Source organism: Chroicocephalus ridibundus, chromosome 8 (assembly GCF_963924245.1).
Source record: "Chroicocephalus ridibundus chromosome 8, bChrRid1.1, whole genome shotgun sequence".
In the NCBI taxonomy this organism is placed as follows: Eukaryota; Metazoa; Chordata; class Aves; order Charadriiformes; family Laridae; genus Chroicocephalus; species Chroicocephalus ridibundus.
The window spans coordinates 2,791,979-3,007,664 of record NC_086291.1 but is presented as its reverse complement, the minus strand read 5'-3'; the positions used below and the strand labels follow the sequence as shown (position 1 = coordinate 3,007,664).

The 215,686-nt window shown below is 43.4% G+C and overlaps 1 protein-coding gene across 1 annotated transcript; it reads left to right on the top strand.

Moving 5' to 3' along the window:
* Positions 1 to 17,020: 17,020 nt before the first annotated feature.
* On the top strand, positions 17,021 to 192,000 carry ROR1 (receptor tyrosine kinase like orphan receptor 1). The gene is made up of 9 exons (XM_063344922.1): positions 17,021 to 17,301; positions 134,835 to 134,906; positions 147,875 to 148,162; positions 149,289 to 149,319; positions 177,209 to 177,336; positions 178,567 to 178,884; positions 180,218 to 180,463; positions 184,975 to 185,186; positions 189,014 to 192,000. The coding sequence occupies exons 1-9, from the start codon at positions 17,202 to 17,204 to the stop codon at positions 190,436 to 190,438; spliced, it is 2,820 nt and encodes a 939-aa protein (XP_063200992.1). The 5' UTR covers positions 17,021 to 17,201; the 3' UTR covers positions 190,439 to 192,000.
* Positions 192,001 to 215,686: the final 23,686 nt, after the last annotated feature.

Genomic DNA, 215,686 nt, shown 5'->3' with positions numbered 1-215,686 from the left:
GAGTTGCACATCAAACCCTGGAAAAGGAATTTGAATGTGGTCAATTTATATTCATTACTTACGTCTTCATGTAAGCGAAAGGTGTATCGAAGTGGAATTTTGCAATCCTGGCCCATCCTCGGGTGGACAGAGCTGGGTGCTCGGTTCAGTTTTGATCTCCTCTGTCCAAACAGATGCGTGGCTGGATCTGGAGGTTGGTAAGGAAGCTTGTAAATCCTCACTTCCAGCCTTTCTCTGGGTGCCAACAACCGCGCGTCCCCCCCGTGCGCTGTCTGGTGGGGTGCTGCTGCCCGGCTCCTGCCACACTGGTGTTTGTGGCAGAGCAGCATCGGGGACAGGGGCGCAAACCCTGCTGCGGGTCACCACCGCTGCCAGATCTCTGCTCCCTCCCCTCGCCCCGGCCCAGCTCATGGGGGTGAGCACGGGACTCGCCTGTGAAACCTCCTTCCGGATTATTTTTTTTTGCCAACATTTTTACTGGCAAATACAGATTTCCAATAGAAGCCCTTGTGTCCTGAGAGTACCAGGATAAAAACGCCTCCTCTTTGCTGCCCTACAGCAGGGAGCCGGCTCGCTCGTCACTCCTCAACCTGCAGAGGAGGTTTGTAATCGTTTTAGTGGAGAAAACGTTTGGAGGATTTGGGGCTGTAATGAAGGACTCCGTTTCCATAGCGTGTGTCAGGCATCGTTAGCACGGATGCTCCTGTGACTTTCACCAAACGAATCGTTCTGGAGCACGAGCCGCGCGGCCAGGAAAGGGCAGCTGCAGTCAGCAAGGGAAGCTTCCACGTGAATCCGGAGAGTCTCCTTTCTTCTGAGCACTTGAAAGACCAAACCTAAATCTACTTGACAGCTTCTTCTGTAGGGGCACATACGGCACAGAAACATTTGATCTCTCAGTCAGCTAAAGAACAAACTTGAAAACAAAGTAAACTGGTGATTGTAAGATACTCTTAGGAGACAAAAGCATTTACACGTGTGCCATGCCCGACTTCGGGAGAGCCGTTCTCTGCACCGGGGTCCTGTGCCTGCGAGCCCGGCGCTTCGCTGGGCAGGGTCGGGGCTCGGAGGTTTTCCTTGCCGTTGGTCGCAAAGCGCTAAACCAGAAAGCTGGGATTAGTGGGGAGGGGGGGGAAACAATTTGGCCGCTCTAATTTGCCTTTTAAGCGTTGCGTGAACAAGTGACCCCATAGTTTATGGTTGGCCTCTTTCTAAAGCAGGTCAGTCCTGAGTTCCTCCTAATGGAATCGCGGGCGCTTTTCAGTCAGACTCTGTGTATTAAAAACTGCTCTCTTGCCCAGAACGGTGCTGAGGGCTCGGTGGCAGCACGCAGCTCTGCTCTCCTGGGGCTGTCGGCTTTTGTCAGCGTCTTCAGAACGAGATGCAAAGCTTCCTGCGCTCTCGTCGCTTTCTCTCAGCCACAGTTCCTCCAACTGTTCCTACAAGTGCTGCAAAGTGGGGCCCAAACTGTTCCCTCCTGTCAATACCCTTCCCTGGGGCAAATAATCTGTGCCTTGCCCGTTCAGCTCGTGGGATTTGGAGCCTTGCACGGGAGAGGGAGACGGCTACAGGCAAGAGATTGCTCTTGGGGACGCCCGGGAGGATTTGTCCGCTGAGTCGCTGAGCGGGATGTAGCTCTCGGCGGCTGCCTGGGTGCCAGCAAGTCTCTGATTACACAGCAAATGAGGGAAAAGTGGCTGGTGGTTAAGGATAACTGGTACGGCTCTGAATAGGGGAGACTTCCGCTCTACGCACCGAGGTTCAGTTCGTCATAATTTTCTCAGGAAATTCACTTTTACCCCTGGGGCTGTATTATAGCGGATTCCTTCCAAGGCAGTGACTGTGCGCAACACCAGAGAAACAGGGTCAGCCCGTACGGCGCTTCATGGGCCGCGTTTGCCAAAGACGTGGCGATGGAGGTGTTTGCAGGGACTCAGCCCCTCTGCGCAGATGGGTATTTGCATGAAAAATTACTCCTGCTCTTTCTTTGCTTCTCTTCAGGCTAAAGCTATAGACTCCTGTCCCGGAGGAACCCGATTAGATCCAGATGTCTCGCGAGTCGTATGCGTTTTAATTTTTACCCCGAGTTTACGTAATGCGATATCTGATTTCTGCACGCAGTTTCCACTGCACAAAAATGAAAACACATCACAAGAGCTCACCGACAAGAGCAAGCGCAGCCGCGCACGGAGCGGAAATCAGCCCAGCCACCGAACTGCTGCTCGGCGATTTCTCCTCCCAGTTTGGTGGGTCTCGCAGACGTGCCGTTGCCAGAAGGCAAGTTGGCGGCCAGCAGTGGCCAGGGTGCACGGGGCGGTGGTTTTGCTCACTGGTGTCAGCGAGCACAGGCGCCAGAGGCTGAACCCTTGTGCGAGTGGCAGAAAAGCTCCGAACTCCTGTTCTTCTGTAGGATCTGCTGCTTCCACCCCTGGAAGATGGCCTGCTTCTCTCTAGATGGCAGCATTGGTAAAGAGTCTCGGGCCAGTCTCCGATGGACCCAGGGTCTTGCTACACCTCACTGCGGCGTGATTTCATCTATCATCCGGGCGTTCATTCGCAATTAAAAATTAGTGCATCTTTGAAGTCCTTAGTGTGCGCACAGGCGGCCAAGCTGTGCCCCAGGCGTTGTCCCCCGAGTGTATTGGCACAAAGCTGAAACCCAGCCTGGGAACCGAAGGTCACTTGGAGACTGGCTAAAACAACTCAGGAAAACGCTGCACCATGCTGGCTTTTGTGGGGTATTTCCATGTGATAAATCCAAAGTCCAATCCCCACGTTTTCAGCATGCAGAGCTTTGGGCAAAATTGCCAGTTACCATTGAAAAAAAAATGTGTTCCTTCGGAGCGTGTGTTATTCAGCATGTTTCCATCGCAGCGCTGACAGCTACGCCCAGGCTGGGGCGAGGAAAGTGGCTGCAAATGAAATAAGCCAATTATCAAATCAAATAAACCAATTATTTTTTTTTCCCCTCAACGGTTTCACACGCTGTCCAGGCATGCGGGACCGCCAGCACGTCCCCCTGTCTCTGGGCACTTTCTCCACCATCGGAAGAGCTGCCTCTCAGCCCTTCCCTTAGTATTCCCTCGCACCCCTCAGGAAGATCCCAGTAGCCATGAGCTGGGACCACGAGGACCAGGCTGGGGCGAAGGAGAGCAGGCGAAGGAGCAGTGTCGGGGAAACATGGCAAGAAGGAGATGGGATCAGGAGGTGGCACTGAGGGGGATGCGGGGGCAGTGGGGTGCTTAGATATGGAGACTGGAAGGTATAAAAGCTTCAAACCAGCGACAGATTTGGTTTTACTGCCTTTGTTGACACAGGTCGTGATGACGAGCCAGAATGAACAGAGGTAACGGCCCCATTCCCCATTACGGGAAATGGCTTTCTGTGCCAGCGCAGGACCTGCTGGTCCCAGCATCCCACCTGCACTTCAGTTCTGTAAACTCCCATTTTCCTCTGTGGCTAACCACTCAGATATACCCGCACAGAGCCTGATTACAGGGAGCAAACTGAGTTTTAATTAGGATAAGGAATCTTAGTAAGGGGCAACAGCCCAGGTCCGAAATTCATCGTCACGTTCCAGGCTTGTGTAACAGAGTGTGAGAGGACCCAAAGCCGTAGCCATGAGGATGGATTCATACGGCATCTGACATGAGGATGGATTCATACGGCATGTGAAGTTGTTATTAAAACATCCATCCTCCCATTTCTGATGGCACAGGTTGTAATTTGCGTCATCTCGGTAAATGATGCCAGCGGAACGGCCCTCTGCGCACAGGAGCTGGGCACGGGTGATGTCTCCCGGCTCCAGGACAAAGCAGCAACGCCGTGCACCTCACCAGCGAAACTGCAGCAAAATCCTGCCTGTGGCGCGTTTTATCTGCCATAATTTCAACCTTTCTGTCCATGCCTAGAAGTAGCCGGGATGAGATAAACATTAGAGGAGTTTGGCTGTATTTAACGGCTGTGTTTAGTATCATGACATTGCTTAGAAAGGCTTTGCACCGACTTCAACTCGATTCATCTCCCTCACCTCCTTATAAAAGCCATTCTGGAAGGAGAATTAAAAACCTCTCGCGCTCTGCTCCCTCGAGGGGGCTGTTGGGGTGACTTTTAGACGTGCAGCGGCTCCCAGCGTGGTGTACGGTTCCCTCGGGGTCATTCCTCCACTCTCTCAGGTCCCGCTGAACCTCCTCACATCCACGGCAGGAAAAAAGGTAAAAAAAAAAAAAAAAAAAGGTAAGTTGATGATGGACTAAATGGGCAAAGAAAGTCCTGTGTCACAGGAGTGAGTTTGCAAAGCTTTGAATCATTTGATTCCGTGTTTATCCACCGCTCCTGGGAGATGGGGGGAGCTGGGGGGAAGCGGAGGAGTTTAGGAAGTTCGCAAGCAGAGTGCTTGTGTTGTTTCTGGCACAAAATTACCAGTCATGTGTGTCCCTTCACAATGCCGTTAACCTCCCGTGGTGAGGCCGGGAGACCGTCAGAAATGACGAGCTGCAGCCCATCCATGAAGGATGACTTCAGCAGTTGTTCCCGACAGCAGCAAGGCTTGGACTGCCGGGAGGGGCCATGAGCAAGGTGGGGTAGGATCCAGTTATCCAGAATAAATCTGATAAATGTGGGTTAAAAAGCTGGAGACAGCCGCTAGTGAAATGGGAAACAGCTTTATCTCCCGTCGGTGCTGAGAGCTGCGGGACAGCTCACTCGGAGGAATCACAGACTCATCGAGGTTGGAAGGGACCTTTAAGATCACCAAGTCCAACCATCAGCCCAGCACTGCCCAAACCCCCACCACCCCGTGTCCCTCGGCACCGCGTCTGCCCGGCTTTTAAACCCCTCCAGGGATGGCGACTCCACCACTGCCCTGGGCAGCCTGGGCCAAGGCTTGACAACCCTTTCCGTGAAAATTTCTCCTAATATCCATCCTAAACCTCCCCTGGCGCAACTTGAGGCCGTTTCCTCTTGTCCTGTCACTTGTTACTTGGGAGAAGAGACCGACCCCCCCTGCCCCGGCTACACCCTTCTTTCAGGGAGTTGTGGAGAGCAACAGAGTTGTAGAGAGTAACGGACCGGGACACTACGGCAACCCCTTAGCGTACCTGGCTCCCGTGACTCCTGTCACTTGAAAACGATAACAATATGCCATCACTCCTGACAATGTATGGACCAAAGAGGGGGCTGAGACCAGAACTCCAAGATCTAACAAGTTCTGGGCTTGCGCAACGGATAGAAGGTGCCAGAATATCCCATTGTCCGAGTTGGGCCGGAGAGGAAAAAGTACCTGACGCAAGTCAATTATCTTGGGCCCTGTGAGTAGCGATTCCAGCGAGACCCTTCGAGCTCTCCTGGATGGCAGCGGGCTGTGACAGACACCTCCCCTGAGTCCGGACACCGCTCAGGCTGACGCCTCGAGGATCAAAAGGCCAGGGCGAGTTGACTGGTCAATTATTGTATCAAATCATCTTGGAAATCCTTCAATTGGTTAATAATGAAGTGCTGTTAAAATTCAACCCCTTAATCTACTGCGAATCTTTAACAAATTTCCAATTGCTGCTAAATCGTAAGGGCGTCGAATATTTCCACCCGCGCCACGGGCGCCGTGCGGCGCTGGGGCTGCTCTCCTCCGTGAGCGCGCCCCGGCGGAGGCGGACGGTGATTTGTGCTGCTGCGGATACACCTTTGCTGCAGCAAATTGTTTTGATTTGAGAAAAAAGGGGAGGGATTTTGAGAAAGCTAATCTTTCCGCTTCTGTTTTGTCAGGACAAACATTCTCATTGTTGTGCTTTTTATTTTGACTGAGCAAGTCGTTTATCGTCAATTGAAGGCATTTATTTTTTTACTTTTTTGCAAAGCAAAATTGCAAGCAAAAATGCGCTACATGCACAGGGCTGTTAATTAGTATCTCGCCTGCAGTAGCAGGTGGGACAGGAGAGCTTCTGGCAACATTTCAAGCATTCACTGTTGATAACATTTACAGCAGCATTAGCCATGTAAGACATTTCGTTTTTCTGCTTTCACAAAAAAAAAAAAAAGAAAAAGAAAGAAGAGATGGAATAGATCCATGCAAATTAAACAGCAGCAAAAACTAAACTAGACATTAGTGGTTTCAAATACCAGGCTGTACTGGTAAGCTCTCTATCATAGAGGGAATCAAAGTCAATTTTTAAGCAGCTATTGTATGTTCTGCTTTGAACTGATTATTGTAAATGTCTTATAAAAAGCAGCTGAGCTGCATTTTTCAATTTTATATACAGGCCTTGAAAACCCACTAAGTAGCTGAATGCCCCCGTGCGCGTATGTTAAACTTATTGTGCGGTGGAAAGAAGGTACAGAATATACCTCAGCTCGTATATAAATAACATACTACTAATTTATTCTGCCATTACCAAGTGGGTTGATGCTAAACAGCAGAGCCGCTGGGTGTTTCACAGGAATTGTTTCTTAGATCCACGGAAGTGACACAGATTCCTCTCACGATGCAGTAATTCCTGCAAAATTATGCATAACGGTTTTGTAGCTCAGTGCTTGCGTACTGGATCTCTCTTTCATCTTAACTTTTGGAGTTACTTCTCCTATCTTTTTTCCCCTTCTTTGTTTCCAGCTTTTCCTCCTCTTCAGTCTCCGTCGGAGTTTTCCAACTTGATGTCTTCTCCGGACATAGTATTTTTATGTCATTGTGTGGGAACACAAGATCAATATTTAACATAAACACCTGCAAGCCCTCCTCTGGTCCGTGCTTTCAGCATTGCCTAAAATCCCCTTTGGGGACTCCAGCGCGGATGCCTGAGGAGCTACTGAACGACCAGGTGAGTTTGCAGAAAAGGCAGACACTGCGGTTTTTGTAACGTCCCTGGAAAGCGCCCAGGGGAGAGGAGCGAGACAGTGGCTCCTCTGGCTCACCGGGGCTGTGGTGGCTCCGTCTGGGCTGGCCGAGGCTGGCTGCGGGCCTGGGAGCATTGGCCATGCGCTGTCCTAGTAAAAGATGTTGTAATGTGTACGGCTGCGTTAAAGCAAAGACCATCTTCCGTAGCAACTGCAGTGTTTGTGGTAGCAATAGCACAGGGGACCACCTCACTCCCGCACTTTACAGCACCGCAGCGATTGTCCATTGCAAGAACGCTGAAGCAACGAAGCACTGACTGGAAAAAAAAGGACATAAACCCAATTTTCAAAGCTGGTATAAACACTTAGAAATGAATCACACTGAGAAACGAAGGGAAAGAGGCTCATCAGTCACTGCAAACCTGAGCTGGAGGGATTAGACCGTGTCAGCTCCATGGCCACAAGCAGCCCTGCTGCAGGGCCCGGGTGAGCCAGCGTGGTCCCACGGGAGCAGCTCCGCACTCCCCCAGCTCAGAACCGGGGCAGAACCCCCTGGCGTGGATGCACCCGGGCACTCCGGCACCGCTGGGCAAGTGGGAATATTTAACCCCGAGGCAGATGCAAGGATGTCTGCGCTATGGTCGTGGTCGTATTCCCCGACCTCCATCACTCCTGCCACTGCCTGGGGCAGTGGGACCCAGTACCAATGCAAACCCCAAAGATCTTCTTAAAAGTTAGTCTTGTTGTGAGACTCACCCCCCTCAAAACAACATTTAAAAGCATATGAAAAGTCCTTCAAACCCAAATTGTCTTTATTTTGCCCCCATTCTTTTTTCCCATTAATAATGAGACATTCAAATACACATTATTTGAAATCGGTGTAGAGAGACCCTGAGTGATGGCCAAACAGAAGACGCTGGGATGGATGCCAAAACCAGAGAGGATGTACCAGTGGTAGGAGAAGGAGATGACATAGGGAGGCGTAGGCTACCTTTTAAGATAATTTCCTTAGCAGTAAGAGATTTTGCTAAGGGCTATTTGATGGAATTTGTGATACAACACTCTGGAAAACATCTCTAATTTTTATGTATTTAAAGCTCTGTAGATTTTCAGTTTAATTTACTCCATAGAAAGTCATATAAATGTAAAGAATGTTTTAATCAACATCTTTTAGCATAAATGATACGCTAGAAACATTACAAAACACTAAGTATTCAGTTACACCCCATGGTCCCATCGCTTTTATTCCCCATACAATGAAATGTATGAGTACTAAAGCAGTCCGAGAGGTAAAGGTTAAATTATGGATATGTATTCAGCGTTTTAAAAGTCTAAGAAGCTGTCAAGCTCTGTAGTCCCTTTTACATGAAAGGCTTGTCAGCACGTGTTGCTGAGATCGGTGGGAGATCTGCGCTGGCAACCCAGAGGAGACAAGCAGACGTGTCACGAGCTGAAAGGATAAAGAAGAATAGAAGTGGTAGTGGTCTATAAAACCAATATAACTTGTATTTGTTCCTTTGGCATTGCGATACCACTCCAAAACAGAGGCCAACTGTTAACAGAGGCAAAGCCAACTTCATCTTTTGCAGGCTGACAAATGGTCATGTAAGTTACCAAATAACCCAAGACCTCAGGATTAAACTTCTCCAATTGTTTTCACATGATGCAACTTTAAATCTCTCTTTTGAACAGTATTAAATTTCCTTTCATTCCCATAAACTTCAGAAAAAGTTGACTGCTCTCACATTTCAGACTGTGACCCAGCTAACTTGCACTTTTCCCCTCTGCTAGTCTGGAGAACAGAATAATGAAATTCAGACAAGAGTGACCAAATGTTGCTCCGTAGAACTTTCCTTTTACAAAACAGATGAATACTCCTGGGCTCCAAAACACTGCAGGGAACAAAACTTTCAAACCTTATGGAAATAAAATGGTAAGCCTATGCAGTGACTTCATCTCCTTTATCAGATCAGAGACGTTTTCACTGGAATTGAAATGGATTTAAAAAAACCCTCTAAATAGAGCAAAGGAATTAAAAAATCCCACTGAAGCCATTATTGAAATACTGCTTTATTTAAGAAGATCCACACCCATGTGAGTGAAAGCTAAATTTCACAGAGCTAGAGAGGGGAAAAAAACCTCCGTCATCCTCATAATTTACATAATTCTTCCTGCAGATAGAGGTGTGCTTTTATAAGAGCCAGGAAAAGAAATGTTTTAGCTTTTGTGCTTGTGATTTAAAAGACAATAAGCAAATGTATTGTGTACTCCGGTTTGGACAAAGGGCTATAGAAAATGACCACAGACACGCTGTGCGGAGGTTCAGTTGCTGCAAGGTCTGGAATTTCTCCCTGGAGGTGCTGAGCACTCTCGGATCTCACAGAAACCCGACCAAGTTAGTCCACTCAGCATCTTGCCAGATGAGGCCCTATATTTATATAACGAGAAATACCCACTGTGCTGCAGATTTGCTGCTGGTGTGAGTGGAATTGCATTCACTTAAGCCCATTGCAAATTTAGCCACTAGAGTCAAAATAAAAGGAGCCAAAATATATAAATCCAGCAGACGAAGTTTATGGGGGAACTAAACCAAACATTCAACATCAAGATTTAGTGCAGCCAAATTGTTATAACCAAACGGGGTACCTTACATCATTTTGTGTCCTAGGGGCATAGTCTCCATTTTAGTGGCGTGCTAAACTCACGCTGATATCAATAAAAGTTTTACATGCAAAACGAGTGGAAAATACGAGATGTTAGATAGTACGATACAAGTCTATAAACCTGATACCTAAACTTCGCTATCGTGGCTTTGCCAAGCCCCTGCTAACTTCCATGCAAATTCCACCGATGGATCTCTAGTCCAGTTTGTCTTAATTGAAAGTCTTAAAGGTGAACTGAAATGTTGTTGGAATAAAAACCTGTTTAAGATGCCAAATCCCTAACAAAATCCCTGTGTAGACTTAGAAGTAAATAAATTGTAAAGGCAAATGTACAGGCCTTCTTATTAACCTGTCAAACCGTGAATTCTGGAATCTCTTTTTCTCCTGCAAAAATTGTGACAGTCGTCTTCTTCTAATGACTGAAGTATTTTTACTGCTTTGCATGGCTGGCAACAAAGATGATATTGTTTAGGAAGGCGGTGAAATCTCCCTTGTTCATGCTGCTGACTGCCACTGCCACTTGCCCCACTGCAAGTTGGGCTGGGGCTACCTGCAAATGGGGTGAAGACAGGGACTAAGACAGTTGAGGGTAATATCAGTTATTTTCCACGCCTTACTAACCTTCTCCTTGAATCAGATTTTTGAGGATTGGGCTAATTGATTCCTTTTAGAAAAAGCAAACAAACTCTGCAAGAGGACTAACGGCTCCTTTGAAGTTAATGAGGAGTTTCACCTGAAATTTCCCGAGATATTTTGCAAAAGTACAACCTGGTCACGCCTGAACTAAGCTGTAAATCCATTGCCTTCTTTTTTCAAGACTCACTTCTGGGGCTAATGAGAAAGTCAGAGATAAAACAATTGCAAGTCTTTCCTCCCAAAGGGTAACTACAAAGCTCAGCATCTGAAGTGTAAATAACCAGCCTGCGTGACACTTTGGAAGCGGCGCTCTCGCACGCTTCTCCCATTGCCTGTCCTGCTCGGTACCACGTCTGGTTGTTAAATTCACACTTTGAAAGTGCCTGGCACAATGGATATCAAATGTAATGAAATGCTGGGGTGCCACCACACGGTTACAAAAAGAAAATAATAATAACAACAACAAAAATAATGCATAATAAGTGTGCCAATATTTGCATATGTTATTAAGTAGTTGCTGGTGCTTGTGTCCCATTCTATCACCCTCGTTTTTCCAGAAGGGTACCATTACATGTTATGGAGGTATGTAATTCAAGGATATAAAGAACAGAGTCCTTCTGCTAGATATATAAAATTCCAGTGTAATACACATATGAAAGGGAGAGCATTGTGGTCTATTTCAAGGCTTTTCCTTTTATCTTTTCCACAGTCTCCTGCCAATTTTCAAAGTACTCCCAGATCACAGACCGTACTGGATTAGCTGAACAAGATCGTGCTGCACCTCCTGATACTCCCTCTGTCATTCCCCAAGGCTACAACCTGTCCTCTGACCCTGACGGTGCTCTCTTCCCTCCGCTTCCTACGGAGAGCCCATCCTTTGCTTTCCTCTTCAGGCAAAGAAAAAATTTCAGCCTGAGCAGGAGACAGAGTGGTTGCAAAGACCGGCACAAACGCACTACTCATAGGCCCGACCTGTTGCCTTCAAAATAAAGAGGCCCGCGGCAGGGGATGCATATCCCACCACCTACGGACAAACCTTGAGCTACTCCCTGAGGTCTGCAGTGAAAGGCACGTCAGGAAACATGCTGACAAGGACCGGCGCTGGATGTAACCCTTAACTAAAACAACGCGTCAAGCACAAGCCATTACCTCCCTGGCTCTGGTGTCTTACTCCTGCTGAAAACACAAACGCTGAAACCAGTCTTAATTGCTTAATAGTGTTCTGTCATGATCACCAGGTTTATCAATCATCTTCTCATGCAATTATGAACAAAAGGGAAAGCTTTTGCTACATGATCGTATAAAGTAAAATTTTTCACATGCACGTCGGCCAGTATCTGTATTTCTTAAACTGTCTGCAACAGAGTTTTACAAGACATATAACTTGCTGGAAAAAATCGCAAAGCACAATATATGTCTTTCTTGTACGTGTCTATTCTCCACCCAGTGGATGATTTTTTTTTTAGAGAATTCAGAAAATTTACTCATATCTCCTGTTCCTTTTAAAGAAACATGTTATTATTTGTACTGCACTTGCTCGTGAAAACTCATCTAGAAAAAGAAGGATGCACCAAGCGAGACAACGTCTTCACGTAAGTTAGACAGAATTCCTATCCTAAAGAATCGACAGTGTAAGATACATGTAAATCCCCAACCTTTAAAAAGTACCCGCAACTGGTTTTTTCCACATTATGTCAGCATTTAAAAATCAGCGGTGAAATCAGATTTACACGTCGTCTTTCCATGGATGCACAGATTCTAGGAATCCATGGGCAGTTCCAACCTCACCTCCAGGTTCCATTCGGGAAGCCTTAACACATTGGTGTAATCCTCGTTGAAATTCAAATGGGCAAAGGATGATTGATATGGCCTCAAACGGCTGAATGAAAAAAATCTGGTATGGATTAATAGGAGTAGTAGTGAAAGATGGAAAGGAAAACAAGGATTCTTTTATAATGTGACATGATACTTAAGAACACACATTGTCAGTAACTACAAATGTGTAATGTTTCTCTTCTATTTTGCTGTACTTCTGACACTATTCTCTTACAATATTTTGCTTATCACCCTCTTGTGAGGTTTATTGTACTTACAAATCATTCCCAGACAGTCAGCTTCTTTGCTATCTTTTCATTAAAAAAAAAAAAGAATAAAAAAGTTTTGTGTGTAATACATTTTCCCTGCGGGAACTAATTCCACAAAGATATTGACTACAAGCCTTTCGTTGTTTTAAAGTATGTAGACATGCATCAAACAGTGGATTCTTCTCCCCAGAGTCACCTTCTGGAGCTTTATCTGTGCATTACATCTCTGAAGCATCCTGCAATCCGTGTAGGAGAAACTCTCTCTAATTTGTCCTCCCAAGCCAGTGCTTATTCCTTACCTCGACTACTTTTTGCCGTCAAATTGTTATGAATACTCTGTGCTATTCATTTTATGGTGTTTAGGGCTGCATCCACCCTAGTTCCTTTGTTCAATTTTTAGTTCTTCCACTGTGGTATGACAGACTGCAGCATGTTAAAGAAAAAATAGAGAGAATATTTGTATTGATTTCAAAATGCTGCAGATTGAGAGCAGATGTACCATCTATTCCCCAAACGTATGTTTTAACTTTCATTTATGTGCTGTGCTGAACAGTCTTCCAGCCAGGAAGTGATTTATATTTGCTAATTGCATGCACTTTGGTAGATCTGCAGCTAAAAATAAGTGGTTTGTTTTTTAATTATAAATGATTTATCCTTTCACTCTGCATGTATCTAACACTTCGAAGCTAACTGAAAACTTGGGGAATCTGCATTTAGTTTCCCCATCTGCCATCAACTTCTTTTGTACCCTTAGGTACCCGCCGTGGGCTATCCCAGTGCCCAGCTCAGAGGTATCTGGACCTCAGGGACATCCTGCTTCATTACACAATGAAGAGATTAAGGAAACACTTTTGCTTTATGGCTAAACAAGTCCAACGGCAGGTTGCTGCCAAAAGCAGCGGTTCAGCTGCTCCTACCCCACTCCTGAACACCCCGGAACACTCTCCTCTGGTGGATCTGACACCCCGGCAGCTGTGGGGGGAGCTGACCCAGCTGGCTGATCTGGAGGAACACCGCTCTTCTTTTCTCTCATCAGAGGGTCAGTTTTCCACAGGACCAGTTGGCTGAATGGACTTGCCTGGCTGAACATACACGAAACAAAAGAGATTTTTTTTTATTGCAGGCAGCTTGCTGTTAGATCAGCTGAGAAGTAACTTGAAATGTCACCTTAGAGGGTCAGGGCAGGCAAGTCTGGGCTGGTGCTGCAGAAATCCTACCCCAGCTGTACGGCATGACCTTCTCACTGGCATTAGCTCTAGTACTCCTGCATCTAGATGACAAATGTCAGAACCCTGAGGGCACTCATAGCTCTTAATGACTGACCAACTTCATCTGGAGCCTCCAACCCCACCCCGTCCTTGCCCAGGGGCTCTATTTGAGCCGAGCCCTGGGTCCCCCTTAGCCCCTACCTGAGCTGTGTTAGAGGACTGGTAGTCTCTTAACTCCAGCATCCCCATGCCTGGCTATGGACACTGCTGGTTTGGGTATGTGGCCTGACTTCCCTGCTTGACCTCAGACCTGTCTTATCGCCATGGACCTCCCTGGCAATCACTGGGCTGTGTCCCAAGGAGCACGCACTGCTGGAATGGACCCTGAGCTGCAGTTGATTTCTCAGCTTGATCGCAGACCTGCCTCACCATCATGAACGTGCCTGATGATCTAGGCTCTTGGTTTGACCTGGGCCTGCCTTGTTCACCTTGGCCGGGGGTAGGGGGACAGGGTCTGCTGGTGAGGTCCCTGTTCTGCTGGCTGTGGCACCCCTTCAGCTCCCTGTCCCTTAAGGACCAAAGAGCATTTGCTGTGTCCTGGGAAAAAGGTAGTTCAGGGACCTAAATTGGTAGTTAAGGACCTAAACCTCCCCACTCTGAAGAGGTAACTATCTCTCAGCTTAGCTCTAGAACTGTCTCAGCTCCTGGTTCTTTGTGTCAGAAACAATGTGTAGGACTGGGAAGACCACATAGCTGCCAATGGTGTGGTTCCTTCCCAACCTTGACTTGCATCGTCTCTGGCTGGTATGGAGGGGCTTGGCTTCGTGGTTGGTTTAAGCTGGCGTAAGCTCATACTGCTGCTGAAAGGGCAGGTCCTGTGTGGCCGAGCAACTGCTAGAGCTGACACAAAGAATGTGTTGGGGAATGCATGATTGGGAAAGGGGGGGAGGTGGCAGCACATCTACCCTCAGCCAGCCGTGAAACGGCATCCTCAGGCATACCGGAGCAAGGTGGCAAAAAGTCCTGCACCTTGAACAAGGACCTACTTCGTCTAATGCTGCAGAAATGAAACACAGGCACCCAGGTCCCAGCAGCAGACCATCCCTTCCATGTGTCACATCCAGATCCTATAGCAGCCCTGGCAGTGTCAAGCTTGGCTTGCCTCTTCTGTTTAATTTGTGTTTGTACGTTGGTCAGTTTTCACTAGGAAGTGGATAATCACTTGTCTTTGTCCTCCTTGGTCTGAGGAGGAATATGTGCATGTGTGTATACGCGAGGAGGAGGTGGTTTCAGACCTCAATCTCCTTCCCGAACACGCAGACAGATGCTTATCTGGGTTTGTTCCTCCTCTTGAGTCTCTATTAGCGTCTGACAAGAAATACAAGATTCATATGGCAGAAAGCAAGCCTAAGAGGGGTGGGATCTGATCTAGCAGGAAGCGAGGAGGAAATTCCTTTAATCTTGTCCTTGTTTCCACTCTGCTTATGAACTTTTTATTAAACAGTTGCTGACTTTTGAAATCCTAAACCTAATCTAAGCATCCCAGGAATGCGATCGTTCTCCTGAATGGAAAGTAGTTATCGCTCTTAGCAGCTTCAACCAGCTTTGGCGGTGTCCTTCAACTCCAGCAAAACAGTGTTATCCACTGTCTAATCTGCCTGACCATGGTCACAGCTGCGATATAATGTATGGTGAATCGGTACTGTGTGTTAGCAGGAGGAAACTGCAACCCTCCTGCCCGCAGAGCTCAGCTTCCCATCACCAGCGCGAGGGAAAAGCATGTTTGGGGTCTGGTTCTGGGCACCGTGTCATGGGCCGATCGAGCCCTTATAATGAGGCCACCTGCAGGAAGCAGTGGGGGACAGTCCCCAGCCTGGGGTGAGACGTGCTGGAGAATGGGGGAAATGACGGCAGGATTTACAATGCTGCTCTTGGCACTGAGGATCTCAGGCAGTAGCTATGCCTGACTCCTTTTCAGGTAGGCTTTTTTTTTTTTATAAAAGCTAAACTAGGAGAAATTAGTATATTACATCTTGATTTCACTAGTGCAAGGAGGGTTGAAAAATGATTCCTAAGACACAAACTGGACTTCTGCGACCCTGACTGACAGAAAAAGTAGAAGAGATCCACTAAATCAGAAATGTGAGGGGAAAATTAGAAACCCTTGACTATCAATTCCTGTATGAAGAACAGTTGGGAAATCACTTTTATACACTGCTAGTTCTCAGTTTCTTCACTTTGTTTCACAGAAATGGTCTAAAAAGTAGAACGCTACATCCATAGAGCTCGGTGGGATAAACTTTAAATTATGTAAAACCAATCAGCTGCCTTCCCCATAGCCATGGCTGGGCCTGGGCAGCGAGCAATGCCCTTCCCAGGGACAGAAGGTGGCCCGTGCCAGTCACGTGCCTCGATGGTGGCCTGGACATGCACTGTGAACTCCCAACCACTGGCCACCACCATTGCTGTGAGCCCTGTGGGAGGCTTTGGGGTGGGGGTCAGGTACTAGCTGACCTGTGCTTACAGTTGTGAGTTGGACACCCTAAAACAGTGATTTCACCACCTCTCTACTGACATGGCATCCTTTAACTTCATGGCTGGGCAGCTTCCTCAGTGAAGTCTGACAAGACAACATTCCAGTTCTCATGTATGACAGGGGAAGATCGGGAAGAGACCTGGGAAGATTAATAATGAACGTAGCAAGTAACAAAACCAGATTCTGCCTGGAAAAAGGGGTTGCCTCCTCCCGCCCCCCAAATGCAATAATCCCATGGATTGTGTTTACTGTATGACTAAACACAATGGGGAGGGGAAAGGACAGTAACCCCAACTGGTGTCTTCACAGAATGGTTTGGGTTGGAAGGGACCTTAAAGGCCACCCAGTGGCACCCCCTGCCCTGGGCAGGGACACCTCCCACCAGCCCAGGTTGCTCCAAGCCCCGGCCAACCTGGCCTTGAACCCCTCCAGGGATGGGGGCAGCCACAGCTTCTCTGGGCAACCTGGGCCAGGGGCTCACCACCCTCGGAGTGAAAAATTTCTTCCCGATATCTAATCTGTGTCTACCCTCTTCCAGTTTGAAGCCATTACTCCTTGTCCCATCACTATGTGCCCTTGTAAAAAGTCCCTCCCCAACTTTCCTGGAGCCCCTTTAGGGACTGGAAGGTCTCCCCAGAGCCTTCTCTTCTCCAGGCTGAACCCCCCCAGCTCTCTCAGCCTGTTCTCACAGCAGAGGGGCTCCAGCCCTCTCTGTGGCTTCCTCTGGACCTGCTCCAACAGGTCCATGTCCTTCTTGTTCATAAATCCACCTGCTCTAAGAGGGACGTGAGGAAGTCCGCCTCAGCCACGCGAGCACGGCGGCCGGCACATGCCCTCTATAGGGCTCCGGGCTGAGGCGGGGGCAAAATGGCGCCCGACGGGGCGAGGCGAGGCGAGCGTCCCCCTGCGGCGCGCGGCGGCCGAGCCGGGCGGGGCGGGAAGCGGCGTCGGCGGCTTGACGGGTGGACCGGTAGGGGGCGCTGCTGGGCCGGTGTGGTGGCGGGGCCGGGCCCGGGGCCGGTCCGTGAGCGGAGCGGGCGGAAAGTGACAAGTGAGGGGCTGAGGGCGGCGGAGGCGGCGGCCGCCCCGCGCTCGCTTCCCCGCCCGCCAAGAGAGCGCAGCCCCGGGGGCGCGGCGTGGGACGGGTCGGCGGCGAGGGAGGAGAGGCGGCCCCCGCGGCGGTTGCGCGGGCCGGCCCGGGACGCCGGCGCTGCGCGGTGGATGTGGGAGTAAGCGCGGCGCCGGCTCAGGAATGCAGCAGCCGGGCGGCGGAGACGGGAGCCTCTTGCTGCTCCCGCTGCTCCTGCTGCTGCGGGCGGGCAGCCGGGCGGAGCTGGGGGACGCCACGCAAGGTAGGGGTGTGCGGGCCCTCGCCCGCGGCGGGACGGGACGGGACGGGACCGGCACGGGGGTGGTTCTGTGAGGGCGGCCGGGACCGAGCCCTCGGTCTGGGGTCCGGGGCGGCGGGGCCGGCCCTGAGGCGCGGCCGGGGCTGTGGGGGCGAGCGGGGCCAGCCGCCGCCCTGCCCGGGGTCTCCGCGGGGCTGCGCGGCCCCTCCGGCCGCCGGGGAGCCCGGCCGCTCCCCCCAACCCCCCTTCCCCACCGCCTTCCCGTTAACGAACTCCGAGTTTTATACTCGATCTGTGTTTAATTGCTTCGTAAAAAAAGCCCTTCCAAGTGTTCGGCGGAGTTACGGGCGAAGGGTAAGCGTTCCCAGGCGAGCCCGCTTTTGATACGTGATTTATGGCTCCCGAGGTGGTGTTATCAGTGAAGGCTTCTCCTTTAACTCCAGCTTTGGGGGATGTTTTGCCATCTCATCGCCCTTGTAGGCTTCCAAGAAGTTGTTTTTTTTTTTTTTAAATATATTTTTAAAAAACGATAACCTTATAGAAGGCCTTTTTGATTTAATTTTAACAAGCAATATTTATTTTGCGACCCTTCTGTTTTATTAGGGTTTTGATTTCAGCCTTTTGCAAAAGATTTATCTCTTAAAGCGTAGCACATGCATAAAGGGACCTAGATGGAATTAGGCAAGAAGGACTGATTCCTGAGGCCAAGTCAGTAAAAAGTGAGCAGTGCTTTTGGACGCCTGCATGAGAATTTCAGTAAGAGGTGGATATTCACAAACTCCGACTCCTTGAAAGTGTTTTATGGTGGGTACTTAAATCACAAGCTATTTCTGAAAAGTCCTCGTTGATAATATGGCCATATTTAGTATTTAAAGAAGTGGGAAAAGTGAACACTAAAGAGGTAAAGCTGATGAGTTTAAACATGTAGCAGTTCAGAACGGAAAAAGCTGTGATTTTAAAACCTCTAAGCCAAATTGTAGATACTGTAGGATAGCTGCCTTTAAAAACTCAGTTGTAGCTAATAGATACAACACTCTTGTCATGTGCCTGTGCCTGAATTTCTCTGCATTTCAGTGTGTCCCTAATGACACACCTGGGGCTGTGTGTTAGGTAGTGGATCTGTAGGAATGAATTCCTGATATCGCAGTATGACTTGGTTGGACACAGGCGTCTCCTGGTGCAGATTCAATGGCTGGATGATCCAGCTTAGGGAAGGAAATCTCTATGACATCTCAATGGGAGAATTTTCAAATGTTGTTTTCTAGTATCCCCAGGGAATACTGTATGTGCTTAACAAATAGCTGTATTTTTAAAGGGGGGTGGGTGGGGGAATACAGGCCTTTTATCCTGTTTTTCAGATAATATAAAAACTTTAGGGTTATATGATGTAATTTTGTGGGGTTCAAAGAGCCTGGAGGGGGGAAAAAACACATGAACATAAAGCAACTGATAACGTCGGGTCCAAAACTGGCCTTTTTTTATTTACTGTGAATTCTGCTGGGAAGTACCTTTCATTACATGCATTCACCTTCATGTATGACTATCAATATAGTCATTATGCACAATTACTTTCCACAGTGAAATATTTCCTGTATTTTAACTGTTATCTTTGGCAAAAGCTTACAATATTGACTCATGGGCAGATCAAGTGATTTATTTATTTTTTAGATAGACATCTATCATCTATGTTACACCCACGTACTATGTTTTCCCCCGAACTTATTAAAGATACAAGGGAACCTGAACATCTAATGCTCTGATTAAACAAGCAAACAAAACCCCTATTATAAAATGTTTTACAGATTTCTTTAAGGTGACTGTAGTGGCTGGGTGAATAGGTTTTGCTCCATCAGAAACCCAGCCAACTATACAGAACCCTTCAATGCCTCCATGTTTACCCTCATATTTTTCAAAAATATAGAATATGGACCACTAAATAAGTAAAAGCCTTTTTTTTTTTTTTTTTTTTTTTTTTTTTTTTTCCCCCCAGGCATGTCAAATAAGGACTGCAATGGAAGTCCATCCCTGGTAGTAGCCTAACTTCAACTACCAGAAAAGATGAGCTCTGAGTCCAAGATCTGAGGGTCTAACAGAATGAAAATATTGAAGCGTAGTTTGGGCTGTTAGCTCCCTGAGGTCCAGAAGGATCAGAGCCTTGTTGTGCTGTGCTTGCTCCAAACATCTGTGGAGACATGACTCCCACTCCAGAGACTTCCCAGTTTGACACGCTGATCCAGTAAACATATACAGATGTGCACAAACGGCCTCGTGCGAGTCGGCTGATGCAGCTCAGTAGGACAAGTCAGATGTGTATCTGCTTGGAGGTCAGGAACCTGCACAGCCATTGTCACATCTCTTTTGGGGGCATTATTACCAAGTCATCCTTTTAGTTGAGATATTGTCAAGCGACCAAAAGTCTTTATCTCTGTTGCCTTCCAAAAACTCTTTTTTTGTCTTCTTCTCTTCACTTTTTTCCCTGTCTCCTGCTGCTTCCTTTTTGTCAGTGACCTTTCCTTGTAGAGAGCAAAACAAAACAAAAAGCGCATTTTCCTTTGTACATTCATGCTGTCTTTAATGCATGCTCTTCCCAAGGGTGCTCACAGGCTGGCCCAAGTGTTCTGAATAAAACCACAAAGTTAACATGAATGTAAGTAACAGGAACTCTCAAAGTTGGATATTTTTTCATTTTTGCAGTATCTGACTATGGATATTACCACTTCAGCTTTATTATTATTCTGTATCATGTAATTTTGTGAGGAGTTACAATGGAAGAAGCGTGAATAGTATAAAAGCATTTAGTAAAACCACAGATCTCTAGATTATGTTTTAGATTATAGGGGGTACTGCTGATTTCCTTGAAAGTTGCCTCTTGTGAGATAAAGTTCCACAGCTATTGATTAGTCCCTGTAATACCCCAGTGGTTAATTGTTTCATCCATAGGTCAACAGGCTGCTATTTCATCCAGTATCGATTTATGAGTTTACAAACAAACAAAATGCTTTTGTTGCCATAAGCCTGTAAGAGGATGAGAGTAGATGTCACTGTTTGACTTACCATGATTGTAGTCTCACATTTCTTGACAAAAGTTGCTTGAAGTATCAGCAAATTATCTTCAGGACATCATTTCTTTATTTCTATAATTAACATCTACTGAAACCACTCTGTTGATTATGTACACACAGGATTTTTAAGTTAAAGCATTGCAAATGAGGTTGGGCAGGGGAGTGTTTTAAAGCTTGTGTATGGATTTTAAATACAAATACCTAAATCTCGGCAAAGATGGGGTGGGGGAGGTGGGAAGAAAGCTTCCCTGAGGTGTGACACTAGATACCACTCTTTGGAAAGATATGTAGAAATGCAGCAGTCTTCTGAGACTCCAAAGAGCACCTCAGAGTTGAAAACTCTTTAAAAAGGTCTCTAACTAAATGCAGCTGCTTTCCACATAGTGATTGTCTTGCAAGTGAGAAATATCTAGGAAAGCTAACTAATACAAAATAAAAAGTATAAAACTTTTCTTCTCCAAGCCCTGGAAAAAATCTCAGTCATCCTCAATTGCAAATTTTACCTTCGCACAATTGTGCATGTTTTTGCCATTTTGTATCTTAAGAAGCAGGTTTTAGTAACCTGCTAGACTGTGAGCTGCAGTTACCTTTGTCTGCAAAGTCCTGGGTCTTATTGGCTGTTTCAGTGGGATGTTCTCATCTTGCTGTAGGCACCCAGGTAATATGTGCTGGAATTCCCTGGTGAAGTTGCTCCCTGAACCAAAAAAAATGAGGCCTTGGCAAAGCTGTCAAGTCTCACACCCAGCCTGGTGTAGGTAGAGGTGTGACAGTGATAATGCAGCTTATTTTTGACAGTGACTCGCACGTGTTGAAACACTTAAATGAATATCAAATGAAGTTATTTTATTATTAAGGCACTAATTTTGATCCAAGTTTCTGCTTTTAAAAATTAGCAAACTGGGGCTGTTGTCTTATAATCTCTCGCGCTTGAAAGCAGAGGGAAGGTTTGTATGAAAACTGAATCTGGTTTTATGGTAGGAAGCAGCAGTTTCCAGTGATAAAGTTAGTGCAGCACAGGGAGGGCTGGGGAACCAACTCTCTAAAGCAGAGCTTAAAGAAATTTAGGGTTGATTGGTGCTGGGGCAGCAGTTGAATAGTTAAGTGACTTTGTAGGGCTTCTTCCATTCTGGTTTCTCTTCATTCTAATCATGGAGATATTGAAAGACAGTGAATCTGCTTATTTGTAAATGAAACAATAGTGAAATGAATAAATGAGAGTAATAGCCTATGATTCTTTGCAAATGATAATAAAATACTGGTGTTAGCTGAAGGATGCTTCTGTATGTTTGATGACTGCAGTTTGAAATACTTTATGATGAATGAAGAGCTCTCTAAAATTCCTGAATTATTACATTTGGTGTAAAATTTCATTTGGTCAGGCACTGCAGAAGTAATTTTTCTGTCTGTTTACAAGCAGAGTCAATGCCTCCCCCCGCCCCCCCCGCCAGGAGTGTGGCATATGAGAGGCTTGGTCATGTTTAATGTCTTTTAATTGACCTGAAATGACAGAATGCACAGAAAAGCTATGAAGTTTGCTAAGGTGAAAAAATGGAATAATTTCAGCGTAAATAGATACCACTAGTGTGTTATGTAATAATAAAACTCTAAATATTACCATTGTTTGATGGTAATGTTCTTTTAGGTCCTCTTGGGAATATAATGTAAATTAAAAGAACTTGCGTATATTTGGAATGTAATGCGGTGTGATATTGAAAATGCTGCTCTGCCAAAGTCAAAGAGCTTGGGAAAAAGAAGTAGCTTTAGAAAGGAACCCTTTAGTGAGGGAAAGCAATAACACAGGCTTCTCCGCATACTTCCGTGCCAGCATCCCGTAGTGAGGAAGATTGCTTTCTAGGATCTCCTCCTGAAGCGGAGACGTTGGAGTGCCACTGTTTCCCAGTAAATCTGTGGAGCAGTATATGGAAGGAAATGGCTAGTGACGTGTGAAAAGAATCCCACAATGTGTATTGCTGGAATGGACACAAATTTGCAGGATGATTAGTTAGATATGATTGCTGAAAAAATAATGCAGAATGGTCATGAACGGAAAGCCACATCATTCCCATTGAGGAGGAACTGACAGGTGTAAATTAATTGTGGGACCAATACTGTGTTTCTGCAGTGCTGTGTACAATGTGAGGCTTTTTCTAATGTATTTCAACAAGTCATTAGCTGGAGTTCATGCTGAAGGCATGAAATAGGCTCTAAAGCAGAAGAAAGCTTAGGTCAAGTCTGCTTTGTTACTTCCACAGAGTTCCACAGGGTAATTGTACTTGATATCCTCTTTTAACAAAATCCCTTCAGAGAGCTGCATAGAGGCTCTGGTTGTGTTTGATCAGTGAGGTGCTACAGAGCACAGGAGATTGAAGAACAACAAAAAAATTGTCTCTTGCAGGAAGTATCCTGTATCGCTGATGTTGGCAAAGTCTGGGCAACATGTCCCTGTTGGCTGGATCGGGACAATTACGTGTCAGTCCAGTAGTGCTGGTCCAGGCATGGCTTAACCCACATGAGGCTTTCTGTTGTCGCGTTGGAGGCAAGAAGCCTGGCCATCCTCATGGCATTTTGGCCATGTCAAAGAGAAGGAAGATCTGTCTGGCCTTGGTATCGGGGAAGGTTTTAAAAAAAAAAAAATAATTGAGGCAAGTCACCGTACGTAGAGGCAGGATGCACTCTTCCTAAAGAGATCAGGCAAAAGTGCTGGTAACTTTGTGCAGATGTTGCGTGTTTTTTATAACTGCTGCTGATGCCCTGTTCTGCGTTGTGTTGTACAAAGACATGCTTTCACTCAGTAACAGATACTTGGTACTAGGTTTACGTTAGGACTTAGCCATCTCAATATGCAACGTTAAAGTTTCATAACTAGATGAGTTCTTGAGAAAGCAGTTAGTGGAGGCCCTGGTGGAAGCCTGCATTTTATTAAAAGGTTCTTTTTCAAACTGGTCAGTTAGGTCATATGTTGAAACTGATACCTCACGATGGCTTCCTGTGACCTCCTGCTCCTTTCCCGCGAGGGGTGTCAGTTGTGCATACTCCTGTCCTGTTCCCAGATGCTCTGCTCTGTCTGCAGCAGAGGTCTGAACATCTGCTCCATACAGATCTGGGAAAGAGACAGGGTGGTGAAGCTTTGTGTCGGAGCACAGCAGCAGGCCATGGGAAATTGAAAGATCAGAGATAAGCAAGGAAAAATGTTCGGCAACTTTGTAACCTCATCGCACATTCCCTCCAGAGACTGGAAATGTATGAGGGTATGCTTTTCTTACCCTTAGAACTTGAGATTATATTTGGAAGGATATGCACTTCCAGATTCACAGCGTGAGAGTTCCTCTGAAGAGATATTTTGTCCTTCTCTGAAGGAGGTGACACAGTCCATCCTGAAGATGCTAAGCCATGCTTTAAAGGATCAATGGTGCAAGGGTAATGTGCTGCCTAAGATTGTCCACATTGTGGGTGGTTGATACAGAACCTCATGGCTACTCCTTCAGAGAAACTGTGTGCTTCAGTGCTAGGAATACGTGCTGGAGAAGGAGGGATTTTATGATCTGTGTGGCCTTATTTTCAAAACTCACAGACTCAAAGAATGGTTCAGGTTGGAAGGGACCTTAAAGATCCTCTAGTCCCTACCCCCCTGCCCTGGGCAGGGACACCTCCCACTAGACCAGGCTGCTCAAAGCCTCATCCAGCCTGGTCGTGAACACTTCCAGGGATGGGGCATTGACAACTTCCCTGGGCAACCTGTTCCAGTGCCTCACCACCATTACAGTATAGAATTTCTTCCTGATATCCAATCTAAATCTGCCCTCTTTCAGTTTGAGGCTGTTACCCCGTGTCTTATCATTATGGTCCCTGATAAAGAGTCCCTCCCCATCCTTCCTGTAGGACCCTTAGGTACTGGAAGGCCACTACAAGGTCTCCTCGGAGCCTTCTCTTCTCCAGGCTGAACAACCCCAACTCTCTCAGCCTGTCACGAGGACCTTTAGCCCCTATCATGTTTATCTGGGAGAGCTGAGCACTTCTCAAAATCTCATCAGAAAGGGCATCGGCCACACATCAGTCCAAAGGCTTCAGAAGCCTTGTCAGGAGAAAGGAAGCTGCTTGAGATGATGCAGTGAGTCAGAAATTTTACAAGAGCCCTTTTGAAATCATGTCTGGTGCTTCATCTCTTCTTGTTAGGCTAATACCACTTTGAAAATAGCATGTCTCTGTACTTCAGTCTCCTGACTGCATCTAGGTAAAAGGCAGGAATGACATTTGTAGGGAAAAGTGCCCTCTTCCATTATCCCAGCAGACCAGCTTTTGAGTGCGTAACGTGGGCTTAGACCCAAGAGCAAGAGTAGACACTAATAAGGCCTAATAATAACACAACCACTTTTCTGTATTTCTTTAATTGTTACAACTATGTAACTACCGTTATTTGAAAAATAATGGCAATGCTTCCAGTGGTGTATAGATTAATTTGTGCTAGGCAGACGCTGCAGGTTAGTATTTTGTTTTGTTTTCATCTAAGCATTTCCTTTAACACTAGCACTATAGAAAAGTTATTATGACATTTGCTACGTTAAAATATTTTCAATTAAGTGACTTTTCCACCATCTTCCAGAGAGCTTTTGTCTGATTGTGAACACAATGCGAGTGTGTGATGGTAGGATTGTTCTTCCTGAAGGCTCTGGTTCAAAAGCAGGAATGTAGGAGTGGTGACATGTGTATAAGGATTCTTGGGTAACAAAAAAATGGTAGAATGAATTGCAGAGTATGGTGACAAAGCTGGGCTGATGGACATCCTAAAAAGTTTGAAGCACATACAATAAAGGCATAGTGCCGCGATTGAGAGACGGCATTGAGAGACGGCATAGTGCCGCGATTGAGAGACGATTCTCCAACATCAAGTCTGGTGGTTGTGATGAGCACTTTATTTATTCTTTCTTAGACTTGGTACCAGCTTTTGTTACACAACTTTATGCACTGGGTATGTTTGGATAATATAAAGCAGCTTCCCAGAGACATTTTGTTGCAAATATGAATATGTTACAGAATTTTTAATCGTTGAAGTCCTAGACATAGTTGGACATGTGGAAAAAAAAAACCCAGAAAGGATAGTCCAGACTTAGTACACCCTGTGAGGTCAGGCGGGTGTATTCCTGCCCTCTCACTACAAACTGAAATGGGTTTGAACGTTCTCAGACGAATCTTGTATTCGATGAAACTTTTAAGTTTTCAGCCCACTTGCAGAAAAAATTATTTATGCCTGTGCTACTTACTGCTCTGAGCTACGAAGCAACCTTTTTGACTTGGCTGGAGGAAGAGAAAGGCTGTGTCGCAATGCTGTCGTCGTGTTTGTAGCAGCAGCCGAATAAAACGTGCAAGCCCATCTCACCACCTCAGCACCCATACCTTGGAACGTTTGTGGAATATGTAACTTGGAGAAGGGTTTTGTTTTCTTTCTGTTAAATCCAGTTTCAGTATTTCTGTCCTCAAAGATAAGTGTGATGGTGTACACAGCGCGGTGTCTAGGAGAAGCCAGAAGCTTGGCCAAAGACAAAAAGAAATAATGGTGTTAGAACTAAGATTAGATCCTTTTTTGATCAAGTGAAGTCCTCTTTGCGAGACTTCGGTTACCTCATCTTTCTCTTTCACTCTCATCTGTGACACCTTTATAGAGTTATTGTATATCTGAGCGCTATGGAGTCTACACTGTGTCTACAACAGCTTTTGCCTCTCCCAGTTTTTCCTGTAAGAGGTCAGTTATCATAGTTGAACATCTCTTCTCCAAAATTAACTTGGCTTCAAATAAAAGGAAGTATCTTTGTAATTGTTTTGTTTACTCTGAAATATTTGATGTGCTGTATAAGTAACAAGCATTCAGTACGCTTTAGTTTTTAATTTTATTTTATATGTTAATTATTCATTCCATATGTTTTGATTTTTTAAAAAAAATACATTATCTCTGTGAATTTACTGAAAATTTGTAGCATGATGGAGACATCTCTTTTTCTCCAGAACAAGCTGAGTATAGAGAGCACCACATTGAGCTTTCAGTGGGTTTCACCCAAAATGACAAGAGGTCATTTAATTCCCAGTTGATTGTCAGGGAAATGGATTTATGTCATTAAACCCTTTCGAAAGGTCACAGAATAACACTTGGTGGATCTTTTCTTCTGACCGTTGACTTATTATTCTAGTGTCTTGGATTATTTTTCTCTCCCTACATTTAAAGCCCTTCTCCAAATGAAAAAAAAAAAAAAATGTTCCCAGTTTTGATTTGTGCGCCCTTTGCTTTTTTGTGAAGAGTAGAAGCTCAGAGCTCCCCTGAGAGCTGAGTAGCCTGGAGGGCTAGCAACATCCCACAGCTGAGAAGCTGGCAGCAAGAGGGAAGCTGGTAATTAGAAGTGAAAATGTGGTAGTTCAGAAGTAACTATCAGCCAATGATTAAATTTGAATTTCCAAGTGGGTTCTTCTTTTGTTCAGGCTCTGTCTGGGCATTTGGTGCATTCTGCTACTTCTGGGCAGGAGAGTTGCATTTGCTGTAATTAGCAGGATGTCAGTGCCGGCTGGTGCAAAGCTGGCCCCCTTCGAGCTGCTGTAGATGCTGCAGATGCTCATGAGGCTTGAGCCTCTTCATCGATTTCCTTTTAATATCTGGAACAACTCAGTAGTGCTGCTGATGCTTTTTACAGCTCTGAATGGTCTGGAGTTGTGGTTTGAGAGCATGGCCCCTTTGCTGGGTATTGCGTGAAGCAATTATGATTAACTTGGGAGTGCCGGGCTGCTGGCACCTCTGAGGTTGAAACAATTCATGTTCACGATAGGACGTTTTTGAACTGAGGGCCCCTTACTTTTTAAATTCACTTTTCTTGGCAGTCTGTCAGAGCCCAAGTCTGGCAACCTTTGTAAGTGAGATGCAACAAGCCTCACTTATTTTAGCTATTGGTCTGTCACTGTGTTTTTAATTTACTGTAATTTAATAACTGACACAATGCTGGAATAAATAAATGGGCTGTGAACATTCTCATAGACTTTGGAAGTCCAGATCAGGGAAAGATTTAGCTTTTAATTAACACTGTCCATGAGATTTATTGTTAAAATTGTATCCTTTTAAGTAAGTAAATCTGAAGTTGAGTAAGAGATGAGTAATTGAAACCTGATGTGGAATAACAGAATGCATTCTCGTGCAAGCAGTAGTGGAGCACGGTGCCTTCCCCAGCAGGGCGAGCCGAGGCCCATCGTAGCTCTAGACTCTGTTTCTCATAAGTTATGGGTCATTCTACTGCTAGGCCATAAGTTGGATGTTGTCATTATTTATCCTCTCCCTTTATTTTTCCTGTGTACGATACGTTGCTATGTTTTGAAACACACATGTTCTTCATGACATACACAGTATTTTACATGTATAAACCAGATTATAAGTATAGCAAAGAGCTTTAGGAAGGTCTTCAGATGCCCAGCTAAAAAGAACTGTTGAAGGGGTTTTCTTCTTTTAGCGCCTACTGCTATGTAAATTCCCCAAAAAGAGGCCCAGGCAAGGGAAGAAGCTGCAAAGGCATCCTCTCTGTATAGAGGAATCTTAATCATTAGCAAAATTCTAATTCATCAGGGATCAAAAGATGTTCTTCTGATTTTCATCCATTATATAGGGGTAGCTGATAGCTGATTTGCCACTTTTCCTTTGAGAGTCAGTTTGTAGGATGTGATTTATGTTCTTACATTCTGATTTTGTGATTTTTTTTAAATTTTTTTTTTAAACACGCAATCTTCTTTTAAATCCTACTGAGTATTTCTGACTCTTATGAGTGGTTTTGTAGTGAACCCTGAGCAGTAGTAAAAGGTTCACAAAACTAGAGAATATTTTATGTGCAGAAATTTGATGTTCCATATGGACTCCTCTTAAGATCTTTCGTCTCCTACTTTTCATAGCAGCAAATATGGTCCAGATATGAGGACCTCTGTGATCAGCTCTCTTCATTGCAGGCTGAAAATCTACAGGGAATGTCAAAGTCATTTATTTTGTTGGTTGTGCTATTCAGGGTGAGACAGATTAGGTTGGGCATTAAGCTAACTGTCCCATTCCTTTCCTCCTGAACTGGTTTTAACCGGGAGTCAGATTTGGCAGTGGTCATGCTTGTCTCTCTTGTTTCAAAATCTGTTTATCTGTGAAGGTCCCAATAGTTCTGGGTAAGTTCTTTGATCTCTTTTGAAAATTTAAAAAGTTGATAGTTGGTATTGGGGGAAGGGGAAAAAAGGTCTCCTCAGTGTCAATACCAGGTAAAGTTAATTTTCAGAGAATTTGTTTAATAAATAGAGAGAGACTATCTGCAAACTCACTGCTTTTCCTTGCAATAAGGCTCTTCGTTGGGTAATATAATCTCTTGTGTGAGGGCTGCAGGTGGAAGCAGCTCCTATAAACGTGGGACCTTTACAAGGATTTTGGTGAATCTGGATGTCTAATGCTGCTCTGTCATCATTCATGGGGCCTCTTCAGCTCTCTCATTTGAGGCCATTCTGAAGACTCTGGGTTTGGAGCTCTTAAGCACTGGGAGAATTTTTTGGCCTGCGTTATGTTTATCATGGGGTACCTCAGATGTAATGGTCCCATCCAGCTTTAAAAATCAATGGGTAGCTCTAAGAGCAGCCCCTTTTTCAAGAAGATTTGGATGGAACGCAGTGCAAATGTCTTCACTGGCACGTTGGTCCTCTTATGTCAGTAAATGGCTGAAGGTGTTGCCTTGGGCATTGCAGACCAGCCAGCCAGGGTCATAGCAGGGAGAGCGATGCTATCATGCTTTTATATATTGGTTTTTTGGTTGTGCTTTTTTTTTTTTTTTGTCAGCTCTACAGAAATCCCCTACCCAAACCCTGTAATTGTCGGATGTTCTGTTAACACTCTTCCCCCACCAGTTATTATCTCCTAAGATTATCAAAGGTAACTTCACATGGACTAATTGTAATAACTGAAAAGGCCTAAGGGGAAGAATTCTGTCTCGACGTTGCAAGTAGGGGATTAAGTGTGTATATATTCAGTGTCATTTGCTGAGAGGTGTCTATGTACATACCTGTCAGAAGAACTGTAAAATCATTTGAAATATTGCAAAGGATAGATATGTGGTGATATGGAGGCTCAACTTTCTTTTCCTTTTGTTGCATTATCCCATTGAAGCTAATTTTATATGCTTTTTTTTCTCCCTTTGCCTGTGTAAGCTAGCGTTAGGCTCCTTGAGAAGGCACTTAAGATCTTCACGGATTATTGTGCTAATTTAGCTTTTATTTCATCAGGTATCAAGGCCTGATATTATCCTGCTATTTGTTACTTTACTTTTACTATAAATTACTGACACTAGAGATGGCTGGTGATTGCAGAGAGGATGACTGAGCTGCAGGAAGGAAATACTACTTTTTGATCTCTACTTGCTTTGCTGTCTTAAATATCCTACAAGTGGTTATGATCCTCTGGGGCTCAGTCATTCAGTAATGCTGATTAAAATAGTCAATCTGAGCAACGGAGCCTGACAGATTTTCTGCCAGAGTCCTTTAAAGAATACGTGTAATGTATCTTTTAAGAAATTTAGTGGGCAATTGCTTTCAGTCAGCCAAAATATTTCCCGTATAAAAGAATGCCTGCTGTGCTGGACTTGTGATGGGAAGTACTGTCATGTCAGAAATAACAGGCTTGGATTCACGGCATCTTCTCCTTACAAATGTATTTTTTTCTAATGATCAGTGTTTTTGTTAAAAATAATGTTAACAGCACTAGATTTGTATTTGTTCTATAGTATTCCTGGGTTCTAAGTTGTTTCTTGTGAATTGTAGTGTATTAAGTAATACAGGCATCTGAAGCCATTCAGCAGATCAGCTTTATTTAAATAAGGGGTAAAAAGTGAATTACCTAACTGTTCAAAAAGATTTATCTGTCTTAATTTTGGCCTGGGTGGAATCACTCTTCAAGCTTTTCTTGGGACTTTTGGATAAAACAGAGCCGCTTTCAATGTGAAAGCGATGATGTGCGGTGCAAGCCCACCCCTCGAGTGTGATGTTATCGCCCTAAAAGTTGCATCTTTAAATAGTTAGCGTGAACTCCTTCCTGTTAATGATGGTACTTGCTCCTAATAGACATAGACAGTAAATAGAAAAGTTACTTTGTTTCTACTTTGTTGCTGCTTTGTTTCCAGGCGCATTTCACCTAGCCGTGAACAAGGGGCGTCCTTTCACAGAAATAAATTTCAGTGCAGAGTGTCCTAGAATACCTTATTCTGCGGCACAGAGAAATGCAATTCTTCTCATTGACTTAATTGGGACTTAAAGGACATGCGTTCTTTAAAGACATGGGAGAGGTGTTTCGTTTTGTTTTGCCACGTCGCTCCCTTACGCCGGTGCAACTCCTGAGTATTTTCCACCCATTTCAGTGTTGTTTGAGTATATGGTGGTATGGAGATGGTTATTCTTCTGTAGGTTTGTGCAGCAAAGGAAAACTAATTGACAAATGGTGACAGCCTGGAGTTCTGCCAGTGCCCCTTTTCCCATAGATGTTAAGTGTCCGCTGCAGAAAGTGTGAAATTTGAATACTTTGGGTTTTGTCTTTAAGCAGAATATAGTGTTGCTTTTGCTTCCTGCACCAAATGCCATGGGAGAAAGGATAGTTTTGATCTGGGCTGTCCATACTGTGATGTGTAGGTGTCTCAGCTTTCAGGGATGAAAGACGACTGTCACTTAAAGCGCTTGCCATATGAGAAAACAGTGTCTATTCTTGCAGAGCTGTTTGGGGGAAGGGAGAAAGCAAATGCTTTGCATACGGGAAAAATATCTGCTCAGGGGGTATTTGATTTCACTAAACAAAATATTATCCAACCTCCTTTGCATGACTTTCATACCATAATGGGGTTAAAATGAACAGCCAAATGCAAATGGTTACACTTCTTGTTCCATATTTGTTCTCATGCCCTCTACCAACCTTAACCATAATATCCTGTCTTTTTTTTTTTTTCTTAAGAATTAAAGAAATATATACTAGGAAATCAAAAGGCATCTCGTTTGCCTAGTAATAAATAATACAGAATTCGGTCAAATCCTAATGAGAAGATACTGTTTATTTCTACTAGAAATATTTTGCAGACTGAATGTATGACTTGAAAGAAGTGGTTTCATTTCCAAATTTTAAATCCATTTGTATGTCAGTAAAGTGTTTACAGTATTTGATGAAAGCCGTTGCTACTTGAGACAATATTTGTTCTTGAAGCCTGTATTTAGTAATTGCATGTGCAGTTCAAGGAGAGTAACAGGAATTCTCTGAGCATGAACTTACTTTTCACATTTTGGAGGAATATAAAGAGATAAAAAAGGAAATGTTTAATGCTGTGCTTGTAAATTAGTGCTCTTGACTGGGGGGAAAAAACTCCTGGTTTTAGTCTCCTTTGTGGCTTCTTTGGCTTTTATTAGTTTTCTCGTCACTCTATAGAGCTCTGAAATGAGTGATTTTTGTGTATGTAGAAAAAGGATTTTATAATCGTCAGGATTTTTCTGTTTTGCCTGAATCTGTCCAACATTTGTTCAGATGAAGCGAAAGGGAAGACAGCTTGAAGTGTCTTTTTCCTGTTGCACAAGATTTGATCCTTGCTTGAGTTCTGCAGAATTTACTAGTTGGAGCCAAACTAGGAAACATTTTGGATATTTTACGTTCATTCATCTTTGATGTTTGGGATTTGGGACTTCAGTGGTTTATTTTGGATATAAGCCCAGGTGAAAATGTGCTGGAAAAGGGGTGCACCTGGCAGGCGAGGTTCTGGCAGCCCTTTTCTGGCCTGCACCAACAGGTTCTGTCCTGGGCCAATTTTAATCCGAGGCGTTTCTAGGGTTTCCATCTCCCTTGTCTCTGGATACTGGTATGTCTGAAGATACAATATACAGGAGGGTCTCCCCCGTGGAGCACAAACACTGAAGGTTTGGAAATTCAGTGCTAGTGCCTGCTTTCCAGGGTGAGTTTTGTGTTATTTCTTGTTCTGTGTTTTTTTGGTTTGTTTTTTTTTTTAATGATGAACTTGCCCTCTATGGGGCTCTGTTGATTGTTGAGATTTGGAGATGAAATGGCGTACACTGAACTTTGTGATTTATATTGTCTTTGGTAGAAGGCTTATTCAAAGATGCCAGGAGTATTTGGAAGCATCATCTGATCCAGAGCGCAGCTGCATTTTCACTCACATTCTTTTATGAGGAGCAGAGCACACTTTGGGGCTCTGCTATTGAGCTGCTCTGACGAATCATTTCTACTGGCAATTCAAAGTCCTGGAGTTTTATTTGGGTTTTAATGTATTCTTGTGTCAGCCAACATCTGCTTAGATGTTTTCTATTAACATCCCTTTAATTTTGGGATATACTTTACTTAATTGAAACTTTGAAGTCTCAGGAAGATATTTTGACCAAACCTGTTCTTCCTTACACTAATGTAAATGCAGAATAAATGCATACTGTGAGCGATGCTGGTAATAAATTGTCTTTGTTGAAGAGTCCATGATTTGAAAGTTTCCAGTACCTTTGGTTCAGCAAGACTCCAAATTTCTTGACTTTCCAAGCATGCTGCAAGGCTTGCCTGCTCATCTGAGCTGCTTAATAAAGAATAGGTGGAAGGAAGAGTAGCTCTTAAAAATCACGAATGGGTAGCGGTAATCACTGATAAGTGCTACCTTAACATACTTTACACTGTTTTAAAAAAAAATATGTATTTAAATGCGTTTTTTTGCACGTGTGCCAAAAGCATAGAGCAGTCACAGTTTTAAATGAACACGCTGATCTGGTGTTAGAAATGTGGTATGGTTCAATTCTTACGTGCGCATGATGAACAGCAGAGAAATATAACGTACCATGAAGTTATGCAGCGGTGCCAGCTCTTCAGTTGTTTTGTGTTTATAAGCAGATGCTTATTCTTTAATCTAGGGAATGATTGGTATATTCTCCACAGTGTGACTGATTTACCAAGAGATGCAATCAATTTGTTTCCAAGCAGAGACATGTCTGGTCTAATACAGTACAGGCACACTAATGACAATGCAGTTTCCAGTGCTTTTTCTTATTTTCCAGTTTTTAGTGATTGGGGTTATTAAAAAAAAAAAAAATTAAAAAAAAAAATCCATCTGTACCAGTTTAGTTTTTCAGGGGAGAATGTACTGGGGAGCAGAATTACAGATGTTCATGTGCCCAACCCCTATAATGGTATTAGTGAATGACAAAGCTGCAACGCTATGAGGCATGGCAGCTAAAATGATTGACCTATTTTTCTTTCAAAAACTTTGTTTATATAAGAAGCTTTATATCTCAAATAAAATTAGTTTTATGGGAATGGGAACTATACTTGTAATGATTCAGTTTAGAAAAGTAATGTCAACACCCCCAAGGATTTCTGGCCTTTGATTTTTCCAGTGTCCAATGAAAGTCTTTCATAGAGGCTGGGTAATGTCTCCTTCTGACTTCTGTTGCAGCACACAAAGAGAAGTGTCTTGACAGCTTCCAAACCAATAATATCTTACTTATGTTTCAATATATGAATAACAGCACAGGCTTTCTAGAGATTATCTTTTTGTAATGTCTTTAGTTCTGTAACATACTGTAGCCAGATGAATACAAATCCTTCAGCATTTTGAAGAACAGGAATGTATCCCTTTAAAAAATGTGTGTTATAGCAGGGATGGGCAGTAACATTAATTCACTGAGCCAGAGTTTTATTCTTTTAATTAAGAGGTGCAGTTAGCAGAGCACATGATACTTCTTCCTCTTCATGCTGTTTCTTTCCTCTTTTCTAATCTCTGTTCTCCAGTGTGTTGGTTTTTTTTTTTTTTTTCCACGGTCCTTGGGAGTCTTGTTTTTTCAAAGTGATCCCCTGCTGACTATTTTGAGGTCTCTCTAAGCAGTTTCTTCAGCTCTGATTTAAAAGATGTTCCCTGTGATTACACAAATAATTCCATTGCTGTCCATGTGATTAGTTTCTTTGCGGTGGAAGAGCTTGGAGCAGAAGAGGCCAAAGAGCTGTCAGTACTTCTTGATCCATCTGCGGTGATGATGTCTCATCCAACTGGGATGCGTCTTTGTGCATCCCTGGTTTGTCACCTTGGTCTGGGGACTGTGTAAATGAGTCTTTGCATCAGATAGCGCACGGAGAAACGAGAGAAGCCATTCTGTGCAAACTGGTGCTGGAAATGCTCTGCTGCTGTTGAAAAAGCTGTTCCACGTGGCGTTGCTGCAGATGTCTCCAGTCGTTCTCAGCAGGCAAGTCCTATGGCAAGTTCTGGTGCTTTATCAGCTACAGCAAGAAGTGAGAACTCCTGCTAATCTTCTCACAGAGGCAATTGCTGCGGTGAGGAAAAATGCCTCAAGCTGTTACCTCCTCTGCAGGGCTGGTTTGTTTTCCCCTTTTCCATCATCTCCCTTTGCCCCCCAGCGTATGCAGCACTGCCTGCGATTGCCTTTTTTCTTCTAATGACAGTGAATGTTGCTAATTTATTCTTGTCTTGAGGAAAACTTTGAAAATAGTTACGCCATTTAATTTAATATCTGCTGGTTCCTAGATTACTGTGGTGGCAGAATCTGAAGTGTTCAGAGTGGGGACATCTGTGTTTGTTCAAGAAACAACAGGAGATGCAGCGGATGGAAAATAGATGAAGTTTGTTGAGGCACAAGAAACTGGCAAGATACCTTGAAGAAAGTGTTAAATAGCAATCTCTGCTTAAGGCCCCAATCCAGCAAAGCACTTAAACATATATTGTAACTGTAAACAGTTGAGACGTCCAGTTGATTTAAATGGGACTAGTTTTGTGTTTAAAGTTAGATACTCGCTTGAGTGCCTTTCTGGATCAAGGCCTAAGTGAGTGAGAGTTTTGAGTTGTTTTTCATTTGCAAGAGTGAGACTTGAAAGTGAGAGCTGACCAGTGGTTAGTGATGTCCTGGGGCATCTGAGATCTCAGAGAGACTTTTTAAGGCTGTATCTTGGCTGCTACTTTTCCTGCCGCTTGGAAATATGTTTCTTTTTCCCTGCTTATTTTTCTGCTCACAATTCAAATGACTTATGCAGAACGTGAATCAAAAAGATGCAAATAATTCATTACATGCCAGGGTAATGGTGTAACTGATCACATTTTTCAAGAGCCTCAACCCAACTTGTGTGGTGGGAGAGAAACAAGGGAAGGAGCAATGAAAGTAGTGAAGTAGAGGTGTCTTTCCAGTTCGCTGACATAAGTACCTGTAAAATTCTTAGCTTTATGTAAGTACACATAAAACTATATGTGAGGTTTTAAAATATATAGGTCCTATGTAGATTATCAGTATCTTTTTGTGCATCTTCGGTCTATCCTAGAAGGGTTTCTTAGGGAAACAGGATTTTTTTTCAAGCAATTATTTCTGTATGATTTTCATTACTGGGAGGAACTTGCTTAGTGGGCTTGATCCCACAAACTATTCCTCCTGCAAGTTGTCTTTACTCCAGAGAGCTCACTGCTGACTCGAGAGGAGACTGCCCTGCAGAGATTGCTATCCTGCTTCAGGTTGGCCATGGACTTACTCTGCAACCATTTGTCTCCTTCCCAGTCTGTGTGAAGTAGGATAATAATGTTTACCCGCCTGTGTAATACAAGTTCAGATGCTTGAATGAAAGGCCTTACTGTGCAAAAATACTACGTAGCACTATTGGGGGGGGAGGGTAAGTATTCTTTACCTGCAATTTTAGACTACTTACAGTGAATATAGTGAAGTTTTTGTTAACAAAACAAAGGTAAGGTGTACTTGGTTTGCACTAGTGTGTGGTGTCGCTCTAAAAATAAATAATATTAGGAAATAATGATACAGTTGTCACTAGGTTAGTATTGTCAAAAATGTGATATTCCTGGTTATTGAACTATTCTGCTTCTGGCTGACGCGCTGCCTACCTCCTATTTCTCTCATGGCTTTCAAGTCCGTGTCGTTCCTCAGTCTAAATAGCATAGTACTTTGAAGGAGCTGGCAGGGGAAAAAAGATTGCAATAGCAGGGTGATGAAGAGTTGAGAATCGAATTTGCTAAAGAATAATACTTTTTTTTATTGTGTATTGCATCTGCAGGGCCTAGGCAAGATTAATGTCACAGTTCAGGTTATGTACAAACGCCTGGTAAAGAACAGTCTCCTTTCTCTGGTACTTTTATAGTCTAAATCTCAGTGGTGATGATGTCAGTGGTAAAACCCCATTGTCTTCAACAGGGACAGGAGTTTGCCTCTCCCTTCAACGTATAATGAAGCGTGTGAGGAGGAGCAGTAGCCCAGAGCAGAGATTTGCCCAAAAGTCACACAACAGATTAAAAATAAAGCATAGATTCTCCCAAGTCTACAGCAGACACTTTTTAAGCTGCCCAAAACACTTCTCAAGAAGTAAATGAAAGAATATAGAAAATTGTGAAATAAGCAGCTCTACTGTTAATCTTCAGTCGTCGGCCATGGGGGTGTGTGTACAGCACAGTCAGTAAAGACCCTTATAATTGTTCCTACATAAGCCTTAGGTCAGGAAATACACCTGACAAGGCTATAATTTGTAGACCTGTGCAAAACACCTTTTCATAAGGCTTTGTTTCATATTTCTCCTTACAAATTTTCCTAGCGTTTTACATGCACAAACTATATCATTGTTTTGGAAAATGCAAGCCTGACCACTGTAAATGGGTTTATATTTCCAACAGGGCAGTTATTTAATTTCCTGTTGGAAGTCTGCAAATGTTGGCACTGTTCACTCCTTGGCAGGGAGCCAGAAGAGAGTACGGTATCATTAACATGCTACACTCCATTCACGATTGCAATTGGTTTCATCCAAACTTTGAGAGTGGGCTATAACAAAATAGATTATTTTTTTAATTAAACTTCATAAAAGCAGTCGGGGAGATAGGGGTGAGAGGGGTATTCTCTATAATAGGGTATTCCCTAGCATGAGACCAGCTTTTGTTCTTCCTTACCTAGTCTCGTGCTGGAGGAATCTTCATTTTGCTGCAGACTTAATCTCGCCTTGTAGTTTTCCATTAAAGCACTGCAAAATGAAGGCTGAGGTCTGATCCTGAAATTGGCTCTTTCGATATAAACACCTTCCCTGACACAGTTACCTTCCTTGGGATCCATGTGCACGGTCCCTGCGGGAGGACGGGTGCCAAGGTTTGAACCTCTAATGGTCGCAGTGACGTGACTGAAGGTCCTGAAGTCACCCGAGTGCATTTCCAAAGGATTCATTAGCATCCGGAGGACTGAGCTGTTTGGAAAATGCTATCTTTAGCGGCAAGTGCTTAGAAATGATTTGGAAAGGAAACTTTCCAAACAAAAAAAGATATTTTTGTTCAGAGCTTGTTTTAAATATACAGACTTAAGTCTGCAAAAATTAATCAGAATAATTTAGTGTAAAAACACATAATTTACCTTGGGTGCCTGGCGTAGGCTGTCTATACCATGCATGATGCTTCAGGCAAGGCAATTTTATCAATCTAACAGAGTTATTATTAGCTCATGTGGACCTTCTGGTGCACCATTCCTGGTGCCCAACTTGCTCATGGAATTCTCCGTCTGACTGTGGTTTGCAATGGAGATATGCTCTTAACAACATCTACAGCTTGAAATAAAGGGAGACAACTCCCATTTTCTTATGCAAGTTTTTCACTTTGAAAGGAGCTGTGTGTTGAAAACAAACGGTCAAACAATGTGGCAGACTCTTCATCACTTGGAAGGCTTTAAATCAAGGCTGACTTTCTGAACAATACGCTTGCGGCCACAGTGGGTTCTGTGCGAGAATTGCTGGATGTAGGAAGTTGTGGCATGTGTCATGCAGGGGATCACGCTTATGATTATTGTGGTCTCTTCTAAATCTCGCATAAGGCTTCAGTGTAATCTCTCTGGATTTACCCTGTTCTGAACTGGAGCAGCTGCTTTTTCTCAATGATTTGGGTGTGGAAGAGGAGGTGCTTGTAGAGAAACGTGCACGGTTTAGCTATTATAGTTAATATTTGCACTCGCTTCTTCTGGCTTAACTGAAGCTGTAGTAGGTAATGCTGTGTGATGGAAAGCAGAAGGAGAAAAAGCATGTTTTGAACACCTGTCATACTTGGGTACTGTTTCTTGACTGATGCTTGGCTGCTGATAATATGTAGCTTAGGCCATTGGTAGGTATTGAATGGGAATGGGGAGTACCTAAATAACTTTCGTGTGTCAAAAGATGAGGTTCCTTTTCTTTTTTTTTATTGGGTCCTGAGAAACATGCAGTGCAGCTAAAGGAAAATGCACATAAAAACCAAACAGGTAAAAAACCTATATGCCTGAATTTATGTATTGCAGTAATGTATTTCTGCCACTTTCATATTTTTTGTGATAACTTATTTAATAAGATCTGTAGGGTTTCTTTAATTTTTTTTCTTTTTTTGAAGCATACAGATGAATGCACTTATCTATATTTACATCCTGAAAGGCAAACTGGAGAGTGTTCTTTCCATATGCTCATGGAGCTTAGTGCAGTAATAAGTGTATAGGGACAGGAGACCCTCTGGTCCTTTACGGTTTCTTCTGGGTGTTAAATTTCATGCAGAAAATATGGTTCTTATTGCAGTTTGGCAGGCTTTAGAAAAAAGCAAATCTTTTCAATGTTCCATCTAAAAGAAATATATAGTGCGCTCAATTTTTATTTCTTTGCCGTCTCTTAGTGATAGTATGTAGAAGTTGTCAATTTTTTTTATAGTAGGTTTAATTGAAGGATCTCAGAACTGTTTATAAACAATTTTTAATTTTTCACCGTGTCTTGCTTTGAGTTAGTTATGTATTTTCTTCTTTTCGATACGTGTAGAGGAGGAGCACAGGTAAATTATCTTGTTTGAAATCCCAAAAGAGAACCCATAGCAGGTCTGGGAATAAAAGTCAGGGATCTTTTCTTCCGCACACCTCTGTTTTACCAAAATTTTAAGATCAAAGCCTTATTTAATTTATTTTTTTTTTTCCCCAGTAGTCTGGGGCCTTGCCTGCGCGTGGGTCTCTTTCATGCTGTTCATATGCAGCCATCTTACATACAGTAATCCTTATTCTTGGGCTTGTCCAAACTCCTCAATCACTGTCTTCTACTCAGGCACCTCCCAAATCCTGCAAGTCTCTGCCATTCCCAGCTGCCTCCCTCCCAGGTTTGTGGATCTGGGGAGGGGAGTGGGGTGTTGATGGAAAGAAATCATTACCAACTTGTTTTTTGAAGCTGCTAATTATTTCAAAAGTTGTTATCCTCATGAAATAAACGCATTTGCTAGTATTTCTTGAAATTGCATGACATTGGGTTGAAATACTCCTTTCTACACAATGTTGTGTACTGGTTTGTTAACGGCAGTTGCAACCGAAGGCTGGCTCTGCTGCTGGTGGAGGTTGTCCCCGAGTTCTGACTGCCACCTGAGCATCAAGAAGTGTGAAGCAGTCATGGTGTGCAAAAATCTGAGAGGAGTGAAGTCCTACATGGTGCTTTATGCATTTCCAATCAGTATAAGACATGTCAAATGTTTTAAATGCGAATTTGGCCTAAAAAACAAATCTGCGTTTAGAGATATAAAAAAAATCAGGTTTATACAGCAAAGGGAGAATAAAAGAACACCAATCAGCCACACAACAAACAGCGATATCTTACCTACATGCTACTATATCCTGCTAAAAAGAATGAACTCACAACATGGTGTAAGTAGCATGAAACACTTCTTAAAGTCTAACAACTGAGATGCTATGTAAAAAAACCAACCCCCCCAAAACAACAACCCCCTCCGATCCCCAACTTGACCTATACCTACATGATAAATAACTTGATGCTGAATATATTTTTCCAAGGAGCACTGCCATTTATCATGTAATGTTCAAATTATAGCTGAATGTGTAGCTATCAAATATAAAATGACAAAGTGCTTTTAAATTTGCTACCTTGACTTTGAAAAGTATGTTGATTAACAGCCTTGAATGATGGAGTTGAAAATCCTTAGGAAATAGAGGTGATATAAAAAAATACTGTGATTTGATAAAGTTCCTAAGTAAGATCCTATGGGGGAAGCAAATCTAAAGAGAAAAATATTTAAGGAAAACTGTAGTTTCTTACAGAGATTATACTTTTGATGTGAGCACATCCTCTTAGTATATGGGAATGATAGGTGTGAATAAAAGAGAGATGTTTTAGGATAAACACAGCAACAAAATCTGAAAAGCTGTAGGACTAAAGCTGTAAGTGATAATAGGAGAAGCAGAAAAAGAGAAAGATGAGAAATGCTGAGTTGTGATTCAGTGCACAGGAAAAATTCTTGATAGGTGAAACCAAAGGCTAAAATATTTAATTTTTTTTTTTTGTGCTGCTTTCCACCCTGCCCTGAAAAATACAGCAGACACAATGAATGCAAAGATGTAAGGACTGTAACCTCAGTTTAGAATAAGAAAAAACAGTTAGGGAATACTTGGATAAATTAGATGTTTTCAGTTTTTTCCTGTTAACTCTTTAACCTCTGAGGAAGTTGTTCAGTCTGGGTCAGTCTCAGGAGCGAGAGAGACCGCGTACTGGTGCGGGTAGGCGTAGAAAATTGTGAAGGGGGGAAAAAAAATGACAAACATAAAACCTGTTTAAAAAGAGAGGTGTTAAGGAATTCTACATCAATCTCCTTAACAACAGACAAATTATTTGCAAGCAGCTGGAAGATAACAAGGAGATAAATAGCAAGCTAAAATGGTTTTGTCAAGAACAAATCATGTCACGCTAATCTCCTTCCCTCTTACAGCAGTTTATGGAGTCTTGTGGAGAACATGAGATGACGTATCTTGAGTTCATATAAACTTTGGATGGCACATCTCGTGCCATTCCTACAAGTCATCTACAGACATGGGGTCTTAGTGAAACTAGTATAGCGTAAAGGCAGAGCTGGAGTAATTGCATGCCAGGGATAGCTCTCGGGGTTTGCGGGGAAAATGGAGAGGCTCTAAATAACTGGAAAGCCTTGGGCCCAGTGGTTTGGTACTTCTGGGAGCAACGTGGGAAATGGAATAGCAATTGTGCTGGAGGACACACATGTGGGAGGGTCTGTGAGGGTATCTGCAGGCAGGTTTTAAAATGATCTTGCTAAAACGGAGAAACAGTCAGAAGAAATACGATGAAATGGAATAAGTGCAATATATTAAACTTCTAAAGGAATAATCACCTGTATAAATTGCAGAACAGGAATGTGGTTGGGTTGCAGCTCTTCTAAAATGATTTGGGAGTTTTCGCGGAACAGAAATTGAGCAGAGTCAACAGTGGCGTACTGTGAGGAGAAGGCAAACATTGTGTTTGGCTGAGTGAACAGCAATAGAACCAGCAGGGTACAAGAAGTTGTCTGTCCCTCTGCTCAGCATGGGTGAGACCTCAATGGGACGAATATTGTGCCTAGTTTTGAGAAGCATATCTTGGGAAAGGTATGGATCAGCTGGAGAAAGGCCAGTGAGACCAGCAAGAATCATCGAGGAACTAAGAAAACATGACCCAGGAGGATGAATGAACTGAGGTTGCATCACCAAAAAGGAGAGAAGAAAAAAATAAAGCAGATACTGAGTTGTTAGTACATAAGCTGTTGCGGGGAGGAAGAGAACAGCTTATTCCTAGTATCAGTGATTGCTAAGACAAAAGATATTTGGCTTAATTTACAGCAGAATAGACTTAATTGAGATATGAGGAAAAAACTTCTCAGGATAAGGAGAGTAAAGCACTTCACAGTCTTGGGAGGCTTCTCTTCTAACAGGAGGTTATATCTGTTAGGGCTGGGTTTGGGGAGGGAGATGGCAAGAGCACTCTGCCCCATCCATTTTACCCTGGTTAACTTGGTGACTTTAACAGGATCCTAGAGAAACTAGCTCCCCTAGGCTCCAATTAGTCTTTGTGAATATTTCCCTCACCTGTTTCTTCAGGCTTTAACGAATATGCACATTAATTAAAACAATAATGGTATCATACCTAAATTGTTTCTCACCTAAAACCTGATGGAGTATAAAATGGGGTTTTGATATGAAAGCTCACAGACAACAACATTATTCAGACCTGAACTGTAGGACGTAATCCTGAAACCCTCTTCTGTCCTTGCTCCAGGGACTTCTTATAAAAGCAAGGGTGCTTCTGCCCTGCGCATCTCTGGGGCGCTGGGGGAGGACAGCAGTGCCGTGGGTGGGATTCACCTGTGGCCTTTCTCTGAAAACCTGTTACTTTCCCCGTAACAAAGTACATTTTTAGTTCTGTCCAAGGAGATGACAAATATGTCTACTTTATTAATCACATGAGTCACTTGAGAACAGCAAAACATCAAACATTTTGAAAGGATTGAGTATGTCAGAATCTCTAATGTTTTTTCTGTATCTGTGTAATAGTCTTTGATTCGCTTCTGACTTCCCAAGTAGTTCACGTCTGCCAAGAAGCCTAATCACTCAACACCAGCCCACAGAACTGAATAGACTTAGGTTCACTGTCGTTTTGAGTTAATACATCAGTGATGAGTCTAGTCCAAGAGCAGGAAAAAAAAATCCGTTTTCCAAAGTTGTGTGAGCCATTAAGAGGGGTAGCTCTGCTGGGACTAGTTTACATATAAGTTAAATACCAGATATGAGGGGTTGTCTGTACTGAAAAATAAGTAGTCTGTCGTTATACAGAAAACAGAGGTCCGTTTCTCTATGTACATGTGTCTAACTCACAATTTCGGCCCCAAAGGATGTGTCTGTTGAAAAGAGAAGGCAGAGATTGCCAAGAAAAAAAGACATGCCCCGCTCAAATAACAAGTATTACTTTCCCCTTTCTCCTTCCTCCTTTCCCCCAAAATACATATATACACATACTGCCCCCCCTTTTTTAATACTCAATTTTTTATTCAAATGGACTGAGCTGTAATCTCATGAGTCCGAGTGCTATGTTTAGTTTTTCTTCCTTCTATTGGAAACCCCAGCATGTTTTTTTGCCACAGTAACTTCCACCTAACATCACCCTCTTTGTGAAGCCTGCTGCGGCTCACTGTTCTGTAAGGGTCAAACTCAGTCTTTTAATATTTATTAATTAGGCTTTAGGTGGGAAGTTTTGTGTTGTGTTTAATGGTGTCAGTCAGTTATGCTGGAATCATGCTATTTTCCAGGATGCAGAATGTCTGAATTTTATAGAATCCTTGTAATGCTGCTCGAAGGGACTTGGGGTCACCCGGTCCAACCTCCTGCTCGGAGTGGGACTGTTTTCCCTTCTGTTATATTGTGCACATGTGTTCTGCTTCTCTCGGTAGGTTTTGCTATTTTTCTTCTGGTAGTTCCTCAAGGCCTTGTTAAGCTGCACATGATGCAAAGGCATTTTCTGTAGGCCATTGCTCCTGGTAAGCTCACAGCCAGGTAATAAAGCAGAGAGAAAGGAAACACCCAGAGTAACTTGCCTGAACAGAGCTGCAGTTTAACCTCTCCTGGTTCTCAGTGCCAGCCTCATCTCTTGCCCTAACTACTCACTAACACGGTGGCATATAATTTATTCAAGTGTATGTGTACGTATATAGATGCTACACTATGGAGCATTGCAGAAGTGTTTGGGGTTTTCCTCTTAATTCTGAACATTTTTCTGTCTTCTGCACATGGAAGGAACCAGCTCGTCTACAGTCTATGTAGTTGTTCCAGGGGCGCTCCAAAAAATGTTTAGTTTTTTCATCCCCTTTTAGTATTGGTCTCTAATGTATCCAGTTTTTCAAATACTGCTTAAATATAGCTCATTCTTACACTGTATCGCATGAAGGCAATGTAAACCACTTGAGTGGAGTCTGACCAGCTGCAGTTTTATTGAGTATTTATCTGTAGCCTCTGCTGGGATACTCTGCATGGTGTTGTCATGAAGGAAAAGGGACTTAAGTCAACAGTAAATCAATACTTGTTCATAAAAAAACACACCCAAACCTGATTTCTGATATTTGGCTGAAAGGAACCTGAAAATGAGTATACACAGGATCAGCGAGGTTAGTGGCTTTCTCTACAGCTGTCGTGGGAGCACACCTATAATATTGTATACAGCTGTGGGAAAGTTAATACTAGAAACATTTTCAACAAATTGGGGTGAAACCTTAGAGGAAAACCATCAAAATCAATTCTGTGGTTTGTTTGTATTTAGGGAAAATGAAAACATGTTGAAGTTAAGAGGGATGATCTTTTTTGCGCGCATACTTGATTTGTGTTACCAGCGGGGAAAGGGGTATTATTTACAGCAATGCAAAGGAAGATGTGACTATAAATAAGAGGAAGGAAAAGCAGACAAGGAAGCCTCAGCTAAATTTCAGAAGCAGTTTTGTAAGAGTAAAATCTGTTGGACTGAACAGTCTTGCAAGGGAGGTTATTGAAGCTACCTTGCTTGAGATGTTTAAATTGGACTGGACAGAACTACGGGGGAATATATTTCTGGCAGCAAATCCTCCTTGGCAGTGGATGGGATGTACAGGTTGGTCCAGCACCTTGGGAAGTCAATGGGAGTCTTTCAGCTCGCTCTGGATCAGACATCTACGGACTGAAGATGTCACTTCTTTCTGTGATCTCAGTCATTTTTGTGCAGATTATCAGGTTTCCTAGACTGGAGGAGGGGACGTGTGGTGCGACCACATTTGCCATCATTCTTTAATTATCTCAGACTGCTGCCTCTAAACGCTGCCTTAGAGAGTATTTTTTTAAATACAAAATTAAGAGAGATTCCCCTTTTCAGATGGAAATGTATCTTTTTTCCCCCTCCTGGATTTTGATAAACATACTTTTAACCTGCATCTATTCAATTAATATTAAAGTTGCAAGATTTTTCTATTTTTTTTCCTGTTTTTTTTTTTCTGTTTCTCTACTTAATGCAAAGTCCCTGTAACGTGAGCCTTTTTGGTGGTCTTGAAAGAACCCCAAATATTGATTTGGTTGATAATGTGTAATGTAAATACAATTAGTAGCATGTGCATGCTTGTTTGTTTGTTTGTTTTACTAACGGAAAAAGGTCTGCAGAAAAATAACGTATACCAAATTCAGGTCAGAGGAAGGAACAACGATATATCCTTAGGTTTGTTACCTCAGATTGTGTAACTGCTCTTAGTCTTTACATTCCAGAGCAAGAAAGAGCAGTATTTTTAGTCTCACATATTTAAATAACACAGTGTGATCCCCTGATATTGCTAAGTCTCTGTGGGAAAGAACTGTGGCGTATTGTGTTTTCCCTCCCTCATTTCCCTGCCATATGTAATTAATAGAATAATAGTTGGTGGTACGCTTATGCCTAGATGCGGCTGCCACACTGGAGGAAAGTTGCAGGGCCTTTGGCTTTCGCAGTTCTCCTATCTCAGCAAATCAGTTGCTTAAACAATGGAGCAAGTTCTTCACAGATATGTGGATCCCTTGTGCTGGCACGTGGCAGCCCGCCTGCCGCTTAGCTTCTTGGCATAAAAATCTCTTTCTTATGTATTTAAAGCTTTCCTCTTTGAAATGAGCTTTTGTTGAAGTTTATATAAGTCTTTGGTATTAGAGAACTCCTTTTTTTTTTTTTTTTTTCCCCCATTAAGAAAAATTACTTAAATCTATAAAACCATATTTGTATTCCTAGAATTGTTTGGAAAAATAGCAACTGATCTTTTTGGGGGGGGGGGGGGTGTTTGTTGGTTTCTTTGTCATCCTCTGAGCTTTGGCACCACCGACACTTTACTACTTATTTCTGCGGTAAGTGGGAAGACACTTTTTCAGTCATTGCACAGCATGTTGCAGCTGCACAGAAACGGAGACAGCCTGAACTCTTCTTCTGCCTTGCCCAAAATCCACAGGGCAGATTTGTGGCCACCATTTTGGATCCTCTCCTTGAATGCAAATTCTTTCCCACAGCCATTTAAGCCTTTCTAAATGCGTTTTTCCATTGGAAAGACACAGTTGGGCATTAAACATGTGCTTAGAGTATCTTAGCTGAGTATAAAGCAGGGGAAGAAAGTATTTTAAATGGGCGCAGCAGACTCATTTCTTCTCTCCCTGGGGGGAGCATCCTCCTCGGGAGCCTGTGTGTGCGCATCCCCCCTGGCTGGCACTCGGGCTCTGCGCTTCAGGGGAAGAAAAAAAACTACACTGGACCATGCAGTGGTGTGTTGGTATGCCAAAATTTTCCTAAAGTGAGGAGTTGTTTGGCGTTTCAGCCTAGAAAGGAAGCGTTGTTCAGAGGCAGTTCTCTTTTCTGTGCAGGTATTTGTTTGCTGACGGCACAAGGAGGGTTGAAGAGGGTTAGTAATCATCCATTTTACTAAATACTGCTGCTGAACTGAACCTATGCTGCCCTTCAGAGTACTGTGATTTCCATATTGATTTTTGGCTAAGACACAGTTTTTTCCTGTCCTCTGATACTTAACGCAGTTATCACTGCAAATACCCCAAAGCCTTGTGATTTTTGACATCATTTTCCTCATTACATTCCTTCTGCAGCAGGCAGAAACTGCTATTCCCATTGTACAGTTGGGAAACGGAGACATTGACAGGCTAAATAACTTTGTCTAGGATGACACTGGGCAAAGAGATAATTATCCAACGTTCAAACCTTGAGCTCTCCTTGCTTGGATGGGTGCTGTCACCTCCAGGCCACTCGCACGGAGCCTGGCAGGGTGGCAGAACTGTCAGGAAGTGTCTGTTTGTACTGGCATAGTGGAAGCTGCTGGTCACACTGGTGTCAGGGAGTCACAGTGTCATGCTAGATACTGAATCTTCGTTTTATACTCAAAACCCCAAAGACCATGCAGATTCCCAGCATCCCCATCGCTGTCATTCTCCACCCAGTTCTGTACTTCCAACCCCTTATTTTTGCCTTGTAACGTGATTTTGCATCATGCAGTGTTTCATTGTCAAAATGTTTGAAGCCATGAAATATTTGTGCCATGGGAGAAAAATGTAAGGGGGACACAAAACCCAAAAAGTCCAGAGGATATGTACTATTACAGGTCCAGCTTGGCCCATGGGAACCTCTGGATTCCCAGTACCATCAGCTCCCACTTAACTGCTCCTTGGCTTTGCCAGTCTGGCGTGTCTCCTTCTAGAGCTTGTTACTCCTGCCTGGTGTGCTCTGGGTGATGATCAAAGCATCTTTTTCTGTGTTCCTCTAAGATTCTTCCCAATTTTATCCCCCCCCCCCCCGTTTTTGTTTTCGTTTTCTGGGTTTGTTTGGGTTTTTTTCCTAAGCTGTTAACTCAGCAACGAACAGCAGTTTGTCAGCTTGTGGCAGCGAGGCAGTGGTGGGCGATGCAGGTGAGGAGGAGGAAGGAGTGCTTTTGCCTCCTGCCATCTCTTCTCCAGGTGAAGCTGCCTCTTCCCGCTGTCACCTTACTCCAAACTGTGCAAGGGACAGGGAGCTTGACCCCATTCCCTTTCAGGGTTGGGTCCAAACTCTAGGTAAGAAATCCTCATTCACGTGTTTAGTAGACAATTTGATTCTGTTTAATTTTTATTGCCTGAATTTTTGGGAGGATAAATCTGATTTTAGTTGGAAATCTTGAACTTAGAGCAACATATTTATTTAAGTAACAATTCAATGAAGAAAGAATGTCCTCAGGTGAGGAAACCAACTTTCTCACGCGTTCTAGTTCAGATGCTGCTCTCCTACAGCACGTGGCCGTGTCACGGGTGGGACAGGTAACCCCACGCCAGCAGTCGCAGGGGGGTGCAGCTTTGAAAAACTCCAGCCCAGCAGTGCTTCTAGCAGGTACTTTCCCCGACAGCGTTGCTAAAGTGCCAGGTACTTGATTCAATTTCAATATGACATAGCAAAAAATGATGAGATATTTTAAATTATAACAATAGACATGAGTTAGTGTTTGTAAACTGCTGTATTTTACGGTTTTTTAATCAGCTGAGCAATAATGTGCAGCAGGAACACCCTGTTCCTCCATAGGGTGTGCTTGAAACAATTTTTTCATGTACTTTGGGTTAACTGTTCCTGTTTTGAGCACTTGGTGTTTTACGTGTCCTGTTCTGCAATGAAAAAGCAATGAATTATTTCCAACGAGTTATAAGCTGCTCTTACTCTGTCAACACAGAGTAGAAATCCTGGTCGTCTTTCTCTGTGACACAAATTTTCACACTTTCTGCAGTTAATGTAATTGCAAATGTTGCCAGATAATGGCCTGCTTTCTGGGCACGGGATTGGGAATATGCATATTATCCCATATTTTAAAATAATTGCTCTGTACATGTTACAGCGTTTGGAACTGAATTTTGGAAAGCAGTGCTGCTTCTTGGCAGCGCTTCTTGGCAGCCAGCAGCGTGCGTTTTTCTCGGCGGCAGCTCCGCGGAGCAGCGTGAAGGGGGTTAATGCTGATAACACTGGAAAAGTCTCCTGGCTGCTGGCGGGGAACTGACCTCGCCTGGCTGAAACAGCGGGGAACTAATAGAAGTTTTCTGCTCTATTCAGAGCAGGGTAGTCAAGCATCTGAACTTCCCACCAAACTCTGTTTTCTATTGTACTTTTGATGCCAGCTTTCTGTAGCACTCGGCACTAAAAGACAAACATTTGCAACTCCATCCTTCCAATTCCGACTATATGGCATTTAGCCTTCAAAAAAAAAATAATAAATCTGTAACAATGCTGGTCTTATTGAAACAGACTGTTTGGGGGAAAGGAGCGTTGCTATTTACAACTAAGAACATTCAATATGTTTCAGAATAGAGTATGTAAATAAATAGAGCACACTTACGCTTGTATGCTGAGATAATGCTACCGAGTTAATCTTATCTTGAGTTTTCTTTAGAAGTTTTGATTAGGGTGAATGTCACTTTTATCTCTCTTTAAAGCACCTATCTTATTGTGGTGCTCTATGTAAACAGTGAAGGCAGAGGACCTGATTTCTGCTGTCAGCCTCTCACTGCAGTCTGAGCGCTGCTCTCCACTTCGCTCAAGTATTTTACATGAACATCCCAATAAAAAGAAAAAAAATTGACTTTTATGTTAATGAAGCCCCAAGCTCATTTTCCTTTGTGATGTTTCCCTTATTTTTTTTTCTCAGTATACACTTTGCTTTTGAACGTTTTTTTTTTTTTGAACATGAAGAAATTTGCTATAAATTTTAACATACATATAGAGATGAGGACGAATTGTCTGTATACTGGAAATACACTGTTGGGTGGATTGATAAACTCAAATAATGCAAGAATTTTGTACATGCGTGCCTGGATATGGAACAGCATGCAGAACCTGAAGGTGCAGAGGCAAAATGGTAAAATGTATATTGCATCTGGATCTAGGAGTAACTCTTGACCTGGCCCAGACAACTGATTGACATAATGAACGGGGGGTATCTGAGCTCAAATACTTGGCAGAAACAAAACTGCCTTGTCCTGACTTTCTGTGATCCCTCAGTTGGAGTCTTTTCGAAAATCATGAGGATGGAGACCCTGTGTTGAAAGACTGTCTGGTAAGATATTGTTGAAAAGAGGCAGGGGGAAAACAGTTTCTGAAGAATTTAGAGCCTTGTTGATCTACTAACCCCATTGAAAAGACCAGCTGAAGCAGAAAGTCCCAAAAGGGTTAAGTGGAGGCAGGTGTTCAATGGACATGATAAACTATAGCCCTTTCAGCTCTCAAGAAATATCTCATTTCTGCTGTGGGCTGGAGACAGCAATGACTCCATGCACCTCTTTATACCTAAATACTTTTTAAGGATTCATTAAGTTTCCCTGATACCTGTTGTAAATACACTCATTAAAAAAAAAAATAATAAAAAGGAAAAAGCTTTCTTCTGAGGGGCAAGTGCTTACTGATTAGATGGAGGTGGATATTTTTTTTAATATAAAGACAAGTTTATTTTTTTGATAGCAGCAGATATTTGTTTATGGCTGGCCCCAAGCGGTTTGGGTCTCAGGCCGCGAGGCAGTGCAGCCCTGCAGCAGTGTATGAAGTGTGGCCCTACATCCATGACAAGACGGTCTCCCTTCCAGATGAGCAATATCAGTATACTCATTTACAGTGTTTGAATGCATGTCAACAGGAGGGGTTATTTTAGGCTTCAGAAAGTTTATCTTGAAGTAAGCATGATAAAAGAATATCTTTTTTGTTCCTTCTCCCCCCCCCCCCCCCCCCTTACACCTAGACAAGCCCCGATTCCTGTGCTCTCCTTCCCTTCTAGAGCAACGTGCGGGATCTGGGCTGCCTCATCCATCTGGGCTGCCTTCAGTCGTTCTCTGCTTATTTTACACACAAGCTGTTTTCCTTTGTCTCCTTGTTCTCCTTCACCCTGTTCCAGGCATGGCAAACTGAAGGAGTCGAATTCAAGCTCGTGAGGGTTTTCTCCCTTGTTCTTCTCTGCCGTTAACATGTGTCTCCTAGTTTTACTGGACATCCCGAGAAGGTTGCCAGATGACATGTATGGAAATACTGATGAGGTTAATGGGACATGGGAAGAAATATTAAAAATCCTGATTTATACTGGGACATCTGGCAACTCTTATTTCCAGAATCTCTGGGTGCTGTGTACCCAGAGACACAGCTGTTTTTGGCAGAGCTTGGTTGGACTTCATCTGGCATGGCAAATTAGTTTATTTCTGTTGTTTTCCTCTCCCTTTCCTTTTCTCCAGCACTTACAGGATTGGTTGCATTTGGTTTTCCTTTCTTATAGTAGGCCTGGTAGAAAGTAATAGAACATTTTAAACTTTTAAAAATGGGGGGTTTGTACAGTTTTTGGAAGGACTGACTCATTTTTTTTTTTTACTTGTTTTTTGTGTAATTTATTTAAATGTGAAATATTACTGCACATGTTAGCATGAACAAAAGATTCCAGGAATTTTTCATTTACCAAAATGAATTTTAATTTATCAAAAGCTCCTGACATCTTGAGGCAAGCACGATGCGTTCTTTGTGTTTCAGTCTAACACTGGCTCCCAGCCATGAGGCTGTGAAGGATCGTTTTCACCCGAGGCCTCTTGTAGTTGGAGGAAATCAATCTTGTGTGATACAAAATGCCTGAGCATTGGAGGCATGTCCATCTTCAGGAACTTCAAACTCATTCCCTTCCTTTCAGGGACTTGGCTTGAAGGCAAAGGCTGAACTCCCTTCTTGTCCAAGAAAAATGAACAAGCCTTGTAAAGATGCTTTCTCCTCTGACTGGATGACTATTGAGCTGGAAGATTTTGACTTCTCCCTGGAGTAGGGAAGATGTGGGTGGCCTTCAGCAGAGATGAGGCCGCTGAACAATGCGGCCATTGTTTGAGCTCCTCCAGGAGGTAGCAGAGTGTTGCTTTAACATGGTGGTTCTGTTTCTGGTGGGCTGGTAATACTGAGGCGTTGCTTTTTGTCGTGTAATTATAACAGTATTAGCTAAAGTTTTCTCCCTTGCTAATATTAATTAATCAGTAATGTCAATGGGATGCTGTTTGGATTTCTCTCTCTTCATGTGTGAGGGTAGGGGTCTATAAGAAATCGGTGTGGAATCAGAAAACATGCGTTTTCCCAGGGAATGAACTTGAGGTAGCAGCTTTTGAATGCTCTCTGCATTATGATGAAAAAGGAATAACAACAGCCACAAAAATCAAACTGCCGTCTTGAGTCTAAAGCCCACTGCCCTAGCATGACTGAGGCACTGGTTTCTGCAGCTGGTGACACCCAGGGACCCAGTGCGGGGACCTGGCATCATAGTCATGTCCTTGTGACTAGATACTCCATTTATAACAGGGGCTGGAGTAAGGTCTGGTCTTTGAACAGTGAATTGGCTCAGGCCTCCTGTAGTTACTCCCTTTTCTCCCCTTTTTTTTTTTTATTACAACATGTTTAATTTGGGAAATGATTTAATACAGACTTCTGTTCTCTAGTTGTAATTTCTCTCTGCTGTTATTTGGAGAACAACTGTTGTGTTCTGTGCTCAGGAGATAGAGACACCTGACTGAAGGCCTCCGTGGTGGGAAACCTTTGGTTTTTTGGGACGATCTGTAGTTTGTTCTGTTTCCCCACAGCTGCTTTTTGGAAAAACTGTAATTCCTTCAAGTTGGTATTAAAATGAGCAAATAAGAAGTCTGTTTTCTCTTTGCTGGCTTACATGGCATTTTACCTTATAAATCTTCTGTTTGAAGCGTGTGGAATCTGGACCAATATCCATGGTGACACGTTACGCACACATTGCACAGCTGTAAGTCTATGAGAGGTGAAATCTGGATGTCACTGAAGTGCATGCAAAACGCCGGGATGCAGCAGGTCTGAGATTTCACGCTTCCTCTCCAAAGTTCTGCTGGATGAATTGCTCGACGCTGGGTTTTGGGAGTGTTGGGGTGGGCTTTTTTGTTTTGTTTGGATTTTGCTTTTCAAATAAGGTAAGACTAAGCAGCTCCTGCTGGAGTCATTCAGAATGAGTCATAAAGGGGTAGAGATGGAAAATATTTTTAAATAATTGCAATTTGATTAAGAAAAACATACACACAATTTTGAGGTGATTCAGGGCATAATGAATGTGTGGCCCTGCTTTCTCAGATGGAGAGAGCCTGCAGCTTTCTCTGGAGTGTGTATGGCTAAAGATGCTCTGCACTTCTGCCAAGTGATCAACCCCTACATCCCCTTCGCGGTGAATGCCTGGCACATGGTGTTATGTTCAGCTGGGAGGAAAGGAAGATTTGCTTGAGGATTATGCTGCAGGAGGGCTGAAATCAGAGCGAAGTGCTGCTGAAGGTGGGATGCTTCCCTCTCCTAGAAGGGTAGCAGGCTGTAGGCATCGGAATTGTGTTATTTGTGTTACTGGCTACAATCCTGGTCTCGCAGAATTATCTGGACTTAGCTTCAGCTCTAGTGCTGTGCTTCCAGACTCTGCCGTGTTACGTTACTGAAGGAAAGCACAGCGTCTGGCATTGCCACCTGGAGAAGAAAGGTGACAATGACTCAGGCTGTGGCTTTTTGTCATTGTGGCAGATCTTCATCAACCCTAATCTCTGCGACGGGGGGCAAAAGTAAGAGAACTGAACAATGAAACAGCTGTTATTAAATTTAATTTATTACATGCAGACATGAGAGGGCAGACTTGATAATGTGCTTCCAATATGTTAAGGAGCTGCCACAGAAAGGAAGGCAATAGTTGTTCACTGAGGTTAGGACTAGCTATGGTTTAGAACAACAGCCAGGGACATGCAGACCAAACCATTAGTCAGATGATGAAATAGCTTCATGGAATTGCTGTTATTCATGGTCTTTAAGGATGTTAAGCCACTTGTGGTACAGTTGATCCTGTTTTGAGCTGAAGGGAGGGAAGAGGCGATGTCTCCAGCACGACCTCAGCTCTGCTTTATGCAGCACGCTTGCGAAGGTCTACAGAATAGGCATTGCCATACGTAAAATGGTAGAAATAACGTTGCAGAAAGCATAGGTTTGTTAGATTTCCCTTAGCAAAAAGGTGAGGATCCTCATGTCTTTTCCAGGGATTGTCCTACTCATTTTTGTTGAACCTGCTCTTGAAGACCATATCTGCAGGGTAACTGATGGCTTTTCATTGCTTTGAGTGAAGTCACTCAACTGCAGACTCATTTCTCTTTGCCTCTTCACTAAAGTGATCCTCTGAATTGTTACAGTGGAGGTTGTGTCGCTGTGCCTGCCTACCACAGCTTTTTCCTCTGCTATTTATTTTCCAGAAGAAAACAATGGATATAGCAGATAAATGAGCAAGAGCATGAACATCAGCATTGAGTTAAATGAACAGGGAGTGATGTTGCTGTGCTTGTGTCAGATAAGTTAGGCAAAATGTCATGGCACTTGGCTATATCTTCCTGCCATTGGCAAACGTCCCTGTCATTTGCCCGTCTGCAATGCCGGTTTCATCAATAATAATTCAAAGAACTTGCATGGTGAGACTGCAGTTTTTAAAGCACGGTACAAATATTAGTTGAAGCTCACAGCTTCCGAATGGTAGGTGAGCCCTGGCCACTTCTCGCAGCAGCAGAAGCGGAGCAATGACTTGGCAAAGGCAACAAAAGAAGTTATTGTTAAAAGCAGCACGAGAAACTAGAGGTTCTTGGCTCAAAAGCCAGTGCCCAGACTCCCAGGCACATGACACAATTTACCAACACGCAGCCTGGTTTTAGCAGTTTTAATGTCAAGCATATATCATCATTAGTCTCACTCCAGCAGCCTATGTATTTTCCTTTTCTTTATTTTCTTCCTGAAAGCTGTAAGCAGCTCCAGTAATTCTTGCGAATAAATCTTATTTCATCAAAGTGAGTGCCTCGTCAAAAGCGCTGTTTATCTTTGCGGCTCTGTCTGGGCTTTAATGCTTGCAGGGAGTCAGGAGGGGCTGCATTGTGCTTCCTGCCCAGATGTACAACTAGCCATCGTGCGGGCACTCGGATGAGGCGCATTCCTATCGTTTTTTTGCAGTGATAAGATCTATTAAGCGACGAGGACAGTCCTTGTTTGTGATGTTGATTCATAACTTTCTTCGTTCCCAAGGAGCTCATTGATTTGATAAATTCTGTCAGGAGCACAGCGCTGTGAAACGAACTAGGGAGCACATGTAATTCAAATGACTTTCAAATAAAAATCAAGCATGTGCTCATAGCCTCTTCGGTGATTCTCCGAGTACTTTTTCCAATGGACTTTAACTGTGAAGCTTGAAGTGACAGAATGGCGTAATTCTCCCCATGTCTATATAAAGATGCAAATATGCAAATGATATTAAGTGTCCTGCAGTGTGGCTTTTGCTGATGTTGTGTCAATGGAAAAAAGTCTTACAGTTTTTAAAGGCGGTGTTTTAAAGCAGTGCTTCAAATGAAAGGAATGACCTTTTTTTAAAGCTTTTAACCTAATATTTCTACAAATAGTACTGAAGATGATGGCAGGGTTACTACTTGTACTTTTCCTCATTTTTTTCAAGTGAAAAAAAAAGTGATAAGTATTAAATTTGCGGAATAACTTGGACATGCCTCTCGAAATAAAACAAACTGAGACTTTTTTCAGATGGAGAATTTTTCTTTACATTATTCAAATTGAGATTTCAATTTATAAGAATGTGATTTTGTTCCGATCACTCGATCAATTTGTTATTACAGATGCTTACATTTAATTATTAACCACTGCGTATGGTTTGTCTGTAGGTTGTTTGTGTAAATAAGCATAACTAAATCCAGATCTGTTATTAACTACAGATAAGCTCTGTGTAACACACACAGCTTTGTACGATCCACTAGTCGCAAAATTTGAATGTGTTACATTCAGCTTGATGGGATTTTCCTTGCTTATAGATTGTTTCTTTTCATTTGTACAAAAAAGAAAATGGATAAAGTCTGTTAATGCCCAACATCTATGTTCGGGTTCACTGACTTATGTAGATGGTTTAAAGGGAACATTAAATGTTGAGGGTTTTTTATCCCAGGAAAGTATCTCTTCATTGTAAAATACGACATGATGGGAAGGAATGCTACTTCCTTTTTTTATAATTTGCACAGTGGTACAGAAATCATTGTTTAGTTTTCTTTTGAGGTCAGACTGAAGTACAGTGGTGAGATCTTATTACTGATTGCAAAGAAGTGTTTCCATAAAAATAAAGATATACCCAGATGAATTCATGCTTTTGTGCTCACTTTAAAAATAGTGCTGTAATGGAAATATCAAGGTCATGGTTCAGTTAATTAATGTAATTTAGAGGCATATAGAGGACAAACTGAAATCCCGTGTTACTTGTGTGGTTGTCTTTTGCCACGCAAGGGACATTTAATCAAATGCTAGTTATATACCTACATAATCTTAATACTTTGGGTTCTGTAAATGTGACTTTTGTTCCTGTGTAGTTTTGAAGTAGTCCATGTTATGATTAAGAAATGAACTTTGAATAAATACTAGACAATGAACGTGTCTGGGTACGTTCACTGAAGAGCAAAGAGTGCACGTTGCTCTCAGCAGTTGGTTGCATTGATTTGAACAGAGAAGTGCTTTAGATCCGTCGCAGCAACTGCTTCTGTCCCTCTCTGTGTGCGCCTTTGTTACTGGAGGCTATAAAATGTAAGTTCCTGTGCTTGCTATGATGATGAGCAGTCCCCGTTGGCATCAAGTCTAGAAACCCAAGTTAAGGGACAGCATGTGGATTATATGGGTAAACCCCCCCCAATTCTTTGCAATTCTGAGATGTAAAGCAAAAATTACCACGCTGGAAACAACAGTTTGTCTAGATTAATTAGCCTGGGTCTTAGGGTGCTATTACAATATAAAAACCACCAACGAACTGTATGGATGGTGGCTCGAGCTGCTCTCCGATGGTCCCAGCAGAAGTGGTGGCATCCAGAAGCAGCTTGCAATAGCACTTTCCATTTTAGCAATCCATCTTGCAGTTAAAATAGCGGACTGCAGGCTCAGTCCTTCTCGCAGATTTGAAGTTATTAAGTGGTATAAGCAGTCTGCTAAGTGGGGGATGTAGTTAGTAATATTTAAAATCCTTTTCAGTTCTGCTGGTTTTGCTAGCGCTAAAATATTGGAGGGTGGGAGGGTAGAGGAGGGGGGAATCACAGTTCCTTTGAAGTTCATGGCAAAACTGTTGATTTCAGCAGAGCTGGAATTAAGCTTCAGGTTTCTCTCTAGAAATTTATTTTTCCTTCTATCTGTACTGTTTTTAAATAGTAATGTCATTCAGGTGCAGCTATTGTCTTGCACTCAGGGTGATCGCTTTCTACCCTGATCTTCCCCTGATTGCAGAGTCAGGAATCCCATGGTCATCAACTTTGCTTGAATTTCTTTAAGATACAGGAGGAGAAAACTTGGTGGAATTGGAGGATTTGATTTTGTTTTCTTAAATCTTTCTGGGTTTTTTTTTTTAAATTCTCTTTAAAACAAGAGTTAATAATCTTAGATGATCCCATGTCTCCCAGTGCACAGCATGGCCACAGCTGGCAGTTCTGTGTCTTGTAGCACAGATTTCCTTCTGTGAGGACTGGCATAACGTCACCTTTTTCACCATTAGCAGGAAGGTGATTACGCAGATGGAATAACTCAAGCTGAGCACCCGGGTGGATTCACCCTGAATTTCCCTGCCACTGAACCCGAGAAGATGCCTCCCCGTGAACGTGCTGGTTGTGCAGACACAGCACTGTCCCGGGCGGAGTCTGATTGAAGCATATAAATGATTTTTCCTGAGTTTGTGAGAGTCTCTTGGGCACAACAATTTAATAAATATTTGACCTACCCTGGGAGGGTTTATTGTAGCTTAGACTGTCTTAACTCAGCAGCTCAGGAGACACCAATCCAACAAACTGTTGATACTTTTAATTTAGCCTTTTCTGAATTTCTATCAGCGGTCTGAACCTAGCCAGAATGGCTGCCTACCTCCTCCCTTGACAGATTATTTAATTGTGGTCAGTTCTGGATAGTTACGATTTATGATCTGTTGGTTGTGTTCATGAATGCTTTGGGAATGGTGCTCTTTTCTTGGACTGAGTTTGTCCAGATGTATCAATATTTTGGTTTGGATGATATAAAATAAATGGTCAAGATTAACTGTCTGCGACATTCTCTTTTAACGACAAAGTAGAACCATTTTTCACACTGGGAGATGTCTTTAAAACAAATATTGAGGTTTGCAAAATGGTTATAGCAGCCCATGCACAAGTGGCTTTCCATTAGCCTTCGCTACATCTTTTTGGCGTCGCTGTTAGACCATGAGAAGACCGTGGGGAATCCGGTTGTGATGCTCTGCGATAAAGGCTTCAGATTGCATAATGATGACCTAAGTGTGAAAGGATAGGGTGAAATCTTTTCAGCTCTCAGGCAGCTTAGTGCTGCTCTAATAGGAGATGAGCTGGGAAATAGTTTGGAGAATTCCGTGATGAGAATGGAAAAGCTATAATGTGATTTTTTTTTTTTTTTTTTTTGATTCTGTTATCTCTGATGGAGCGGAGCAGGTCAGATCTCCAAAGGCTGATGTTATCTTGAGCTCCTCACAGCCTGCTGCTTTGTTGCTGCTCTTACTTAGGCTAATGCCACTCTCTCATGTGCAAGGGGCATCTAAATTGGGAAGTGCCAGGGTGCTTGCATTACAAAACCATGGAGCTGATGCTTGTTAATGGGAATAGAAGAGCCCATTTCCCCTTAGCACCCATCTCTGCCAGCGGGGTGAGCACCACAGCAGAAATGGGTCGTTCAGAGTCTCCAACTGTTACGGAAAACAAAGATGAAAACTCATCTGGGTGGTCTCTGACAATGGAAGACATGCTGATTCACACCAGGGGATGCGAAAGCTGATTCCCTGCTAAAGAGCTGTTCTTCAGTGTGTGTTTGTTGTTTGTGGAACCAGGATAGTTTACTTGATTTCTGTCCGATGCTAGATCACTTAATAGTCCTTGGGTTTGGAAGAAGCCACAGGCCAACAAGGCTGGACCAAAGCCCCTGTAACTGAGCTGGCTCTGATGATGGATGGCCAGCAGACCACACTTGGGAAACAGTGTAAGAAACTGCAGGAACTGGATCCTCCCAGGTTCAGACAGGGAACTTCTGGAACTGGAAGCAGGTTATTAGTTTTGCGATTTGCTGTAAGAAAATCTGGTACGACAAAAATGAATGTAGGATATAGAGATATAATACACCTATTGTAAAAGAGTTAGCGCAGAAGAGGGCAGATGGTTTCGTTTGGGGAACAGTAAGAGCAGTTAGCTTTTTTGATACATTAATTTGGGCATTTAAAATGATTCCAACTAGGTAGGAAGGATTTTCTGCATAAGGCATTAACTCCAAAGGCGACGTTTGACAGCACTCCTTGAATTTGACGTGGGGGATACTGGAAATGAGGTGATGTGTGAGTTGGCCAGACTGGGCTGTAGGAAGTCCTGGCCCGTGCTATATTTTACAAACGGACAAGTAAATTGGCTACTTTAGGCTTGACAACAGTTTGATTTTTTCAAAGAAAGAGCTGTTTCCACAAGATTAGGTCTCTGATATGTCTTTTTTTTTTTTTTTTTTTTTTGTTTGGCTAAGCTAGAAAAAGCTTTGAGTATGTAGTACCCATAGACCTGGGGTTTTTTGTAGGAATCCAATCTGATAGTAATAGAACAACAAATGCAGCAAAAGGAATACTTTATTTTCTTGTGCAAGTATATAATATTTCATGTAACTTTCACGTGCATTTCCAGTAGGATGGAGGTAGTTAAAGACCAAACACTTGTTTTGTCTCTATCTAATAATCAGCACTGGTAAACCAGCCTAAACTCTTAAACTGTAGGAAAAAAAGTAGTTTTCTGTGAGAAATGTGCATATCTCATTCTGAACTCTCAGACTGGTGTAGCTACAGCCAATGAATTTGCTTTTAAAGTGGAAATTTACCTTTTTAAAGAATTTTTAAAGAGAAAATCTGGTTAATCTGATTTGTCATTGTGTAAGCCTTCTGGTGTATCAGCAATGCCCTTGGTGTGTTGTAGTCTTTCAGTGGCAATGCCTTGTCTAAATCAGGGATATTTTATTACTTATTTTTAAAAGCTGTTGCTTGAGTTGCTAAAGGTATGGCTATAGCGAGAAGTTGCGTATTTCACTTGAAGCCGATTACTTTAACTTTGAAAATATTTGTGTAAGCTTTCGTTTGGTTTGCTAACTCATTATATAGAAGTGACAGTAGTTTAATTAGAAAACACAGTTTGTATTTATGGAAAGTGTTCACATGCTGTCTTTTGTGAAAGCTGAAGAATTCAAGAAGGAACACAATGTTTCCCACAAACCATACATCTCCGCAATTCCACAGTCTCTCAGCAGCTGGACTAAAAAGGCTTTTAATACGAGTTATGTGTTTAATTAGGGAAGGGAGCCTTGGCAGATCTTCTGACTTATAGTTCATTTTAAAGTCTTCCAAAAAACAGAAAGAAAAAAAAAAAAAGAAAATGAGAAAAAAAAAAAAAAGAAAAAGAAATCAATCCAGTTTGGTTTAATTGTCATATATAAATTAAGAACTCATTTTTTTCCACTTCACAAAGATATCTTCTCCGGCCCCTCCTGATGGATTGCACAGGGCAATTACTTCCAAATGAGGAACGCCGGGCTGGAATTCAGCAGTGAGTTCTCATGGGCTCCCCGAAGGCCCCGCGCTGCCCCGGCCCCGCTGCAGATCCCCCCGTCGCAGCCCTGCGGTTTCCCAGTGCTCCGCAAGCATTTGGCTCCACGGTTCCTCCCCCAAGACGGTTGCCCAGCCCAGAGAGAAACTTCTTCCAAAAGCTCAATCCCTCTTGCGAGTGGACTGTGGGGAAGAAAACTTCTTGCAGGAGATTCCCACCCGGAGCGTCCCTCCTGCCTGTTCACAGCCAGGCTCTTACAGCTCCGGTTGTGGGGTTCTCCACCGTTCTCTCCTCTTTCCAAACTGTTAAATCATTTTGGATAATAAAAATTTATTCCCTTCGTATCAGTTCTGTGTGGGAGATGATCAGTACGATCAGTAGAAAATCAAAGTAAGTGGGTTTAAACCACAATAATTGAATGCAAGAGTACAAATTGCCAACCAGTTCCTTCTATTAGGTTTAAACTCTTGGTAACAAATCTGAAACAAATTGCAAAGAGAAGAGTTGCTTCAAGATGACTGAAATTTCTTTAGTGTCTTCACGAGGAAATACACAGTGGATTTGAGCGCTGGGATTATTACATAGAATCATAGAATTGTTGAGGTTGGAAGGGACCTTTAAGATCATCGAGTCCAACCTTTAGCCTACCCTGACAAGAGCATGGCAAGCTGGACTTAAAAAATATTTCTATTTCTATATCTATCTTTTAGCAGGCCTCACTTTCAGGGTATAGGGTTGAATATAGCTAAGGATGGACGATTCTTATTTTTTTTAAATCTAAAATAGGAAAGTTTCAGGGGTTGCAAAGGTTAGTAGCCTGATTCATTAACTTTCTTTTAAGAACCGCCATGTGTCACTGGGCTGCTGCAAGGCACGGTTGCTGCCTCGCTGTCTCCTCCTTGCCCTCAAGAAGCCAAAATGTTAAACTGGTGGAGTTTACTAGATCTGACAGAGAAATTCTTCACGTCTGGCCTAGATGTCTAACTAAATTTGGTATGTATCTTGTGGGCTGGGGCAAGTGCTGGAAGCTATTAGAATGCTGAACAAAAAGCTCTATTCAAGGACTATCGCCTTCCTGCCGGGGTAATCCAAGTATCAAAAATTTAAAAATATGGGGTAGGAGACTGTGGCTGCCACAGATGAGAACTTTTAAAGGTGTCTAGAACATCACTCACTTTAAAACGTTGCTTCTATGATTAATTTGAAAAATGCAACAAAGAAGCCCAATATAACATGTACATATATATCCAATTAAATAAAATTGAACACTTTTAATAAAGTGGAGTTGCAAGCTGGTAAAAATTTTCTCTTGTCACTCAAAGTTAGGACAGGAAAACATTTTTCTTTCCCTTGAAATAGCTGTATTTATTATATCTGACCTGTTTAACATCGCTGGTTTTACTTAAGAACAAGAAAGAAACAAATGCTTTGCATCGTTTGATGCCTTTTCTGTGGCATGAAATTGTGTTACCAAGAAAAACAAGGTAGAAATGGTTTCCAAAACACAGCCCAGAATAATCAAACATTCTTTTTTTTTTTTCTTTTAAGAAATGAAGCTGGTTAATCCTAATTGTTTGAATCTCTTATAAATTATTTACTTTCTGAACAGCAGCTTGTTCTCATCTTTTAGCTTTAAAACAGCTATATATGGGGTTTAGTTTTCAGTAGTTTCTTCAGGAAAGGTAAAAATGCGGTGAGAATACTTGTAGTGCTTGGAGAAAACCGGACTGTATAAACTGATTCAGCTTCTAGTTTTGTTCTCCTCTCTATTAGCTGCTTTTAGTCGCTTCCTAATGAAAAAGTTCTAGGCAGCAGCGGAGCCACTGAAGTCCATCCTGAGCTCGGTTTACTTTTAGTATATACTTTTGGCTATATTTTTAAGATATACAGAATTTTTTGGGATGTCATGTAATGTAATGGATTTGCCTGAAGAGCAGCCCTGCTCCATGCACGGCTGGGCTGAACACCTTTAGTCATTCCACAGCCAGAAGTGGGGGTTATGTGTATTATTTGTCTTTCATTTTATTTACTTTACTTACTTTACTTTACCAACAAACTGTGCAGCTGGTACCAGGCAAATCAAGGAAAAAATCAGCACCGTTGAGGCCCCAGCAGGTAGATGCTGAGGGTGTTGGAGTAAAGCAGGATATTTATGTTGGAATCACAGGAAACGGACAGAGATAAAGGAGCCAAGACCTTGGTGGGGTGGGTTTGTACACGCAAAGTTGAAACTCGCAGCACATCATTTCACAGGGAAATCCAGTTGCAGCGGGTGCCTGAGGATGTTCCCAGGAGGGCCTGATTCCCACCTTTCCAACTTTTTCCCCAGTTCGTTGTCCGAACACATCTCTAATGAACATTGGCTTAATTGTGTATTTCCCTCTGTTTTACCAGTGTGCTTTAAATATGAGAGACAAAAATTCAGTGTGTTGCTTTACATTCAATTTACTTATCTCCCAGAGGATTTTGAAGAGAGAAATGGCATCTATTCTGCATTACTGCGCCGTTCTCATTGTAGAGAACACGCATAAGAAAAATCTTTCTTTTTAATAAAAGTCAGACCTAATGTATTTACTGCCTATGACCACTTACTTGTCTGCCTTGCAAGTCTTTAGGGTTCAAAGGCAGCTGAAGCAGCATAAACTCTACTCGTAGGACAGAACCTTTGCACTTACCCTGTTTTCTCCAGCAGGAGCGCGAGCCGAAGCCTACTCAAGTGAATAGGAGTCCTTCCGCTGTCTCAAGGAAGTGGTGGATTAGGTCTATGCTGTGAATATTGAGACTGGTTGAGACAGAAGGCTTTAGCGTATCAGTTTCTTTAATTTTTCTTCCATTAATGGCGATGAGCTGTGTCACAAATAAAATAATAATAGACTTGCATCATAGGGCTTCTTTTATCTGCCAACTTCAAAGCGCTTCCAAGTTTGCGGGAAGTTCCCAGCTTTCTTGTTGGAGAAACTGAGGCACGTGGAAATCCAATTCAAAATAACATGGTGCAATAGTAAAACTGAGAATAGCACTTGGCCTAATTTTCATTCATTTTTCATTTCACCCTTAGCTTTCATTAGTTTTCACCTGTCCTGAATCAAACCCTAAGTATTTTTTGCCAACCAGGATGCCTGATGACAGCATTAGTGAGAAGACAGTATGTGAAAGCCCTGGCTACAGATTTTGTAAATGTTCCATTTTAATGTACAAAGAATGATAGTCTTATATTTTTATCTGTGTTCAGTGTTATAACATAAAATATTATATAAACCATAGCAAAAGCTATGAAAACTGGTAATGTATTAATCTGTTCTTTTCCAATTTTCCTTCTTTATTGTCTGGTTTTCTCTTTGTCCTTAGTAGCTTCCCCGAAGCCTGTTTCTTATTTCTTTTTTCCAGGATTTGCTCTAGGAGCTGCAGCTATGCTGATGGAGAGTCACAAATGTATTTCAGGCGCTCTGTTGTTAGAGAGTTAAAACGGAGGTGATTTCATGCCCTGAGCTTGGGGTGCTGTGTGATGAGGGAGCACCAACACGGTCTCAATTCTGAGAGGTTTGTCCTTAGTTACAAATTGGAGATTTTGAATTCTTAAGCTATAAATTAGTCATGTATCAAATCACATTTATCGTTTAAATTCCTATAGAATGGATATTAATACCTGTTCAGCTTTGTTTGAGCTTCTGCTTCACTGAGCCCATACAGTATAAACATGATCTTTCACCAGATTTCTTTCCAAAAGTAAAATTATCATCTGGGCAGAACACTTGTACTTCTGGCTGGAGCGAGCGTCACAGGCTGAGCTGACTTTACCACCATCTGAATGAATGGCTGTGTTGCCAGTTTCTTTTTAGAGATTATATTCTCCCAAATTAAAAAAAAACAAATAGAAAAGAGCTGGGGACGTGCACAGAACCTGTACAGAAAGGAGACCAGAACAGCTTTTTTGTGTTTTCTGCACTTCAGATGAGACGTTAATTTCAGTTTGTTTAGAAATGATTACTTTAAGCCATCCCTTGCAAGCTAAAGCAACTCGGAATGATTACAGTTGGCATAAAACTGCAGATAACATTAAAAAAAACAAGACTCCGACCCTTACACCTTCCACAGCCCTGACTGGATACAGAGTGAAGGCAGATTTCTCTTTCCTGCCTAAATGTGGGGAGGCTTTTTAGGTTTGTTTTTCCATCTTTATTTCCCGTGTTGGTCACTGTGAGAGGCAGGTTGCTGGGCTCGAGAGGCGATTCCTGTATTGCTCCGTTCTCTCCATTGGGTCTCGGCAGTTGCTTGTTTTTCTGTCCATGAAACTGTTGGAAAACTTTTACTTTGTAAGTCTGTATTTACCACTTCTATAATATTGACATAAATAGGAAGATTGAAATTCTAATTTGATCCTAATAATTTTAAAGTGGAAAATTGTAAGGATCAGCTTTCAAACTAGATGTCAAAAACTGTGTCTGCTTGGTACAAATTTTATAGTGACAAATACAATACATGAGAAATGGGAAGAACGGTAATAATTCACTGTCTGCTATGACAATCTCTGGTAGCTGGAGGGAATAATTTTTCTCATGGGACAAGCGCTGTGATTTCTAGGTATGTGATCTAGTTGCTAGGTGCTTAGTACATGAGCAGTGGTAATTGATTTTAACTTCTATCAGTTTTGTTCTTGTAATTCTTGTCTCTGACACTGTGTTTGCTTTGACGGAGCCACAGTTGCTCTAGACGTAAAAAGGTGAATCTTTATGGCCTCCAGTAACTTCTCCCTGACTCCACACTATTTCTGTAGAACAGACCTAGAATAGTTTGGCAATTTTAATAATCTTTACTACAGTGCTAACGCAGGTGGTGCTTTTTGTGTTGTGTTTTACTTCCATCTTTTGTGGAAATACTGAAAAAAATAGTAACAGAAAGCACCCTCCTGCTTAAAAGAAGGTGGGTTTAATTTCTTAACAAGTTAATAATTCATGATTTTGTTTCTGTCTGTACAATTATTAGTGAAATGGGCTCTAAAGATCTACCTGATTGCCCAAAGAAAGCTGTTAGATGTAACCACGCAGAAAGAAATGAAAAGCACCTGCTGGGTCCTACGTAGCGCAGGCCTGGCTTTAAACTCCAAAACAAGTATAGCAAATGGTGTGAGAGTGGTGCACTGGGACCAGTTGATAATCCAGTGCTGAATCAAATTTCCAGATTTCACTTCTCACGACAATGGTATTCCAGGATTGCTTTATGCTTTTTGCATTTGGAAATTAATATCTATTTTCTTTACTGTTCTTGTTCCCAGTTTTGATCATTTACAAATTTTAAATCCGTAATGCGACTGAGTCAAACGGATAGATTCCACCAAACATCAGAAAATTGGTATTTTCCTGGTGAAAACTTAGGCACTCCAAATACCAGGGTTGAAATTAGGTAAGTGCTTAAAAGCTTGACCCAAAGTCTGTTGGCTCAACAAAAAGACTTGCACTGAATTTTAGCTGGCTTTGATCAGGCTGTAAGTAACGTACAATTTATCAAGTTATTTCCATGCTATTCTTTTCTGTACGGCTCACAGAGGAAATAGGTTTTGTAAGCGACAAGAATAAATCCGAAAGATGAATGGGGGCGGGGGGGGAAGTATGCAGACGCTGAGGGCTTGCTCCTGCTCTCAGCGATGCAGGTGTGGGTCTCGGTATCTTGTAAGATCAGCCGCAGCGCTGATTTTACACGAGATTTGGTGATTTCCATTGTGTGCTCTGCGCAGGGGGTCAGCCCCAGCCATGCACACCTGCGTACCTCAGACCTCCCGTCGGGTGAAAGCGCAGGTATTTTTCCTGTCTCTGTCATTTGCTAACGTTTAAACTGATGTGAAGAATGTTTAGAGAGAGTTCGCTATTTGGCAAGCACATTAAAAACCAAGCAAGCAAATAGAGAAACTCCACCTTTCCACTGCCAGTTGTCTCGCACCGTCTTTCAGTCCTTGGCTCACAATCTGGAACCTTTTGCCAAAGTCATGGGCAGGTTCTGGCATAATCCAGAATACACAGTGAAATCTGTCTTTGTACAGGGCAAACACTCATTGAAAGAACTCCCGTCTTTTGACTTCTATTAGCTCGAGCTCCCTATATATCTGTGGTGTAGTAGCGCATTTTTGTGCTTCTCCTTCAAGACTTGTCTGTCTAAATGTCTTGTTTGCAAAATAAAATAAGGCAGTTGAGAAAAAGCTTGAGCTAGTGGTTGGAAAAAGTGTGGAAAGTCATATTACTTATCACCTAGCAAGTTCTCATGGATTTTGTGTCCTGTTTCAGGGTAACTCTCTATTTATTCCTGCAAATATTAATAGTAGCGTCGTCTCTTCTTGGAGCGTTCAGGGAAGAACGCCAATGGCTGGGTTGTGTGATACACGGCAGGTGTGGGCTGCTGGTGGGTGACCAGAGATGTCCTTGTATACAAGTGCCTACGCTGCATGCAAAGTGGTTTATGAGAAAGACTCCACGGTAGCTGTGTTGGCACACAAGGGTGAGGTATTTTTCCTTTTTCCAAGCTGGCAGCCTTTAGTGACTCACTTCAAAGGTAAAAACATGTCTTTATTCCTGTATACCATAGCCTTTCATCCCTCCGCTAATCCATAGGTTTGGGAGACTTATCCCATGACTAAAACACACAGACTGGTATATAGCACAGAAGAATGTAGAGGGGGAAAAAAGTATTAAAAAATGTGAAGGGTGCAGTTCTGTAGGTAGATTTTATTTCTGCCTTGAGATAGCTCTTTCCTCGTTTTGATTGAAGAATGGAGATGGAAAGCATCACGAAAACTTCCTTTGTTCTACGGAGGCTTGTGTTGCAGATAAGAACCCCTTTGATCCGAGCCCCTGGCGATGTGCAGAGCTCAGTCTGGAGAGGGGAGGTCCAAGAGAACCCGTTGTTCTGGGGGAGCTGCCGGATAAGAAAAGCACAGGCAGAACAGTTCCTCTTAGAGAGCAACACGCTCCTCGCTTACCTTCCAGCAACTTGGGTTTGCGTCCGTTTCCTGAAGTGGTTTTCCTTGTTTCTGCTGCCTTCTCATAGCTGTGTTTCCTGAGGGTTCCTTGGGTTTTGTGTTTTTGTTTGTTCTGCTTAGTTTGGTTTTTTTTTTTTTTGAGTTTGGGTTGGTTTTTTTGAATGAATCGCTCCGTTTCACTGGAGTTAATAACACCCTCTTTTTCTTTTTGAATAACCGCAAGTGGTTAAGACCTGTCTCCTCCGGTAAGCAGCACATGCAAAACCACGGCAACTTACGCTGCTGTCGACTTGCTTTTTCCTCCGCCTCCTGGAACCAGGAACCTCCGCAGTGCAGCTCCAAGGGCTGCGTGTCACCTTCGGGGAATCACCTTCAGTATTCCCTGCAGCAGCATTTTGCCTTCACTTGGAGGTCTCACATCAAGGTACTGACCTGATCTGACCTCTGTCACCTTCTTTGACCCAAAAACATCGCAGCCTGAGGTGTTGTTATTGCAGGAACACCTGTGACATGCATATTTTTTTTCCTACTGGAAAAAAAAGAAGTTTTTCTTTCACACTAATTCCATCTAAGCACCATATTTGCATCATTCCAGAGGTAATGATTTGAAATTACTTAATTTTGCTTCCAAGGATAGCAATCAGGATTTAATAAAGCCTAACTTGACAGAATCTACTGCCTCCTCATAGGGTAGTTTTAGGATTGTGGAGAAAAATAGAAGCGTAAGCCCCTGTGTACTGTGAGAAGCACAAGGCTTGCGCCTGCGCGAGGTCATGGCGTGTTTTATCCTTGTTCGAACTTGTTAGGAAACTCATGATTTTAAAGCCCGCTTAGACATTTTCCTCATTGTTCTTGCTTCTTAATGTTTGCTAGCCAGTGGGAGATGGTTGTACTTTGGGTATAATATATATGTACACCATGCATGGTTGCAAGTCATTAACGCTGGCAGCTTATTTATGGTTCCACATTTTGCTCTTTTTTTTTTTTTTTTTTTTCCCCTGTACTAAAAGCAAGGCAAACTGATGAGCAACGTTTGGAAGGTTTGTTATTAAGGGCCTGGCATTTGCATATCTGATGTATTCAACATCTTTAAAGATTTCTGGTGGATAAACAGAAAATCACAGAGGTGGGTCGTCAGGTCCAAGCGCCTGCTTTGAAGTGAGATCCAGCTTTGGTGGATCAGGTTTTGTTAGATCGGGTTGTCTAGAGGTTCAGTGGTTTATGTCTCATGGACTTTGAGGGGTTAAAATCAATTTGCTAAGTTATAATACTTGAGGTTAATAATATTTCTTGAACACTTAGGACCTTGAAGTAAACCTTCTGGACGTGCCCCGTGTTTCAGTACAAGTCCGTATTGTCACTAATAGGCTTTCAGTAATAGAGCATTTTCTCCTAACAATGGCTTAGAGAGAAAGAAGGCTGCTTCGCAGTGATTAGATGACGCTTATTCTTGTGCTCTCTATTCAACTGTTCCCCAGCTGCTGACAAAAGGTGCTTTCTCTGAACGTAGAGCAGCAAGCCATCTCCTCTCTGTTAGTAAAATACTGTAAATTCCAGACGCCTTGCAACTAAGCTTGGCCGAAACACTGCATTCAGGAAAAAAGTCTACTTTTTTCTTAAAAGCAAAGTTTTGTAGAAAATGATACGTTTCCATGTTTTTTCCCATTTTTCCTTAGAAGTATGTTGTTTTGATTTTAAATTCTAATGAAAAGATTTCCATTGTTGAAGATTATAGATGGGAAAAAAAGCGTTTCCCGCCCAGTTACGGTGTTAACCCACGCTCCCCCAACTCCCAGTGCTGCTGTTCCTTGGTAGTCCTTGTTCCCTGAGAATTTTCACAAAGAGCTAATTTTTTTAATGAGGCATTTGCAAGCACACATGCGTTTGCATCAGCGAGTGCGTTTTAGCCGCTTCATGGGCGCACCTTTGAACAGAAATTGTTGTGGGTATATATGTTTAATGCATATCCGAAAACTTTTCTCTTACCGTAGCTGCCTTTTGAGCGCTGGTGCCATAATTTCCTAAGGGAGATGTGCTGTGGCACTCGCCCTGATCTGATCACCAGGACAGTGATTGCGGTTAGAGATAACTGGCAATATCTTTAATTAAAAGGCTTGCTGGAGAGCAGAGGGCGCTCTGCCAGTCACCATAACAACTGTTGCTGCTGAGAAATTATAACTGCATGCTTTGGCACAAATGGCATTTGCCCGCCCACCCCCATGCTTTCAGGTATGTTTTTTTATCTCCTCATGACTTAATTGTTTGTGTTCACAAAGGATGTGGCAATTTTTTTTTTTTTCCCCTTTAACTGTCATGTGGTTTTCATTGTGCTGTTCTCATTGTGTCTAGGGATTTTTTAGCCTTTTGCAGCAGGCGGCGAGAATTGCTGCTTTAGTTTATAATGCTCTGTCAGGCTTGTGACCGTAAATAATCCATGGTGGAGCAGTGATTACACTGCATTTCCCCAGGAGCTGCAGGCTACCTTTGCACTGGAGGTACACCCACTGCCGTGCTTTAGGCATTTGAGTGATTCCTATTTTCAGTTTATTTTAAAAAGTTGCAACTGGATAATTTTTTAAATGGTTTGTTATTGTTATTTAAGTTGATTTAGTATTTAGACTTTTGCGTTTGTGCTTTAAAGGGACTGCAAATTAAAACCAGTTCGAGTGAGGAATGTGTATGTACTACAGCTTTGGAACACGTATGGAATCTCAAGTTTATGGCTTTGAAAGCACTTGCCCTCTTTCAAATGTTTCTAATAAGATAGAGTGTGGTGATTTACACCTCTTGAGATATTGAACTGCTCTCCAAGAATGTTGTTTGGCTCTTAAAGAAAGCAAGCATTGGTGGGCCTGATTTTTGGGAAAAGGGGAAAAAAAGCCAATGTGATTTCATTGAAACTTAAGTATTATGTGTGTAAAAGAACTCATTATTTAACACTTTCTCCGCACACCATGAATGCATTTGGGATCCATCAGCTGTTAGTTTCTGGAGAGGACAGAGAGGTGAGCGGAGCCCTCAAATGACCGGCGTTTCCTCCGGCTCCAAAAGGCATTGCTGTACCAGGAAAAGAAAATTTGACTCCTTTCCCAAAGGAGGCCCTTTGTCTCTCTGCTCCTGGGCTCTGGAGCCGATAGGGGCTGCTCAGAGACGCACATTCCGGGTGCTGAGGCTGTCCCAGGGTTATTCAGCTCGGCATCGTGAGGGTCCATCATGACTGGGCTCCCTGACACGACCATATCGCAGTGCCGGCAGCACCGGGCAGCTCTCACAGAGGGGAGAAGGCATTTGGAAACAGTGAGCTGGGATTTATTTTTTTTTAATATGTGTCTAATATTTTAATATAAAACAGGGCGTGTAGCTGTTAAGTGCTCAAGGGTGCGTTTCAGCCTAGATGCAGCAAATGAAGCATGGGGAGGGAAAGGCGAAGGGAGAGGGAATCTCACATTGCTCATCGGAAGAGGAAGGACTTGTAAAAGGGCGTTTTGGAAGAGCTTCTAGGAATAAGAAATGGTGTCTTGGGAATTTGTGATGTGTTTCTCAATGCGATTTTAAAAAAACCAAACTGTTATAATTAAGATTTTTTTTTTCTTGCATAAAATTGAGAACATTGTGATTTTTATAGATTCCCTACACTCACCCCATCCCTGTGGGCCAGTGCCGCTTCCCCCCGCGCTCCCTGACTTTCATTAGAGGTTATCAAATTACATTTGCAGACCCAGAGATGAGTTACAAATGATGTTTGCCCATCCGTTTGAGTAGAAGAAGTGGGGAGGGGGGAGCATGAAGGGGGGGGCAGGAGGTTCAGGTCCGTCCTGGGGAGTGAGGTTGAAGTTGTAATCAGTGTGGTATTTCCTCTTCCTGCGGGCCAGAGGGACACCTGTGTTTTTCTTTAAGTGTTAGAAGGGACAGTTGATGGGCCCTGTCGTTTTGAAGGGAACCGTATTAGAGCCCATCTGCCGACACTGGCTTCCAGGGGTGTGCACAGTGCTCTGGCTGATAATTTTAAAAAATTAGAGCGAGATCTCTTGACATAGGTAATAGGGCTCCAGTGCAACCACTTTAACAAAGCATCCGTCCTGGAGAGGAGACCGTGGGGCTGCTATAAAAAGCCAGGGAGGTTTTCTGTGATGAAGTTTTAAAGCATTTCTTAACCTTCAGGGCTAGTTTCTTGAGGTTATGCTTTATTTCAAAGGACAAACACTTCTTAATTTCATTCTTTGTTTCATATATACCTATTCTAAAAAGCTGTAAAGTTCCATACCCTGTTTTCTGTCCTGCATCTTTTTCCACTCCTGAGAACTTTTAACGGGAATTGTCATTCCCAGGACTGTTTTGCAGCTTGGCTGGTGTGTAGCAGCACAGCATGGCCACAATTTCTCCATCACCTTTATTGGCACACGTCGGGGGTTTGGCAGGTGAGTGCAAGAAAAGCAGGCAGTGCCGTAGCCACGTTCTGGGAGGCAGCTCCATGAAAGCCACAGGGGCACAAATGCAAGCGGAGAATGTCTCTCATCTACAAAACCGGGAACTGTTTGCTCCTGTTCTCCCCAGTGAATTAACTTGTTTGTGTTTTTAAAGGATTAAAATTTGAGTTGTGTGGAGAAAGGTGATTACCACTCGCAGAGGACTAGAGCATTTAAAAGCTGTGGTTTTGTTCAGGGTTGCACTGAAAGCCAAACCTGTGAAATTCTCTGTAAAAGGGGCCCGAACTCAGGGCAAGCTGCCTGGGGGTGTGTGTGGAGCCATCGACCGGGAGAGCCGGGGCTCCTTAGGAGACATGGTCCTGGGAACGATGTTTCCAAGCTCTGGGCTGCCCTTTAATCTGCCAGGTGGGCTGAAGGGAAGCCAGGAAACTGGAAGTCTTGGGAGCCACGGCTCCAAAGTGTCTGGCTCGGCTATGGTTGCAGGCTATGGTTGCAGGCTCTGGCTCCACGTCAGCTACTGATGGGGAGCCAGCGAGCCCTGCTTCCCAGCAGCCCCCCAGGGGAGCCGGCAACTGGGAGCTGTGGGAACTGGAAGGCATGTTGCCAAAGGGCTGAGAGCTGGAAGGGTAAACTCCTCGTTAACCTAGCGAGGCAGCAGCGAGGGTCCCATCATAACCCTGGCGGGGCTCTGCAGCAAATATTTCAGAACTGAACCAGCTCCAGGTAATGTTTTGATTGTGCAGGTTTGGCATTCTCCAGTGGAAACTCACTCTCTTAAAGAATTTCTGACCAGCATTTTTAAAATCCAAGGATTTTCTCCTTTTCAAACATAAATTAATTTTGTTGATTAAAGTCTTGCTTTTGTAGCAATAAGGTCACCTATTTTTTTTTTAACTTATTTTGTGCCATTGTGACTTTTATTCATTATTTCTGGTTAGCTTTCCATATCAAATGTCCAGGAGGGCGATCAATGCATCTTTCATATGGTAGAGTACAAATTCAGTCACATACAACATGGGGAAAATCCGGTTCCCACACAAGTCAGTACAAATTTGAGATGAATGAAGTTTACTGCACCATGCCGGGACTGGAAATTTAGGCCCTGGTCATGTCATCAGGTTGACTTAGGTGGCATTGTAATGAAATTTAGTCCTTTAAAATGTGTTGATCTGATCTTAGAGCAGATCTAACCTTCACTTGGAAGGTGTATTGGAAACACTGCTTGTAATCATCTGTCATTATGTCAAGAAATTGCATATTGCACCTGAAGTGGGGAGAGCAAAACAAAAACAACCCCAAAACAAAACCAGAAACCAAACCCCAAGGATCCAGAGAAAACCACTACCTTTACAAACCGCTATAAGCTCATATTCAAAGACCTCCTTACATTATTTGCAGTTATTGCATAAACGTGTTGCACAACAGTTCTACTGTTAACAAAATACATAAACACATACTTACAATATTTCTCAGAGCAGATCATACCGCAGGGGCTGCTAACATCTTCTCAGGGACTTCGCTGGCTCTTCCAGCCAGCCCGTTCACAGCTCTGCAGGGAGCAGAAAGACGAGGAGCGAGGAAACCCCCTGTGTGCTTCCATGTAGAATGCGCCCCGGTTTCTTGGATAGAAGGTCTTCCGAGGGTTGCAGGTTTCCTTTCCCATCATCAAAATTATGATCTTGGCTTTTTTCTTTATCTGCTGCTGTTGTGCCCCTCTCCAGCCCATCCCACGCACTCTCCTTTAGCAGCACGGTCCCTCTCTTCCTTTCATGCTGTTTTTTCTAGTACCCATCCTGATTTTCTTATAACCAAGCTCTAAATCCCATTTGTGCCCACCATGTAAGTTGGTGTTTCTCAATGGAAATTCTTGGTTCCAGCCCAAGTTCTGTCCCTTTGAAAGAAGCTGTTTATATCTCACGGTTGGGTTTCCTAAGAACCTCTTTTCTTTTGCCTGCTTATTGTTCCAGGTAAATAGGAATTTTGTGCCTGATTTCTCTAAGGTAACATTTTGTCCTCTGTGTTTTTTCCAATTTGTAGCCCGTGGAGAACATGGAAAAAAGCAGAAGGTATGTTAGTTGGGAATCATCAATGTGGTCAGGCAGGTGAAAAAGCAAATGACGTCCTAGGGTGTATCAGGCAATTGATACTAATAGCGGACCTGGGGAAGTTTCAGTGTAAAAGTGAAAGGTTCTGGAAAGACCCCATCTGGAATTCTCTGCACCACTTTGATTTATAGCTCTGAAGACCATCACTAACATGGACAGGCTCCTTGGTGAGACTGCAGATACGGCTTGTTCAGTCAAGCCCAAGTGCTTGCTGCTCTGGATGAATAAAGCATTTATCCTCATAAATGCCAGAAAGGCAGGGAATGTAACTGAGGCAGAAATTAATGCTGATGCAAAATTAAATTTGTCTAAACTGGCCATCAGTAAATTTTAGTTTAATGTTTTCAAAGTGGAAAAGCTGTGAGGCACTGGAATAGCTTTCCAGCAGGAGCAGTTTGGGCAAGAAACTTAATTAGTTTGAAGATGGCACTCGTTCAGTTCATTAGTAGTACAGCGTGCCTGCAATAAAGGGAGACTGCACCAAATCACCCTCCGTGTCGCTTTAAGCCATGGCGGCTCCCTGCGTCCTCCAGCCTTCCCTCCTCTGGAGATTATCCCGCACCTCCTGCCACCCCGGCATTCCCCACTGCCGCTCTTGGCTTTTGCCTCTTCAGCATCCTGCCCACCCCCGGCTGCCAACAGCCCACCCGTTCTCGATGCTCCTCAATGAAAGGACATTTTGTGGAGCTGATTCACTGCTGTGTTTTTACTCTTTGCTCCTTTGTATAATCCTTGCTCTTTCAAGCTAACAGCTTCCCGTCAGATGGCTTGCCAATAGCAATTGTGATCTTAATATTTCATGCCAGGTTCATCTCGCTGTCCTTGCGGGGTAAATGAGGCTTATGAGTACTCCAAAGAAGTGCAGCTTTCCTTTTGTAAGGCCACAGTTAATTGCAATTAAACAGTCAGCCTTTGTAAAATTAATATTATTATTGCTGTGCTATGCATGTGCTATAACTTTGGGAATGGCTAACAAATGTCAAGCAAATACAAATGTAGCCCTTTGCTTACTGGGATTTTTAATATATTTTAATCACCTGTTTGCCTTGGCAAAAACGTATATTTTAGATATTCAAATCAGTGGGAAAATAAACTAGTACCTTTTGCTTTAAGTATAATCTGACATCTGTTCCTTTCTTCTTTTCTGTTGGGCTTCCTTCATTATGCTTTTTCACAGGTCTCTTTGTTCTCGAATATGTTAATTTCTTGGGTTGTTTATACCACATACCTAAAATGTGGATTCTAAAGAGTTCTTTAGAATTTAAAGTTGCTCTTAACATCCTGAAACCCAGTTCTACCACCGGTCGTACACGTACAAACCGAGCTCGTGGGAGTAACCCCCACCGCCGAGTTACCAACCTTGAGCGTTTCTGGACTGGTGGAAGTTTGTGTTGGACATTGGATGTGATGGGTCTGACCATAGAATGAGCTCTGGGTGCTCCCACTCATGAGAAGCAGGCTGAATGTTCCAGCAGCTGATGTTCCCAAGTTGAGCCAGGTGTCAGCTTCCTTTCCTCAGCATCTTTTACTTCTGCATGGAGCTGTGCTTCGACGACCTTGTGGTTGCAGGATCCTAATATTGGGGTAAACTTCCCCCAGTCATGGTCTTCAGCAGACCCAACGTGAGCACAAGTAGGCCATAGGAGGTAGATCTCTGTAGATTTACGCTGTGGATTGTTTGATCCGTTCTCCTGCCCATGGCCCACATGATGAGACAGTATGATGTTCCCTAATAAATATAGATACTGTATAATCCGTGGCAGGGGGTTGGAACTAGGTGATCTTTACGGTCTTTTCCAACCTAAACCATTCTATGAATTGAGAGCGCAAGTGTCTATTGAAAGACCTATTTGGAACAAAAGGAAGTTTTTTATTGTGGTGGCAGTCTCTCACCATTGAGTGGGAGGACTCCCGAGATACTTAAATTGTTCGTAATTTAGCGCACGCCATGTGAAACAAAGTGGAGTGTTGCCATCTTGATCCCAAATGGGCTATCGTATCCCTCGGAATAGTGCCTCATGTGGTTCCCCAAAAGTGCCCCCACTGGAAATAAGCGTTACTTAGAAAGAAAAACCCAGAAATAACTTTCTGACTGCAGACCCTCTCATCTCAATTGTACGTGTGGTTAGGTTGGAGGTCACGGATGCGTTGCAGAAGGAGCAGGGCTCTTTGCCCAGGCTGGAGATAGAAAGGATTTCAGTGCTTCTCATGACTGGTTCCTAATGTTTCACAAGTACACATTTCTTTCAAAATTTAAGAGAAGAAAAACTGTATTTTGACTAAGGAATGTAATTCCCTCTCCCCCAAAAGAGATATTTATTCAAAAGCTGGAGCAGGTCCAGTTCAAATGTTGAATACTGAGCCAGTACAGAGACATACAGCACATGTTCATCACCGTGCAGGTGCGAGGGGAAAGGGAGTTTAGGCTTGAGCCGTTTTGAAATATTACTTTTACCTACATGTTTGACATTTTCTAGCTCTTTTATAAGGAGCGATGGAAATCTACGTTTTTCCTCCTTTAATAAAATGAACTTCTTGCTCGTTAAAGGTGCTAGATTGACAACCCTGGAGACTGAAGTCTTCTGTTTACCCAGAGAATAAGCGTGGCATGGGAAAGCTGTGGTGCAGGCTTCCTTCAGGTGCTGGCTAAGCCAGTGTCCCTCAGCCTTGACCTGGTGAGAAATTCATCCCTTCCCGTTACAGCTCGAGCTTTTGTGATCAGACTCTGCAAGGGAGGAGTCAGTTCAGGCGAGTTCCAATGATGCTGTTATTCCTTTAGAAATTTTTTTGGACCTAAACAGACCACCCCACAAGCTACCTCCGGAGTCTGTGCAATAAGCAGAATAACCTCATCATCTTCTCTTTCACTTTGTATGTGCAAAACTGAACGCGTCTTTGATGAACCCCAGGTGAAAATTCAGCGCTTGCCATGAAAAATAAGTAGCAGGAAAAGATGACTAACTGAACACATACATTGAGAAAACCTCAAACGACTCCTCATTTTCCTCTTCTAGTCTTAATCACTGGTGTATTTGTCCTTCACAATTAGGGAATGTCTGAGTGTGTGTGTTTCAGGGCAATAATAAATAGTGGCTTTGCATAAAGAGAGGTCTGGTCTACGTATCCCAGAAAAAGTGAAGGAGAGGGTTAAGTGCAAAAAATCTTTGCACTTCTCTCGTTTTTATGGCCAGCAAAATCCAGACAATTTAGCTTTGGAAAAATATATGACATATAGCCTAATAGCTCTTCTTCAAAACCAGTTTGTAATGATTGACTAACTTCCAAGAAGAGAGGTATACAAACACTCCAATTCAACAAATCACTTAAGGTTATAAATTTATGCATAGTGGTAATATTACTGACCTCAAAAACTTAACTTGCCAGTTAATGTTGTAGACAACATTTTCATTACTCTCCTGTCCTAAACCCCATTTTTCTTTTTTCATATTACCACTTCTAGGGAGAAATAAACTTCGGTAAACTGGCTTGTGATGAAACTGCTAATGGTGAGGTCTTAGCATGTTAAATAGCAGAGTCTTTAAACACAGATATAGATAAAGTCATTTTAATGTAATGCTAGAAATGATTAATTTAGTGGGTTTGCAATAAATAGGGGAATAACAAGGTGCTTTTCTTACTGGAAAACACTCTTTTCTTTTGGAAACCCTCCCCCACTGTGCTGTTGGTATCTGTGAGCACGCTCGTTCTGATAATCTCCATGAAGCTTGGTCCTGCTGTCCTCCTGTAAGGAGACAACTGGGCTGTAAAAACAGATCTTCTTGACCTGACACACTTTCTGGGTTTCTCCAGGAAAAGGAAATCAAGTAAGGATAATTTACTTCTGTGGAAAGGTTAAAGCATCAGAGTAGGACACAGAGGAGATGTAGAAAATGGCAAAATATGATGATGGTTTCCTATTGAGTATTAAGCAATTTAGAGAAGGAAGGAAAAAAAGTTTTAAAACCCCAATACGTCTAAAGGACACTGCTACGGAATAGCGAGGATCTGTTTGAGGAGAAAAATAAGGGGAAATGAGCCTCTTGAAAATAGTTGTGTACCTATTAATATGTAAGCTCAAAAGTAACCTGCACCCTGAAAAGGCCAAGTCTTTTGGATTTTGGGTGCTACGCCACTTGGAGTGGGCAACCGTGTAGTTTTCTGGGCTCCTGTCAAATAAGGATAATGTCCTTTGGAGTTTCCCATCCTGGCTTTAGCCTGTAACTCTCCAAGGGTGCATCTTTTCATTTGTAGTACAATTAGGTTTCCTTTGAGCCTGTAGATACCCTCAGGTTGTAGATAACGACCTTCAACCTCACCAGGGCAACTGCAATCCAGTTCCACTGAAGCACCGTAAGTCTTGGCGTGTTTTGGGTTTTTTTTTGTTCGTGTTCGGTTTTTTTTTTTTTTTAATCAAAAGAAAAGCTTGTGCTCCTACAGTTTTATTCGGGGGGGTTTATCTAGTGTCAAGATTTGGTGCACGTGTGCTGTGAGAGTGTGGTTGAAGGACTCTGCAAAGCCACGTTTCACTTAGAACACAAGTGCTCATAATGCTTAACTCGGGCTTTTAATGATGGGGCACGGTATTGTGCTGTTGGGGCAGTAATTTTCAGATAAGGTTTCCAGACATGATTCCTGCTCTAAGACTTCGCCAGGACTAACATTAAACAAGCTTAAGTATACATCTGTTTTTTTTTAATATCATCTAGATACGTGGTGTTATTAATGTAACTTTTAATTTACATGTCAGAGTAGATAAAGCCCATTTGGATTTGTATCACCATGAAACTGCTGAGATGGTGAATTTTAGGTGGGAGACTGTGTCACACCAGGGAAGGGAAAAAGCAATCAAATGTTAGAGGGTTAAAACACTTCAGGGCTGTTACAGATCCCATATGGTGAGAAATCACTTTTTTGGCAATTTTCAAAAGATAGTGATGTGATTTCACCCCTTCATGTCTGTCACCACATCATCGAGTGTGGAGAACAGCACAGAGGAATGTGAGATGGAGTTCCCATGAGTTTAACTCTTCTGCATTTAGCGTGTTTGTGCAAATTAGATTAATATTATAATTTTAAAACTGGCTTCTATTGAAAGAGTTTACGTTAATTTTGGTTTGAAGGTGAATATTACACACTTTGAAGAGACCCTGTAGTGATTACATGGGAAAAATGTATTTCTTTGTTCTATTTTTGTAAGGCTATCTTTCAGTGTATGTTAGTCATTTCTGGTTCATTTTTGTTGAAGCTCTGAAGGAATGATGCAGTCGTTTCTATTTTGTGACACCTGGTTATTTTTTCTTTGTATCACACTTTGAGTGCAAGAAAGTAATTTGCAGAGATCCACAAGTCTCTAAAATTCTTCTGCATCACAACATTCACCGTAGAAACTGTTCACGCTGCTGTTTAACAGGGAAGAAGGGGGAGGAGTTCCTTTTAATTAGACTAGACCTGAAGCCATAACGATTTCTGAAGTCACTTGAATTTCTAGAACCCACTTATTTTGATGGAGAACTGGAAGACCTTTATAATGCCCAGGCTGATTACCTGCAGGCTTGGAAACAGCTGATGGCGACACCAGGGGTAGCATCTAGCGGTGTGTGATGCCGGACGGCACCAGTGCTGCTCTCAAAGAAGCAAAATGCTAATGAACAGGACTAGTAGGAACTGATAAATTATTATCAGTTAATATATATATATAATTAATATATATAAATTTAAATAGCTCTCAAAGAAGCAAAATGCTAATGAACAGGACTAGTAGGAACTGATAAATTATTACATATGAAATTTACGTTGTGCGTACGGCTGCATAAGGCGTGATCACCACTTAAATCCCAAACAGACCCATTTGTGAATGGGGCGGAAAGGGCATCCACTGGTGTGAGAAAATGCACTCCCCGGCAATTCCGACTGGTACAGCATGTGCTAGTAACTATTTGTGTTTATATGGTGACACACAGAGGTGGAACTGAAATAACACTAATAAAGTTTGCAGGTACATGCTGGATTGCCAGTGATGTGGCAATCCAGTGACTTTTACATCATACTTCATTTAATAGTACTGCCAACAAGCTTCTGTTCAATCGCAGTGAGAAAGTTGCTTGTCCGTCTTCCCTGACTACCCACCTTCTCATACTGCGCTGCAATATTTAGCTTTAGTAAGTGGTATCATATTAAAAGTAGGCAAAAAAGGCAAGAAGATGAATGACAAGTTATAAAAATGGGATTGTCTGTTTCTTAATTTGTACGGAAGCAGAACGTCTCTTATTTCTTACTCACATGTGCATCATTTTATATCACCTAAGGAGTAAAATGCAGCATCGTATTGGCCATAACCTTCACAAATCCTGTTTTGATTCATCGGAGATAAGCATCTAGAACTCTACAGTCTGCTGTGAAATTCTTTACAGAAAATTGTATTTTAAATAGCGTTTCTACAGTGAGGTACTAGTGACTTCATGTTATGTATTTGTGAATATGAAATTCAGAATGAGACATTCAGCTTCAGCTAACTGGAGCTGTTTCCTTAAGTCTCTGCGCAATCCAGGGATAATTTATGCTTCTGTGCCTGAGGCGTTATCTACAAAAGATAACTATTAATGAAAGTATTTATTATGAATTAGAATTACTATTGCTAGTGAGTTACAGATTTTTAACTTTTAACCTCTCAGCTCTGTTGTCTGTGTGGCACTTTAAAATTACTTCCTTTTTTTTTTTTTTCCCCTTCATCAAAGAAAGATGTTTAGTACCTATTATCTCCTCTCACTATTTATCCCCCGACTCCTATTTTGCCTTACAAACAAATGCTTACACCGTAGTGGTACCTGCAAACATGAACCCACTGACCAGATTTATATTTACAAAAAGTTTAACGTGGCCATAGTATTACCAGGGATCACTTTGCTGGGACTGGTTAGCAAATTGACTCGTAGTTTTAGCAATAAAATAAGCTTAGCGTGATGAAGAAGAGAAAATGAGTGTCCTTCAACGTGGTTCTTTATTGTACATGCCTAAGGAGCAAGGATTTATGTCAGCATTTCATACTGTGGGTACAATTTAAATAGTATAAATAATGGCACAGTAGGCTTGGGACTGTTTGATTTAGCTTAAAATCAAAGCCTTTTCTCTTTACCTTAGGAGTTCAGTGAGCCCAAGATCAGTGCCTAAATGGATAGTCCATGTTCTGTGCCCAGTTACGTATGTTAATCTTGAAAAGATTTCCTGCATTGGCACCAATTCCTACAGCCGTGTAAAAAGTCTGGCTTGTGACCTTTCCAAACGCTCAGCTGTTACTTGCTGTGGGCAAATGAGGATTCGGCGAAAGGTCTGGCTTCTTCTGAGCGCAAGTCTAACGGCTCACAGGTTGCACAAACTGGTGTCCTGCCACTTAACTAATGATCCTCTAGGTCAGCGGACTGATTTCTCAAGAGTTTGTACAAAAATGTACAAACTAAAGAAAACTGATAACATTATTTATAAGGCACTCTGGTACTTCTTACATGACAAAGGGCTATTTTTTAAAAATTTTCTCATACTTGCCTAGTAACTTTACCAGATTTGTTTCCTAAAGGTTTTTAACTCAATTTTTATGCTTTACTCGTTAATAGCTTCCTTCTAAATGCAGATTTTGAAGTTCTTGTTCCTTCCTGCTCCTCTTTAGGAGAATTAATCGGAGTGCTGCTCTCAGAATGAGCTCACTGGTGTTTTCCTTGGGAGGAAACGTGTGCTGCGGAGTATTGAACATGGTGCTCTGTAGTTTTCCTATTGACTTATACTGGTCTGATCATGCTGGGCCCTTCTTTAGGTACCATCTCCCGCTCTAGTACAGTGAAGAATTTAAGCATCTACTTAAGCGCTGTATTGAATCTACAGGTTGCTTGTAGTTAAACTTCCACAGGTCCTTATGCAGATTTTATAGATATGAAACACATACATAGGTGAAAAGCACCAACTCGGGAATCTAAACGCGTAGAGGATACAAAGGAATGGCTGCCTTTAGGACACCAAAACCCCTGCATCATTTTCTGTTAGAATTTTGCTTAAGGGAAGGCACAAAGAGAGTAAACAAGAGCTATTAGAAACATACTATAGTGCCTCGTGTGTGTTTGGATGATGCTGTAAATCACGTAAGGGCCCCGTATGCTGAGAACACCGGAGGAAGTGAACAAAGGAAAGGACTGAAGCCTGAACTCGTATTTCCCACCACGCAGACGGTCACTCTGAATTGCTTCTACAGACCGTGACTTTCTGTTGTTGGGGCTGAGTCTCGTCTTGTTCACGTGAGATGAGGCAGGAGTTACCTGTGCTTTTCCTTCAGCCCCTTTGGGTTTTCCTTCAGCCCCTTTGGGTTTTCCTTCAGCCCCTTTGGGTTTTCCTTCAGCAAGAGGCATAAGAAGTTTTTGGTATTTGGCTCATTATTATTCCATGAAAAGATGACAAGATGCTGGAAACCACAAGCATCCATCCTTATGAGAGAATGCAAAGAACAGTAAAATAGAGCGTTTGGCTATTTCTTATGCTTGTCAACCAGTTTTACTAACTATTCCTTTGCTCGTGGATGAATCACTTGCTTAATTTATTAAACAGGCTCTCTTCTTTTAGCAGGGGTGTAGGGAGCTGAGAAATCTTTGCAGGCTGAGAGCAGCGAAGTCCCTTGAAACCAACGTGTGCAGGCAAAGTGTTTAGATACATTTTGCCTTGGAGTGACCTTTCAAAGAATTTCACACACACCCTGGGCACTGGGTTTCTTTCCATGGGTTTACCCTTAAGTGCAAAGCCATATGTTTTAGGTAAGGTTAAGCAATCAACAGGTTGTACACTTAACCCTTAAGTACCATATCTGGGACTAGACATTTTTATTACATTGCTTCAGTCTATGTATTACTCCACTACCCAGTGAGAATTTAAAAGGTTGATACAAGTGCCTCTTGAATAGTACGTTTTTTTTAGCTCGTTGATTGATATTTATTCCAGATGTAGGTTGTGATTTATTTATTTATTTAATATATTTCATAACCGAGAATCAGTACCCCATTCTGGAAGGTGGTCCTCCTGGGGGGGCTTGAATACATTTCAGCCTGTTGAAGTAAATGGCAAGTGAAAGTGCCTGTGATGTGTGATTAGGCCCTCGTTTCATGGGACAGATGCTATCCAGCTTTTATTTGCCAGCGTTGTCTTAGCGGTTACTCTACATTCTGCCAGCTGCTAGCATTTGAGGAACCATGGAGTGTCCTCAGGAAAAGCCGTCAGTGCTTCCCCGTTGCCCCTGTGATGAGGAAGTGTCAGAGTTTAGCAAACCAGGCGAATGACATTGAGAGTTGCCCCAAACCTCCCGGCTCCTCGGCTGGACAGATCTAACTTCTTTTTGGGGTTGTGCTTCGTGGACCTCAGAAAAGACCTCTCTTATTCCCACCTGATGGCTGGCGTTCCCACCTATATTAAGGTCACAGTAGGCTTTGTTTCCTAGCAGCACTCAGATCGAGAATATTTGTAATAAAGTGTGTGAAACTATGGCTTTTTGTTGGGAATATGAAACTCATCCCCTTTTCCCCTGTCTCTGGAGGAGAAGTGCCCTCTCTGTACCTGCCAAGAGTATTCCCATCTTACAACTGATGTAAAGCAGTGGCATCAGCTGATTAATGGCAGGGCTCACCATAGCTGACGTTTGGGGTTACATTTTTGAAAGACACTTCTGAAATTGAGCCGCTAATGTTATTTTACAGCCTTTTTTATGCTTTGAAATTCCTCTAGCAATACAGAATGTTATTTTTCCATTTTATCAAAGTTTAAGAGTATTTCAGCAATTAAACTTGGTGTACTTCAGCCAAAAAGCATAATACAGATAGCTTCTTTGACTTGATAAATAACAATTCTTCCTATATTAGCAACAGAGTAAATATTGCTTTGTTTGAATCTTGTGAAAAAAAAAATTCAGAAGATGGGAAAAATATGCAAGAATCCTCAGGACAATTTTTAACATGTAAGTGGATGGTCCTGGACTTGCAGATTTATTGTTTGTGATCAGAAGAAGAAAGATGGAAGTGGGAGGTTATCCGGTATTGCCCACAGAGCCAACCTGTGCAGGGATAGCCTGCTCCTGGAGATGCTTCTTTCTGCCAAAGTACCATAAATGCTAAATACTTTGGTGAGATTCAGCAGGGCTGTCACTTCTGCTGTACCTGAAGGGGCTGGGGGGAGTTTTACACCACCTGGTTTGGTGTTTTGGTTTTTTTTGTGGTTTTTTTTTTTTTTTTTTACATTTACTTTAGTAACAAGATTTAATAGAAAGCCAAGACGACATCTCCCTGTTTAGGTGAGAAGCTCATCTGGATTTGTGGTGCTGCAGGCAGAGTGCTGCAGAGGTATCAGAGGGATTTGTGTTGGATGTCATTAAGCACCTTCTGCATCTTGCCACGTGCAGTGTTTTCTAAGTTTTCTGACATTTATTTTACTATTTCGAAAGAAATTATTTTAATTAGGGGAATGTTTGGGGCGGTGTGAAGGGTAAAGATGATGTCCTGAATTTGAACTTTGACTTGTGCTTTTTGAAGTCCGCATTGACTGTCTTGCAAAGTGATGCTTTCATTTGTCTTCCACATAATGAAATCACAAAGTGTTAAGGTAATAACCCGTCAGATGCTTTGTAAGGTGCTATGCTGAAAGAGGTGCGTTGTCAGTTATTCCTTAAGGATAGTAAGAATATGTGATTATTTGGGTAATTTAGCAGTTTTCATTTAGGTTTTTAAATGTATCTTGATTTTTTTCTTCCGTCTGCAGTGAAAGGCGTAGGTAGGATGGTGCCTTTCTACTTAGCCTGTGGCTTTCTTTTTGTATAGAAATTTTCTGCTAAATTCCTGTCAGCTTTTCCAGTTTAAATTCTGTTTTTAGGGATTCTTGTGTTACATGGGTGGCAAAAGCAGAAATTATTTTCTGGTTTTATGAGGGATTGTCTTTTTTTAAAAAGTTTTGTAAATTATATAAAAATGGCTTTGTTTTTAGTAAGTTTGAAGTTTTCCAGGCAGTTAGCTCACTATATGGACTGATGCCTGTTGGATAGTTTGGACAGGGAAAACAATATGAGACTTAGATGCTCTTTTCTTTTTTTTTGGGTTCACATGGCATTCTTGCTTTTCAGCAAACATTTAATCAGGATTTGTGACTCTTGGGAGTTGCATGAGCGCACAACAGCCAAATAGTCTCTCAATTTAAGACTCCCTAAATACTCCTTGGCACGATAGACTGTAACTCCTCCAGTGCTGCAAAACCTGAAGGTAAAAAATTGCCTTTATAAAAGTCCCCAAATACAGGTTTACAATTCTGAGTTTTTAATGTCTACTGGCTACATACTACCTGTTAGGAAAGATCTCCTAATACATCTGGCCCAGACAGCATTTTTTTTCTGTCGGCCCTGAGTTACTGCTCGCGAAGTTGCTGTAAGTGCTTTCCCTGAAGAGCAGCTTGGGGAAGGAGCTGACTTGGAGGAGTCACGGTTCATTGCCTGACCCCATCTGGCTTAGAGGTAAGAGGGAACAGCCCAGGAAAAGGCATTACTTCTGTCTTCTCTCTCTTCTCTTCTGTCTCTCGAGAGTCTGCTCAGCTGCCTCTTCGGCCTTTGTTTTCTTTATCCCAATTCTCGTGTGCAGAAGATGTAGTAAACTTCCTAGAACCATGGCCAAGATCTGCATGGGGTGGGAAATCCTTTTTGCCCATATCCAAATAAGACAAGGCCACAGCTGATGTGCAGATCGATGTCTCACAAATGTTGATAGAATACCTCTTTTCTAGCAGTCTCCTCCATGAGCGCCCGTAGAGTTATAGTTGCTTAGTCCTATTTTAAAATATGAAATATGAAAGATTGAACTTCTTTGAGCTCAACAAAACAACCATAGCACCAAAAAACGAAATTGGATTTCTTCATAGCTCCCTTGCATTGTTTGAGCAAAACAAGTTCCGGTTCTAGCATGATATAATCACCATCCCTGGAGATATTTAAAAGGCGGATAGACACGGTGCTGAGGAACATGGTTTAGTGGTGGTTTGGGCAGTGTTAGGTTAACGGTCGGACTCGATGATCTTAAAGGTCTCTTCCACCCTAGACAATCCTGTGAATCTATGATTATTTTCAGGTGATACCCTCCGCTGTAATTTTGCGTCCTCACGGGTAGCAATAGGTTTACTATTGCAAGGCTGAAGGATGAATGAAGTCAAGGTCAGCGTTTGACCTGTAGACTCTTCAGTGTTGGGTAACAGGCATGAAGCAAAGGTAAAGCACGTTCCTGGGGAATTAATGGTGCAGTTTTAGTTCTGAGTAGAAATTCTCTGGCTTGTTTAGTTTCTTGGAGTCCTGCACCAATGCTCTAATGCTGTGTTTAAATGTGGATTCAGTACAAAATTTCAGCATCTCAGCGTGTGCTTGCTATTGTAGTACTTGGCTATAAAACCTTTTATGATCTCATTTAGAAGGATACGTTTTATATGTAGTTTTTAAAAGCCCCTAAATTGTCTTAAAAAGCTATTTTTAATTATTGCTTTTCGTAACCGTGTTATCCATGTTAAGCTCTGTAGACGAAAATCTAATCTGATTGAGGAACTTCAACACGGCGAGGATTTTGCTCTGTGTTTACAAGTGTATTTTAAAAGCGTTGTTAAAGGCAAGTGGCCAAGTGAGCGATCCCCGAGTGATAACTGCTGCGGCCACGCTAGAGGTGCTGCCACGGTGTTTTGGAAAGGAACTGTTGAGTCTAGTTCAGAGGCGTCAGTAAATCAGAGTTCCTTCGGATGACTGATGACACATGTAAAGTAAGTTTGGGGCTGTCTTAATTCAATGTCTTCGTTAAACAGCTCCCATGGCCACGTGGCATTGAACAGACTACCTTGTTGAGAAGGTCTGGAAACTAAGCTACCTTTCATCTTCCCCAGTGCTCCTTCTGGGGAAAGGAGGAGGATGTTAATGGAGTAGTACTTAAGAAAGCTGAAGTGCCACAACTTGTGCTTTTAATGTATCGTGGGTAAAAGTGTGCCTTTTTTTGGTCAGGACTGAACATTTTCCCAGAATCAAACTGAAAAAAAAGTTTTACTTTCTACAAAACAATATAGATATGTTGTTATAATATAGAGACTGTTATATATAAATGTACATATAACTGCATTGAATAGCTTCACTGAATGTGAGCATTTATGTATCTGCTTTAATGGAACTTCAGCAGAAGAAATCATGAGTTCTACTTAAAAATCCCACGAGCAGAGGTTTTTATGGGTAGATTTTATATTGCCTGATATATTCGGTGATATAATATCAAATTGAAAGATGGTGCATGGAACATTTCAGGTAGAAATTCTAACTAATTGGCAGTGAGCCACTAGAGAATGGTTTCCAGTATTGTCCGCAAATTAATCAGTTTGCTCTTGTTGTTTGTTTGGTTTTTTGGTTTTGTTTTTTTTGGTAAAACTGTATATTATTTTTAAGTCCAGGCCGTAGTTAGAGACTTTCTGTGATGTTGTTACCAGCGCATTTTGTGTAGGTAGACCTCTGCAGAGCTCTCAATAAACAAGCTGTCAGGACTGTTTGGATAAGAGCTAGGGAAAGGACAATAATAAACTGAATCTATAAGAAGGTTTGAAAAGCCAAGTTATCTCAGAGTGTTTATTTTTAATGGGCTTCCACAAATAGAAGGTACTTTATTGTCTGTAATACAAATAAATATTAAGAAGTATGCAGGTCTTTAGCCACTGCCGAACCTTGGAAGTGGAGTAATTTGCAAAATATAATGAAATATCTGATATTCCTTCAAAAGATCCTGTCTGGTGCAGGAGAAAATGACTTGTACACTTAAAAGATAAATAAGGATTGGTATTCACTGTGGTTGCTTTGGAAAACGCAGGTAAATACGGTGTTGCACAGGGGTAAAGGGGTTATGGCATCTGCAGCTGCCCTTTTTTAAAATGAGGTAAAGTCCACTTTTAACTCAAAGCTTGTCGGGTCTGTTTTTTATCATTTTCCTGCATAGACTAAATAGCAAGAAATCCAAACCGAATGCCATGTTAATCAAAAGAAACAGTAAGATGTTTGCTGTATTATTAAAACCAGGCTTCCCTGTTGTGACGAATCACCTGCATTCTCCGACCCGAGGCCTGAAATCCTGCTGCTTTCAGGAGCCCTGAACAGCAGATGTGGGGCTGGGAGCCCCCACGGCACCTTTTGCAGATTTCGGCTCCTCTTGCCAGAGCAGCTTTGCAGACCTTCTTGAGAAGATGTGCTTTAAACCTCCAGCCTCTGCTCTTGGCAATGACCCTTCCAAAGTTTGCAGTTAAGAGTCGCTCCTGTGGCGCTCGCCTGCTCTCTGCGTTTCTTCTGTCCCTGTTTTCTCCATAACTTATAAAGGAGATTTTTTTGAGTTAGGAATGTGCTTAGGTCAACCAAGTCTAAAACACAAAATACAACTCCTGGGTGACTTCTATTTGAATTTCACCATATTATTTTTTCTGTTCTTTGGTTGTGTGTTAACAAGGGACTTAAAACTGTGCTCAAGGTAGTGCAGATACACAAGCACTTGCCTGTTACTTGCATTTTTCTCTTAAAAAGGGACTAAATAAAATAATAAATATAATAATAGTATTTTTCTGAATAGCCAAATGGGAGATGTTTCTTTTTGTTTTAAAATGTCTGATTTCTTCTTGGCGGGGGGGAGGAACACGGTACCAGTGAGCACAAGGGATCATATTTGGTGGATGTGGCCCAGGTGTTCCTCACACAAAACCATCTGATGAAGCTGAGTGTTCCTCAAGCCCTAAAGTCTATGTCCTCAGTCAAACCCAGCATAGGGTTCCTCCACCTTCTGCTTCCAGGGTGATTTTTGTTTTGTTGCACAGAGACGGTCCATGGAGAAACGTTGCCTTTTCCAGCTTTCAGAGCAGCCGTTCCCATACTGCTGGACCTTTACCCAGCTGCCCTCCCTTCCCTCTGTCTTGCTTCTCTCCGTTCACCTTTGTTCCTCTACGCTTTCCCAGCCGTAGCTAGAAAGGATGCTACAGTGGGATACAGCTACAATAACAAATCAGTTGTGGCGTTTGAGGTTTGGATCTGAACTTGGGTTGCTACATTTTTTTTAAATTTTTTTTTGAGTAAAGTACGCAGCTGAGAATTGGCATATAGCAGATTTTTTGAGAAGTGAAGCTTTTATTGTGGAACAAGTGGAAAATTTAAAAAATGATTGTTAAAACATTGGAAAAAAGATTCACTTTGAGTCAAAGTATTTTATTAGAGAAAATCAAACAAGTCTTACTTGGTTTTGACTGTTTTAAGTTTTCAATTGTATTCAACAACAATTTGAAATGAAAGGTCATTTCAAATGAAATAATTACTCTTTCCCCGAAGCCATCTAAAGAGGATTCAGAATGGTATGAAGCTTTTGTTTTTACATAAACAATTCATTAAGATCAACATGAACCTGCAAAAAATTGTGTCATCAATCAACATGTGTTTTTGCTTAAAAAAAAAAAAAGGAAAAAAAAAAAAAAAGCCTGGTTTAAACGGAGAGATCTGGGTTGATTATTTTGCACCAGCACAGATTTATGGGTGGCTGTAAATCAGCTTCCCCCTCCCAAGTTGTAAAGTAGTGATAATACTGCTCTTGTTCAAATTTTTTTATTTAAATAGGAAACCTCGTTGAGGGCAGGGTTCTGTTGTGAGGAACCGGTTATGTAGGAGAGGCCACGCTGAGATCTGCTTGGGCATATGTCTGCCATGGGAAATGAAGGAAGTAATGCCGTTAGTTCCCTTTGGAGATGGCAACGGTCTGACATAACCCCAAAAAAGGGCTTTTGTCGATTTTTAGCTTTATTTAATGAAAACAGTGCAAATGGTGAGAAATGTGGTCTCTTTTGATTCATTGCCGGTGCAGCCTTTCTGCTGGGAATTAATTAATAACTGTTGTCGGTTATTTTTCTACGTCTTAAGTAGCAGGATATTATCTAGTCTGTCTCGGGGCTTCCCCTCCTCGGAGTGGTAGCCAGGATGTCTGAGAGGGGTTTTGAGGGCTTTTTCCCCCCTTGCAGCCCATCTGGTCCCTCGATGAGCTGTGCTGGGAGTGGGTTGCTCTTTGAAGTTTGTTTGGAGTCCTGTCTAGACTCCCCCAAAAAATGCCCTCCTCCCCATCTTTGCTTTTGTAGATTTTTAAAACTTTTGTCTGTGGGGAAAAAAAACCAAAACTCTTATGCCGGTACCAGATAAACTTGTCTGAAAGCTGTGTGATTGCATCAGAGAGGTACTGGGCTCGCTTTGGGTGACAAAAGCTTTTGAAATTCATGTGGTGGCCCCTATTTTTCCCCCTCGGTTTCATATGCCCACCCTGAATGACATTCTCTGCAGGCAGAAATAAAATCACTATATCTGCACAAAGGCAATATTTTACAAATTTGGATTGCATATCCAAGCTTGTAATATATCAAAGAAACACCACATTTTAATCTACATAGTTTTGCTCATTTTTGTTTTAGATAACACTCACGGTAAATCTAATGCACAGATGCTGTGGGAAGATACCTTTTTTTGCTTTAAAAATATGCATGGTAACACAGTATATATTATTTCTCGGTCATTTCTCATTTCTCTAACATTTGCTCACATGGCCAAAAAGATTTTGGGGTTTTTGTTATAATAATGAACTGGAGAATTCAGGGACAAATGTAGTATTTTCTTTTACAGATGACTACTCTTGCTTTTCCTTTTAATGTTTTTCAGCTTTTACGTGCGCTCATCATTTCTTTGAGGTTGATATTTCTGGTGTTTGTTCTAGATTTATGTTTAATCTCAGTTTCAAAGAACCCTAAAAATTAGGAGTACATTTCTTTCAACCAAGTTTTCATTCCTAGTAAACACTGTGCGTATTGGAGCTGATCTACAGAACGAGAGCCGTTGTCACAGTGCCGATCCTCTCTCTTTAAAGAGACTTTGTTAATGAGCTGTGCAGGTTTTACACGCTTAAAGAAACGCAGAAACCAGGGGGAATTGTGGGGTAACTTTTTATCAGGCTGATAGACATGTTCCCAGAAGTTCTTTTTGACTCCTAGGATGTGCAGAAATCATGGTAGATTTTTGAAGTTCATTCTGTTTTATACCTAACAAAAATATATAAAAAAGCTATGAACTTTTCCTGACCCTTCACACGGACCGTACTTGAAGCTGGCAGAAATTTCATCTCATAAATCTCACAAGAGAGCAAAATGTCTTTACTTTTTTTTTTTTCTCCCTCCTCCCCTTCTTCTCCCCAGCCAAAACTTGTCACAAGTCCAGGGACAACGTCACTCGAGTCGAACACACGCGCCAGGTTAGAGGACAGGGGATCCTGGAAGCCAAAAAGCAGGCATAAGACCAATAGATCAGTGTTAGTTTTACTCTCATATGCAAAGGTCTAAAAGGCAGCAAAGGAGTTGATTTTCATCTGTACTAACAGAGGATCAAGGATTGTGTGGGCACCTCTATGCCCGAGTTATGTGGAGAGTAAAAATGACTTAGTGGGGCTTGTCCTTTGGTGGAAACGTGCTGGATGCTCCTATCCTGGCCAAAACTGAACAAGTGAGATAGGAGTTCACACCTGTGGTGTGAAATGGGGAACTTCTTGAGTGTTTTGCACCTGACCTATCTCCCCTTCCTGGGAATGTAATACTGCCTGGGAATAAAACCTTACTTCAGCTTTTTCAAAATTTCTCTTTCGGTTAAACTAGCTTTATTTTCCCCAGGTGACTTTTCATCTTTCCTCCAGCTTCTTATTCGCTCAGGTTTCCCACGTGGCAAAAGCCTCTTCTCCGTTGAATCTCTGAGGTCAGGATAAAAATAAGGCGAATTTTTTAATTTTGGTAGATGAATCAGTAATTGGAGAATTATGCAGCTGTATCTAAACCTTGGCAATGAAAAAGCATTTGAAGTTTGTTAGCTTTAGAAAGGTGTTTTTTGCCATGAACAATGGCATAGGTGGGGCGGAGGTATGGCACGCCAAGTGTGAAATAAGTTTTGCTCGAGGGGAAAAATCTAATCGGTCTCCTAAATGTGGGGCTTCCGTTGCAGCTCAGGGAGGCTGTTCGCCTGTGGGGATGGGACGAGAGGCAGCGCGAGCTCGGGGGAGTCAGCTTTTACAGCCACATATGTCAGAGCAATTGTCACCCGGAATAGTACGAAATTCCCATTATTTCCTCCCCTGTTTCCAGGTACCTTTTTCTCTGATAAACCCAGTGGACAGTCTTTACAGGGGAAAGTGACAGGGGAAAGTGCAGAGTCATACTCTATAGTACCAGCCCTGAGAGTCCCCAGGAGGCCGCCCAGCCGGGCTGGGGCTTACGCCTGCGTAAGGAACTCCTTTTAGTGCTGAAAGACGTATGGAAAAAGGGAACCTGGCAAAACCACAACAGAACAGTACAAGGGAAAAGAAAGTGTAAGGTAAATCCCTACACTTACGGATAAATAATTCAAACTTTTTTTTTTTTTTACACGAAATAGGACCATTTCAATGAGTGTATCTCCCTCTTGAAAATTTTAAGAATTTAAAAGATGGATTTATTTTAGATTATTTTTGTAAATAAGTCATATAGGTTTGTAGTCTGGCTCCAAGTTCTATCTTTTTTAAAAATAAATGTACTAGGACATGTTTCTGAGTTAAAACAACTGACTTATGTTGTGCTCTTGGGTAGAACAGAGAGCTTATAATATACATTGGATTTCTACTTGTCTGTTGTTTGTAAGTTGGAGGCAGGGAGTTGTACTTTTTGGTGCATGTATAGCATATATTTTCCGTAGGACAGTTTTCTGAATCTCGGCAAGGTGAAGTGAGGGGTCCAGCTTTAGCCTTGATTTCCAGGGAAGTGGGATTTGGCCTCCAGTTTTATTGACAATATTTAAGTTTGACGTCTTGGCTTGCAGCGTGCTCACTGTGAGAGGAGAAGATGTTCCTGCGCGGGCTGCTGATTCAGGGAATAATGGCTCTGTAACCTGCTTGCAGCTTTCTGCTGATCTGGTGTTCCAGTAATTAGACACAAAGGGTTGGGGATAGCCAACACACGGACTGGAATCTTCCCGGGGTGTCAAACGCAATCTGTCGAGCATCAGTTGCTCTGGGCTGTTTCAGTCACGTAATGTCATCGCCCCGATGACACGATGCGGTGTGACAGCCCCGATGACATGATGTGGTGTGACAGCCAACCTGGGTGAGGCCCATGCGAGAGGGAGATGTTTCGGAGAGGGGGAGCCAGACGGATCCCTTTCTCCTCCCCGAGATGAACTGGGCAGGGAGAAGTCTTTGGCCAGCTACTCCTGTTGAAAGCCAGGTGGGATCTGAGCCCTGGAGCTCTCTGGAAGCTGATGTTCTGGTACATTGCCAGAGCAACATTGCTCACTAAAATGTGTTTTTGGACCTATTTTCATCTCAAAAAAGCAGGACTTCTGGAAGAGAGATGTGGGACGGGGATAACACTTTTTCGCACAAACACACACCAAAAATCTGTTACTGTGGGCAGTGCCTTTGCTTAGGAACTTGCCTTTTTGTCCAGTGCCCAAGACCCTACAAATCTGGACTGCTGGCTTGTGAAAATGGTGGAGGATTAAGGACAAGTGACAGCAGAAGTGTCATGTTGCTCATGGACCTGCCTTTCACATATACTCTGTTGCTGATACCTGTGTAAGCGTAATAAAATGGTGCACAGAAGTTAGAAATCATAGAAAAATAGAGGTGGGAAGGAGCCACTCATCTGACCACCTGTCAAGGCAGGGTTAACTTCAAAGTGGTCTCAAGTGGTCCAAGACCTTGGTGTGAAAAATACACAAAGGTGGAGGTGCTCCAGCCCCTCTGGACCCCTGTTAAGTGCTCAGCTGTTCTCATCAGGGATTTTATTTCCAACTGTAATGTCTCTTTCTGCAGCTTGTGGGTGTTGTCTCTTGCCCTTTGTCTATGCACTTCCAAGAGGAGCCGGGCTCTGTCTCCTCCGCGATCTCTTCTCTGGGTGATACATCCCTGGGACTCCCCTCCTACATCGTGTAACTCCATCCTTTGACCATCTGAGCTGCTAAAGTCTCTCTGGTCTGCTGTTCTCTCTCGTAAGAAGGGTGTGAGGGGAGGCAAAGCTGGGCTGCAGATGTGACCTCACAGGTCCCAAGCCGAGGGGAACAGTTGCCTCCCGTGGCCAGCTGGCAGAGCTGCTGCTGGCGGCAGCCCCATGGGTGAGTGGCCTCCAAGGATGTGCTGCTGCCACGGGTTCAGCTGGTTGTCCAACAGGTCTGGGGGAGAAAAAAATGTTTAGCTGACGAGGAAAAATGGCCTTATGGTTTAAATGCAGGACTATAACTGCACGGACGTCCTGTCTGTCCTCATGCAAACACATGCACTGTGTGATTGGGTAAAATTCTTCATTTTCCTGTGCGCCTCTCGCGCATCTGCAAAACTGATGATAATGCTTTGTTCCTTTTTTTGTACCATCCGTTGAGCTACAAGCCCATGAGACTGGGAACTGTCTCTTAATGCGTTTAGACAGTAGCCAGAGCTTCACCGGGGATCCTCAGGTATGACTCTGATCTGAAATGACAGCAGGAAAGAGAGCACAAGACAAAAAGCTGTGCAAATATTTCTGAAATGATCTGAAAATACCCTGTTAGCAAGGTAAAAGTCAAATGCCTTAACTGCGTGCCTTCTAATTGAACCTAGCTGAGCCAGCTACATACATCTAAATCTCTCTCTCTCTCTTTTTTTTTTTTTTTTTTTTTTTTTTTAAATATGGCAGATACCTGAAGTTTTGTCTCTTTGGTGATTATTAGGAGTGTTAATCCTTCTTACTTCCCCTTTCAGTTTTCTAAGGAAAATGTGCTGGAAGCTAGTGTTTAGGCAAGGAAGGGAAAAGATGCAGCCAGCTTCAGGTTATTAGGAATACAATAGTATGGAACTGGTTTTGCTTTATATAGGGAACTGCTAATTGGATGTTAGAGGCTGCTAACTTTATAGTCTTGTAAAACTGCAATGACTGAAGCTGACACTTGTATAAAGTCTCTAGGGAGAAAAGAAAGTTTGCGTGTCACTCAAAGGAAAAGGTTAAGAAACAAGCTGAAAGACCAGTTGTTTCGGTGTTTGTGCTCCAGTAATTCGCAGTTCTATAATTTAAACAAGATTTCAGACAACCTCATGGCGTTTGAAAATAGTTGCAAGTGCTCATAGTGAAAATAGCAGAACAAATTTTAAAACGGCATAGATTTAACTTGCGTATGGCCAGCCTCAAATCTAGGTTCCCGTTCCCTCTGTTGTTTTCAGAGAGCCAGCAAGTTGAAATACGGTTCCTGCAAACTTGTACCAGCAGAATCCGGGCAGCTGCACAGTCCAGTGTTTGTGTCTTGCGCACAAAAATGTATTAACATCTACAAAACACAGTGTGTACTGGACCTTAAGAGCAAACCAAAAATATTTACTGGAGATGCTTTCCAGAAGAAGCTAGCTCTATGCGCCTCTGCCTGTAGCACCCAGTTTGCTCATGAATTGAATCCCAGTGAATCATCATTCCCAGGAGAGGGCACAGTGGAAGTTCTGCTTGGAGCTGCCGTTCCCCGTCCTGCCTGGGTCAGCTGGCAACGTGAAGTACAGCGTTAATATTTGCTACCCGCAGAGGTGAGAAGAGCCTGTTGTTTTAAATACAGGCCACTTGTAGTTGGTACCTTTTTTCTTGCATAAATAACAGGAATGACAGTGAAAGGGTCTTTAGGATTTTCAGAAATCAAGTCCCTCTGAGAGAAAAATGCAGCATTTCCTTAACTTTTAAGATGTGTTAAGAGTATATAAATCTGTGTATTGGGCCTGGAGGGACTGCACTCCTGGACTTATGCAGGTGCACACAGTAGTAAAAGCAATAAAACACGCTAAGTGGTCGGTACGCTTTTCTTTCACCCAGATCAATTACTGTGTTTTCATGTGTGGAAACCGCCAAGCCAAAGATGACCTAGCTCCTTTTAAATGATAAAGTGCAGTGTTTCTGAAGGCTGCATGCAAAAAACCTCAACATGGTGAGGTTAGAAATAAACCATTTCTAGGTGCCTGATTTAACCTTCAAGTTTTTCTGAGATAGACCCTGAAGGTGTCAGCTTTATAAATAAAGTATTGTTAGAGGTATTGAGTTCTTCCCCCCCGCTCTGCTTACTGGGGCACTGTGAAAGAGACATGGTCAGCTGTGGTTTTAAATGGGGTGGCTGATCCTTTGCAGCAGCACGTGGCGATTTATGGTCTTGAAGTGACGTGGTCAAGTGTCTTAAGCAGAGAAGGAAAGAGAATGCCATTAGAAAAAGGGTGTGAGGTGACGAGTGTTCTCCAGATGACAAGTATCCGTGTGTTCCTTTACATCAGTCCCGTTGCGTTTGGGAAATTAGAAACAACTATATGATGCTTTGTATGGTGGCAAAAGGGGTTTGTACACTTTGGGGTGAAACGCTCCCCCCCCCCCCCCCCCAACCATGTGTTGCTTCTGGGCAGTTACATATCCTTGATTCTGGTTTAGATATGAACCCCCCACTATAAAGCTATGGAGAAATGATGTCACCAGCAGAAGCCTAACTCAGCATGAGCCGTCAGTGTGCACTAGCAGCCCAGAAAGCCAATCGTATCCTGGGCCGCATCAGGAGAAGCGTGGCCAGCAGGCCGAGGGAGGTGATTCTCCCCCTCTACTCCACTCTCGTGAGACCCCACCTGGAGTACTGCGTCCAGTTCTGGAGCCCCTCCTTACAAGAAAGATATGGACGTGCTGGAACGTGTCCAGAGAAGGGCCACGAGGATGATCAGAGGGCTGGAGCACCTCTCCTATGAGGACAGACTGAGAGGAGCTGGCAGTGGTGGCCACCCCGCTTGGCCAGGCTGAGCATCAGGGAGCAAGACCATCACCGAGCCGATGCTGACACCCTTATTTCTAGCAAAATTCCCTCTGGCAGGGGAGGGATGGGGTTTCCTATCCAAGCTGGAGGTAAAAGTGTGGGTTTTTTCCCTCCCCTCCCCGCTATCTTGTTATCCAAGTCCTGCAAGGGTTCAGATGGGACTGTGAATTAGGCTCTGCATAATTTAGATTAACAGAGGCAGTCTGCCTGCAGCAGAGGGTGGAGACAGTGCCTTGGCTAGCTCCGGAGAGGTCAAGCGGTCTTGGTCATGCAGAGTTCTCTGAGTCTCCTGAGCTCTGAAATACCTCTGTAGCCGAAGGAGATTTTCTTGCCATCAGTTACGCAGGCAACAGTAATCTTCCCGTCAGCGATGCCGCCTTCAGACCTCCTTCTCCATCCCTCAAAGCCTCACCGTGGTCCTCCTGCTTCAGAAGTGCCACTCCTTGGATGTATGCCAGATGTCTTGGAAGAAGTAGGGGGTAAAGCACAGTAAATTATGCCGGTGTTATTCTTAGTCAATGAAGGAAATGAGTGATTAAGTGTACATGGGACTCGCGAGTGTCCGACATATTATCAGTGCTGGTATTTAAACTATGTCCAGCGTATCAGAGAGAAGGAAAGTATTTCCTTATATCTGTGTCTGCCTTTCTTCTTGACTTTGATACAGAGATAAGGCCTGTGCTCTAATGAATCACTATTGTGGGAGATAGTAAGATTGATTAGGCCTATTACTGAGTGAATAGGTCAGATACTTGCAGTACAAAGCTAAACTTCAACTTTGATAGCTCTCAGGCTATGCTTTTATGTTTTTTTTTTTTCCCACCAAAAATAGCATTTATTTCTACAAAGAGATGTTTAACTCCTTAAGAAAATTCTATTTGTAAAATCAAGGTGGACAAACTAAAACAGTGACTGTGCTGATGTTTTACTTACAAATCTTCATAGCTTTTGTAATTGCATTTAGTCTACATTTGAATGTCAGCTAAATTACCGAGGTGATGAGCATCTCACATAGATCTGCTTTTAATTGTGGAATTACATTTTTCCTTTATATTCTTGTTTAATTCAAAGATTGAACAGAGGCAATTACATGTTCAAATAATTTAAAGATGCCTGCAGTTGTATTGTAAAGGTTGTTTCTTAATTGGTGGTTCACTTTTGAAAGCGTTAGGGCTGAACTGGGATGAGCTGTTCTGAAAACGCTGAGGGGACAGCCAGGAGGACATGAGCAGCCTTCTGCTCTGGAGCTCTTCATCTGGAGCTCTTCATCCTCCGAGGGTCAGATCTTGCAGGAGTTAACCCCGACACGCAAAGTTGGAGCCCCGGTAGGCTGCACACCCGTGCCATTATGACACCCTTGATCTTTACATTGCTGAGAAAGGACTGTATCAGTGGTGGCGTCTTCATTAGTTGTGGTGGAAAGTTGTGGATTTCCATGCCCTCTTCCGAACTCACACTGGTCACTGGCAGGGAATGGTAGGAAAGAGAAATCGGTAGCTTTTCATGGGCTTTGGCAAAAGACAGTCGTGTCTTTCCTTTCTGGGCACCCCAGGCTGTCTCAGCTTACTTGACCTCTATTGTCTCTTGAGCTCTTAGCAGAAACACTGTGTCCGACTACCATGGCAGTGTAGTGTCTTTATTAATACAGGATAATCGTTTTCTTTTGTTTAACAGGGCACTCAACCAGTTCTCAGTATGTCCCCTGTGCGGGAGCCTTTAACTGGCACCTACCGTGAAAATGTTTTCTTACTTGTCTTGCAAGGACTTAAGTTTTACTGGGGAGGGTCAGACGACTCCAGCCTTTGAGCACCGTATCCGTTAGTTTTTAAAATCCTTACGCATGGACTCTTGAAAAATAAAACTACGAGGACAGGTTTAAGGAGGGGAAAATGTCTTTCCAGGACAATCCTGCAAGTTTTGGGCAGTAAAATCAGTAGGTAATTAGTGGTCTTTATTAAGGAATTAATGTGTTTGGTGGAGGTCAGACTTCCTGAGCATTCCTGCAGGACTTCTGTGGTACTTTTGTCAATAGATGTGTCATCTTCAATTCTGTATGAGCTATTTACCAGTGTGGCTGGTAAAGTCATTTTCCTCATTACCAGTGAGAATAATTTATTGCTGTGCTGCTTATTATAATACTGGGGAATATGAGAGAGATTCCTCTGCTGTCACTAAAATGTAACAGGTGATTTCAGAACATTTCTGTGTAAATGGAGTTGAGTTTCCATGTCAGAGACGGTGATAATTACAGTACTTTGAAGCAGTTACATTTGTGTTAACTCCAAAGGCTCCTGTGGTAACGATAGAGTTCTCTCTGTAATACCTGTTTTGGCAGTTCAGGGAACGCCTTCCGAGCTTGCTTTGGCATACTTTGGTCTTTTGTGGTTTTGTTTGCTTTCCATCTCATGTGCCTATTTATTTCTCAGAGATGCATAGTTGTTTATCTTGATCGTCAGGGAATATCAAATCTGTTGACATATAAATAAAGGAAGGTGTTATTTGTAGAGCTTTTGTGGTCGGTGATCTACAAATTATTATGGAGTTATTATCTTTGCTATTGTATTGCAATGCTGTATTTCTCACTACTTTTGTAAGCTAGATTTAAGTGATTTTAATGTGTCCTATATATTAAAAAAAAGTGGTAGTGAATAGTAATCAAATGATGCAACATTTCTCAACTGATCAGATGCCTAAACTCATACTATTGGAACTGTCCTCAAAAAAAAAAATAAACGGTATGTGTGAATATGTATATCCTTCTGCTGTGCAGCTGTGGTTGTTGAGTGGAAGTGGTTTGGGTGCCTTTCGCCAGGTCCTGAGCCCCAACTAGCCTTCTGGCAGCGGACCCTTCTCCAGTGGTGGCTGCAGCCACCAAAAGGCTGCGTGTGGCTCTACCCTGGCTTCTGCGGGGAGATGTTTGGAAGAGGGAAATCACACTGATAGAATTTACCAAGAGTTGCTTTTTGGTGTCCTCCAGCAATCTTTGGAAATGTGGAAACAGATGGAATGGGATGAGAAACACTCTAGTGGCTGCTGAGATTAGGCGTTACCTTTAGCAGTTCTCGCGTAAGAACCCAACTGCTGAACTGCTGAATTGCACTGTGGGAGCCAAGTTTTGTAACCGGCTTCTCAGTTTTTTCCCTTTCATCCATTATCTTTACCTCGGGGAGATGACTCATGTAAGTAAATGTTACTGATGGGAATCAAGTTTGTAGGACCAGGTCCATAGACCTCATGTTTGTATTGCTGTTAGATTGCAGTTTCATTTAATGGAGCAGCATTAAGTATAACGTTGTTGCAACATGTTAAATTGCTTTAAATATAATCAACCTTCACATCACGCTTTGGGTTGATCATTGCCATATTTGTAAAAGTAAGGCTGAAGACATTTTCTTGGCGTGTTCCAAACGACGTTATACAACCCAAAATGCCATCGCGTATTGGAAGGGCTTTAGTACTTTGTAGGGAAATGATTCCGGGCCAGGGAGCCTCAGCGTGGAGATGCTGTCACGCATGAGACTGAAATCAGCAATGACGTAAAGGCTTTTAAAATGATCTGATGCAGTAATTTAACTTTGTTGAACTAGATTTAGACAATTTTACTTCTAAGATCTTCCAGGTGACATTCTAATTATTTCAAATGCCCCGTGTGGCACAACGGAGATAACACTACGTGGCTGTGGTTTACTTTTGCTGTTAAACTCTGCATTTAAAGAGAGCTCGTAGGTATACTTTTGTTTTCCTTGACACTTGGCATAGCCAAAAAATGCAAAGTCTTGATAACAACAGGATGGCTGAGGTGGCTGTTACCTCTAGAAGGTTCCGTATTTGTATTTCCTACATCCCTAGCAGACTCAGCAAAGAGAGAACTCCATCTGGCTTGCAAAGTTCAACCTGTAAAAGAAAAGCTCTGTAGTGAATGCACAAGATTACTGTACTTATCCTGTAAACCTCAAATCTCATTTGTCAGCTAGGACTTTTAAACACATTATTAAAATTGAACTGCGAGCAAGAGATTTCTAGGTAAATTTCTAGCTTTCTTCGGATTTTATTATAAGATAAATATTTCAAAAATATCACTCCACTGAGCTGAACAGAAACTTTTCAAATCTCTGCATTACTGAGTACCACCAATATGTATTTATAAAATTCCACGCAGATTTAAACAATGAATTCAGTCATTCTGTGAGTAGCTTCTGAAATACCATTGTTCCCAGCCATGACATTATTGTGTAGGTAGCTATCAAGTTTCAAAGTTATTAAATGTTATTCAGCCCTGCCCTCACCTCCCCCCCTTCAAATCCTCTCAGCGAGCATGTGCCGCTCCGCGGTCCCACTGGATTAGACCCTGTTGAGAAATGTGTAGGTGAATGATCTTTTTGTATTCTTGGCCGCTGCGATGCGCTATTTGAGAAACCAGGAATGAAGGCTGATATTGCCCCAGCGGGTTGTTGTTAACTCTCTGAATTCCTAGGTTATAACAAGATGGGTTCAGCCTATCCTTTTGTGTTCGCTCCTCCACAAAATGTTGCGATGGGGTCTCTTCGCTGCTAGGGTGAGAGGGCAGTTCTGTAGGAAAATTTATTCTGGCTGCTTGAACTTCAACCCCTTGGGCCAGAGAGTTTTGGATTCCAACCAGTTTTTTTTTTTTTTTTTTTTCTCCTGAAACACATGGCAAAGGAACAGGGCGTTACAATGCATCCCTTTGGTAAGGTTTCAGGCTTTGATTTGGGAGTCGTATTAGCAGGTAGGTGATGAGCACAGGGGTCTGTCACACAGGAGGGCACAAAAATTCCCAAACGAAATTGTGGAGAAGGGAAGGAAGAAGGAGATTATATTGTAGTCTTTCTAATGCCTTTAGAAATGCCTAAAAGTGATACATATAAACTATCTGTAAAATATCCTGAAACTGTCTACAGAAAACATCTTTTCCTCTTTTTCCTTAAAATCACTTAAGAGACTTCAGAAAAGCCCTGAGAAACTCATTTGAATGGGGAAAGTAAAAAACCAAAATCAACACCTATCGCTCAGCCTCAAGTCCATGCAGCTTGTCTAAAGAGCAAGGACTCGGAGAGAGGGAAGGAATGTATTATCGCAAAGTACATTTGTAATTATTCCGATTCAGCCTTTGCTAATAGTTACCACACAATGCCGTTTCAGATGCCGCGTTCTCCCCTCCAAGTTTAGAATGGCAAATAGCTCTGTGGGAAACGCTGACTCCCTTGAAGTGGGCGGTATTGGATAGTAAAGGGAAAAACCAAGAAAAGAGAGGAACCGTTTTAACGTAGTCCAAGGGAATGATGGGTGAAACTGAGAAATGGAAAATACAGAGCAAGCGTCAGGAATGAAGTCCTTATTGCAGAAGTTTTTAGCCTCCAGGATTAACTATGAAAGTCAGTGGTGGGAACTCTGTTGCTTGGGTCAGCTGCAGTAACACGAAATAAACTTTTTGGAGAGTGCAAGAGGGAATAATATTGCGTAGGTAAGAGACGAGAGTAGATGAAAATGTTAATGTGATTTCCCAACATAGAGGGGAAAGTTAGACACTCAGAACGGTCTATTGAAGTCTCAACATGATTTAACTGCACGCGTGTTGCCAGGTTAACTTAGCAATTGTTGATTAAACAAAATAAAAAGCATTTTTCTAGCCAGGCCTGACCATGTCGCAATTCTGGGACGTTTTATAAGCTGCTAAATGAGACGCTGACATCCTGTGTCTAGTATCTGCAGATAGGCTGATCTGAAAGCCTTGGAGACCCTGAGGGTCTGACCTACATTACGGGTACTGTCAGTACAGCAAGCTCGTATATCTTTCAATTTTTTGACAATTTAAAGGGCAGTCAGCCTAGCCCAAATAGTTAATCTCTGTCTCTCTTTCTCTCTCTCTTCCCCCACCTCTAAGATTCAAAGAGAAGGGAGAGCGCCAAGGAAAAATTTATTAGAGCACAGCATGCCCGTTTCTTTTTTTAAGTTAAATAAAAGAATGTTGGATTTAGTTAAAATATGTTTTTGTTAAAATGGAAAGGGATTTAACCTCTTACTTTCCAACAGTGAAGAGGGAAGAATCTGCACAGTGCCTGTGCCAGTGATAGCCGATTTGTTAGTTTTAGTTTAAAAAACACACACTGTCACCTGAAGGTAGAGTGGCTTCAACCTGAGAATCACCATTCAAAAGCAGATGAGCTCTTTAGCCAGCAAAAACCAATCATCAAAGATGCTGGGAGTCAAACTGTGGAGCATCTAAACCCATGTGGTGGTGGTGGGGGGGGCTAGGGAGCTTCCTGACCTGCAGTTCAAAGGCTGGTTGAACCCTTTCTCCGTGCCCCTTTGGGAAATCAAAACTCCTCACCTACTCCATGTCTCCTCCAAAAGCAACAGTAAAAAGGCAGGACGCGTGTGCTATTCCTCCCCCATTTTTTTGTAGGACAGCATGTCCATTGTAGAGGAATGAAACATGCAGCCACCACTAAATCTGCACCCAGTTGTTCTTCTGTTTGCTTTGATCAAAGTGTTTGATCATTCTATTCATCATTTCCATGGAAAGATCATAGAATCATAGAATGGTTCGGGTTGGAAGGGACCTTAAAGATCATCTAGTACAACAACCCTGCCCTGGGCAGGGACACCTCCCACCAGCCCAGGTTGCTCCAAGCCCCATCCAACCTGGCCTTGAACCCCTCCAGGGATGGGGCAGCCACAGCTTCTCTGGGCAACCTGGGCCAGGGGCTCACCCCCCTCACAGCCAACAATTTCTGCCTCACATCTCATGTAAATCTCCCCTCTTGCAGTTTAAAAGATGACATTGAGAGGCACGTTTGCCATCGTTCCTCTCTTTACTGTTAGACAGGACAAGCGTATAAGCATCTATTATGTGTGAAAAGTCTATAAATAGCTGAAGAGAAGAATTGTTACTGACTATTTTGGAAGAAGAGGCAAGCTCTGTGAAAACCAAAACATCCCAGCCCCTGTGGTGCTCCCACTGCCTGGGAAGCGGCCTCATCCAGCAGCAGGTATTGTGATAAGGCCATCGGTGCTATCTGGGGCAGCGTCCCCGAGCTCTTGCTGGGTTTCAGCTGGAGCCACGCAGCTGGTGGAATCGCCAGAAAAAACTGCTCTTCCCTTGCAGTTTCTGCCCAAATTTAACTATTCCCTTCCCCCAGGAATTGTACAGCGTGAGCAATGTGAAATAGAACCAAGTATGAGCACATGAACTAGGGAAACCTGGTTTCCTGGGGATTTATGCTTTATGGCATTGACTGCAAGCTCAAATGGAAAAACCTTTCCACATCTGGAGCATTTAAAAAGTGCTTTTTGCCATGTAGACTCGGGGTGGTTGTAAAGGCTGAGCTCACAGTTCTGCCTCTCCTGTGTCAGGGCATGGAGGGTTTCTCTCCTTTATCCACCCATTGATATTAATGCACAGGAATTTAATTTTAAAGCCCTTGTGCTCATAGGGGAATGTTTGCCCCACTGAGAGCCAGCCCAAAAGGGGTTAAATAGGACTCGTATGCTGCAGTATAGGAAAAATAAATTCTTCAGCCTGTTGCTTTGCCTTGCTCTGTTTTCTCTGAGTGCTTTCAACTGCCTCTTCTTCCTCTGCCGTATCAAATGCAAGCTGCTTCTCTTCATTTTCAAAGTCCGTCCCAGCCTGGTCTGTTCTCTATCATATTTCCTCGGGCTGAGGAGGGGAGCGCCTGCCTTTTGCTGGCTCAGCCTTCATCATCTACTCATTAAATTTTCAAACAAATGACTTTGTGTTTTCTCGTGCCTCTCCCCTCATGCGTGGAAGGAGCTCCCCATCAGTATCTGCAAAGCTATTTCATTATACCCCTTCAGAAATCCTTCCTTAAAGCCTTCCTCTGCTGAGATGCTGACAAAAAAAGCCTTGTTATCAGTGGGGCTGCGAAGGCGCTGAGCCTGCTGCCGGTCACACTGACCCTACTGTTTCCTTCAGTCTCCCTCGCTCCGGGTCGCGGAGGCTTTCTAATTCTTGCCGGCAGAGAATGCAATGAAAATTCAAGCTGCTTAACCCCATTCCGATTTTGATAAGGCATGGGAGACGAGAGCAGTGGTGGTAGAGGTAGACTGTAACGTCCCGAGATATTCGTGGTGGGCAGGGAGGGGAACGGGAAAGTGGCCACTTTGGGCGTGTGTTATGGCATAACTTGGGGACAATTAGTCTGAATAAATGGGGAATTTAAATCCAGTGATAAAGGAGTATTTGGTATCTGGGACACTTCACGGGGAAATAAAGCTATATAGATGCCATCCCGAAGTGTCAGTGTTGAAACATCTTGTTTTTTTCAGTTTTGGTGGACTCAACAAGATATTTGAAGACGAAGTATTCATTTTTTAAATTATATAATTTTTTTTTTAAAAAGTTTTTAAACATATCCAGACCAGGTCATCTGAGGGACATGGTTTAGTGGTGGTTTTGGCAGTGTTAGATTAACGGTTGGAGTCGATGATCTGAAAGGTCCCTTCCAACCTAGACAATTCCCTGATGCGGGCGGGTGGTATTAACAGCCTGCAAGAGAAGTGGCATTTCCTACGGACTTCTCAAAAACCAAACCAAAACGATGGTGGATGCGAAAGGGACGAATTGTTATCGATTGCTGTGACTTGTCGTTCTCATTGACTTGACTCCCTCTGCGGCATAGCCATGCTCCCTAAAATCCAGCAAGTTGGAGCAGTCAGAGGAAGCAGCTGCAGGATAGTTTTCACAATCCAGGAAACAAGTTCAAGTAGTCCAGATATTTATCAGTCAATGTCAGGATAAATTTATTTGTGAGTTTAACTTAAATTATGATAGATCCATTCTATTCCTGTTGTTTCTCTTCCTGTACTGTGCGCTCTTTCTTTCCTGAAGGTATTAAATTGCTACATAAATCCTGGTAATCCTTCATTCATGGGATTTAAGGAAAAAATCCAGGAAGAAAGTTGTCAGGAGAATGGACAGTGATGCAGTTATTTCCAGAGTATGGGCTGCCAAAAAGCTAATTGTTCGAGTGTTCGAATAGCTTCTGCCGCATTATGGAATTAGCTAAGTAAGGTGGTTTCTTGTAACAAATTTTGCTAAAACATTTGACCACTTGATTCAGGTCTCGCAGCAAAGTTTTTCAGATGGCAAAATAAGCATTCTCCTTAGTTAAAGAGAATTTTTTTTTCTAAATGTGAATTATTGTACTGCTGTTGTAGATAGCCTGGAAATATCTTTTAGAGTGGGAATGAATGACCTCACTAATTTTAGTGATTTTTTGACTTCTGAAAAAATGACGATACCACTTTTTCTGGAAGTTTTGCACATTGCTTGGGTTAATGCTGGGAGCCTTCTTTGGCTTTGCAATTCCTGCAAATTTGGGAAGCACACAGAATAACAACCAGATATTATGATAGTGGAATTCCTAAGAATGCCTTGCATTAACATGGTCATTAAACAAATCTGAATAATTACAGAAGGCTCATAGTCTACTTTTTGAGCTACGTTCCTTGTATTGCCGTGAGTGGGCGATAGGCAGAAAAGGCAGAGCTATATGGCACTAATATTGCAGCCCAATCCACAAGCTTAATTAAAAAATGTGATTTTTAGTTTAATCATAGTTCTGAATTATTTTTACCTTTACAATTCTTTTCCAGATTTGTATCCCCAAAGATCAGCATATTTAAAATTAAGAGTCCTTTATCTCTGTAATGATGCTTAAAGAGTATAGAAAGTCAAATTGGACTCTGGTGTTTACTTTTATTCACAGAAAATGCAGATAGTTCTTTCAAGCCTAACCTGGCGTCTAAAGTTGCAGCTAAGCTGTCCTTTCCCTCTCTGTTACAATCTCAGTTAAAATAGGTGCTATAAATAAAGTCACAGCCCTAAGCGCTAAAATGTGTAAAAAGAATTCTTCTCATCTCTGTCCTCAGCTACGCACGTTTCTCAAGGATAAGATTTTTTTATTTTGTATGCAGAGGTTTTTTTCCCTCATAAATCTTCCATTTCCTAGAATGTTTGTTGTGTGCTATTCTTTAGAGCTCGTGTATGAAATGTGAAGGAAACCATGAATGTAGTCCCAGAAACCCCTTTAACGGAGTAGCTCTGAGCTGCATGGTGGAGGCAGCCTGGCCGGAGCGATCCTGATTCAAAGCCAGTCAAAATCCATGGAAAAGCTCCTATACCTTCAATGGCTTTTGGATCTTGGCCCGCAGTTCTGGCTTCCCACCTTGTTTCCAGCTGCTAAAGTGTGTTAAAAGAGGTTAAAAATACATCAAATAATTTTCTAACATTATTTTTTCCATGTAAGCAACAGCCTTAGTTGCCATTTTGTCTTGTGGGTGGTCCATGACCCTATCTATTGATACGCGCTTAATGCTGTAAAGAAAGTAGAAGACTCTGGAGAGGATACCTTTCCAGTTAGCAAGTATAATTTAGAGACACGGGAACTGTGCAAGGGAAAAATGAAGAGTGAGTCTCAGCAGCTGCTACTGGTCTCGTTGTGCTAACGCAGATGTCTACAGGGATGGCGTAGAAAGGAAAGACAGAAAAAAGGTTTATATTCTAAAAAGGTAATTTTCATTTTTAAGGAGAGAATGAGTCTTCAGTATATGATAATGTATGCAAGGTGTGATTTATTGAACAGGTTGGGTAAGGCTGTGTGGGTGGGTGTCTCTCTGAGCTTTTATATCCAGCATCCTTTTCCTCAGGGTATTTCTCTTTTTGAGTGACAGAATAGGGATAGAGGCGTTATTAAGACTTTGATTTTCCCTACCCAAATAAAAGATGTTGATAGATAGATGCACCAGCGTGCAAAGTATGAATTTCAATTTCACTGAATCTATTTAAATCAGTCGAGAAATCCCTGATTTTCGCCGAACTTGGGTAAGACTTCAAATTCTCTTTGTTTTTGGGGAAGACAAATGACCAGCTTCTCTCTGGGCCCTTGGAGAGCATGGGTCAGAGGGCCAATGCGGTACAGCGCACGTTGTCTTGGGGCAATAGTTAGCTCCATCATTTTGCTCGAGCACTGCTCCATCCCTTCCCCTTCCTCTGTTTTACCTATTCACATCACGAATTCTTTTAAGCAGGGATGAATCTTGTTCTTTGAGACCATCAACATGGTCTCTCAAGCACGCAATAAATGGTGGTAGCAGCAGCAGTGATATTTTCTCGAGCGTCGTCTCAGGAAATGCTTGACGAAAGCCAGCTGTATCAGTTTCCAGCTCACAGGATTTCAGAATCATTTTAGCAATGTATCAGAACAAAACCCAAGGATTTGGGATAATTCTGAGCTTTGGAAAAAGTTTGATTCCGCTCTAAACTTGAGCGCTGATGGTTTGCTTTCTGGAATAGAAGCCCTGCCTGTGAGCATCCGTGAACTCTGCACAAGTTCAAAAACCAGAACCAGACCCACACTTTGTGGCTTCAGCCCATCTTTCATTCATTAATTTCTAAAGTATTTTATGGCCTTGGTTATCTGGCTGCTTCCTGATGCCTTTAACAGCTTCCTCGTAGCAAGTGAAGCTAATAAATTTACAATTGCCATTCTTATGGAAGCCTTAAGCAGAGTAATTTTCTTTAAAAAAAAAAGAAAAAAATAAAAGGGCTTCATCGTTTGATCTCTCTAATGTCTGGCAGTTGGTAGGGAAACAATACAAATAATCATTGTGACGGATGAAATGTATAGGAAGAAAATTTGATAGTTGGGCGTGCGGGAAAGATGGATCAGTCACTGGAGCTCACCGTTCGGCGGAGGAAGCGGTTTTCCCAGCAGCATTCCCAGCTCAGGGCGCTCTATGGCAGCACAACTTGTTAATCATCACACCATCAGACTGGCCAGAAGGCAGCTACAGAACTTAGGCTTTTGTGTTGCCGTGGATGCTATCTAAGCATTCCTGGAACAGTAATTTCCTTTTTGACCTCCATGGAAACAGTCATAAAACAATTCTTAAAATGTCAGGAGAAACTGCATCTAATGGTGGTACTTTCGCCAAAGAAAACATACTTCAGTTTTGAAGCATTCCCACCAAAACACTGAAATCTTAAAGCTACTAATAGGCTGTGCATCAGTGCCTGAGCACTTTACCATGACATTTAATAAAATGTAATTCATATACCAGCTTTACTGAAATCACAGTATTCACCAAGGTACACTAAAAACTTTCCAAAAGAGATCAGACGAAGAGCGAAGGGCACTGGCGGCAGCTGAGCTGGAGGCAGGGCAGGACCAACTGGCTTGTGTGCTCCAGTTATATTGCAGCGGGATTACTGGTAAATATTTAAAACCATGTCACTCTCCTTTAAATGTCTGTCCACTAGTGAAAGGACTGTTGGTGCAATCAATAAATACATCGTACAGTAGATTTCACAACAAGAAAAATATGACATTTCTGAGCAAGTCAATGCATACAACACTAGTGTGCGTCCATGTGTTTGCATTCTTGTAATTATTGGATTTTTTTCTGCTACTGCTTTTTGGCAGCAGGGAAAAGGAGAAGATTCCTCGTGCATTTTTATGGGTAAGTTGCCTCTTGAATCGCGGGTCTCTTGTGCTTTAGTGAATTTGAGGAAGGAAGGGAGGGACAATCAGATGTGCCAGGTGAGCAGTTGCACGCGTTTTGTATCTTACCCAAATCGTTCATCGCAGTCAAGGACCGATGGCTGAGAAGCCTTCGTTTGTTGTTGCCTCGTGTCAGACAGGATCCAGCGCTCAGTTCTGTGTCTCCTCTGAAGCAGGGTTTCCATGCTTAATTTAATTAGGTACCAGTGCCAGGAGCGGAGTCATCCCTGGTCTTTTGCTGGGCGATACGACGGGGGAGAGCTGGCATGATAATGCCAGACACTGCCCTGTGCAGGGAGGTGCTGGGCTTCCTCCGCCTCTCTTGAAGTTGGCGTATTGGGCTGTTAATGCGCTTTCAGTTCTGGAGATGCTCGTTCACTTGATTCTAGGAAAATATGTCGGCTATTTCAGAGATAATGACGGCACTGTGAGCAACTGGCCGGCCTTCCTCTGCTGCGACGTTGATGAACATCAATAATCTGGTAGGGCAAACTTCAAAAGATTCAGAGAGTGAGTTCATGCTGGCACACAAAGTTCAACTGCTTATGGGAAGCCTATCCAAGCATATCAAATGCTTTGGGGCTGGAATTTGGACTGTGAATCTTTCAGGATTAGGCTCTCTTCCGTATGCTGGAGGATAGTAATTCCTGTTTCCAGCAAGGCTGGAACACCATGAGAACAGCCGCCTTTGAAATTTTCTGAGATTTGAGTTTCCATCCCAAAGATTATTGCCTGAAATCGAGTTGTGCTGATAGATATGGGAAAGAAGAGAAAAGAGCGCTTAACCAGATTTCTTCAGTGTTGGGTATGGCTTGGGCGTGTTTCAAGTGTTTGATGAAAGCCCAAGTCAGCTCTTCATTAGAACTGGCTCACGCGTCCCAGCCTGGGAGTGGCTGTCAGGAGGATTCCTGCTTATTCCCCGTGTTTCTTTCATTCACGGGTGTTTTCAGATTGCCTTCGTCTTTTCACCCTGGAATATTTTATTTTAATACACTGTTTTAATATAACCAAAATGTGGAAAGCTTTAAAAAATTATACATGAAACTATTTGTGCAATATTTAAACTCCACTTCAAAACCTAAATTTCTTTAAATAATTCTCCCTTTTTAAGCTCTTCTGCACTTTGGAACGTGCTACAGTTTTGAAAGATGCTGCCTATTAATTTTATTTTTATAGTTTTATTTTGCTAATGTATTCTTTTTCCTGGGACTGAGCTAAACTCATTCTCTGTAACTGATACAGATATCATTTAACTGATGTGGGTGTAAACTTTCACCCTTAAGACAATTTTAAAATTATATTTCTAGTCCTCTTATCTCTTCTGTGAATCGTCAGTCTTGCTTGTAGGTTTTCTGGAGAGAATGATTTAATTATGAATGAATTCTTTCCATTTGGATTTGTTTATTTTTAAAAAAGATAAGTTATCTTTCTTTCCATGGGAGAGAGCGATTAAAATATTTCTAATTATAAATTTGAGAGTGGTGCAATTCAGAGTACCTCACTGACTGTTTGCTGGGGCAGCAGAAATATAACTGATGGAAACATATCAGAAAATTGATGAGCCTGTGAATTTGAACATCGTGATGAATTGATATGACAGGGAAAAATAACAGAAAATTGCAGGAATAGTGAAATAAATGGAGATACGTAATCAGTGCGTCTTTCCACTTCAGTTACCATTTAATTTGTGGTATTTATAGTGGTATTTACTCTTCAGCCAAGTCATATGCTTGGTGTAGACAGGCAAGTTCTTTAGAAACCTACCTGGAGAAAACCTGTAAAATGTCATTTTTGTGATTCTTGCTGCTTTGTGTCTGAGAATAAAAGCGTTAGGATATATATATAGGAGAACCAATAAGAAACAGAGTGAAAATATGAGGGTTTCCATGTTCACTTAGGGTGGAAGTGTTGGAAGTAAGCCAGAAGTGAGAGAGAACGAGTGCTGTGGGATATAATTTTGGGATCTGAAGGGGAGTCGGTATCACAGAGGACCTGTGGAGAATTTACTGGGCGATGACAACGTGGAGGAGCTGAGGTGGTGGGAAAGTGAGGCCAAAGCAAAGAGATATTAATGCCTGACAAATTTTATTATCATCCTGTATGATCATGGAAGTGGGGATCTAAATATTCCTTTTGTCCACATGGATACAGACCTGGTGCCCATAACAAGTGATACGCTGTGTCCCAGATGTGAGCAATTTCCACCTACCAAGGATGAGCCAAAGCAATACGGTGAGGAGCCCAACATCAACCTTCTCCCACATTTTCCTACTTTAAGACCTGTGATTTCATCAGGGACCTGTTTCTAGTCGCAAAAAGGCTTCTGCATCCGTGTTGCCTTGCTCTGTGCTCCTGCATGGGGCTACTGCCCGGGCACCTAGGAGGGAATCCCAGCTTTCCACGTTCATTTGGTGTTCGGAGGGAACCAACATCCCACCAGCAGCATTTGCAACCAAAAGGTCTGAAATAAGTGGGAAATCCGATTCTGAACCTCCAGTCAAGTACAGCACATACCAAGGCTTTCCCTGTGAAATCCTCTGCAGTAACACATTTCACCTTATATCACTGTTTCCCTTTAATTTTTGCAAGTTATTTTTCAACTGGAGACACTGTTTTTGCTTGTGCCATCATGTCATTAATTCACTGGACACATTCTGATAATCCCGACGTTCAAAGCTAGGGGAGGGAAGCAGATGGCAAGGACTGTCTAGCAAAAGGTCTTCCAAGTTTCCGCGTTGGCTTCGCTTGAAAAGGAGGATAAGCACGACTGCACTGGCATTTGGGATTTACCGCAATGCAAATTTCAGGTCATCTTCTGGAAAAATAGCTAAGGGATATTTTGTCTGTTTTTACTGATGCACCTTGAGGAAACTTTGAGCCTTTTCAAGGTGGTGGTATATTAGTTGCACGGTGAAAACCTTTCTTAGATATACATGGTTTCTTTCTCCGAAAAAGTGCTCAGAATTTGCATTGTTAATGGAAAAGGAATTTAAATTGGAATTTTGTGGACAAACTGTCTTAAGTTCTTCTATAACAATTTTTTTTTTACATAAACAAGAACCTAGAAATAACCCAAATTTATAAATATAAAAAATTTTGGAAGAAATGCGTTCACCATTTGTGTCACTGCAGACAGTTACAAATTGAGAAGGTCCGTGAATGCTGAGAAGCAGCACTCATGCATTCACACATGGGCTTAATAAAAATTTAGTGTGTGGGTAAAACCAGAAAATATTAGTGCGCTATTTCAGTATGGTAGAGTTTAATGATACTCAAAATAAATCATGTCTTTTGCCATCCTTTGTGAGTAATCGCTTGGTGGGATCAGATTACAATGTGCTTTCAAAGACTGGCGCAGAATTTTGCCTCTTCTCACCAAGAGTTCTTTTGATGGATGAGTAGTATGTTTTTATCAGATAGGGAAAAGGACTGTATATTAACATTTTCAATTAGCATGGTACATTTTCATAACAAATATACTGTGAGATGTTCATAAAACAGACGCAGGCAGACAGTAATTCACAATAACTCTTCTTTAGAGCTCAGGGACTCAGGATCACCCAGTATCCTTGGCGTTTTGGACTGTTTTTTTCTGGTGCAAGTCCCTTTATGATATGGACCGTGAGCCCCTCGTACAGTCAAGTATTTAAGCAAAGGTGCTTAAGCCTTATTAAAGTTGCTCATGTGCATAAGCACTTTGCTGAACTGGGCTCTGAGACGCGTTCAGGAAAAACGGATTTGAGGCTTTTTTGTTGAAGTTTTACCAGGCAGTTGGCACGTTAAGTGTATGTCATGCGCGACTCTGAGTAATTAACATTCCTGTTAAGGTTCCTTTAAAAGTTCAGCAATATGGGACTCTTTTCAAAGAACTGTCTTTAAACCTTTGACCTTTCAGAGTATTTCTAAGGAATTACAAGGGTGGATATGTTTAAACTACTCCGAGTTGCTCCTTCCATAGTAAAATGTGTTATCTTGATCTGAGTGGCCCAGAGAGTATGCCTTTGGGGAGAGAGAGCGTATAAAGTGACTTTGGTGACTGGTAAAAGGCCCCAGGCAAGTTCTTTATGGTGGATGTCTTCCTGCTGGAGGAGGCAAAGGATGGTGGAAGACCTTCCCCTTCCCCTGACTCAGGTCTGTACTTCAGGAAATACACAAAATTAGGCGAGGGCTGCTGTTCTTCTGGAAAAAAACCTCACAGCTCCAGAAGAACTTACTCTAGAATCGTAGAATCATAGAATGGTTAGAGTTAGAAGGGACCCTGAATACCATCCAGTGGCACCCCCTGCCCTGGGCAGGGACACCTCCCACCAGCCCAGGTTGCTCCAAGCCCCGTCCAACCTGGCCTTGAACCCCTCCAGGGATGGGGCAGCCACAGCTTCTCTGGGCAACCTGGGCCAGGGGCTCACCGCCCTCACATTTCTTCCTCAGATCTCATCTAAATCTCCCCTCTTCCACTGTAAGACCGTTCCCCCTCATCCTGTGGCTCCCCTCCCTGCTCCAGAGTCCCTCCCCAGCTTTCCTGGAGCCCCTTTAGGGCCTGGCAGGGACTGGAAGGTCTCCCCGGAGCCTTCTCTTCTCCAGGCTGAACCCCCCCAGCTCTCTCAGCCTGTCCTCCCAGCAGAGGGGCTCCAGCCCTAAGTGGCGTTCGAGGAAGAATGGCATTTCTCTGCAGCATGAATGGTCCCCAACCCTGGCTCATAGCCGTCAAGATGAGTTAGGAGCCACGGGCATGCAAGAGTGGGGACGCTGTGCAGCAGAGCCGAGCAGCTTTGACACAGGAGAATTGTCCTTTGACCAAAAAATAAGAACCGGCTTGTCCAGCGCTTCCAATCTCCTCCTTATCCCAAAGAACAGTGCTGGAAGGGGCAGTTATGTGATACCTGACAGACTCAAAGACAGAAAAAGAAGCGTGCTGAAGTTTTACTATATTTGGATAATCCTCCATCACTGAGGCAATCCAATATTTTGTTTCAGATGGCTGAATTTTTTTCCCCTTCCCTGTGCAGGCGAATTGGTGCTTTCTTAAATATTGACATTAATCTCTTCAGTTGGAAGCAAACCAAGCTTCTGTATTTCTTATCCTCCCAAATCGTCTGTGCTTCAGATCTGTTTACCAAACGGACTATATTGCATTCCCATAAATCCTGTAATTCGAGTTTGCTGTGATATTAATTTATTAGTACGCATGCATTTTCAACATCAATTACATTCTATCTCAACAGACGTAATTCTCTCTTCAAAGCAGATGGAAAGTTGTGCAGCTCTTGGCTTTCCCCATCCCATCCCCTCCCTCTGGCCCATGTCGCCGGGATCAGCCGGGCTTTCAGGCACCGGGATCCTGCGTCTGCACAGCACCAAAGAGACGGATGAGAAATATCTCTGCTGCAGTCTTAGGTTGGGTTTCCTGATATTTTGCTTAAATGCCGCGCTTGTACAGAAGGCGGTTTTCCCTGAAAGCAAAACCACCACCTTTACGTTTGCAGGAAGGAGTTTGAAATTCTGATGGGAGTGCAGATTTCTGATTCGGAGAGCAGAAGAGGGCATTGCTTCCAAAATGTCATTTGAAGTCAGCGTTGAGATTTTAGGGGGAAAGAAAAACAGCAACTTTTTTCTTTTCTTTTTTTTTTTTTAACTGACCAGCTGGAACGTGTACAGATGTACGCATCGAGCTTCCCAAACATTGCCCGTCAAGGGAAAACAATACCAAGTGTTTATTTCTTAAAATAAAAAATGATAATTATTTGAAAAAGACCTTCGTACCAGATCTGCTCTCCATGTCCTAATATTGCAGCACTTGGGGGAAAAACACAATGGAATCGTGAAAAAGAGTTAAGTCCCTTCATTTTCTTCCTTATGTTGGGCTGGAATAGAAGTGGTGCCTTGTTAATGAAAAATAACTTCTCTCTTAGAGGACCTGTTTAAAACTGGAAGTACTGGTGTAGTTTAAGAAATGCTTGTCAGCCTCTCACTGATGCATAGGGGAAAAAATGAGCAGCACATGGGACTTGGATCCAAGATTTTGCACAGTTTTACCCGCATCGACTGTGCTTGTAGGTAATACACAGGCTCGTTCCTCGGGCAGAAGTCTTGCAAAATGTATTTGATTTTGTTAACGTAGGTTTCCAACAATACAAACTGCGCTTTCCCATCATCACCCGTTAGTTTAGTCAATCTGCAGGTAAAAGTGGGAGCGTTTCCCCGGTACTTTTTGCCAGAAAGAGTTATAATAACTGCCCCTGCTTTTTTCACTCAACATTTCAGAGGTTTTCAATACTTGATAGTGAAATGAGAGAGGCCATTTTCCCATTTTTTTCTAACAAACTGGTGAATAACTGCAATCCAAATCGCTTCCTCCCGTGGTGAGACTTGCAAGGGCTGTGAGGGGATTCTGGAGGCAGAAAACCCCTAATATTTCTTCCCCCACCCCCCCAGTTGCCCACTCAGCCCATCCAGGGCAGCTCTGAATCCCTTGAAAGGGCACGAGGTTGTGTTCCTTGCAGCCTGCCATCCCCTTGAGATTTATTCCTTTGCAAGCTGACACAGGAATTCCAGCCTCGCTTTTATTCTTTCTCTTTTTTTTTTTTCCTAATTTCCCTCTTATTTCTGTATTTTTAATTTAAATTCTCCCCTCTTTTTTTTAAAATTTTTTACAATAGTTGTTCTTTAGTAGGTTATTAATTCAAATGGAAACAGTGATTATTTTTTTTTAAAGTGCCTTTCCATTGGGATACCTTCCCAACTTGCCGCACTAAACTGCAGCCCAGATGTTAAGCACATTTAACTGTACAGTCAGCGTGTGCATATTTTTAACATAACTTGTCTTGAAAATATTTATTCAAGCCAAGACAACAGAAAATTAGAGTAATTTGATTGCTCGGGCTTAAGCAATAGATTACTACTGTTCCAGATGTAAGAAATAACAGACTACTTACTCTCTCTAGGCTGAAAAAAAAGGTCTTTGGCTCCTGATAGCAAACGTATTTGCTATTAGGTTCATAGTCAACCTTTTAAAAGTTGAATACCTTTAAAGATTTTCAGTTTCAACTTTTGCCAACTAGCATCACGAGAATTTCACCCCAAAATAAGCTCATTATGAAGGGTTTCAAAATACCCAGTGCTCCAAGGGTGCAATATTGCAAAGCAAAGTTATAAATCATCTTTGCTGTGAAATAAGGGGGCCAGATATCTCTACAGCGGACTTAGTACTTGGGCTACGCAGGGCTTTCAGCAGTCAGTACTGATTAAGCTTAAAGACCAGGCAGTTGGCACTAAAGATGTGTGCTCTGGGCTGCGGGTTTGGTTTTTCCCCTTCTCGTCTTCAACTAAATCTTCTTTGTTTAGATTTGCAATTATCACTCAACCTTTTGGACCTGTTTTTATTGTTTGGTTTTTTTTCCCCTCTCTTTACATGACTTACATGCAATTACCATTTTTATGCTTATCCTGAACATACAGAAACAAGCCATAGGAAAGCAAGACAGAAATGTCTTACCCAAGGCTTATAGTACGTATTCCTGATGGCTTGCGTTAGTAACTGTATCATCAGAGTGTCAAAGTACTACCGCACCACAGAAGGATATTTTAAGACATTTTTCTGCAACTGCAGCTTCTGTATCAGTGCTTCAGAAGTGTGTTTTGAGCCGTAGGCTCAGATTCCAGCTTAGCATACAAGTACCAGAGCTATTTTTATGTGAACTGACCATACGTGAAGCGACGGTCCAGTTTGCAAGTGGGGCTAAGGCTTTGTCTCTCCTCACTTTTCCACTTGTGTTTGTAAACTGCCTTTGTACGTTTCACTTGGATGTTTTATATCTACATGTCTTTTTGACTTGTTAACCTAAATGTGGTGTCCACAGATGTGAAGTTTTCTTTGTGTAAGAACTGCTTATGCAGACGTGGAAACCAGGTTCTCAGCTCCTGACGAGCGTTACCTCCAAGTTGACCATAATCGAATGGAGCTGGGCAGGTACGCTTGAGGAAATTACAACTCATCTCCATTTTCTCCTAGGTACCATTTTTATTTAATCTTTCATTCTGATGGTATTTGCTGTTTTATGACCCTTTCAAAGTCAAAGAGTCAATGATAAGTAGAGACAACTGGGGTGCAGGGGTCGCACCCCAGAAAGAAATGATCTTTCTGTTAAAGAAATGATCCTTCTCAAGCTACATCTCTGCTGGTTCCCTCCAAAGAGTGTGCTGGTCCTTTCTCCGCAAGCTGCTCTGTTTCTTTGGAAGATTGTTTTTCAAGGATTTTCTTTTTCTCTTTTTTCCCCCCACCCCGACCTTTTTTTAACCAAAAAAATGCCTATGTCTAGGGTTTTTTCAGAAACTGTACCATGCAACTTAATGCATGTTTCATTATAGACCTCCCCTCTGTGTCCCACCGGCTGTCTCTGCTCCAGTGGTACACGGAGAAGAGACTATAAAACCTTGGGTCCAGTGTCTGGTTTTACTTAAGGACCTTACTGTTTTAGGGTGAAGACGAGCACGAGGAAATAGTCTTCGTAATTGCTCTTGTACAACAGCTCCCTATGTTTGAAATTACTCCCTTAAACCCATCCTTCTTTTCTCTTTTCTGGACAGCAAAGAATGCTGTACTTTCCCTTCTCTTTCTGCAGTAATGCCATCTATTTCTCCTGTCAGACCTGAGTGGAAGGAGTCATTCAGCGGTGAAGTAAAGCACCGTTTTCCGCTCCCTTTTGGATCAAACCCTGTGCCTCCGTTAGCCTGGGTGTAACGATGGATATCCTTATGGTCCAACCACGGTGCGCCTTAAAGCCAGTCTTAGCCATCAGTCTTTGCAAAGAACAGCACTTTGAATTGTGGTTCCCTAAAACCGAGGTAATGCAAGCAAAATCTTTAAATGGATAAATGTTTTTGGGCTGCTAATCAAGTAGTGGGGAGCTCTAATAGTGGTGTGTGTACACTCGCCGCTGGAAATCTAGTTTAGTTGTCTAAAGGGAGATTTCCTTCATTCCTGTCCTTCCATGTTCACCTTTTGAAGAATACAAATGTTTGTGTATAAAAGGTCATTAGGGGCTGACTTACTGCTTAAATAACAGCACCTTGTGTCATTTTTCACATAATAGCCAGGACGGAGCGCAGCACCCTTTAAAAGGGAACTTGAGCCATACTGCTAAATGTTAACTGACAGCCTAGTAAAAACAAAAGTCTTCATTTTTCTCATTTGTCTGCCTTCTAACCAGCCAGAAACGGCGCAGAGTGCTCTTATTAGATCTCCAAGCATGCAACGGGGAGAAATCCTTGGATTCTAAAATTGCTGAGTACACACAAATGGTGCCACAGTGTCCTTGCCCTGTGCCAAAGCAAATCTCTGAGTTATGCAATTCTTCTCCTCGGTGTTTGAGTTAGGTAAAACGTTCAGCATGTCTGAGTTGCTCGTAAGAGCGCGTAATCTGTAGGGTCCTGCAGTTTATCAAGGTGCCGCCGGCAGCCGCGGTGGCATTGGATTTCACGGAGCCTGGCGGAGCGGGGCTGGCCACACTGGGCTTGTGCTCGCCACCGCGGGAGTGCCCGGGATCAGCAGCTGCTGCTGATTTCTAGTAACGTGGCTCTGCGTGAAGTGGAGGTTGTGTCGTCTAGGTCAGTCGGAGCTTACAGGCCAGTGAATGCCACGTTCATGTGCTAACCCCGTTTAGCCCAGGAGGTTTTTCATGTGCAAGAAAGCTCCACCCCAACAATCGGTCAAGGGGCCACAAACCCAGATAACTATTCCGGATCAGTCAGTCCTGCCCTCATTTTATATCTGCAGTCTGTGAAAGTCCCGACGATTTAGGTTCCATTAAGGTGACTCTGGTGGCTGCAGAGCAGGGGTTTTCCCCTCTCCTGAATTATGATATACCTAGCATGTGCAAATAAACATTAAATTTAATTAAAGCCTAGGCCAAGGTGAAGTGGCCTCCAGTAGATGAAAGGGACTGCGAGAGAATGTTGGCTCCTTATCTAATGCAGGCAGTCAGCATGTGATGGTTTAGAAGGGCTTTCAAACATTTCTACCTCTTTCTTTGCTTTTACTTCGCTTTCTTTATTTTCATTGCTTGTAACTTGTAGAGCAGTTGTGAGCTAATAGCTTTGTACGGCACTTTTCATCCACTTGTGCAGCTTTCAAAAGTGCTCAGCATTTCCTAATTCAATAGCAGCTTTACTGTTGACTTCAATGGAAGCACAAGCCAGACCAAGTGCCTCTTGAAAAACCGCATTGGTTTCCCCTGTGTTTTCTCTTTTTGACCCTTAGTTCATAGGGTAAAGACAGTAGCCTCATCAAGTGATAATTGTAACAGTTAAATTTTCAGCGTATTCCTCGATTTCTGTGGTTGATCCCAGTGTCACTAGACAGTCCTTTCGGTGGGGCTGCGGTACAGGTGGGTGACATACAGATATGAATTAGCTGGTAAGAAATAATTGTTAAGGAAAAGTTACTACTTGAATCAAATGTGTCCCTTTGTATAAATAATTTCTCTTTTCTCATTCTGTGTGTTGTTTTTTGTCTGCATTTAACTGCTCAGTGTCAGGGAATCTCCTGCTTCCCTTGGTGACCCCCGTCTAGCCTGGCTCTTTCCCTTCATCAGTGACACTTGGTACCGCTGGGACTTTTCCACCACGCTGTTCTCTGCTGACTTCCAAGTATTACGAAGTATTTTTGTATTTATTTATTTGAAAAGTAAACCCACCTGCACTGCTTTACATAAATACATGCTGAGATCTCCAAGACTCCTGTGTCTGCAGCGCAGTGTTTATCCACTTGGAGCAGAGATCGAGTTCTCCTTGCCTGGCACAATGTCAAGCATAGTGGCACTAAGTAAGCCAAATCCTGAAAGCTTTGAGCAGTCCTTTATTTATCCTTTAGTCAGAACTCCCTCGACCACAGTGGGAACCCTCTCAGAACTGGGAAGCAACGTATGGATGTGGACGGGAACCTGCAGCAGAAGCTCCCAGCCATACATGCAGAGCTGGCGAGGTGTGGGGTGTCCCTGAACACAGGAGGTCAGCTATGCTAATGTCTGGAGGTTTGCCAGAAAAATAATCAGCTTTTTGGTTCTGAGAAGCTGGCAGTCTCTTTAAGGTGCCGTGGTGTGTGCCACGCAGCATCTACATGCAACGATTTTCCCTGACACGCTTAAAAGTCTCTAGATGTAAAGGGAGACCTCTTGCAAGAGACAGCTGGAAGGATGGAAAATGCACAGGTGCCTCATCCCGTTCACCAGCTCTGTCTCCTCTCATCCCTGGGGAGCAAGAGTCTATCTTTGGGCCAACGTAAGGTGTGCAGGAGGTACGGATGTCAGGCTCATCTCTGATTCCATTCGTTATGTTTTTAAACCCAGTGAATGTTCAAAGAAGTTTGATTTCTTTCTTGTAAGGCAAAGCTGGGAAGTGTAATGTCCAGGTATCACAGAAGACTAGTTTTGCTCGTCCTTGCTCTTCATTAGGAACTCCGTCACCTAACATCACGTATTTCTAGATTAGTCTCCTGAATTCACATGTCCTGCTGCAAGACAAATTAGTCCTCATTTCTGTCCTTGTGCTTCAGCTTTACATTAGTACAAAGCTGCACACAAATGCACAAATATGTTTGATAACTCCTTCCATCCTGGAAGGGGTTTAACAGAAATTCTGTTTATCAGTGGAAATAAAAATTGCATTCGTTGCTTTGGATACAACAGTGCAGGTTACTGAAACTCCAGGCTAATCGTGTTGTTGAAGTGCTCAGGTAGAAGTGGTTAAAATTTAGTGGCATGATCTATGTCAATAACTCCTTGTTTTCAACCACTTTTAGCTTGAAGGAGCAGCAGCAAAGCTTTGATCAGTAAACGTGGCCACACTGTTTGTCTGCATCAGTCACGGAATGGAAATGCACTTTATTGGTAGTGAGAACTTCTTCCCACCAGGCAGGACTTCAGGATTCCTCGTTGTCCAGCAGGACTTCATAACCACTTTGTTCACCAGGGAGTGACTTGAGTGGGTATTAGTCCCTGCTGGTTCACGTCACGTCCGTTTTCCCTGTCAGTACCCACTGTAGCTCCTGGATTCCCGGTGTCAGAGAACGCTGGGAAGTAACACCTCACCCCACGCAGTGTCTAAGGCATTTGGGTGCATATCTTCTCCAATCTGTGTTTAGAGCCTGTGTCCAGAGCTGTGCGTGCCACTGCCTGGTGCATCAGCGAGGGGTTCAGTCTGTTAAAGCCTGAGGCAGAACAAAATTATTTCGATTGCCGCAAGAAATGCCCCTCAGTGAACACTGTGCTGTGATTTCTGCTGTGAAATTCATCACGGGTGAGATGTTTGGGACGTGCTTGTCTGTGATGTGACATGGCGTATGCAGGATTTTGTGTCTGAATCCCAAATCTGTATCTCCTTAGTCGCATGTGCGCGCATGTGTCTGTGCATATATGTACGTATGTATTAAATGGTTTCAGAGCTTTAAGCCAGTAATGCAAGGAAACCAAAATCACAGGGCATGATTTGCTCTGTGGTTTGGAGAGAACCACATCTTCTGAGAATTCCCGCCTTCGGCATACCAAGCCCAGGCATTTCAAACAAGACATGATTTGCTGAGAAATGTGGTGAAAAAAGATACTTTCGCGTGATTGATATTTACGGTTTGTGTGTGTTTGCACTGAGAGCTAGGACGTTGCTCGGTGCCATCTCAATGGCTCTGAATGCAGAATTCCATCACTTTACCTCGCTGTTGAATCCAGTTCTGGTCTATTCACATCTTTTTGTGACTGTGCCTCCTATTGCAGGTCAGTTTTATCCTGCCTTTGTGGTAAATAGAGACTATTTTCAATTTGGACTCCTATGGGAACGGTGAGATTTTCCCCATTCACAGGCTTAGGACTAACCTGAAGTTCCTGGTCCCTCCAGGCTGTGTTATTAGTATCCCGGAGGATTACTGGCACTGAGGGATCACTCTCTGGGGGAGAAAAATTCGGTCCTTTGGCTGTTGGAGTTGCCAGGAGGGTTAGGTTACTCCGTCTGCTAGTTGTGCTTTCTGTGACAGCGCTGTTTGGCTGCTGGGAGCTGGACTGAGATCACCAAATATAAAGTCGTTATCAAATCAGGTAATGCACCAGAAAATCTCTTCTCACTCCTGTTACAGCTCTTCTGAGCCTTTAAGAGCTAAATTTTTAGAAGACTGTTGTAATGCTATAATCTGTTATCCCTGGCCTTATGTAAACAGCATGGCTAACAGCAGCACGCAAAGCCACTGTCAAAGTCAATTGATTTGGGAAACCGGGTAAGAAAATACACAACTTAGCAGTAGTGCAGTGTTTCGGGAGGATTAAAGACATGCAGAAACCTGAGACAGCATCCAAAAACATTAATTGATGCTGAATTTTCCAGGTATCTCAGTAAAGTCTGGATTAGGTTCAAATGTTCCTCGAGCATCCGTGTATTAAATAATGGAAAGTTTTTAGTCTTGTACAGCCACAGGGCATGGAGTTTGATTACTTCAACATCTTAATTTAAACTAAACAGGTGGTAGATTGTGATATTTGACCAGAATCATGAAAATGAGAAGGTAATCTGCCAGAATAAAAAAAAATAAGTATTTCCAGTATCTTTTTCATATCCCTGATGGAGTGTTTAGACTTTGTGCCATCAGTGCCCCGTATCTCTCGGACAGGGACCCTCCTCCCAGAACTGCAGCCACCCCTCAGGAGACCAGAATCGCAGTTGTGCGTGGTCTCTCTCCATCATTCATTCAGAAGCCCCTTTGGTAGCATCAAAACTTTGTTTCGGTGAAATACAGTTCTGTACAAGCTGCTCAGAGCTGGGAAGCGGGAGAAAACAGGGGCCGTAGCTCCTGGCGTAGTGAGGAAGGGGCCTGTGGATGAACTATAGGAGACTTGAAAATTTGAACAGCAGAAAAATTTGGCTTGACCATAAGGAGTGGTCTGTGAACTATTTACAGATGAGTGGAAAAAAAATGGGAGGAACAGTCTGTAAATATTAGGTACAGAACTAATGAGAAGGCTACGGGATGTTCTACCATTTCATTTTCCCAGTGTCCTGTTTGCTTCGAAGCTTTCAGGGAGAAATCATGTTTTCCGTTCCTTGTAAACAGTCTGCACAAAATATTTCGAGTGTGTCTGGATGCTATCAGAGCTGACTAATGTTAATGAACCCCCTAGTCAAATTTAGCCCTGTAATAAGTATGTGCTCATTTGAACTCAGCAGAATCTGCACACACTCAGGCTTACTTTGGCAGACACTTGCGCTTATCACCTGCTGAGCCTGATATTACGGCAGTCCTTTGGCCTGAAGAACAAGAAATTAGGAACAGCAAGGAAAAACCTTTGCGCAGCTGTGTGGTTTGCAGCTACTAGGCAAGCAGTTGGTCCTCTGGAACTTCATCTGGATGTACTATGCTCGGCGTGTTTATTTGGATTGCCCTGCCTCTCAGAGAAAACCTATATCCATTTCCAAGCTAACTCGTTTCTTAAAGCATGGCAGTTGCCACGACTTTGAAACGTAATCTCTGTAGATCTGCAGTAGCATTACATCAAATGCCTAGCTTCTTGTTTGTTGAGCTAATAAAAAAATCATCAGTGGTTTATCCTTCCATGAGGCTTCAGCGGCTGCAAAAGCAGTTAAGAGGGAACAAGCCAACTTTGCCCTGCTCCTGTTGATTTCCTATTGTACAGGCTATTAACTTTTAGAGACTCTAGGGTTTTTTTTTCTGTGGCAAAGCCATTACGGGGTCATGAAGACTACAGTACTTCTGGGTGCAATTAAGATGAAGGCTTGCTAAGTCTTAGTTGTGTTGTTTAGAAGTGGCTCTTTTGCACCAACCATTTCCTCAATCCTGGCTGTGCTTGGCAAAGTGCGTGGGGATTGCTGTGTAACTTAAGGATGCAGACGACTGACTCCATCAAACCTGTGGATTTGGTGACCATTATCAAGCTGCCAGCTTGAGGCTTGCAGTGCTGAGGTCCGCGTGCCCATGATGGGATGTTCAGTAGCCCCTGTATGTTTGCATAATCCTGCATCTGTTGAAACCGTGGGCAATCTAGTAGAAGAGCATGCTTAAGCTGCAGACGAAACAATTTGAAGATCCCCCAAAAAGTAACAATGAAAATAAATTTCATCCTATTGTTAAATTTGGATTTAATTTTTCTTAATGTTAGAGATTATCTGAATCCAGGAGATCACGATGAACCTCAGGTTTAGGAGACTTGCCTATAGTGACTAAATATAGTAACTGTGGCTGAATCAGCACATTAACTCATTCCAGCAATGAAAAGATTAAAAATAAACCTCTGAAGCATTGATGTGAAGCTTTTGTGCTGACTAATTACCTATGTAATTGCTTTTGTTAACTAGCGTGTGGACAGCCCTGATCTGGAGTCCCACGAGGGCAGGACGAGGACAGATGTGCCTGTGTTGTGTCACCGTTGTGTCTGAAACCCAACCTGGAGCCACGAAAAGGGAGTTTAATCTTCACCTCCAAGAGACCCTCTCTTGAGGCTGCTAATGAATGCAAATTAGCTGGAGGGTCTTGGTTTGGTTTCAGTCTCTCGAGGTTGCTGTGCCTGCGTGTGCCAGAGACGGAGGGATCTGGGTCGGGATCCTGCCTCCCGGCGCTTCCCTTGGTGCTTCCAGCTGGGACCTGAGCCGAGCCACATTCTCCTCACGCATGCTGATCAGTTCTTACTCACAAGTGTCATCTGCTTGACTTCAAGGAAAATTTTAAACACCAACCTTTTAGCAGAAGAAATTAAGCTTTAAGTCTACCTTCTAAAACGTGCAGGCTTTAAGCCTGTCTGAGATGAGGGTTGTGTGGGTTTAGCCCAGGGTGTAAGTTCCTCTTGAACAATCAATGTAGCTCAGTCCCGACTTGGCCAAAGCATCCAGCTCTGGCATCAGTTAAATATTTACATTCCCCCCTTTTTATATAAATTGTGCTCTATTAGCATACGTTTCACAGTGTATCCTTGTGTTTCAGCCCCTTTATAAATTTGGCAGTTTGTACATTAATCAACATCAACCCATGTAAAATCCTAGGCATGAGGTTGAAGCCGTCAAACGTGCAACATTTACTGTTTCATCATACGCAGCCAATAAGTCATGTTGCAATGTATGCCTTGTACCAAGAGGATATGGTATAAAATGGAGCGTGTTTACACTAGGGAGACTTCTGTGTATTTAAGAAGTAATTGTTTCGGGACCATTCATTAATTCATGAGCTGACACGGGTACGTTTTTCCTCACTGCAACAAAAATAATTATCGAGCTCAAAAAATAATAATGAATTTGCACATGGCAGGCTTCTACTGTGATTTGCTTCACAAGTTATAAGGGTTTAATTGTAGATTGCTAGTAGCCTTATCCATTTCAATCATTGCTGGCCCTCAAGTGCTGAGGTGCAAGGAGTTACAGTGTGCTGCGATTTATGGTGGATGTAAATGATTTCTTGTTTGCCCTCCCTGCGCTTGGCTGGGTTTGCCGCCTTTAAAGCTTTTGCGGGTGGATTTAGTGCAGTGGCACTGATGGAAGCCAGGGACAAGCGAGCAGGTGCAATGTAAAGCCGTGTAGAGGCACTTCATCCCTCGTCTGCAAACACTTCTGTCCCAACCGTGCACTTGTGGGCGCTGCTCAGTCTGCTGTCTTGTGAGATAAATAAATGGGAACCTGTGTGGATGTCGTGTCAGTAGAGGGGCAGGCCCCCCAAAATGCTTGTGCATGGTATTGATGCCTTCAGGAACTCAAGTTTCCATTGTAAGTGTGCTCTAGGGGTCACTCAGAGTCTCAAGGACGTCTAGGCTTTGCGAGAGACTCTTCGCTTGGAGGGATCTCGGCACTCTTCAGGCTCAGGACCTTTTGGGGGGGGTTGTTAGGGAAACCTCCATTTCAGGCAACCCAGATGTTGCTACCACAGTATTGCCCCCAGACAGTGCCTAATGGAGAACGTTGTCTCCTCCCATTCCTGCCTCGACCCTTCCTTATCATTCCTGGTGTTGAAATGTCTTCACGTAACAGTGACGTCGTTCTCCATCTCTCTGCCCTCTTGATATTGTGATGTTTTTTTGTGACTCCTCTGTTTCTTGTCACATCCTCTTGGCCCAGACTAGCCACCCTGTAATATCTTCCTGCTGTTGTTAGTTTTTTTGCTTTCTTCTGTTGCAGTCCTCCAATTTCCTTTGTGTGGTTCCCACTTCCGCTTTCTTTTCTGTATTTCTGCCAGTCTGAGGTGCTCAGAAGAGAGTAGCTCAGGGCACGGAAAAAAATCGGGTATTATCTCAGGTGGGTTTGGAGAGATGGGAAATTTGCATTTATTATGCAAATTCCCCAACCTTTGTAGGTCTGCATGACAAACAGCTGTGCTGTGCTGCCTTCCAGGGTTATTACTACTGAAGAACAACCCGGCTGTCTGATATCTGTGCCCAGCAAAACCTGCCTTTATGGGCAAGAAAACGATGTGTTCCTCCAATAGCTTGCTTCCAGGTCCCTTGTGCTTCAGATTGAGCAGAGGACAAATAATTCTTCCTAGAAAATGGTAGAGGTCCCGTGAATTTGCGCAGTGCAGGATCATGCCTGGTCCACCGCCGTTCCCAGGAATGCCGAGCAAAGCGTTTTCTGCGCTAGGCTCCCGCGCCTGAGGTTCACGTCTGGTTGGTGTGTGTTGGAGTGCCATCGTAGCCACATTTCTACAGTTCATAAGCACAAAGAGTCGACTGTGAGCTATGAAACGCTGGCGTTCAGCCAACTGGCCATTTCTTTTCTTCATTCCCTGTCATTAAAGCTGTGGGTTGCTCCAGGGTGCAGTGTTTTGCTCTTCTTAAGTGGAACTGTTAACGACCCAATTTAGAGCAATGTAAAGTGCACCCAGATTCCACAGTGACTTCTAAATCCATGTAACATTAATGATAATCTGTAATTAATAGCTGCACTCAAAAGGAATTGTAGTTCAGTAATTAGAAATTTAGGATTAAAGTATTAGCATATAAAAAAGGCCTCTTAAAAACCTCTTCTTCCAAGAGATGGCTCTGATCCCATGGAAGAAAACAATTTTTAACTGATATGACCTTAGCCAAAGACCAAGTTACTAAAAATATTGCAGTCCGTCCTGACTTGTGTAGATCGTTAGACTCCTGCCAAAACATTTAAAGGTATTTTAAGAGTTTATAGATATTCAGTACGTAGCAATCACATAATTTTGTGATGATATTGCCTATTGATATTCCAGAATGGTGTCATTGAGAATAAGCTTTAAATCTCCCCAGTAGGCCTTTTGGGGTGGGTGTTCCTGGTGAGTACTGGAAGCCCTAGTGACTGCCCACCTTTGAGCCAAAAGCTTTCCTGGTGTACCCTCGTCGAAGAGAGCAGATCTGCAAGGAAAGGTAAAGCGGAGGTGTCAGGTGCATGCAGCCTCTTGGCTTCCTGCCCTGTAATCACAAATAGGGCAGCGTGATTCTTTCTGATGAGGCATCATAAATGGGCTAATCCTTCAATTTATCTCTAGCCCTCGGCAGCTCGAGGCATTTAGAAAAACTCCCAGGCAGAGAGGTTGTTCGTCGCGTACGTGCTGATGAAAGTGCCAGTAGCAGCGATGAGGTGCTCTGATAGATGGAACAGGCTGTGGTATAAATGAAGTTCCTAACAATTTCCAGTCCTGCACTAAATTAAATCATCCTGCTGCACGTCTCACTTTTGAAGCTGAAAATTAATGTAGTGTATATCTGAAATCCACAGAGCTTAAATTGTTCGTTGGTGTTGAAAATTTCCCTATCTAATGCCAATTGTTAAGCTACCCCAGGCTATCAATAATGATACAGTACACATAAATCACAGATAGATATGCTTGAAAGTTTTCCATTCTAAGAATGTGAACAAAATTAACCATTTGAAAGTTATTAGCATCGTGCAGCATCATCTCTGCCCCTGTGTGCATGGAGCGGCCTGAAGAGCTCCAGAGGGTCCTTTGGCAGCAGAAGGCACGGTTTCTGACACAGCAATGGCAGCAGTTGTGAACTCTGCAGGAATCATCTGGTAAACCCTATCTCTTGGATCTGCCCATGCAAGGTTTTGGTAGAACCAGCTTTGCATTTGCTTTATCAGCCATAGAGTGGCTCCATCAACCAGGTGGAGTAGAGCTAACTAGTTAATCTTAAACGTCTGAAGGAGACATGCCATCATGCAGCATTTCATCTTGCTTACCGCATAGATCTTAGTTAATCACAGAATCACAGAGTGGTGGGTGTTGGAAGGGACCTCTGGAGAGCATCCAGTCCAACCCCCTGCCAGAGCAGGGTCACCCGGAGCAGGTGGCACAGGAACGCGTCCAGGAGGGTTTGGAATATCTCCAGAGAAGGAGACTCCACACCTCTCTGGGCAGCCTGTGCCAGGGCTCTGCCACCCTCAAAGTAAAGAAGTTTTTCCTCATGTTGAGATGGAATTTCCCGAGTTCCAGTTTGTGCCCATTGCCCCTTGTCCTGTCCCCGGGCACCGCTGAGAAGAGTCTGGCCCCATCCTCTTGCTCCCCGCCCTTTAGATATGGATAAGATCTTGTCCGTTCTGCGGCAGTTTTTGTTGCATATAATTTGTAGCCTCTTTCAAAATATTTAAAACAGCAGTAGAAAGGCCAGCAGCTTCACTTGAACGTGGAAGGTTGAGTCTCTTTGCAGGAGTATATTTTTAACATAGGCTGTTTGCTGTAAACTATATATACACCATGTCTTTTACACATCGTTGTGTACCGAAATTGCTGTATTCACAACTACCCAGTGGAAGATCTGTCCTTGACCTATGGTATTGCATACGAGTAAAGGCAGTATATTCTCCTTGAGAGCCACCTGCCTTACTTGAAGAGCAGAAACGCTCTCCACAATTTCCCATCAACAAGTTTTGCCTCGTTCAACTGACGGAGGTTTTTCTGTGATTCCTACCTCCTTTTGAAACACAAGAATTGTATAACGCAGACATGTCTACTGCTGCGCAGAGATACTGATGTCATGAAAAGCAAATCCTTTCGCGCTTTAAAGATATAAGCAAAATTTGAGGTGTATATTATGGAAATTTCAGGATGGTGCCAATTTTTAAACAGACAAGAAAATTACTAAATAATAGGTCGTATCCATTACAGTCTGCAGAAAGTATGTCTAGATTTCCTTCAGCACCTCCAGGGTGGGCTGTGGATAGGCTGGTGATTGCAAAACGTAGTGTCTTGGGAGATCAGATGAAAATGTGTGGGGAACTTACAAAGGATCAGTGAAACAGAAAAGGCAAAAAAAAGGGAGATGAGGGAGATACGACAGAGAAGAAAAACAGCCGCGAGGCATATCTGTGGGAAGATCCTGGAAGAGATCAGTCAGGTAGGAACTAGACAGAGAGAAAGATGAAGCGTCGGTCTGGAATGTGCAGAAAAGCAAAAAATACTGAGCACTTAGTATAATTAGGTTTTGCTCTAAGTCTGTATAACTTTATCTACGATTCCTGTTTTCCTGATGTTATATCCAAGCAGGATAGCTGAAGAATCTATTTTCCGCAGATTTTTTACTCGCCTCTTTCAGGGGCATTGATGATTCTTGTAGATCTGCTTCTATGACAATATTCATCCAGGATTTGGTCAAAATAGTTGCGCCCGAATCTCCTGTTAAGTTGTCCTGTCTTGACCCTCCTGACGGCGTGGGGTAGCTCCCCATCTGTGTCTGCAGTAATGTCTTGCCCAATCTTGTTTTTAGTGTCTCGCAAAATTGGGATTTTATCACTTCCTTAGGCAAATTCCTTCACAGGATAACAAGTCTCACTCGGGGTAGGCTTTCTACACAGCTTCAGAAAGAGATTTGCAAATGAAAACTTTTTTTTTTTTTTTAATTTAGTTTAAACGTTCATTTTGTGTAGTTTATCTTATTACTCAGACTTCTAACCCCATGCGTGCCCTAAATACCTCCTTGCTCTTTTTGCTATTTTGGGTCTTGTGCAGCGAGATCTGAATTGCATACATTGCAGTCACATTCATATTTATATCAGAAAAAATTACTTACAATTATATATGTAACTATATAATTAGGTTACTAATTAGGGTATAGAATGACCCACTGGTGAGATAAAAAGTAAGACAGAGGATGTCCATTAAGGAGACACTTTGAATTTTTTGTTTGCATGTTTTAACTAGACATATCTCCAGCTTAAGAAGGGGGGTTCCTGCACGACCTGGGGTTTTCATCTCGCCACGCGAGCAGAAATCCTGTCCCAGGCAAGACTTCTACTGGATGTGTACGTTCCTGCGCTCAGCAGCCGTACGGACCTCGTGCATTGCTTGTAGGGCCTTGCAATATCCACATTCTTAGACTTATTTTGCTCTCTGCTTTGTTTCTATATAGCAGATTTATTCCCCATTAAAATCTTCAATCATTTCTGGGTTTAGTGTCATCTTCATTATCTCCCTTCTTCCTGTTTTGACTTACATTCTCTTTACTTCGCGTTACAGATGCATCAGGTAGAGATATTAATTAGGCTGGGCACGGGGCCTGGATCTTCTCTTTGGTTCTGTGGCCAGGGGACGAGGCTGCCCCGTCCTTTTGATGGGTCTGTGAGTGTGACAGTCCAAACACTGGAGCCCTGAGTAATGGTTGCTTCTGGTGAGAAAATGAGGCAGTAGTGTGTGCCGGCGATAAGCACTAGCTCTGTAGTTTTTCTTCAGAGGCAGACTTTTGTAAACCTTATTGAAGTTTATTTAATCACAAAGGCTTTAAAAGGACTGGCTTGTGTGAAATTCACTCTGCACTTATGCAATATGGTATTAAAATCAGATGTTAGCCAGCTTCTCTGTGGGGAGTGTATTTGAATACACTTTATTTGGCTTTTCACAGGGGTTATAATTGACTGCTGTGATTTCTCATTAACTTAAGAGCAACGTTTTCTTAATAGCGATAGAGATTTGAACAGATACTTACCTTTCCAGTATTAAGGATAAGATTCATCATTCATCTGGAATGGTTTCATCTATACATAAAATCGTAATGGGATAATGGTTCTCTCTGCTGATCCCATTTCTCGGGTTGACTTCTTTTCAAAGCAAATCTTATTGGCAGAATTTTTTTCCTTTTTTTTTTTTAACAGTGACAGCAAGTGGACAAGCCTGTTCTGGTGGGTAAATCCCGTATATGGGATTTAGAGGATGAAGGGAGCAGTTGGTTAATGGGAGTTTAAAGGTCGGATGTGTGAGTGAAGTGAGGGGAATCCATCACCCAGTGGAGTAATGGATGCTGAGCGCCGCTCCCTGGTCTCCTCCGAGCTGTGGTGGGTGGAATAGCTGTAGGTGTCTTGCATTTGGGGTGACCTTCTTGGTGCTCCAGCTCTTTGACCCACTAGCACATGGTGGGTCCCAAAAGGTAGAAAAGTCCTACTCATTCCCAGTCTGATTTTTTTTAAACACGTTTTCCTCCTGGAGGCAGAGTAACTGAGTGAGGATCGGGCAGGAGCAGGAGGTGGGTTTGGTTGCAGGGGAAGGATGAATTTGCTCTGACAAGGCTTTGATCCTCCTCCCATCCATGACTCATCTCTCTCCATGGGCTGGCTGGGAGCTCACCTTCTGACAGAGCGTGCTTTGGATTTGGCCTGAAGCTTATAACATCGTTTTTCCAAAGAGAGGTATCACTGCTCTCACTTCCATGCGCAGCAGTCCAAAGTCATCGCAGCTAGAAATTAAATTCATGCATGTCTTGTGGACTTTTCTGGGATGCTTTTGTTTTCTGCATTAACTTTGAATTGATGGTAACTTCCCAAGCTGTGTAACTGCCCTGCATGTTCCTTTCAGTCAAATAAAATGTTCACCAAGGGCACAGTAGGACGTTGCTCTCAAATTGGAGCTTTAATTCAGGAATATAAAAAAATTACCATTTACCTGCCTGGAGAACTATCTCACAAATAGTAAAATTTGGTCTTCTGATGTGGTTTCTTCTGTAGATAATGTGATGGATGTCTGTTCAGTGAGATTTACGGTCATGTTTTAAAAGCCTGTTTAAGAAAACATTAATGCGCTCTGGAGTTTTAAATAGTAAAATATTGCATTTTGTCATTTCATTTGTTAGTACTTTTTCATTTTGGTTAATGTGTGTTAGCTGTTTGCAGAATGTGGTTTATTAGTGGGCTCTTAACAGTAGAGTGTTTGCAGGTGAACAAAAGTAATATTTCCTACAGAAAATATATTGTCGAGTGCTAAACTGGAAATGTGTGAGCAGTGTGAAGGACGGAACCTATTGCCCATGGGTTTGAGTGGTGCCTAGAGATGAAGGGATGAACCTGTTTGGTCTCATCGGGAGGTGTGCGAGGCAATAACATCTCAGATCCCTCTCTTGGAGGGGTTTCACCACAAGCCTACAGGAGCTGCCCCTTTTTTTTGGGCAGGAGGGATGGAAGGACAGAGCCAGGGGATGCAGAGAAGATCGAGCATCCCAACCTCCCGGACCAGCCTGACACCAACCAGGTCCTGGTCAGCATTTGGCCACTGGTTATTTGTCACCTACCCCACATCTCAGTTTTAGCGTCAGAGCAAATCCGTCGACCACAATCACAGTCACCATGATGATATTAGCGCTGGATCCGTTTTGTTTTCCTTAAACCTTGCAGATCTTTCAGCCACGAGGTCCCTAACAGTTGGGTTAGGTAAGAAGCTCAACTGTTAAAAAGTAAAGAATGAGGAGGGATGGACACAGTGGGCCAAAATCTCAGCTTGTGTAAACAGGTGTCACTGCTGATTTCAGAGCGATGCCATTTTACATGGGCTCAGGATTGGTCCCCGTCAGTGGGTTTCTGCCCTGCATATCTGCGCAGGCCAGGGACCGTGTTCGTAGGTGAGTTATAATGCCTTCAAATTCCGTGTTTACATTGGAAATACTTGACAGAGTCTTAAATAAGCACTGCTACCAGGTGGGCTTTTAAGAAAGATGATATTTATAAAAAGTGTAGTGGCTGTATCTGAACTTAACAGCTTCATGCATTTGTATGACTTTGTGTTTACAATTTTCTCGTGATTTGTTAATGAAATAGAATAGTTGCTAACTGGTCAAATAAGCGCAGAATATCTTTGGATGTCCTTGCACTGCCAGAGTTTTATGAGTGAAATTGCTTTGTAGTTAAAAGATGTCTGGTAACAAGCTACAGGGATGGTGTCAAAATTCAAACAATATACTTCAAAATAGTCCTGTTCTCTTTTGGGATCCCACTGATGCTCAGCATCCCGACTCTGCGCTCGCCGTGCACCTGTGGGACCAACTGAAATCACCCGGCACCGGGGGCCCAGCCGGGCTGCAGAATTGGGCCACAGGGTGTTCATTTGTTGGGAGGCTTTTTAGCATCTCACTCAGCTCGGGTGCTAATTTCAAATAAAACCTGCTTGTTTTTATTTGAAATTCACTCCCACGTTCAGTGCCGTAGCTCTCCTGTCCAGCATCGCTCTCCTCCTTGTGGAGGTCAGGTTTCCTGGGGCTGGGTGGACTCAGGGAATTAGGAGGTGCAGTGTGTTTCCGTGCCATGTAATGTGTGTGCACACCCCTTCTTCCCACCCTCCCCACCATCACTCACTCAATCTCCTATATATGTGTATTAATCCCTGGGGGCTGACTCGGAGATGGCGCTCCAAAAGCAATCCTTCCCAGGTGCCTCCAGAGCCTCATAAGGCGCGTGTGGGTCAGCTGTTACGGGGGACAGTGATTCCCCCTCGCCATGGGACCATGGGCTTCCGCTGCTGAATGTGATTTTGCAAAGACCCTCAGGGAGCCCAAAAACCGTCATGGATACTGTGCCCCTTGAGGTGTGGGGGGTGCTACTGCGGCAGTTACACACCAGGGTCCTGGCAGGGGTTTTTGATGAAATCATCGATGTTCAGACACGGGGAGGTGTTTTACCGTGACCTATAGCTGGGGCTGGAATGACGCTGGCAGTTCCCTTAAAACCATCCTCCGTACGACTTCATGTTTGCGTGTTAAAAAAAAGGTAAAAATATAAGCGAAGACTAAAGTCACCGTTCAACTTTTTCTTGAAAAGGGAAAAAAACATCATAGCAACGAGAAAACGCTACTGGTGATCAGCTCAGTCTTTCCAGCCTGTGTTTACAAGAGTCGTAGCAAGATTTTTCATACAAGTAGCCCTATTAACTTCAGCGCATAAACTGCGTCTCTTCTTGTGCGCGCGGGTTTGCAGGATTAAAATCGCTTGTAAATGTTAATAGATAACATGTTCGGCAACCTCATAGCGCTGGTGTTTTTCTTAGCTGTGGCACTGCGGAGTCTTTCTACCTCTATAAACCATGTGGAGGGATTTCAAGGTGGGCCAAATACATCTCAGAGATTGGTTGCTTAATTAACACAAGGCCTCCCAGTGACAGCATTGCAAAACAAACTCCAGCGCTGGCCCTCTGCCTTTTTCCACTTCGCTGGTTCTGCTGCCCACATGTCTCAGCCTGCCAGCACGGAGCGTCGAGTGCATTTTAATAGCTGCTGTTCTTCAAATAATTTTATTACTGCGACAGCAACTTTATAAATGCCTCTTACACTCCTGATGATACAGAATTGATATATTAACAGCATCTTTTTTTTTTCTTTCTGTTTTCCCTTTCCAGGAGCAAATTCATCAGTTGTTGCTGATTTCATGCCTACGTCGTCATGGAACATCTCAAGTGAATTAGATAAAGGTAAGTGGACAGAAAAAAAAAAAGTGATAACAGATTATTCAAAAATCTCAATTCTTCTTCTTGACTTGGCCAAATTAGCGAGCAAAGAGGTGAGGGGGCACTTAAGATAAACTTTTTTTTTGCCTTGTGATCATTTGACATTTAATTACGTGTGGTTCTGTGATTTCTGGAGGATGCTGTGTTCGTTTCTTGTACTAGTAAAATGTTCCACGTGTTAAAAATATTTCAAGATGTGAGTTCTGTTGGTTTATGAACTGCTTGATGTTTTATCTGGTGATCTTAGGATTTGAACTCAAAATTAACAAGCATCAGGCAGGCAGTTTGCCTCGATGTGTTTTATTATGAAATTTTGAGGCTTTAAATGAATGGATGGGGAAAATACATTTGCAGGTGGTAATTATGTGTGATTTGGAGCTCTCTGAAGGGTACGTATTGCAAAAAAAGGGATGTATTTCACATTCGCCTTCATTTTGTAAATTATGCACCACAAATTATTTAAGCCAAATTGCTTCGTTTCCTCTAGCCCTTATTGCGAGGTGGTGGCCTGCAGCTCCTGAGTCAATCTCGTCTTTGAAATGCTTCTGACGTAACGTTCAGAGCGGAGGATGCTGTTAGCCACACTAACTGTGCAATTTGTCAACCAGTTTTTTCATTTGCTTATAACTTTGCCAACCGTTAACTATTTGGACTGAAATTTCCCATCGTGGAGTTCTGCCACAGATGGTTTTTCCATATGTTTTTGTCTGTATTTTGTTAATGTTTTTTTTATGAACATGTGTTCATAATGTTTTATGTGTAAGCATAAATATGCTTTCTGTGCTAATGTATGAAGAGAATACGTAGTTCTGGGTACTTTAAGGCAAGGCTGACTCTTTCATGTCTGCCTTCCCACCGGGGAAGGCGCAGGACTTTCTGGTGATCCAGGACATGTTGGAGAAGACGAAAGTCAAAGGGCTTGTGCTTGCTGGTGGGAAAGGGAGAAAAGCATGTAGTCCTTAAGCAGAGGATTCCTGATTCGCAGCAAATTGCTGAAAGGCGGCTTTGACAGAAGAGATGTCTTATCCCACTGCAGTGATTTATCCAGGTGCCCATGGCAGGTCTGTGGGTCTGGGCTGTGCATTGGGAATGTCCCAAAGTTGCAGAGGACCAAGGGCAGTGGTTCCCAAACAGGATGCCTCTATGTTTCTTTAATTGTTTGGCTTTTAAAAGGTAAGAAATACATAAGTGGCATTAGCAAGCAACCTTTACTAACCTACAGGGTAGTTTTTTCTCTAGGAACCCAGCCCATGATCACAGGAGAAAACATGGTTGCACTTTGTAGAAGTGGTTGAAATATTTTTTGCAAATGATCATTGGTGATACATTCTTTGTTCTCCAGTGTGAGCCCACGGGTTCAATTGGTAAAGCGCCCATAGATTGCTATATATTGCAGGAAAAGCTGCGTCTCCAACCAAAACCTAGATAGAGGGGAAGGTACAGAAGAGATAGTGAAGATAATGTAATTTTACAGTAAATTGTACTTGATCTGTGCTGAAAAATAGCCCTCAGTACCTTCTTTGTTGTTATTCTTAATGGGAGGTTTTGTGTAGACTGGTTTCTTAGGACCAGGCTGATTTTTACCCCATATTTTGGTTAGGCTTTCTCTCAGCTGGTAGTTCAAATGCTCCTTTTTTTTTCAGTGGCATGTCCCCCAGGTGGTTTCATTGACATGGCTGGGAAACAGGGAGAGGTTCTTGGTGACAGCACGGACCTCCTCCCTCCTTTGGTGTCTGCTTTATTCAAAGTTCTCTCCACACCAGGGTCTATCAGCCAGGGTTCAGATGTCCCACCCTGGCTGCCAGTGTGCCGGCTCTGTTGGAAAGCAGCAGCTCCAGAGGCAGCAGAGGTAACACTTGGGGCGACTGCCACCATCCTGGATGTTGAGTCACGTTACTGCCCAAAGTGAAGCTTACGCTTTCTCTGCCAGCGCTGAGCCTGGCCTCTACATTAGCAATTAAACCATTTTCCGCCTTACTTCCACGGCACCTGTTCCTGAGCTATATTGTCAGAAACAGGTAAAATGAAGTTTCACGCTTCTAATCCACCTGGAATGTGGCAATTACCACTTGTTGGGCTGAATCCTTCATTCCTGGGGGATTACCGGCCCCTTTGCTCGACCTGATTAGCATTTAGACTGCTGTAAGCTTACCTAAACATGGATTTACATATGTGATTAAAATGCGTTTGCTGCCTGAAAAGCTTAGTCAGAGGGGTGGATTCTCCCGGTGTGCCTACGAGCAAAGAAATGCGCACACGTTTTGTCTTGTCTAAGAGAGAAGCAAGGGCTTTAATGTGGGAGCTACTGGTTCTACTAAAGCTCTTTGAAACCCTTGCTTGTATAAAGCCAAATACACTGCAGCGCATGCTGGCTTGGTGAGTGGAAACCTCAGAGGAGAAAATTAGGCACGCACTTCGTTTCCCTTTCTTTTGCAAACAAGCATCTCAAGAAATCAACATCCACTTGTCTTTGCTGCAGTCAGCCATGAGGTCACGCAGGCGTCCCAGTAAAACTCATTTTAAAGCCTATTAAGTTCACCACATGAAAGTGGTTTCCAGCCAAATTTCCCAATTAAATGGCCGTCCGCATTAAGTGGCTCTACCTCTGCCTGATGCCTTTTGGAAATGAGCATCTCTTCCTCAAATATCTCCTGTGTTTGGGAAGCAGGAAGAGCTCATCGTCTCGCTAAGCAATATTCTGCATTTTGAAATAATCACTTAATATGGTACTTTCCCTAGCTCGGTGGGTTCTGCAGTGATTATCTTACAACTGAGCCCTATTCAGGTTGCAATTTCTATTAAATAAGCTAAATCGACAGCATTAAACAGTTGCCTGTTTATTCTTTTTAACAGGAAATGAATTTAAAAGAGACGCAGCCACCCGTGAAGAGCTGTTGAAAGCAACGATTGACGGGAGGGAGGAGGTGGTTTCTCACCATAACCTTAAAAAAACAAACAAACTGTGCATAAAAAATAAAAAATAATCATTTTTTTAAATGGGAGAAATTTAGCTATGAGCGTTTCTCTCTTTTCTGACTGGTAAATCATGGCGTGCAGAGGGAATGCCACGAGGGAAAAAGAAATGGAAATGTGATCTAATAAATATTTAATTATGTAAGGAGGAATAAGTGAACTTCAGGGAAAATACGGGGGCCCTGGTGGTAGGAAAAGACCTGTCTCAGGGGGTCGGTGGCAGGATGCTTTTCACCCCCAAGTTACTAGCTGAGATTTCCCTCGGGCTGGGGGAGCCTGTGACTGCTCGGTGGGTGGGAGATGTCCAGCGGGGACTGGAGCTCCTTGGAGAAGATCCTACATGGCCCCATTGCACCAGGCTTTGTAACCGCTCCCGATGCTCGCCGTGGCACGGCCATTCGCTCTTAGGTGGCTTGAAGCAACTTCCTTATCTGGAAATTTTTTGACATCAGCTGTGGCAATAGGCGTTATCTGAGGCAAAACAAAAAGGGCCAGATGAAAGCGGGAGTAAGCGGAGTTCACGAGGACGCTCTGCCCTGGTGCCGGCTTTCAGTGTCCGTGCTCTGTTCTGTAATGCGACTCTTTTTTGGGGTGTGCCAGCAGGCGAGGGAGCACTCTGGTTTCTCATTGCACTGCCTCCCCTCTCTCCCCTTACACCACGGGACGAGCTCTAAACGACGAGAGTCGTTTAGATGTGGTGTTGGGGGATATGGTGTAGGGGAGAACTTTGTAGAGTGGGGTTGATGGTTGGACTCGATGATCCCAAGGGTCTTTTCCAACCTAAATGATTCTATGATTCCTGTTCCTGCTCTTTGTTTGAGAAGGCTTCCGATTTACCATGAGTTCTTCTTTTCCCTGATTCTTATTTAAAAAGGTGAAGAGTCCTTCATTCACCTGCTTCTCTTCCACAAAAATGATTGTGGATGGGTAGGCTTTTCCTTCTGTCAGATGTCAGTTTATTTACAGAGAAATAGTTAGGCCTGAGTTTGAATGAGCGCCTGTTTACATCTGGTACAGCAGAGGAATTGTTTGGGAGCTCTTCATCCTTAGGCAAAGATAGTATTGGAGTCTCTGCCAAGAAAGAGTCAGCTTTGAAATACTGTTTTCTTTTTACTGTAAGTAGAATTCAACTTCAGTGAATGTTCACTGGAATAGGATTCTCTATCGGATTGGTAAGAGGATGATGCTGTCACTGTGGCTTCCTCTGATCAGGGGGAAAGCGTGGTCCCCCCATGCCTGCCTGCAAGCCCCTCAGGAGCTCGTTCCACCATGGCAGCTCCTTGACCATGTGTGAGGACGTGTCCTGGCTGTGGTTGAGCCAGAGCTGAGGACACCAGTGTTGGGGTGCAGCACGTTATCACATTGCCGGTATCTCCTCCTCCTCCCAGGAGCTCTTCACTTGGTCCTTCAGTTTCCAAAGAAGAGCTGTTAGCGTGAGTTTTTGCAGATACTGCCTGTTTTCCTTTCCCTTTTCATGGCCTGTCTGCTTTGGCAAACAAGCATAAAACGTTAGAATTCCCAGGGCTTGGGAACCATTTTCATTTCCAGACATCCGTGATCCCCAGCCTGGGCTTTGAGCTCCCCACCGCTCACAGCTGATCTGTGTGGCATAGACCTTGCGGTCACTGCTGCAGCAGCACTTAGCAGTCTTGTGGCGTTATACGGGAAGCCAACGTTCCCTGGAGAGATTGGCAGCAAGAGGCAGGATTTTACAAAATGCACCCCAAATCAGTCAGTGGTTTAAGGTTAAGATGGGATTTATCCTTAAGTATTCAAAGGCCAACCGCATCCTGGGCTGCATCCCCAGCAGCGTGGGCAGCAGGGCGAGGGGGGGATTCTGCCCCTCTGCTCCGCTCTGTGAGACCCCCCTGCAGCGCTGCCTCCAGCCCTGGGGCACCAACAGCAGAAGGACACGGAGCTGTTGGAGCGGGGCCAGAGGAGGCCCCGGAGCTGCTGGGAGGGCTGGAGCCTCTCTGCTGGGAGGACAGGCTGAGAGAGCTGGGGGGGTTCAGCCTGGAGAAGAGAAGGCTCCGGGGGGACCTTCCAGTCCCTCAAGGGGCTCCAGGAAAGCTGGGGAGGGACTCTGGATCAGGGAAAGGAGTGATAGGACAACGGGGAACGGTTTTAACCTGAAGAAGGGTAGGTTTAGAGGAGACCTGAGGCAGAAATTGTTGGCTGTGAGGGGGGTGAGCCCCTGGCCCAGGTTGCCCAGAGAAGCTGTGGCTGCCCCATCCCTGGAGGGGTTCAAGGCCAGGTTGGACGGGGCTTGGAGCAACCTGGGCTGGTGGGAGGTGTCCCTGCCCAGGGCAGGGGGTGGCACTGGATGATCTTTAAGGTCCCTTCCAACTCTAACCATTCTGTGATTCTGTGATATCAATACAAGGATCACTTATGGCAAGCATCCATCCCCTGGGATGGTCTGGGGTTCCAGAGCAGAAAATATCTGTGGAAGGCCAAAACAAGCGGTGGGAGAGCTGCAGTGTTTGCTCCACTACCCTGTGCATGGGACTGCGTGTCATTAACTTCTTGGAGATCCTTGCGTGGGCCGAGCATCCCCTGGCAGGGTGGGATGGACGGCAGCCACAGCACAAGAGGAGGTCACAGAGTGCAGAAGGGGCTGCAGGACATCCCGGTGGGTACACGCCACTGATGGACCCTTTGGGTCTGGGGGCTTCCTGAGGGGTGATGCAAACCTTGCTGTCCTTACTGGTGAATGCAGGCTAAAGCTATCACCTTGGCAAGTCTTTCCAGGCAGAGAAATGACCTGGCCGTGAGTTCTTATAGGGAAAATCTTTCTGATATCCCAGGGAGAATTTGACTCTTAGGCAAACTACATCTTAAAAAACATAAACAAAACCAAACGTGGAGAAAACCAGGTGGATCGAGGCCTCCTAACTTTGGCCCCAGTTCTTTAGAGATTTCCAGATTTTCTTTTGAAATCACTGGACGCGAATTTGATACGTGTGGTGAAAGGGGAAGAATTACAGCTTTCACGTTTATGCACAATTTACCTTTTTATTTTCCTTTATTATCTGGGGGATATTCGGTAAATCAAGCTCCCCTGATGGGGCTCAGGATTCTGATTCTATTTGTGGGGTCCCGTTAGTAGCGAGGCAGTAAATTACTGCTACTTTGTTTGAAAATTTTTTTAGCCACAGTACATTAGCTCCTTTTGTTTGCTTTTCCACTGACGGAGTGTACGTTTTTATTTGAGAATTTGTGTTTCTTCAATGTCTCATTTATAAATAATACAGGGTGTGAAATTTGAAGGTCACAGAATACAACCTGAAAAAGAAACCACCCCGTGTAACGTTGGGCATTCATGGCAAAAATATTTCACAAAATGCTTCGCTTGCATTGGATTTTTTATACAACCTGAGTTTGTGCGGTGAATATCTGACCATTATGCATAAGGTAACTATATATAATAACCTTTTCCTGGCTCATCCAGCTATCTTTGTTTATTTGAAAGATTGATAGATCAGAGGGTCAAGGGACGTGTTTTATTGTAAGTTTCTGTTCCAAATTTCCTGACATTTTTGGTTTAAAAAAAAAATAGACCTTTAAAAGGCACAGAAAGGGCTAATAAGAACCAGATCCTAAAGTGATGCTATGTCAAAATGTCAAAAATAACAGCTTTTCTTTGACTCTGCAGCATTAATCTTAAGGCACATACCTTTCTATACACCCTTCCCTTAATAGCTTGAGTTTTTGTACGTGGCTTTTTAGTGCAGAGCAGCTTCTAAAGTGACAACAAAATCCCTTGATGGTTTTCAGTAGTTGGGTTTATAGCTGGACACGGACATTTGTTTACCTATTCCAAATCACTTTTTTTTGTGATAAAGTTTAGAAGCTTCCTACTTGTGCTATAAAACTGGTTCCTGAGTAAAGAAAAGCTTCATTTCCCCTTGCCAGATTATAGCGTCAAAGCTATCACCAAGACATCTGTCCTCAAACCTGAAAGTTGACTCATAAAGGGGGAGGCAGATGTGGACTCTCAAATGCATATTAAGAATTCACATAGGCAGGAAGGGCAGTGAGTTGTCCAGTTCCTATCCAAAAGCAATGGGATTCAGGTGCTCAGCCCCAGATAATTTTTTGGAAGCCCACGGGCATCTTGTGCTCCAGTTTCCCTCCGAAAGCCCTCCCTGCCTATGGCCCAAGGCAATCTCAAAGCTGCTAATTATCAGAAAGTAGCAATTAATTCTGAGAATCCCAAACAAAGCCAGTGTCAGCTACGGACATCTGAAAAGGCGTAAAGCCTCAGGCAGTGGTCAGCCTGTTTCGGTTCAGTAAATTATCCTCGAGTGGCACTAAACCCTCTAGATAGTGTCTGGGAAGGGAAAACCCAACAGACAGCTGCAGTGCGTATCCCGAATTGAGTCTTGCACATACACATCGCTGAGGAAACTCGTTTGAAAATAAGCCAGGCAAGCAAAGGCAGTAGAATATTTCCTTTTGTCCCAAGACAGTTGATGTTGACTATTTCCCTATGATCGTCTGGACTTCTTTAACTCTGATATTCTTCATATGGGTTGCTAAATCGTGGGTTGAGTGCAGTATCCCTTTCCTCCCACTGTCATTCCTCTACTTTTATTCATTTTAAATAAGTGAAATTCCAGGCAGGAGTCTTTCTTTTGCCCCTTTAAGGGGGGTTTGTTGGTCAGGGTTTGTTGGTCAGACCCACAGATTGGACCTGCCGGGAGTTGTCTTCCTTTGTGAGTTATGGGCAGATCAAGTAATCAATGGTTAATCCTTTTTCCAACCCTGAAGTATGTGCTCTGTCTATGGCCACACTTCAGTCAGAAATCCTCCTGGTTCCTTCTATAGCTGAACTGGAATAGCTTAAAACTCAAGTTGATTGAACATATGGAACAACCAGCAAGCCCCTCCAGCGTCTTCAGGCTGGGTGGGCTCCGCGTTGTTGACTTCCTCCAAAGAGAACGGTTCCATATAGAAAATTTCCAACAGTCTGAGCTCAGTGGTGATGCCGATACATGTGAGTATGGGGCGCATCCAAGTGCAGCATCAGACTGGATTAATGTGGGTAATCCAGAACTCTGAATGAATGAAAATGCCTATTTGCAAGCTGATATATTAAATCGGGCAGCCTCTGTTGGACCCTCTGATGGACCTAGCAGGCTCTTTCCCTTTAAATAAACTCTTCACGTTACCAATCTTTAGACTTAACCATCTTGCAGGCACCGACTGAGACACTTTTTGCATTTCTTTTTGCCAGTGTATGCTCTGGCAAAGAAGCGGCGAGCTGCTAAACCTCTTGCTGCAGAAAGATAAACGCAATGAGCAGTCTCTAAGACTGGTGTCCCAACTGCCTTACTCCGACCAGGTCAGGTGGTTGCTTTACCTGTTGCAACACAGATTTGAGTTTTCAAATCTAGAATTTAACTTATTCTCCAGTCCAGCCACTGGAAAACGGTGTCCCCACAGGTTTGGAGAAGTTCCTTTCCAGAGAAGTGTGTTGTTACACGTCTCTAATGGAGGTAACTTGGTACAGCAGCCTCTCTGTTGCACCTGGATTAAAGCTGGTTTTGGGCTTGCGGTGGCTTGAATGGAGACTTTAATTTTAACTTTTCTTTGAATATTCTGAAAGATCAGAAGGGCATAAAGAAAAGGATAAATGAAACGGCAATTCTTCTCATAAAATGACCATTTTGGGGTCTAATCCTGCATCCCCATCGTGCTTTAAACACCTAGTGAAATCAGAACCACAGAGCACACATGGTGCTTGGGGGGAAAAAAGGTCTCACTGTGGCCAGCAAATCCTCCTCCAAGCAAAGAGGGTGTTACTGCTCTAAGATGTGTCTTTGGTAATTTAAGATAGAGTAACCGTGTGGTCACAGAGGAGATTAACATTCCTTGGCCAGAGAGGACGAGCTTTTATTTTGAAAGCCACCTGGGTTCCACTTAAAAGTAGTAGAATACTTCAGGATTTATTGCAACCGGGCAGGCTCCTATTTAACAATGTCAAGGCATAGCTGTGGAAATACACACACTTTTCTTCTTTCGAGACATGGAACTCACTACATTTGGTCCTTGCACAGCTGTTGCTGTTCTGTAACATCAAACCGGCAAAAAGTTTGGCTATGAAGGATACCTAATATTTGGATTTTATATGCAGTGTCTCCAATTTATGCGCTTAGAATCATGAAGATGACTTATGATGTGTTGTGTTTGCATTGGCAACGGCTCAAAACCAGAAATATATTTCAGGCTTGGCTTTCCAGATATTATCTCAAGTCATTTAAAAGTTCATTATAGGGCACCCGCTAGTGCTGCTATAGCAAAGGGGCTGTCAGCATTTTTCAAGGGTTTATAACTCAGCCATTAAGAAAAAAAAAATCTCTGTGGGCTGAAACTTGGCATTCAGGGTCTGGGCCCAGCAGTAAATTGTTTTTACAAATTAAAAAAAAAATCAGTTTGACTATTATTAAATTATAGGTGGGCTAAATTTTATTTAGAACTTTTTCAGGCTATTCTCCCATACTTCTGTAAATTAAAACGTTTCCACAATGTTTTTATAGAGTGCTACTCTAAAATATGGACCGGCTTTTGTTATATTCTTGAAACCCTGAGATTTAACTTAAAATATAATAACAGTGCTTATCCCAGCATAGCACTTTTCACCTTCAAAGTGCTTTACGAGCATTATCTCATTAATGTACATAACAGCCTCCCCATGATGTAAGAGGGATTATTATCCTCACTTTATAGCTGGAGAGATTGAGCCAAAAGGTTTAAGGCTGTTTTTAAAAGGACTTAGTTGCACAAGTCCCATGTGAGCTTTGATTGGCTTTGGGTGTCTACTTCCCTTTGGCTCTTCTAAAGATCACAACTGAAGTGATTCACCCAAGACTGTTCAGAGCCAGGATTAAAACTCAGACTTTCCAATGGCCAGTGCCACTAGACTGGGTAATTCGCAGAAGCGCAGTAATTTGTACATAAGGGCCATCGCGTTTCTAAGAAGTTATTCTTTAGGTCAGAGGGAGTCAGCTCTGGGCATCTGGGGAGCTGCGTGGTGGCAGGGAGACTTTCAAATGAAAGGGGAAACGCAGCATGCTCTAAGACCATGGCCATGCCACATGGTGTCTTCATCGTGTGTGCCAGCAGTGGGTCCATCCCGTTTCATCAGCCTTGTTCGCCTCCTGCTGAAAGCACAAAAAGGAGGATTTACCCCCATTTTTCTTGGCTTTTGGTCCCAGAAGAAGGAGATGTTAATTCTGATGGCACCGGAGAGTGGCTGACGGGGGTGACCTGGACGGAAACCTGGCCGCAGGCAGGAACTGTCTTATATGTTCTTTGCATAGTTGTTAGTAAAGGGAGAGGATGGTTGCAGTAGCTTGGGAGATTTGATGGACTTTGATAGGTGAGAGTTAGACACAATTATTAAAAATAAAATTGGACTTCTCTTCAGCCCTTCCATTCTGGGCAAGGGCAGCAATGGAGGGCTTTTGTGCATGCCAGGGAAGGAATGCATGTAATTTTGTATGCCCCAGTAACAGTCCAGGGTTTGCTGGAAGCACTGTTAGTCCTTCAGCTCAGTCTCAAGTCCAGAACTGCTTTACCTGTGACGAAGGGCTCCTCGTGAAGCTTCCAATTGCTTGAAACCTGCCCTGTTTAAATGTCATCTCCGGTGATCTGCTTGATCTCATTTATGATTTGGATGTAAAATTTGTGGACTTGAGGACTAAGCTATGCTGAATTTAACAGATGTGGTTTGTTTTAGCGTCTCCGTAGTAGTTCATGGAGGAAGGTGGAGAACACTTAGGGAAGAGTCAGAAGCTCCTAATGCTGAGAGGCTGTTTCTGTTTGTACCTATAGAGAAGTTGCACCCATAGCTCTTGTGTTACCGCCATACTTTCTCCCTGCCTACTGATCCTTTAAAATCCTTCTCCAGCCTTTGAAAACCTGCCCTACATCCTTACTCCTTTATTCGCCTCTCCTGTATACCATAGGACCTTTAAAATGTTATATTTACTGTGCTGTTTGTCAGCAAGACCATCACAGGACTGAGGCCATTCTGTTCTCTGACCATGTTATAGTGTAGATGTCTGAGCCGGTCTTTGAAACGTTATCAGGAATTATATAAATGACTGTGGTAAAGAAATGTTACGTTGGATAATTAAATGCGGTTATCCAGTTCCATGCTCTTAGTGTGATTTTATTAAACCCAGATTGTGGAGAGAACCCAAGAATACGTGTGCTGACTTAGATTAGGCTTCCCGGTGAGGTTATTAAGATAGCAAGTCAGAAACAGTTCTAGTCTTGCAAGGAAGCATGCAGAAATGATTCCAGAGAGCTGAAAGGCCAGTCGGACACCCCTGAAGAGACATCGGACCCTGTCGTCTCTCTTCACCGAGGCCAGGATCTCTGCCCTTTTTACCCCATACATAGATTTCCTAACTAGTTAGATCCATGGGAGTATAGATAACAGTCGTATTTTGCACAGTTTCATACCTGCATGTTAAAAGACTAGTTATTCAGTGAACAAAAATATGCGTGGGCAGTTCCTTTGTGCTAAACATTTATCCTACGGCTCCTCAGGACCAACTGAGAAGAGAGATGCCTTGTATAAAGTGCTGTGCAAATACAGGGTAGGTGCTTACATGCTAAACAGATTAAATACAAAGGAAAGAGATATCGATATACACAAAGCATAATGAAGGGAGTAGCCAGTGAAGACATGATCAAAGTAAATAATTAGGGGAGTGAATTAGTTAGTTGGCTAAGCTGTCTTTATATGCGTTGGAGATTTTTTTCATGCTTTTAGGCAGGCTTATTGCTGGAGTTAACAGTAGCTGTACCTGAGAGCGGTGGAGCGTGAGCAGCACAGCCCAGGTCTACTTGCTGATAGGCTTTTCTTGACCTCCCGGGTTGGCTGTGAGAGCGCGGGAGCCGCGTACAGCCTCTGAGTTCCTCATTCCTCGGCCGCCCTGCTGAGACAGCCAGCAGCTCCTAATGGGTTTTGGCCAGTAATGACCACCGTTAGATCTGAACCTGTGACACGGAGATGAAAGCCCACGTATTCCTTTCCCCGTACCCAATCCATCTCCCTCTCTGCCTTTAAAGGATTTAATTAAATGTTGAATACAGCTAACTAGAAATAGTCGTCTTCCTGAACGGTGCGGAATGAAACAGCACTTGACAGGAGAAGGCAGTGCTCACAAATGGATTAGAAGAGATTAATTTAGCAACATGTTGATTTAACATTCCCTGTCTTGACAAAAGAATTCTTGATCTTCTGCTTGCACCTATCATGAGACCTATTTCAGATTTAAGATAAACTGTAGTACTCTTGGCAAGGGAAATACTGAGTGAGAGAAAAGCTCTTCATCTCCTAGATGTGATCTTTATTCCTTCATCTATGCAGGTAGTGCTTGCAAAATCATTGATAACATGTCTACACTGCTCTGTCTGTCAATCGAAAGTGGCTCTGAGACCTTTGCTTCTGAACAATTCATTTCATATATGGCTGTATTTTGTGGGTCCTAACGTGAGCGGGAGCAGATCTGCATAGGTATCAAAATGAGCAGCCAGATTTCTGATACGTTTTTCATGTTAATTGGTTGGCAAAAAGGAAAAATAAAAGAACAAAAAGAAGCAGCCTTACCCCCTTTTTCTGTGTTAAATAAAGCCCAGTAGGATGATGTTGAGAAAGTAGAATGAATCCATGGGTGTGTGAAGGAAGGGAGGTTTTCCAGAAATACAGCATTACTATAGTGCAATGGGAATTCCAAAATTTGTTCCTTTTATTACAGTCTAAAACTATGTGGGACCTATTGCCTGCCCTGAAACAACAATTAACAAGTATTCTCATTTTCTAATAAACCTGATAGCCATTTCCTTTGTTTCCCTTTCAAAGACAAGCATGAGTTTTCTTTAAAGTGGTGTTTCCCGAGCTGGAGTTCATTATTTACCCTTTTTTTCTTTTTATCTAACAGACTACTTCTTGACGCTCGATGAACCTATGAATAACATAACTACCACCCTTGGCCAGACGGCAGAGCTGCACTGTAAAGTCTCTGGCAATCCTCCTCCGACGGTCCGTTGGCTGAAAAACGACGCTCCGGTTGTCCAAGAACCCCGGAGGATCTCCTTCCGTGCCACAAGCTACGGGTCTCGGCTGCGAATAAGGAACCTTGACACTACGGATACAGGCTATTTCCAGTGCGTTGCGACTAACGGCAGAAAGACTGTCTCTACAACTGGTGTGCTCTTTGTGAAATTTGGTACGTGACCTCCTTTGTCTCTAGTAGGTGAGAAACTTCAGCTTGCGGTATAGACTGGAGACCTGTTAGTGGGGTAGATATATATATCTATCAGGTAAAATAAGCACATTTTCTTCAAAATCAAAGTTTGTATTAAGATAATTGCCTTACAAGCTGATCTTAAAACTGAGAGGATTCCAACCGAGAAACAGGTTTTGCGCGTATTCTCCTCCACCTCCCCTTTCAGAGGGAAGTAATTCACTGAGATGAAGATATTTGCACAGACTCTTGGTTAGTCCTCTTAGGAGCTGGACAAATAACACATAACGAATGATGTATGTGATGAGTTTTATAGTCTTTTTTCATAAATCTTCCAAATTTTAAAATTTTAATAAGAAATTAATCATTAGGTCTTGTCTCGTAAGGCAGTTGTTGTCCTTCAGCCTGTATCTGAGATGTAGGAGATTTTAATCTGAACAATGATACTTTTATAGACGCTTCTGTAGAAAACAGTGAGTATTTTTCTTTTTTCTGACTGGAGCAATATTTAATCTCACGATTCAGTTTCTAGAGCAAATACATTCGTATGAACTTCCCTGAAACCTGCTGCAGCCGGCTTCTCAGCCTGCTGTGCCGGTGAACTTGTGCGCCGTCTGCCCAGGCCTTCCAGTAGTTGCCCAAATAAAAGCAGGGAGGGCAGGAACAGCAAAACCCTCCCAGCCAGAGCCCGCTGGGGGCAGGACACATTTGATCCATGCATCTGAATCAGGCCTAGGGTGAATTCCCTGATAAATAATGAAGATTGATAGGGGGAAACGATGCTGTTTTCTCCCAGTTGTAGTTACAACATGCTTTTGTACAAGCCTCCTGTGGTTTGCTTTTCTGTGACGGCCCGCGACACTGCTGAATTGCAGGATGAGTGTCTCACCTGGTTATTGTCCTCATCTACGGCGTTTTGCAGAAAATCATTGCTCCAGGATACAGTCTTGTCTTTGGTACTGAGAAACTGCGACTTGTCTGTTAAACTGCATAAACCACATCCAACATGACAGACTGTTGCTTTTATCTTTTAAAAGGTTTTCGAAAGCTTCCTGCTTGCTACCTCGCCATAACTCATCACGCTGTTTTTCTTCTGTCACTTTTCCAGGTCCCCCGCCAACAGCAAGTCCAGGATCATCGTAAGTTGTTTCATGTCTGTTATGTCGATTCATTAATCTTGCGTTTCAGCAGTCAGAAGTTCATTTGTCATTTTGTGTGACAGGAGCACTTTTACATTCCACTTTAAGTCAGATAGTATGGTAATTTATTGTAACGGAATTATCTGTCTCTTAGATATATTTTCATGTTATCATGTCAGCTCTTATTTCTTACACTAGACTTCTTAATTTCCAATATTATTACCTTTAGATCCTCTGGTGCCTTCAGCCTTTGAACTGATTTCCAGGTGCCTATAGGTATGAGCAGAAACTGATTTTCACACATGTCACAGCCCAATCTGGAAAATATTTGTCACTATAAGTAGATTTTACTACCTAGGGGCTTCTTACTGATTTTAAGGGGACTGCTGGTCGTAAGCTGACTCTGTGTCTATCTGTAGCTGTATTAGTAAACTGTCTTAAAAATGAGTTTTTGAAGATTGGGTACCTGGGTGGGAGCAGCGGCTGTTTTTACGAGAGCTCCCTGTATCCTGGAGCCCCCTGTACCCTGCCGGGTCCCTGCTGCTGGGTCTGAGCAGTTGCCACGTGGTTGTATTTTGGCACTGGAGCTTCTGTCTTTGGTAGCTTTTGAGAACGTATGTTTCTCTTCCCCGCTAGTTTCAAGATACACGATCAAACTTGCTCAGCTTTTATAGTCCCTTATTGTTTTCAAGTGTGATCTTCAACTGTTCTGAAGTTTGAAATTAATTTTGTGATAGAATGTCCACCTTGTTCAGATTTTACATGCATGGAACAATACTGAAACCCCACCTCTCCTGGTGAGGGAAGGTGCACCATCGGAAGAGAAATACAGTACCAACTAAAACATAAAATGAAACTGCTAATACGGTTGCAGGGAATGCAAAAGTTTGGGGATGTGAATGTTCCTGACTGTCCTTATAGAAGATTGTTCACAAAGTATTGCAAAGGGTATAAATTAGGGGAAGCATCTGACCACAAAAGGACATGCTAGGATGCCCTCTAATGGAACATCATAAAATGTGTTTTTGTCTTCCCTTTTGAAGGTACCTGACATGAAGTTACTGAGTTTATTTTGGAAGGGGAGCTCCTTGTTTGGACTTAGACTCCTTTTTGAGATTGTGATGTTCTGGGGAGGAAAGCTTCGTTGTGCTGTGGGAAGTGGGGACTGACGGGCTCTTTAGCGGTTTGGAGGCTTAATTAATGAGTTGAGAAGATGCGTATTTTGTGTCTGCTTCCACCTAATTTGGGGTTTCCGCAATTTGTAAGGTTAAGCAACGTGTCCTTGGTGGTCAGAAACCCACGGCAGAGCAGTGTGAGCACAGAAAGCAGAGAGCTCTGCTGGAATTTCACTGTCTTGGCTACTCAGGATTGCATCACTTTTTAAAAACAAAATAGGTTTGGGTACCTTTTTCCCATGTTTTTTTCTGGCAGGGTTTTGGGTTTTTTTTGCCCCCCACCCCCCTAAAAAGGACCACAACTTAACTAGCTAAAAGCCTCACCCAGTTACAGAGAAGTAACAGCAAATGGTCCCTCTAATTCAGTGAGTGTTGGGCTGAGCTCTAAGGCGATGTCTGCACAGCATCATCCGGACCACGAGGGAAAAACCAAACCAGCGTCATGAGTGCTAATTCCGAGAGGAGGAGTATGGGAGTATTACACTCCACTTGAGCTAAGCACCCTTCTTCTAGCAGCAGTATCTTACCATAGCCCTGTCTTATTCTGCGTGCAAAGCCCATATATCCAGGGAAGAACTAATCACTGTTTTCTGTATGCACCACCTCAAACATTAAATTGGCTTTAAAGTGACTTAATCTAAGACTTCAATTTTGTTTTCAGCATTTGCTGCCCATTGGGACACACAGGTACAAAGACAAAAGAGTGAGAAAAGGTGAAAATAAAGTGAGACTTCTTCTTTAATAGTTGACTTCATAATTGTGCCTTATAATTTTGTAACCACAAAAGATATTTAATCACACTTCATTATCCTGGGAGGTTGTGGGCTCTGTTTAGTAAGAGGTCACGTTGTGCTAAACATTGGAGAGAAACGTCTCCAAAGAAATGTGCAGAGGGACCTCTGTTTTACTGAATGGAGAACATTTACATTCCCGTAGAAGCAAGCCAGATTTAATCTATGAAATAAGAGAATCAGGAAGGAGCTTATGACAAAGAAATGGTAAACTTGGAACTCATACTAAATCAGAGTAAGAAAAAGGTCAGTGTATGTCATCTTGAACCTAGTTCGTATCCGTTGCCAGTGGCATGAGTGCAAGATCCGTATGGATAGCAGCAGCGGGTCCCGCTGTGTGAATCGCAAGGAGAAATTGCATGTTGTGGAATGCGGGAGAGAAATTGCCTCGAAATCTGTTCCTCGCTGTTTCCTGTTCTTTCCGTGCCAGCGGTATCTTGAGTATTGTACAGCCTACTCATGCACAGCCTTCTCCCCGTACAAGCTGGCAAACCAATTTGTAGCTATGAAATGAATGAAAATTTGGTGGAAGTGCCTGTGGTAAGAATGATCCCGCATTACAGAGGTAAGTGTCACAAAACAGCGTTTGAAGGAGTACTAGTTAAAGGCAGCAGTACTCTTCTGCACAGGGAAACAGCAGTTTGTATAGCTCTGCTATATTTTCTTGTCTGAAAAACAAATTTAAGTTGTTCTAGATATTAAAACATATTTTTTCTGGTATTTTGATTGTAAATTTCTTCAATTGCGAAGAGAACTTGGAGCACCCTATGAGACCCTCGGAATGCATCAGCCTTCAGACTACTGTGTTGTTGCATAGTCTTGGTGCCATTTTGGGTCTCCTCGTTGCTATGAGATAAGCAATAGGACTAGTTATGAGAAATACCGGCTTTTATCTGGGAAAACTAACCCCATCCGTGCCAGCCTCAATTTTCAAGTTCCAAGGTGACAGATGTAGTTCATGGTCAACCTCCCTTCCCAACGTTTAAGACTTGTGGGAGTTCTAAGGGGAAACACTTCCTTCAAGGAATAGTCCTGGAAGCTGGCTCAGAAAATACCTTCGAAGGTTAGGGCATCGTCCTGGTGCTTGGGGTAAACTGGCTCTGCGTCTGTGGGTCCAGCTGATTTTGGTTCCCCAAGATACTTTCACGGGAACCTACGTCTCTCTTCCCCAGCCGTGCAAGCTGGCCGCTGGTGTCGCTCTGAACAAAGGGACACTTACCGTACATCATCATACGGACATATCTTATTATTTTACAGTGGTTAAATGAAGGCTGAATATGGGAAGCACTTTGATGGATGTTGCGGAAATGAAAACTCTTACTTGGATAGTGTTTGTGCCTTATCAGCGTGAGTTTCTTCTCCTATGATAAGGCAATGAACAAAATCGATGGCAAGCAGCAGCCTTTCCCTGTGGGTGTGCTTTTCCCATGTTGTCTTTATCAACCTACCGTGAGTGGAAGGTTCTGTTCATTTCAGGATTTAATTTGAGGATCATGTTTTTTAAAAAAATCCATATGCTCAGCACTTTTTCTCCGCGTAATTTATAGATGCAGAGTTCTGCCCTGATGTGATGGCAGAAAAATAGATGGGCCAACTGTAGCTTGAAAATAAAAAGGTTAAATGGATGACTTCTGCAAAAGAAGACAGGCAATGCTAGATAACATAATAATTTGTGTGTGTGTTATATCCGTATTCTTTCTGCTTTCCTTTAGCACTGTTATAGTCAGCTAGAGCCAAAAGTCTGATTTGCAAATCAGCCTGAAGCGAATGAAAGAAACTCCAGCAGAAACATTCCGCTGCAATCCGTAAGGAAATCCAGAATCCCAAGGTCTTGCCGCAGTGAAAAGCACTGGCTGACCTGAACGTCCTTCCTTTAACTCTCCTGCGTTTGGCAAAGGTCAGCTTTAAAGCCCTTATCTGCGAGGCCACGGAGTTACATTCCATTAACGTGCTCTGCTGCTCCGCGGCTCTGACATAGCTTGGAGAAGCTTTTCTTTAAAAAGCAAAAACAACCCACGCTCCCGCTTTATAAATAAATCATTATTTTATCTTTGGTTTCGCCGGAAGGTGCTGTAGATAGAGCGCCCGCTCCAAGCAGCGTGGTGAGCTGTGGGGAGAGTGCCCAGGAACCGGACGGCAGCGCCGGCTCCGGCTCTTGGGCTACTGGAATAGTTTCCCTAAAGTGGATGGTGTCAAGGGCACCTCCACAACAGGCAGGAATCCAGGGGGGGGCTCTTCTGGCAGATAAGTCAGGTCCTGCTGGCTCTTGCTGTAAAAGACCACCATCAGCTAATTTAGCCCCTTCTTTTTTCCACAGAATTTATGAACGCAAACTCAAATTGAATTCGTTGACTAATTTGAGGAAGATCAAGGGGAGCATTCTGCTGGTTAACTGTTTTCCAGCATGTGTCGGTGTATCGGTGTATGCTTGTGTGTTGCGTATTTCTCTCTGTGTGTATAGATATTTTACATACACATATATTCATGGCTGTAGTCATCGCTTCTAAAAATTTCCCAATAGACCGTAACTTTAATGTTATTTTTGAAGTTCTCATGCTTCTCATCACTTTGAAACTCACTTTTTATCTATCATCTGTGGCAAGGTTTGGTCCTTTAAGGACACAGAAGTGTGTATCTTACCCTCAGGTCCCTCAGGTTGCTACAGAGAACAAAATCCGAAAGGGCTGAGGTCAGAGCACGGCAGATTCCTGGAGACGAGAGAATTTAATATAACAATAGAGATATTTTGGCCTGGAAAATGGTTGTGTGCCCAATCTTTTCCATTATTATTGTCCTTTTTTCCTCATTCTGTATTGTTTCCGCTGCCTGGAGAGATGGCCCTCCTGAACTTCACCAGGAGAAATCCTAGGAGCAAGTCACTGAAATTCGAGGAGATGCAGCAAACTTGCACTCTGTTCAAGAACCGCCACAAGAGCCACAGTGGGAAAGAAAACAAAAATGCTTTTTCACATGGCCCAGTCTAAAAGCGAGCTAGATAAACCCTGCTGGAGTGTAGTCCAGTGGGAAGAGGTCTGGAAAATGCTCTGTATAATCTGTGTCGGAGCTGCACAAAACCAATTTCTTGTGTTGTGGGCATGTTTCGAAAAGGCTTAACCTGCAGGTGAAATATTTCATTCAACAACACAGACTTTTGACTTAATTACAGCGGAAACACGGGAAGAACAGCAATGGCACTTCTTGGAAGTATTCTCTATGTTCGCTAGATGTGGTGGTTTAGGTTTTAGAGGAGAAAAATGTCTTAACTCATCAGTATTCCTGCTCTTGGATGTGCAGTGGTTACTGTGCTGCAGAGAGACAACGGCGTGAGTGTGGATCAGCCGGGATGTATATGCCACGGACTGGCACCTCCTGAGCAGAGTATATACAGTCCTTGTGTCAGGATTGCTCTTGAACAGTCCTTTTGTTCTCAACAGAGACTTTTTTATATATATAACCTAAATATGGTATTGTTTTGTTCTTTATTTAACCACTGGCAATGAGGAGAGAAGAGGAGGAGAAGAGGAGAGGAGAGGGCTGTAATTTTAAGGGGCATTTGATTCATAAAATCAAATGGGGTTTGGGATTCCCAGAAATAGCTTGCAAGGCTTGTGAAACCACAAGCCCCACAGGATTCTCCCATCCTCTTTTTCAGTGATTAAGATTTTTTTTTTATTATTATTTTTTTAGTTAAACACATCTGGGTTTTTCAGTAAAACAGATCTTTTATACAGTGGCTCTGTGTAGCTGGATGTCAGCATGGTTCCTTCAACAAGAAAAAGCGTAACTACTGGCCAGCGTCCAGGTGAGACTTGGCCAACTGTGTATTTGATTGTGGATTTCATAGAGTAACAGAGAGACTTTCCCCTTTTGGCCATAGAAGCTAAATTTTATAGAAGAAAAAATGCCGATAAAGAGGCAAGAGTGGATTGATGGGAGAACCGCTCCAGCGGCATCCCGACACCCACCTCCCTGCTGGTTCCCACCACCAGCACCCGGGGCTCCTGCGCCCATGCTGGGCACCAGCCTGGACCTCCGGGGTCTTGGTGAAGGAGGAGTATTTGATTTCCAGTCCTGTGATGTGTTTTGTGGCCGTCACAGAAACCACCTCAGTGGAAATTTTGAATGAGGACTGAATGCAAGTCCCAGGAGTTTTGGCGCGGGGTCTTTTATAGCCCCGCTGCGTGTTGGTGCAACAGCTTGTAGGTACGGCATAGAGGGGCTGAGACGCAAGCTGGAAGTGGGATATTCTATGTGGAGGCCAATATAAATATATTTGTGCAAAAAAATCAGGCGGTATGAAGATGAAGTCTGAGTGGCTGATGCTGACAGAAACCATGTTACGTTCTGTTGCATTACTTCATTCGAGTGAAAATAATACTCCCTTAGTTTTGCCAGGGTCTGAGAGTCAGATTATCTGCTGTGAGCATGCCAGTCATGGAAATGAAATGTTTCCAGGGAGAGCAGGACTTGTCCTCTTCACTGGGGCTTTGATCCGGTGCTCACTTATCTCTGTGCCGCTGTCTCACCTTTTCCCTTGGTCTGATCATCCTGATGTGATTTTCTTTGCAATGTCCCTGTAGCATCGCGGGCAGTGAAGTGACTGCTGAGGCACCAGGGTGTACGGTTTAGGAGGGGGCATGCTCCTGGACCTTCCTGAGCAAGCGAAAATAAAGGAAAACCTCTGGGTAAATGTAGTATAGAATTTAGGAAGTCATATTTGTATCTTGTATTAAATGAATTGGCTACAGACAGTATTCTGGTGCATTTTATCTACTTCAGGATACTTACATAGCTAAATACACACATTATCTGAGAATCCCAGGATCCTTTGCCTCTTTACCTCCTCTTATCTCCCAGACCACATACGGGAAATTGAGCCAGAGTAAGATTAAAGGTGCGTTTCGGTTGCCTTAACCGCAGCTGTTGGTGCTACTTCAGCAGAAGTCACGCCAGTCACCTCTGGGTTTGACACCCTGGGGGATGTACCCAAGGTACGGCATGTGCAGCCTGCAACGGAATAGAGAATTGAGCCGTGTCTCTGGAGGAGCAGGCCAGATCCTGAGCCACGGGGTTATTGTTCTTGTCCGCTGCGGCCGTGCAGCCTCCGCTGGTTTTCATGTGAGCAATGCCGCAAAAATCCGAGTTCTTTGCCACAGAGCTCTCACCCCAGCTCTTACTAATGAAGTGGCTTACACTGTATTTTGTTATGCTGTGGTAAGTCTACAGAAAAGAAGCTGACCTGTAGTTTGGAGAAAGGTTGACCTTCGAAAGTGCTTTTCACTTTTGAAAGGGTATCTGATAAATATTTTTGCGAATTTTAGCTGAAGCGTTCCACTCTTATCTGCCTGCAGTGCAAACAGAAAGCCCTTCTGTCTTCATGCGGCACAAAGGAAAGGTATGACACAGTATGGAGACTTAGTTGTATTATCTGAAAACAAATTAATTACTCTGATGTCAATATTTTTTTAAGTGGGGAGGGAAAAATGAGAAAGTACATTATGACTTAGGAGCCAGAGCTCCCTAATGCGTTCTTGTAATACAAGGGAAAAGACAATGTGCTGTTAAGGCCTGGATTTGTTTTCATTCTGCGCAGGATCACCCATAGCAACTACGTATGCAAATAAATGTTTGCTATAGAAATGGCAGATGTGGAATGCTACAGACGGTATTTGAAGAGTATTTGTACTTTTATTTCTATGAGGCTTTAATACGACCCGGTTGTGTAGTCAGTAATGCCTGACGTTGCACACAGGATTTGTAGCAACTGGAAGTGAAGGTGAAAATGTGACATTGCTTTTACTTACCTTTTACACTTGTGAAAGTGCTCAGCTCTCAGCATTTTGGAAATACTGAATCCAGTCTTGTGCTTTTTATTTTTAGCTGCTTTTTAGACGGCTAATTTAGCCTTGCTACGTTAGTCCTGTTGCACTGCGTTTGTTTGACCACGTGTGATGAATGCTGACGGTAACACTGAAAGGTGAATTTATGCTGTCTTTATAGGCTCAGATACCTTATTGTCATTTTTTAAAACTGGTATCTAGGGATATTTCAAATCCCACGCAGAAACCTGGAGGGGGGGGGGGGGCTGAGACATAAAGTGCAGACAGAGGATAGATTTTCCTTTCTCTAATAGTAATAGCTTTTCTCAATTGTCGGTGTTTATACAAACACTTAAAGAAATCCTGGAATTACATAATTTGACCCTGAGTTACAGACTGTGTGCGTATTTTCCCAATTTATTTAAAAAGGAGCAAAGTAAGAATCATTTTGAAGTTTCTTCTGTTTGGCAACAGAAAGGGGAAAAAAAAAGCAAATCAGGAAAGGCTGAAAAGTTGCGTGACTTACCCTGGTCATCTGCAGCCTTCGGGGTATTGTGTTTATGGAGATATTCTTTAATTGTTGCAAAAAAAAAAAAAAAAAGGTCATTACGCACAGTCGGCAATCTGTGTCTAAGTCTGATAATAAAGTGAGTCTTGTGAGTTAAACCACATAGTCAGACCTGCCAAGTATTGTTCCTATTAATGCTGTATATCCTTAAAGTCACACAGGGGCCATTTTCCCACTGAGCTCCTGGCAGCAGTTGCCTGGGTAGGAGTTCAGTCCACCCCAGGACAGAGCACCCGAGCTCCTAAGCTCTGCATTAAGGCTGCAGCTAAGACTGTTTGGAAAAAAAGTATTGGATTTGATTAAAAATATCGAGCCGTCAGTATTTGGTTTTATTCCATGTTGAAATGAAGCTGAGACCATTAGGCATTTTTCTCAGAAAATAAATGTTGCACGGCCCCTAGCCCAGGGTATACTCACTTGAGAGGAGGAAGATGCTGGCTCTGCCTTAGAGCAGAGATAGAACCTGATTTTCCCATATTTCATGTGGTCATTCCAGATAACAACTATTTTGAGGCCAACCCAAAAACTCCTTCTGGAGCTGCTAAAAGATCACAGCAGCAATTTCGTCCAAACCACTGTGTTTCTGTGAAACATTCCAGTTTTCAGAAGATGATATTTTCTCTCTAAGACAATTTTCATCAAAAAAATTTCTCATTTAGCTCTAATCGTAAGGGCAATTTAAATGACTTACAAGGATTTCTTTGAGCCCGAAGGCTGTGAGGCAAGATCTGACAATATTACAATTAATTTCACCCTTCCTGGCCCGGGTCAGGTTACAGTGCTGGCTAAACACAGCCTGTCTTTGTGCTGCTTTATTTTGGAAAGGACTTGCCCTGAATGTATGTCTTGTCCTCAAAGAGGGCAAATGAAAAAATACGTTTTAGAGTGTCTCTGATTCACGTGGGATTAGACCTGGTTTGTGTTAGGCTCAAACAACGCGGTATCTTAAAGTTTCTGGCAGAAATTATTGGTCCGTTGTTTTGTTTGTGTGTATTTAAAACAGAGGGCCTTCTTCAATGGCTTCTTCATCTAAGAGTTGCTAAAATAGAGATGGCTGCTGTTGTTTTGGGGAGGAGGGGCTTATTTTGTGTTGTAGCCCAAGTGCCCAGAGCATCCCAGTCCCAGGCTTTTGAAGCTTTCTATTATATTTTGGGGGTTTGCTGGTCTATCTTAAGCAGTTAAAAAAAAAACCCACAACAAAAAGCTAAAAGACCGGAAACCAACCTCCTTGATTTCCCTCCCCACCAGCCAGCGGTGGAATGGCAGTCAGTGTAAGACTTTGGTGTTGCAGGAGAATCTTAGAATTATAGAATCATAGGATGGTTTGGGTTGGAAGGGACCTTAAAGCCCGTCTCATTCCAACCCCCTGCCCTGGGCAGGGACACCTCCCACCAGCCCAGGTTGCTCCAAGCCCCGTCCAACCTGGCCTTGAACCCCTCCAGGGATGGGGCAGCCACAGCTTCTCTGGGCAACCTGTTCCAGGGGCTCACCACCCTCACAGCAAAGAACGTCTTCCTCAGATCTCATCTCAATCTCCCCTCTTCCAGTTTGAAGCCATTACCCCTTGTCCTGTCACTACGTGCCCTTGTGAAAAGTCCCTCTACTTGAGTTTCTCTTGTCTGGCTGTTGCCTCCTTAGCGTTATTGCCCAATGTGTACAGGTGTTAGTTCTGGGGAGGTGGGTGTAAAAGCTTTTAGATGTAGGAGGAAAGAAAGGAAATAATTGTATATGTGTATAAAATGATTTCTAGCTGTCATGGAATGAGTTAAATGTAACTAAGCCGGAAAACTGACAAATGACATTGTGAATCAGTCATCTTTATTATGATTTTGTGAAAGAGAAAACTGAACTTCTGTCACACGGGGCAAGCGTGTTTAAAAGTCTCTTACGGTCTTGTTTTACTTAAAAATCTGCAAGTTCTGGTGGCTGAATGTCCTTACAGCACTTCCCTGGGTTTCTGGCCCTTTGTACAGCCACAGGAGTTGGTCAGGTGTAAGGGGTGAAGTAAGGAAATAGTCAAACATTTCAGAAACCAGTTAATGTCTGAGGTCATCTCCAAGGTACAGCGAGATTCCTCTATGCCACGAGGCCTTTAATTATGGGGGAAATCCTATTTAAAGGCCTATAACGTTTCTGTGGTTGTAATAAAATATCCTGCGTAACCAGGTAGTAAAATCTCAGTGGGCAAATCTCAATCTCTTTCTCATTTTGTTCTTCTTTAGTGCCCAGCTGTTGTTGATATTCCTTAAACAAATCCTCTTCTGCTATTTTCAGTTTGTGTCGATGGGGAACCAAGAAAAGGAGGAGCAGTGAGGGCTCTGTCGGAGGTTCGTCACTGGAAAGTGAATTAAGATGAAACATTTGAAACATTAGGGTAGTGAAAGCTCTTCTGGCTCATGGTAGCAATTATTCAAGAGAATAAAAAATAGCAATAATGATAATTATGGTATTGCAAACAAAGCGTGGGTAGTGGAAGGGCGAAAGGCGGTGTCTGTGGCCTGTGCCTGGTTGTTTCCTGTCCTGGGCTCCCTTTCACCCACGTGAAAAGTCATCTCTGTCCATATGTAGGCCTCTTCTTCCTGCCCCCCTTCCCATGGGCACTTTATGCTTCTTTTCCCGCTTCAGATGGATTTGGCACCGAGGTTTTGCCTTTTCCCTAACGAGACATCCCAGGACTGGGACCCAGAGCCGTGTGCTGGACCACTGCTTGTCCCTCAAAATCACTGCCCGGGCAGCTGCAAATTTTCCTTCCTTATCCAATCTCCACATACCTTCAGATCTTCTGATTTCATAAAAGGTTCAGTGATTATAGGGTGTTTCTCCTTGCACCTTAAATAGAATCATAGAATCGTCTAGGTTGGAAGAGACCTTTAAGATGATTGAGTCCAACCGTTAACCTAACACTGCCCAAACCACCACTAACCCATGTCCCTCAGCACCACATCTACACGTCTTTTAAATACCTCCAGGAATGATGATTCCAGCCCTTCCCTGGGCAGCCTGTTCCAATGCTTGATAACCCTTTCAGTGAAGAAATTGTTCCTAATATTCAATCCAAACCTCCCCTGGCACAACTTGAGGCCATTTCCTCTTGTTCTATCGCTTGTCACTTGGGGAGAAGAGACCAGTCTCCAACTCTCTACTGCCTCCTTTCAGGGAGCTGTGGAGAGCGAGGTGGTCTCCCCTCAGCCCCCTTCTCTCCAGGCTGAACACCCCCAGCTCCCTCAGCTGCTCCTCATAAGACCTGGCCTGGCGTGCCTGCTGGGAACAAGCTCCTCCGCTCCCAGGGGAGGGCAAGTACAGGGATGCTTCAGGCATCCCCATGCTTAAATGGGTCACTCTTGTATGAGGACCACCTGAAAGTCAGCAATTTAAAAGGGCCACCCAATGCCATTGGGAGCCAACGTTGGGAGCGTGGTGAGCAAGAGCCCCACGATGAAGAGGCTGCGAAAGCCCAGGTGAAGCTGGAGGGAACAATCCTCACCCGAACTAACAGTGGAGCTCCTTGTTGGGAGTGTGTGTCAATCACGCCGAGCTCAACTCAAGAGTTTACCCTGGGATTCTGCAGCCTTTGGGAGAATCAGCGGTTTCAGTCTTGGGGCAAGTGTTTATTCAGTCTAGTAAAAACATGAAAAAAGAGAATAAATCTGTATTGACCCAGGGTGCTTTCTGTGCTGCAATATGGTGTAAAACCTTCAGAATGAGTTTTTCTATAAAGATAACATCATTGAGCTGCCCTCCTGTACGTACTCAATCACAATTTGTGTTACTTCATCACAAAATCATGAAGTGTGAGGAAGAAGATTATAAGGTGTTACAGTATTTATCCTGATAATTGAAAACACGCATGACGCTCGAGCTTTGGCCGTTCAAAGCAATAACCCTGGGTGACTTCAAATACTGTGAAAGGAGTTAATCATCGATTTCAGAATGTGTCAAGTTTATTGATCTTGTTAACAGGAAAATACGTGTGGTTACCTTGGTGGGGAAGGAAAGCAGTTATCATCTGACCTGTTATTAGTTGGATGCTATTATTGATGCCTGAGCCAACAAAGATCCATGTTAAGCAAAAAATTAATCGCAAATGTTACCCTGCCGTAGTTTTCCAGGCAAATTTCTCGTGTCAGTAAATTTACTTTAAATAAATAAATTTTCTCTCACTCCTGATTTTGCTCGAGATGAATGGGCGCATTCTTTCGCCGCAGTTCTGCCTGGCAATTAGCACCGAGAACACTTAGCAAGCTGATCCCCTTTCAAGGTTCACAGCTAGTTTAGAGATTTGGAAGGTTTGGAGGCAAGAAGAGGCCGTCGCAGTCCTCCGTGGAGCCATCCCAGGGAATACACAGGCTCTAGTACTTCTCTCGGGTATGTTATGTTCCAAATCCAGTGGTTTTGAATTAGCTCGGGCACATCCTTGGAAAAAAAAAGAAAGACAGACAGACGTGTCATGTTGATTTTATCTGCCTTTAGCTTCTGAACATGCTTGTGCTGTGTCAAGCCAAATGCCTGTATAAGATTCTAAATATACAAACATCGTTATCTTTACAACCCAACGCCTGACTTTGCCAAAGCGCCTCTGAGAGGTCTCTTTTCCGTAAGCTCCTGGGAATCGCCACCAGCTCTGTTACCGCCTCAAATCCTGCATTGTTTGGGCTCCGTTTGAGCCGTTGCGCTGTTTTGTCTTGGTCGGTGTAAGGCCAGCAGACCTGGGGTCGCTCGGCTCTTTCCACCCGGGGTGCGAGGGCTGCCGGGGAGATCAACAGCCGTGAAGAGATCACGGGAATGTTGCCTTTGACCGTTCTTGGATGCAAGACCGCAATGCTGCCTTGACCCACCTATGTTTAAAAGATCTGGTTTTAGTAGGTGCTGTCTAATGTCTTCTTTAGTTACTTTTGGAACATAAACTATTTTATTGTATTTATATGATAAGAAAATAAATACACTTCCTTTCCATTTTTGTTGACTGTTCCACCATTTCCATCTTGTGAGAAACAAATATGAATTATGGCACAATCTCTTCATCTTGGACCTAAAAGCATAGTAAAAGCCTCCTCTGTACTGTTTGCAGCTATGCTGGTTTCAGAAATCTCTTTGTCTGACTTTTGGTGATTTTTTTAGCATCTATTTAAAATTTGGTGGTGTCAGTTTTTCCACCACAACGCAATTTTCCTCTGCAAATTGGCCCAGGCACAAGTAGGAGGTGAGGATTTGACCTTCCGTGGGTGCTCTGTCATTTGCAAATTTGAAAGAAACAGAAGATAATGAGAGAAAATATTATTTTAGCAGTGATAAATGTGAAGGAATGATCTGGAGAGTGTTTGCTTTGCGTTAGGAGCTGTGTTTGGGGCAATAGTTGGCATCAGGAGCTGCGACTGTTTCAGAGTCTGATCTCAGCTGTTCAGGGATGAACCCGGAGAAATTCCATGGGTTTCTGCGGAGCTGCTCCGTGTTTTTCCTCAGTGTGCATAACCCAGGAATGTTCCTCCGTCCTTGGCCCATAAGGCATTTTTGTGAGACAAAGTAGGCAATCGTGGTCATGCCAAAATAAAGTTCCTTGGCTGGATAAAAGGAGCAAGGGTGTATAAATACCAGCGTTTCCTTTGATTCTTGTCTCACACACACTGTGCATAAATCGCTTTGCTGCTTGGATGGTATGTGTGCATGCCTTTTTAAATGATGTCTGGCTTAATCCTTATTTAATTTTTTATGCAGTTCTAAAATACATGTTTTATATTACCAGACCACGATAAGAGTTAGTGTTGATACGAACCAGCATTTCACCTACTCAAAGATAAAAAAGCAGCTTTTAGATTCGATAAAGTGCAACTGCAAAAGTATGCCGGGACAGACTTTATTAAAACAAGGTTCCAGAAACAGTTCTATTATTTTAACTAATATTTTTCCAGTGAGGGAATGCCTTAATATCATACGTAACGTGCATATAACCTTATTGATACCAATTAATTTCAGAATTACTGCTGAAATTTTGGTGTCGCGCGGCTGAGGCCACCACGCCGTGCTGAGACAGGTGGGAAGCCTGGCGGACACGGCTGCGTTTTCCTACCGAGCGATGGTACGGCCCATATCATGAGTACTCCCAACATAGTTTCCGTCAAAGCGCACCAGTAATCGTGTAAAATGGCTTAGAAGTTTGTGATCCGTTCCCAGCGGCAAGTTGGCATAATTACTTCTAACGCAAAATTCGATCGAATTACTATTCTCAATTGCTGACACACTGGAATAATAACATAAAACTGAATAAAGCAATTGGGAGAGTTTTATTTGTTAGTAAATATCAATAAATCGCATCTCCTGCAAATTTGGACATGTCCAGAAAAATACGTGCCTTTTCCTTCTCCCCCCATTTGAATCATAAAAAACATGGTGCTGGCTATGGGGGGAGGAAAGTGGTTTTTTCTCACCTGGAATACCAATTATTGGCTGTAAATGAGCTGCAGATCGTCTTTATCTTACATGTTTTCTACAAACACCTTACTGCAGGCGAGCTGGGCTTTTCTTTGAGTTGTTCAGACAAATGCTTTAGGCTTGTAGTGTTTTGAACTGGTTGGTCTTGCAAAATTAGATGTTTCCACCTTTATTTACCACAATAAAAAAATTAAAAAAAAAAAAAAAAAAAAAAGAAGAGGTCAGAATTCCCGTAATAATTCTTTTAATGCTGGTGCCAGCAAACAGGCAGGGAGGCGTGTTGCAACGTATTCACTCTTTTGGGGTAGCAAGAGGAAAAGGCAGCACCTGCCTTTTTTTTTTTTTTTTTTCTAAGAACAAAAGTTTTAGAAGGGATTTGGCCCATTTCTGAGTAGAAAGCTGCCGGTTTTACACAGTTCTTCCTTCAAATCAGGATTTTCAGAATTTAGGGCCAGGCATCCTTCTCAAGGCTGACCAAAATATGAATATTTTGGTCCCGAGACGGTTACCAAAGCGTGGTTGCTTCACGCTGGTCTGTGCAGCCCACGTAGAGAGGCAAAATGCTTTTAAAGAAAACAAACAAGTTCTCCGAGCCTTATCCAATTACCATTAGGGAATGGATGGACGGATCTTAATTTTCACTGAAGCATATTTTCACTCATGTTTGTTGTCTTAAGAATGAGTTTCTTATCTCGAAAGCAATCTTTTTCACAAGACATTCTCAGTTTAATATAACTCATGCTAGCCTTTAAAGCAGACTGGCTATTCCCAGCTGAGGAGCCTCTATTTATGTGTCTGTCAGGGGCAGAATTTACGCTAGACCTGCGAGTTACGTGAACTTTGGATGTTTTCACAGTTGTTAAACTTGACCAGCTATTTCAATAAGACTGACTGCTTAAAACGGTCTTGGACTTTACCAGCTGCCCCCAGCCGAAGTATGAGTATGATGCTCATAAACCCAGCAACCCCCGGACTGCTCGTCAGTGGAGAAAAACACTTGACGTAATTCCTTGGAAGGCCATTTAGAAAAATATGTTTACCACTACATTTATAAAGGAGTCTGGAATTTCAAATCATGGTTTTCCATGTAGCTGCTCTCCATCCCCTGTCCTTCCTTTGCAGTTCCTGACCTCTCCCATCAGGGCAAGAGTTACCACGTGGAGAGGAACAAGGCTCTATGCCTGTAAAATCAGTTATCAACAATTAATTTTTTGGTATTTGGCTTAATATTGGGGCATCTAACAGCAATGCAAAATGCTGAGCAGGTACAGCGCTCATGTTCAGGTACCGGCGTGCTGACGTCCCTCTCCGTACCCTTGTGTTAAATAAAAGAAAAAGCAACATAGCCAATTTTTGCAGTAAGTTTGAGCTTATTACTGTTATTCTTTGTAGCAATTGTGGACTATAGTAGTTACTGATGGGTGCAAATTTTTGATCAGATAATAGTTTAAACATGCTAACGTTATATGTATTATTTTTAATTAACTCGTGCCGAGGTATGTGTTTCACTTTTAATTCAAGTGTCAGATTTGTGAAGTCTGTTTTCCATCATGCTTAAGGTTAAAATATTAGGTCACCAGAAGAAAGACCTATTTGAGTCACATAAGACAAATTAGATGTTAGAAAGAAGGAGAGGGGAGGGAGGAGCAGAAATGAAGCTGTGACTTCAGAAAATAAGGTAAAGCAGGAAAGAGTGAGTGAGAGAGAAAACGGGCTGCAGAAGTTCTGAAACTCATTTTTGTAGTGTTCAGTATCAACTCTTGGTGCTTACAAGTTTTTTTCTCAGTTAGGAATAGTTCAAAGCTGTATTTGCAGTGTCCTGACACCCAGAAAGGAGTGGGATATTGCCTTCCGTAAGAAGTCCCTCCCGGGCAAAGAACAATTCTCAATAGTTATATCAGGGAATAAACCAGGTCTTTAAGACATGTTGCTGGAGAATGGGAAGTTTGGATGTCCTTCCATAGGAGAGAAAGAAAAAAAATGCCTAGGATGCAAATGGAGATACTTTCCCATGTTATTTAAATAGTCTATGTATTAACACCGTAAAAAATTGACTTTTACTTTAGATTAAATGTTCAGTTTTTGTATTCTCCTTGATGAATGTGTGTTGTTTCCTGTGCATTGCAGAAGACTTGACTATCCTGTTGCAAAGGTTAGTGTGTGTCATGCAGCGCCGAGCAAAACCTCTTTTGCTGGACACTTGAGCGGTTTCGGTCGTCAGCAATGAATAAGCAGTTGTGAGAGAGACAGGAATCATTAGCAATGCTAACTGCAAACTGGAAAATTTAAAATGTTAATTTTTCCTTAAAAAAGGGACATCTGACAGAAGAGATTTAATGTAAGGCAAACAGAAAGGTGTTACTTTAAAACCTTGTTGTTATTCTCGCCCTCTTCTGATCGCAGGGGTTCAAAGTAGCCTTCTCCCTCCTGTTTCCTCAACCCAGTGCTCCTCGGAGGACGCGGCTCCTCATGCGTTACAGCCTGGTTATGCCCCACTTTTGGTGTAAAAAGACCTTCTCATGTGGCATCGCTTGCATGAACAGTCGCTCTGACGCCCCATGATGCCTGTAAAATATTTGGGAATAAAGCCCTTAATGTCCAGATCAAGCCGTTTGAAAGGTGACCCAACCTTGACTGTATTTCTCTTACGTTTAAGGTTTCTTTTTTTAATATGCCACAAAGGTGAACTTTTCTGTATGCTGTGAGGGGGGAGAAAATCAAATTTGTGGGGGAGATGCACAATATAATCTGCAATTTATTTTATTGCTCAACAAAATCTGAACGACCTGCATAACTTCATGTGACTAAATAATGAATAAATTCCTTAGTATTAGGGATTTTTATCTGACTAGAGACTGAGTGTAAGCTAAGTATGTCCTTTGTGATATGACCTATTTGTAGTACTATGCATATGCTCCTGGCAGACCCCGAGGGGCAGAAGGGTGTGTTGTTCACCCATTCCTATGTGGGAAAGTGGTACAAACCTGTAGTAACTCTCCCATGTGGCAGTGATGGAGAACAGTCTCCAGGGAATATCAGCTGCCTGGTCAAATAGGTCGCTTAAATACTTTTTGTGCATATGAAAGCAATGACGTGTTTGATGAAGGAGCTCCATCAGATCTGGTGGCTTGATACTACTTGTACGGATAGAGCTGCACCAAGCTGTGATGGTTGGGCATGGGGGGAGCTGACAGGGCGGTGGTTGGGCAGGAAGGGCTGATGGAGTGATGGTTGGGCATGGGGGGGCTGATGGAGTGATGGTTGGGCATGGGGGGGCTGATGGAGTGATGGTTGGGCATGGGGGGGCTGATGGAGTGATGGCTGGGCATGGGGGGGCTGATGGAGTGATGGTTGGGCATGGGGGGGCTGATGGAGTGATGGTTGGGCATGGGGGGCTGATGGAGTGATGGATGGGTATGGGGGGCTGATGGAGTGATGGTTGGGCATGGGGGGGCTGATGGAGTGATGGATGGGCATGGGGGGGCTGATGGAGTGATGGTTGGGCATGGGGGGGCTGATGGAGTGGTGGTTGGGCATGGGGGGCTGATGGAGTGATGGATGGGTATGGGGGGTGCTGATGGAGTGATGGTTGGGAATGGGGGGGCTGATGGAGATGCGGCAGTTGGGCTGTAGTACACTTTGAGGCTCCTCATAAAACATGCATTCAAAAGGGCCTCAGTTATTAGGGATTTGGGCAAAAATCTGAGGGATGGGGCTGAGAAGCTTAGTTGGAAGAAGTCTCTTCCCTTTGCCTGTCTTATTTCATGTCCAGCTTCCCAGCGCAGAGCCTGAGGGTTGCTCTCTCACCGTGTAGGAGATGAATGTGGATGTGGTGTGGTCCGGTCCTCTCCATCCTCTCCCGAGGGCCATGAGAGCAAGGGCCAGAGCCCCAGCGGGGCGGAGGGGGAGTCTGGTATCGCTCCGGGCAGAGCGGCTGCAGCCGATTTATGGGGTGAAGCTGATGATCGTTCCATCAAAAACTCCTTATCTAAAGGTTAATGCCTGATGAGAGGTGGATAAGGAACGTGTGTGTGAGATCATTGCAGCTCCGTGAGGGAATCCAGGAGGAGGGAGTGTGTTTTTCTGTGCAGTACAAAGGCTTGATAGAAGAGGCAACGTTTAGCGCTTATCCTGCTTGACTGCTCTTCAAAAACATTTTGCTTTTTTTCTTTCCTCTGCATCTAGAAACTTGGACGAACCGACCTTCCAAACGTAACCTTAAAATAGCTTTGTCAAACAAAAAACATAAGTGCAAGAAGTTTCCTGCCATTTCCATAACTGCGAGCATATGATTTGCAGTTCATCTTGAATAATGATGTAAGAAATCTGCCAGGAAAGATCCAAACGCTGTTACCAGGGTCGTTTCCTAACCAGCTGCAGCTGCCGAGCCAGCGCGGCCGGCTCGCACCCTCACTTGCAGGAATGCCCATTGACCGCGCAGGAGGACTTTTGGTAGGGAAAGGATTGTTATAAAGTGTTTAAGAGGAGAAAAAGAGTGAATCTCAGAGGCTAACACCCCAGCTAATTTATTTATTTTTGGCCAATATTTATCTGAAATTCATGGCCACCGTTATTGGTGGCTTTTGCTTCCCTGAAATGAGTCATTCTGATAGAGACACTGTAAAACTTTCTTACGATGACAAAGAAAAACAGGCAGTAATTGCCTCGGTGTGTCCTTGCCAAGGGATTAATTGCATGAGAGATGTATTTTATTAAGCTTCCAAACCCGTGGATGCTGCCGCGCTGCCCAGCTGAGGTTAGTAGAAAACACATGTCAGCTCCCACCAGTGATGTTTATGTCTCTGCACAAACCTGCCTCCTTTCACCACCGACATCCCCTAACGAGAAGTGACTGGGGGAAGGGAGCGCAGCGATACGCGGCCCTGAGAAACGCTCAGACCAATCTGTTTGGGTAATTGTAAGATTTTTTTTTTTTTTTTTTGAGGGGGAGGGGGGTGTTCAGGGAATTTTGTCTGCCCCAGTTTTAGTGGAGAATGGCTATAACGTGGCCCCGGCGCTGGCCCCGGCCACTTGGTGCCATCCCCCGTGCAGAACAGCAGCCCAAACTCACATCCACTGGGGATGCTTTACCTGTCTCTGGATCAGGGGCATCCTGTTAAACCGGCTATCAGCCTGGAATGTTTGCTAACAACTAACTATCTAGTTACCTAGGCAGATCATATTTGCTTATTGAATTTTATTATTGTTATTTTTTGGAACCAGGTGTATCAGCGGTGCTAGGGGACTCTGTAAATTTAATGGTGTCAAAGGACAGCAGTATTAATTTTTTATTTTCTGCCTGTGCTTTTCTAGTGAGCCATTTAAACCCTAGCTGCCCTGCAACTTTAAAGGGGTGTCAGAGCAGCAATAGCTTATATTACACAGAACTTTTCCTTAAATTACACAGTGACGTGCGAGTCTGGGCAATTCTCTTCTTTTTGCAAAGTAAAATGCAGCCCTCACATTTCTGAAATATTGTTATGAAACAGAGCCAATATGTTCCCATTTTCAAAGCAAGGCACAAGCAACAGGGTTTTGCTCTTTGGAAAGTATGACAGAATATTATTCATCTGTTTGCTTTAAGGGATATCTGCCAAGTAAAAACCCCTTTCGTTTTATCCCGTGTGAAGCTGGAACACGAGTGCAGAGCAAAATACCATTTATTTAACAATGCACGAATAATTTACATGGCATTAATGCATGTAGAGAGGCTCTATTGGATATATGTAATAATAAAAAAAATAATTTACCGATACACCTTTTAATTAACTGCAAAGTTTTCTAGAGCATGTTTCCCTCCCCCGTGCTGTCACCTATCAGCATTCATTATGAACCCCCCCACTAAAGCGTCACCCCCTGTAACCCCAGTTTTAGGTTGCAGATTTGTGGGTGCCTGACCCAGGTGTTCAGCAGGACCCTTTCAGTGCCACCCGTGCGAAGGCAGAGGAGTCTCCCTGCGGATCCCGGCTGTGCCAGGGCATTTTCCCGTGCCGGGATGACAGGAGCGGAGGCGTCTTCCGTTGTCGCGCTGCGGCAAGCAGCAGTTTCTCCTGGGGACAGAAGGGTATAAAGCACTTGGTTGTCTGAACTACGCAACGCTGGCTGCCTTTTCCCATCAGTACTCTGCTGTCGGATATAAATTATTTCGATAAACAGCTCTGACTAGTTTAGTGCTATGGTAGAACATTTATTTTTTTTTAAGCAAGACAAAATGCCTTTCACTTTGTAAGTGAAAAAAACGTCTGGACGGTCGTCACACAGAGCCAAAGCTGCTCGCTCCATCTCCACTTGGTTGATCTTGGAGATAATACAGCATTTATTTGCTTTTGCTCTTCAAATCGGTAAATCTTCATAAATCAGTCCGGCTTTGCGCGCACACCTTAATCCCGTGCTGGCTTTACAGGGCCGTCTTCCAGTGTCACTGCGTGTTATGGTGTCCTCTCCCCTGCTGCTTTTATTAATCCTCACTCTCTCTGTGTACACTCCCCTATTTACATTGCTGCCAGTTAGAGATTTACTTACCAAAATAATGGTAACCCAGTGATCCCATCTAACCAACTAACAGACCTAAGCATGAGCGTGTATCCTAGCGGGCTGGGGTTGGAACAGGCAGCGGCGGGGAGAGCGATGCTCCTACCTCTTGTCTTGGGACACTCGCAGCATTTGGGACTTTGTCCTGCCTTATCCTGCATCTCTCCTTTGCCCATTTTCGCTCAAGGTATCAAAATTAGTCCTGTATTGTGATTCTTTCTCGTTGGGTATTAAGGTATCAAAATTAGTCCTGTATTTGTGATTCTTTCTCGTTGGGTATTCAGGCAAATCCTTCCTAAAGCAAAAGGAAAAAAAAAAAGGGGAAAAAAAACAGAAAGAAAGAAATGCATGGGGTGTGGTAGAAATGACCACACAATTACACCATCTTTGGAATATGTATTTTTAATACATTGGATATTGTAAAAATAAATACACCATGATCTCACAAGGTTCAGTTTTTCTATTAATTTATTAAATACTTCTAAGTGAACTCATGTTAGAGCCTGGTTACAGAGCTTTTGCTAAACTTAAGTTCCTGGACCCGTTGTTGACATTTGCTGGGAACGTTGTTTAGATTCGGGCAATTTCTGGTAATTTAGAACAAGACTGGGAAAGAAAAGGAGGTGTGTTGGGAAGTGGACTTTGACGGAGAATCTTGCAGAAGTGGTTTGTCTTTAGAAACTGGACTGCAGAGATGCGTTTGGTGGATTCCCTGCAGCCCCTCCAGGTTTAGGGCGAGCTGATAAGAAGCAAATCGCAAACTGATTGTTACTGTTTTTCGGCTGCTGCAAACTACCTCGCCTGGTTTGCTTGGGGATGCCTAAAAAGCCGCTGCTGTTTCAAGTCAGAGGCAATTAGAAGTTCTCCCCGGTTTCAGGCTGCAACAGCAGCGCTGGGGGGCAAAACCAGCCTTTCCATTCCCTGGAGCCGTCAGGCCGTGAGCAGGTGAGATAAAGAGATCTCTCCTGATACAGCCCACCTACCTCCCTCCTCTGGGATCCCACTGCAAAGGCAGAGATTTCAGTCCTCCCTTCCTTTCCTTTTACCTTTTCAGACATTACTGAATCTCCCGTAAGAAACAGCCCCCTGGGGAGCTCCTAGTAACGCGTGGCTGTCTCGGCGGTGGCTGTCTCGGCAGCGCCTGCGATGCTCGGTCCTGCTGCCTCTGCTGATCCTGCCTGCGCCTGGAAAAGGGGCAGGGAGTTAGTGTCGCACGGGAAGCGGCAGACATCAGTAACGGGGTAACCTTTACCGGGAGGAACACCTCCAGCGTGGGTACGAAGCACCCCTGCCTCTCGACAGCGCGGGGGTGCGGCAGTGGCGCAGACGCGGCGATGGATGGTGTTTGGTGGATGGATGGTTTGAGGCCCAGTCTCAAACCGCTCAGCCTTTTCTGAATGTGCTTTTGCATTCAGCATGAGACCTTTGCGGGTGGAGCCGTCGACATGCTTTTGCTTTCGTGTTTACGTCTTCAATATGCCAAATCCAGGTGGGGTGCACGAGAATGTCCCAGGGAGAAGAGCGGGGTCCGGCTGAGCACTGGGGTACCGCCGAGAAGGCCATGGGGAGGGGCTGAGCACAACGCAAAGGGAAGGAGGAGAAGCATGAACTTGCACCGGCCGTTCTCTGGTTTAGGGCTGGTTTATTATTTTGTTACCGTTTCGGTATGTGAAAAGCTGCTGGTGACCCAGGGTTGACAGATGTAAATATTGCTAGCACAAAACAAAAGAAAATTAAAGAGGGGGAAATGAACCCAAGCGGTGCCGGTGAATTCTCTGTCAGTTGTTTGCAAATTTTTGTGTGTGCTGACTCGGTCTCTCCTGGCTCCATTTGGGTGACCCTTGTTGAGACCTTTGCCATCTTAAACTATATGTGAAGGACAGGGTCCTTTTACTCGTACAGGCACTTATATTCAGGTGTGCCCAGAAAGACATGAAATACCTTATTACGGTGCTGATCTTTAATGCAGCCTCTGTAACCCGTAGAAAGAAAAACGCTGGTCAGGTCTGAGCGGCATGAAGATCCAACGCGTCCCATGTTGGTGCAGGCTTTAGGTTAGGTCAGATTACCTTCCTGAATTGGTGTGGACACTTCAAAGCTCTTACTTGGTCTTCGGTAAACCTTGTGCAATCAGATACTTAAAGACACCTGAGCATAGCGTAAATTTAATCTGTGGTACTATTAGTACGTGAAGCCAGAAGTATTGTCGCAGGGGAAACTGCAGCGGGATCTAAAAGCAGTGGGCAAGCTCCAAGATAAACATCAAGGCTCAAAGCATTCAAAGACCCAAACAGAAAACAGAGTGGAAACCAAATCTGAAAAAAAATAATCCTAAAACACTGCAGTGCTGTATCAACTGTCGGTCATTAAAATCCAGCACTTTCCTTTTTCTTCTGTAGTCTTCACGGAACGGTGGCCGGGGCTTTGCGGGGTGCAGGGAGGGGAAGAAGTGGGAGTTGGGGGGGGGTCAGTACCCAGCCCCCGAGCTGTGATGAGCTGCCCTGTGATCATCACTGAAGTTGCTCCTGCAGCTGCCATCCACGGTTTTCACCTGCCGACAGCTCACCTCTCCAGCTCAGTGCAGAATTTGCACAAGTGATTAAGTCCGTCCCCAATCAGCAATGCCTAGGGCTTAGGCTGACTTCCATTTCATTAGGATTTAAGCTTGTCCGTAAATTTTAACACATTAATTGCTGAATCAGGCCTAATTTACCTCCTGTTTGAGCCAAAGGGACGCATCCTTTTGCTGTGGGTAGAATCGGATGAGGACCATGCAGTAGATACACATTTGAGGAGCGATGCTGTGATTCGCTTCCAGAAAGCACGCGAGGTATGCAAAACGTACGCTGCCTAAAAGGAAAGGGCGATCTCAGCCTTCATCCCAGGAAAGTGATCCCTGCGTTTTACAGCCAGCCACCGAAGCGGCTGCCAGTTGGCAGCGGGAGGTGGGGAATGTGTTCAAGCCATGTAGGAGCTCTGCGTGCTATTGTGGGCTCCGCGTCAGGCTGTGGCTCTGGTTTCGGATGAAACGTCTGGCGGGCAGAGTGTGTTCAGCCTCAGCAGCGATCTGTTCAGTGGGAAATGGTCTTAGATGATGAGCTGGCGGCTGCCCCCCAAAAACACAGGGTTGTGGGGAGCAGTGGCTTGGACAGTGTCCACCTAGCAGAGCAGTGGCAGCAGATTTGTCTCCAGGGCTGCCCTGGGTATGGCTGGGTACACTTGGGTTGCCCATCAAGGACCAAAGGGATGCCCAGGGAGGCCCTAAATACTAGATATAAACATTTCCATCCTGAGCTGCAGGAGTGAGGGAGGGAAGAGACATCACAAAGAGATGCAGAGGCAAGAGGGGATTCCATATGACCTGAACGGCTCCGAGAAACGAGAAATGGAGCCAGGGAGTGAGATGTGGCCACTTGTTCATTGACGAGCATGTGCCAATAACTTCAGCATAACGATGTGTTACCAGCCTATGATCAGGACTCCTATTGTGGGAGCTGCTGTTTGGAGCTCCTGAGAGCTGTCAGGAGCAAGAGATGAACCTCACAGCCCGGTACTTCCCTTCTTTGTCACCCAGCAGAGCAGCTCTGGGAGCGGAGACCAGGGGACCATGTCCTCTCCTGTCTCAGGCATCCTTCTGTCATACTCTGATGCTCCTGTTCCTTTCATTTGATTTATCCTTCTGCCCTATTATAGAACTGATTTCCAAACAATTCAAAGTAGTGCCTGCTCCATTTGAGGTACTAAGCTCCTGTTTTCTCTCTGTGGATTCAAGGCTGGCATGCAGCCCCAGGGGCAGAGGTGGTGGGGTCCAGATTCTCCTCTTTAATCTTCACTTTGTGAGATTATCTCCAAAATCCTGCTCCTCGGGGCATTTCCATCCAGGTAAACTGGTGTCCCTGCTCACCAGAAGTCCTTGCTGCGTGCAGCTATTGCAGTTAAATCTTCTTTAGTTCAAAGGTGAGCCTCAGAGCAAGGTGAGTTTGCTTTGTTGATATGTTAATCCCATTCCTCCTGGTATTGTCTTCTCTATCTAGTTGTGTGCTTGAATTGCAACGCTTGATCGCCTTCAAGAGCAGCTGCTGTTAGGTTTAGTCCCTGAGTTAAATACCATAATAAATAATAAATTAATAATAAATTATCATAGACTCACAGAATGGTTTGGGTTGGAAGGGACCTTAAAGGCCACCCAGTGGCACCCCCTGCCCTGGGCAGGGACACCTCCCACCAGCCCAGGTTGCTCCAAGCCCCGTCCAACCTGGCCTTGAACCCCTCCAGGGATGGGGCAGCCACAGCTTCTCTGGGCAACCTGGGCCAGGGGCTCACCAGTACATCCTGTCCCTGTTGGGGGATCTAGTGATTAGAAAATGGAGAATTGACCTCCAGAGCCTGCAGTAGCTACTGTGGTTTTTTGTCTCAGCTGTTTTGTCTGCTCTTCATGAACCAACAGAGTAAAAGTATTTTCGCCAGAGCTGACTCCGTGCAGAAACACATGGATGTGGTTGTGTGTCTCTGTTTACATCTCGGAGTATCTTTGGGCTGAATACCATCCATTATCTGAGGCATCTGAGCCTACTATCACTGTAGTTAATGAAGAGTTTAATTGGCAGTTTAAGGGTTGTGCTTTTGCAATCCAATTTTCCGTGTTCTTGGGAACATCTTGGGACCATCATCCAACGAAGCCTGGAGCCCTTCCCGTTGATTTCTCAACTGATGTGAGATGTCTGTGGAAGGAGGTTTCCATCTCTACCATCCCTCTTTCCCACCCCCCTGTCTTCACAGTCATAAATTACCGCAGTTAATTCATGGTGTCTAGCTTCCCCCTGTGAACTGGAAAACAACACTGCTTGAATCCTGGGACGGTGCTCTGGAGCTGGTAGCGGAGGAGTGCTGGGAGATGTTCGGGCTATCCTGGAAGGCGATCCTAGCGCTTCTTCCCGCTAATCCCATTAGCTGGCGCTGGCCGCTGTGACAGGGCGCTGGGGAGCCGGGCGCAGGCTGGCCGCGCGCTCTAAGCCATGCACACAATGGGTGGGTGACTTCAAAGAGCCTAAATGTAATTTGCATTTCCAAGCTCTCACAGCCAAGGTCTTCACGAGGGGATGAAAGTGTCTTTTGTTAAACTTAATGGCAGAGTTGATTAAAAAAGCTCCGATTTTTTCCCTATTAAGGCATAGTCTGATTCCACTGTTAGGCTTTTGGCGTCTGGGAGAAGATGAATTCTGAAAAAAAAAAAAAAAAGCACACAAAGAAAGTAACCCGTTGCCTACTGAGCTGTGGTCATACTTAGGGATATTCCAATATCACTTTTCCTAATTTGAGGGCCATATAGTAGCTGTCTTGGGGTGGGTACCAGCATGAATAACAAAGAAATTATCAGCAAATTTTCATTAGGCGTCTCCCTTTGCCGGGGCCTCAGCAGAGCCGAGGTGTCTGGCTTTCCATCAAAAGCGTCCCAAATATCTCCAACTGGCTTCTCAAAGCGAGAAAGTAAAAGAGCTGATTCATGGAGCTGGGTGCACGTTTCAGTGCTCACGTATGCAAACCCCTCCTCGAAACGTCCATAAAACTATCTGCTGTGTGCCAGCACTTGGCTGTTGGTTATCTGTTCAAAATAAGCAGTGACTGGTCTGGTCTTCAGAGGTTTAGTAATTTCCTTTCTTTGCTTTGTTTGAAGAATATTGGCAAATAATTTCACATCTGGATTTATGTATTAAATGTCTCCTATATTGCATAAAACAAAGCACCTAATGAAAGAAATCTGTCTGTTTAACTCCCGTCTTAGCTTGGGTTCTGTTTTAGCAATAACTGTTACCACACTCATGGAGGGTTGAAGAAACATTTCCCATTTCAAGGGTATCAGTGCTGGGAGTGGTTTGATTTTCTATATGCGCTTTAAATTCTGTCTCTGCTAGCATGACTCTTCCCGCTATGTTTATCAATATGAAGTACGAGTTTGGATCAGAAAGAGAAAACAGCATGTTAGCCGCTTTAAATAAACATAAATCCTTTTTATCCTTTTTTTTATTTTTCCCCGGGCAGTTTATGTTTTCTCTTCTAATTGAGGCTGGGTATATTCCTGAATATAGCCCTCCCCCTCATGCAAAAATCATTAATTTCATATAATGTTCATGCGTGTTCTGTCTCACCTGAAATGCCACCAACTGTTTTTACCAGGCAGTTTTTTTTTAAAAAAAAAAAATATTCAAGATCTTGTTGACTATATTGATATTATCCTTATATTCGCTTCGGGGTCGTTCGTGAGATAGTGAAAACTACCTGCCGCGGTGTGGGAATCCTTTAAGGTTAGAATCAGCCCGGGCACAAAGCCTGTGCCGTGCCCCCTGCGCTACCTAAAGGCCATGGAATCCCTTATCACAGGCTCGTAATGGAGGGGAAGGCGGCACCGGGGGCTCCTGCGCTGGGTGACCCCCCCCAGAACAAATCGCCGAGTGTGAGACAAACCCCGTGAGCCCCTCGCTTCGGCCTCGGATAATACGGGTGCCAGCTCCCCGTAGTGACGTTTTGTTGCAAAGTCGCATGTGAAATGTTTCACCCTTTTGTGCTTACGATTGATTTCAGGGACGAGTATGAAGAGGACGGGTTTTGCCAGCCCTACAGGGGGATTGCTTGTGCACGATTTATCGGGAATCGCACCATTTATATGGAGTCTTTGCATATGCAAGGTGAAATAGAAAACCAGATTACAGGTGGGTAAAAAATGCGCTTGCTTCTTTCCCACGAAGCTGTCTTTTCCCAAAAAGCTGCCAGAGTTTTATAAACTGCAGCGATGTTTTTATTTCCTCTTTATCCTCTCTTGCTGTGGGCTCCCCACCACAAAGCTCCCCTGGGACTCCTGTGTTGTGCGGTGTCCGTGGAGGGCGTCCTCCCAGGAGTGAGGGGCTGAGCGGCCCCCGTCTCTCTGCTGATCCCGCTCCCCCAGAGGAAACTAAACTATGATTTTCCGAGGAGAAGGGGTTGTGTATCTCCAGCTTCTGGGAGCGGCTCAAAGCCAGGCTGCCCTGTGCTGCTGTTGCCCAAGCAGATTTGAAAAGTGAAGGGAGACCAGACTTAATTGATGATTAGGTGGTTGAGATCGTTTTGGAGAGCTGTAGGTACTGGAGGAGGCTGCACCTTTTCCAGAATAAGATAATATATGTGTAAATAATTCAGCAGGTCATGTTTTCCCTTTAGATTTAGTAAAGAACTGTTTTTCATTGGTTTTGTGGGAGATGCTGTGCTGCTGGGGGTGGTGAATTCAAGCTGGGGCCTCATAAATATCATTATACTTCTCTGGGGTTTTATATTCGTTAATCTCAGCCAGATCCTAGCCAGTAATATCGTCTGTATTCAGAATTTCTCTTGCTGTCAGAATATATCAAATCTCTCTTCCCCCTAGAGTGTTCTTCCTTCGCTTTGTAAATGCTGTCAGCATTGCGAAAAAGACTTTTGCATCGCTCACAGGAAAGGGCGATGGTTTCTATACAGACAACAGTTCACAGTCTTATGTCAATTTTTTTATTTGAAAAGTCGTTTGGAATATTATCAAAGCTGTCGCCTTCCACGAAGGTAGTGGTACCCTCGTCCTGCAGGGACTTTGGGTTTTACCTGTTGGGTAAAAGGCATCCAAATGTTATATGACTTTGCAAACCATTATAAATTATTTCTGGGGAAAAAAAGTATATTTAGGTTTGGGGTTTTGGTAGCATACTTAACATTAATCCCGTGTTGAAAACCAGATGTATTTTCTCTGTCAGCAAAAGCGGCGTCGTTAATAACTTTTAATGTAATTAGCGCTCTGTATTTCTGGAAGGCACGTTCATCACCTGAACGTCTGAACGGGATAGTCGCAATGGGAAGTGAGGGTTACACTGGGAAGCCAAGAGCACAGGAATAAAATTCCCTCCGGGTTAAGTAAAATCCTTTTGTATATTTTACAGCTGCCTTCACCATGATTGGCACTTCCAGCCATTTGTCGGATAAATGCTCCCAGTTTGCTATTCCTTCGCTGTGCCATTATGCCTTTCCCTACTGCGATGAGACTTCCGCGGCTCCCAAGCCACGGGACTTGTGCCGCGATGAGTGTGAAATTCTGGAAAATGTCCTGTGTCAGACAGAGTATATTTTTGCGAGATCTAATCCCATGATTCTGATGAGATTAAAGCTGCCCAACTGCGAAGATCTTCCCCAGCCAGATAGCCCCGAAGCTGTCAACTGTATCCGGATTGGGATTCCAATGGCAGATCCCATAAATAAAAGTAAGTGAAAATTGCCTGTTTCTCCGTGCAAAAAAATACCGCTGTGAAAAGGTTGGCTGTAAGGGCTTGTGCATCAGAGCTGGGGCTAGTGCTGGGCTCGCAAAGCTCGCAGACGCCGTGCTCTGGAACCACCCCGCTCCCGCCCTTCTCACCTACTCCGGAGCGGGTAGAAACACAGAAATAATTTTTCAGCTATTTCTTCAGCCGCCTGCGGGCTCACGCTAAACGCTGTTTATTGGTTCCAGGTCATTTCTAATTAATATGACGTTTGAAACAATGACAGCGTAAGCATTTGAATGCTGAGGATCATCGGTAGCTTCCGCCTCCCGTGTCCTCCCGCAGCAGCCCCACGAGCTCCATCAAGACCCTGGGTGCGGTGTAGGGGTCCTTCTCAGGAGCAACGTGTATCGGGGCCAGGGCCGTGCTGTCCCTGCCTCATACAGCCTAATTTTCGGCATCGGCTGAGCTCTCTCTTTGATCAGGCTGGGCTGCAGCCTCCTCACAACCCTTACACATCTGAATAGTCAAATATAAAACGTGGCTCCCACAAATTCTCCACCTTCGTATGAAAATAATGGCCGCAATTCAGGTTCCCACTGTAGTTTTTACTTCTTTTGTGTATCTTATATTAAAAACGCTTGGCATAAGCTGTTTTCATTACAGAAGCATAAGCTTTAAATCCTCCCAGGAATGTGAATGCAAAGCAGGCCCTGCCTTACAGCCGCAGCAAATTGGGAGCCCGTGCTCCCAAACTGGGATTCCCGGCCCCGGGCCAGCAGCGCTGCGCTGGGGCTGGGCGATGCTGGCGGCGCAGGCTCCCGGGGTGCCGCGGCTGTCTGCCTGGCCGCCACCTGCTGCTGCTTTGGATGTTTTATTTTATTTTATAGAATCATAGAATCACAGAATGGTTCTGGTTGGAAGGGACCCTAAAGGCCACCCAGTGGCACCCCCTGCCCTGGGCAGGGACACCTCCCACCAGCCCAGGTTGCTCCAAGCCCCGGCCAACCTGGCCTTGAACCCCTCCAGGGATGGGGCAGCCACAGCTTCTCTGGGCAACCCATTTTTATTTTATTTTATTTTATTTTATTTTATTTTATTTTATTTTATTTTATTTTATTTTATTTTATTTTATTTTATTTTATTTTATTTTATTTTATTTTATTTTATTTTATTTTATTTATATTTTTATTATTATTTTACTTTTATTATTTTGTCTTTTATTTTATTGTTTTATATTTTATTTTAATTTTTATGTTTTATTATATTTTTGTTTTATATTTTATTTTGCTTTGTTTTCCATTTTATTTTATTCTTTTGCTTCATTTATTTTCAGATCACAAATGCTACAACAGCACGGGAGTGGATTACCGGGGGACGGTGAGCGTGACGCGGTCGGGGCGGCAGTGCCAGCCCTGGAACTCGCAGTACCCCCACACCCACACCTTCACCGCCATCAGGTACCCCGAGCTCAACGGCGGCCACTCCTACTGCCGCAACCCCGGGAACCAGAAGGACGCCCCGTGGTGCTTCACTTTAGATGAGAACTTTAAGTCTGAGCTTTGTGACGTCCCGGCATGTGGTAATTACCCCCTTTTTTATGTTTCATGTTGCCACGTCCATACCGCCGTCCTGCGAAAAGGGGGAGCTGTGCATAAAGTGTCTTTTTTGAGTCCCTGAGGAGAGAGCAGTAAAAAGGCGAACTGCAGCGTTTGCAGCTAAAGCCGCAGCGTCCGTCCCCCTCTCCCCGAGGAGACCTTCCAGCACTTACTTCCCACCCAGCTGGCAAAGTGGGGGCATGAAAATATTTTCCAGGGGAATACCTGAGCGCTGGCCAGAAGGTGGTGAAGCCGCAGCGTCCCAGGCTTTCCTGGATCGATACGACTCCTTAGTCCCAAATTAAATGGGATCGCAGAAGCTGCGCCGGTGCCGCTGATCCACAGAGTGGTTGTAAAACTGTTCTCCGTTTCGCTTGGTTTATTAAGAGCCATTTTAATTAATGCAAACCTAGCTTAACAGAGCTCGGGCCTTGTTTGAAAAATAGAGACGATTGTGCCAGGTCCTCTTAGCTATATTTTAAGTTTGTGTTTACAGAGCTGCCCTGGCTGCGTTTTGGTTTTGCAAAATGAACAAAAATGGAGTTTCAGCTCTCATTTTATTCCGCTTTTCTGAGACCCAGGGGGCGTGGATGGAAGACCTGAACAAATGGTTCCTAGTTGTTTTATCTGCGTTTAGAAATAACAATATTGATAGCGTGCCAAGAAAAAAATACAGCTATTGACATGGACATTCCAGAAATGTACCCAGAAATGGTCTGGAAATTCACAGTACAAAGTTTCACGCAAAATTTCACGTTGCCTACGAGTTGTCACAGTAACATTACCTTTCCCCTTGGAAAGGAGATACCTTTTGATGTTACTGTTCGATAGCCAGCACCAAATTAAATTATTTCTGGTTATGGTTATGAACATTCCTGCAGCGAGACATGTTCTGAGCCTGCTCCAAAGTCTGTTTCAATTAATGGAAAGATGGGAATCGATGCCAAAATGGGATCTAAATTATGTTCTTACTGAAAGAGTGGATCAGGGGAAAGGCAGACAGTCTGGGCTGTATCATGTGCATCTCAAACCCTCTCTGACATTCATACATGCTTTGTAGAGTCCTCTATCTCTTTTGCTATTATTTCAGTGCATTTAACTTCAGTTATTTTTCTTGTTAATTAGGCCCAGTGATAGACTCTGACTGCACAGAATCACAGAACGGTGGGGGTTGGCAGGGCCCTCTGGAGATTCTCCAGTCCAACCCCCTGCCAGAGCAGGGTCACCCAGAGCAGGTGGCACAGGAACGCGTCCAGGCGGGTTTGGAATATCTCCAGAGAAGGAGACTCCACAACCTGGTCCAGTGCTCTGCCACCCTCAAAGTAAAGAAGTTTTTCCTCATGTTGAGATGGAATTTCCCGTGTTCCAGTTTGTGCCCGTTGCCCCTTGTCCTGTCCCCGGGCACCGCTGAGAAGAGCCTGGCCCCATCTTCTTGCCCCCCGCCCTTTAGCTCTTGCTGAGCATCGATGAGATCCCTCTCAGCCTGCTCTTCTCCAGTGGAACAGCCCCAGGGCTCAGCCTTTCCTCAGCACAGAGGTGCTCAGTCCCTCGATCATCTCTGTAGCCTCCGCTGGACTCTCTCCAGTAGTTCCTTGACTTTCTTAAACTGGGGAGCCCAGGACTGGATGCAGTACACAGGAATCGTTCAGTGTATATAAACTGTTCTGAAGATCTTTTTCAGCCCTTCAGCACAAAAATCGGGACCTAAGTTGCAGTCAGCAGGACTCCCCTTCGTGTACTGTTGGCTCTTGGCTCTCGGCTCTCCACCCCGGGAGCTGCAGGTGCCTGGGCTGCTCCGGGTGAGGAGACGTGGCTCAGCCCGCGGGCGTTTGGGCAAGCTCAGGGGTCTCTGCATGTCCACCAGCTCCAGCGATGCTGCTGAGCTTTCTGTACCCCACTGCACAACCTTTTGGCCATGTTCATTTTGTGTTTTACACAACTTTGGGATAATTGGGTAATTAGGAGTTGATGGAGGGCGGGGGGCTGCTTGCCAGGGCCCCTCTAGATGGGCTCTGAGATCCCACGACTGGCTCAGTCTTTTGATCTGAAACAGCTGAAAGCAGGACGCTTTTGGACGTGTTGCAAAAGTCTCTGATCTGAACATTTTACTAGATAATAAATGAGATAGGTTGGCTGGTTTGAAGAATTCCCGACAAGGGTTTTAATTACCCCTCACCACTGCCTTAAATGGTACTCGCTGTACAGCCGGCTTATATGGCGTTATTATTCTAAATACAGACAAATAGAGCTGTATCAGGTGAGTAGTAATTTAAGTGTTAAATGCTAATCTGCATGTTAAAACCAAAATACCATGTGGGTCTGGCATTCTGCTGGTTTTGCACTGGCTGAAAGAGCCACTTCAGGCACATTTTAATAAGTATTGTGCATTCTGCCTCACCAGGACATGCCTAGATGGAAAATGGATTTAATTAGGGTGGCTCCCAAGAAACCTGTTAACCTAATGAGGCTTCACGGCAGGGGCTGCTACTTAATAAGAATAATAATTCCCTTTGACTGGAATAGCTCAGGTGATGAACTGGTGCCCAGGTCTCCCTCTGCCTCGTGCTGGTGCTTTCTTTTTCTCTCTTCAACTGTGTCTTTCACTTGTCTCACAAGCTGCAATAGATCCGTTTCATAAAAGTTTGCCGACCCGAATATAGGAAGATGTGAAACATGGAGTAATTCGAGCATGAAGCTTAGCAAAGATGAACATAAGAAGGTTTTGAAGGGGAGGCAAAAGGCCGGGATTGTGTGTCCGTGCAAAGAGGGCAGCAGCTCATGAAGGGAACCCGGGGTGGGTGCAGGCTGTAGAGCTGGACGTTCGCTGAGGACAGGGGGAGGGCACACACCGCCCTTCTGCTGGGCACAGGGAGACTGTACCGACACCGGGCTTCGGTCCTCTCTTGTTTCTCAAAGCCCGGAGAAATACTTGCGCTACCTCTCCTCTCAATTAAAAACCAGATGGCACAACTTGATCTAAAAAGAATGGTCAAAAAGGAGCGTGGGGGGAGCGGGACAGCGCGAGCCTGTAAGAGGAGAGGGGTTATGCGAAGTGACATCCAGAACCATTTGAACTTTGCCTCTGTCACAATTTGAGTCCAACCCAAGCTTCAGATCAAGTTCATGTATAATCAACTGCATAAAAGATATCTGTGTGGGCCGCTAAGCACTTCTACAAATCCAGCCTGGAAAACACAGACAAACAAACTGAAATGACCCTGTAGGAATAATAAAACATTCCCCGTTCTGCCAGAATCTGCTAAGCCTGATGCTGCCGCAGACATTTACCGTCTCCCTCGGAAACAACCAGCCTACGGCCACCAGTCCTGCAGCTCAAGGTGATCTTTAAAGTTCTGCTAAGCAACGTGCCCTGTGTCACCAGAGCCAGCTGGAGGGAGCTGAGCGTCCGATGGCCCGGCTGTCCCTTGCTGGGCACTGGTAGAAGAGGGTTTCATCTTTCTAAAATTAATCACTCGCTCCCTAGCTGCGTGCAGAGGCAGCAAATGTTGCAGCTATGTTAAATAAACCAGCTTCCCAACCTCTTCCGGATCCTTCTTTGTTATCCACACTCTGGCTTTCCTTTCAGCTCTTGTTGCTGTGTCCTTTGGGCCAGCATTTGCCGCCCTGCGCGGATGACACGCTAGTAGTGTGTAGTTGGTAGAGGGATGGGTTTTCCCATCAGCCCCTTAATCCTATGAAGACCAAATCCTCAGGATGTAAGATTTTTTAAGATTATGCTACAGCTTTTGTCTACGTTCAGACTTTTTGGACTCCTTTCCTGACTTCCTGGGATAAAACCCAGGACTATTCTCTCTATTTCTTTCCATTTCCATGCATTGCCTCCCGTTTCCCAGTTGTTCTCCGTTTCTTCAGCTCTAGACTCCTGCTCCTGCACCTAAAACTAACTAGAAAATAAGTTGTCAGCTGCACATGTTGTTTGTTCCAGTGCCCTGGGTGGCCACACAAATGCTTTGGCCAATGGTAGGAGACGTTGAGAACAGGAGGCTGGAAATAAATAAGGGATAAAACTATCCTTTTTAGTGGCTCCTCACTTTTCTGTTGGAATAAGGAAACTATGGCACCAAAACCTAACGTACGTATTAGAATAAGGAGTCCATAATCCCATCAGAGCCTTTCTTCCATAAGCTAGTTTACAAATTAACCTTGCTGTGGAGCTGCATTGCTCCGTTACTTCATTTCACCCCCTGCAAGAGCCACCTCGCAGGGTTCAGCCGTTTCAGGGCCAGGACCAGGTTTGAACTGACCTGCTGCAGGGAGACTGCTCCTGGCCGTTCTGTCTTCGTATAGAAATGGTACTCAGCAAAGTTAATTGCTCTGTTAATTTTAAGGAAATAAAACATCATCCGAGGTGGTTTGCGGTAGTATTACCTGGATGTTTTATTTCTCTTAACACTTCTAGTTGACCCAGGGAGGTATTTGACTCTGTGGGATACTTCATTCGTTGTTTTGTTGTTTGTTTGTTTTTCTGAACCAGATTATAAGGATTCCAAGGAAAAGAATAAAATGGAAATCCTGTATATCCTGGTGCCAAGCGTTACTATTCCCCTGGCCATAGCCTTGCTCTTCTTCTTCATCTGCATCTGTCGCAACAATCAGAAGTCTTCCTCCCCTCCCGTTCAAAGGCAGCCTAAGCACGTAAGAGGACAAAATGTGGAGATGTCAATGCTCAACGCCTACAAACCAAAGGTAATTCCTCGCTTCTGCTGCCACATTTGCTCTTTCTAAAGGCAGGGAGTGAAATGCTTTGATCAACTCAGCCCTGAAATATTAAACTGATTTGAACTTGCGGTTTCTGTTGGTGCCTTTAGCTGTAATTTTTGTAAGGACTCTTACCAGCAGCGTAGCAAGTGGGCTGGACACGTCTGTGGCGGTAATTCCTGTGTGTCTGTGTATCTGGATAAATAGGAGCTGGAGGTTTTTTGTAATAAAGCAAGCAACCCCTTACTGAAGCATCTCTAAATTGCCTCATTTAAGTCAGAAAGCAGTGCAGATAAAGACGTGATTCAGCATTTTCTCGAGAGAGTTTGTTTCACGGGTCTGCTGTAGTCCTGTGTCATCTTTCACTCAGCTGAAATCGCTTTGGAAAGATTTGTTCCGCGCTTTTTCAGGCCCACCCATTCTCTCCGTTAAAAAGAGAAATTACCGAAGCAGAGCCTGCAGTTCTGGCCAGCGCAGCTGATGCACAGCGCCTCTTGTTGCTGCTATTACTTTGCTTCGCTGTGGCCCCAGCTTCATGAGCGTTTTTTAAAACCATTTAAGATTTAAGCGTGATTAACCTTGAGCTCCGTGTTTACTGGCAGGGCAGCCGGTTTGCAGACCTGCGTGGATCACCCGCCTCAGGGCTGTAACTGCCTCCTGCCGCCTACGGGCAGAATAATGCCCTGGAAAAGAGTATTTGCCTGTTTTTTTACACCATGCCAATTCTCTTCAACAACTTGATGGAGATTGTTCTTTTGAAGCATTTCAGAGTGAAAATCGATACCTACAAGTAATTAGAATAGAAAGTGTGTAGACCGTGGTATGTGAAACAGTCAGGCGTGCCTTTGGGTAAGCTGTTATTTTTGTTCGAAGATGACATAGCAAAATGAATCCAAATTCGGATTGTGTTGGGTTGCAGCAATGTGACCTCTAACCTTCAAATATTGCTGCCGTAGGTATCCTTTCAGCAGAGCATCCTTTCCTCGGCATCAGGAAAGCTCACGCTTGTACTTGAGGAGCTGTGTTCTCCATCTCTGAATAAACCCTGGAGTAGTTTTCTTCTTAAGTTCAATAAAGCAGCCGTGGGATACCGCTATTGCTTGATCTTAAATGTCAAGTTGATAGAATTGGGTTATAAAGAGTTAACTGTGGCAGCCTAGAGAAAATAACTGAAGTCGCTGTATCCCCTGAGACACAGGGAGTGCAGGGATGGATGGAGCTGTGCCGCCCAGGTACCAGGTCCTCTTTCGGGATCTATGGAGCCGCCATCAGACACAGACACAGACACAGAAGGAGGAAAATTCCAGCTCCGCACCAGCTCACCGAAAGAGCAGGAGACTCCTTTTAAGTCTGCGATAAAAGTAAACCCACCGTGTGGCTCTGCAGGAAAACGCGGTGCTGCTTTCGCCCGTTAGCAATACAAACTGCACACAGAGATGTTTCGACAGGGCGTAACGCTAACATGAGAATTCCTGTTTTACATAGTGTTGCAGGCACTGGGTGCTGGTGCCGTGGTGCCAGCAGGACTGTTGTGCGGGGTGTCTGTCTGGGGGGGCCTGTCAGAGATTGGTCTGTTGTTATATTTTAACTCCTCAGTCCCACGCGCGCTGGCCCAGTGAATTTATCTTGATTTTCCCTTGAAGTTCTTACTTTCAACTTTCCTGTAAAGCTTAGAATAGCTGTATATCAAAATGTTGGTAACGGTACAAAAAGTATTTAATTAAGTGTCAAAACTACATCTTGCATCCAACCTCCATGGAATATTTTGTTAAATTTGGATTTGTTTCTTGGTCCCCGTTCTACTAGATATTTGGGGTACAATCTGGGCGAAACTTAAGATAACGGGAACATCAGCATCGTTTTAATGAGGTCACAGTTTCCACTGCCACCTTACGCGCACAGCACGGGAAAGCAACTTGCCCAGAAATGTTTGCAAATATAGACCTCACTGTTTTCTTTTTATGTTCAAAGTCATCTGCTGCAAAAAGCTTTCCGTCTTATTTATGCTAATTCTGTATTTTCCCACTTGGAAACCCAGCTCGCCCTGTCTCAAATGTTTTGATTGCCTTTCAAACAAAATTGTAAAAGAAAGGAAGTAGAATCCTATTTTTAAATACTGTATCCAGTATTAATGTCAGCTTTGGGTAAAAACATGCTCCGGCCTCAAGCTCCGGCTGAGGTAGACGTGTGTTTGCTCGTCCAAATAAAAACGTTGGCGTTTCATCCAAAAGCCTGTTTCAGTTTTAGGGGATTTTAATTGCCTGCAAAAAATACAATAAACTAAGCTGATCTCGTCATTCACCTAATGGAAGGAGCCGATACAGAGATAGAGGTGGTGGGCTTCACTCTCGCTGCTCTCCCTTTGTACTCCGTTTACTTTGGCGTGCTGCCTCATCTGTATTTTACACTTCTTTACATTTTGTACACCCATGTATGACAAATACTTGTCAAACAAAAACTAAGCAGATTTATAACCGCTTAACTTGAAATGAGCCCTTCCTGCCAAAACTTTATGACTTCATTTTCTTTCATAGTTTTCCACTATGTTGGTTCAAACAGACAAACCCAGCCCCAGGTCAGACAGAGGTCATTTCACTTTCATTACTAAAATATAATTTACAATATGCCAGACCTAAACAAGTTTTAGCCTAAAGGATTTGTATAATATAAACCATCTGTTCCTCAACAATATAGCTAATTTCCTGCCATCACCGTACAGTCTACTGGCTGCCTGCTTAAATGGCATCATTATTGTTGTTGTTATTATTATTATTGTTATTGTTATTATTATTGTGGTATTTCTCTAAAAGTTGTAAGGGGTCAATACGATTAGCATTCATTCATTCTAATATGTCATTTTTAAAATCATTTCCTAGAACGTCAGTTCTTTTCCTATATTGCCACCATAAAGCTGCCGTTACATTATTTCAGGAATGCAAATGCTAATGTGTACACTAGTTCACAAAACATAGATCCCAAACTCGTTAGCTTTAAATTACTACCTGTGGCTATACTGAGGACCCTGAAGGAGTGGGTTTGGGTGTAGGTGGTACAAGCACAGGTGCAAGTTAATGCCTGAAAATAATACAACTTCTTTACGGCCTATGAGTGAATATGCAAGAATAAGAAGAGTTTTTAAAAAGTTTGCCTTTCTTCTTCAACAACTGTCTCATTTTTCCGTCTGACTCTGTGCTACATGTTTCAGGACCGAACGTTGAGTCAAGCGTGAGCAGAAATAGTCTGTACTGTACATTGAAGGGTTAACAGCAAAGTCGAGGAAGAACTGGCTAAAAGGACATAGTTTAAAAAAACCCAGTTTTCTGGCCCAGAAAACGCTTCAGTGTGTACTGACTTAAAGTGTGTGAATTGCCTCAATTCCTGAAATTATTCAATTTTAGGTATATAAATGCCCAAGCCCAAATATCTAAATGCCCTTGCTGAAATGCTGATGGTTCCTGCATATATTTAGGTCTAATATTTACTACTTGTATCTGATCTTGTGGAGCAGGTAAAAAGTAATTCTAAAGTTAGTTCTGGAGCAGGGTGCACAGAGATTAGGGGGCACCCAGCCCCGAGTTGCCGATGTTGGGTTGCTGGTGTCGCTCAGGCTGTACCTGGCCTGGTGCTGGTGCCATCGCAGCAGCGCCCGCGCCTCGCGGGGCTGAGCAGATCATTGCCAAAACGGTACGTGGCCCGGGAGCTCCTGCGTCCATCTGCTTGGCTGTCAGACATCCTGTGCGAAAGGGACTTTTTCTTAAAAATATGTTTTCACGCCTATTTTTCTGACACGTTTTTGCTGTCCTTTTTTATAACAGAGTAAGGCTAAGGAGTTGCCTCTGTCTGCTGTTCGTTTCATGGAAGAACTGGGTGAATGTGCTTTCGGCAAGATCTACAAGGGACATCTCTACCTTCCAGGCATGGACCACGCTCAGCTCGTTGCTATCAAGACGCTGAAAGACTTTAACAACCCCCAGCAGTGGGCAGAGTTCCAGCAAGAAGCGTCTCTCATGGCCGAGCTCCATCACCCTAACATCGTTTGCCTCTTAGGTGTTGTGACCCAGGAACAACCTGTCTGCATGCTCTTCGAGTACATGAACCAAGGAGACCTCCACGAGTTTCTCATCATGCGCTCGCCACATTCAGACGTTGGGTGCAGCAGCGATGAGGATGGGACTGTAAAATCCAGCCTGGACCATGGGGATTTCCTGCATATTGCAGTCCAGATTGCAGCAGGGATGGAGTACTTATCAAGTCATTTTTTTGTCCATAAAGATCTCGCAGCTCGTAATATTTTAATTGGAGAACAACTTCATGTGAAAATTTCAGACCTTGGACTCTCGAGAGAAATCTACTCGGCAGATTATTACAGAGTTCAAAACAAGTCTCTCTTGCCAATCCGCTGGATGCCACCGGAGGCAATTATGTATGGCAAGTTCTCTTCCGATTCAGATATTTGGTCATTTGGTGTTGTTTTATGGGAAATATTCAGCTTTGGACTTCAACCCTATTATGGATTTAGTAATCAAGAAGTCATAGAGATGATCAGGAAAAGACAACTGCTGCCGTGCTCTGAAGACTGTCCTCCCAGAATGTATAGCCTGATGACAGAGTGCTGGCACGATCTGCCATCCCGGAGGCCACGATTTAAAGAAATCCATGCCAGGCTGCGCTCGTGGGAGGGTCTGTCAAGTCACACTAGTTCTACTACCCCCTCTGGTGGGAATGCCACCACTCAAACGACTTCCCTCAGCGCAAGTCCGGTCAGTAATCTCAGTAACCCCAGGTACCCCAACTACATGTTTCCAGCACAAGGTATACCCCAAGGCCAGATCGCCGGGTTCATCGGACCACCAATACCTCAAAACCAGCGGTACATCCCCATCAATGGGTACCCGATTCCACCAGGATACGCTGCTTTCCCAGCCGCCCACTACCAGCCGCAAGGTCCACCCAGGGTGATCCAGCACTGTCCTCCACCAAAGAGTCGTTCTCCCAGCAGCGCCAGTGGATCGACTAGCACAGGTCACGTCACTAGTTTGCCGTCTTCGGGATCCAACCAGGAAGCAAATATTCCTTTGCTATCTCATATGTCAATTCCTAGTCATCCGGGGGGCATCGGTATTACAGTTTTTGGAAATAAAACTCAAAAACCGTACAAAATTGACTCAAAGCAGTCTTCCCTATTAGGAGACTCCAGCATCCATGGACCGAACGAATCTATGATTTCAGCTGAATTGTAAATAAGCGAGGCCTTTGTAAATATAACTATTTACGATACAAACTAGAAAGTCGTAGCAAAGATTTATATTCAAATATTTTATTAAAAATTCTTCTGGTTGTTTAACAGACATTGCAGCAAGTATCTTCTGTGAAGTTTAACTGCTTAACAGGATGGGCAGGCTCAACCAGACAAAGATCGTTGTGGTATGAATACTCAGCTTCGTCAACGGACGCGTCGTTTCTTTAAGCGCCACCGACAATTCAAAACCGGGAAGGGGGATTTTTTTTTTTTTTTTTAAATAAAAACATTTTCTCATACGCTTTTTCACAGCTTTTTAAACCTCTGATGTGGTTTAAATCACAGAAACTTTTTTATACTGAAAACATATTTTAATATTTGTCTCTTTTTTTAGGAGATGCAAATATTCGGAGATCCTACTGGTTGTGCAATTTCAGTTCCAATAGCTAGTAAAAATATTTGTAAATTTTGCAGTCAAGGATTATGTTTCAAATATGTGATCTGAGAGCGGAATAAATTACTTCAGGTAGGATTTTGATCTTTCGTTACGTTGGGAATCTGAGTCCAGATTCAGACCCCAAAAAAAGTCATTTATATGACAGCCCAATAGCTTGAGTTACCAACTTGCAGGCTACAAAAATCATCTGCCGTTGGCTGCTAAAGATGGCTGGAGTTCTAAGAAATTGCCTTAAAGGAAATGAGATTAAAGTGTTTTAAGTTCAGAACCTGAATCGACTTACTCAAAGATAACATTTCATAATCTAGTAGTTAAAGCAGAAATTTTATATCCTTTTGTTGCTATGCAACTGTTTAATGGAAAGGCTCCAAACTGCAATTTTATATGTGACAATCAGTTTTCCCAGGAATATTTATTGTTTCAGATCAATGTGTAATTTCAGTGACTATGACTCCAGTAGCCCCGAAGAAAGGGAAATTCACATTCCATCAGGCAGCAAATCCATTGATAGCAATTTTGTCTATCAGTTCTAATAATGTGAATTAGTGTTAACTTTCAACTTAGAAATAAGGCATTTGTATAATTACTAAAAATTCATTCAGGTATAAGCAATCTAGATTTTTCATTTGAAACCACTTTAATGCGTTACAAAAGTGCTGTGTACGTGACAGTTTTTCACAGACTCTTTTTTGTACTGAATAGTATTTTTATTGTACACGGAACGAAAACAATCTTTTGCTCGGTTGACAATGTTGTATAATATGACTTTATTTTTATCTTTTTGCACAAAAGTGTGATGATGTTTTGTACAGCAGAAGTGAAAATACATCTCTGCATTTTATATCTTGGTCTGTTTCTTTTTATTTTTAACCTGATGTAGATGTTCTTGAAATATATTATGGTGATATTCAGCCACTACCTTATACAAATATTTTTTCTTTGTTTTCACTGCATGCGTTTAATCACTGTATTACTTGATGATTGATTTATTAATTATGGGCATTTCAATTAGGCAAGCATGAAAATGTAATAACAAAGGCTATTTTATAATTAAGATATGTGCATTTTTGTATTTCACATGCCAGAGATGATATTAAACACTGATTATTTTATGCTGCTGTTTATTAAAACATTGTTTTAACATAAACATATCGGCATTTCCTCCATCTTGGTGTAAGATATTTGAAAAGTTTCGGATTTAAGAGAGCTAAAATCTGCTGACTCGGAGTAGGGAGCCTGCTGACATGCTCGCTCGAATGGGCCATGAGAGGTTTGCGAATAATATTTGCAGGCAGATTACTGAGGGGTAACATGCAGAGGCTTCCGTGAATATTTGACTGTGCAAATATTTGCAGGGCACACCAAAGAAGCGGGATGCCATAACTGCCCCGGGAGAACGAGGATGCAGCCTTGGCTGAGATCGCGTCGGTGCCGCTCAGCCCCGCACCGAGGGCCAGCGTCGCCCTTTCTGCCCCTCGCTGAAAGTTCCGTGTCCTGCTCCATCGTCTGAGCTTTCGCGGTACCTTGTGCTCCTGCAGCATCCGGAGCTGCCAGGCTTCCTCACCAGCGCACAGGCCTCTACTTGCAGATTAAGAACAATCAGTAATTATATAGTAAGGATTTTTGTGACTTCTGAGATACTTTATGAGCCTGAAATGTCAGCTTCCATCTGGATTGAATTTACGTCTGGGTCAGTAATGAAAACATGTTACACGTTAGGTAAAATTTAGTTTTGACTGAAGATTCAGACAATGATTACATCTTATTAACTTCTATATTTGTGTCAGGTTACCAGACTCGAATGCTAAAAAATTAGTTTTGAGCAGAGGTGTTTTACAGGAACGGATGAGATGTTTTTCCCTGATCCCTCGCTATTACCGTAACCAGAGGCGAGGGAATTGCTCTTCCTCACTTCACACGTATAAACAGCTTTGCCGTGCTCGCTTGGCATCTTGTTCAACAGCCAGCAGCTGTGGTGTTGTCCTTGATCCATCTTTTCTCTCGTCTACTCCTGCATACTTTTTTGAGTGCGTGCATCAGTGCAAACGATTCTTTTGCATCTTAAGCATCGAACGCACTGAGGAGGAAGAAGCCTTCGCCTCCCCCCCCATTTTTCCCATGCGATTTCTTAGCTTGTGCCATTAAGGGCTTGAAATTTCAACAGTGCCGGTTTAAAGGCAGTCTGCCGCCTCGTAAGTATCCGGTTTCAGAAACAGAAGAAACTATATGCAGGCAAACAAGTCTGTGGTCCTTAGGTTATGCTGTTATGGCAAAATCTTCAGTAAAGAACGTGCTGTAAATGAAGTCAATGGAGAAATAAAAATCTTTTCGCCGTAGTTGAAACTGAAAGGAGGGTGGAGAGAGGTGGGTGTTGGCCTCTTCTCCCAGGTGAAGAATGACAGGACCAGAGGAAATGGTCTGAAGCTGCGGCAGGGGAGGTTTAGGTTAGATATTAGGAGGAATGACTTTACTGAAAGAGTGGTCAGGCCCTGGCACAGCCTGCCCAGGGAGGGGGTTGAGCCACCATCCCTAGAGGTGTTTAAGAAACGTCTAGATGTGGCACTTCAGGGCATGCTCTGGTGGCAGAGATGGTAGGTTGTTTGGTTGGACTCGATGATCTTAAGGGTCCTTTCCAACCATGAAGATTCTGTGATTCTGTGATAGTTGACACACAGACACCTGTGCAAAACCATGGCTGAAAAAGATATTGAGATACCATGATGAATGATTTCAAAGTATTTGCTCATCACTGTCAAGCGACAGCCTTCACTGAGCGAATGTGTGAAGCAAGCGGAAGCATCTCCAGGAGGCTTTTCATCTGCACAGGCTGGAAAAGGCAGCACTGGGAGCAGCTCACAAGACGTCTGGACAGACGGGCTCTGCCAGTTGAGATGGCAAGTGGTGTGTGTCCCGTCGGGTCAAATGGGAACATGCTGGGCATCGTGCCATAGTTCCGTTCAATTCCGTAAAGAGAAGCGTGAGCCCCACTCCAGTCAAACCACCCTCACATCAGTACACTTGGCTCCCATGGCACTGCTGTCGTACGCAGGTAAGCTTAGCTGTGAATTTGCCTACTTGGCTGTAACCACCCTGATAGGAAAGCAGTAACCTAATACTTCACGGAGCAGCAATGGGAGTCATAAAATAGTCCCTCACACGCTTCGTGTTATGTTGAAAAACCAGGAGCTGCAGTGCGAGCGCACTCACCGCTCGGTTCAGGGTTTTTCCTTTATTTCAAAGTAAGCTGGGTTCTTACGGTTAAAATATTTTTAGACTCACAGATGTAAAGCAGCACTGAACAATACACCTGAAAACCCTTGCAAAGACCTCTTCCTGCCCTTCGCTGCCTCTCGCAGCGGGTGAAGTTTGTGAACTGTGAGGCTGAAATCAGAGTCTGGCTCACAACCGATGCGTGGGGAACAAATGCTAATGCAGAGAGGCAGGAACTCATCAGGGAGAGATTAGAGGGGGAAAAAAAAAAAATCTTCTAAAACCCAATTAGATAATGTGGAAAATAAATGTTGCCAGAAATTAAGGAATTACTCCTCAGGTGGGAATGCAGACATACAGATGAAAGCCATTTTCGTGGCAAACGAAGGAAGAGGGAATTCTCCAGATTCCTAATGTGATGTGCTAGAATCATCATCCCTTCTCCCTTCAAAGAGATAGGACAGCCAAGGCTGTTCTAAGTGCAGTAATGGATTGAGAAGCTCTAGAGGTTTGGAAATAAAACCGAATACACACTGTTTAGTAAGCCTTCAATCTGGAGAATCTCATTCCCTCCAGGTTGGTTTATATTTCTGTAAAAGAGAATAAATATTTGCTGATTTAAAGACCAAAATGCAGAGTCTGCAATGGAGATTTTTATCCTTTGTTCCGCAAAGGAGTGATTATAGTGAGTTTCTGCATTCTCTGGATTGAAAGCAGAAGGTAAAGCAGAGAACTCCTTGTGCAGAAATGTGGGCTGGAAAACTCAGAAATACCAGAATATGTTTATCCAGAGCATGAGAAATTGTCAAAAAGGATTCTATGGTTTGCTTTGCATGGATAAGGATATCCAAGAAGGTCGCAGGCTTGGAAATACTCTATTACATTTGCTTCTTGTTCCAATACTGTTCTGTAACCTACAGTCACCAGGAGAACTTTAAAATGTCCACCTAACTCAAAACACTCCCGACGGTAAGGCAGGCGATACAAAAACTCAAGTACAAACATGTGCTGTTCCCTGTGGACCCAGTTCTATGGAACGAGTACCTTCAACATCTCCTGGCTCTAGTTACTGCGTTTGTCAGGAGGTATTTGGCTCTTTGGCAGGATTCCTTTTTCAGCGTGTCTGAGTGTTGTCTTTGCCTCCTCACGAAGTGGAGTTGTTTGACCAAAGGATACCTGTTTTCTTCTGTTTGGTCAAGGCAGAGGCTAAAGGCTGAAGAGAGGACCTGCGCAGCCAGGCCAGCCTTTCAGGAGACACTGGGAATGATGGGCTAAGCCACGCTCCGTCCTTGCACACCATGTCACACTACCTGTTAGGTACACCAACGGACTAAGGTAGCTATCACTTTATCATCCACCTTCCCCATGCAAGCATAAGATACAATAACAGGTTATAAATTACATAAATGCATTAGAAATTTTAAACATGATAGAGCTGCAGGTACAGAGAGATTTTTTTTTTTTTTCACAAAAAAAAAATAATAATCTTCTCATTGTTTCTTATGGCTTGCAATAAAACACATCGAACGCCACAGGAGTCTTTGCGGTGATTTTAGCGGTGCCTGAATCAGGCTTTCTGCCTTCTGGAGAGTCCTTAGGAGTTTTAATGAGCTTGATGAAACCCTGAACCTTCAGTCTGTACCTGTGAGGAATTTGATCTCGCAGCACAAGTTCACAACCGGTTCTGATGCCTGCACAGCGCGTGTTATAAAGCAGGTTCCCAAGCCAGCGAAAAAAAGACACGTTAACACATTGGTTCAAAAGAACAATTTTGTTCGAAAACTGACTTTTGTTCCAGAGGACTGCAGTAAGCCAAAAAAAAAGGTCAATTTTTTATTTGCCAGAAAAACATTACAGCATCTTTATTGTATGTTACAATATTTAAACCAGTATTTCTTTAGAATATGAATTCATCATCATGCTGTGGTCAGGGAATGGAATGAGCGGCCACGCTAAGCTGAATTTCACCACCGCTGGTTCTGCTGGAGAACCTCAGTGGAAAAACGAGGAAACTGGGTTAAGCGGATGGTGAACAAACGTCTTCTGGAGAGGAAGCACTAGCTGCGATTTGAACAAGCACCTCCTTTGTGTCCGTAAGATCTGCATACCGATTCCTCAGTTCCCCTCCCTAGATATCGCCGTGTCTTCGTGGTATGTAACCTTGCACCTTTGCACCAGATATTTCTTTTGCTTGAGACAGCGCCAGCACATTTATTCCAGCGAAGACAGTAGCCAAACGCTGCTCAGCTGTTAGACTTGCAGAGCATGGCTACACCGAGGAGGTCTGAGGGTGCCGGGACCGATCTTAAAGCATGTAGTCACCCAAACCACATCCTCGAGTTCTGTGAGAGGATGCTTTCTTTTGGCTGCGTCTTCAATGGCGATGTTTTTTTGTGGCCCCACGTCTGCTCTCTCCGTGGGCCTGAAAGCCTCTCTCAAAGATGTGACGTTCATGGAATCTGAGAAGCAATTTTTATCTTGCTGTGGGCTATCTTTTATAGGAGGAGAGAATATTGCCCCCGAGTCAGTCACTCTCTATCCCATCATATTTCTTCCTGTTTGATCTCTCAGAGATTAAAGTTCAGTATATTTCAGGACAGTTATATTGCTGAGGTAATATAAAATTATTAAAAACAGAGAGAGAGACAATATTGTGACTACACATCAAAAGCTCTTTAAGACAAAGGAGGGAAAATTGACTTGAAACTGGAATTATTAGAAGCATCTGTGGTGTCCTCTATTTTCCATTTAACAGCGCAACACGTTTTGGAATGGTGTCTAGCTGTTTTGAACTGGGAACCTGGTACTTGCTTAATTTTCTGATTTGTACCCTAAAGCCTGTGGTTTATCTGCTCCTGCAGAGGGGAGCAGCAACTGGTGGTTAATGAGTTTTGACCTTAAGACACAAAGGAACATTTTCTAATGCTGCAACCTATAGCCTGGATGAATAAGACGCTGGGTTCCTTTTTTGCTCATCTGAGGAATTGAAAACAAAGCAGAAATATCTGAGATTCATAAGAAGCACATGAGTTTTGAAACCACAACTGGTGCATGGAGTGCAACGTGCGTATGTTTGTTTAGATACGCGGGTACATGCATCTACACACACCCAAATGTTTTCGGTAGGTGTTTCCATAGTTTAAAAAAAATCCAATAATATTTTGAAACAGTATCTAACAGGGGTTAGGATAACCTCTATTTGTGGTCACCCTCAGCGTAAACACAGGCGAGCTTATTTGAGTCGATCCCGGGCTGTGGAAGGCAGAGGCGGTGCCTCCATGGTGGCGTCTGTAATGGCCGGGTCCCTCCGGAAGGAGCAGTGCCAGGCTGTTTGAGAAACCCGTAACAATTTATAGTCATTTAGACAATTATTCTCTCAGTCGATGACCCCTCACCACCTGGGAAGGGGAATCGTGGAAAAAAACAAGGAAACCTGAGGGTTGGAATGTAAACAGATTTAATAGAATAAGACTAGATAATTAACATTAATAACACTAAAAAACCAGCATTGATCCCAATACCAATCAAATCCCAATCCCAGTCCTCAGCAAACTTTCTAATTTATATTGAAATTGACATTCATGGTACGAAATAATCCTGTTGGCAGCTTGGGTCAAGTGCCCGGGTCTCTCTTTTCCTCATCCCCACACCTGGTGAGCTCGAAAACACTGAGACCTTGAAACTATAAAGTAAATATTTCCACAAATTCAGACACTAAAGTCTTCCAAAAGTGCAGTTTTCCCAGGCATTAGAAGAGAAGTTAGTCCTGTGTCGCTCACACCGGGACACAAGTTGCTTGGGTTGGGATCCTGGCTCTCAGCTGCCGGCCAGATGAGGGCCCAGGTGGCCAGGGCAGTGGGGAGAACGAGCAAAACATCACACCCTTGGAAAAAAACCACCCTTTAATGCGAGCTCACCTGCCTTCACACACATTTTAAGGCCAAAAGAGGCAGAAAAGGGTGAGTGGCGTCCTAATGCCAGATATCACGTTTAGGACTTCTTCCAGCCAGCCCAAAGCGCTGCTCGGGGCAGGGGATCTCCTGAGGAGGGCTGTACGCGACGGATCCCGGAGATGGGCTTCGTTGGGCTCTGCCGAGGCGTGTGCTGCCACGCAGGTGAGGCAGATGGGAGGGCGGAGGGGATGGGGTGGAGGACTGGGGGGGGATGAACGCCGCAGCCTGGCAGAGGTGAGGGGATGGGAAATGAAGGTGAGGGACCTCCGCAGCCAGGGCGGGGAGCGAGGGCTCCTCATGCTGGAGAGAGGGACCCCACTGCGCCCAGTCACGGGGAACATGGCGGGCGTGACTCTCTGAGGCAGCACCTCAGCAGTTACCTCAGGGAGGCCACCCCGCAAGGCGGCTGCTGTGGGGACATCGACTGATTTGCCCCTCACAGCCCTCATACAGGGCTTCTCCTCCACAGTGCCGGCTCCTCAGCCCTTTCCTGAGCTCTCCGTAACCGATCTCCTGAGAGGCTAGTGCAGTACTTCCCAGCCAAGGCCTGCATTTCCCCCGTTCAGCTTAAATTCACCTTCCCACACACAGCTTTCCAGCAAATGAAACAAAAACGTGGTCTATGATGGCTGCAGCTTGTTTTCTTTAAAGACTGATGTCTCCGTTTTGCATTGGAATTACCCAAAATCATTATGCTGAGCTAATGTTGTTTAAACAAACTCCGCTATGGGCAGTTCCTCTCCGGTTAGGCCTGGCTTATTCCCAGGTTTCGTCGTGAGCTGCTGGAAAGGTGACCGGCGGCCGAAGGCATCCCCACCGCGGCTCAGCCCTCGTCATGGTCACTCTTGCCTTGCTTCTGTGGGGCTACAAGGTGGCAATTCAGGAGTCACCTTAAAAATCATATTTGCTGTTGTCTTGTTATGTTTCATAACTTATTTTCTTGCCTCTGAAGTACTTTTATACACCAAAGAACTTGAACGCTTTAGAGATTTTAATTTTTTTTTTAAAAAAAGGCAATTTAGGCAGTACAAAAGCTTGGTAAAAGCTCTGCTGAGTATCCCATGCTGAACTCCACGTTCCTGCTGGTATAAGTCTCCCACTAGTTTGCATCTAAATCTTTCCCTACTCCACCTCAGCCACTCCTCTGCACGTTTTCAGGCTAAGCCAGAATAGAAATCCTCCCTTTCCTCACAGGATCCACCAGGACCACCAGGGTCTGGGCACTGGCTCAACCCAGCACTTTGCTATAATTCCTCCCACACCATGCTGTGATGCATTTGGACTTCTAGGGAAGAGATATGGGAGGACGACTGCTGAGCAGTGTGAATCTAACTCTTGTTTACTGTGAATATGCTTCTCTGTACATTTGGGCAGCTACTTTGTTGGATGGCCATGGCTGCCTTGAAAAATATCTGTGCCAATGCAATAAGGATGTTGCTAGACAAGGAGAAGGAGGAAACTGAATAATTAGGTTTTTCACATGACTTTACACAGCGATGCTGACTCCAGGAAGAAGACGGGGATACAGAACTGTGAGGACCCCCTGTCAGAAGTCCAACTGTGTTTCTGAGAGATCTGTACATAGTTGATGGTGAGCAAGAACAACGCGAGCTCTGGCTCCTCGCTAAGAAAGGGGTATTCTTCTTCCTCTGGAAGGTCTTTGCCTCTTCTCCCTTGGCCCTCTGAGAACTGCTTGCAGAGCCTGCTCATTCCGGTAACTCCTGTTAGGAGTTCAGGCTACTCAGAGGGCAGCAGATCCCAGCAGAAACAGCAAAAACCCCATGATTGAGCTGCCGGGCTGAGGGTGGGTGGGATGCTGAATATGTAAAACCACCACTAGTCCCAGCTGTAAAGCAGTGTACAAGTCTTATGTGCTAGCATTTCAAAGAGGTCAAATCCAGGCAAACTAACTTAGGAGTGTTACAGAAGACCCAAACAAACAGATGGTCTGGACGCTTTATTTTAGCATAGCGGGAAACAGTGCTAGAAATGGAATAATTATTCCAAAGTAGACCCACATAAGTCATATCCAAAGATAGTTGGCATCAAATGGATTAGACATTTGATAAAAAAGTTAAAATTACTTTTGTATGTGGGTACAAGTTCGTTTATGCTGAAAAAAATCTCTGGTCCTAAGGAAGCTAGCCTTCCTAAGCAGCCAAGCCATGAAGATTGCACAAGAAGCCATAAATCTGGCATTTCCTAATTTCTGAGTGCTCAGCATTGCAGCATAAATACTACTCCTTTCAAACATTGCTTTGTAGGCAATTTCTTTGCAATATAATTTATGTATTTATTTTCTTATCTGGTAGTTAGTCTCAGTCCTGAAAATATGCAGACCACTTAAGAGAGCAGGATCAAGACTTAGCACTATCATTGGTTTGTATCATACAGAAGCTGCTGCTGTGCACGGTGCAACAGCTGTCGATGGTGCAAATGCCGGATTGCTCCATGCCGGTGCAGAAAGGGTCATGTGCTGGTTCTCCCATAATCTGCTCTTGCAGCAACTGGCAGGGATATGGGGAGGGCCTGGTTCTCATGATGTCGTGTTTCATCTTGCTGACTGTAAGGCAGTTGTGTTTATTCACTGCTGGCTGCTTCATCAGGGTTTGTTTAGCTCCTCACACAGATGCTGTTCCAAGTGACTTGTGGAAGGTGGCAGGAGCCCAGGTGATGGTAGCATCAAGCTCTTGGTTTGATCCTGCCAGGGTTTGAAACACTTAGGCTGACAACACCTGACAATATCAGGTGGATGTTGTCAACCTAATGGCTCTTTGCCATGGAGGAGAGGAGGACAGACCCACCAAATTGCTACAGCAATGACCATATAGGCACGCTGTTAACCAGGACCTCAGAGAGGAATGTGTGAATCCCAGAAAATCAGAAAGAACAGGGAGAATGGGGAAGATAACAGCCATGGGTCATCTGGGTAGTGTTGCCATATCTCTCTTCAGGATAAGAAGCAGGGGCGCCTTCCAGGTAGGACACGCTGCGTACTGCTATTCATTTTATCAGTGCGTTTGTCATCAAAATAAGCAGGGCTGAAATACAACAGGCTGGTAGGAACTGTTGAGCTGTTGTTCTAGCCTAGCCCAAAATGTCCAAAAGTCTTGGATAAATATCAAAACTTTAACAGTTTTTACCAGGACAGTTTTTGTTCTGGGTAGAAAAATGGGAACACATGTGGGAAACCATGCCAATAGTCCTATAGGTAGTAAGTCTGTAGGTTTTTTGAGTCATTTAAAAATACAGGATATACAGGGCAAACAGGAATGATCTTTAGTTCCTTTAGTGCCTAGCAACAAAGCTGTCCTATCTTAAAGTTATGCAGCATCTGAATGTTTTCCCTTCGTGCAGTGGCTCAGTGCTCTGGGAGGACTTCCCTGACAACCCTGAGAAATGGGAATAAAAGTAACATTTTACTTGCTCTCTGGGTAAGGGAAAAGATGGAGGTTTACATGTCTTCTCTGTTAGAAAATATTAAAATACACTTTATGTAATGGTTGTGATTTTAAAAATACAAACTCCTGGATGGCTCCTGAGCTGGGGTAAATAGGATCTGTTGGCTGTTCCTCTTTGCAAACAGGAATCGTTTCTTTTCGCTTCTGCACTTCTTCACCAGTGGCTCTTTTGGCAGCTCCTTAACTCTGATGAAAACAGATGATGAAATGAATGACTACGATTGGAGTTGTTGCCAATGCTAATTTTTAGATAGACCAGGCTAACTGGTTCCTTTGATCTTTAGGATTTACACTTTTTTATCTTGTGTAAGTCAACTGCTCGAGAGGCTTGTACCCACCCAGCTCTCTGCACTTCAGAAAAACGCTTTAAAGAAGCTGCTAACTTTACTTTTAAGTTTTCTGGGCTATCATATTGTCAGTCTGATCAAGAGTGTTGGGATGTGTCTTAAGATCAGTGATAAAGTGTTGTTTTATTTTGCCACCATGTTTCAGATTTACTGCCCCCTCTGTTTTTGTTGTTTGGCTTGGGGTCTTTTTTTAAAAGACAAATTAATCCAGATATTTTTTTCTTGGAGCACTCTTTGCCCTTCTTGCTGTCCTCATTTACAGCCTTACTGCCTGCCATCACTTTAAATGATTCTGTACTCTCATGAGTATGTCCCCCAGGTGAATGCATGATTTTTCCAGGCAACTTTGTATTGATTATGAGTAAAATAAAAATAAAAATGGTAAAGTCATGTATCATTTACAGCTGTCTGCTGGGATTCATAAAAGAATGTAGGGGAAAACTGAAAGGAGCAAGAAGATTCTGTCCTTTTTTTTTTCTTTTTTTTTCTTTCCCAAAATATCAGAATTAAAGGGCTACTGTGATTATTCTGGCCACAAAGCAACCAGTGTAACAGAATGGAGTTGTGTAATTTTACTAAGTGTGACATCAAGGCTTTGATAAGTTATGCTTTACAGACTCATGTGTGTGTTCGTGGGTTTCTTTTAGGTGATGCTTTCAAATGCAGTGACAGCAAATGCAGAGAACACGGATGCGGCAGAAGTGGTGAAAACCAAAACCAGTGTATCTTTATACAGGCAAATGGTTTTGCAGTGTGTTAGAAAGAGCCTGCGCCCGGAAGGTAACACTGCCTCTTTTGTTGTTGTTATTCATAAATAGATGCTAAGAATTTTTAAAGCTTTAAAAACAATTCTAAAACCTGCTTAACAAGTAAATTTGAATGCAGATTTAACTTTAAGGAACGAGAAGTGGAGTTTTGAAAGCAAATACGTGGCCTGGTCTTACAAATGTTGCGGTGGTGAATGAGACTCAGTGCGATTCATGCATCCTGGTGAAGTCAGCTGAGATGAAACAGGGGGATGGGAAGCGCTGATACTTTCTCTCTGACACACCAGCCAGCTTCTCTACCCTCCAGTCTAAGCGCAGCACAGTAGCTCCACGAATATTGGCTTTATTTCAAGGAATCAAACAGAAAACAAAACTCTGTCCATTCAAGCCATGCAGCAAAAGCAGCCAGAAACCCTCATTCACGTCTCTTTCCCCTCCCCTGCTCAAATATTTCTGGAATGGAGCAAAAAAATCCCTTATTTCCCAAAGGAAGGTCCCTAAAATTCCTCCACCTCCAGAAAAGCCGATTTCTGCCCTTCCTTCCCGGCTGGCCCTTAAATAAGTCCTTTGGCCAGGAATCCTGTTCCTCAGTGATTCCCAGCAGTGGCACATTGGTTCTCAGCATTGGGCAAGCTCTTCTCCAGGCTTTTAAAAAGATGCGTGTGTTATACTTGCAGCACAGGGGCTGATTAAGCCCGGTGCCGCTGTTTTGCAGCGATCTGCTGCCAGAATGGATTGCCTGGAGGGTAAGACTTGTGGCAGAACTTCTCTCAGTTTGCTCAGTAAGTGCCAATGGGGAGAGAGAGGGCACAGGTATGGATCCTATGAATTTTTTTCTACTTGCCAAATGAGATGCTTTAGCCCAGTACAGTGGCACAAAGGGTCTAGAGTCTGGGGATGATAAAGAAGTTCCCATTAGCCCGAAGGCAGGAAAGCTGTGCTTTCAGAAGGCCATCAGAATTGTGGGTCAGCTGCCTCTCCATGTTCCTCCATTTCTGTTATTATTTTATTTCACCGCTGGGCGAGATACACCTCATGCAAATGAGAATCAAGCCCAAACTCCATGCAAACACATGCACAGCGAGTTCTTGCCTATGTAACTATTAAAGACAGGGGAGGAGCGTAAGTTCCTCCTCTGTGACAAAGTCAGCACAGCTTCAGTTTCTACCATCAGGATCTGGTATAATCAGAAGTGTTTTAAGAGACCCCGTTTTCCATTGCAGAACCTCCTGATATTGAGAAGGGCTGTGTTTCTTCTCTGAAGTTTTACCAGCCAGGCACAGGGGCTTCTCTCGGCTTTGCCAGGTAGCAAATTACACTGAACGTTCTGCTTTCACTGCCACTATTTCAGAAAAAAGCAACATAAGTCTAGGATGTTTGGGTCTGTATACTAAAGAGAGCAATTATTTTCTTTTTCCTGTTAGTGAATATTCTCAATTATTTAATTTCCTATGGAGACATTTGGCAAGCAGTTTCCTTCCCAGCTACTGCCAGCAATTCTTGTTCCTAAATGAAACAAGTTCTTGGCCTACAGGAGCATAGCCAGGAAATTTGTCATTGTTGGGCCAAGTGATATTTTTATTTGGCCTAATCAATGACATTTATTTCAGGCAATACGTATTTTAAGGTCATTTATTATATTAATAAATAGCCTAGGGAAACCAGTGAATTCACTCTAAGTAAAGAAAAAAAAACAGAATCATTTTTATGATGTATTTCTTTTTGTACTGCTAGGGTTGTACATGGCATCACTGTTGAAATATTTCTGAAGCTAACTTTCAAACTAGCAGATGGAGCCAGATTCTTTTTCTTAGTTGAGTTGCCTTTGCTTCCCTCCAGAATTTGGCAGCACTTGGCCTGCTGACAGTTTTCTTAAGGACAAGAAGTTCTCAGCCCTGGTAACACTAGTGCGGTGGATTCCTAACTCCTTCTATTTCCAGACCCTAGCAATGGGGATGTGTCTGGGACACTAAGGATAAAATCTTGGCCCTGCTGAAGTTAAATTCTAATTCACGCTGGTGGCAACAGGATTTCATTGTAGGATTTTTGCTCATGTACAGAATCAGATTGATTGCAAACCCCAAACAAACGTCTTCAGTTTGTCTTCAAAGTGTGGTTGCTCAGGTACAACTACTACGGGTTTCACCACAAATTCCGAGTGTAGAATGGAAGGAAATAGAGATCTGTAATCGAATTATTTCCTTTTATGGACACAGCTTTAAATATTGCTAAAAGCAAAAGGCCTCTGGCGAGAGGCTTTTGACATTTCACAGGACTACAATGGCCAGGGAGCTTGGAAGGATATCAAAGAGACAAAAATAACGTTGATCACTGAGCTCAGGAGTCCGTGTTTTTTTCATAACTGGTGTCTTCCTCTCACTTTCATTGTTACTTCCTGACAGATAATAGACAGTAGTGGGATCACAGGGGATTTCATAATTCAGACAGTGGGTCATTCAGTGTTTTGTTATGTATAAAATTGCATTGGCCCAATATGTTTTGTTTACAATTTAATCTGCCCCCCCAATCAATTATTTTTATAGAAGCAGGAGTAATAAGAATGAGATAATGCAGAGCTTTAGGAGGGCGCCAAGTCAGACAATGCTGGCTAGCCGCGAGTAGACAAGAGTCTCGTGCAAGTTTGCCAGGTTTCTGGTGGGGGCCAGTAAAGGGGATGCAATTTTTAATTTTCCTCCTTCCCATAAAAACATCTTGCTAAAGAATTACTCGGTATTCTGAGTTGTTTCAGAAGAAGCATCCTAAGATGGGATTTAGGAAAGTGGTCAGTACTGGCTTCCAGAGCTCTTGACAGCTATTATTTTTATGGTGACGGGGCCACAGAGCTACATTCTCCAACCAGACTCACCGCTGTGGGAGTCCTCTGAGCAATGTAGGAGGAAAAGTGCTTCCTGTGCTCTCCTGGGCACGCTGGGCCCCAGGAATGTCTTTCTTGCCTTACTCTAGAAGAGACACACACCTAATCAAAAATCTCATCTCATGAAGTCAATGGCAAAACTGACATAAACCACACAGGGCTGGGGTGGTGGCAAGGAGGGTTGTTCCTGATGAGATGAGATGAGCCAATGTGACTTCTGTGAAAGAGGGGAGGGCTCCTTTCCCTTCCCATTCCCAGATCCACAGCCCTGCTGTATGCCCATCCCAACTCTCTTGCAAGTCGCAGCCTCCCACCAACCCCATCTCCTCGCCACCTGGCCCATCCCTGAGCCCGGAGAAGGAAGCGGCTTGCTCCCTGCTTTGCCTGTGGACTGAAGGAGCCGACAAAGATCCCACGGATGACAGAACTGGCCCTGAGGGGAATGGGAGCGTTCTGCCAGAGACTTTCTGATTAAGGATGACTTTCCATTGGAGTTCAAACCCCTCTAAAGCGGCTGTGGTCCTGCCCCGTCCCTAACCCCAGCACTGGTGCCTGCCTGACCCTGGGGTGTCCCGGCTCAGGAAGCCAAACTACGAGAAAACGATCCTTTTTTCATTTTATTTTATTGGCTTTCTGATGGCTTCCCTCTCAGTTCACAGCAGGATCAGATGAACCCTGGGGAGGGATAGGAATGTGTGGACAAAAGCACAAGAGATGGTGGGGTCATGGCAGCACTAGCTTGGGCTCTTACAAGCTGTCATGAAACTGAAAATTGCCTTACCTTACTTAAGTTGCAGTCTCTCTCACTTGGTTTAGTAAAAGATAACGTAGGCATATATCTGAGGCAGGAACAAGGCCTACAGTGTGAACAGCCCATGCAGCAATGTGATGAACCATAAAGAAACCACATCTGAATGGGCACTTTGCTTCATTTATTTTCAATGTTTGTGTAGTAACTTTAAAACTCAGGCAGAAAACTCATGCAAAAATTCCAAATGGATTTTACAAAATGCTGCCTAATGGCAAAAGTATTTCTTCCCTTAGTAAGATTTGCTTTATAAACAATTTTAAACAATATTTTATTTTCCTTGGAGTAGAAGGGAAGTTCAGAACATTTAAATAATTTTTGCTTCTAACAGCAGTAGTGAACAGACACACCAATTTCTTGTGGAAGTCATTCCTCTTGGCTTTGTAGGAGCTTTGTGCACCTACTTCTGTCTGTCATTTGTCAACCATTAATACTGTAAGGGTTTAAAATCCACCTAATTAATTATGTTATTTTGTGAAAGTTATACATGAGTGCCTGCATTAGCTAGCAAATTCTGTAATTGTCAAAAACTCCTCCCTGGTTCTGTATTTATGTTTTCAGAGGGATTAGAAGCATTATTTGAAGATTACCACAAGACATGGTCTAGAACAGCTATGTGAAAAGCAAGAAAGCATTTCAAAGATTCATGTGAGATGATGCGCCTGGTTTAGCAAAATTGAACATAATGGATTTGATGCTGTCCCTGTGCCAGATTTATCCAGTGTAACTAGGGTAGTGTCTGTAGTCAGGCTGTTTTAGCCAGCTGTCCAAAACTTGCGGTCAAGATGATGTGTTGATGTGGGCTCGTGTATGCCAGGACAGCCATGTCAGCTAACACCTACTGGAGATCTGGCCATCAGCATCTGGTTTGGAGTCAGGCAGTGTGCTGGCATTGTACAAACCCAGCACAAGGGATGGACGGGTAGATGTGGTGCTGAGGGACATGATTTAGTGGTGGTTTTGGCAGTGTTAGATTGATGGTTGGACTTGATGATCTTAAAGCTCCCTTCCAGCCTAGAAGATTCTATGATCCTTGCCACAAAGGCCTTCCAGTCAGAGAATGTCCTTGTTGGCTGGGGACACTCTTGGAAGTTTGAATCTGAATTGGGCACCATCATACTGAGAAGTCATTAATTAGAAGTATTATAGTATCAAGAGCTGATAAGGAAAGTGTATATCTCAGCTATGGTCTTTGTGAACACTCTATGGATGGATTTTGCTATACCTAAATTACTAACCAAACCGGGTAACTGGTAACGTTTTACAAGGCTTATTACTAATCTGGGTTTGCAGCATGAGGGTTGTATTATTATTTTTGTGCTGTATGGAAATAAAGAGCAGGCAGTCCCCGTTTTTTGTTTTCCTCCTGCCAAGCAACTCAGGACTATTCCTGGACCATGCCACGAAGACAAATCCAACCAGTTCTCTGTTTTTCATGAGACTGGGGGTGATGGACCGTGATGCACCCAAGCAACACAACTAAGCAAAAACCCTAAGTAGCACCACCGCTGCTAGACCCAGATAGCTGCCTCTAGCACGGAAGTCCTCAATGTGTTTGGTTCGAGGAAAACCTACCGACACATCCAGCTGGGGTTCAGCAGCAGCATATCCAAATGTAATTAGTGTGGAGGCCAACGGGACCAGATTGTTCATCCCTTTCCCTGCACGCACTTGCTCAGTGCTTACACTCTGTCTTGGAAGAAGTTATTTGTGTGAGACCGGTGGAGAGAGCCCGAACTCTGTTGGAAGCACACGTCCCACAGAGCTTGATGAGGGACATAATTTTGAACAAAGGCAGCTGCCCTTGCTCTTGTCCGCTGGTGTCTTTAGAAGTAGCAGAGATGCCTTTACATGGAGCGGTGCTGGACTAAGGAGCGTAGACTGCGCTGGCCAACACAGAGCAAGCGCAAGTGTCTCTGAACCTGTGGGATAATTTTTGGCAACCCAAATAATCCTGCCACAGGCAGAGGAGACTGACTGTACTTCAACTGCGTGTGTGCTGTTTTGGCACCTCCTTGAATGTAAGTGGCCAAATTAAATCCTAAATTACACTAGAAAGCGTTAGGGTGATTTCTGGAAAGCGACAGGGTCATTTCGATAGAGTTCCTTTGAATTTGCCACCCATGGATGTGAGATCAGCAGTACAGCATGGGGTCTGTGTTTAATAACAGTACTCAGTTGTAAGTCGGTTTAGTCCTGAACGAGCCTCATTGAAATGAAGAGGAAAATTCATAGTGACTTATAAGAAAATAAAATACGTATAACAAAGTATAATAAAAACGGGATTTTATTATGAGCACCACAAATATCAGGAGGACCTATGTAGTCTCTAGTTTTGGAGCATTTAATGGTTGGTGTGTAATTGTCTCTAAATGTATTTTTGGTAATTATGCCATTTTAGTTTCTGAAGACCCAGAATTCACAGCTCGGACTTAGTGGAACAAATTCCTTGTTGGAACTGTGAAGTTACACACACTTACGCTCAGCTGAAGATGTGATCAAGGTTCTTAAATTTTACTCTTGAATTCTCCTGCGGCTTAGTTAGGGGAAAAAAATGTAGGGAAGTTGCAAAGCCAGGATGCTGCTTTGTGTCTCAGAGGTGGCTGGAGTTTTCTTCCTTCTTATTTCTTATGCGGTAACTTTACAACAGTTAAAAAAAATATATAAAAAAATCCCCTTTCCCTTTGAATCCCATTAGTTTTCAACATCAATTAGCAAGGAAAGGACTTCTTCATTGAATTTGAAGTGCTGCAAGTCCTGAGTTCAAATTAAGAGTATTTTTTTTCTTTCACAAGAAGCCCCTAGAATATAGGGTTAATATTCTTTTGACATGGCTTCCTTGTTTTTATGTCCTTTAACAGAACTCCTTTGTTTTATATGTGTGATAATTGTTTCATTATGCAGTGGCACACCGTCCTGCGAGACTGTACAAAATGCTACGAACGTCCCTTTTTGCGCACACAGCTCAGGCAACCTGGCGTGGTTTCAGGGTGGTGCCTCATCTCCCACTGCAGGGATGGTTTTTTCCCCCCCGTTAAATTCATAAGAACTAGAGAGGAAATTGCAAAGGTGAACTTTCTGATTTGAGGGGGGGTGAGGGCCAGACGCCTGGTGATGGGGAATGGGGACATCTCGGTGCCACCTGGTGGCAGCAGATAATGGGCTTTTAACAGATTTCTTCTTGCCTTTGAACTGCTGGGGCTGATAGATCAAAGACAGGTCCAAGCATTCAGCTGCAGGTTCAAACACAGGGTTGCCTCTCATTTTGTATTTTTTTTCTCCTCAATTGCAAACAGCTCACAAAACATGCTTGTTTTTTAAAAGCTTGCAGTCTGTTCTTAACTCCTGGCATGGGATTAGAGAGGAAAGAGGCCAAAAATTTGCTGACATAAGTGCAGCAGCAGCAATCTTAATTTCAGTTTTATAATAAGGCAAATGTTCATACTTATATGTGTTTTCTTCATAAAATTGGATCTCCCAATTCAATTACTTCTATAAAAGAGATTTGAAATCCAGCTTGTTTTTGTATAATATGCTGTTCACATTACTGTGAGCAGTTTGCCCCTGTTGAGTTTTTACATGTTCGCTAATTACAGTGGCACTGAGTCAATTTTTACATCGTTAAATCAGTGTAAGCCTTCAGGGACTGGTGATTTGTCCTGGTGTAATGAGCAGTTTGTTGCACATAATCCTTAGGAAGAACTGAATATTGTTAAAGAAATGATGGTGAAACACGGGGAAACGGGGAGGTGCAAGGTATAAAAACGTGATTGTAATTTGGTGAGCTTTAAGAATCGTAGGACAAGAAGCGGGGTGGATCTTAATCTACTCCAATAGAGACTAGAGGTCTGTCTTTTTGATGGTGAAGGACAGAAGTGGTACTTGTGCAGGGACGAAAAGAAGAAAACCAAACCCACATCTTCAGAGAGCTTGTTGAGCAAGAGGAGGGGACTGGCAAGGGGCAGTGGGCATGTCTTGATTGCAGTGACTACAGTTTGTGCCAGAATTGTGTACAATAGAGGAGGAACACCTTCAGCAGGGTAGCTGTCATAACGTGAGGTTCAATACAGGTTGAGAAGTCCATCTGAGAAGCTAGATGAATATACAAGCGGCCAGCCACGCTATTCTGCAGGCACCCGAGGCAGTGGTACAAACCAGTTTCCAGCTGGTTGGACTATTTCTGCAGCATCTATACTTACAGCCATGGGGCAGGAGTTCTAGTGACCGAGAAAGAAACGCAGGCAAAGCCTCCAGGGCCCACCTCTTCCTGGGAGCTCTCCTCCTTACTCACCTCTGAAATCCACAAAATAAACGTGTGCATGGTAGAAATGTACTTTGATCTTTTTCATTTTCCCTCTCCGATATAGCAGGTGTTCTCGCCATACGGATCGACCACCCTGTGCTCTCTAAACCCACTGCTGCTGAGACAAGATTGCAAAGAACATACAGTTAGAATTTGTGCATGTGGTTTACTAAGCCCCTGAAAAACCAGAGGTGCTGTGGTTTTATTGCATGTTAAAAGCTAGTTTGCCATCTTGTGGCTGGAAAGAGAAGGCAGTGACCAGATGCTCTGTTCTGATGACTCCTTGGTTTTGTTTCGTGAGAGATAAATTAAACATCTGATTAACAGCAGTATATTTAGGAACCGTTTTCCCTTACTACAAAAATAGAGGTTCCAGGAAGGACGAACATAAAATATATCCTCTAAAAGCCAGGGCAGAGTGACAGCTATTAGACAAGTTACTGGATTGGCTCATATATTATTCTCTGACTTTTTTTCTTTTCCAGTTATATTTTGACACAGCAGAGAAGAAGTGATGAGAAGTCAAACCGAAGAGTAGTGCTTGACTCCAGGGGAATAAAAGTAGAGCACGTAAGTGATTTTTTTTTTTTTTTAATTTAACCTGTCTTTTGTACTATTTCATCCCCAGTACACACTGCTTTTCACAATTGTGGGGGGTTTTAAACAAATTTAAAATAGAAAGCAAGGATGTTTTATTTGCTAAAATCAGAAGGGATGTGGCAAAGCTAAGAACAATACCATGATAGGACAAAGTTGTGTGTACAAATGTTATTGGTATCACCTCTCTTTTTTTTTTTTTTTAAAAAAAAATAAAAAGTTAGGATAAAAGCAGCATAGCACTTTTTTTGGTGTTTCCTCATGGTTATATTTTAAATTTCTCATTTTTTGGAGAATATAAGTTGTTTCAGTCCATTTCATACGCTTCTGAGACTCAGTCCTGAAAGGTGTTCGGCAATCCAGTCATGAACCAGCAAAGCGCTTACCACATAATTATCTTCAAAATTGACAAGCTGGCACTTAATTCCAAGCTATTAATTTCAGAGTGCCTTAATAGTCCTTGTACAGTTAGTTGTGTGATTAGTGCTTTATGGAGTCTGGGTCAAAGCTCTCAGCACTTTGCAGGATAAAGCCCCTCCAGCCTGTGTGGGTTTCAGCTCTTTATATGCTACAGCTGCTCGGGCGAGTGGCTTTTGCATCTTCCAGAGGTTTCTTATTTAAAATGTGTTCTTAGGAGGAGATCAGAGGAAAAGACCTGTATACATCTTATATTGCTCGCCTAGGATATAGGATTTGTTAGTCTAACTCTCTGCTTTGACTCAAACATAAACTTTGACTTCGAACTCCAAGACCAAAGGGTGGGGAGAAGGCCGGGCACAGATGGGGAAGGAAGGCTTTTTCAGTGTAGATAGATCAAGACACGAGATGCCAACAGGAATGACATCCTGGTCAAAACAAGTGTGTGTGTTTGCCCCTTCGAGTTTGGCTCTTGAATAAAGAGCAAACCCCAAAATCAAATACATTTCTTCAGAAAACTCCTGCTCACCTCTGCCTCCAAATGCTTTTTATAAGCACTTGTTTGAAGTGAACAACAGCTGAAGTGGGCATTGTTTCTATTACATAAATCTGTCTTAAAGAAGTGTGTGCTAAATTGATTTTATCCAACAAGTTACGTTTTTGCTTACAGATGCAGTGCTTCCATCTCTCTGCTCATCAGAAAGCAAAGGAAACAAACAGCTACAGGATTGTTTGAAATGAGCAAAACAGAGATAGAAAGCTACCCATTTCCAGGTAAAAACTCAGTACCACATAAAGGAATTTTTCCTATGAATACCTATGACATGATTTTCTCCTCTTTCTTTCCCCAGTGTAAATCTGCCACAACTTCATTGTCATTTAATGCCATTGGGAGTCTTGAATCAAGTATTTTAATGTTGTCAGTTGTGGGTTTAAATGTGCTTCCACCTAGGGGAAAATATCACGCTGGAAATTATGGACAGAACCAGATGCTATGGAAGAAAAATCAATGTCATTATAAATAAACGTGCAGATCCCCAGCATATTAGTAATGGTCACAAGTTACTTTTTGACCTATTCATAAGTGTAAATGTTAACCATATATGACCATTTCTTCAGTGAGAATTGAGTAAGAGCCTGCTTGAAACCATGCAGTGGATTATGCTTTGGCTGGAGTTTGTAGGTTTGATTTTTCCCTGCTAACCAAAGGAAATTGGGATCAGCTCAACTCAAATATGTAGAAGCTTTACCAAAATAGAAGTTATATAAATGAAAGAAGAATTGGGTTCTACATATCTAAAGTCAGGAGGTGGGTTACACACTTTTATTAGCATAAGGTTTCACTTTTAATTTTTTTTTCATTTTTTTTTCCAAAAGAGGAGAAGAAGGAACAGATGTTGTTGTGTAGAGGTACTGTTGGAATACAGCTGTTACACGCTGGTTTTAAATATTTATTACTTCGTGGGAGCGTTGTTAATGGCTCTCCAAAGTTTGTCATTGTCTGCTGACAAGGGAATCTTCCTAGTATTTCTGATATAGTTTACTTTGACCCAAACTAACACTTCCTAAGACTGCCAAAATATCTGATCATCAGAGGCCCAAATAGCATTAGATTTGTTTGTTTCAAATGACTCAATGTCTAAATCTTGGGGGGGGGGGGGGGCAGAATTTAAAAAGAGAACATTTGGACCAGATTTTCTTATTGAGAGTTAGACCTAGAGGACAACTTGAACCTCTACACAGTAAGAGGAAAATCTTCACTTTTTTTTGCCAAAGACAAGCAGCCAGCAGCCATGTGGGATATGTGTGGCGCTGAGCAATACCCCTGCTCCCCAGAGCTGTGATATAACTGGTGTAACTGGAGGACTCCAGTAGCCACCACAGAGCTGCTGATGCCACCCAACACCCCGCTAACTTTAGCTTCAAGGAGCTGCAGCCAATTGTCGCATGAACATCTCCCAAAATCTCAATTTTTTGAGAAAAGAGATTGAAAACTGTAAAATCCTGCACAACAAATCACTGCAGCTTGAACCTTCCATAGTAAGAGAAGGAGCAGGACGTTAAGGTTGTCAGTCCAAGAAAGAGGAGAAGCTGTTCACTGAGAACACGCCACTGAGCAGTGAACTCCGTGGCTTGATTACGCTGTCTTATGATTGTTTTTTTCCTTATAAGCCTGTTTTTGTTACCAAGCCTGTGCTTGGAAAGAAAATAGGTGACACATTGAAAATGATCATTTTGTCAGTACCTTAAAGGGCAAATGCTGTACATGTTCTTCGTAAGCGTATGGGCTGTTGTTTCATAACCCAAAACCTTTTAGCCACATGTTTTGCATGTGAAAAATAAAAGTTTCCTAAGCTCTTTTTTTATTTTCTCAGAATAGTATACAAAGCAAGAGTTTAGTGGTTTGGAGCATTGTGATTTTCTAACATTCAAAGTAGATGACATCACTAACTGGCTGCAAATTAGTCAGAAAAAAATGTTTAAAAATAGCACAATTTTCGCAATAAATCTGTTCCTTGTTTGTATTAGAGGCATATGGGCTTACTTAACTGACAAAAACAAATTATAATACTGTTAACACAGCAGAGTCCTAGAGCTATAAAAGAGCAAATGGGAACCCTGCTGACAGAATTGTTAATACTGATAATCTTGGGAGTGGTGGAAAGGATATTTCACTCATTCAGAACACAACGTCATTCAGAGCCTCAGAAAGAAACTTTATTTTTGACAGGTTAAAAAGCAGTTGTCCAGAATAGTTTGGAAGAATCTATAAAATTCGAGTTTAGATGGATTAGTGGCCAGATTTCAGGTGGAGCTGTCAGACAGATGAAAAATGTAGTTTATTACATTATTCTGCAACTTGTTATACAAATACTTCCCTATTTATAGCGCATGTGAATCTGCATGTTCCCTGTGCATTCCCAGCAGATGTAGTTCCATGTATTATGACAAATTTGGGCCTGCATTTAAAATGAAAAGTATGTTTTGGCTTGTTTTAGAAGCATCCTTTCTACTCTTTCCTGCTGCATTTTAGTTTCCTTCAGTCATTATTGATCTTCTTCCTTGTTCCAAACCACAGATGTGCCCAAGCTCCTACCAGAAAGGCAAATGGCTGAAGAAGATGGACATGACAACCAAGAAGAACTATGGGAGAAGGAAGTGGACAATCTGGTAGCTTGGACTAACTCTCTGACAAAAGATTACAGGATTAAATCGGGGAGACTGCGTGTACAGATAAGTAGGCACTTTATTATTTTAAACGCTCTGAGGGTTTTTGTACCCTTCCTACCAGGCAACTCTTCAGTTGTTGCTTGGTTGGGTTTTGGTTGGTTGTTTTGCTGGCATGGTGCTACCAGCTTCAGTTAGAGGTGGAGTAGGAGTGGAATAAGAATCTGTTCTGTGCATGCAAGCTTGGCTTTTTACCAGGACTTGTGCCTTCCTCTTGCTCTTGGTGGTTTGTTGCTCTGTATTTTTTTTTTTATTTTACTATCTAAATAGCTTGGTATTTGTAAGTCTGGGCCTAGAGCAATGACAAGATATGGGAGATACTGTGAAGAACCACATAGTTTTGAACGCACAGGACAACATATCTGTTGAGATGCAATTGCTTACATTAAAATCAGACTATGGTTGTGTTCAGAACTGAAAATCCAACAACGCTAATTTTGCACTCCGAACTTCCTATGTTCTTCTGGTCTTTGCACTGATATGAAGTGTCTGAACGTGGTATATTGTAATTTTCCTAAAAGAACCGTACATCTCTCTGATCTCTTCCAGGCTTATCACCTGTAGCCCTCACTAAGTAATTCACACAGCTGGGCTGAGACTTAGAAAAAGGGCAAATAACATGTAGGTAGCCAGGACAGTAAAGATTCATACAGCTTGGATCCAGGCTCAAGTTTCAAGAGCCAGCCAGGTCCTGTCATTAAGTAACCAAGAGCCCCAGTGTTACGAAGTCTGCAGAATCACATTCACAGAAGATCTATGTGATTACAAAAGAAATGTATTTTTGCAGCCTTCAAGTCACTGGCCTCTTAACGTGTCTGTACACTGC

Coding starts and splice junctions, on each gene's coding strand:
- ROR1 (XM_063344922.1), top strand. CDS start 17,202: ATGCAGCAGCCGGGCGGCGGAGACGGGAGCCTCTTGCTGCTCCCGCTG. Junction 17,302..134,834: donor GCTGGGGGACGCCACGCAAG/GTAGGGGTGTGC, acceptor TTCCCTTTCCAG/GAGCAAATTCATCAGTTGTT. Junction 178,885..180,217: donor GGCAGATCCCATAAATAAAA/GTAAGTGAAAAT, acceptor ATTTATTTTCAG/ATCACAAATGCTACAACAGC.